The 217,273-nt window shown below is 36.7% G+C and overlaps 10 protein-coding genes across 15 annotated transcripts; 3 read left to right on the forward strand and 7 right to left on the reverse strand.

Moving 5' to 3' along the window:
• The first annotated feature begins 12,303 nt into the window (after nucleotides 1-12,303).
• Nucleotides 12,304-37,367, forward strand: zgc:158689 (uncharacterized protein LOC791177 homolog). The gene is made up of 15 exons (XM_051130636.1): nucleotides 12,304-12,700; nucleotides 16,038-16,149; nucleotides 16,847-16,922; nucleotides 17,120-17,206; nucleotides 19,346-19,407; nucleotides 22,716-22,787; nucleotides 22,948-23,085; nucleotides 28,320-28,472; nucleotides 29,036-29,215; nucleotides 30,911-31,349; nucleotides 32,673-32,907; nucleotides 34,124-34,186; nucleotides 34,301-34,508; nucleotides 35,276-35,316; nucleotides 35,397-37,367. The coding sequence occupies exons 2-15, from the start codon at nucleotides 16,102-16,104 to the stop codon at nucleotides 35,467-35,469; spliced, it is 1,875 nt and encodes a 624-aa protein (XP_050986593.1). The 5' UTR covers nucleotides 12,304-12,700; nucleotides 16,038-16,101; the 3' UTR covers nucleotides 35,470-37,367.
• A 604-nt stretch (nucleotides 37,368-37,971) lies between these two features.
• On the reverse strand, nucleotides 37,972-39,097 carry ndufa3 (NADH:ubiquinone oxidoreductase subunit A3). Its single transcript, XM_051130650.1, has 4 exons — nucleotides 38,998-39,097; nucleotides 38,501-38,572; nucleotides 38,336-38,413; nucleotides 37,972-38,111 (listed from the first exon to the last, which is right to left on the reverse strand). The coding sequence occupies exons 1-4, from the start codon at nucleotides 39,005-39,007 to the stop codon at nucleotides 38,020-38,022; spliced, it is 252 nt and encodes an 83-aa protein (XP_050986607.1). The 5' UTR covers nucleotides 39,008-39,097; the 3' UTR covers nucleotides 37,972-38,019.
• A 15-nt stretch (nucleotides 39,098-39,112) lies between these two features.
• On the forward strand, nucleotides 39,113-42,679 carry tfpt (TCF3 (E2A) fusion partner). The gene is made up of 6 exons (XM_051130647.1): nucleotides 39,113-39,326; nucleotides 39,599-39,823; nucleotides 40,101-40,171; nucleotides 41,443-41,512; nucleotides 41,663-41,800; nucleotides 42,546-42,679. Exons 2-6 carry the CDS (start codon nucleotides 39,599-39,601, stop codon nucleotides 42,618-42,620), a joined length of 579 nt encoding a protein of 192 aa, XP_050986604.1. The 5' UTR covers nucleotides 39,113-39,326; the 3' UTR covers nucleotides 42,621-42,679.
• A 140-nt stretch (nucleotides 42,680-42,819) lies between these two features.
• Nucleotides 42,820-44,553, reverse strand: mrpl51 (mitochondrial ribosomal protein L51). Its single transcript, XM_051130649.1, has 4 exons — nucleotides 44,406-44,553; nucleotides 44,167-44,252; nucleotides 43,972-44,079; nucleotides 42,820-43,118 (listed from the first exon to the last, which is right to left on the reverse strand). Exons 2-4 carry the CDS (start codon nucleotides 44,249-44,251, stop codon nucleotides 42,922-42,924), a joined length of 390 nt encoding a protein of 129 aa, XP_050986606.1. The 5' UTR covers nucleotide 44,252; nucleotides 44,406-44,553; the 3' UTR covers nucleotides 42,820-42,921.
• Nucleotides 44,554-46,374: 1,821 nt separating this feature from the next.
• LOC127177881 (cortexin domain-containing 1) lies at nucleotides 46,375-47,157 on the reverse strand. Its single transcript, XM_051130402.1, has 2 exons — nucleotides 46,955-47,157; nucleotides 46,375-46,767 (listed from the first exon to the last, which is right to left on the reverse strand). The coding sequence occupies exon 2, from the start codon at nucleotides 46,555-46,557 to the stop codon at nucleotides 46,375-46,377; it is 183 nt and encodes a 60-aa protein (XP_050986359.1). The 5' UTR covers nucleotides 46,558-46,767; nucleotides 46,955-47,157.
• A 7,085-nt stretch (nucleotides 47,158-54,242) lies between these two features.
• Nucleotides 54,243-74,968, reverse strand: arnt (aryl hydrocarbon receptor nuclear translocator). 3 transcript variants are annotated; one of them, XM_051130632.1, is made up of 21 exons: nucleotides 74,645-74,968; nucleotides 72,924-73,023; nucleotides 71,862-71,900; nucleotides 71,710-71,757; nucleotides 69,179-69,392; nucleotides 66,836-67,049; nucleotides 66,651-66,753; nucleotides 66,374-66,439; nucleotides 66,210-66,295; nucleotides 66,006-66,082; nucleotides 63,500-63,634; nucleotides 62,089-62,163; nucleotides 61,682-61,833; nucleotides 59,413-59,535; nucleotides 59,073-59,157; nucleotides 57,589-57,628; nucleotides 56,702-56,789; nucleotides 56,426-56,606; nucleotides 56,169-56,349; nucleotides 55,938-56,086; nucleotides 54,243-54,490 (listed from the first exon to the last, which is right to left on the reverse strand). In XM_051130632.1, the coding sequence occupies exons 1-21, from the start codon at nucleotides 74,661-74,663 to the stop codon at nucleotides 54,404-54,406; spliced, it is 2,262 nt and encodes a 753-aa protein (XP_050986589.1). In that variant the 5' UTR covers nucleotides 74,664-74,968; the 3' UTR covers nucleotides 54,243-54,403. The 3 variants fall into 3 exon arrangements, with proteins under 3 accessions (XP_050986589.1, XP_050986587.1, XP_050986590.1); XM_051130630.1 differs by having other exon boundaries at nucleotides 56,169-56,352; XM_051130633.1 differs by lacking the exon at nucleotides 59,413-59,535 and having other exon boundaries at nucleotides 56,169-56,352.
• A 2,816-nt stretch (nucleotides 74,969-77,784) lies between these two features.
• cers2b (ceramide synthase 2b) lies at nucleotides 77,785-103,333 on the reverse strand. Its single transcript, XM_051130645.1, has 11 exons — nucleotides 102,959-103,333; nucleotides 90,673-90,846; nucleotides 89,669-89,786; nucleotides 89,470-89,588; nucleotides 88,035-88,092; nucleotides 87,895-87,945; nucleotides 86,493-86,585; nucleotides 83,939-84,067; nucleotides 81,295-81,401; nucleotides 80,908-81,061; nucleotides 77,785-79,811 (listed from the first exon to the last, which is right to left on the reverse strand). The coding sequence occupies exons 2-11, from the start codon at nucleotides 90,843-90,845 to the stop codon at nucleotides 79,665-79,667; spliced, it is 1,149 nt and encodes a 382-aa protein (XP_050986602.1). The 5' UTR covers nucleotide 90,846; nucleotides 102,959-103,333; the 3' UTR covers nucleotides 77,785-79,664.
• Nucleotides 103,334-105,209: 1,876 nt separating this feature from the next.
• celf3b (cugbp, Elav-like family member 3b) lies at nucleotides 105,210-143,460 on the reverse strand. 3 transcript variants are annotated; one of them, XM_051130641.1, is made up of 17 exons: nucleotides 143,114-143,460; nucleotides 139,770-139,839; nucleotides 139,014-139,072; nucleotides 138,372-138,785; nucleotides 137,247-137,495; nucleotides 131,777-131,859; nucleotides 120,288-120,336; nucleotides 115,282-115,410; nucleotides 114,593-114,672; nucleotides 114,373-114,516; nucleotides 112,653-112,806; nucleotides 111,668-111,814; nucleotides 111,470-111,538; nucleotides 111,280-111,390; nucleotides 110,397-110,540; nucleotides 109,983-110,117; nucleotides 105,210-106,042 (listed from the first exon to the last, which is right to left on the reverse strand). In XM_051130641.1, the coding sequence occupies exons 5-16, from the start codon at nucleotides 137,389-137,391 to the stop codon at nucleotides 109,990-109,992; spliced, it is 1,383 nt and encodes a 460-aa protein (XP_050986598.1). In that variant the 5' UTR covers nucleotides 137,392-137,495; nucleotides 138,372-138,785; nucleotides 139,014-139,072; nucleotides 139,770-139,839; nucleotides 143,114-143,460; the 3' UTR covers nucleotides 105,210-106,042; nucleotides 109,983-109,989. The 3 variants fall into 3 exon arrangements, with proteins under 3 accessions (XP_050986598.1, XP_050986596.1, XP_050986599.1); XM_051130639.1 differs by having other exon boundaries at nucleotides 105,212-106,042; nucleotides 109,979-110,117; XM_051130642.1 differs by lacking the exon at nucleotides 143,114-143,460 and having other exon boundaries at nucleotides 105,213-106,042; nucleotides 109,979-110,117; nucleotides 111,280-111,372.
• LOC127178025 (uncharacterized) lies at nucleotides 115,422-120,020 on the forward strand. Its single transcript, XM_051130646.1, has 5 exons — nucleotides 115,422-116,366; nucleotides 116,571-116,631; nucleotides 117,223-117,510; nucleotides 118,102-118,404; nucleotides 118,567-120,020. The coding sequence occupies exons 1-5, from the start codon at nucleotides 116,361-116,363 to the stop codon at nucleotides 118,851-118,853; spliced, it is 945 nt and encodes a 314-aa protein (XP_050986603.1). The 5' UTR covers nucleotides 115,422-116,360; the 3' UTR covers nucleotides 118,854-120,020.
• Nucleotides 143,461-145,239: 1,779 nt separating the features above from the next.
• Nucleotides 145,240-199,148, reverse strand: adamtsl4 (ADAMTS-like 4). Of its 2 annotated transcripts, none has more exons than XM_051130629.1 (17): nucleotides 198,857-199,148; nucleotides 194,825-194,894; nucleotides 192,922-193,391; nucleotides 190,104-190,722; nucleotides 176,256-176,358; nucleotides 160,172-160,311; nucleotides 159,807-160,011; nucleotides 155,823-156,010; nucleotides 154,460-154,586; nucleotides 153,466-153,726; nucleotides 152,057-152,186; nucleotides 151,434-151,638; nucleotides 148,943-149,116; nucleotides 148,656-148,835; nucleotides 146,561-146,740; nucleotides 146,329-146,473; nucleotides 145,240-146,247 (listed from the first exon to the last, which is right to left on the reverse strand). In XM_051130629.1, the coding sequence occupies exons 1-17, from the start codon at nucleotides 198,877-198,879 to the stop codon at nucleotides 146,117-146,119; spliced, it is 3,351 nt and encodes a 1,116-aa protein (XP_050986586.1). In that variant the 5' UTR covers nucleotides 198,880-199,148; the 3' UTR covers nucleotides 145,240-146,116. The 2 variants fall into 2 exon arrangements, with proteins under 2 accessions (XP_050986586.1, XP_050986585.1); XM_051130628.1 differs by having other exon boundaries at nucleotides 192,883-193,391.
• Between the last annotated feature and the right edge of the window lie 18,125 nt (nucleotides 199,149-217,273).

Below are 217,273 nucleotides of genomic sequence, written 5' to 3' on the forward strand. Positions count from 1 at the left end.
ACACAAAGCACAGAAAGACTGAGAGAAAGGTTGATCGGGACAGACTTTGGCTCACATTAGTGACTCCTTAATTACCATCCTAGGCACAATGTCACAGACAGTTTGGAAGACAGATGGACGCAATGATTGAGGTCAAACAAGGAGGAATATGCACATACACAAAGCACAGAAAGACTGAGAGAAAGGTTGAAGTGTTCTCTTAGGATGATATGAGAGACATGAAACACAAGCAGTGTCTTGACTTAAAATCACATTTTCCAGTGGAATTTGTAATGTTATCAGTCATTGTAAACTCTCAGAAACTGAGTAGCTACTCTACTAGACAAAAGATAAAAGTAAATTCAATAAAGATATTAATATCATTATCTCATTGTTCTCTAGTCAGGTTGGATAACTTGTGTAAATGTGTTTGTTGTGGCCTGATGTTGGTGTTTGTGTGTCAGCTCTGCTTCTGTTTCCGGGAAGACAGAAATCTGCTCGGCACACAGCCAGAGGTCAGAGGTCAGAGGTCAGCTCACCTGTGACTGTCCTGTACTGAAAAAGGTTAAATGAGTTCACATGGAGGTACGAGACAGAGTTACTTGTAGAAAACAACTCCGATTTATTAATTTATTTACACTCCATTATCTACACTGTAAAACAGGTTACCATTTTGCCAGTGTAGTTCATCCGAAACTCTCAGTCAATGCAGCTGTAATGTGTATATATATATATATATATATATATATATATATTGGGACCACAAATTGTTGACAGTTTGACCTGACTATGTTTTTTTCTTTAATTGCTAATGCAACCTTTTTACACCACAGACTGAACAAAATTAAGTATTGCTTGGTAACTGGTCAACAAAGTATTGATAGTTGTGTAAATATTATCATACTCAACAGTTTTCTGAATTTTTGATTGATTGTAATCATTATATACCTTTCTATCAAAGTTATTTGACATTATCAAGATGAATTTGTTCTGACACAGTGTAACACTAAGATCTTGTCATGCAGACAGCTGCCTTTTCTTTTCTTCTCACACAGCACTTCAGGTGCGTGTCCTAGAAGGTTTGACGAAGGAAGAACACAACTTTATTCCCTTTAGATCTTAACCACCAGAGATGCTGCAAGCTCTCTCCACACAGCAATCATGATTCCATTGCATTCCAGTTTTGGTGCAATCCACCTTGCTTTAACAAAGTGCTTCCCACTACAGTGAATGTAAAGGAGGCTCCTGTTTTGAGGCAAAACCTTTTTGCTCTAGGAGAATAGAGATATAGAGAAAAGCCCAATCGCATTTCTACCCCTTACCCCTACCCCTCTGTTTCGCACGTTTACGTGAAGGGGTAGGGGTATCTCGATTCTCTTTTGGTTGGAGGGGTAGGGGTAGGGGTACAGGGACGGGCCAGATAGAACTTCAAATGAAGATTTTTCGGGATCATACTTTCAAACGAAGGGGTATGAGAATTATCTTAGCATACACCAGCTACAGTGGCAACATGCTGCTTGAGTGAACAAGAAGACCCATGAATGTAAGCATTTTTGGCATTAAGATTTTAAGGGAAAAAAAAATTGTTTTTTATGTTGCTGTACATTCAATCTTGTGTTCATATTTACGGTCATGTTACATTTAAAGAAATGTTTACAGTATAGTATAGTGTTGTCCCATTTCTTAGGGGAATATTTTCACCCCTATCCCTTGACACTCTGTTTCAAGGGACAAGGGGAAGAGGTAGGTGTAGGGGTCGGGGTAGGTGAAAGGGTATAAAATAGAATTGGGATTGAGTCACAGTCTCTCCTTCAGACCTCTAAACTCTCATCTAAACTCTGCTCTGACAAATTGCAAGTTCAAGATGTTGTCTCAGAAGCAGATACTGGTGCAGTTTAATCTGAGCATTGCTTTGACAATGTAAATCTGAAGGACACTTATTTCCACATTCAGATCCAGGGTCACAAGAAGTTTCTCAGGTTCGCTTATGGGGGCAAAGCATTCCAATTTTGACTGCTTCCTCGGCACCTCACACACCTCACACGCATGCATGCTGCTCTGGCGTCTATGAGACTCTTTGTCAACCATGTGCTTAATTACCTTGATGACTGGCCAATTTTAGCCTGATCGGAGGAGCTGTCTTTCCAACACTGAGACACGGTCCTTGATCATTTGCAAGAGCCTCAGGCTGAATTTCCAGAAGAGCATTCTCCTGCAACAGACCCTTTTTCTAGGGGTGCACTTGATAGGTTAAAGAGTGGTGTGTGGAGGTTTGGAGGGACAGATATTTTCATGGCATATTTGCTGTGTATCTGGAGCTGAGACTATTCCTCCTAGGGTGACCACCTGGCAATAGAGCTGTTGGACATAGATGTGATTTTGTGGGACAATGCGGGACACGTGTGAGACTGATACATTTTCTACTGTTACGCTATGTAAATACTGATACATCGTTGTCATACGCGGTGATCTGTGTTGCTAAGCGCGCACATGCAAGTGAGAGAAAGCATGGCTTTTTTTATGAAAGTGAAGAAAATCCACCTGCGAGACAAGAGATTTGCGTTTGCACATTTTGATGCACCCCGCATTACAATAATGTGCTCTAGAGATTTGTCATTAAAATAACGGCATAGAAACCACCTCAAATGAACTATTAAAATAAGAAGAAAGTCGCGTCTGAAAGCTGCATCGATTTTTTAAAATTGGTTCAAATGAATGGAGAATACCGTGTTTTTCTGTGTGCGTTCGACCATTTCCGTCAGTGGTCCTAGATCACTCGATAAAGTCCGCAAATCCTTTGCGCAAAAACTATGCCGCAAAAAGAATAAATAAAAGCTTTCTTTAAAAAACAAAAGAATGCATGGACGTTTTCTTAGTATGATTATTAAAAACCAACAAACTGATGAAAATGCAGGACATTTTTTCAATATGCGACGTACAGGACAAGGGGTGAAAATGCTGTGTGGTACAATGCAAAGCGGGACAGGTGGTCACCCTAATTCCTCACTACACTCCAGGGTTACCATGTCTTGGTCAAAACAGATAACATAATGATTGTCTTGTATATAAACCACCAGGAGGGATGTGTTTGTGCCACATGTGGCCGCTAGCATGGCACATGCTTCTTTTGGGTATAAAAGTTTATGTTATGGAGCGCATTTCATGGAATATCTCTGTTTTGCTCAAGGTAAGCAGCAATAGCTGCTACATATACTCTTACAGGCCCCTTTTCCACCAAGACAGTTTGAGTGCTGGTTCAGAGCCTTGACCAACAGGACAAACAAAAACATTTGACTGCAATTTTTGAAATAGCAGCTAAACACAATCACGCTGGATTAGCTGTGTTTGGATGCCGATGTAGGTTTGCACAGCCATGAACATTAATAGCAATGCAACGTCCGCCATTGTTGTTATTATTCTTGTCCGGGATGGGTCAGTGCTGCGTGGACCAGTTGGCGTTTGGCATTGAAGTACTGCAAGAGCAATTCAAAAGCTTAAAGAGTTGCCTGCTCTCCAGTCACTTTTGCTGTGCTTTGTTGTCATGCACCAGTCGATCTCTGTGGCGCCAATGCATCTCGAGCAAGTCTGGTGTATTTGTGGTTGGCGCTCCTGCACTAGCATTGCTAAGAAAAGATGAGACATATTCAGAGCTGGCTCTGTGGTGGTTCTTTAGTCCATGGAAAGGCAAACCAGTTCTTAGAAGGCTCACCAGTCTAATCAACTTAGAACTGGCAATAGCACTGGCTCTGAACTAGTACCTGGTTCATGCTGGTGGAAAAGGTGTAGCAGATTTACAGGGGTTGGACAGTGAAACTGAAACACTGGCCAATATAGTGTTGGAAGTTTCATGGTTATATTTGTGCAGAGTGGTGGCCAGTCTTTACTGACTGTACATTCCACCAGTAAGAGCAGAGTGTGAAGGTTGACTGTGTGCACCCAATGGTTCAAACATTGTACCCTCAAGGTGGTGCCATGTATCAGGATGATAATGCACTAGTGCACATGATATGGCAATAAGCTAATTTTCCCGTAGTTCTCTGTCACACCTGGAACCTCAAGGAATAGACGCTGTAGCACAGGAGTGGCCGAAGTCCCACCTGTATGTGCTGACGCCAGTCAGAATGATCTAAGAAGTCTTGTCTCCTAAGTAGGGTTTTCAAACATGATCTCTCTTCTGGAGGTGGTTAACTAGAACAGAGGTCTTCAACCCTGCTCCTGAGGGCCCAATCTCCTGGAAAGTTTATTTCCAACCTGCTTCAGCACCTGCCTGCAATTTTTAAGCAGTCTTTAGGACCTTGATTGGCCACTTCAGATGTGTTTGATTAGGGCTGTAACTAAACTTTTTTAGGATAGTGGGTCCCAGGAACAGGGTTGAAGACCTCTGCCATAGAAGATACCAACTGGAGCTGAAGTGTAGGGCAGAGTTTGGCACCCTTATCCATGGATGTAGAAACTTTGGGTTTGGCCTCTGAATGGGATTCTCTAATGAATTCAGGTTTCTCAGGTTCAAGAGACTATAAGAAATGTTAGGACTCTTTCCACTAGGACTGGGTTATTAACTGGTGGAGGTGGAGGTGTGTCCATATGGATCATTAAGACTTTTGACATAATGAAAAAAAAATACCAAAAGCTCATTTCTAATGAATAAATAAATTTAATAAATTTGGGTGCAGTTGTGCGTGTAGTGATGAGAGCAGAAAGCGGTGCGCTGCACGCTGATAGATGAAGCTTTCAGTGAGTGAAAAACAATGGCATTACGTTGGGGATACGCCACATTATTGTAAACGTTTTTTTAAATATATTTTTGTAAATATTTCTGTTTTAAACCATGAAGGCAAGCCAATGGATATCACATATGCAATGTGAAAACTTTGTGCAAAATGCAATATGCCGGTGAAAGTCTCAATGCACCACAAAGTAAAAGTAAAAAGTGATTTCAGCATCTGACGCTGCATTAATGGCACAGTCTACTTCATATGCTGATATTAATTTACTCCCCTAATATTTCTCTTAAGCTCTTAATTTTCGCTGATGACTGCAGTGTTAATAAGGGTTTAATAAGGGTTAAGAAATTCTTAATTATGATTTCAGGTGGTCTTAAATGTGGGGACTGAAAGACAAGAATTGCAATGAAACTTCAAAAGGCTATCCATTGAATAAACATGAGCGCTGCATGTTTCAAAATCAGCTGCTGTGCTGCTTTATATACTGCCATTCCAAAAGCGCCACCTGCTGGAAGAGAATGATCTTCCATTTTCAGTCAGCCTGTACGTCTGCTGTTGCCAAAGGCCAATGTGAAAATCACTTCATGTTTTAAGACAAGAAATATGTTATAACATTTTAAACAATTAAGGCAGTAAAATATATTTATATTTTATTTAATTAATATAATACTTGATTGATAATAATTGTGTAAATTAATATAAGAAATGTAAAGTTTGAAAATGTGAAGTATATCATTTAATAAATCTTTTTGTTTCGTTTAGTTGAAGACCCCTGCCCTAGTCCACTAGGTCACTCTCGATTATTCCTATCCTATAGGGTGAGTACTCTGGGTTTGGGACAAATTCCAAGCTTGGAGTTCTCCTTCCAAACAGCATGCTAAATAGGCATTCGCTAAATATGCATTCTCTTTACTCTATTTGATTTGTGGAAATGGCTTTAGAACAGATTCTGACTTTGAAGATGGTTCTGGTACTGGCCTTAACATCCCTCATAAGCAGGGCTGCCCAAACTCGGTCCTGGAGGGCCGATGTCCTGCAGAGTTTAGCTCCAACCTGCCTCAACACACCTGCCTGGAAGCTTCTAGTATGCCTAGTAAGAGCATGATTAGCTACTTCAGGTGCGTCTAATTGGGGTTGGAGCTAAACTATGCAGGAGGGCCGTGTTTGGGCACCCCTACTCAAGGGTATTGGTGACCTTTAGTCTTTATCAATGAGCTCATCTTGTCAGGAGACAGTGGCCAAAGACTCTCAAGGATCACAGCTGGAGAATTGCAGAGATTAGTTGAGTCTTGGGGCCAGAAAGCCTAAAAAAATCAAATAGCCCCTACATCACCACATGTTGTTTAGGAGGATTTCAAGAGAAATCCTGCTCGCTCATCCAAAAACAAACTCCAACATATTTAGTTGTCATATACAACTGGCTTGAACGGGACTGGCTTCTATGGTCAGATGAAACTAAAAAAAAACACTCAAGATGGGTTTGGTGCAGACAGGGGTAAAAAAGTAGCCCATGCCCACATTTAAATAAACTGCTGGATCTTTAATGTTCTGGGCCTATTTTTCCGCCAGAGATCCTGGACATCTTGTTTAGATACATGGCATCATGGTATCATGGCATCATGATATCATGGATATCAAATACTAAAAGATAAAAAAAAACTAAAACCTGACAGCCACTGTTAGAAATCTTATAATGGGCCGTGTTTAGATATTCCATCAGGACAATGATCCAAAACAAACACAAAAATGTGTCACTGAGGACAAAATGAAGCTTCTGCAATGGCCATCCCAGTTTCCTGACCTAAACCCTTTAGAAAATGAGTGGGGTGAACTGAAGAGGAGAAGCACCAGTGTGGAGCTGGGAATCTGAAGGATCTTGAGAGATTCTGTATGAGGGAATGATCTCTGATCTCTTGTCAGGTGTTCTCCAATCTCACCAGGGATTATAGAAGAAAATTCAGAGCTGTTATCTTGGGAAAAGGACTTTGCAATAATTGGATGCCAATAATCGTGGCCAACGCGAACAACGTGAACAATGTGCCAACGTGGCCCCCCACTTTTTATCTTTTTACTTCAGTGAAAGATTAGAATTTGGTGAATTTTTTTGAATGAAAGATCAAAAGGATAAACAATGCAGATTTATTTCCATAGCTGCCTTTGCTCATATTTACCAAGGGTGCCAATATTTGTGGAGGGCACTGTAATATTGGTCTTTTTGCAGCCTAGACTGGGTTATGTATCTAAGGTTGCCTCTGTGTCCTTTTGCTCTTAGCTTGTTGTTTTACAGTCATTATCTCCTCTGATGACAGACTGCATAATCTTTTCCTTGTTAGAGCTTAGAAGATTTATGCTGAGTGTACAAGCCAGTGGCGTAAATGTGATCAGCTTTTTCTTCATTTTGGTGGCTCCCACAGAGGGCTGGCTGCCACAAAGTAAAGAATGACGCATGATTCAGTAAGGTATGCGATTTCTTTGACCTATGAGGTGCATGGGTTGGCTTTGCCTCTAGGTGTTAGGACTCACTCTACAAGGAGTGTAACATCATCTCAAGCTTATTTTAAGGGAGTTTCTTTGAAGGACATTTGTGTGGCGGTAGGCTGGTCCTCTCCATACACCTTCTTTGAATTTTACAGTTTGGACATAGAGTTTACACCTGGTTCCCAGGTCTGTTTGAACATTGTTATTTCTAGGTCCAACAGCATATATAGCGCATGCAACATTCCTTAAAGGAGCCAAATCAGCGGTATTAGCCAATTAACTGACTCAGAGACTCGTTACTTACTTAAGGAACAAGCGTCACTAATTTATTAAAGTTTTTGCATGTCTTTGTGTGTCATATGACTGAAGCCTTTTTCATCATCAGTGCACAGTAGCGTCATATATGGTAGGTCGGGTCTGTGCTGACGAAGAGCGAAAGAGAATTAACCTAATGTCTGCGCACACGACCCCTGTGGCATTATGATAAACCACTGAATCAATCATAGCATTACCTTAATTCACCTCTTGTGTGACTGTATCATGTACTGTAAGAAGTAGCGCTGTAAACATGCATGTATCTTAACTACCAAACACAGTGACATCAATATATCCATGGAGATAATCATGTTTTTAATTAATACATCCCCCTATCATTAAAATCATTAAAAATGTTAATTATATTACCAAAATAAGAGGGATCAAACAAAATGCATGCTACTGTTTATTTAGTACTGAGTAGATATTTTGCACAAAAGATGTTCACATATAGTCCACAAGAGAAAATAATAGTTGAATTTTATAAAAATGACCCTGTTCAAAAGTTTAAATCCTTGATTCTTAGTACTGTGTTGTTACCTGAATGATCCACAGCTGTTTTTTGTTTAGTGATAGTTGTTCATGAGTTTCTTGTTTGTCCTGAACAGTTAAACTGCCTGCTGTTCTTCAGAAAAATCCTTCAGGTCCCACAAAGTCTTTGTTTTTTTATTTTTTAGCATTTTTGTGTATTTGAACCCTTTCCAACAATGACTGTAAGATTTTGAGATCCATCTTTTCACACTGATGACAGCTGAGAGACTCATATGCAACTATTACAGAAGGTTCAAACACTCACTGATTTTTCATTTAGTACTGCCCTTCAGAGGCTACAGAAGATAGTTGCATGTTTCCCAGAAGACAAAATGAGTTAAATTTACCCTTCTATCTTCAAATTCAAAAAGTTCCCACCCCCCTGGCTCTTGATGCATTGTGTTTTCTTTTGGAGCATCAGTGAGTGTTTGAACCTTCTGTAATAGTTGCATATGAGTCCCTCAGTTGTCCTCAGTGTGACAAAAAAGGAATCTCAAAATCATACAGTTACTGTTGGAAAGGGTACAAATACACAAAAATGCTGGAAAACCAAAGATCTTATTCAGGTCAGTACTAAATAAACAATAACATGTCTGATTTTGGTAAAGTAATTAACATTTTTATTTTGATTCTGAAAGGGGGATATAAACTTTTGACCTCAAGTGTATATTTATTTAAATATGTCTTTACAGGCAATTTTGATGAATTAAAGTTTTCATTTCTTTTTTTCTTTTCTTCTTTTTTTAAATATATCTTACTTTCCCCAAATTTTTTGAATGATAGGGCAGCAGCACAACCGTTTTCAAGGTTTAGCAGCACGTCAGCATATTAGAATGATTTAAGTAATGACTTTCAGGACCTAATTACAATTTAAAATATATTATAACAAAAAACTGTTATTCTAAATTGTAATACTACTACTGTTTTTGCTGTATTTTTTTATTGAACTTCTATGAAAAACATTTAAAATCTTAATTATTATTATCATTATTATTATTTAAAAAAAAAAAACAGTGCAAACAAGTAGTTTGTAGTTGGACTTGTAACTCAAATTTTTCTAGCGACTCAAATACATGGCAACTTTTCCCACGTGACAACTAGCCCCGTCCTTCCAATAATTAACTGTACATTTAAAGCAGTCTTTTCAGGTGGGATGTTGAGGTGAAGCTAAATGAGTCTAATGGATGTTTTGGAAGAACCGTTTAATCTCAGGCAGGACGCCAACTAGAGCAACACCAGCGCAGACATTCAGGAGCTCAGTTTGCTGTCTGCTGGTTCTGAGAAAGATGCTGTCCTCACTTCCATCTGATACTACAGGAGACAGAGCGAGGGAGACGGGTGAGTCATCCGGTTACTAGGCCAGACCTGGCGAGGTGGAGCTCCTGTATCGCTTTATCTCTGTGCGTCAGTGTCTAACACTGAGGTGTGCGGAAGCAGAGGGACCAAAATAGATTTCCGCTGAAAAACAAGCACAGCAAGCTTACATTAAAATACACAAATACTGACTGACAGACCAGTGGAAAAAAAACTCATGAGATTTGCATGAGATTTTAATATCACACATGTTGAATCTACATTATTTTTTCATAAAATGAACAAATTATTGAATAAATAAATACATTTAAAAGATGTGTTTGCAAAGCTGTACCACTGAATGGAATAATATTTGTGTTGTTTGGACAAGACTGAAGTAAATATTGTTAAATAGTGGATGTTATTTAAGTTTTGGAAAAGTTGAGTTACCATGTTAATGAAATGTGGTCACGTGACTTTGCGTGCTGCATTTTCCATTGATTCTGTTGATTTCATTGGTGCGCTCAAACAGTGGCATGTAGATGAAAAGAGTCAAGCATGGAAAAGAACCAATACAAAAGAACATTATCAGAAACACAGGCATTTCTGATGTATTCAAATTAAAAAAACACAGTAATAAAAATTCAGGCTCCTGAACTTACCATGTTACTGTTGTCACCATGTAGTTGTAGAGTCATAACATGTAACAGAAACAACAAGTGTTAGACTGATTTTTTATTATTATTGATTTTTTGTTTTTGTTTTTTTTTTGGGGGGGCGGCGGGGGATTATGCTTTTATGAGATTTGTACACAAGTTAATCATTTTTTATTGTATTGTGCATTTTTAGAGATATTTTCCAGCATAGATAGGCAGATACTTTGTATGTCCTAGTGGCAATCAAAACACGAATACTACAAATAAATGAACATAACATAAATGCATAAATGTAACTGCAGCTCATTGGACACATTGTTAAATGCATTGTTAATTATATGCATTTCAACACTCCAATTAAGAGTTTACAGGTGGTGTTAAAGTAAATAACAGCAATACATTTTACCTCAGTTGCTGTCACATGACTTTCCATTCTCATTTTCCATTGTGTTAGAGCAGCTCAAGCAGTGCCATGTACGATAGGAAGAGTCGTGCACAACCAGGAACGGAGAAGATCAATATCATTTTCAGAAATTTGTTTTCATATTATTAATTTCAACACAAGTTAATCATTAACTTATATATTTCTATAGAGATTTCGCTTCATGGGAAGACAGAAACCTACAGCCGATACTGTGACATTGTAATAGCAGTAGAATGTGTATATGAGAATCACGTGATCAGAATGTAACACTCTGCTGTTGTGCGAACCAGACAAACCAATCAAAGAGCTCTGAAATAGCAGAAGGCCTACACGTGTAGTCGGGAACAAGCTTAAATGATTAAACTAACATTAGTTTCCTTTGCAAACTAGTACTATTAAACCCATTACCGATATACTGGATTTCTTATTCTGTACTTTGTCGCCCTCTAGTGGACAAGTATTACAGCCTTTTTCACTCAAATTAATATAAATGGCTGATAATTTCAAAAATTCATTGACATTTTGCAGATTTTTTAATCTTTATATATATTTGAAAAGTAGGTTTCTTAAAACGTTGTGTTACAGCCTCACGCATCCAGTACATATAGAAAATAAATGTACAATGCAAGTTATAGCTGCTGAATAACTTGAGACGTTTTTTTTTTTGTTGTTGTTGTTTTTTTTCCATGTATTTTCCCTTATGAATTCCATGACTTACTGTCTATGTGTATTTTTAAGAAAGTACAATTAACATTATGTCTAGGTCAAATAGTCAAAGAGGGCGAAGCCCTGCCATTTAATTGGTTTATAACTGATAAACCAAATTTCTTATGAAAACATTTAGTCGTGAGAGTCTTAGGATGATTCATTCTAGGTTTCATGAGAATCGGACGAACAGGAGAAAAGTTTTTTTTTTTTAGAAAATCCAAAATGCTGGAAAAGTGGTAACTGAATGTTCAGGTTTTTGTAGGGTTTAAAACAAGGATTTAGAGGAACATTTTGATTCTAGTTCTTAAAAGGAAAACAGTGTTTGAGGCTTGGCCCCCTAATTATAATTTCTGCAATGCATTGCTAAGCATGGGTTTTTGTTTGTTTTTGCCACAGGAAATACAGAACATTTTGGATGAAACTTATTAAAAGCTAAACCCAGGAAAAAGATATTTAATCAAAATGTAATCAAAATTACCAAGTTACCAACAATGGCTATCCTTCGTTGTGTTTGTGTTAAGATGTACATTCAGTTCAACGTGTTTTATGTACTTACATTTTTGAATCAAAGAAAAACAGAAAAAAAGAAGACATTCTTTTGTGTTGCTCAAGACACACATTTTACGCTCTCTTGTAAGTTATATTTTGTGCAGTATGTTTATAGTTTAAAACATAAATTATTTTATTTAAAAAGACCATTAATTAAGGTTTCACATATTAGCATCAATGATTTTATCAAAGAAGATTAAGCAAGGTTTTAGTATATGAAACGTTCTAATTAAATGATTTGAGCGGAATTTCTAGTAAGAACAATTTTAAAAAGACAAAAAAGTCCTTAGATACAGTTGCATAGAGAATTCAGTTTCAATTCAATTCAGAGTATTGGTCAGATGTTACTGTAATGTTTTGCATAGCAGTATGGCAGCTCTATTGACCAATCAACCATAAGGTCCTTTTTTAACAGGCCTAAATATATTAGTAAGTTAAATTCAAACCATTTTGGTTATAATTAATTAAAAACCAAACAAAAACATTGTCCAATTAAAAGGAACGTGAGAAAAGGGTCTAGCATCATTTGTTTGCACATGCCACTTCTGATATTGTATTCGTGGAATTAAAAGTGAAGTGTATGAATGTATGAATGAGAGAGCCCAGTGTGTGTGGGGCTCCTGTAATGAGCAGAGGCGCTATTCACAGCGCTGTCCCGTTACCTCATTGACATTCAGTCCCAGTGAGAGACACAGACAGAGAGTAAGAAGACATTGTCCGGGACAGAGACAGCGACCGAGCCGCTCGAGCTCTGCATAGCGACCGCAAATGGACATTTTGAGCGGAATAAAGATTCAAGTTTGATGTGCGCATGAAGGAGTGTGATCGGAGGAACAATGAGCACTGAGTGTGTTGTGACCTGGATTCAGTGAGGAGTTTGGGAGAGACAGGGCGAGGGGTGAGGGGTGGACGAGGGATTTACTGGGTCAAACAAACTGACTACCCCCACCACTGAAGAAGTTAAAGTCAGAGAAGGAAAAGTGCGGCGACTAAGAAGAAAAAACGCAAGACAAAGCGCAGAGGAAACGATGAACAGTGAAAAGGTAAGAAAATTCCTCCATATTACACAAAACGCTGGAGTTCGTTCACTTAATAATACAGTTAAACTAACAATCTGCTAAAGGCAACAAGTGGCATTTAAAAGAAACATGAAAATGCGATTATTAACCCACTAATGGACGTGATTTGCATTGTAAATTCTCAGGCTGATAACGTTGCATTGTTTTGTTTGTTTTTCTAAACTTTCAATACATTTCCAGCCCAATAAATAGGTTGGCTGATTATGAATTATTGCATTGAGAAGCAGCAAAGATCATGAAAACATCTATCTATTGAAATGCCATGTCCATAGCATTTCATCACGTGTTTTCCAGCGCTTACAGCCTTTCACTGTTACCTCATTTTTCATCTTTATATCATTGCAATAACATCACTGTAATCACCACAGTAAGAGAACAAAATTTTGCTACATCACAATTAACCAAATAAAGAGCAAAAATATGCACACAATTATATATTCACTGAAGATTAAAATTAAAATGTGTTTCTTTGTGGTGTTAGTCCTAGAAAATATTTAATCATATTTAATAATTTATCATGTGTTTTTGCTTTGATTTACTGAGAAAATGTAACTTTTTGCAGATGTACTCACCTAAATTTACAGTCTTTTTCTTCCAGGAAAATAGACATAAATTCAGATGACTCATGTTGCACTCCGAGCTGCTGACACATTTTTGTCCAATCAAATGCACTGTAGAACAGGAATGTCCCGCCCCCAATATTATTTGTTTTAATCAGAAATAGCAAAAAGCAAATCATGGTTGATGGCTGTGATGCAAACTAAAGGCTGACTGTTTGCAAAAAGGGATGAGCCCTTGTCACTGGGGCAGAAGCCTGGAAGGGACAAATTTGTGCATTATTTACCCCTAACCGATGCATAGCGTTCCATGTTATTACTCTGTGGTGCTAATATGCAGATTTTAGGGCTACATAAGGTTCAGTGTTGTCACTTAGGGGTAATTCTAGCTGACAGGCAATGGTCTCAAAACTTTGGTTAACATTCTGGCAAGATTCTCCCCAAGATATGAACAAACGTTCTTGCAGTAACATTAATGGAGCATTTGTTCAACATTATTTGGTCTTTAATCATGTCCTCAAAACATTATCACAGAACATTATTTGTAGTCTTTATGTAGCTCCGCCCCTTTTCATCACTGCACTCATTGTCTTCTGTCTTCCATCTCCACAGTGTAAGCTCGTACAAATTTGTGAATGAACCAACATTTTAAATCTTCCCAGTCTACTGACGCTTGTGCATCCAACAATTTTTTTAATGTTACTACTTGTTTCAGAATGTTCAGAGAAGATTTAAGAGTAGCATTCCTGTTTGCAAAATGGAACGTTCCCTTAATGTTTGTGTAATAAGGAAATCGTTTAAAAACTGAATGTTTTGAACATTTAGAGAATATTTAGAAATAATGTTTTTATGACTTAACGGAAACATTATTAAAACATTCTTTAAAAAAAAATATTGTTTCAACTAGAAATTAACGCAAGAAAGAGAACTGCATTTGTCAAGCAGTCTTTAATGACACTCAGCAAAAATAAATGACATGAATTTTGGGTGAATAACGTTTGAATAATTTTGTTAGTAACGGTTGAACCATGAGTCAAACCTCTGCTGTCAGTGTGAATCACAGCAAAACAAGGGAAGAGAAGACGCTAGATGAAGTGTCATATGATGAGAATGTTGTTTTTTGGGGGGTCTCACTCCATCTCTTCATTTAGGTCAAATTCTTCCTCCTAATCTTCCTCTAACACACATGAGAGCGCTGACCTGCTGAAAACACTGGCCTTCAGAGCTGAAGCTTTATGTGATGGGTAATCCTGACTGGAATCTTTTATTCGCGATCTTTCCAGAAAGGAAACCGTGTGAGCGCAGTGTTTGTTCAGCGGCTTGACTCTTGCGCTTGGGCTTGGGAAGAACCGCTCTCCTCCAGGGCACTGCGACATGTCAGACTCAATTTCATGAACTTAAAACATGCAATAACAGTGTATTAGAATGGCTTTGGCCAGACTCAGACTATGAAATCTCTTGAAAGTCACTAACAGGGGTGGTCCATATTTAAAAAAAATAAAATAAAAAATTATGAAGTGTGTATGTTAAAAAGGTAAAAGCTCCATGAAACGTTTTGTCACAACAATTTTATCAAATTGTTTTTATTTTTTAAGTTTTGTTATATCAGATATTAGATTTAAAAGCAAAATCAGTTTGGTTAATAAAATGATTCTTTATTGAAAATGTGTGCTATGTAATGTCTAGTAACGGTTTAATCAAAAATCCTATCTGTATACAGTATACTCATGTAAAACTATATATACTAAATAGCAAATCTTAAGAGCTTGATTGTTTATATTGTCACAATAAAAGATTATTATCCTGCCCTAATCTACTAAATGTGACTTTAAGATATTATAGAATTAACATTATAATTTTCTGTTTATTTAAAACATTATGAATTGTGTGCTATTTTTTTTTTCACTTGATAAAAGCAATACTGCAAGCCTGATTTTTTGCTTAAAAATTATATAGGATTCTACCTGTCCAAAAAAAACAAGTCAAATTTCTGCAGAAAAATAAATAAATGAAAGGTAATTTTCTGTTGATGGTTTGGTTTCAGTCTCTGGGGCTTGTGCAGGTTTTCCATGGTTTGGACTGAAGGAAAATCCTGACACTATAGCATGCAGTGATATTGCAGACATTTCTTCCAACATTGGTTTCCTGTTTTTGAACGATAATATCTCTGTGCTCATCCATAAATAATGGTTTGTCAAGACAAACCATTGGAGGATCTTGATGAGTCCAGACTTTTGAGATAAACTGGGCTGACGGCTGCGAGTCTGGCCTAATCATACAATCACACAATGCCTGACCTCTCTAATGCTCTTGTGCTTGAACAGAAACAAATCCCTTCAGCAATGCTATAACATTTAGAGGAAAGCGTTCCTCAAAACAGTGGGGCTGTTATCACCACTTTAGTTCATTTCAATGTTTTAGAAAAATAGCAGGAGAACACTTAATGTTCTAAACATCTAAACATTATGGTTGCAATTTCATAAAGGGATCGTTCACCCAAAAATGGAAATTCTGTCATCATTTAGTCCTCTTAGTTGTTCCAAACCTGTAGGAGTTTCTTTCTTTTGCTGAGCACAAAAGAAGATATATTGAAGAATGTGGGTAACCAAAGTGACAGTAGCCACTAACTTTCATAGTATGGAAAAATTCTTCTTTAAAGCAGATCTCTAGGTAATGCAAACACACTGGATGAGCCGGATTCATCCTTTATGTCTCACGTTCTTGGTCTCTTTCTCTCCCTGTAGCCGTGTGTGCTGTGACTTCCTGAAATCTAGAAGTGAGGTGAACTGATCTGGAGAGAGAAGCATAATGTCACGATCAGATGAGGTCAACAAAATGACAGAAAATGTCTACAAGGTATGTGTTCATGAAAGTAAAAAACAATCAAAGATGATAAAAAGAGGTTTTTAAAAATCTAGTTTTTTAAACATGTGCATCAAGGTCTTAAAAATAGAATGTTTTCTTTGTGTTTGTTTGTTTGTATATAGCAACAAAAAATTGACATAATAATGGAAAAAATATAATAACCTCTTTATTATATAATTTATGTGCCACTTTTTAACTTTTTTACAGCATTATAGTTATAACACACAAAAAATTACTTGGCAAGCAATGAAAAAAACATGTTTGTCTATATGTACTAGAGAAAGAAAGAGTAATTTTATATAACTGATAAAATATTAAAAAAAAACTACTTCTTTTTATTTATTTTAGGAAAGATAATAAAAAATGCCAAAGCACTTAGTTCTTTTTTTAAGTGGTTTAAACACCACCTAGACATATTTAATTTTAATGCCACAAAAAATAGAAATGAATTCTAAATGTATATTTCAGACATTGTGAACTGTATTTTTAATGATATTATGAATGAAAAATCACTTCAGTGAAGCATCACTGACACTTACACGATCATTTGTCCTATTATGACAGCCAAAAATCGCTATTAGTGGGTGTTTGCCTGTTGTCTGATTCTTTCGTGCATTTGTATTCTAATTACTGATTAAAATGCTTGCTGCTGTGTCCTGATTGAATATTTTGCTGGTTTTGTAATCAGGGCATTCTGGACCAGTTCAACCCCAGTCTGAAGAACTTTGTCACCATGGGCAAACACTATGAAAAGGCTCTGACGGGTCAGACATCATTACTTAATAGTTCATTTTTCTTTGTAATGAGCAAACTCTGATGAATGTTCATCAGCACTTCGCCTGCCAAACAACAATCATGCATTCTGTAGTACACAGACTGATGTAATGTGCCCTCTCTCTCTCTCTCTCTCTCTCTCTCTCTCTCTGTGTGTGTGTGTGTTTCTCTCTGTCTGTCTCTCCAGGTGTCACAGTAGCAGCGAAGGGTTATTTTGATGCTCTGGTCAAACTAGGAGAGCTGGCCAGTGACAGCCAGGGCTCAAAAGAGCTGGGTAAGACACTTCAAACCCAAACACAGTCAACATACCAGAAAGATTTGAGTAAATAAATGTCCTCAAAGTTAAATAATCTCTCAAACTAACTGTATAGTCAGGTTCACAACCTAATTATTGCACCAGGGTTAAGTCATTGCAAATGCAGTATACAGTACACTTGCAATTGAAGTACTTATGTTGTCATGTAATTCCACTTAATAATTTCAAATGAACCGGCATAGTTCAGAATCATTGTTCAGATGATTTTCAGATCGCAGTTTTCCATGTGACTGGATGGGAAGAGTTTATTTTAGAACTAAACTCTTTTTTATGTGTTTTTGAGAAAGATAAGTAACAGGGCAAGCTGTTATTGCACTTAAAGAGACATTACGAGGGATTTATGTGAAGGTTGTGATGATCAGGACAAAAACAAGCTGCTACAGACTGTTGTTTCAATAAAAGCACAAATGTTGCCATATGTTAATTTTTATAATATTGTGATGTTAAATGACCCAAATCTAATTTTAGAATTACAAAGTCTGTTTTTCTGCAAATGACACTACATCATCAATAATAGCCTTAATGTTGACTTAAAAAAAAAAAAATATAGAGAGAGAGTGATTTGTTTTAAATTACAGCTATAGGTTCCCATGATATCTCTCTCTCTCTCTCTCTCTCTCTCTCTCTCTCTCTCTATATATATATATATATATTGTTTGTTTGTTTGTTTGTTTTCCATTTTCATTTTCATTTTAGTCAAGTCACCTTTTTTTTAGTTTTAGTAATATCGTTGTGTGTTTTTGTCATTTTTAGTTTTTATTTAGCTTTATACAGTTTTATATAGTTTTTATTAAGTCTTATTTTCATTTTAGTTTTAGTTATTTAAGTAGGCAACATCAGATTAAACTAAAAGAAAATGAAAAATGTAATTTGCCAACTAGCTAAAAATATATTTATATTTATAGAAATATATCATATAAATATATTTATATTTTTTATATTTATAGAAATATATTTATATTTATTTCAGCTAGTTGCCAAAGTGACAATTAGTTCAGTTTTTCCCTTTTTTATGGTTTTAACTTTAGTGTTAGTTAACTATGGCTATTCAAAGTGACACTTCCAGCCAAGTAAAGTTAGTGGGAACTGTTTGTGAAAATGTAAGTAACTATAACTACAATGTTATATTGTTGTGTTTTTGTCATTTTTAGTTTTTATTTAGTTTTTTACAGTTTTATATTTATATATTTTATAGTTATATAAATATATTTATTTCAGCTAGCTGTCAAAGTGACATTTCTTATTTTAATTACTTAGCTTATACATATTTTTCAAATTCAGTTTTTTTATTTTTCTGTTTTTATGGTTTTAATTTTAGTTTTAGTTAACTATGGCTATTCAAATCTGTGTCTAAAGCAACACTTCCGGCAGAGTAAAATTAGTGGTGAGAACTGACTGTAAAAATGTAAGTAAATATAACTACATTGTGCAAGTTCATAGTACATCAGCATTTACAGGAAACGAAAGCCTAAAAACGAGTGAGTACAGCAAAAGAGAATGAAGAGGCAAAGCTTGTACGATAAAATGGAGATGAAGAAAGTAAGAGAAAGCAAGAGAGGGGCAAAAGAGAGAGCGGCCTTTGTTGAAAGATTAACAACACCACATGATCTCATTGTGCTGCTGAAAACAGCGGGGGTGGACGAGAAGGAGGGAGGGAGGCAGGACGGAGAGATGCCAAGCCGCACACACACTGTTGCTCAGTAGGGGATAAAGAAGGCCAACATCCACGGCTCGGCCCACTGGAACCAACAACAAAACACGCCACAAATTCACCCTCAATGAAACGCAAGAATGGACAGACAATGCCACACATAGCACATCCTCTACAGGAAGACATTGCTCTTTTCAAATATGTTCAGACAAATAGTTGCACATACATCACAGTCCTCAGTTTATGCAAGTTCATGAACATGCAACTTTAAAATGATTGTGACCTTGTGAAGTCAGGTCCAGTGAGTGAGATGTCATTTTCAGGTCGTGTATGATAGTACGTTTGTTAAAACGTCTGTAAATTGTGATAAAAGCTGTAAAACAGCTCTCATGCTTGAGCTTTTCTAATTGTGTGCATTGTCTTTGACATCTCATAACTCTTATTAGGTGACACATTGTTCCAGATGGCAGAGGTTCATCGGCAGATCCAGGTCCAACTAGAGGATGTGGTGAGTAAATCTCAGTAGCAAAGAAAAGCTGTGTAGTTTAAGGATAGTATGCATAGTATGTGGTGGTCTGTTGTAAAAACAAGTTCAGTTTTTCTTGCACATTCTTAGCATGTTCTTTCTTACCAAAGTGAGTCAATTACAATCACACAGTTCTTCTTACCAACTTAGAGCACGGAATAGTAGTACATTTTACATTTAAAATGCACGAAAACTACCAAAACACTTCATATAATTCACAAATCAGCTCATTTCTCCATAACAGCAAAGGTTGTCAACCAACAAACTTGACCTAAAAACACTACCAAGAGGTACACTCTAACAAATTAGATGATTTTTTTTCTTCCACCTTTTTGCTGGCACAGTAGTAATAACAATTTGTTGTGTGTCTCAATCTACATTATATTCACTCTACTGTTTTAGGAACCTAATTAAATTAAAGAATAAGAATAAACAACAACTAGTGATGTTACATATGACACTGAAGCTTCGATGTGCGTATCGCGTATGCGACACAATTTCTAGTAAAGCCCTGTATCGGGGCGTGTATTGGTTTCCCAGAGTCACGTGATCGACAACCTCACTTTCTGTCCAATCATGTGCGCGTTTCACTTTGCATGTCAGGTTCGATTCCCCAGATCTACTTTACAAGTTAAATTTAAGAAGGATATTGATGTTACTCTTTTTGCTCTTTGCACTTGGAAACTGTACCCCACATCTTCTGGCATTGTAGTTATGTTAAAAAGTTATGATGCCTCTGTTTATTTAAAAAAAAAAAAAAAAAAAAAAAAAAGGTACTCTTCAATTTTAATCCGCATTTTGAAAATGTAGTTTTTGGGTAGTTAAATTATGATAATGTGAATAACAAAGCTTTTATCATTAGTCTGTTTCACAGTGTTTTAAAAAGAATTGGAAAATATTTTGTTTGTGTTCAAAAATTTTTGAGTAATGTAAAAGTCATGCATGTCTATGATTGTAATTTTTCTTTTCTTTTCTTTTCTTTTCTTTTCTTTTCTTTTCTTTTCTTTTCTTTTCTTTTCTTTTCTTTTCTTTTCTCTTTTTCCCCTCATTGTTCCCCTGGCTGTATAATGTCTGTTGTATTGTTCTGTATCTGTTGTTTAAAGAAAATGATGATAATGAAAAATAAAACTTTGCTAGTAAATTTTCATTCAGACTTATTCAATTATAAATACTCAGTTATACAAGTAATATGAAGAATATAAATTATTTAAGGAAAATTACATATTTGCCATATGCAATTCATATGTGTACATTATTCTTCTACTAATATTGAGATTCGTACTGGCATTAACCCTCTACGGTACGCAATATGATATCAATGAGGAAAAAAATATTTGTGATGTTTTTCCTGCTTAAAATTGGACACTATAACAATATCAATAAACATTTTTATTATTTTTTTATTTATTTATTTTTTAAAAGTTTGTTGCCTCAAGGCAACATTGTACCACAATGGACAAAATGAAACATTTGATATTTTCATGCAGAAAAAAAAATAATAAATTTATTTAAAACATCAATTTCTTTAATCAAACATTTGAACAAACAGATTTATCACACTTTTGATGTTTTGCACATCTCATATTTAACAAATAGTAAGATTTTATACCCACATGTTGCTTTCAGGCAACACTGTACCATCATGGATCACAAGTATAACCAAACTATCATATCTGTTATTATATCAAAACATTATAATTAGAGTTTTTTCAAAGTAAAAAAAATTAAATTATCATAACCTTATGCTAATATATAACTTATCCTTACAAGCATGCACATACACACACACAAGCACATGCATGTAAAATCTCCTTCCTCACTAATGACTCCTCACTGCTTGTGAAAGCTGAGGAAGCACTTCCCCTCAACAGAATATGTGCAGATATTGTATATGAATTACAATTCTTATAAATGCATTGCAATATCATGCAAAAATCCAAATACATTTAGATAATTCAAATTTTTTTCTTACAAATATCATATACACGTATGCTATGTTATATGCCTGGTATGGCCATATGTGATTCCATTACGGTACAATGTTGCCTTGAGGCAACATGCAGTTTATTGTAATTTCTTATGATATATTTGATGATATATTACAAAAAGTTTTTGAAAATACTTCTTTACTAACCAGTGAAAGTGATTCAGATTTTTTGTTGGCAATTATATCAATGAAAATTGATGAAAAATGCATCTTTCTCTGGACAAAATATGGAGTCATGTGACATGTGCACATGTCCTGAAAGAGGAAACAAAATAGACCCCTGTGGGTCATGTGACCACTTCTTTGCAATTTTATTTGTTAGTATTTGACTTCTTCTTTACTAAGATAGCATTGATTCATTAAATGGGTGGCTCATTTTATTTAAAAACCCAAAAATAGAGGGTTAAATGACATAGTTTGGGTAAATTAACTTATCAGAGACAGAAATTCAACATACAAACACACACAAAGTTAGGCTTTTATTTGTGCACGTAACATGTGTCGATCTATGGAAAGTGTGGTGGCTGCTTCGTCCGACGGAGCTTCTTTTACAGAATTATGACTGCTTTGTTTTTTTACTAACCACCAGATAGCACTGTTTTTGACACTCTTGAAGCTTCAAATCTTTTCCCGAAACAGTCAGAAGAAAGCCTCAGTGCTTCACGAGGCTTCATCTGCCCATCACTAACAACAACAACACATTTTAATACAAGTAGTAAATACAGTTAACAAAATAAATTATAATTTTTCCAACTCGACTCGACAACAGCTGGGTTACAACATCAATACATGATAACAGACAATGGCTACAACAGGGCTACTTATACCAAACAATGAAGGTCACATGACACAAACCAACCAATGAGCAAACAGACACATAACTAGAACAACCAATGAGAACATGACACATAGAACTAAGGAACCAATAGCAGGAATACATGAGGGCAAGGGAAGCAAGACACAAACAGCATGAATTTCATTTTTTAGATTTAGAATTTTAGTGTGGTATTATTAATGACCGAAACGTTGAGAAATGGGTCGTAGAAATTGTAAAACAAAAACTGTAATGTGTAGTGTTTTTTGTAATAATTTCTTTAGCAGGTGATGTAGAGAAATCACGTTCTGAGACAAAATATCAGAGTGCAAAAAGAAATGCTAGTCATATACATCAAATGAAGAAACGCAGTACTCAATGTGCTGTGCATGACTGTTTTAAATTAGTAAAATGTTTTGGGGCTCCAGTGATTAATTGTTTCCATGCTAACTGTATTTGATTGAATGTGTGTTTTCTGTCTGTCTGCAGCTGAAGCTCTTTCATTCAGAGCTGCTGTCTCAACTGGAGCAGAAACTGGAGTTAGACATCAAATATCTGACTGTGAGTAGAAATAAACAACCTACTGAATTTACTCAGTTGGGAAGCTTAAACAAGTAAACACAGAGTTGGTCTTGTAAACTCTTTGAGTAAATTAATCAGAAAAGATAAATATTGAAATGAAGCCAGAAACGTGAAATTCTGTTGGAAAACCTTTGTCCAGGCAACACTGAAGAAGTACCAGAGTGAGAGGAAGTCAAAGGTGGAATCCATTGAGCGCTGCCAATCACAGCTGAAAAAGCTGCGGAGGAAGAGTCAAGCTAGTCGCCATCCTAACAAGTATGGAGACAGAGAGATGCAGGTATGAATTTATAAGGCCTCTAAATGATCAGCATGATCAAAACTTTGCTAAACAAAATATACTACAGGCTTTCTGTCATCTGATTGATAGTTTTTATCAAGTAAAACGTGTTTTAGTGTAATTGTACAAACATCCACCTTCAGCTGGCGCTTCACGTGTCTTTTCGCTGTCAAATCTTTACAGTTTTTTATCAAGTAAACGTGAGAATAACTAAGATATTGTTAGTAATATTTCCAGATAAACACTTACCGGACTGGATACATCCTTTTTTAGGAAAATCTTGTTTAAATGTGAGTCTCAAATTTGATCATCAGCACTGTTAAAAAAAAAACAACAAAAAAAAACAAGTTGTTTCAACTTAAAAAAAGTGTTCGTGCTGCCTTTAAGTTTACTCAACTCAAATATCCATATTTTCATGTAGTACAACATAACATTTCATGTTGACTAAACTTAAAATTTAAAGGCAGCACGAACACTTGTCAAAAGTAGTACAAATTTACACCTGATATGGGTTTCAGAAGTGGGTGTGGCAAAATGGCTCCATAGCACCACCTATAACATTTTAATGAAGTGTCCCTCAAGCTGTGTTTCACATACATGTACAAAATTCAGTAGACACGTGTAACACACCAATACTTACAGAAAACTTCTCCTGTACGAAGTCCGAAACCCAACAGGAAGTCTGTTATTTTGAATTTTCTAATCAAGTTTTGTGCCATTTTTGCCATTTTCAGGCGTGGTATTTAAACAAACTCCACCTAGAAATTTAAACAGATCAACGTCAAATTTGGTCAGTGTAATCTAAAGCCCTCTGTGACATTAAAGGAAAAGTTCACTTCCAGAACAAAAATTTACAGATGTTCATCCAAGATGTTCATGTCTTTCTCTCTGCAGTCGTAAAGAAATTATGTTTTCTGAGGAAAACATTTCTGCGTTTTTCTCCATATAATGGACTGATATGGTGCCCCGATTTTGAACTTCCAAAATGCAGTTTAAATGCGGCTTCAAACGATCACAAATGCGGTTGTAAACGATCCCAGCAGAGAAAGAAGGGTCTTACCTAGTGAAACGATCAGTTATTTTCATTAAAAAAAAATACAGTTTAAACACTTTTTAACCTCAAATGCTCATCTTGTCTTGCTCTCCCTGAACTCTGTGTATTCTGATGTTGAAAAAGTCCAATCGTATTTTCTCTCTCAACTTCAAAAATAATTTCAAAATCATCCTACATCACTGCAGAAGTACCGACACAGTGTTTGCAAAGTGAACATGCAAAGAAGATCAAACACCCTTAACAAAAAAGGTAAAACAGTGATATAGGACCATTTTGAAGTTGAGGGAGAACATGAGATGGGAGTTTTTCGACATACACTAATTGTCATGAACCGGAAAAAAAATAGTCCAGGCAGAGTAAGACAAGACGAGCATCTGACATTAAAAAGTATGTAAACTGTATTTTTTTAATGAAAATAACCGACCATTTCACTAGATAAGACCCTTCTTCCTCAGCTGGGATCGTTTACAACCACATTTGGGATCATTTGAAGCCGCATTTAAACTGCATTTTGGAAGTTCAAAATCGGGGCACCATATCAGTCCATTATATGGAGAAAAACGCAGAAATGTTTTCCTCAGAAAACATAATTTCTTTACGACTGCAGAAAGAAAGACATGAACATCTTGAATGACAAGGGTGTGAGTACATTATCTCAATTTTGTTCTCTTTGTTCTGGAAGTGAACTTCTCCTTTAAATTGCAAAGATCTTGAGTTTTCATTGAAGGGCATGTCCGGCGGCCTGACATACTTTGAAGTTTCGCATGAAAAAGGAAGTTGTTATAATCCAGGCATGCAATGTCCAATCTGGCCTGAAGACATGTAAAGGTCAATATTCAGTTATAATCAAAGCGCCACCTGTTGGTGACAGTATATGTCATGCTTTGCACTAATTCACTCAACATACCATGTTCAGTCTGCAGCAAACTTCATAAGTCTGATAAAAGTGCTGACCTGAAGACATCTTCATGCCAATGTTCAGTCGTAGTGCCACCACCTGGTAGCAGGAAGTTTGGCTCATACGACGTTATATGGATCATATAAAATCCTTCTATACTTACCACTTTAAATGCATATTGCTCACCGTTCGTTGTTTTCCTAAAGCCACCGTGTGGTGGTGAGGCCGGGTGCAAGGGCCCTTTCAATGCTAATTGCAGCTTTCATTTTTTGTAAAAAAGATCAATAAATTACTTCATTTTTGAACAAAAACTCTATTATTTCATATGTCAGACTTTAGAGGGTTAAAACTCATATTTAAAAGATGAAAATTCATGTTTTTACCATTTTTTCATACCATTTTCAACAAAAGTTTTAATTGGATGACTTGATTTAATGAAAAGTAATATCTTTTCTTTACACCTTGAATACGAGCATACACAATTAAAATGTTTTGTTTTGTTTTAAATTAATTTTGAATTTTTGAATAATGAATATGATGATGTTTTTATACAATTCAACGGTCAACAATCTGACTTAACTTTCCATGTGATTAAAAGGTGGAAATATCCAGTATTTGCTAGAGTCGTGAGGGTGGACAGCAGTCCTGTTTATAATATCAGTTCCTGTTTATGGTTTTCTTGTCACATGACAGAAAAATGGCTTTCCTGACATTTGATTTGGCCCCAAACATTTAAATAATAATAAAATTTTGTAATGTGACTCAGTAACTTTAAAGTTCTTTTTAGAGTTAATTTGATCCCACTTCGGCCCGGTCACAATTGCCTTCAAAGCGAAATCACGTTCACTTCAGACCAATTGGCGCGGCAGTAAATAAACAGTAAGTCGCTCTGGATTAAAGCGTCTGCTAAAGAACTGAGTAATTGTGCTGCTTGCCAGTTCTTTGACTGCTGTGTTCATTACTGAAGACTTAGTGTAGAATGTCATGTACTGCCAGTCATTTGTAGTTTGTATACAATGACTCATAAAGGCCGATTGAGCGGAGCAAAGGCCGTCTGTGCGGCCCTGTGTCCTACATATTAAAGCTGATTTGTGAGTGGAAGTCTTTTCCTCCATGTGTGAACAAGTGTTTGTTTATGTGAGCATGTGTGTCTCCAGCACGTGTTTGTTCAGGAGCGAGTCTATCTCTGTTTGTATAGGCCTGGGCTGTGCTATCACGAGCATTACTTTAAACGTGTTTTCGGGTCAGAAAGACAAAGAACAAGTCATTTACTTTGGGATTAAGCAGATATCCGGAACAGCTTGGATTTGGGACCAGAAAACAGTAACACTGAGGTATAGAAAAAACATTGGAGTGAGAGAGGGGAAAAGATGAAGTAAAACAGGACCCCAGGCTGAAAGACGTTAAGAAAGAAAAATACAGGAGAAAATGACAGAGGTGTTCAATGAAAAGGGAAAAGTTAAAGGAACATTTGGAACAACATTATGCTTATGTTTGGGTGAGTTTGCCCTTTAAGACACGGTTTCCCAGATGGGAGTTCATTAGTTAAAGGAGAAGTCCACTTCCAAAACAAAGATTCACATATAATGTAGTCACCCCATTGTCATCCAAGATGTTCATGTCTTTCTTTCTTCAGTCGTAAAGAAATTATGTTTTTTGAGGGAAACATTTCAGCATTTTTCTCCATATAATGGACTGATATGGTGCCCCGAGTTTGAACTTCCAAAATGAAGTTTAAATGCAGCTTCAAATGATCCCAAATGCGGTTGTAAACGATCCCAACCACGGAAGAAGGGTCTTACCCATCGAAACGAACGGTTATTTTCATAAAAATAATACAATATATATACTTTTTAATGTCAAATACTCGTCTTGTCTTACTCTGCCTAAACTGTTTTTGTTCCAGTTCATGTCAGTTAGTGTATGTCGAAAAACTCCCATCTCATGTTCTCCCTCAACTTCAAAATGGTCCTATATCACTGTTTTACCTTTTTTGTTAAGGGTGTTTGATCTTCTTTGCATGTTCACTTTGCAAAGACTGGGTCGATACTTCTGCAGCGATGAGGGAGAAAATACGGTCAGAGTTTTTCGACATACCCTAACTGTCTTGATCCAGAATACACAGAGTTCAATGTTTATAGAAAATAACCAATCGTTACACTAGATAAGACCCTTCTTCCTCGGCTGAGATTGTTTAAAACCGCATTTGGGATCGTTTGAAGCTGCATTTAAACTGCATTTTGGAAGTTCAAAATCGGGGCACTATATCAGTCCTTTATATGGAGAAAAAATCCTGAAATCTTTTCCTCAAAAAACATAAATTCTTTACAACTGAAGAAAGACAGACAGGAACATCTTGGATGACAAGGGGGTGAGTATCTTTGTTTTTGAAGTGGACAATTATTTTATGATATTTTCCTCATTAAATAAATAATGGTATAATGTATTGTTCTTTACTTAAAAAAAAAAAAAGGTCATTCTAAAAATAAAAAGCACACCAAATAAGGCAGGTTTTCCCAAACGGGAGTTCAGTTAATAAATGCATATACTATGAGTTTAATGCATTTGGGAATGCAGTGTGCACTAGATTTGCCTTATTTACATGTTTGCATAATTTCCAGCATTTTTGTAAAGAGAAATGTTTACAGCATTTCAGTAGTGTTTTGTCGAAAAAAAAGTGATTTAAATTGTGAAAGGTATGTGCATCTGAACATTTAGAAGTGACAATTTTAGACATCAATATGAATATTCTAACTTGTAATGTAAATATTAATCATGATTAATATTAATATCATTATTATCTTTTTTTTAGTTAGATATTTAATTTTTATTAAATTATTATATAATTATAATATTATGTTTTTATAATTAGTTAAAACATAAATAATAATAATTATTATTTGTATTAAAAATAATTGTTTTATTAATTGTATTAAAATGTATTGTTGTTTATTATTGTTATTATTTTATTTGATTAGGTTCTTAAAACACTAGTGTGAATATAATGTAGACTGAGACAGGAAAAAAAGGGGTGTGAGTCCACTTTAAAGTCCAGCTGCAAAGTCAAAATAAAATACTTTCTAAATAAAATAAAGATATTGTACTTTATCTGTTTAGTTGCATGTCATGTGACTGACTTTAGAGAACCATGATCATGCAAATGTAAAAAAATATTTTACGCCTAAAGGGTTTGGCTGACAAAAATGACACATGGCTTTCTTACTGTACATGTTCAATATTCTATTTAAAGCTGAATTAATTTAAATTCTCTCCCTGTAACAGTATGTGGAGCTGATGAGTCGTCGGCAGGGGGAGTTGGACTCTCTGGTTGCAGTCGGTTACCGCTCCGCTCTGACAGAAGAAAGGCGGCGCTATTGCTTTCTGGTGGACCGTCAGTGTTCAGTCACCAAGATCCTCATCAACTACCACTGCAAGGTGACACTACAGAGCTTCAACAAGCTAACTCATGCTATAAAGGACTAGCAGACACAACAGGGTCACTGGACGAATGTACTTCTACTTACATGGATGTTCAATTCACTGCAGTTGCAGCTGAGATGAACACTAGAGGCAGTAAAACACCAACAAGTTTTATTCCTTATTATTCACATTTTTATTATGGGGCAGTTTAATAAAGACTTATTATCATGCAGTTCCTTGCACTATACTATGGTATGAGCTCAAAACACTGCCACCAGACTGTATGACTTATAAATTAAGGCATTTTTATGTTTACAACACATAACCAGCTCTAAATGTGTGGCTATTCTAATGTAGTAAACTTGCTTGGTAGCGCACCTGGTACAGCATTGCACTTACAATATATCACTATCCAAGAGTTCAAAGACTCTATTGGATGGTTCTGGTGTGGTTCTGGCAGCAAATGTGTTTTAGACAGAAGTATTTCATTTCAAGTATGAATGTTTGATAAGATAAAGATGGTCTGAAACCTGTGTATATATCATTCAACAGTCTAAAGAAGTGATTTTGTTTGGTAGGTGAGAGAGCTGTTGTCTCAGAAGCTGTCATCGTGGCAACAGTCATGTGCCCAGCCAACCAAACTCCCAGAGCGAGCGCTGAACCTGTTGCGCCACACCGCTCCCCAGAGCTCTGGAGGAGCAGGACTAGCAGAGGTCCTGCGCAACGCTAAACTGGGAATCACTCAACCTGGAGAACAAGTGAGCAGCTCTGGTTTATCACATACATAATTACATTATTAGATTATCACAATGCAAAAAAAAAAAAAAAAATAGGATTCATGTTCTTTATGTAAAATATAATTTCCCTCTTTTCATATTGATTTTTAAGTGAAATAATAAGGGCATTTAATGAATGGCTATGCTCAAAGTTGAATACAAAAGTGTTTTGTGTGTATTTGTTGATGGATTTGTGACTGTGGAGTAAAAAAATACTGTTTTTATTTTGAAGTGAAAAGCTAAAAATAGACACAGAAGGACTAGTGGCATGTTGTTACTAGTGTTATTATTTTAAAATTTAGTACTTACTGTAAATCATTGGGCAATTTTTCAGTAATTTCATGAGTTAGATGTACATTTCATAAATCTTCGCTATTCATTAAAACCTATAGTGAAATTATTTCATTTCAGTTTATTTAATCTGTGTTACTATTAAGGCATATCTTTGATTAAAATATTGGCAGTTAAATATGCAAATATTGATATGCTTGTATATAAGTAACCTAATGAATTTACCTGTCAGATGAATCTCTTTTACAGGGATTCTGCTTTGTCTGTCATTGCTTATTAAATTATTTATCTAAATTAACAAAACATAATTTTAAATAGAATTGTTGACTTAGTATTTTTTTATTAATGACATTAATAATATAATATAATATAATATAATATAATATAATATAATATAATATAATATAATATAATATAATATAATATAAATATAATAAAATTCTTGCTGGCAACCTTATTTTAAAACCAATTTTAGGTTTTAATATAATGAAAATTCATATAAAAAAGTAAATATTATCATTTTATTTTTAAGTTTACTAATAATTGTATTTTTATTTAATGCTCTCTTTTTATGTTAAAATATAATTGTATTACCACACTTCATTTTGTTTATTTTATTTTCACACTGTGCAATGTGAGGACCAAACCAAACCTCTTATGAAAACCAGGCTAAAAAACATATGTGCACCCCTGAATAATTTAATAATATTATAATAATATAATATAATATAGTATAATATATATTATATTATATTATATTATATTATATTATATTATATTATATTATATTATATTATATTATATTATATTATATTATATTATATTATACAGGTTATATACATTTCAGTTATTTTATGAGATTTCTTACATGCTTTCAGTGAAGTTTTGTTTTGTTTGTTCCAAAATGATTTTTTTAATCTTATTTATAAAATATGAAAAACTTTTTATATGATAATTTCCTAATAAAATAAATAATGGTATAATGTATTGTTCTTTAATTTTCAAAACATCATTCTAAAAATACAAAAGCACACCAAATACATACATTTGCATTATAAACTCAATATAGGTTTCTAAATCCTTCCAAAATAATCTTGAGTAAGTATATATAATAAAATTTGATAAAACAAATAGGAACTTGTTTCTTTTTCCAGTCCATACATAATTCACTTTAAATGCTTAACTGGATAAGTCCTGTATAGTATTTTGTTGGAAAGAAACTTCTTTAATTTTGTTATAATACATTTTCCATTCTTACCAAATAATGAAGGCCAAAAAATCTTTCTGCAGAAGAGGGATATCTTATAATATCAGTCTTGGTTTCCACTGAATTCCCATGTAATTAATCAAGATATAGAACTAATGATGCTTGATTTCCTCTCTCAGAGACTGTCTGTACAGGAAGTCCCGCCTCTGTTGAATGGTGACAGCAGCAGTCGTTCTCAGCAGCAGCAGCAGCAGCGCTCATCTCAGTCTGAAAGCCTCTCACAGTCTGTCCCAGGTCTTCAGTCTCACCAGAACCCCTCCAGTAATGGACACGCACACTCCCAGCCAACATTGGGTGTGTCTGGGTTACAGTCTCCTCCCTCCATTAGCCACACCTCCACCTCCTCCCACAGCTCCCTGCAGGGCCTGACTCCGCCCCTAACGGCCCCCCACAGCCCTCCGCTGCCCCACAGCGCCCCTCTGTTCCGTGCACTCACACCCATCCCGCTGTCCAGCTCTCCCGCTGCTGTCAATGTGCTGAAGGGTCCAGATCTCTACTCCACCTCCACACTGCCGCTGCCGAGGAGACAGTCCAGCGACACTCGTGAGGGATTCATGGGTGTGTGCTTGTTTTCACCATTTTTGATTAAATTTAAAAAAAAAAATATATATATATATATACAGTGGGTACGGAAAGTATTCAGACCCCCTTAAATTTTTCACTCTTTGTTATATTGCAGCCATTTGCTAAAATCATTTAATTTCATTTTTTTCCTCATTAATGCACACACAGCACCCCATATTGACAGAAAAACACAGAATTGTTGACATTTTTGCAGATTTATTAAAAAAGAAAAACTGAAATATCACATGGTCCTAAGTATTCAGACCCTTTGCTCAGTATTTAGTAGAAGCACCTTTTGATCTAATACAGCCATGAGTCTTTTTGGGAAAGATGCAACAAGTTTTTCACACCTGGATTTGGGGATCCTCTGCCATTCCTCCTTGCAGATCCTCTCCAGTTCTGTCAGGTTGGATGGTAAACGTTGGTGGACAGCCCTTTTTAGGTCTCTCCAGAGATGCTCAATTGGGTGCAAGTCAGGGCTCTGGCTGGGCCATTCAAGAACAGTCACGGAGTTGTTGTGAAGCCACTCCTTCGTTATTTTAGCTGTGTGCTTAGGGTCATTGTCTTGTTGGAAGGTAAACCTTCGGCCCAGTCTGAGGTCCTGAGCACTCTGGAGAAGGTTTTCGTCCAGGATATCCCTGTACTTGGCCGCATTCATCTTTCCTTCGATTGCAACCAGTCGTTCTGTCCCTGCAGCTGAAAAACACCCCCACAGCATGATGCTGCCACCACCATGCTTCACTGTTGGGACTGTATTGGACAGGTGATGAGCAGTGCCTGGTTTTCTCCACACATACCGCTTAGAATTAAGGCCAAAAAGTTCTATCTTGGTCTCATCAGACCAGAGAATCTTATTTCTCACCATCTTGGAGTCCTTCAGGTGTTTTTTAGCAAACCCCATGCGGGCTTTCATGTGTCTTGCTCTGAGTTAAATATATGAGTGTCACAGCAAAGGGTCTGAATACTTAGGACCATGTGATATTTCAGTTTTTCTTTTTTAATAAATCTGCAAAAATCTCAATCTCAACTTCTGGGTTTTTCTGTCAATATGGGGTGCTGTGTGTACATTAATGAGGAAAAAAAATGAACTTAAATGATTTTATCAAATGGCTGCAATATAACAAAGAGTGAAAAATTTAAGGGGGTCTGAATACTTTCCGTACCCACTGTATATATATATATATATATATATATATATATACACACACTATGAACTGACAACACCAAAAGAAGATTGTTCTGTTTTTATTTTTGTGTCTTTTCTGAGCTCTTTTTCTTTCTGTCTATTAATTATATGCTATCGGTGTGATGGTTCAGGTGCGACTCTGCCCCGTGTGTTTCCTCTCTCTGCTCCGTCCCGTGTGGAGGCTCTGTTTCCTCACTCCCCAGACTCCTGTGAGGGAGAGAAGGCAGGAGACCGTGGAGGAGGAGGAGGAGGTGGTGGAGGAGGAGGCTCTTGTCTGTTGTCCTTCCTGCCCGGTGACACTCTTTCCCTGCTGATCAGTGAACCCAGAGACGGCTGGCATTACGGCCAGAATGAGCGGACGGGACGGTAACTGACCATCAGTCATTCAGTTAGGGTCAATTAAACATTAGCTATGCATCATTTTTGTACTGATTTGTGGTGCATAGTTAAATCCACAATTTGGGGGGCCTGTTCTTAGAACAAGGCTTATATGGTTGTTTTACAGTGGTTTGGCATAAACCAAGATTTTCCCTTTTGGTCAAAGCAACTTTAAAGCCTGTTCACACCAAGAGTAAGAACCTTCAAAACAATGAATTCATATGGATCTACTCACTCCAGGGCCAAAACTTTGTCTGAGGATCAGTGTTTATTTAGTATTATGAATATACTAATATACTGTTTAGTATTATTTTTAAATTGTTTTTTATATTTTCAGTTTTCTTTTAATTTGTCTCATTTTTGTCCCATTTTTGTTGTTTTTGTCTTCTTATTCGTTTTTTTTAATGTATGTTTTTATTCATTTGTATTTTAGTTTTTGTAATTTAATAATTAAACTTACTTAGTTGCCAAAGCAACATTTCTAATTTTCTTCTAATTTCAGTTTTTTTAAAGAATAATTGCATTTTATTTTATTTTATAAATGTATAAATTTATAGAAATTTGTTTTTTTTTGTGATTTTGTTGTGTTACTGTTGTTTTTATTAGTTTTTTTTTTTTATTACATTTTGATACATTTTTATTTTAGCCTTAATTTCAGTCATTTTTGTATGTTAAATGAAAATTAGAAATGTTTCTTTGGCACAATGGTTAAATGACTGAAATTTAAATTAAAAAAACATAATAGAAATATATATATATATATATACACACGTTTTCTACCAAAGCAACATTTCTAATCTTCATGTTTTTGTTTTTATAATATATATATATATATAAATATATATATATATATATATATATATATACACAGTAGGTTTGACAGGAAAAAAAAACACCAACCAATGAAGTGTGAGCTTTGGGATCATGTGTCTAAAATACAGTGCAATCTGTATTATCATGCATTAATTATTATGCATTAATACATATTTTTGACTTCAGTGCATTTCATTTCACTTGGTGTGAACAGACTTTTCTTTGTCAGCAGTTCTTTTTTTCTCTCCAGTTTTTCCATTTCAGTCTTGCATGAGCACTGAGCAAGCCTTTTACAACAAACTTATGAGAGCTGCTGTTTAGGATTATGGTGTCTCAGAAATTCAGATTCTCATCTTATTGCTATGCTGATGTTCTGAACTGTCCTTCACAGAAAAGGCTGGTTTCCCTTCTCCTACACACAGCCATTCCCCAGCACTCCTGGACAAGATCTCAGGTCTGTAGGAAAAACAAAGCCTTATTCTAATGACATAATATCTTGCTGCTGCTTCTAAAGGGCTTGCATTCCCATAATTGCCTTCTTTTTCTCTGTCTCTCATCATGGCTCCAGTCCTCCTGCTTTGTCTAAGGTGAACAGCACCAGTATGGGTCAGTTGGACAGGCTTCCCCCGTCGGGTCAGATGCCGCAGGTCAGTCCTGACTCCGAGGACGAGAGGAGCGTCATATCCCAGCGCATCAGCACCTTCAGACCACGACCCTACAGTATGATGAACCCCGAGACCAGCAGGATGAGCCCGAGACTGCGTCTGAAAGACAGGGTAAGAGAAACCACCACCTGTGACTTTATTACTATTTGAATAAAATGAAAAATTGCTGAAAATGTCCTGTGGGAACAGATTTGGAGAAATGTGTCATTCCATCACTGTCTCACCAATGGATCCTTTGCAGTGAATGGGTGCCGTCAGAATGAGAGTCCAAACAGCTGATAAAAACATCACAATAATCCACAAGTAATCCACACCACCCCAGTCCATCAGTTAACATCTTGAGAAGACAAAAGAAACAAATCCATCATGATGTTTTAAACTAAAATCCTCCAGTGAAAAAGTCCATCTCCTGTTGTCTCTCACATCAAAATCCAGCCTCATATTTTTTCAGAGCTGTTTTGATCTGTGCAGATTTCTCTCCTGATTCAGACCAGACCACTTTTTCAGTGGAGGAAGTGTTATTATGGATTATAAACTTCTATTTTAGCAACACTTTGAAGTTAAAACGTCTTAATGACGGGTTTGTTTCAGCTTTTGTCTTCTCAAGATGCGAACTGATGGACTGGAGTGGTGTGGATTATTTGTGGATTATTGTGATGTTTTTATCAGCTGTTTGGACTCTCATTCTGACAGCACCCATTCACTGCACAGGATCCACTGATGAGACAGTGATATATATATATATATATATATATATTTTTTTTTTTTTTTTTTTTTTGTATGCGTTCACTTATTTCTCTTTTTGTCTAAATCATGCTAGTATTTAGAATATATTGGCTTACATTCTGCTGACACTGGCGTGTTTTCATGTTCTTCAGATGTCGACTGATTTCACCCCCCCGCCTCCATCACCCACCAGGTAAGGCTAGTATTCAGAATAGCATGTTAGCATTCTCCATGTCTTATGGGATAGTTCATTTAAACTTCTCCTTTTCACAGGATCAACCCGTTCGCCCATATTCGACTCAGGAAGACGGTGACCAATGATCGCTCCGCCCCACTAATACAGTAGAGCCTTTGATTGACAGCCAGAGATGCTGATGTAACAGGGCCACTAATGTTTACTGCCACTGTCTTACTGAATAACTGAACCTTTGAGAGGCGGATTTTACACTTTTGCCGACAGTAACCAATATGAGAGAATTAAGTGCAGTTAAATGCATTTAGATCATTTAGGCTTTAGCAGATCAAATGTGTATTCTCTATATATTACATTATCAGAAAAATGAAATATTTCAAGAGGTGTTTATGTATTTCGGATGAGTGCACATGGAAAAGAATATGGAAGAATCATCCAAATATAAATTCTATGGTTATTTACTGACTCTCATATCATTCCACATATGCTATAATTTTTTCTGCTGCCATAATTTTTGGGTGAATTGTTCCTTTGAGTACTTCCCACCCAAAATAAGATTTTTCGTTTTCTGAAAACTTTTATTTTTTAATGCTGAATAAAGACAAGGTATTCTAGAGCATTCTGGGAGAAGCAGGTGAACTGTTTGTTGGAGTCAAAAGCAGGAAAATGGAGTGTGATTATATATATATATAGAAAGATTTGGAAAGGATCTTGGAAAAGAGTTTGTGAAAGTGTGATGTGAAGAGGCTCTCAGCTCTCTGGTCTCTTGTCCCCCCTTCCATCTGTCTTATGTATTTTGCTGAACCCCAAACCTCTAGAACTAAAGCTTGTAGTCATGAGTTGCAGCAGATTCTGGGTGAGGGATTTGAAGGCTAAGAGTGAGACTGCGAAGAGGAGATCTGAAGATGTGACAGAAGGCTCTGGAAAGTGATGATGTGCTGGAGGATGTGACTGGTGAAGTGCTGTAGCTATAGATGAGAAATAAGATGAAAAACTGTCTTCCTTACCCTATTTTGCCATTATTTTGGGGCAGAAGACTTAGTTAAAGGAGATGTTTATGTCCACTGGTTTGAAATTAACCTAAAGAATATGATACATTTACTTTTGAGTTTGTGTTTGAAGTAAATTGTTTCTGAATTGTCTTAAAAATTGCTTAGCATTGTAAGATTTTACACTGAATCCAATATAACTAATTATTAATGGTGAGACCTTTGTTCTTGTTTGAATTATTTCTCCACTCCAGGGTCAGTTCGTTCTGATGCCTTCATTAACTTTTTCTATTATAAATATCTTAAATTGAATAATGCAAAAAGGTTCATTTACAACCTTATATATGTAAATATACTGTAATACAGTGAGGTCCAAAAGTCTGAGAACATCCAATGCATTTTTTTTCATATTGTTTCATCATAAGTATAGTAATAAAATGAACATGAATTTGATATTTGATGTGTCTCTGCATTAAAACCTGATGATCATATTCATCATCTGAGCATCTTGAGGATCAATGGATGCAAGAACCTCTGAGTCACATGATCAAACACACTTGTTTACTCATGATTAATGATCTGGAAATGCATGTTCATTTATTTGTATTATATTAATTGAAACCCTAGACTGTGTATCCAAATTGAAATGAAAGGATCTCAGATTGACATGGTCTCAGACTTTCGGATGCCACTGCACGTTAGTCTGTATTAGTCTGTGAGTTTAATTTCCGAACTGATGTAATCTCGCTCGAGTGGTTTTGATCCCTGCTCACATTGTACTTCTATTAAATATACCAGAACACTGAACATTTAAAGCAGGACTTTACTGTACATGTCAGTCTGGCTGCTTTGCTGCACTGTTTTAATTATTAAACACTTATATGCAGCATGAAGCCACTTGACAGACACAGGACTACTTTCCCTAAATACAAAAGCATTGTGTTCTGATACGCTGTGGATCAGTCATACATTTTGGACTCCTGAATGTTTTAACGTCATGATAACTGTATAGCCTTTCTTCCTTTCTTTTTTTTATGAACTTCAATAAACAAAGTTAATCTCTGTGGTTTTGGCTTGTGTCAGTCTTTATACACAAACAATGATGCCAAAAAGGCATATTATTATGTATTACTAAACTGTAGCACAATACCAGATATGACTGGTGTTTATTAGTAATGGCAAATCTAATATGTGACCCTGGATCACAAAACCAGTCATAAGGGTCATTTTTTCAAAATTGAGATTTATACATCATTTGAAAGCTGAATAAATAAGCTTTCCGTTGATGTATGGTTTGTTAGGATAGGACAATATTTGGCCGAGAACTATTTAAAAATCAGTAATCTGAGGGTGCAAAAAAATCTAAATGTTGAGAAAATTGTCTTTAAAGTTCTTCAAATAATGTTCTTAACAATGTATATTACTAATCAAAAATTAGGTTTTCATACATTTACAGTAGGAATTTTGCAAAATATCTTTATGTAACATGATCTTTACTTAATTTCCTAATGATTTTTGCCATAAAAGAAAAATCGATAATTTTGACCCATACAATGTATTTTTGGCTACTGCTACAAATAAACCCCAGCGACTTAAGACTGGTTTTGTGGTCACATATGTAAAGACTAAAATAACCTAAAATATCAAGCAAAAAAAGAGAGAATAATTAAATAAAGAGCTTTTATTGAGACTGTACAGGATTCTGAAGGACTTTTCACAGATTTTTCAGCCATTCCAGGTTTTTTCCCTGTGGATCAGAAGGATGCGCTGGAACATCTGGCATGTTTCCATCATCTCGAACTGGGACTGAAGAGAGAAGAGATAAACGTATTTAAATCACTTTAACAAGCTACTTATAGATTCACATTGAGATTAAATGCACTAAGCTTTTCAACACAAATAAATACACAAACTACTAAAAAGGACAAAAATTACTAGAACTTTAAGACTTTTCAGAATATTAATAAAAACCGTAATATTATCTCAAAGAAAATCTTGATGTCAAGGATTCACACATAGCAAAAATATACCTGGATAATTGTATGGAATAGCTCGGTTCATCATTCCTGTGTACTTTGTTAAAGGGCTCAAAGCCGGCAAAATGCAAGCTGGAAACACAATGTTATATGTATGTTAGATTCATAAAGTAGGAAGATAAAGATCCAGAATGTGATGGTGTACAGTAATAATCTCACCCAGCAGTCCGATTCCACAGGAAACTGTGATCACAGGCTCTTTATTCCAAGCGTTCTTCAAAAACCTGCCAACTACAGAAACAAAAAGTTCGATTACAGACTGCATAACTTGCCTATCATGCCACAATAATGGTATGATACCGTGGTACTTGACAGTAAACAGTAATACATATACAGTAGCGCCATCACGTCTTATAATACCATGGTACACGTGGAAAATAAAACATGGTATTAGCATGGTACATTTTGGCATATTTTGTCAAGCGTTCTGTGTCACATTAATATAAATCATGCATTTATGTTTAAAGCAAAGCAAACGACAGCTAGTGTGAGACCAAGGTCATTTTCGTATTCGCACATTACACACTCATTACTTTTAGTACACACATATATTATAATAGCGCTCATGAATTCCCTGTTGATTCTGTTTTTGTACATACGATCGAGTCGAACTAAAATAAAAAACAACATCTTTCAAGCAGCAAAAATATACTTACAGGCCGCCATGTTTGCTTCTGTAGTCCTGTCTCAGGCGTCATGGGAATTGTAGTTCGAATGTTAGTGACGCATTCGCTGTGGATTGGCTGAACGGTCAATGACGTATTTAAAACGCGTCGCGTTGTTTCGAGCGCTGTAGTGTAGATGAAAATGTAGATGTTTAGTTTTGTTTTATTATATGAAATAGGTTAATACTTGCTTTTGTTATATGCGTCGATTCAATTATGTATAGACGGAACTGATGAGGAGTACAAAACATAAGTGCAGGATTTGTAATAAACTCAGGATTTGAATTATGAATGGCTCTTTACAATATTACTAACAAAAGGTGAGTATTAGTTCAAATCATTAGTTTCTAAGCATGGAAATCATATTACAATATTCTCAAGCATATTGTTACTGTAGAACAGAAACGCTTCTTGTGAGTTGATAGAAAGCATGCTTAGGTTGTGCTTAATCATTAAGATTTTTCACATATGCTGTTATTATTAACGTTACAAACTAATATTGTTTGCGCTACTGAATGCACTTTCCATCTGATGAACAGCACGTCTGGTTGATGTGAGTCAGAGCATCATTCTGTCTGTTGATGTTCTTCAGATGATGGAGGATTTCTCAGGTCTTGCTTTGCCTCCGCTGTTCGGGGGTCACATTCTGGAAGCGGAGCTGGAGACCGGTGGGGTGGAGCTGGGCCCCAGCGGCAGTGAGCTCCTGGATAACGACGGGGCCCCGTCCGGCCCCGCACAGGACGGGGAAGATGAGAGGAGAGAGCTGGACAAGAGGAAGTATCAAGCTCTCAGCAAGAGGTGCAAAGAGATTGAACAGGTGAACAGATTTACACTAAACTAGTGTAGTGGAATGGTTTGCCCACTTATGTTCTAAAACTGTATAACGTTTTTTCTTCCATGAAACACGACAGTTCAGTTTTTGAATTTAAAATGGAAAAAGAGTGGTCAGGATATTCTACACAGATTCACCTTTTGTGTACCATTTAAAAAATAAGGTCTCACAGTTTTAGCACGACATGAAGATGAGCAAATGATGCTAGACTTTTGTGAAGGTGGAAGTTTCATGATCAAATGTAATATGAATCCGTTCTCAGGTAAATGAGAAGATTTTGGGACGCCTTCACCAGGTGCAACGACTGACACGCAGACTGAGGAAGGAAAGAAGGTGTGTGCATATTACTAAAAGCATAAACTGAATAAGAGTCATAACTATGACCGCTGCTGATGATTAATTTTTTTATCGATTTAAGGAATAGCTCACCTAAAAAATTAAAATGTACTAAAATGTCCTCACCCTCTGATTAAAACATCACAATAATCCACACCACTCCAGTCCATCAGTTCACATCTTGTGAAGCCAAAAGATGCGTGTTTGTAAGGAAACAAATTCATCATTAAGATGTTTTTTAATGTCAAACCGTTGTTTCTGGCCAAAACACAAGCCTAGCAAAATTTGGTTTGTGTTTAAAACTCTTTTGGCTTGTAAACAGTGTTTGATCTGTGCATGTTTCTTTCCTGATTCAGATCAGATGTCTTTTTTTCACTGGAGGAAGTGTTAATATCAATTATAAACTAAACTACTATTTTAGTCAGAAGTTTGAAGTTAAAATGTCTTGATGGATTTGTTTCTTACAAACATGCAGCTTTTGTCTAGTGTGGATTATTGTGATGTTTTTATCAGCTGTTTGGACTCTTCATTCTGACGGCACCCATTCACTGCAGAGGATCTGTTGGTGAGACAGTGATTGAATACTACATTTCCCCAAATCTGATAAAGAAACAAACTAATGAGGAAATTGTTGGCACATTTTTATTTTTGAGTGAAATTTTCATTTCTTTTTTTGATAAAAGTAACAAACACTTATTTTAATGCCACCCATTAAATCTTAAGACCTATTCACATGGGATTAGTATTATCTGGGGACCTTGTGTGATTTAGAAATTACCCCTCCACATCTGAATTTCGTGTGGCGCATTCGCACGGGATAATCCAAGCCTGTGATTTTACTCAAATGTATAGAGTTATCTCCCAAAAGTGCAAATTGTGTAGTAGTATGGTGTATAGCAATATGACTCGGCACCCAAAATACTTTCAAAACACTTCAGTTGATTAATCCTTTGGTTAACTTACCAATAAATCACAGTTATTTACACCATTACATTTGAGAAGTTTTATTCAAACATTTACTTTACAACTAAAAAATTCCCAAAATAAAAAATGAAGTGCCAAGAATTAGAATGCATTCAGTAATAAAAATGTCCTTGAGTCCAATATAAATTCAGCCCAATGTTTTATTTATTTAATATTTAAAGTACATGTCAATTTAACAAAAAAATCTATCCCAACTAATTCTAGAAAGTATACAGTGAACCTCTCATTTGGTCCATCTGATACAGCGAGCTAAACGTGTGTGTGTGCGTGTGTGTGTGTGTCAGGTTTCTGATGAAGACTCTGGACTCGTATGGAGATGATTACAGGACGGCACAGCTCACCATCACACTGGAGGTGAAAAACATCCTGATGATTCACAGAAACTCATGCTTCATTAAAACTCTGTTTAACATAAGGCTGTTCACACCCTATTCTGATGAAACTCTAACATTGAGTCTGTATCAGTGGCCGATGGCACATTAAACACTTCATGTGTTCAAACAGGATGAGGGGAAGGCTGGTTTAGATGCAGCTGTTGGTGCTGATGAAGACAGCTCTTCTCCAACGTTTCCACATCAGTCAGCAGGTGGACCAAAGAAAAAGAGACACCGGGTCCCAAAGGACAGAGAGAGAGACACACAGGTATAAGAGACCCAGAGATAGCGGTTTAAAGAATAGAAACCAGCGACAGGTGCAGTAGGTACTGATCATACACCACTGCTCGAACATTAGGGGTCGGTAAGATTTGATCAAAAGCAGTAAAAATAGTGAAAAATTATTGATAATAATTTGTTAAAATGTAATTTACTGTGATCAAAGCTGAATTTCCAGCATCATTACTCCAGTCTTCAGTGTCACATGATCCTTCAGAAATCATTCTAATATACTGATTTACTGCTCAAAAAACATTTCTGATTATTAGCAATGTTGAAATAGAAATCTGTAACATTATAAATGTCTTAACTGTCATTTTTGATTTAAAAAAAAAGTTGCTCTGCTGACTAAAAGAAATTTACTAAAAAAAATCTTACTGATGACAAGTAGTGTATCTGTGACCAATATGACCTATTAATGTATGTAATATTATATTCCACTGAGATTAAACTATTTTAGAAAGGGACTTGCATAGAGAACATTATAGTTTGAACTGACCTTGTTTATTTTTTTTAATGCACATTCATGTCAGCTGAAACATGCACTGCTGAATCACGTACATATCTAGTAACTCTTACTATTTAAAACATCACACCTCTCCTTTAAGGAATCATTGGTGCTCAAATGCTGTAAAATCCAGAACTGAATTATAATCAGTAGTAATAGTGATGCTTGTCTTTGTGAACACCATTACAATGGCTGTTTTAGAGTGTGTTTTGTGTGTTCCCGTCAGATGGAGTCGGAGCTTCCGGTCATGACGGAGGGTCAGTTCACTGGATTCCCTAGTCCTAGTTCATTGTCTCACTGATGCCAGACCAGAAGATCACGCCGAGTCTCAAAGACTCTCATTAACTCCTCTGAACCGCAAGCATGCAACTCTACGCATGCATGAAATCGCTGAACTAACTTTGTGGGTGTGAATAAGTTTTTTTTGTTCAGAAATTACGACTTTTTTAAATAAACCTTTTTAATGTAACTCCAGCATTTGAGGCCAGTCTTTGTAATGATGATGTTTTTACAGTTTAATGAACAAATGCAGCTTTTGACACACGATTAATTCCACATCAGTGCAAGAAAAAAGGACACGTATGTGACGGCTGGCATTGAGTCTATCTGTGTTTGCCGTATCTGTTGAAGCGGCGGTACAGGAAGCTGATCCTCTTATCCAGGTTGTGCTTATCCTCTGTCATCATTCGGTCTCCCACCATCCGCTTCTTCCTGATGAGCCGCTGAAGCTCGTTTCCTTTGAAGCCTCTGAGCCACACGGGTCCTCTGATTAAGTCTTTGGGATGAGCTTTGAAATCACCTGCAGTCAAACACAATCAAACCCTGTAAGATGCTGTAAACACTGAGGATGTGACACCAATAATGCTAAACGGTGTACAATACAGCCTAGTGCTGGATGATATATAGAAAATGTAGCATTGTTGTAATTTTAATGAAATATTTGTCCATCCATTATGTTTCCTAAAGACCATCCAGGTATTTTTTGTGACCAGGTTATTTTTGTGCTACTGATTTAAACCTCAGTAGCATGACACTCATTAGAACGGGAAAGAGCGATTCATTTTAATGAGTCAGAATGAATCAGTTCAAAATATGATGGTTTGTTTGTTTGCATCACATTCATAGAACTTTGAGTTGCATTTTACATGCAAGTTATTTATTGAGTAAATATCAAATAATTTTTAAAATACATTTCTGTTGTCTATTGTTATTTTAGTGTATGCATATAAATAAAAATATTCATTTAGTAAAAGATTTCATTGTCTTCAAAATGTTACTGTATGTTCACATTTTGTATGTACTTGATTTAAGAGCAAAAATATTCAAATATGCAATGAATATGCATGTTAAGCTGATATGCAACTTGCTAAAAATCACTGAAAAAACAGGAAAAAAAACTTTATTGTAGTTTGTCAAACACTAAAATATGAAATACATAAGAACGTAGGAAATTTAAGACAAGAAAATTTAATTTTGTTATCAAGTTCGGTCATTTTATATAAATCTTTTGCTTGAATGAACTCACAAAGAGTTATTTAATGAAAAGTGGAAACTAAGAAAAAAAGACATTTCTGTTGGAATGCAAAGATGAAATTGATTTAACAAATAGCAGGAATTTTAATATAGGAATATGCTTTAAACAAGTCGCTCACCCAAGATCCCAATGTTGTCATAGACTCCAAACATACTTCTCTTCTCCGTCCATCGATCCACCTCTTTCAGTTTGGGAATAGCGTGCATTCGTATTCTAGCACAAGTGCCTGCGACACACAGGATACACATCAAACATGTTATTCATATTACACACATTAACGCACACAGCGAGGGGTCAACAGAGAATCACACACCTGTGCTGAAGGATCTGCTACACAGCAGAGCCGAAGATTGACAGAAGGTCACCGCGCTCCTCAACAGTCCTCCAAACACAGACATGCTGCAGAACGATTGTATTACAGATTTACACTCCAGCAGTCAGGTATTACATCTACATCAATGATACATGTGTTCATGATTCACTCTAATCATCGTGACCTTCAGTTGCGAGCCCACTGATTAGATCAATTCACTCTTTAAAAACATGCTTTACCTTCAGCGAACCCGCGTTGAAAAGAAAGTACTTTTAAATCACAGTTGGATGTTATATACTTTAAAATTTCTGAAATTCCCTAGATAAAGCTAGTGTGTGTTATCCATGTGTACATACTGCTGCAGCAGCCATTACACGTTTTTCAGAATAAAAGTCCACTTTATACTCAAGAATGCACTTAATTTCAAATTAAAAGTCTTGTTCTTTCGCGTAGACACTGCAGAAGTAATGATTTTGGATGTGTATACATTCGAAATTCTATAATATTTTTTTAACTTACACGTTAAAGACATATATGTTAACATTGGACAGAATCTTGCCAAGGCCATTTTACTCATGAATAATAATTATATATTTATTTTTCGAACAACTTTTCTCAGAAAAAAAAAAAAAGCTTGTGCACTCAATGATTTGATTTGCTTGAAATTGCCTTGATGTCCCTTAAATCAGTCAAAAGTCTAAAGTTCAAATTATTGAATTAAAATGTTAACAACATTATATATAATAAATGTAGGCCTATTTCTAAAATCTAAATGCGTTAAAAAGGTTTTTTTTTTAATTGAGTTAAAATGTAATTGTCTTCAAATATTTATGTCTGCAAATGTGTCAACTAGCGTATGTTAATACATATGGGTTATGTTAATAATAATAAAAAAAGGTTTATCACAACACCATGCGTCCAGTTTCATGCTATTTTCTTTAGAGTTATTTTTCTTTTTTTGTAAAACATTTTATCTACAATAACACAATTGCCTATGTTGGGTACATTGGGGTCTGCACAATTTTTATGATATGTCTGTGTTTGTTTGTGCTTCAGGTATACCCTATGTTATGAGAAGGCAATACTTTTGTCCTTTTTTCTTTTTCTTTTTTTTTTTTTTTTTTTTTTTTTTTTAGTCCTCATGAGGAAAACAGCATATAAATCATACAGAATATTTTGAAAATCTAAAGATGGCTGTAGTTTTGTGTACATACCATCTCTTAAAAGTAGCAAAATTATCCTCAAGGAAGAAAAAAAGTTCTTGTCCTTAATGAAAATACACTGTATATTAGATCTTGTTTCTTCAGTGATTTTGCTGGTAAATGTCAAAGGGGTTAGGAAAAGTCTTGTTTTTCTTGGCATTATTATGTCTTGTTCATTTACATTTTCAAAATGCTAGATAGATTAGATATATCATTAAATATGATGTTTTTTTAAAATCATATTTTAGTGTGTCATGCTATGGTATGGTTTTTATTAAAGGGAAAAAATGTAATATCTCTTCATCAGAACACTGAAATTACACCAGCATACTGCTTTTTACATTAATGTATTATTTAACTTCTATTCAGCATGCATAAATGAATGCATGCACATTAACTAATTAAAATCTCATTTGTAAGTTGCTTTGAAGCATTTGCCAAATGCATAAATGAAGATGTTAAATAGATGTTAATAAAATAACCATTACTTAAACACATATTTAAACAGTTTTTAAAGCGTTTCAGATGTTGAGAATTGAACTATATTGTGCCGTTACGTAAAGCTTACATTTTAAACATTGCCATGTGATCAGCTGTAAAAGTGTAACACGATCCATCCATGTGGTTTTTAGTTTCACGGCACTACAGTTAATACAGTTAAGACTCACTGAACCAAAAATAGAAGCCAGAATATTCAGTGAGACACGACATTTATTCTGTTACTCACCTCTGAAGAACACTCTCACCCAGCCGCATCAGATTTCTGACATTCGTACACAGTTTTGTTGACTTATTTGCGCTTTATGATTTCTAGTGGTAATGAGATCTCATAATGACACTCAGATCCCTTTTCCCAGATGAGTTCCAATGAAATCCAAGAGTCTCCACACAATGAGGGTTAGAGAAAGTGTAGATGCTTCCACTTGTGTTCACTGACTATTTCCAGAAGCATCTGTTTTAAAGTTCTTCTTCAATCCAACTGTTCTCCATCCGCCTAATTTAACCTTCATCCCTCCACTTGCTCCTCCTGATAGGTGGACACAGAGATCGCGCTGTACGGATCCAGAACCATCTGAGCGCAGCGAACCACCGTAACCAGCAGAAACAAACACAGCAGGACTAAGAAGACGAGAGCAAAGCCCAAATCCACATCAACGTCCAGTCGAGACACTGGAAGAGGCAGGTCCATGATTATTAAGGGACGGAGCAGAGAATCAACTCTATTAGTGAGTCGAAGCTTCAGTGAGTGACAAAAACATGATATAAAGCGTTAAACATCCAAGATATGATGCGGATTTGGTCACGCCATTGGTAGACTGCGTCCAAATGTGACTTCTTCCCATGAATTCCCAGTTGTTCTCGTCCAAAGCAACCCTAGTCGCCGGTGTTGTGCTTCTGTCTGTGTAAAACAGCTCTGTATCAGATTAGTCTCACATTCCAGCACACAAATGAAGCTCTGTTTTTCACCTGTTTGAGACCTAATGCTTTTTTAAAACAAAACTGAACTGCTGAATTGCATGCAATTGATTCTGATGTCAAAATTTCATTCTCATCCAGTGCAAAATGAAGACGTTCGAAAGAAATACCTTGATCCTGTCACTGGCTCACCCTGCAGTCGTCGGTCAGGGATACGTGTTCTCTTATCTCGGGTATTAGCATGTCTTCCTTTGGCCTGAGAGACATACACACCAACACTTGGCACCTGTGTCCCGATGAATAGTTAAACAGGAGTTTGGTAACAATCAGGCCTTATATGGCTTAAAACGCCCCTTTAGATTGCATCAGAAACACTAGAGGCCACTTCATGTGTTACTGGCGACGGGAGAGCTGAGAATGATGAATCACTGACAGATCTCAGGACGACGGATCAGGACACAGATTGATGGAGTTCAGATGGTGATGGAGCCGGAAACCAAAAGCTTGTTGGTTTAAACCTACAGGGACTGATCCACTAACTACACTGTTAAAAGTTTCCAAAAGGTTTGAAGAACCATTTTTGGTTCCCCAAAGAACCTTTCAGTAAACAATTCCTAGCCGAACCATTTTTAATAGTGGCCTAATGTTTAGAGAGTCGGATTTGTAATGGCAGGGATTGTAGGTGGGGGGAGTGAATGACCAGTGCTCTCTTTCAATCTCAATACCACGACTGAGGTGAGACCCTTCAGCAAGGCACTGAACCCCCAACTGCTCTCCAGGCACTGCAGCAAAAATGGCTGCCCACTGGTCCAGGTGTGTGTTTGTTCACTACTCACTGCTGTGTGTGCACTTGGATGGGTTAAATGCAGAGCACAAATTCTGAGTATGAGACACCGTACTTCAAAAAAAGATTGGAAAAAGATGGCAAAAGATTCTTTAGATCGGGGTGGCCAAACTCAGTCCTGGAGGGCCAGTGTCACTGCAGAGTTTAGCTCCAACTTGCCTCAACACACCGGCCGGGAAGTTTCTAGTATGCCTAGTAAGAGCTTGATTAGCTGGTTTAGGTGTGTCAAATTGGGGTTAAAGCTAACCTCTGCAGGACAGCGGACCTCCAGGACAGAGTTTGGGCACCCCTGATCTAAAGAAACTTTTTCCACTTTGAAGAATGGAATGGAAAGCTCCACTTCTAGGGCAGTAGCTCCCAACCACATTTCTGGAGGACCCCCAACACTGCACATTTTCATTTCTCCTTTGTCTGACACACCCATTTCAGGTCTCAACTAATGAGCTGACGATCTGGATTAGGTGTGTTTGATTAAAGAGACATGGAAAACATTCAGTGTTAGGGGGCCTCCTGGAACATGGTTGGGAACCACTGTTTTAGGGAACAGCCCAGCATCCTCTAGCGCAGGGATAGGCAACGTCGGTCCTGGAGTGCCGCTGTCTTGCAGAGTTTAGCTCAAACCCTAATCAAACACACCTGAACTAAATAATCAAAGTCTTCAGAATTACTAGGGCTACAGGCAGGTTTTGTTTAAGGTTGGAGCTAAACTTCATCGGCACTCCAGGATCAACGTTGCCTGTCCCTGCTCTAGCTGACACTATAGAGACTGCTACCAGCAGGACCGGTGTCTGAAGCATGTGTGAAACAGCTCCAATCCCATAGGCCCATGTAGCCCATGACATCACAAGTGGGTAGTATAAGAGGGCACCTGCCAACCACGTCACCAACTTTTGTTGCCTTCAGGAGCCGTTTGTTTGACATTGTATGTGAAAGCATTATGGAGAAACCAAGGCAAGTGAGCATTTTAGAACATTTGTCCAACGTGTGTCCATCTCCATGTCCAAGATTTCTGACACCTGAGGACACGCAATCTATTGATTATGTGTTTGGTGAGGTTTCTTCTTGGTGGGCTGCATCTTTCAGCATGGGGATTATGACCATGTTGAGGGTGTGGCTAAGCGTGGATACGCCCCCTGAGGAGGAGACGCTCGTGAGCTTTCTCTGCCAGGGTGGGTCATCTTCTTTAAAGACTCCTGCTCTGCTATCCAGACCACTTCAGACTACCTTGTGTTTGAATGGCAGGTCATATGTGGTGGCAGGTCAACATCCGGTGGAGCCTTACACACAATGCGTTTGTTACAAGCTTACCAAGCTGACTTGCTTAAAGACCTAGATGAGGGCAAGTTGAGGAGCGCCACAGCCACACCACACCACAGACTTGGCTCTTCATGCCACTAAGCAGACTGCTGCTGCCACTGGATGATGTGCGATGGCAGGAATGGTGGCCACGGAGAGGCATTTCCAGGTTTTTCGGCACCTCCGCTGAGGCAGTGGTCGAGACGTTCAGGGAGCCGAAGGCCCAGAACCACTGCCTTCGGGAAGCTCATTCCCTGCCATCCCAAATCTTCCTCTAAAACCTCTGAGCGGGTGGGTCCATCTTGATCTGAGGATCACACGCAGGATCAGAAGAGTAGCGTGGTCACTCATGCCCCTCCTCCCTTTAGGAGTCAGCACAGAGGCGGACAAACACTAAGAGAAAGACCAGTTCAGAAAATGTATATACAGTAAAATGTATAGTAAGATGTAATTGATTGCTGTGTCTTCAGTGTCACTTGATCCTTCAGAAATCATTCTAATATGCTGATTTGCTGCTCACCAAAAACATTTCTGATTATTAACAATGTTGAAAACAGTTGTGCACTACACTACACTATATCTTTGTGGAAACCGTGATGTATTTTTTTTTCTTAATATTTACTGATGAACAGAAAGTTCAAAAGAACAGAATTTATTTAAAACAGAAATCTTTTGTGTGGTGATCCAACGTCTGTTGCCCAACTCCCTCGTATTTAGGAAATGGATGATTCCAAAGTGGTTTAATCACGCACACGTTCTCCATCTTTGTGTCCCATCCTTTGTTGTGGCCACTGGAGCCATAAGTCATAACAAAATGGGGGCTCGCCGGGATTTGAACCTCAGGAAGTAGTGGTTCGAGCTAAATTTCAAAAGGCATTTTTGGGAGTCGTGCATGACCATTCTGGTCATTCAGGAGTATGTCTATCTTTTGTCTCAATTTATGTCTTTCTTTGGTGTTCCCAAAACTATCCAGAGTGATCAATCTTACCTCCCATCTGTTTCAGCAGGTTTTAAAACAACAGCATGTTCAACAACATCTTGCTACTGCATACTGTGCCCAAAGTCAAGGTACACTAGAGAGGTTCCTCCAGATTATAAAAGTCACTTAAATGGGCTTATTGTGTACAGTTGGATCGAGATTGGGAGGAGGGATTACCCTGGCTGACGCTGGTAAAGCGAGAGGTAATACAGGAGAGCATTGTCTTTAGTCCCAGTGACCTTGTTTTCGGTCATAATGTTTATGGACTTTTGGCTGTGCTCCAGAACTCTGAATATTAAAATGTCAGATTTTCCAAAAAATGCTGAGTCTTATATTTATGGTTTTAAACAACAGTTGGTTCAAGCACAAGAGTTGGCTAGAGCTTCACTTGAGAAACAATAAAAAGTGATAAGTGTTTATATGATCGTACCATTGAATGTCATGCTTTCGAACCCAGAGATCAAATTTTGGTTTTGCATCCTGTAAGTGGCAAAAATTATGTGATTGCTACCCCAGGTCGGAAAAAAATCCACTAAGCTGTGTCACATTAATTTGTTAAAATTGTTCAGTGAGAGTCATACTGTTAAGATGAATGGAGTGGACTGAAATTCTTTTCAGTCCACTCTGAAAAAGAGGATATTGAGCCTGATGATTGTGTTCTGCGCAGTCTGTTAAATAACTCATTAAAGAGACTAATCTTGCCATTCTTGCTCATTTACCTCCATTGCAACATTACAATTTTTATCATGTCTCCACACACTGTAAAAAACAATTTGTTGAGTCAACTTAAAATAATTTGTAACCTGGCTGCCTTAAAATTTTAAGTTTAGTCAACTCAAAAAAGTTTATTCAACTTAAAATTACAAAAGTTAAATTATACTAAGTGACAACTTAGATATTTGAGTTAAATAAACTTAAAATTTTAAGGCAGCTGGGTTACTTACCCATCTGTTAAGTTTAGCAGACACAAATATCTAAGTTGTTACTTAGTATAACTTAACATTTCAAGTTGACTAAACATATTTTAGTTGACTCGACTTAAAATTTTAAGGCAGCAGGGTAACAAATTATTTTTAGCTGACTCAACAAATTGTGATTTTTATTTTTTACAGTGCAGATAAACATGAGATCATGGAGGCAGAAATTAAGTACATGCAGGAAAATGATCTTGCTGTATCATCCTGTTCAAACTGGGCATCCCTCTGTCATCTCTTTGGGAAAGCTGGGTCAGTGTGGTTTTGCAGTGATATCTGTAAAGTTAACAGTGTAACCAAACTGTTGATCAGGTAGGTTCAGCCCAATGTGTAAGCAAGTTTGACTGGCATAAAGGATACTGGAAGGTGCCTTAAAGTAAGTGGACGCAGGATATTTCTTCATTTGTCTATGGGATTATACTCTCACAAAGTTATGAGTTTTGGGTTAAGGAATGCCCCAGTCACATTTCGGGATCTTATAAACAGGATAATTTCAGTACTTGACAGTTGTGCAATCTGCTTGGATGATCTTATGTTTAACGATAGCTAGGACACTCGTATTAAACATGCCCATGCTGTGTTGAGGTGTCTGTCCAAAGCTAAGTTTACTATAAACTTGGCAAAATGTAAGTTTCCTAGGGCTACTGTGACTTACCTTGAGAAAGTGGTAGGAAATGGTGAGGTTCGCCATTTAAAAGTTCCCTGTCACCAGTGGGCTACTATTGCTCTACTGTGTAAAGTTTGTCTGCTCTTCCAGCTGTGCGGTAGCATTTGAAAATGTAAAAGCCTTACGTTCCTCACCTGTGCTGGGTACACTTTACTTTGGCAGGCCATTTTTTTTGCAGGTGGATGTGGGAGCTGTTCTTCAGCAGTTGCAGTAGGGGTTATTCATCCAGTTTTTTCTTGTGGAAATTTACTTCTTACCAACTTAACTACTCTGTTGTGAAAAAAGAAGCCTTGGCACTTGTTTGGGCTTTGCAGCATTTGCTGTTTAAGTTAGTTTAATTAGACATTTCTGAACTGTCGTCAGTGTCCACACCAAAGACTTACTCGTTGGTCGGTGTTTTTGCAGTCATACAGTCTTGGCATTTGACACATTCGAGGGGCAAAAAAAAAAAAAAAAAAAAAAAAAATTGTGGATGCATTTTCCTGTGTCCTTGTCTGTCATTAATTTGCTGGTTTTGTAGCTACCTTTGCCTCCGAAACTTAAGAAGGGTTAAAAGAATCGACATGTTTGTACATGCGTTAATTATTTGTTCTTTGTTTACAAGCATTTCTGATGGAACCCCTGTTTGGAAGGGAGGGGTGTAATGATATGGTGTGTGTGTTGCCCAACTTCCCCGTTTTTGGATGATGGATGCTTCCATTCTTTATCTTTTTGTCCCATCCTTTGTTGAGGCCTTTTGGAGCCATGGGTTGTAACGAGGATTTGAACCCCAGGAACTTTCAAGTAGTCGTTTAAGAGTAGTTCTATCTTTGGTTAAAATCATCACACATACCTGGATTCTGTATTTTTGGCCTTTCGGAGCCACAGATTGTAACATTTGTAACTATAAATGTCCTTAGCGTCACTTTTGACCAATTTAATACATCCTCGCAGAATAAAAATATTCTTTAAAAAACAAAGCTGAATCCAAACCCTAGATGAAATGTAAAAATTCAGTTGTAAGCTTGTCATCATGCATTACAGAAAAGGTAAATGAAAGGTGCACTGGATTTACTGTATTAACAGACTTTTCAAAAAGGGTGGACATTTTAAATAAAGGTCCCAACAAAGATTTTTTTTGACAACAGCAATTTAATACAAAAAACTCAAACAGTTCTCTTTAATATTTCATATACATACATATATATTTATTTATTTTTCTATATGTTGTACACAAACTGCAGTTCAAAACTTTGTGAAAATATAGCAGAACAAAAACACCAGAGCACTGACCCTGTCATATCCGAGAAAAAGTGACACGAGTACTCGATTTAATGCACATGAGTACTGAAAAAAAAGACTCAGACACACCCACATTCAAAAGCAATCATAAAACATTTAATTAAAAAGCTTTTGATCTAAGGAAAATGAACAATAAATCAAACCCACCAATAGAAGCTCTGGAATATTCTCTGTACAAGACTAATTCAGAATAATGATTTCCAAATGAACACATGAAGAGATGAAGCCCAACAGCAAACACGGACAGCCCAGATGAAGCATTATAGGTTTCTTCTTCTTTTCTATAGTATAAGAAGCCATTACGATAACAGTAATTAGGATAGCAACAAAAATGGCTTTGAAGAACACAGTTCCTGCTCATTATTGCTTGATTTCAATCTTTTTCACTGCGTTCACAAAAACATGCCTGAGAGTGAAACCTCATCACATCACTGGCACGGAAAGAGGAGGAGATGCATCTGTCCAGCTAAACTTTACAGGTAAAGCAGCAGAATCGATACGAGGAAAAACATCTGTGAGGAGTTTTACTGCAATCAGCATCTGTGTTACTGCACCAACATGAACCGAAGCGAGATAATTCAATGTCTGAATTCGAATTGAGGTAGCAAACAGGACGCAGAATAGATTAAGGAATAAAGGTTACACTTTATTTTAACCTGTCCTTCTTACAGTGTAATTACATTTAAGTACTGATCAATATCAATAACTACATGTACTTGATATATACGGTTAATATATAGGGTTAGCTGCATGTAATTATGTGTAATTTACTGATATTACTACAGTGCCGTGTAACAAGGACATTAAAATAAAGTGTTAGCAACATTTAAAATGGAATGAAATTTAAAGTAGTTTTTAAAAACAGAGAATCTTCATTTAAAATGCAAAATTCCAATTCAGTAGATTTGGAATTCATCTTCCTGTCCTCCAAATTCAACATCCTGTTTTGCCAATTCAATTCAAATTCCAAGTTATGAATGGAAACGGACTTAAAACAAGAAAAAAGAAAACATGCTGCAACTTCTGCTTTACACACAATAAACCCGATCGACACATTCACCTGACGCGTGACTTTCAGAGGCCAAACTCTAGATCACAACTGCTGAATTCAGTTCTCACACATGTTATCATTGGGATCAAACTGTCGCATGGCATTAGAGAAGACGCAGTGCAATCGGTACACAATCACAGTCAGGGACAGACAGACCAGACTGCCTTTGTGCACGTGTGTGTGTGAGTGTGTGTGTGTGTGTGTGTGTGTGTGTCTACAAACCAATCGCCTTCTCATAAATCACAGCATGTGCGTGTACGACAGACAGTGTGAGACCGCTTGTGCTCGAAGTGTGCAATTGTGCGTGATTTTAAAGTGAACACATTTCAACAACACCTGTCTGTCTGTCTGTGTGCTACTCTGTATCCTCACATTATGGCTTATAACTTCCCTTCCCACAAAGCATCAGTCTCACTCTTTTTTTAGATCCCTCTGTGCCTCAGTTCTGCCATTGATTTGGTTAAGAGAGTAAGAAACGGTGCATGAGAGAGCAACAGGGAGTGAAGGAAGTGACAGAGGAAGCAGGGTCACTCAGGGAAAGGAGGAAACATGGGCATCTCGGCGAAATCGTCGTTGCTGAAGCTGCCAGTTTGATCCAGCATGGAGATCATATCCTGAGAGGAGAGAGATGCACGTTAAAAGAATAAACCATGCTAAATGACAATTATTCAGTTAGCGTTTGTTCCACTAAAAGAAAGAAAGTGACAGATCTTATACTCCTTTAAAGAAATTAGTTCACCCAAAGATAAAAATTTGACGCACACACTGCCGCTCAGAAGTTTGGGATCAGTGAGACTTGTAATATGTCTTAAAGACGTCTTTTATGCTCATTAAGACTGCATTTATTTGATCAAAAAAAAAAATAGTAATATTGGAAAATGTTATTACAATATACATTTTTTTTTATTATACTTTAAAATATAATTTATTCCTGTGATGCAAAGCTGAATTTTCATCAGCTGTTACTCCAGTCTTAAGTGTCACATGATCCTTCAGAAATCATTCTAATATACTGATTTATTATCAATGCTGGAAACAGTTGTGTTGCTTATTTTTTGAAACCTTTCAGGATTTTTTGAAGAATAAAAAGTAAAAAAGAACAGTATTTATTTAAAATAGACATCTTTTCTAACAATATACAGTACTGTTCAAAAGTTTGGGGGTCAGTAAATTTTTATTCTTTCTTTTTTTTTTTTAAGAAATTAAAGTTTTATTCACCAAGGATGTTTTTTTTTATTAATAAGAATGACAGCACAGATTTACATTGTTAGAAAATACTTATATTTTGAATAAATGCTGTTCTTTTTAACTTGTTATTCATCAAAAAATCCTGAAAAAAAAATAATCACAGGTTACAAAAAATATTAAGTAGCACAACTGTTTGGATTATGAGACATTTAAGACTGGAGTAACAGCTGATGAAAATTCAGCTTTGCATCACAGGAATAAAATATATTTTACAGTATATTAAAATAAAAAAACATTATTTTATATTGTATATATAACATTTTGCAGTATTATTGTTTTTTTTTCTGTATTTTTGATCAAATAAACGCAGCCTTGATGAGCAGGAGAGACTTCTTTAAAAAACATTACAAGTTTTACTGATCCCAAACTTTTGAGCAGTAGTGTACATATACACACACACACACACACACACACACATACATATATATATATATATATACACACATACATATATATATATATATATATATAAAAAGGGGTCTTAAAGGGGTCCTATTATGCTCTTTTACAAAGTCTTCATTTTGTTTTGGGGGTGTACTAAAACATGCTTTCATGCTTGATGGTTAAAAAAAACACATTATTTTTCACATAATTTACATTATTACCTTATATTACATTATACCTTTCTCCCCAGCCTGGCACAAATGACTTGGTTATGACTAGACTAAAGTGATTCTTATGTTTTAAACATGGCTAATTTTCTTACAAAAACACATCAATTCGCTACAGCTACAGGGTGAGAACTTATTTTAGTTTCTGGGTGAACTATTCCTTTAAGAGTCAAACATGATTGGTTGTGTTGGCTCCACTTACTGGAAACATCTCTGGCTGGTTGTTTTGAGGCTGCTGGTGTGTGTCTGCAGTGCCTTGCGCGTGTGGCTGATTTTGCCACTGCTGCCACCCTGACACTCCGTCTGCAGGCCTGGAGCTGAACTGCTGAACTCCTATCTGATTCATGTCGCCTGAACGAAAGAGCAAAAGCAAAACTGAGAACTGAAACAGGAAAAACTGTTTATTAATTTAAACGTTCTGCAAGATATTTACCGAATCCGTTAGTTGAAGGGTTGTTGTGACTGTTTATTTGCTGGTAATTTGATGCGTTTGCCATTGAAGCAGAAGCCCCACCCATCTGGCCAAAGGAAGAGGAAGTGGAGGATGCAGGGGCAGAGCTGAAACCTCCCATGTTAAACTGAGGTGACTGACTCTTCCCAACTTGACCTGCCATCTGCTGGACAAAGAGAGTATTTACAACAAAAATCACTATACTAACAACACTCTCCCTGCACACTTCAAATGCCTACCTGTGTGTTGAAGGGCGTTTGTGCACCAGACCAGACTCCAGAAGGCGCTGTGGGTCCCGTCTGGGGCTGAATGGGGCTGTTGTTGCCGCCGTTGACTCCAGACGGTGTGCTCTGACGGGACATTTGTGCCAGCATCTGACCCGCTGAATGAGGAACCATCTGCTGGGCCATTCCAGCTGACCTGAGAGCAGACAACAGTGAGTGAGATGCTGGGAATGCAAATCAACACATATATAACAGACCACAGGATACACGTGAGGTGTGTGAGTGTGGCACCTGAAGGGCTCAGCGGGACGTGTAGTGCTGGAGAAAGACGCTGTTGGTGGGTAAACCTGCTGTCCGCTGGAGGACACGGCCTTAGAGTCTGAAAGAGACAGACAACTGTCAATCACTGTCACTATGAATTAGGCCTGGCTGATAAATCGCCATTGGAGGAAAAAAAAAAAAAATCAAAGATATTAATAACAAACTTTTGAGTAATTTTTGACATTTGTGGAAACACAAAATGTTTAAATAAGCTTTCTGTTGATGTATGGTTTGTTATGATAGGACAATATTTGGCCGAGATACAACTATTTGAACATCTGAAATCTTAGGGTGTAAAAAAAAAACAACAACAAAAAAAAATCAAAATACTGAGAAAATCGCCTTTGATTTTTTCCAAGTGAAGTCCTTAGCAGTGCATATGACTAATCAAAAATTAAGTTTTGATATATTTATGGTAGGGAATTTACAAAAAAAATCTTAATGGAACATGATCTTTACTTAAATCAATAATTTTGATCCATACAATGTATTTTTGGTATTTGCTACAAATATGTACAGCAAAATTCTCAATAACGTGTATTATTTGACAAAAAATGCTGTAAATTATTATATTTATGATTTTAATTTGATCACATATTAAAAGATTGATTACATTTGTAAAGTTGTATTTCATTAGACAACATTTTTATAAATTTTGTATTAAATAATTTGTATTAAACAGAATTTTGTTATTTGTATTACCAGAATTCACAAAATAAAAATAATAAAATAAAATAAAATAAAATAAAATATAATAAAATATGGAAAATAATATATATGAAAAATACTGTGATCATATTTTTGGCCATATCTTCAGCTGTGTGTGTGTGAGTGTGTGTGTTTACAGGAAGTCTTACTGTGATCAGCACTGACTACACCCACAGTCTGTACTGGAACCTGAGACAAACACAGATGGAAACAATCAGACATTATGTTACTGTTACTCACTTTACTATGTCAACAGGTTAGCAAATCTCAATAGAGCTTGTTTACTTTCAGACAACAAGTGAGTTCTGTTATTAAAGTGAGACAAACATTTAAATTATAAATTATATTGTTAACAGTTAACCCCTCCTAGGCTGTTCGCTGACCGATTTTATTTGTTAAGCCATGTTATTTTTTTGTATTCATTTATTTTTTAACCTACACCAGATGGCAACTATCTGGCTCAAACACATAAATTCTCTTACATTTTCTTTCTCTCTTTTTTTTCAGATTTTTACTGTCGAGAAATTTCAAAAGTTTGAATATTTGCTTGTACAAGTGATGGTGAAATTTATATATACACTAGACCTAAATCTAAATGACCAAAACATCCCAAATAAGTGCATAATGCTATCTACTTTAGGGTGGCTATAACGTTTCATAAACAAAAACAAACAAACAAAAGTTACTCTAAAATCACTCACAACAGCCAATTGTTTAGCAGTGTAAGAGGGGTAAATAAGATCTAAACAAGCAAAATCCCCAAGAGTACATAATTTTATTGTTACCACTTTAGAGAAGCTCTTATCCACCTTACTTTTGAGTGGGTGCAGCCATTTGTACATTTTTTGTGCCTGGCTTCCGGCCTCATCCACTTCCAGCTATTTTTAGCTGCACAAAAAGCTTGTTTTGCTGCTTGACATTGCAGATTGGTGTGTCTTACCATATTATTTTATTGTATTATCTTAATTATGAACACACTGGTTTGTAGTGCAAACTGTTTTACTGTTTACTGCACTTCGATATTCTCGTTATTTCCCTATGGTGGATTATGAACCGGACGTCTTTTACCAGACACATTACCAGAAAACAGCTTACTTCCGCATTGAAAAATAAGGTGGATAATAACATTTTATTAAATGACAACATAATTTAGGTTTGATAATTTTACAAAAAGCTTAAACAGATAGTTCACCCAATTCTGTCATAATTTGCTCACCCTCATGACATCACAAACTTGTATACATTTTTTTTTTTTTTTTTTTTTTGAATGATTTGGGCAACCAAACAGGTAACCACTGACCTCCATGGTACTTTTTCCTTACTATTCAAATCAATGGCTGTCGTCAAATGTTTGGTTACCCACATTCTTCAGAATATCTTCTTTTGTGCTCAACAGAAGAAAGAAACCCATACAGGTTTTGAACAATATGAGGGTAAGTAAATGTATTTTCACGTGAACTACCCCTTTACGATAACTAATTCATTGTTAAAAGTTTATTCAATTCACCAGTTGTAACTGTTCTTTTATTTAGATATATTTTTTAATGTGCTAAACAATGCTGTGAATTGAAACAACAGACATTTTGACATCATGAAGCCATGTCTGGTGTAAAGAGGAAGTGTGTGAGTTTACCTGAGGAAGATTGACCTGATTGGTTTCATACGATGTGTCTCGTCCCATGCCTCCGTCTAACTCGGCCTGCTGCTGCTGCAACTGCCTGAAGAAGAGAAAAACATAACAGTGATGTGAGCACAGTCCTAGCATCATGACCATCAGGCCCACCACCGACACACCCGTCACCAGCCAACCTACAGCATTCTCAGCTTACCACGGACAGCACAGCTACCTACAGGAAGAGAGCATGCTGGTTAATCCACCACCGACAGCAGCAGACAGGACGGAAAGAGGTTCACCCGAGAGATAGCGAGAAGAGGTGGAAGAACGACCCAGTGTGTCATTGTTCTGCTCTCACCTGGCTGTGACCTGCCCTGGACTGGGGGTGGAGGGGCAGTTAGGACTGCTCTGCCCCAGTGAAGGGGGCAGTGAAACCCCCGGGGAAGAGAGGGGGGACAGGGAATCCTGATTCGGCCCTCTACTGTCACGCAAACCGGAGGGATTGGTGGAGAGAAAGCGGTCAGATTAAACTGAGAGCGGAGCTGAATTAACACGCTCACTCTCAGACACACACGGCTCTAATTCAAACATATCTGGCTCTTAAATGACCCCCAAAATAAAAAAGGAAACACACATGAAAATATGTTTTGTATAACAAATTTTTCAGACCCTTTGCACTGTGACAATTTTGCATGTTCAGGACAATTAAGCACATCTTACTTAAAGTCTCATCATCTTGTTTAAGCTTGTTTATAAATCTCGGTGGTGATTCACATTACTTTTTAATTACATTAGCATAAATCAATAATAAACCTTATAAAACACTACCAAAAGTCTATGATCACTAACTTTTTTGTTTTTGAAAAAAATTAATACTTTTATTAATCAAGGATGCTTTAAATTGATCAAATGTTACAGTAAAGACATTTGTTACAAAAATTCTATTTCAAATAAATGTAAATAGATGCTGTTCTTTTGAACTTTCTATTCATCTGTGAATCCTGAATAATAAAATGTATCACTGTTTCTACAAAAATATGGGGCAGCACAACTGTTTTCAACATTGACAATCAGAAATGTTTCTTGAGCATCAAATCAGTATATTAGAATGATTTCTGAAGGATCATGTGACACTGAAGACTGGAGTAATGATGCTGAAAATTCAACTTTGATTCAAGAAATCAATTACATTTTAACATATATTCACACAGAAAATAGCTGTTTTAAATTGCAATAATATTTCACAATACTGCTGTTTTACTAGGGATGCTCATTTTGACCGGAAAACTGCTAACTGACAGAAAGAATTTTGACCGTCATTAAAAAAAAATTTCGGTAATTTATCAAAATATTTTAAAATGTTTGCTGGATGGTTAAAATAAAATAAATTAGCATTTTTGAGAGAAAAAAAAGATAAATCGTGTAGACCTATAACGCTAAGTCGCATTCAGAATTACATTCAGAAATAGACCTGATGCCGACGCGAAATGTTTACAAACACTATACACGTAGGCTAGGCAATTTTATTTCAAAATGTATTTTATTTTTTTTTTTAAATGTTATTTACAAAAAATCCTTTCAATTTAACAGTATTCAGGAAAGAACAAGAATGAAAAATATAAGGAGCTAGGCTACATAAACAAGAATTTATTTAGGCTAAAGTGAAACGTCTCTCATACGACACATTTCTTTATTCAAGATGTATATTTGAATGCCACAATATTATTTATGATGTAAACCTGGTTTTTACTTCACTCGCATTCCAATATCCACATAAAACAAATTGTTTGGCATAATATCTTTGCGCTTTTGTTAAAATAAAGAAAAATAGAGTGCCGTCAAAAATGAACCAAAACTCTGCATACTATACTTGTTGCACAGTTTTTTTCCTTTTGTTTTGTTAATTAAGTAAAAATGTTTATCGTATAGGCCTATTCGTTCATTATATATTAGCCTAGCTTTATGTTTTCCTCCGTTCGCATACAGAAGCGCTGCAGGTGCGTGATGTGATGTGACCATGTAAATCCTCATGTTCTGTTTTTTACTGCTTTTTGCGCATGTAAAATGAATCCCTGAAAAACAAATTTTGATATTTTTAATGGGTCACAGACACTTATCCTTTCTAAAATAATTAAATTCTAATTTAAAATAATCTTGTCGGTTAACGGATAAGCGTTAAGCGTCGGCTGTCGGTTAGGAAAAATAACCGAAATGAACATCCCTATGTTTTACTGTATTTTTGATCAAATAAATGCAGCCTTGGTGCGCAGACATGTCACATCTCACTGTCACAATATATAAAACAATTATCAGTTTCTTTATTTAGATATTCTCTGTCTTTTCTATGTAGTTATTTTGGGGTGAAATCAGACCCAGATATTTTCGTGACATACACACACGCCTTCAAACAAACCGAATTACGTTTAATTACCTCCACAGGAATTAACCTTTGATCATAAAAACATATGATACACTGCATGAACTCATACTAGATTAGACGACACTGAATAACATGAATAACATGAGCAGCATTAACTACCATTAGAAAACAAAAAATCATAGCAAACATGTTTTGCTGTTTAGTCGGTATGTGATCTTGTGTTTAGATGATGCATTTCAATACTAACTTGACATTGGCGTTGGTGCAGATGATGTACTCGATCTCCTCAGAGAAGGGGTTCTGGAAGGTGAATGAGCTAGTTCTCATCCAGAGCCACTCGTGGGACTTAGAGCGGAACCGGAACATCACTGAAAGCACCTGACCTCGCAGTTTCACCACCTGCATCAGGGGTCAAAGGTCATTAATACACAGTGGTTTTGAGAACCAGTGTAAAACCACAGTATGTTTTAAAGAACAAGTTCAGATCTACATTCTGATCAAATAAACAATACATGCAGCCGTGATCATATAGACTATTATATAACTTTGGTAACGGTCTTGAATATTTGAGCTTGATGTGTTATGTAAATCCACATGCACACACACACACACACACACACACACACACACACACACACACACACACACACACACCTGCTGAAGGCTGTCACGCAGTAAGCCCTTGTCTTCTGGATGTGCAAAATCCAGAACGTTCTTCCCCAGTAACTCCTGTGTCAAACAAGAATGGAAAAGATGGAAAACAATGCAAGACTAGTCATGCACCCAAATGAATATTTTGCCAAAAGACAAAACCATAAATAGTTTTCATTTAGCTGAAGAAAATGAAACAATATTTTTTTTAAATGATCAATTCATTAAACAATTTTTTAAAAATGTTTTGTTAAAACATTTAAATTGCATGTTTAATGAAACTCCAAATCAAGAAATACAAACATTTAAACAGTTACAGATTTATTCAAACATGCATTAACTAATGAAGACAACTGGTTAAGTAACCAGAAAAATGAATATTTACCGTGCATATATTCATCAAACTGCTCTCTAGTTATTTTTTTTTTTTCTTCCTAAAGTAAATTCAGCTGTTCAGCTGTTTAAATTATGTTTTTTTGATCGCTTGATCAATTACATAAGACTTGATTCATTTCAGTAAATTGTTCTGTTACTTTCAATGCGTTCTGATGTACATTCATGCTTGTTTAGCGCTATAACTAGTAGTAAATAGGAAGAGATGACTGGTTCATGTGCCGCTTGAACTGAGGCTGCAGCGATCTCACAGTAAATAGCAGCAAAACTAAATGTATTTGTTTTTTGTGATCAAATTAACAGACTTTGAACGATCAGATTTTGTTTTATATCAAAAGCAACAAAGCTTATTGTGATTACTGCATGGTAGGTGTGCTACAAATAAAGATTTGATTCACACAACAACCGAAAATAACTCTACCATATAAAGGCCAATTAAAATCGAACAATCAATTCAGCACTAGCATCCACGTTGACGTGTTTACTTGTACTTTATCCACACTGTGCCACGAAATAGACACTGACATGGTCACAATGTGCCATAAAACAAATACTAGTTAAATGTCACAATTTAGGTCAATTATCCACCTTTTTCTTCAACGTGGAAGTAAGCCTATGGGTGAGACTTCCAGTTCATTATCCGCTACAGGGAAATAACGAGAAGAATAACAGTGTGCAGTAAATGGTAAAACTGTTTGCTCTACAAACCAGTGTGCTCATACTTAAGATAATAAACTAAATAATATGATAAGACACACTCATCTGCAATATCAAGCAGCAGAATGAGCTGAATGAGACCAGAAGCCACACCCATAAAATGTACAAACGGCCACACCCACTCTTACGGGAAGAAAAAATGCATACTGGCTCTCCAGAACTATTTTGGCCAAAACCTAAATGCTGGTGCATCACTATTCAAGACAGTGGGACTCATCAGTTTTACTCAACAAATGCAGAGCCATCATAACATTTTGCCCTTCAGAAATGACCCTCATTTGGCCCTCTGGCATTTGAGGCCTACCTGAGGTTGGTAGCCGATCGTCGCCACACAGCGGTGATCCACAAAGGTGTAGAGACCCTGACAGTTATGGCGGGAAATAAATTCCACTGGAACACTGATGTTATTTATGTTTGTGTCGCTCGGGCAACATGTGACCTGGAAGACAAACGGAGGTTAGAGAGGATCTTAAAGAGACAGTTCACCCAAAAATTACAATTCTGTTCTCAGTTACTCACTCCAAACATGCCGTTCCATACCTGTATGAATTTTCTTCATGTTTGAAACTCAAATTATGATATTTCACGAAACATGAGAGATTTCTGTTCCTCCTATAAGTCTACAAAACCAAAGCTTTTATGATTCAAAAAGTTCTTAAAAACAAAGAATAGTAAACCATATGGCTTTCACGGACACACAATCACTTTATATGATGAGTTGATTTAATTTATACACACAAGAACAAACATCACATGAAAAACAAGCTCATCTGAGCTTCCGTTTACCATATTTGTTAAAGGAGAAGTTCACTTCCAGAACAACAATTTACAAATAATGTACTCACCCCCTTGTCATCCAAGATGTTCATGTCTTTATGTCCTCAGTTGTAAAGAAATTATGGTTTTTGAGAAAAAAAGGATTTTTCGTCATATAATGGACTTCAATTGTGCCCCCCGATTTTGAACTTCCAAAATGTAGTTTAAATGCAGCTTCAAAAGGCTCTAAATGATCCCAGCCGAGGAAGAAGGGTCTTATCTAGAGAAACGATCTGTCTTTTTTTTTTTTTTTTAAAAATAAAAATTTGTATACTTTTTAACGACAACGCGCTCTGAGATGCGCGTTCACGAAACTATGTACTATTGACATATTGTCACGCTGAACTACAGACCCAGTGTTTACAAAGCGAACGTGCAAAGACTAACGAAGTGCAAGGAAGGCACGTTCAGCAAAATGAACGACTCTTTTTTTCCGAGTCATTTCGTTCATTTTAGCAAAACATAATTAAAATGTTATGTGTTACTTCCCTAACACATGTACTGCTTACACAAACGTTGATCACACTACAAACAAGACAAAACTATAATGCAATAAGAAACAGAAAAGATTAATTCATTGTTTACTTGGGACTTTAGTCTATGATTAGCTCACCTCACCTCTTATCTGACAAGTTTTCGGGTTCGAGACATTCGTTCATCACGTGACGCCCCATAAGATGAACGAACGACTCAAAAAACCCGAAGACTCGAAACAGGTGAACTAATTCCAGTACAGAACCTAATAGGATGTTGCGCATGCGCAACTGAACGAATCACTCCCCGAGACGACTCGTTCTTCCCGAGTCACATTAAAGATCTGTTCAAAATGAATGAATCAGTCAAGAACGCGCATTCCAGCGTTTGTGGTACACAAGCTTTTGTGTTTAAAAAGTATACAAATTTGTATTTCTCTAAAAAAATGACATATCATTTTGCTAGATAAGACCCTTCTTCCTCGGCTGGGATCGTTTAGAGCCTTTTGAAGCTGCATTTAAACTACAAAGTTCAAAATCGGGGGCACAATTGAAGTCCATTATATGAAGAAAAATCCTGAAATGTTTTCCACAAAAAACATAATTTCTTTACGACTGAAGACAGAAAGACTAGAACATCTTGGATGACAAGGGGGTGGACTTCTCCTTTAAGCTTTACGAATGTGCATTGATCACGGTTTATAGTTGAATAAAAGTAATTTCTATGTAAATGTCAATTATATGTAAATTCAATCTGTTCAATCTGTTTTGAACTGTCAAAATTCTGGCGGAATGGACTTTCAATGGAGAGACAGGAAACTCTCAGGTTTCATTAAACATATCTTCATTTGTGTTTCAAAGATGAACAAAAGTCAAACAGGTTTGGAATGACAAACTTTAACACTGAATGTGTTAGTCAGTGAAATCAGTTTATTGAACCTTTAGAAAAGAATCTTATGCATTATGTGTCTTTTGCTGAGTATCATATTTGATCTGTAAGGCTTTGATGGCTTGTATAGTGATACAGCCAAAATATGGATAAAAAACAGCTTAACAGGCCCAAACTAACTGCCATTAATATGTCTTAGTAAGATGATATTTTAATGCTAATATGATGATCAAACATGCAATGCAACACAACGATGAACAAATAATCAAGATGATCATATGCAACAAGTTCATTACACCTTTAAGGTGTCGGTCATAATCGAGATATTTCACGAATCCAAAAGTTAATCTAAAAGTAAACATTACATCATTTTTTCACCCTAATATCATTCCAAACCTTTACATCTTCTCTCGTGTACATAGAACAGAAAGGAAGATGTTTAGTAGAATGTCCATGTTGCTCTTTTACAAACGATTAAAGTGAATAAATATAAAGAGCAACATGAACTTTCCCTTTTTAGAAAGATACGAGATCACATATGAGTAAATGACAGAATTGCGCACACTATTCCTTAGAATATGACACAAAACTATTTCATTGGAAATTAAAATAAAATGGAAAGAGAAAAGTACCTGTAGCCTTCCAATGGCGACTAGACAGAAACGATTTCCCTGATTATTATCGGCCTCCTCTTCAGAAAGAGTCACTCCTGAGAGAGACAGGATAGAGGGACAATTCGAGTCTCAGTTCTGTTCTGATTGGACAGTGGGGATTTCAGCTCAGCTCTCTGCGAACAATAGGTTACTTCCTGTGTATTGTGTTGTGTATGGTATTACCTGCAGGAGGCCAGGATTTGATGAAGCCTGTGCAGTGCACGACCACATACTGCGGTTCGCCCTCCTTAGAAGGACCCAGTCCATTCCTGCAGAAGAAGAGATGGTCTTCATCTGCGTCTGTTTGCAGACTGAGGTCTATATATACAGACAGAGAGCCGCCTTACCTGTTTCTGCTTCTCAGGAAGTTGAGTCTGTTCATGGACACCGGCTCTACGGGACACACTCCACATCTGAACACAGAGAGACACAGACATTACAATCCACGTATATGAGACATTTCACAAGAGTAAAGACTGTTTACATTGCACATATAATTAAAGACTTTCAATACTTTTTCTGAAAAGATTTGACAACTAAGACACATGAAGCACCAGCTAAAGGTGGACTTGGTTCAATCATACGAAAAGGTCTGTAAGCTTTTTTGTTCTTCCTGTTCCTCACCTCATCCTGCAGATAAAGGAGCGGCGTCCACCCATACTCATCCTCACAGATGCCTGCCCACCCTCTTTCTTCACCGTGCCTGTTTTCATGTCCAACATCCGACCTACATTTGGAAAAGAGGAGTACGAGTTAAACAGTAAAAGACTGACAGGACACAGGATGGCAGCTGTAGAGTCGTTTCTCACCACTGTTGCTGTTCTCACTGGTGGAGAGCTGCTCTCTGAGTTTCTCTGCGTCGTCTGGATGAAGCTGGTCGTACAGTGATGATCCGAGCCAATCCGACTGAGACTGGTTCAGAACCGGTGTGACAGAATCCGACACATAAACCACACGGCCGGTCTCGCACGACACTACAAAGAGAAAACCATCAGCCGCCTCCAAAATCAGGTGCTTCAGCTCCTACAGAGAGAAAGAGAAAGAGAGAGAGAGACGGAGATATTTTGAAAATGGTACTGGGGTCAAAAATGCACACATATATTCTTAAGAAAGAAATTTCTTAAATTAAATTCCAAGATATTCAATTCTTCAAGAAGATCTGAAATTTTTTCTTAAGAAGAAAACACTTCAAAGTGGCCAAAGGCAATATAATCATAATAATTGCACACTATTTCAGTTTACCAGGGTTATCGTTAACTAAAATTCAAACTAAAACTATTAAAGAAAAAAACTGTTAATTAAAATAAATGTTACTGAATAAAGCAAAATATATTTATTTCATTATTTTATTTCAGCTTGTTTCCAAGACAACATTTCCCATTTTCTTTAATCAAAGCACTAAAATAACGAAATAATAAACTAAAACAAATTAAAATGAATAAATTCTATATATACACCATGAAAAAACTAATACCACTGAAACCTAATAATAATTACTTTCAAATGAAAGTAAAAATATAAAAATAAAATCTTAATATTTGCTTAATATTTCAAACAACCCAGGACATTTATTAAACAACTTACCTTTGATAACGTAAGACTTTAAGTTTCATTATTTGCAAAGATTTTTAAGATTCTTTTCAAGAATTTGAATTAAGATAACCTTTTATTGTCCTGAAGGAAATTTGTTTTGGACACATAAAATTTGCTATCTGCTGTTTCATACAAGTACTATACTACATACATACGATAAGACCCATCACTGCCCCGCTCACATTATACAGTGAACAACTAAATTGCAACTATTGTGCAACACACCTTTAATCATCATAATCATATATAAATTACACACACCAGATGGGGAGAGCAGAAAAAAAAATAATTTTTTGCCTCTGGCCGACTTTTCATTTAATGCTTTAACGGACAGTGGGACAAAAGAGTTCTTAAAACGGTTAAGCCTACACTGAGGAACTCTGAGACATCTTCCCGAGGGAAGAAGTTTGTACTCTGAGTGAAGGCAGAAGACTCATACAAGTTTGGAAAAACTTAAGGGTTGGTAAATAATGATAATTTTACTTTTTAGGTGAACTATATAGAAAAAAAAGAACATAAAGCTGGGCAATATAGGCAAAAAAAAAAAAATCATAACATTTTTCATATCAGTCGATATCGATAAAGATCACGATAAATTTCAAATCTTTATTTATTTAAAGCTGGAGAAACCAGACCATTAATGTAGTTTTAAACTACTTTTTATGGTCAGAACATGACAAACACTTCGCATTTTTTAATTCTTTACACTATTCCAGTCATTTTTATTTAACAAAATAAATGTCTTTATTTTATCAAATTAATTTCGTAGTTTCTGCATGTTCTAATGAGTGATCGTTTCAAATCATGAAACAGGTTTGTGTTGCCTGACTTTGACATTTATCTTCAGCACAGTTTGCAGTGCAGGCTACAATATTACGATTGCATTTTTTGTTTCTTAGAAACGCACATTTGACCATAGCTTGAGTTAGGATGTAGATGTATATTGATGTTCATTATCAAACACAGTAACATCTGTTACAAAAAAAAAAAAAAAAAAAAGTAACAACCTCATTTTTATGTGGTAAATGTAATTATTCTGACCGTTTGAGTTTTATTAAAATTAACCACTCGTCTTCTATAATAGCATACATTTAGGTCATGATAACCACAGTCAAAACCCACACTTACTGAACCTCAATCACATGGTAAAATTAAGATTAAAGTATACAGATTGTAATATTTTTATGAAAATAACCATTTGTTTCGCTAGATAAGACCCTTCTTCCTCGGCTGGGATCGTTTACAACCGCATTTGTGATCGTTTGAAGCCGCATTTAAACTGCATTTTGGAAGTTCAAACTCGGGGCACCATATCAGTCCATTATATGGAGAAAAATCCTGAAATGTTTTCCTCAAAAAACAATTTCTTTACGACTGAAGAAAGAAAGACATGAACATCTTGGATGACAAGGGGGTGACTACATTATCTGTAAATTTTTGTTCTGGAAGTGGACTTCTACTTTTATTTTACTCCTGACAACATTTTATGAATCTAGGCCGTGGTTTATGTGCAACGAGGAATCAAAACATTTCTATAATCAGTGCGGTTCATATCTGACCTGGTCTGTGAGAAAGGAGGGTTTATATGTTCCATCAGTGCTGCTGCTGCCGTTCCCTCTGAGCGACTTCATGTGCGACACAGCCATGCGTAGGATGGTGAGCTTGTCTGGTTTGCGCGCCAGAGCGCTGCAGGTGGGCACCATGTCTGACAGCTCTGTGATGTAAGCGGTCATCTTATTCCTCCGCCTGCGCTCGATCTCGCTGTGATTCTCCCTGCGGTCAGGAGGTCATGAGAGATGGGTGGCACATGGAATCATGGGGAGAGCAGGAACAGAGAAAAGGTCGAGAGAAAGCAACAACGAGAAAAACGAGGGAGGAGGAGAGAGAGAGAGAGAGAGAGAGAGATGGATGAATAAGCAAATAAAGACTGCATCAATGTGCTTGTCAAATGAGACGACACTCTCATCTCTCCATGACAAAACAAATGCGTATGAACGATCTCATGAGAGCTGAAAGAAAAAGCCTCTTCAAACGGCCTGAGAAAAGAAGAGAGGGATAGAAGAAACGCTCAAAGGAAAAACATGAAATTAAGTGCAATACTACATTACAGTATTACTGCATACTATACAGTATGCGAGTACTGTTTTCAAGAAATAATACGTCCAATCCTGTCTGTTCAGAGTTCAGTCATCATGGATCAATGGCAGTTTAAAGGTGGTGTAAAGTTTGTGCTGCTTGAATTTTTTCAACTCAGAAATGAACTCAATTCATTCATCAATGAACCTGTTTGTTCTTTGATTTCAATTGAAATATATCATGGACTTAAAACCAGGTTCAAAATCATTTTTATAACTTCATAAATAAGAAAAACTGTCAACAGCCATAAAAATATATTTTCACCATATTTTTAGCAACAAAATATTATATAAATCAGTTAATTGATATATCAACAAAGCCTTCAGAATATGCATTTGAGGTCAAAAGTTTACATGATTATTTTACCATACAAAATGCATGTTACTTTTTATTTAGTACTGACCTGAATAAGATATTTCACATAAAATTGTTGAATTTACCCAGTTCAAAAGTTTCCATACACTTGATTCTTAATACTGTGTTGTTACCTGAATGAATTTTTTATTTAGTGATAGTTGTTCATGAGTCCCTTGCTTGTCCTGAACAGTTAAACTCAGCACTGTTCTTCAGAAAAATCCTCCAGCTCCTGCAGATTCATCTTTTGCCTGTTTGAACCCTTTCCAGCTCTATGATTTTGAGATCCATCTTTTGACACAATGCATTAAGAGCCTGGGGGTGAAAACTTTTTAGTTTGAAGATCAGGGAAAATTTCACTTATTTTAGTCTTCTGGAAAGCATGCAAGTATCTTCTGTAGCTTCTGAACGACAGTATTACATGAAAAATGTACACATCCTCATTCTGTTCAAAAGTTTACACCTGGCTCTTAATGCATGTTTTTTCCTCCTGGAGCATCAGTGAGTGTCTGAACCTTCTGTAATAGTTGCATATGAGTCCCTCAGTTGTCCTCAGTGTGAAAAGATGGATCTCAAAATCATACAGTCATTGTTGGAAAGGGTTCAAATACACAAAAATGCTGAAAAACCAAAGAATTTGTGGGACCTGAAGGAAGTTTCTGAAGAACAGCAGGCAGTTTAACTGTTTAGGACGAACAAGGGACTCATGAACAACTATCACTAAACAAAAAAACACAGCTGTGGATCATTCAGGTAACAACACAATATTAAGAATCAAGTGTATGTTAACTTTTGAACGGGATCATTTTTATAAATTCAACTATTATTTTCTCTTGTGGACTTTGTTAATGTCTTTTACGTGAAATATCTTATTCAGGTTAGCACTAAATAAAAAAAAATCTTATTTTAGTAAAATGATGAACATTTTGTAGATTCTGCAAGGTGTACGTAAAGTTTTGATCTCGACTGTAGAGATGAATAAAACTGTAAAACTGTAAAAAAGTGCTGCTGAAGTGGAGAAAAATCACAGCCGTGATATGTATTGTAACTGAAATCAAATGTAGAAAGAAAACTTAAATGTTTATTTTTGGATGTTTCCTCTAATCTGAATGAAGACATGTTATAAAACCAAAAAATCTCTCAAAATTGATCAGCGCATGAAAAATGGGGTTTGCCTGTGGAGTCTTGCCTGAAATATGTAAGAACAGTAATCATTTTTTTTTTTATTCCACATGAACTTATTATATTTCATGTTTCATTCAGGGAGTGACATCCACCATCTTGGTAATAAAATGGTACTGTGCATTTTTAAATGTGCATTTAAATTGTTTGTGCATTGAATTTTGTGTACAGTTTTCTTCACATTTAGCAGTCCAATTAAATAATAAGTTTTGTTTAAAATAAGTTCAAATCAAAGGCATGAGTTTGGGTCAGGACTGTCTGCCTGCCAAACAACGGCAGATGGGAAGTGTGTTTTTAGAAACTTCACTGTGAACACCATAATGGCGCCAACACATGTAGGTGATCTGATTCCTGAGAACTTACAGTAGATCAGATAGTCATATTTGTACTTTTCATGCACTGTACTATCAATCAGTACCTGGCAAATCTCTCCTTGTCATTCGATCCACCTCCATCATCATCACACCTGAGAAGCCAAAACGAAAAGAAAGACACTTTGTTGAATGCATTTAAGAGACTCGTCACAGTTCAGACCCCAGCTGAACCCATGAATCACACAACATGACTAACCTGAACAATTTGCTTCCCTCATCGTCATCAAAGTCAGAGCTGAAAACCAGGGAAATTCACATTAGTCAGTGAAATTGCACAACTGCAAAGACAACATTCAAACATTCCCGCATTTCTCCACCCACTCGAACAAACAGAGCGAATCAAATCAGCCACAAACACTCAATAAACAAGTACACTATTGTTGGCCCAAACCAAAGAGTCATTCCTATGAATTTGCCTCTTGAAGGCCACAGTTAGCAAAACCGCGTTCGGCTTTCTGGTCACGCATGCTGTTAAGGGACAGATCTCCCGAGAAATGAGTAGCCTGTCATCATCCAGAACCCTTTTACTTTTGTTCTTCTGTGTAACCCAAAGGAGACATCAGGAGAAATGTTCACGCTGCTTGCCATCGACACGCATGAACAGATAGTGTGAAGCTCCAAAAAGCCACAAAGCACATTAAAGTGGCATCAAATCCATATTATTCTTAAGTCATGCAGTCAGGAACATAGCGTACAAGTGTTTTTTGTCCTTTCTGGAGCTTGCAAAACATCAGTCAAGTCATTTATTTATAGCATTTACACAATACAGATGGTTTCAAAGCAGCCTCTTAATAAAAAAAAAAAAAAAAAAAAAAAAAAACACAGGAAAATAACAGTGTTAATGTTGCAAAATGCATCACATACGAAACAAATTCAATTTCAGCTGTAAAGCAGCTTTACGAAAGACAATAGTGTATTTATTAAGCTCAATTCCGTTCAGAGCTGATTCAATTTAATTCAATATGTTTTGATTTCGCACAAGTTATTCATTATTCAGCTCCAGTTTTGTTCTCAACCAACAATGTCAAAGCGGTCCGATTGATACGACGTAATATGAACTGTCTTTAAAACCAGCAACCATGTAATTCCACTTCCAAATTTTCCAAAAGATTTCCTTCTAAACTCCACAGAAGAAATGAATGTGCAGATGATGACAGAAGCATGTTTTGACAATTGAGATCAACTCAACACTGCCAGAAGCACTTAATAATGATCGGCATTGTTACATCTGTTATGTAGACGGCTCAGTCAGACTTACGTCGCTTGTCGTTTGTTGTTGGCCTTCGGCACTACGGCGGCACTGTTAGCGTGAGATCCAGCTTGTGTGGCCATGGCCAGTGAAGGCACATCAGGCATATCTGAAACACACGCCATCAAACAATCAGGACTAATAACTGCACAGAATATTTTTTGGGGAAAAAAAAGCTAAAGAAATGCCCTGAACCACAATGCTTTAGATAATCTCAAATCACTAATACAACTGTTCACATGCCTTAATCTCATTAACTGACAGAGTTATATACGTGACAGCTTCTAAATCTACTGCAATAAGGTGGAATTAGATATCCCACGACTTCAAAGAGACATAAAATCCCATGTTTTTTGTAATACGTATCTCTGTTAAATAAATTTTATAAACTTTTCTTTTGAACTGTCATTTGTAATTACTGAGTCATAATAACACTTATCAAAAGTACAATCCAAACAATCTTGTCTCACATAAAATAAGAATAATTAAATAAAAACATTCCTTCAATTTGTAATATCCAGTAAATTTTACACACACTGTAATGTTGACTGCATTCACCAAGCTCAAATGTCTTTACTATAAAATGGTCAATAATTATAAACTGGCATTTGGTCCCAAGCTAATTATGTTTAGTTTATTGAATTACACGTCGAAAACATAAACATACAGAGGCAATAACGCATTATAAACACTGACAGTATGTCAGTATGAATTCCTGTAATAAAACTGACTTGACAGTTCACTTTTGGATTTACATGCAAAACCCTATTACTAATTGTGGTCATTTTAATTTCAACTAAAAAATAAACTTTCAATAAACTTTGATTTTATATTTAGACATCTTGCACCTTTTGGTTGCAAAAAATGGGTCAATAACACATCTCATATAATATTTAATCTTGACATTCTACATTGTCCAAAGGTGAAGGACGTGCTTTCGCTGAACAACTACTTAATTTTTTTTAAGAGTTTACAGCTCTAATTGTGGAAAAAGCACCAATATTTTCAGTGGAAAACGGACACTTGTAAATCATTTTTCAATTATTTGTGTAAAAATCACCATTTTATCTGCTATCGGCCATTCTGTGCTTTATTTACTGTCATTAGATATTAAAAATATGGTCAATCCCTGCTATGCAATCATAGTATAACCCATCATGACAGCTAGCTTTGAACATATATGTTTACTATAAGCAATAGCTTGAGTGTACAAACCTGCTTAAACTCTGTGTCAAAATCAATGACCTTATCCTGCCCACCACAGAACAGCTTTGCATTTGAGAGGAGTGAGAGACACAGGGAATACAGCAATCTGATGCTGTACTGTATCAACATGCATAACATATCAGTGCATCTCTTCATTAGCAGAGCTTTAGAGCTGAACGGAGACCAGCACAGATGTCCGTGTACTTCAGTCCAGTGTGAGGGTGATGATGACATGTGAATGTTGTTTTGGGCCTGTGTGCAAATGACAGCTGAAGCACACACTGCCACAAGTGTCAGATCGGGCTGTCACCAGTGCCCATGCTCTTTGCTAATCAAAACAAAGCCTTATTCTCACGGCAAAGGACAAATGTGTGTCCAGTTTTGACTCCGTGAGCTCGTATAACAGGCTATTTCACAACAGTTGAGCTAACAGCTGCTCCAGCTAACCAGCACAACTGCTTATAACGAGCAAAATCAACACAAATCAGACATTTAAGAGGAAAACGTTGTGTTTTATAGCATACCTGGATTGGCTGATGTCATATCCGACGGGTAAAGGGGTTCTCGTGCGAGCTAACATATACAAAACAACTTTCCCAGCCGACGAGAAAATTCTCCTGCTCCACTGTTTGTTGCTGCTTTACTTCGTCCGAGTCTCTAAAAAGTGCTTTAAAACAGATGTCATGACTTCAAACCGAGTGTCATTTTCGCCGCCGGTCCGAACGGACGGGTTTGCCGAAGTTTTATGGTTGTTTTTTTCTTTCGTGCTCTTTGACTTTTTCCAGTTTAAAAACCTCCCCTGATCCAAGATGGCGACCGTAATCTTTCAGTAAGCAGCAGAAGCGCGTCAGAGGAGGAAACTAGAGACTCTACACGGATCAGCCGTGCCACTCTCCGACCACAGGCGGCGTTACCGAAAGAAACGAGCCTAGAGGGCACGGGAATTTCATCTGCGAAGTTTCGTGTATTTTCTTTTTTTTTTTTTTATTCATTTTTTTAAATTATGTTATTATTTTCTTATGTGTGTGTGTGTGTTTAAATATATTTTATTATTGTTTTTATGATTTTTATTATTACTTTGTCAATATTATTTTTAAACAATATTTTTAAACACTAAAAATATCCAAAATATGGGAAATACAACTTACACAACAATATGAATTTTACAAAAAACATGACCTATAGTATATTAAAAAGAATTATTCTGATTATATCTAAATTATAGTCAATATATATGTTTTTTTTTTTTTTTATGAACACCATTTCCTGCTGTATTTTCAGTACTGAATACTTATTGTATGCTTATGTGATTGTGTAATAAGGGGGGTACATGTATATTGTAAACGCTTACATTTATTATTTTCTCGGAAAGGTATATCTGTCATCTGTTGTAGGGAGGGACCGGATGTGGTCTCTGTATCGCTCTGTTCGGCGTTAAAATATAATAGAAGATTAATGACGTCTGCTGGAGCGAATTATTATACTTTGATAACAGATGCGCCGATAAGCCATCCAAAATAAGACAAGAACTTGCATTAAGAAAGTAAAAATGACCACTCATATTTCATAAGTAAGTGTAACTGTACGTATACTTATCCGAATATCAAAAGCTCAACCAATTGGATTAGCCTTTGGAGATCACGTGACTCGACGCGGAAGAGTCTCTCGAGTGGCTCTGCTTCCATTCACTGAAAATGTCTTTGCGGTAAATTCATGACCTACATTCCGATTCACACGCTCCCTACGCAGTGTTCACTGCTCAGTGCTCCCTATACACTGCGCAGGCGACATCTGTAGAAGTGCACTACACTTGGACAGTTTTAATTCTGGAAATATTCTTTCATTGCCTCCATAAGCGTTATTTGTTTTTCACAAATCTGTCGTTCTATCTAGTTGTGTTTACGTTGTAGGAGGTCAAAAATTACGTAAAAGTTGGTGGTATTGCAATACTCTCTTCCTCTTGTAATAATACAAATATTAGACAAATTTTGCAATCAAAACATAAAATCTCACCTAGAAGAAAATTGCAAAAATTTCTGATATTAATTGGACAACGACCAGGTCAAATCCTTATAAATTTTGTATTTTGAATAAAGTTAAAGAGGTGCATTTCAAAATACTTCACAAAATTTACCCATGTAAATTCATGGACATTGACAAGACTTGTAGTTTCTGTAATGCACGTGAGGAAGATTTGTGTCATTTGTTTTATAATTGTGATTTGTGTCTTACATTTTGGTCTGATGTTAGTGCCTTTCTAGTTCTGCAAAGAAATGTCAACTATATGCTTTCTTTAAAAGATGTTATTTGTACTTATTTACACAAAAGTAAAATGATTGAGTATGTTAACTTTTACATTTTACAAGGTAAATATTATATTCATAAACAGAAATTTGCGAAATGCATACCAAAGTGTAATTTATTTTTATCAGAAATGGAGATTTTGAAAAAGTCTCGAATGCAAATTAATAACAAAAAGAATGTCATATTGGTAGATTTCATGGAGAAATTCTTTTCTGATATAGCTCCCCCGCTGCAACCTTTGAATATGTCCTAAAGAAAAAGGAAGAAAATGTGAACTATTGTTTAGTTGTTTCTATTTTTTAATTTTTTTTTATGTTTATTTATTTATTTGTTTATTTTTATTTGTTTATTATTATTATTATTTTATCTATTTGTTTTTCTCCCTTTAGAGCTCCGTTTTACTGTATAAGATTGCTTTGGTATTTTGTGTATCTGGATTTACTTGTTAATATGTTTGTACAATCTTTTTTGTTGAATAAATAAAAATAAATAAATAAATTACTCTTTACCACACTTAGAAGACTTCTTATTATGGAAAAAATATACCTACTTAAGTCCAAACTGAATGCAAAGGTGACACTTAATTGCATGTTATTTACAATTTAATTAAAATGAATAACAGTTCATTTAGTGTTTTTCTGACCCAGTTTAGTAGAACTTAAGTACACCTTTATATGTAATTGAATGCCCTTACACAATTATAGTTAAACCATGGTGTTACTACTCCAACCATAGTAGTTTAACCATGGCATTTGTAGTAAAACTGTGGTTACACAAATGGTAATAAATACGCCAAAAAAACAAAAACAAAAAAAAAAATCCTGTGTACACTTTTTACTATAATAAAAAGTTAACTTTTATAAGGGTATTACTTCTATTGACTTTGAAATATGTATAAGTGTTACTGCTGAATGTACTGACACTCATTTATAATAAACAAAATATACACATTTGCAATTTAGTAAATTTAAAATTGATCAACTTATCTACAGTTAGAATTATAAGCACAAAGTACCTTACATGTGCTTTAGTATGTTTGTCAATAACATCAAAATATTAATACAAAAAAACTGAATGTACTTTATAATTACGTTTTAGTTAATATATCATTTGCAAATTTATGATCTGAATTACATTTCTAATGTTTAATATGTAAATAAATGTGTTAGGTTAACTTAAATCTATGTATGTTAAGTGGAAATGTGTACTGTTATGTGACATATGCAGATAATTATATCACAGCCCTGGAGTCCTGGAGATTCCTGTGGACATTTATACTATTTTGGATTTTGGAAGGGCTGTGATGACACTACTTTGACAAAATAAAAGCAATATTAATGACAGAAATCCAACAAACACATCAAGCGTGACTCGCACTGAGCATTTTATTGTCGACATCCTCCATAATAATATCATCATATAACAAAACACATGAAAATACAAAATAAAGATAACACTGTAATCGACTCGACTGCATCTGAAACAATGTACTGAAGAGAATGATGGGCAGCTGACAAAGGACAACGGGAGGAATGATGAAATCAGAGCAGGCCAAAGAAATGCGAAGTGAATGAGATGATTAAGATGAAGCAGGTTAGTCAGAGCTGTGGGATTGAATCTGTAGAGAAATTACTGGCCGCTGCAACGGAGAGAAATGACAAGATCCTAAGTCATCTCAGCTGCTCGGGATGTAAGAAAGCAAGACGTTTTCAGTGGCGACAAACCACAACACACTCACACACATTCGTTCTATCTTTGGCTGGCAGCTTGTGAATATTTAGAATCTGTGTGAAAATGAACACGCTACAACTGGCCAATACGTGTTTGTTCAGTGTTAAATACGGGTTTAATACCACATTCATAAAGTGAATGGTAGTGGTTTTCTCGTCAAAAGAACTAGCAGTGAACTGCATGGTTTTCCTTTGGTTTACACATTCCGTTAGAAAGTTAGTAACATTTGGCCATATTTTAAGATACACTCAGTAATTTTTGGTTTGTGATGTCCTGGCAGACCGTCTTTAGAGTCGTAAATGCAGCATCATACAAAACAAAACCTTTTTAGTAACCATTTCCATTGCATAAATGCATTATTTACAGTCAGTCACCACGATGCGGGTGAAAGATTTCCTCACAAAGATTACGCAACGGGTTCAGTTTTGTCGATGCAGTGAATGTGCTTGACCATCTTGTGTAATCAGTAATCTGTTTGTTTGAAAGTGGCTTCTGTGTGAGATGTTCTTCAGACATCGCTACAGTATTGACAATGGACGATTGTGGCCGCACTTTAAGACTTGGTATCTAAATGTGTTTAGCATTCAGTTGAAAAATAATGTATTATAGATGGATGTTTATACTCTGATGCAGTAACTTGCAGTTTTTTGAATTAGAAACTAAAAACAAGGCATGAAAAAGAGCAAACAATGGCAAAAGAAGGCACTGTTCAAAGACACAGCTCACCTAAAATAATTCTGACATCATTTACTCATAAGATCTTTTTTTTACCATAATGTCTGAGCTGCTTTCTATGGAAGCCACAGAATATAAAGTAATTGCAACTTTTTATCTCAGAATTCTGACTTTTTTCTCTCGCAATTAAGTGTGAGATGTAAACTCAGAATTGTGAGGGAAAAGTCAGAATTCTGAGTTTATATCTTAAATTCTGTGTTTATCTGACTTTTTTCTCAGAATTGTGAAAAACAAAGTCTGTGAGCTAAAAAGTTACAATTACCTGTTCTTTTTTTTTTTCCGCGGGCTTCCGTAGCTGTCCTCCATGCAATGAAATTAGAGAATTTCAAGCTGTAGCAAGCATAAGAACGCAGCGTAAAAGCAGTCCATATGAGATATTTAAAGGATTTGTGTGATGGACAGACTGAAAATCTTGCTTGACTGCTGTGGTCATTGATTTTCATTGTATGGGCATATGTTTGGACATTCTGCTATAAACAGCCGCAAGGAAGTCAAAGAGATGTGGAACGGCATCGGTAAATGATGTCGATTTTTTAGGCGATCTGCTCCGGTAAGCTTAAGTCAGTAGAGGCAGCATTGCTCCCTGTTTGTCCCTCCAGATAGAGGAGTTTGGCACGGCGTGCCCGTGTTCGTGTGATGACGACATGTTTGTGTGTGTTTGTCTGTAGTGTAGACAGCAATCGATACTCTGTTCTTCACCCGCCTCTGTTCTGCCTCAGGAATGGAAGAATCTCTGGGTTTCTGAACGTTTCTGCATCCTGTCCTCTCAAGACATCACTCTGTTTTTTTGTGGTTGTTGTTATATGTAGCGTGGCCGTTCCGAGCTGGTCCGTTCTTCTTTATCTCACCATTTTTCATCGGTTCTTCCTCTTCTGACTCGTCCGTCTCTTCTCGGTCGGACCTCTCGTCTTCTACCGATGACTGTTGAGGAAGAACAACCGTGTTAGGAGACAGACAAATCTTCAAATATATTCACAAAGACATCAGAGGATAGTTTACCCAAAAATGAAACATTTATTTATTTTCCAGAAAACAAAAAATGTGATAAGCGAAAAAAGTGATTTACATAAAAGTGATTATGACTCATGAAAAAGTGACTTGTGAGCTATATGCCCTTGTTAAAATGAAGTGTGCTTAAAGGAATAGATCACACAAAAATGAAAATATTCTCAAAATGTGCTTTCCTTCAGGTCATCCAAGATGTAGATGAGTGTTTCTTCATCAGATTTTGAGAAATGCAGAATTTCATCACTGTCTCACCAATGGATCCTCTGCAGTGAATGGGTGCCGTCAGAATAAGTGTCCAAACATCTGATAAAAACATCACAATAATCCACACCACTCCAGTCCATCAGTTAACATCTTGAGAAGACAAAAGCTGCTTGTTTGTAAGAAACAAATCTACCATTTAGATGTTTTTAACTTCACTTTCAGCTAAAATCCAAGTCTGTAATCCATAACATCTCCTGTTGTCTCTCACATCAAAATCCAGTCACATATTTGTTTAGAGCCGTTTTGGACTGTTTTGGGTTGTAAACGGTGCTTGATTTGTGCAGATTTCTCTCCTGATTCAGACCAGATGACTTTTTGTCACTGGAGGAAGTCTTATTATGGACTCGTATTTTAGCCAGAAGCAACAGTTTGAAGTTAAAAACATCCTAATGATAGATTTGTTTCTTACAAACACAGCTTTTCCTCTTCTCAAGATGTTAACTGATGGACTGGAGTGGTGTGGATTATTTGTGGATTCTTGTGATGTTTTTATCAGCTGTTTGGACTCTCATTCTGACGGCACCCACTCACTGCAGAGGTTCCATTGGTGAACAAGTGATGTGATGCTACATTTCTCCAAATCTGATGATGAAACAAACTCATCTACATCTTGGGTGGCCTGAGGGTGAGTACATTTTCAGCAGGTTCTCATTTTTGGTGAACTGCTCCTTCAGCTAATGGGATCTTCTAAAGTGTTACAGATAAAATTATGTGTAAATGTAAACATAAAATCACACAGACGTACATTACTGCTTAAGAAGCGGAAGGCCAAGCGTATGATCAGCGCGGCCCAGAAGATGTGCAGACACAGCAGAATCAGCAGCAGCCCGTTAAAGAAGTAATATCCGAAGAACGGAGGGTACAGGGTCACGGGATACACCCATGTACAATACATGATCCTGAGAGAGAGACAGAAACACGTGAAAACACTACACAGGCAGCTGCCTTCTAAGACATCACACTAATTTGCAATGTAATACAGTATTACACACATCTTTGTTCTCAATCAAACAATTTATCACCCGGTTTTACACCCGGTATAATCACACACCACAACTGTATCATAATCATGACATGTTTGATGACAGAATGTGTGTAGAGAGAAACAGAGAGAGACGGATGAGATGTGTACCGGAAAGGGAAGATGATGAGGCGTGTGACGATGAAGATCACAGCAAACAGGATGAAGATGTAGTTGCATGCGTTCTTCCATCTCGCGTAGTTAAACATCTTAGCTGACTGAGAGAGGGAGAGATGATATGAGGGGGAGAAACTGATGAATACAGAAACGGGAGACAGACGGAAATGGTTTTTCTACTGATACACAGCATGAGTTCTCAGGTTGCATTCACATCATCTGTAGTGTACAGCATGTAAGAGTACGACTGGATGGTTTTAGCTTTCCGGGCTGATCCTGCTCACATTCCCTAATGTTATGATGATAGAGGAGTTTGTGACCTTAAAAACATGCTGCAGCTGTTTTTAAAGCTATGAACCTAAAAGTGTTAAAACACTGGTGAAAGCAGTAATATCGTGAAATATTATTACTATTTAGAATAGCTGTTTTTCATGTAAATACATGTTAAGATGTAATTGATTACTCCAGTCTTCAGTGTCACATGATCCTTCAGAAATCATTCTAATACGCTGATTTGCTGCTCAACTGTCATGATCTGGTCGGTGAGCTGCGGACCGCTCACCACCAGACGTCGCTCTTGCGTTTTGTCACGCACGGACTGCCACACCACACCCCGGACTACACTCCCCATCAGCCATTGCACTTCCCCCCCCATCCAATCAGAGACTGTATAAATACCCCGGTCTTCCTGTCACTCCTGGCCGTGTATTGTATTGTATTTTCCATTGCAGTCGTACTAAGCGTATCTCCTAGTTTCCCCCCGTGTCTAGTTTTTCCGTTGTCTCGTTTTGAACCCTCGCTCGTCTGACCACTCTTCTGCCTAGCCCCTGTCGGATAACGTTCGCCGCTGGACTGACCCCCGCCTGTTTTAGTCTTACTCTTCTTCTTGCTGTCTGTGTTCCTGTCTGCTGTTGCCCGACCCTGCCTGCCTTTGACCATGTCTATGTCTCGTCCTTATAATAAAGGTTTGCGTATGGATACGCACGTCTCTCGTTTCCCTCCCTACGTTACATCAACAAACATTTCTGATTATTAGCAATGTTGAAAACAGTTGTGCTGCCCGTTATTTGTGTGGAAACAGTTTTTTTGCAGGATTCTTTGAATAGAACGTTCAAAAGAACAGCATTTAATTTAAGTAGTAACCTTTTGAAACATTCTAAATGTATTTACTATCACTTTTGATTAATTTAATGTTTCCTTACTAAATAAAAGTATTAATTGTTTTTTTTTTTTTTTTTTTTTAAATTTGGACAACTTTAAAGGTAGGGCCCTATGAAATCCGTTTTATTTATTCCCAAATTCCGTTTTTTTTTTTTTTCCAAATTCCGTTTTTTCAGTTTTAAATTTTTTCTGGATTCCGTTTTTCCCATTTTAATTTTTGTCAACTCCTTTTATTAATCAAAGAGCATGTCTAATTAATTAAAATCATGAAACTTATATAGTTTCACATCAATTTAATAAAGGTTTAACAAAAATGACATGTTTAGGGCCCTATGAAATGTTTTATTTTTTCTCACCATATGTTTTATTGTTATCAAATTTTGTGTTTTAGCATGTCTAATTATTTGAATGCATACTTAATTTATTAAAATTTATTCTTAAAATAGCCTTATGAAAAGTTTTTTTTTTATCCTCAGAAATTCTATATTGTGTATTAAAAATGTTCTGGTTATCAAATGAAGGCATAAAACATTAATTTCATTTATCTTTTAATTATTACAAAAATTAAGCAAACTTTTTTTTTGTCAAACAAAGGGGAATTTACTATTAAAATTAAAATATGGAAGAAATGTTGTGTGATTACACCCCCCAAAAAATAATGTTTGCTTCATTTTAGTAGTAATATATCTTGCACAATGTCTTCAAGTTAAACTGGACTTTTATTTTGACGGGTCGCCGTGTCTACATTTACATTTCTGTGTACGATATAACGCTAGTTTTCTTAAAATGGAATGGTCAAATGCTCCTGAAGTTACTCTCAGCAAATGTTGTTCATGTGTGTATGTCCTCATTTACTGAGACGGCAGACGCTGAAATCACCGTGAGCGTCACACGAGCTTCAGTGTGTGTAGTAAACAAAACCGCTCGTCTGCTCCATTCATTAAAACAGAGACGCAGAACATGCAGGATTCACATTTAAATGGTATTTTTGCAGTGTAATATTTACAGATACTAGTCCATATTGCGGTTTGATTTAAGTGTCATGACCTACTTTTGGTTAATTCATTCATTAATTTATTAATTTATAGTCTATAGCCTTTAAAGGTGATTTTCTCAATATTTCAATTTTTTGGCACTCTCAGATTTTAGATTTTCAAATAGTTGTATCTCAGCTAAATATTGTCCTATAATGTCCTATATTTATTCAGCTTTCAGGTGATGTATAAATCTCAATTTCAAAAAATTTACCCTTGGAATACTATACCTCATAATTTATTGCACAATTTTACACTGTTCTTTCCAGTGAAGTACATACTTCAAGTGCATGCATCTGCATATAACATCTCAACTAGTCTGTTGTGATGAGGCACAGATGTCCCATTATATCTCTGTCTCCACCTTTTATTTGTTAGAAAGTCAAACAAGCTGTGTAAATGTGTGTGATGATGTCAGATGTTTTTGTGGTTGTTCTTCTAACCTCTAGCAGATAGTCGGCTGAATCATGCATGAACATGATGAGTGTTCCCGCTCTGATGTAATTAACACACCAGGAGAAGCTGATCAGCATGATGGTGGCCATGTGATGAATGATCTGCTCTTTGAAGTCCTGCAAGAGACAGTGAGAGAACGCTAATATCATTACACAGCTATGAGATCTTCATACTATGCCTGTCAGTTTAATGAGATTCATTATAAAGAAAACAGAAATCAATTAGTTCATATTTCACACAGCTTTTCATTTGTTTATCCCTTTCCCACAAGATCCAGTTATAATGCTACTCATGATGACTTAAAAGATAATTTAGTATTTATAACATGCTTGCTCTATCTATGAGCTTTTTTTTTAAGGGCTAGCAATGCAGTGTTGCCAGGTATTGCTATGGTAACATACCAAAACAAGCCTCCAGAAGATAAAATAAATGGAATAAGTTCAACTTTTTTGTTTTGGAAATAAGATAAAGTTATCTCTAACCCTAAAATGCAACTTCCCACTTTATTAACATTCTACAGTATCACATTAAGTGGAGAAAACAAGTCAAAAGTGCTTATAATAACTGGATCTGGCAACACGGCCTCACTCACAACTCTCTCTCAAGCAGTGATGCCAGTAACGCGTTACTTAGTAGCGCGTTACTCTAATATGACCACTTTTTCCAGTAACGACTAATCTAATGCGTTACTATTTCCATACCAGTAATCAAATTAAAGTTACTTGTCCAAGCCACTGTGCGTTACTATTTCTTAAATTTTTTTTTAAGCAAAACCTATTTGGTTTCTTCTTGCGTCTCGGGGAATGACGTCACGTATGCGACAGGTCATATTTTCAGGACAACTCACCTACCAAGCGCCGCGGCTAGCGACACACGAACAACAATGGAGGGAGGAGAGAGATATGCGTTTTCTAGCTGGAAATATAGTCACTATTTTGAGTTTGTATCAGCCAAAGATGATAATATTAAGGTTCGTTGTACACTCTGTGCTGGCGACAAAGTGTTATCTAGCTTTAAAAACACTACGTTAAACTTGAAGAAACATTTGGAGTCGCAGCACGCCACAGTGAAACTTTCAGAGAGAGTCCCACCTGGTGGTGCGAAGCAGAGAGCTGTGACCGCTGCAGAAGGTCTTCCACCACCCAAACAACAAATACTGGACTTCAGTACAAAACCAGTAAGTGGTGGAGAGTTAAAGAAGTTGGTCGGGCAGTATGTTGTTGTCAAGAAAGAAAAAAAAAAAGACTTGTTTCTCTAAAAAGTATTTATGTTATATGAAGTCAAGAAAGACTTATTTTTCTAAAAAGTATTTATGTTAAATTAAGTCAAGAAAGACTGTCTTTATTTATTTTTATACAAACGTGTATTTCTGTCTGGAAATAGCTTTTAAGTTCAACTTAAAATGTCAGGAGATACATTGCTGACGTTACTGTTAAAATGCACCAACAATAAAGTAAGCACTGGCAAAACCGGTTGTCGTTTTTATGTTTGGGGGGGTGGGGGGTGGGGGGTGTTATTGGCAGCTGCTGAAAGTAACTAATAAAGTAACTTGTAATCTAACTTAGTTACTTTTAAAATAAAGTAATCAGTAAAGTAACTAAGTTACTTTTGAAAGGAGTAATCAGTAGTCAGTAATTCGATTACTATTTCAAAGTAACTGTGGCAACACTGCTCTCAAGCCACATTCGAGCGTTCACATGAATCGCTCACCATCATTTTCAGTCTAGGCAAACCATTTAAATTAAATTATACATGCAGACACTCAAATCAGGAGTTTTAAATGGCTAATCTGTCATTCAGAGAACTTCAAATTTTATTTTTGAATATGAAAATTTTACGGTGAGCTCACAGCTGGCTACGGCCAAGTACTTTTTAAAAATAATTGCAAATTAATAATAAAGCAAAGCAATTTATTGTTCAAATTTTAGCATTATTGAGGTAATATAACAGTTTTCATTAATATTTTGATTCAGTTTTTATTTTTATATTTCCCCCCTTATAATATATATTATTTCAAGCAATTTTTTAAAATAGTAAACTATAATAATCCTGTAAATCCTAAATAGTTTCAGAACATACAAACTGAATATTTCAGCTTCATTATTACAAATTCAACACCTGATATTCACCTTCTGAAGCTAATTTCCAAAATATTCAGTTTGTTTAAAGCTACCACCTGCTGTATATTATTTTGCTTCTGTATTGTTACTGCCACAGATTCAGTGGTTCAGATTCATGTGTTTGAATCTATTTCTCTGTCTGCCATTAGAGAGTTACAGAAGAATAAGCGATTTTTTTCAGCTACTTTAAATGACTTATTACTGAGAGTAGCACATGGAAACCTAATCTAAACATCTGTCACCAAGTCCACCGCAAAAACAAAACAGTCTGCAGTGATTCCCAACATTAGCTGCTGCTTTGAATACTGCACTGCTCAAAAACTGAAGTCCGCATGGATTAAGGGTTTGAATAAAATGATTCATTGAGATGCAAACATGAGGTTTGCAGTGTGATAATGATGATGACCGATGGCAGACTTACTTTACGTTTGACATCAGATGCCACACTGAAGAGAAGGGAGGTGTAGAAACCCAGCTCCAGCATGTAGTACCAGTACTGAGACGGCAGGAGTGTCTGAATGAGAGAGAGAGAGAGACGGTACACTGACTCACAGTTATCAGCCTCATAAAATAATGTACAGTATAAACTAACCAAATCTGATAAGTTATGAACAGACTTTATTGCTATTACTTGATGACCAAAATCTTGGCGAAATGACCAAAATCTTTATCAAGGCATGAATAATTTAGAAATTCAGCTCACAAATGTATATTACTTAACCATGTGAAAATGATTTTTTAAATAATCAGTACTTACATGTGAATTATTATAAGATTTAAATTTTTAAAAAGAAAGGTACTTCACCATCTGATTTCATTATTCACCTCGTGAAAAGAGTGCTTAATTGTATTGAAAGTGCACTGTAGTATACTTCACAAGAGTATATTTTAAAAGCTTTTAAAAATACATGTTTACTCACATATTAAACATCAGAAATGCACAACATTATGGGTTTTTCAGAATGACAAAGTATTTAAATGTGCTGAATTGTAATGAATGTGCACTTGTAGTGCACTTCAGATCTGAAAAGCATATTATTCGTAATCTGTGCTTGCAGATAATATAATATTAATGAAATAAAAGGCCATATAAATGACTTTTAGAGAGACACTTTGATAACTGTTTCTTAACTTTATTTAAAGTTTCACTTTAAATTACATTTCAAATCATTATTTTTCAATAATTCTGCATTGAAGAAGTACACTTATTCTCATGTGCTGGCCAACGTACTAATGCATATGTAAAGTACTTAATTATAATTTGAACTGTAGTGTGTTATTTGGTATTAGTATTTCAGCTACTATATTTTAAATGCACTAAACATAATCATTACATATGTGTAATTAAAATATTTAAATACATGACATACAAGTTTCAACAGAAATGACATTAAAATATGTTTTAGTTTATCATAAATGCTTGTCAGTACATTCAGCAGTAACACTTTAACCATATTTCAAGGACAACAGAAGTAATCATCAAATTACATTTGAAGATGTACTTACGTGGGTCAAAAACAATCTTACATTTGACTAATCGCATTTAATATAAATGTAAACTATAATACATTAAATTGCCAATATCGTGTAATTGTTTGAAAACAAAAAGACCACATCACTCCGAACAAATGAATGACAACATCAGCTCTATTTAAAATTAGTTGACTGTGCAAATGCTTAGTTCTTAGGCACTAAATTTGCCGTATGTGCTCCAAGTGTGTTTCAAATCTTTGTACATTTACTACAGTATACTGTATTTCCTGGAAATGACAAGGAACACTTTAAAAAACAGCAGCTCGACAAGATGCATTTTTTAAACTCACCAGAGTGGGGAAGCCTTTCCACATCTCCTCCAGGTCATATAACCAGGGTTTCTAAAGAAAGACACGACAGACTGTGTTATGCAATAAATCAACACAGGAAACGACAAGGTTAAAACAGGCCGAAACTGCAAATGACTTACATCTATTAGGGCAACCAGACCACCGATGAAGGCGAGAAGATAAATGGCGAATCTCCAGCTACACAAGAGCAAAAGGGTCAAGATATGGTTAATTAACTGAGACCAGTTAAACCCAGCTGTTAGTTGCAATAACCAGACCGTTCTGGGTGGAAACATTTTTTTTCATTGATGGTCTTTCGTAAGTAGTGTATGCATTTTTTTTCAATATATTTGTGATGCACCAAATGTTTCTCTAATGGCACATTTTGACTGTCAGTGTCTATTTCATGCACACAACATGCATGTCAAGAAAATGTCTGTTGTGTGGACGCTACTGCTGGATTAACTCAATTTTAATTGGTCTTCATTTGGATGAACCGAGATCTTCAGTTGATCTTGTCCTTTTTACTGCTAGTTACAGCATGAAATAAACATGAATAAACACCAGAAGTTGTTGACAGCAACAGAACAAACAAATATATCATGTCTCATAATTGCTCAATCAGTGTTTCAAATGTGGAAAGACATCAGTAAAACAGCTTGTTAACAATAACGTATCATCACGTTTACCTCAGAAAAGCCCTTCAATGACTTTGAATGACAGTGAACTCTAGAGATAAATATTTGCACTCTATTTAACTGTTGTCTTCATTATTGAATGTATGTTTGAATAAATCTGTCATGAAAACAAGTTTTTATTACAGCCACCATTTCATTGTTTGTATTTCATGAAATAGAGTCAATAAAATTAAGAAGCTGATATAAAAACTTCCTTAAATGCAATTTAAATGTTCATATATATATTTTGTGTGTGTGTGATGATTATTAAATAAACAAAAAAATAAATTATTTTCAGCTAATTGGAATTTTTCATATTTAGTCTCTATGTTCCGGGCTCTGTGATTCATTTAAAAAATATTTTCCAATGTAAATAATCACTAAGTACATTAGCTTGTTCACCAATGCTTAATTATTTTTAAGGCTCTCAAAAGTGTGATATGGTCTTGTAGATTTAGTCACTAGCAAAAGGTTTGAGAGCAGCCAATCAGTGATGTTATTCTGGGTTGTGCACTATTAAGATGAATGATGCACTGAGATCCTCATGGTCACTATGCTTGACCTGAATGTGCTGTTTTTTTCCACAGTGCTCAGTGCATTTGGCTTTAAGACCTAAGCTGGAAAAATGAACAGTGTTCTTATCCTCCAGAACCAGGTTTAAGAACATCTGCATGTGAACGAGCCTTTAAAACTTTTACTAAACATATGAATAATTTAATAACTAAGTGCACATTTTTATGCTGAACTTACTTCTACGTTAGCGCTTCACTTACAGAAACTGCTTTCATAAAGCACCTTTTAATCTTATACATCAGCAGCTCATCTCACAGGAAACGGTCGATGGTAACAGGACTATAAAGAGTGCTTGTGAGGAAAGCTGTTGGAGTGTTTTTTTCACCTGGCCTCACGAAACTTCTTGAGAAGATTGGGTCTGTCTTGATTCCTGCGCCGCCTGAACCAGCGCTGAACTTGTCGCTCCGTCCATCCCGTCTGCTTGCACAGTTTCGCTACTGAACTCTGGAGGGGAAAAACACATATCAAGCTGATGTGCTGGTGTGATCCAGTCTCTTACTCATGTATAAGAGCAGTTTACGCACCTGCGTGGGGTTTTTCGTTGTGTTGCAATAGTAGGACTCCAGTGTGAGGTTGTATGTAACTCGCCGTCTGACTGTTTCCTTTACGCCCAGCAGAGAGGCTAATGGTGTAGCAACATATCTGAACATACAGGCATGTTTTTAAAAGAAATTAATACTTTTATTCAGCAAGAATGCATCAGATTGATCAAAAGTGGCAGACATTTATAAAGACATTTATAATGCTGAACTTTCTATTAATCAAGGTTTCCTGAAAAATAAAATGTATCAGTTTCAAGAAAAATATTGGGCAGCACAACTGTTTTCAACACTGATAATAATCAGAAATTTTTCTTGAGCAACAAATCAGCATATCAGAATGATTTCTGAAGAATCATGTGACACTAAAGACTGGAGTAATTTGATCACAGCAATCAACTACAATTTGACATATATTCACACAGAAAACAGTTTGTAATAAAATTTCACTTTTAACTATTTTTGTCTGTATTTTTGATTAAATAAATGCAGCTTGGGTGAGCAGAAGAGATTTCACACTTTTAATTTTTTTAAATTACATTTTTTGATTTGTTGAAATGTTTAGTTTGAATAATCATTAGTGAATCTGGCTCCGTTTCTAATGCTATTGAGACGCCTCACAGTCTAGTCAGGCAGCTTATTATAGTTCGAACCAGAATATGTAATTAGGTGTATTTTAGTGCACTGATCCTAATTCTGCCTTTTGTTCCTTAATTTTGAGACTCACAGTATTTAAAAATTCACAGGTTGATGGAGGAAGCAAGAGATGATGTGAAGAGACAGCTCAGGAAAAGAGAGGGAGAGAATAAAGCGAGTGACGCAGGGAGAGAAGTCATTAAAGTTTGAAAAGTGAGAGACAAAAAGCACGTTGACGCATATAAATAGAACTAAAGATCTATTTATAAACTGGTCAGACAGAGGCAGAGGGGGAGAAACGCTCTGCGTGGAGTTAAACACAGAGGAAGAGAAAAGAAAGGGCTTTGACCCACCTCTCAAAGACCTGTCGAATTACAAGAAACAGGACGGCAATTGGCAGCGCCACCCACAAATCCCGTGCCTTCGCGTAGACCCGCCCATCACGGTCCTCCAGATCAGCCCATCCCAGACCCTCCGGGAACCACAGACGCTCCTGCCAGAAGACTTCACTCAGCCACTCCAGCATACTGCAGAGCAGAGACACACAGATGAGTTACAGTCATGTCTCTGAAAGTCGCTGTTTATTCAAAATGACTTACATTGCATTCAAGGTATACATTTCTATCAGTTCCTGCTATATCCAGGAACCGAACCCATGACCTTGGCGTTGCTAGTGTCATGCATACTGTAGCTATCCACCTATCATTACATCCATAAGTCCATACATCTATATATCCATCATCCATTTATCTATCTCCCACTTCCCTCCACCCATCCATCTATTAATTCATCAACAAATTGAAACCTATGCTGCATGCTACATCTGCATAAGACTGTCGACAATTATGATTTTATAATGAATAACATATTAAACGGTAACACTAACCATTGGGAAGGTTCTCATGGTCTATTGTTAAAGTGTTACCATTTCTCATTTACTTCATTTATCCAACAATCCATCCATCCATCCATCATCTATCCATCAATCCATCATCCATCCATCCATCCAATCATCCAACAATCCATCCATTCATTCATCCATCTATCATCTATTCATCCATCCATCCAACAATCCATCCATCTATCCATCATCTACACAGCATTCCATTCATCCATCCATCTACCATCTGTTCATTCATCCATCCATCCATCATCTACCCATCCATTCATTCATCCATCCATCATCTGTCCATCCATCCATCCATCCATCATCTACCCATCCATTCATTCATCCAACAATCATCCATCATCTATCCATCAATCCATCATCTATCCATCCATCATCTACCCATCCATTCATTCATCCATCATCCATCTACCCATCTATCCATCCATCCATCCATCCATCATCTATTCATCCATCCATCCATCCATCCATCCAACAATCCATCCATCCATCTATCATCCATCCATCCATCATCTACACATCCTTCCATTCATCCATCCATCTATCATCCATCCATCATCTATCAATCCATCCATCCATTATCTGTTAATCCATCCATTATCTACCATCAATTCATTCATCTATCAATCCATCCATCCATCATCCATCCATCCATCCATTCATTCATCTATCAATCCATCCATCATCTATTGATCCATCCATCCATCCATCATCTATTCGTCCAACCCATCCATCCATCCATCCAACAATCCATCCATCCATTTATCATCTATCCATCATCCATCCATCCATCCATCATCTATTCATCCATCCATCCATCATCTACACATCCTTCCATTCATCCATCCATCTATCATCCATCTATCATCCATCCATCCATCCATCCATCATCTACACATCCTTCCATTCATCCGTCCATCCATCTATCATCCATCCATCCATCCATCCATCATCTATCAATCATCCATCCATCATCTGTTAATCCATCCATTCATTCATCCAACAATCCATCTACCCATCTATCATCCATCCATCCATCATCTATCAATCCATCCATCCATCATCTGTTAATCCATCCATCCATTCATCCATCCATCCAACAATCCATCCATCCATCTATCATCCATCCATCCATCATCTACACATCCTTCCATTCATCCATCCATCCATCCATCATCTATCAATCCATCCATCCATCATCTGTTAATCCATCCATTATCTATCCATCCATTCATTCATCTATCAATCCATCCATCATCTATTGATCCATCCATCCATCCTTCATCTACCCATCTATCCATCCAGCCCATCCATCCATCCATCCATTTATCATCTATCCATCCATCCATCCATCATCTATTAATCCATCCATCATCTATCAATCCATCCATCCTCTATCCATCCAGTTTTGATGGAAAAAGTCAGAATTGTGAGATCATATACCAAGCTTCTATAAGACTGCTTACTTTCCTAATTGTAAAGAGTCCGGCATCCTGATATCTCTTTAACTTTTAACCTGTTTTATTCTTTAGCAGGTGAAAACGGTGCATCCTATCACTTACTACAGCAACAGCACACACTCCTCAACAACACACAGGATTTGAGCACAAACGCTGCAGGACGACGCGAACACTCCATGCTGTTTGTTCTAAAACTTCCAAACTGCTAAACCCTCAGTATGAGTGAAACTAACAGTGCTGCCTTAGCAAACACAACTGTGTTACAAAATCTGATATGGGTACACGCACTGGGCCATGTTAAACAGTGAACATATGACATCACTCACACTGCCGCGTCGTGCTCACAGATGCTTCTGGCTCTTAGACAACATCTTTACATTCGACTTCAGAGACCATGTGCAGGCCTCAGATGGGTGGAGTGACTGGTTATGTTACAACCTCAAGACAGACCACAGCTGATCTAGATAGGCTGAATGTCAAGTTCAAATGGTTGTTTTTTTTTTTTGAAGTGAAAGAGCATGCATGCTGTTTAACATTAAAGGGTAGGATGCAGATGTGATGTGTGCCTGTGATCTGCACAGTATAGCTGAGGTTTGTGTGATGTGGTTACTCTATAGTGGCCTCGTAATTATTACTGCCACTTGCCAAGCCTTGCATTATTGTTGCTTAGAATTATTATTATTACATGCACTTATTTTCTGAGGGGGCAGCCCTGAAATAAAGAAGTTACCTAAGAAAGAAAACACAGTGTGCGCGTCATCTTGCAGTATTTGTGCTCCAGGCATGAATGATTCTTCAAATCATACGGCTAGTCTCACCTTCAACGTCAGACCCCAGTAACTGTCTAATTTAGGACTGAAACTACATGGTGACCTTACATTTAACATTTTAGGCCTGAATCTGCACTCAAGAACTCACTCTTATAGATTTTGACGAACGGAGAACTGAGGTTTGGAAAAAAGCACAGAGTGGAAGGATGTGGTCACTGATGCAACTGACTGAAGAACTGGAGAGTTGTAAAAAATGGGAGGATTCGTCGCTTCTGAAAACACGAAACAAAAAAGCTTTGCATGTTTGGAGAGTCATAGCAACAGACTGCGTAGACAGGAAAAAGCTGCCGGATCTCTGCATAAAACAACCCAGTTGTTTTTCTGTTACTTGATGCAATAGTTTCTGCAAATGACTTCACAGTTGATAGCAAAGAAATTAGCTGGAAATGTGCACATATGTGTAGTGATAATGGGGAAATATATCAGTGACAAAGTCATCTCACAGCAATCACATAAAGTAGGTATTCCTCAGGTAAGCTAGTTCTGTCCTGTCTTTCTGCTAAACTGATGAAAATCTCTCAGTCCTGTCTTGTGCTTGAGCTCAGTCTTAGAAGACATACACTCTGATGCATCTGATTGCACAAAAAACTGGCAAGCATCAGAACAGATTTAATCTGACTGAGTGTCCTTCAGTGATTCGGGGTTCACAGTTTTAAACCAGAACACCTGGAAACAAAATTGTGTTTGCAAAGCAACAGGCTGTTACAATGAGCCCTGCTGGATTTGCCAATGTTTGCATTAAATCTTTGCATTTTGGCTGCAGCATGCAGCAGCAAGCAGAACTATACAGCGTATTCCACTTTGTGGACAGAAATACTGATAATAGAGTCGGCACACATTTTTAAAGGAATAAAATGAAAATCCAACATATCCTTTTTATAAATGCACATAGGTTTTAGGTGCCACTTTATATTAGGTGTCTCTATATAGTAAATGTGATAATAAAATAATGAACTGTTACATACAATTATTAGGTTTATGTTGAATTGCTTAAGACTTTCGCTGCTGTTGAGGTGGAATATGGGTAAGTTTTGGTGGTATGGACAGATTTAAGGTGTAGAGGTAAATGCTTGTCTCCATATACAGCAGTAACACTTTATCCTTATTTCAGAGACAGCAGAAACTATATATAAAAACACAAAAATACATACAAAAGATACTTGAAATTATGTGCACTTTTTAAACTTCAGTCTTACTTAAGTGGGTCAAACTTTAATAGCATTTAATATAAATTTAAGTAATAATGCATTTCATTTCATTTAATTGCAATAAACATGCAATTAAGCGTCTAAAAAAACATTAAAGCCCGTCCCTTTCTTACAACTGATTGCAAACTCTCATTCATCTGAACATCCAATCAACAACTGATGCACAGAACCAAGACCCTAATAATATGTAAGAAAACTTCCGTTTCATCATGACACAAAACTCTGCTGTCAGTTGTCTATTACTGTGGGATCACTCAAGGAGGTTTAGCACTATCCATTTTATTGCACCGTTCCCCAAAACTGTAAACAAGATGTGACTGATCACTCTATATTAGAGCTCCATGCATGTATTAAAGTGCACACTGACACTGATCTATGTTTTATTGAGAGCGTTTCCTCTCGTTGACCCCTCTGAGAGCACAAAGCTCCAGCAGATGTGGCCTGAACATTAGCTTCATTGTTATTCTCCGCTCACACAATTCATCACAGAACAATAACACCACACCGCTCAGGAGATGAGCAATGAATTCATGAGTTCAGACAAACATCAGCAGGTTCAACATTTTAGAGAATTAGTCTTGGATTGTTAAAGAGTTTACAAATGTTTGGTTAAACTGAAGGTGTGTGCTGCATACACAGATACAGCAAAGTGTTCCTTCAGTTTAGATGAGTTAAGGCAACTTTGCATGTCAATAGATATAAGCTGTGTGTTTTTGAGATCCGCTGCAGGGATGGAAAAATATTCAGTCAGTAATAACTTCCATTTCCATCTGTGATTTGCATGCAACTACTTTGACTGTAAATACTTCTATTATGCTTTTTAGAAATTGTAGGCCCATAAGACAGTATGAACAGTCAGAATTTGTCATTTTTGTGTTCCACAGCAGGAAATGACAACGTACGAACGGATTTTCATTTAGGTGAACTGTTTCTTTAAATCCCATGAGTATCATTTAAGAGATGACAGTTTTATAAAACAGAAGTTGAATCAGTGACAGTGTGACACACTTCTGTTTTAATGTTTGGGTGTAGTGTTTGTGTTCTTCCTGTTGTAAGAGCAGTTCATAATCAAAATCAAGCTGCTTGTCACTTCAGATTGTATTTGTATAACAGAGGGTGACCTTGTGAAAAAAGAACTGCTGCGCTCGATTGTGTTGAATGTGCATTTTTAATCTTAAAAGAATGTTTTAAAAACACTGTACTTGCAGATAATGTACTATTAAGAAAATAAAAGGCCACTTAAGTGCACAAAGTGACACATGACTGCTTCTTGACAGACTTTTCAAAAGTGCACAAATCAAATTTTTTTTTTTACTTTAAAGTACATTTTTAATCATTATGTTGTAATAAGAAATAAACAAAGAAGTACACTTATGTTGATGCGCTGACTAACATACTACATGTAAAGTCCTTGAATATAATTTTAACTGTAGTGTGTTATTCAATATCACACTTAAAGTTAATATCTTTGTAATGTACTAAATTGCAACTTAAATGTGTAATTACAATATATTTAAATACATGACATGCAAGTTTCAATAGAAATGAATTTGTGGTATATTTTAGTTTATCATATATGCTTGTCAGTACATTCAGCAGAAACTTCAACCACATTTAAAAGATGATAGAAGTAATTATGAAACTGCATATGAAGATGAAATGAAGTACTTCTTAACTGGGTCAAAAAAATCTAAAGTTTGCATTTAATTTAAAATCAAACTATATTACATTTTCACTGAATTGCCTTTAAGATGCAATTAAGTGTTTGAAAATATTACTGATTGTGCTTAAGTATATTATTTCTGTAATTATATATATATATATATATATATATATATATATATATATAGTTTCAAGTACTTAATTTTTTTTTAGATGTGCTAAAGTATACTTCTTTTTTACAGGCTGTGTTAAGCAGTCAAATGCATTAGTGCTGCCAACATGCTACAACTATGAGGTCAGATAAAGTTCAGTTTAACACTCTCCCTGTGTTGTTTCAGAAGTTGTGTTAATGCAAGCATTCCTCTTCACCACAGTCAGACACGCCTGTGAGGGTCAGACGCCCCATCCCGCTCACGACAGCGCTACCTGAGCTCTCATTGGCCGCTCTGGTCATGTGACTTCACTCTGGCCATTCTCTGCTGAACCTATCAGTGTGCCGTGTGTGTCTGGCAGGACCGTGAGGAAGCGCGTGCAGTGTTTTGCGAGGAACATGGTTTTGTTGAGTGCAGGAAACTCAAGCAGACGTCAGAAGAGTGAGTGTGTGAGCAATAAGTAGTGTGTTGATTCATAGATGTTTTTAATACATTCAGAATGCTTTCCATTGGCATTCCCATTCATTTTAGTGCACTTGCTTTGCTTGCACTGCTGTTACAATATAAACAAATATCTGCAAAATAAATGTTGCAGTTTATGTTCAGTTAGTTATGATCAACTAGAAGGTGCTAAAGCACTCTAGGCTAACCAGACAAACCTTCAGCCCTTGGCATTTGTATGTTTGTCTTTTGGAAAACACTGTACTGTATGTCTGACTGCACCACCCACTCACCGCTATAATCTATCTATAGAGCACTAATGATGCCTAATGGCAGCCATCCCAATCCCAGATGTGTGTCAGACATTAATAAATGATTCATTCAGCAAGGTCAAATGCTGTCACTCTGTCTATCCTGTGAATATACACCATCACATTCTAGAGTTATGACTCTCTAATCAAGGCGAGCACTGAGTAGACTATCAGATGATGAGAATGATGAAGAATTAAAACTTCACTAGGGTTCCTCTTACTATACAATCACAAGACATGAATCAATCACAATGAACTGAAAAATCAACTGAATTTTCAATTCCAAGACTATTCATTAAAGCTCACAACTTTACTGAACACACATTTCCAAGCAACTATACATATGATAACAAGAGTAAAATAAAATCCCCCAGACATCCACTGAAGGTGGGAGATGTGTCATATATCACAAGGCTGTTTCACTTTAGGCAGAAGAAACCTCTTAGCAACCACATAGCAATATGTCAACAACCACTCGGAACATCTAGCAGCCACTTACAACACCTCATCTCACACACACACACACACACATATATATATATATATATATTATTTTTTTTAAAGAGATCATCGAATGCCCATTTTCCCAGTTGATATGATTCTTTAGGGTCTTAATGAAAAGTCTATAATATACTATGGTTAAAAAAGTAGTGTAGTGTAGTGTAAAATAACACCCTTTTTACCTTGTCAAAATCAGCTTTGCAAAAATCATCCCATTCTGGTCGAGGCTGCTTTAAATGCAAATGAGCCACTGCATCTTCAGCGGCTCAGATGTCGGGAGTAAATGACGACCACTATGTTCATTACTACATCCAGCAACACAACACCTCAATCACTCAATTCCTGTCTAACTTACATCACTGCTTCGGCATCGAAACATGGAGGTTGGACTGTTACAACTAAGGTAAGACGCTCATGTCAATCAACTATGGTGGGAGCGGCATCTCTGGGTGTGACGCCACAACAAGAGGCATCTGAGAACGGCTCGATTTGAAAAGGGGATATTATTTTTACAGATTAATTAAAAACCACTGCATGGATTTTTATCATTATAGGGTAGATTTGTACATACACTGCCAACACACATTAATGTTCAAACAACATGTAAAAGTGAACTTAGCATCCGATGACTCCTTTAAGTTTATTGCAAAATATGTATATGTCCCACAACCAAAAAACACATTTATATAGCATTTAAGTATTCCAATTTTAGATGTTTACTAATATTACGATAGTATTAATATTACGAATATTATTATCTATTGAAGCCCACAATATAATAATAATAATTAAAATATCAGTTAGCTTAATATATATAAAATCTTCATTTATTTTGTACTTTTAATTGGGTGGCAAAAAAATATATTTACAAGGAAAAAGCAAAATGGGTAATGTAGTTTTTCACCATGAATTTGGCTGTTAAACATGATTCCTTTGAAAATAAGTTGAAATAATGTGAACAGGTGGCATATAGCATTGATTAACCTGGTTGCACTCTATTGTGGCCAGGAATTTTGCACAATCAAACACCACAACATTTACTTTAGAAACAGAAAGACACCTTGTTTATACAAGAGCAATTGCTATTGCAAAGAGAATTTACCTAATTACATTTCTGGCACATCAGCATCACTTCAGACACCCAGTGGAATCACAGCTGGCTCAACAGACTCAAGCGACAGACGAGTCCAGGTGGAGCTGTCTGATTTCCAGCACTGAGGTTTTGCTTAGTAATGGTGGGGTGGTTTGTGCAGGTGAAATCATTCATGCCAGTCAATGTCGAGCCAAGAACTCTGTAAACTAATCAACAGCAGCACGTCCAGCCTGCTCAGTATTTGTAAAGCCAGCGACAAATATTTGGGAGTCAAATGTCCATCACTGGCCTTGTGTGAACGGGTTTGTTGTGTGTAGTAATTACACTGCCCAGTGAGGGTGTGTTACGGGATGATTTCTGCTGATGATACGTCTGTTTAGGCAGCTGAACCAACACTAGTTTGTCTGTATGCTAGCAAGTCCACTTATTTCCACTGTAGAGTCAGTCAATTAAATCTGTTTCTAATTCTAGTCCGTAAGGATCCTGTGTCGTAGAGTTCTAGCTTCTGTTCTGAAGAGACAAAACAAATTTCACCACTACACAAATGCATTAGAGTGGTCGACTTCCATTTTCTGTGGTAATCAACAGCATGTTAGAGATTCAGTGCTGGGTGTAACCAATTAATGTGACATTAGTTCAGATGTTTTCATGATAATATAGCTTTTCCGGTAATGAAGCACAAATGGCAGTGCAATAGAATGCTGGTTTTGGTCACACTGGTCCTGCCGTGGTGATTTAATAATTTAATAATTTAATAAACACGCTCTCCTATAATGAGAACAGAATAGAAGTCTAAAGTAGTTTTAGTAAATCAGTTAATTCACACATTCACAGATCATGTCAACGAACAGTCTAAAAAACAATTCATTGAGGGCATGCGTGGCATTTTATTTTTTTTTTTTTTTTTTTGTAAAGAAATAGTTATACTGCATATAATATACTTAGATAATATAAATAATATGCTTAGATTAAATAAAGTTTAATTATGTCATCTTAACTGACATTCCACCTGATTTTAAAAAGGTCAATTGTAAATTTGATTGTAAAAAAGGTGACATATGTAAACTGTGACATGATAATATAATATATAACATAATAATAACAAAAATTCTCTGTGGGTAATTGATTTTTAGTTTTCTGAAGAGTAAAGGGACAGTCACAATACACTTTTCTGTTGTACTGACTTCCATTCACACGCATGTGAATGCAGTAGATAGGAAATGCAAGCTCATGCAAATTGAATTGCTTTTCAAAGTTAAAATTTGCTGAACTCCGGCCTGCAAATTCATATCGCCAAGACTGATACGCCACATCATAACCTCTGAATTAAAATAATGCAAATTGAACTCTGCAGTGAAGTAGGGTAAAATTTATATTTTTACATTTTTATTTTTTTAAAAACTAAATGACGTCATACTACGACCATTGTAGTTAGTGTCCATAAAAATTTTGCTTAAAGTGCGACTGCAGCCGATCAACAACACTGCACAGACTGAACAGATCTCTTATTGAGCTCTCCTGTAATTAAATCAGACATTGTCAATCCTTCATATCAGGTGATGGTTGAAGTGATCATGTTGATAACACACACAAATCATTTACTTTAAACAACTCGTGAAACCAGAGGTGATGAACGGAAAGTTTGGACTACATTAACTCCCTGTGAACTGATGAAAGACATGCTTTACGGATCACTGGATGTGGGAAAACGTGTTAAACACATCTGAAGATCTAACAGCAGATGTCCTAACTCACCCCATCATGCAGATGGAACATTAGGGGACTGATTTTGCATTGCTGTCGGGTTCATTTGGGTATTAAAATCAGACTCGGTGCAGAGCGACTGCAAATTCATTTTCACAAATGTTTTATAGATCACATTATGCTTTTAGATGGAAAACATCTGAGCCAAATGGCAGGCGTTGGATTCAGAGCTGAAGTTTAACAGCTCTGGCATTGAGATTCCCACTGCATGGTTTATTAGTAATAAGCTAGACACAAGTTTTTATCATATGGAGAGCTTGTGAATAGGGAAGATTTTTGCCGTTACATGATTTTCATGATTGTTTTACACTATAAAACTATCATTTCCAGTTTAAAGGCAAGTTCTCACTCTCCTCTGCTTGTATCTGTCACTTCCGGAGCCTGACGGATTGTAATTAGGTCAAAGGTAAGACAGCGCTGGACGTTTAGCTGATGGTTTAGTCACATCTTCCATACATGGTTTAAGCGGACGCACACTCACCAGCGCTGATGTCTCGTGTTAGTGTGTCATCTTTAAGGCTTTCTATTTTGGGAATGTGCCAATTTGAGATTAAATCTCAGCGCAAACATGTGTGCAGCCCAATGAAGTGAAAATGGTGGGTAAATGTTTCATAGCAGATGGACAGAAAGGGCTGACGAAAGAAAAACACATGAACCCTTGAACTGTGCTCCATCATACGATCCAGCTGAATGGACACACACACACACATGCATACGTCTATCCGGATGTCGAAATGGGGATTCCCACCAAATTCTATTGATCTTAATAAACTCTACTCTTAAAAACCAGTTCATTATTTTAATTATAAATACTTTATTTTTTCAGATTTTTATTGTTAGGTACAACTAGAGGCCAGCTGTAGTAAAATGCTATTTTATTTTATTTCCCCATACCAAAATACCAATAAAACTAAATAGCAAACACGATCGCAGAACTTTTATATACACCTGTTGATTTTGTGAAGACTTAAAAGCCTTCTTGATATAGGGAGAATTAAAAGCCACATGTTGGCTAAAAATGTCATCAAAAAGACTGCTAGTCTGGCAGCAGACGAGGATGCTGAATGCCTGTAGTGCAGTGCAATGTTTTCCATAAGTGATGGAGATGGATTAGCTGTGAAGGATGTGAAAGTGAGCTCACACTGACTAATTAAATCACACTGGAGATTCATTTAGGAAATACGCCTGTAGAAACAGTGCAGTTGCAAGATATATACCACTAAAATATATTCTTAGAAAATCTAACAAAATGCCAAAAGAGAGATCTGAGACACTATTTTGCTGGTAGCTTGTGATACGTATGAATAAGTGTTTGCATATGGTGACCATATTTCTCATGTTATTTCCCAAACATCAATTATCACCAGTTCCCCAGGGCCTTTTGCCCTCTGACCTTTGATCCCACACGTGGGTTAATAAAAGGCCTGTGTATCTTCAATTACACAGTAGTAATCTGTTTTTTTATCAAACCATCTTCTTTAAATACTCATTTTTACACATACTATGTTACTCCATCAATTTTGAATACACAGCTTTGATAGTTATACACTTTGGGGCCAATACAAAATCTCATTTCCCTTAAAGGGATAGCTCACCCAAAAATACAGATTCTGATATCCTTTAAGTTGTTCCAAACCTGTTTGAATATCTTTCCACTGTTGAGCACAAAGGAAGATATTTTGAAGAATCTTGGTAACCAAACAGTTTACGGTAGCCATTGGCTTCCATAGTATTTTTTTCCATACAATGGAAGCCAACGGCTACTGGCAACTACTTACCAACATTCTTCAAAATATCTTCTTTTGTGCTCAACAAAAGAAAGAAACAAATACAGGTGAGCAATGAGGGTGAGCAAATAATGACAAAATTTCATTTTTGGTCAAACTATACCTTTGAAAAGAGAAATTTAGCCACACTAACCCCCATAGTCTCCTTACAGCATGTGCTTAAAATGACAGCTTTTTTTATTCTTTAGCTAACTTTAGGAGTCACTTAAGAAATCTTGACCCTAAGTATGTTTGGTTTACACTCATACACGTTTAGCTATCCAAACAGGGTCTTCATGCTTAGCTATATTGTTATAAGACAGTTATAAACACTATAACCTAAGGCTAACAGAAACCTTTCTGCATATTTTACAATTTCAAAAAACGTTATGTATCACTATTCTGTTTTTACAAATGAGGAGCTCCCCAAAGGAGGTTTTGTCAGGTTTAGCTCACAAATTTGTCACCAAAATAAGGCTAAGTAGCTACACAAACAGACAGTAAGGCTGTAAATAATGTTCCTCAGGGGAGAGACTTCACTTACTTCAGTCGCCTCTGCGGTGTCGCTCAACAGAAACAGCGGACCGTGATGATGGATGTCGCTCGTCAAGCGCTTCTCCGGTTCTCTCCGGTGGTTTTTAATGCTCCGTTAGTGGATTCACGGTTCGGCCAGACTGTTTACCACCCGCATCTCTCCTCCCCCAACCAAAAAAGTTTTCTAGTCGGTAAAAATTGGTCTAACGGAGAAGGAAGCTCCACAAAGCAACAGCTGTGATAAGTTTGAATGGTATTTCCTGATCGTGGGATATCACGGCCGATTCAGAGAGCGTTTCTTCCGCTTGGCTCCGGTGATGAGCGCACGGGAGTGGGACAGGCGTCGGTAAGTCACGCAGGATCGTACAGAGAGAAAGAGAGAGAGGGGAATAACGGAACGGGCGGGACTTAAACATCGTGACGCTCGAGCTCATCAGACAGAGAGAGAGAGAGAGAGAGAGAGAGAGAGACTCACTCTTCCGGGCTCTTTCATAATAGAAAGCTGCGTAGATATTACATGCTTTGGAAAGTTTAAAAACATTTTTTGACTGTCACGTATCTGTACTTAAAATGCATTATAAATGTTCCCCGCATTTTTGACCATTGATTTATGAAGTACAAAACATTTAATGAAACGGTATTCACACAAATATCATTTCATTGTTTTGGTGGTTAATCTAACTATTAATCTTGCCCTTAAAACACAACTGATGGCACAGACCGTTAGCCCCGCCCCCTGCTCACGCTATTGGTTGAGATTTCTCATTGGCCCGCCTTTCGAATGTTGGCCAATGAACAAAACGTATTCCCTTGCGATCTCAGCAGAGCTCCTCCCCTAGACGGAGACTCTGGGGTAGGAAAAAAAGTGGCGATTTACATGGCAAGGAGACTAGAAGACTGTTTTGAATGGATGACAATGGAGGAAAGGCTTTAGTAAACTGAATAAAGTGTATTTGTGAGGAAACCGCCTATTCTGCCGGTTCTTTTTTCTGTAGGTGGCGACAAGCGTCTTTTTGTTTGTGGGCTTTGAGTGAGTCATTGAATCATTCACCCAACTGATTTTATAGTCTTATAAACAGGACATACATTTTCCTGCTTTTATATGATGGTTACATTGTGCAGTATATATATATAGTATATAAAACTGTAACTGAAAAATGCAATTGTGTAACTTTGCATTATACACTTTTCAAGGTATAAAATCGGTGCATGTAAAAAACAAAAAAACTACATTAAAAAGCTAGTGTCTAGAGTTTGTCAGGATAGACTGTGGATGTTTGAAAACATTTTCTTTTTCTTGTAAATCTTTTACTGAAAGTTAGTTCATTGAAATATGATTTTTTGAGTATGAAAAATTAAATTAAGTTTTGAGAAAGTTGCTTCATCTTGACCAGCTAAGATTCATTTTATCTGCCACCATCAGCAGTGTTGTGATCATCAGTGAAAATGAGTGAGGGAGTTTCAGTGGCACTCACATAGTGATGGAAACACAAATGCATTTTTCTATTCAGCTGTATGGCAAAAGGGTTCATTACTGCAATCTTTCAACATGGTGAATGTTGTTGCCATTTGGTGATCAAAATGATAAAGTCGGCACTAGCACACTGTCCCCTGCTGGTGAAACTGAAGTACTGCAATCGAGTAGTGTATTTGAAAAAGTTTTGTCTTGTGCTCAATATGTCATACGTTTCAATAATAACATTAAATTACATTAAACATTAAAGTTGTATTAATATTTCTTAGCATACAGTGAGCACAAAAAGTAATTGGTATGTGATTGTGACTGTAGGAACTATGGATACTATGGATTATGGACTCATATTTTAACCTAAAGAAACAGTTTAAAGTTAAAAATGTCTTAAAACATGCAGATTTTGACTTCTCAAGACATTCACTGATGGACTGCAGTGGTGTGGATTACTTGTGGATTATTGTGATGTTTTTTTATCAGCTGTTTGGACTCATTCTGACGGCACCCATTCACTGCAGAGGATCCACTGGTGAGCAAGTGATGGAATGACACATTCCTACAAATCTGATGAACAGACTCATCTTTTACTGAACTCATTCTGCATGTGTCAGTCCTGAACACTGAAACAAGTATATGTATAATGCATTTTATGCCGTGTTGTTAATGTATATGTCAAACTGTCAGAGGACGGACAGTTGATCTTCATTGTCTTGAAACACAAGAACCTCAATATCTACACCTGTCAGAATCTTCAGTACGACACATGCTTTCTCTCCGATGCACACAGACCTCGATCCAGGAAACATATGACAGACCTTTCTTTTAATACGTTTATTTTATTTAAATTAGAAACAAAAGTTTGGTCAAAAAAGTTAAGACATAAATATCATCATTGTAATTCATATTTCAATAAGTTACAAAGTTTTACAGTTGCTTTAATGTATTCTCTAAAAAACATGAAAACCAAGAGACCACATCCCAAACCATGTTTTTCAAATATGAATAAATAGATAAATAAAAAGATAAAATATTAAAACTTGCCCAGAAGTTCCTGAGTCCCCTTACATCACATTTATAATGAAAAAGTAGAAATCTTAAGATTTTTTTTTTCTTACAATAATAATAATAATAATAACAATAATACTGTAACTATCGTCTTTTGCTTTAATGCAACTATTCTTATTTTCTTTTTTCTTTTTTAAATAGTTTATTTTACGCTTAATTATTTAAACCTGATTATGGTCATTTACTGTGGCTGGTCTTCTCTCTTTTAATTGTCATTTTTATTTATTTATTTATTTATTTATTTATTTTTTTACATTTTGTATGAAAAATGATACTATTTTATACATTTGTAGAGTTGAGAAGGTCCATAGGAAGTAGCATGTGTGTGTGTGTGTGTGTGTGTGTGTGTATGTTAATACCATTGACATCTTTCTGTAACTGTGTGTGCTTGTGTGTTTAAATGCATGTTGATTTATGTACATGATCTTTTATTTGTCCTTTGCATATACACACACACGTGAGTGTGCGAGATAAAAAACATCTCACGTTAGCAATTCAGCCTGTGCAGCTCAGTGTCTGGAGTCCGTCTGCTGCGTGAATGCTGCAATAATCTCCAACCTACGACAGACAGAAAGAGACAGATTGATTGCATTACACTTATGTTTACACTGTTAAACTCTCTGCTTTGGATCACAGGCAAAAAGCAGCCGGTCAAAGACAGTGATTCAGCTTTCAGGTTAACATCTGTTTCTTCAGGTTCCTCGGTGTGAATGAAAACATCATCATTTTATCATCACCCACTCATCTCGCTCATGTTAGATGACCTACCGGTATACTGACACTCTTCCCAGTCGAGTGATTCCTGTGATGGCTCTTATAATGAATCAAAAAGATTCAAATCATTTTGGTTTGAATCACTGTAATGAATCATTCAATGAATTAACTCACTGAATTACCGAAAGTTGTTTGTTATTATGAAATCTCTGTGTGAGCAAAAATGTTAAATATCAGACATGCTGTTTTTGGAAAGCATTACAGAAATACTTCTGTAACTGAATGCAAAAATTGCAGTTTTACAGTGTAAGTTTTTAAGTGTGTAATTTTGTCACCAAATCTAGTTAAATCATTGTAGTGACAGGATGGTCATGATGCTCAAACCAATAAATCAAGGTTTTACAGAGACATAGGATTTAACTTGGATAAGAGAAGGAGTTTTAACATTGATAAAATTACACACTTCACTTCTGAGGAGAGCCAAACCTGACCTCAAACCTTAGGAAATTTACTCACAACCTGTCAAACACCTCAGTTGCTGCATATATGCCATATCGGATGTGCCTTTATGCACGCAAACACATTCACACTGTCCATGCAGGTCACAGTGAAGCTCAAGACTGCTGTGTGTGTGTGCTCTGGAGATCATAGTGCTTGCATATTGCAATGTTGTAGTGATGATTACATGTGCATGTGTTTATACTGTATGTGTGCGTTTAGAGCGATTCTCATTGCAGCCAACATGCATCACTCTCTGGTGTAAGTTGCAACAGGAATTCTGGGTATTTGCTGAGGAACTGAACAGCTACTCTTTTTTGGAGTACAAATACAATTACTATTCAGATTAGGTTTACTAATCCAACACTTAAAATAATCTTCCTCAGAATTCCTGTATTGTTGGCATTTTCTCCATTAAGGACCAGGCACTGTACTTACTGTAACATCACCATCAGATGCTCCACAATAAAGAAGGTACTTTAGAAATTAAAACGTCATTTATTCACTCTCATATTCTGTTTTATTAATCTTGCCGAGTTTGAATATGAGGCTTAAATTTGCACAGTGGCTTCAGAAGACTTAAATATGGCACACAAGTTTTACTTGTACATTTAGTTCCATTTTTGTTAATAGGAAAGAGCTGCATGAACATTCCTCTAAATATCTTCTTTTGCATATGGGTCTGGAACAATATGAGGGTGAGTAAATGATGCCAGAATCTTAATTTTAAATTGAACTAATATTTTAGTCACAGCTGCATTCACCTGTTTACCTGCTCTCATATGATAAACATTCTGAATCATTCACCTTCACACAGTTAAAAGATGCATTCGTAAATATAAGCACACCATTTACAGCACAAAATAGAACACTTTAGAAACTGCGGTCTAGTTCAGGATCAGAGAGAGAGTGAGAGGGTTACTAATGTGTAATTCATTTCTAATCAAACTGAAAAACGAACAGTCAAATCTCACAGTAACTGATCAGTGAAATCAAAGTCACAAATGCACCAAACAATTCATCGTAGCCACGGCAACACTGCATGCAGCCCACCTCACAGCCAGTCGCTGGGGCGACGGGCAGAAAAACAAAGAGCAACCCAAACACAGGCAGTTGCCACGGTAACCCAAACACAGGCAGTTGCCAATGGCAACCAAACAGGCCAATCAACTTACTACAACTTCAGAGGTAGTAGATTATCTGTTGCTAGGTAACCATGGCCACAGGGTCTCCGTCATTTATGATTGGCCGTTTGGAGCTTGTCGTGTGGTTTGTGATTTTCACAGAGAGAATACAAAGAGCAGCATCAATAACCAAGAACTGCATCATAGTATTTATTACTAGGCTTATTTATTTTTGTCTTTTTTCCTTAATGTGACATATCCACAAGTTTCCGGGTGGTGCTACTGTAAAAAAGAACGTGGGAACATTAAATTAAAATTAAAATACCACCAGTGGTATTTGTGTGCTAATTAGCCAAGAGCCTAAGACCATTGTTTACTTTGTAAACATCTTTATGAGAGATGTCATTACCTTCTTATATGCACAACAATGACTGTCAACTAGTGAAATGACATTTGAACCGAGACATCAGAGCTTGTGTTAAAGGGCATACCAGATGAAGCCTCGATTTGAGGCTTGTTAACGTAGAAATCCCTGTCGTAAAAGCCTCACTTTCTGTCCAGTCATGTGCGCGATTCACTTTGCGTGTCCTAATGTTCGACCCCCAGATCTTACTTTGCGAGTACATTTTCATTGGGACCTATTTAATAATTACATTATTAAATACCCGGTCATACAAGTAATATGAATAATACAAATTATTTCAGGAAAATTAAATATATGCCATATATATGCAATTAATATACTGTATGTGTACATTATTCTTCTATTACATCATATTGATATTCGTACTTACATTTAATGGCACTATTCAATGGGTAAATTAATTTATAAATTAATTTATAAATTAATTTAGTCAGAAATTCAACAAACAAACACACACACAGTTAGGCTTGTATTTGTGCATATAACATGGACCGATCTATGGAAATTGTGGCGAATGCATCTTCCGACAGAGCTTTAGTCTTTTGGCTGCTTTATTTTTCACTAACCACCAGATCGCGCTGTTTTCGTCACTCTCGAAGCTTTGAATCTTTTCCCGAAACAGTCAGAGGAAAGTCTCAGTGCTTCACAAGGCTTCATTTGCCCGTCACTCCTGTCAACTGGTGAATGAATGAGTGTCACGTCCCGCTTGTTTACATTGAACCGGAAGACGCTCCCACTTTTGACGCAAGGCCTCATGGGGCGTAGGAAACTTGTGGATATATCCAAGTAAAACGTCTTCTGGAATGTTGGGCAGGATTGCACTCTTTGCCGGGAGTTTGACTGACAGGCGATCTGACCAATCACAATGGCATATCAGCCATTTTGTTGGACATACAACCCAAACAAGAGAGTTAGATTACATCAGTGGACTATCGTGTTTTGTCGTCTTTCTGCGGTTGAGATAACATAACTCTAAAGTTCATTCATGTTTATTTCATGCAATAATTAGTAGTAAAGAGAGCCGTGCCGAGCTGATTGCGTTCTCATGCCTCACTGACCACGCGCCAAGACAGACAGCAGGATACTTTTGGTATTAAACAAAATCTCGGCTTTAAAATTTTGTCCGTTTTTAAAGAAATTCAAACAATAAATATAATTTTTGAGGCTCTTTGATGTGACAGATCACTGTAGCGCCTCAGTTTTAGCGGTTCAAACATGAATTAATCTCTTCCTGCTAGTCATAGCTTGAAATACACATTAACGAACATCAGATGGTGTGTTGTCTCAACCACGGAAATACGTCAATACGCCATTTTCAAGTTTGACTACTGATGTTAATCTATTAACTTTCCTGTTTGGTTTGTTTGTTGAACAAAATGGAGGATTCTGTGTTACGAATGGTCAGATCATCTGTCAATCAAACACCTGCGAAGAGTGCTAAAATCCTGGTCATTGGATAGTCAACGTAGTCCAACCCCTTTTTCAGGTCTCACGTCATAAAGAGATGTCGTTGAGAGGGGAAGGGGAAGTTATTGCTTTTGAAAAATTATGAGTTTTACTTCAGAAAAATTGGTGATTTATACACTTTTTAATGTCATATTTCATACTACTTGCACTGTTTTTGTACTTATTGTGAAAAATGATTTCTTTTCCTCCTATTCTGCATTATAAGTGTGTTTAACATCCTAATTCAGAAAAATCCCTGCAGAATTTTCACGTTTTGTCATCTCTCACCTGCCTGTGTCTCAGTAGGGTCTGTTGGCATCTTTCGGCCTTTTCAGCTGCACTTTGAGTCTCTTCATGCCGATCTGAAATCCGTTCATGGCCTGGATGGCCGTCTGAGCGCTCGCTGGGTTATCGAAGCTCACAAAGCCTGAGAAAGAGAAAAGACAAAGAGACGAATGTTCAGTTTCCAAGCAAAACTCACCATTGTGTTGGAGGTGTTTACCAAACCGTTGCTATGCAGTTGCTGAGGTGGGAATGGTTGCGCATTCCTGTGTGATTGTAATTGTGATTTCTATGTAGTTGCTACCTGTAGCTCATCTGGTAAAGCATGACACTGGCAATAGCAGAACCGTAGATTCACAAGCTCAGTTGTGCACAGAGTTTGAAGGTTAGTATTTTCAGGGACATGTACGGTGCTCATTCTTACCGAAGCACTTGCTTTGATTGGTGGCCCGATCGACAAAGACTTTTGCAGAAATGACGTTACCAAATGGCAAAAACATCTGGAGCATTTCTGAGTCAGTGAACTCCTGAGGCAAATGGTAAATGAAGATGTTACACCCCTCAGGACCTGCGGGACAAACACACACACATTAGAGTCATTGTTAGCTTAATAGACACACATAATCATAATGAGAAACTCATACGCAATGATTTATAAACATGCATATTTGTGACTTAACAAATGATTAGTGTGAAAAAGAAGTGCATGTAACTGTATCGCAAGTGTGTTTCTCAAAATCTCAAAGAAATTGTGAAAATACCATATATATTAATGAAGTACATTTTAAATGATGTTTCAATAATCTTTTATCATGATTTTTAGTACACATATTTTGATTTTAACTCTAGTGTTATTTAATATTACATTTAAAGTTAATCTATTTTAAATGTACTTAACTGTAACTTCATTGTTAATGTGCAATTACAAATATATTTAAATACATGACATATAAGTTTTAATAGAAATTACATTGCGTATATTTTAATTTATCGTAAATGCTTGTCAGTAACTTCAGCAGTAACTTTATCCACATTTCAAAGAAGTTATTATGAAATTATATATATAAAGATGTACTTAAGTCCTACATAAGTAAGTCAAAATACTGTAAAGTTCAGCTAAGTGCATTTAGATTAAAATTAAACTATAAAACATTTTCATGTGGTAAGTGTCTAAAACATCACACTGCGTTCACACTTTAATTCCCTAATAAGTACTCCTTTTAAAGGTATGCATTTTCACAAGGGTACAGACTAACGTCTGAGGAAGTACGCGGATTGTCTTTATTTTAAACAGGAAATGACATCACCTTCTCTCTGCTGCTGTGGTTGTTGTTGGGCAACCAGGGTGGGCTGCTGTATAAACGGCTGGCTGACCAATCCGTATGCAGTCGGGTAGGCGGCTGTGAAACAGAGAGAGTCTGACACATGTTGATACAGCACGACAACGATTGATTTGACACAAAATATTGTCAGTGAGAGACGCAGCAGCTCAGTCACCTGTATAGTGCTGCATGCCTGCGTACGCCTGCTGGAGCGGATCTAACGCCGCTGCCACTGGACTCTGAGCTGGAGAGACCGTGAAGAGAAAGCTTTTTGCAGTTTCTGAATAAATGTGAGTGGTTTATGTGCATGCTAATCTCACTGCCATGATTCTAGAGGATTGTGTGTTCTAGGCTGTTGTTCATTTAAACTCACCTTGATATGGATGAACACCATTGGTGTAGATTTCTGATGCTGGCTGTCCGTTGGTGGTTGCCGGTATGGGACTATAGCCGTTCACTCCTATTGGTGGAGGCAGAGCCGAGACGGGAGTGGCTGCAATAGTGGGCGGAGTGTTTGCGCCTGTAGCCAATCACAGAGCAGCACAGAGTTTAGATTGACGAGTAAAAGACTGGTAAACACTGACTGTTGCATAAAACCCCAAAATCTTAAAAGTATATTTTTAAAAATTTAATTGCAGATAATATAATGAAATAAAAGGCCACTTGAGTTAAATAGAGGCACTTTCATAACACACTTAAGTACACTTTTAAAACTGCACTTTGGAATAATGTAAAGTTAAAAGTTTGATTTAAATTATATTTTTTAATAATTGTTTTAATAATCTTTTGTCATGCTTAAAGAAGTAAACGTAATTGCATTGTAAATGTAATTGCAACTTCATCAAATGTGTAATTGCAAATTAAATACATGGCATATAAGTTTCAAGAGAAATTATATTAAAATATATATTTGTTTATAAATGCATGTCACCATATTCAGCAGTAATACTTTATCCATATTTCAAAGTCAATTGTTTTTTGAAACCTAAAAGCTAAATAAATAAGCTTCCCGTTGATGTATGGTTTGTTATAAGACAATATTTGGCTGAGATTTTGAATTTTGAATTTTGATATATTTACGGTAGGAAATTTACATACATTTATCTTAATGGAACATGATCTTTACTTAATGTCCTACTGATTTTTAGTATATAAGAAAAATCTATCATTCTGACCCAGAAAATGTATTTTTGGCTACTGCTACAAATATACCTGTGCTAGTTAAGACTAGTTAAGGTTTTGTATTCCAGGGTCACATATAAAAACATAAAAAATACATATAAAAGATTCTTGAAATTATGTGTTATAAGTTAGTAGTTCTGCTGTAATGCTGCTGGTGTGGTGATGGTGGTAATCACCTGAAGAGGGCGTGATGGGTGTGATGGGAGTGATGGGTGCAGCTATGATGCCGTTAGCATTGAGTGCTGCCATCTGCTGCATCTGCACTGCCGCTACTGTCGCTACAGGTGACAGATATGCCGACTGCGCAGCCAGCGCCTGCTGCTGAAGCAGCTGAGACAGAGAGAGAGGAAGGAGTTAAAGGATTAGTTCACTTCCAGAACGAAACTTTACAGATATTTTACTCACCCCCTTGTCATTCAAGATGTTCATGTCTTTTTTTCTGCAGTCGTAAAAAAAATATGTTTTTGAGGAAAACATTTCAGGAATTATATATATAATATAGTGGACTTCTATGGTGCCCACGAGTTTGAACTTCCAAAATGCAGCTTTAAAGGGCTCTCAGACCCAGTGTTTACAAAGTGAATGTGCAAACAAGGTCAAATGCCCTTTAAACATAAAGGTAAAACAGCAATGTAGGATGGTTTTGAAGTTGTAGGAGAAAATGAGAGTTTTTCAACATACCCTAACTGTCATGACCCGGAGTGCACAAAGATCACATGCGCATCGCAGGCTAGACAAGATGAGCCTTTGTGGTTAAAAAGTGTATAAATTGTAATTTATTTTAGAAAATAAATGGTCGTTTCACTAGATAAGACTCTTCTTCCTTGGCTGGGATCATTTAGAGTCCTTTGAAGCTGCATTTAAACTGCATTTTGGAAGTTCAAACTTTTATGGCCACCATAAAAGTCCACTATATGGAGAAAAATCCTGAAATATTTTCTTCAACAAACATAATTTCTTTACGACTCAAGAAAGAATGACATGAACATTTTATTCTGGAAGTGGACCTCTCCTTTAACGGTACACAGTAAATTTTTATTGCAACAATTTTTATTATTTTCTTTCTTTTTTTTTTTATTGCCTTTTGTGTTTCTATTTTATTTACCCTTATATTAGACCTAGATTCAGATTTTCAACCTTAAACTAAAATAAACTGTACTTACTAATATTTGTATGGATTTGATATTCCAAATATTAAAATAAACTTTACAAGTTTTGGTTCTTTATGGGCACTTTTGGCTCAGTAGACGAAAGGAAATTAAGTAAATACAAAACTGTTTTCTCATTAGTTTATTTACTTTGCTCACTAATAAGGTCCAACACTGTAAATATGTACAGGGGACACAGCTGTCATATAGCATGACTCAAAAATGAAAACGTGTTTATTTATAAAATAATACATTATAATGTATTATTATAATTATTAAGGAAAATATTTTGACTTTTGAAAGAAGTGTCTTCTGCTCACCAAGCCTTTTATTTGTTCATAAATATAGTAAGAACAGTAATATTGTGAAACATTATTACAATTTAAAGTAGCTGTTTTCTATGTGAATATATATTTAAATGTAATTTACTGCTGGGATCAAAAGTGATCAAATTTCCAGCATCATTACTCCAGTCTTCAGTGTCACAGGATCCTTTAGAAATCATTCTAATATGCTGATTTGCTGCTCAACAAACATTTCTGATTATTATCAGTGTTGAAAACAGCTCCCTAGTATTTTTGTGAAAACTGTGACACATTTTATTTTTCAGGATTCACAGATGAACAGAAAGTTCAAAAGAACAGCATTTATTTGAAACAAATCTTTTGTAGCATTAGAAATGTCTTTACTGTCACGTTAATGAATCCAGATGTGTGTGTTTGTGTGTGTGTCTGTATGTTATACTCACTGCTTGTGTGTAGGCATTATATGCATTAAAGTTGAGTGTCACTGGACTGAAGATCCCGAGCTGCGAGGCCACCTGCTGCATGCGCCGCAGCCCGCGCTCCTTCTCTGTGTCCGCAAACTTCACCACCAGACTGGAGGAGGCGCCCTGACCACAGACAGACAGAGATTACAGGAGAAGAGGAGAGACCGAGAGGAGAGTGGAGAGAGGAGGACTCACTCACAGGTAGAGTTCGGCTCCCATGCAGACTGTTAATGGCAGACTGGGCCTCTGAATGACTCTGGAACTTCACAAACGCACAACCTGTCAAAACAACATAAACATCAGATTAAGAAACACACAGTAAGTTGAATGAGAGTCCAAACAGCTGATAAAAACATCACAGTAATCCACACCACTCCAGCGATCAGTTAACATCTTGAGAAGACAAAAGCTAAAACAAATCCATCATTAAGATGTTTTTAACTTCAAACAGTCACTTCTGGCCAAAATATGAGTCCATAATCCAAAATACCGCTTCCTCCAGTGAAAAAGTCCATCTCCTGTTGTCTCAAAATCTAGCCACATGTTTATTTAGAGCTATTTTGGCTTGTAAATGGTGCTTGATCTGTGCACATTTCTCTCCTGATTCAGATCAGACAACCTTTTCACTGGAGGAAGTGTTATTATGAAAAGAGAACTTGTATGTTAGCCAAAAGCAACAGTTTGAAGAGCCGTGTGGATTACTTGTAGATTATTGTGACGTATTTATCAGATGTTCGGAGTCTCATTCTGACGGCACCCATTCACTGCAAAGGATCCACTGGTGAGCAAGTGATGGAATGACACATTTCTCAAAATCTGATGGAGAAACAAACTCATCTACATCATCATTTTTTTGAGCACATTTTCATTTTTGTTCATTTAACAGACCTTTGCTGGTGCCGTCAGGTCCTCTCAGTACCGTACACTCATCGATGCTGCCAAACGGCTCAAACATCTTTCTCACATCCTCATCAGACTGCTGCTTTCCCAGCATGCCCACAAACAGCTTTCTGTCCTCTAAAAAGAGTGAAAAAGGGAGAAATGGTTATGATCTGTTATTCAACATCATTTATCTGACTTTATTTCAATTCCAGGTTTTTCAATCAGTCTCCAGCAGAGGGCAGGATGAGCTGACTGTAATATGAACTCTGTGTGTGTGCGTGTATTGTTATATTTATGAGGTCCAAATATCCTCACTAATACAACTCGCTCAGTGTGAATGTGTTGCAACATGCCTCTGATGTCATCACATCACTCTTCCTGATATTTATAGTAGTGCAACGCACTGCATGGCAGGCCGTTTTAACATCTGTTGCTTAAATTGTATTGGTTTAAAACACTGACACAGAAATCTCATCTTTGTCTTTTGCTGCATTATTATTTACCATTGTTTGCATACTATGGAGAAAAGCTATAATGATTATGAGTTATTATTATGAGTGCCCAATAAATCTGGATAAGATAACTGTTTAAAATGAAAAGTACTAGTATTTATATTTTCTAGTAAAAGAAATACATGTTGAAAACCCAAAGGTCACCGTTACATTAAATTCTATTATTTAAAAAAGTACAAGTAACATACAAATGCTAAAATGAACAATTTAAGCTAAAATGAACTAGACATTTTAGTCTAGTAAATTATCATTTAAATGTTCAAATGTTTTGCCATAAAGCTCTATGGGAGGAGCTCAATTTTAGTTGTGTGCCAAACTGCGCATGTCATAGAATGCGGAAGAGGAAGAAGCTACACTCTGTTATCAACACTAGCATCACAATAGAACGTAAACTTTTACGGCTGATTAGGAAACGTTGACAGCTCTAGCAAGAGCTCTAGCTATATTTAGAGCACTTATATTGTTGAATATTATATTGAGTGATTTTGCTGTGAGATGAAATGAACATCTGATGTTGCTTCAGTCACGCTGTCGATCCACCGACGTGTGAGGATCAGACCACTGTGTTCAACAATGCAGGTAAATAAATCTGTGATTAATTATGCATTACAAAAATTCACAGTTATGAGTTGTGGGTTTTGGGGTTTAATAAATCTGCAGCTAATCAGCTAGGCCACAAGCGTGACTGTCACGCCTTGTGTAAATCTTTGCATTCTGACCGTACTGGAAGCAGAGCATGAGACTGACATATCATATAATGGTATTTGCTAATGTGTGTTTCAGTGCATCACAATGAAGTCTATTCTGAATTTGATGTTTGCTTTTATGGTTGTCTTTTTCAAAGGTAGGCCATCTCTTTTTTTGTCTTCACCTTTATTATTTAGTTTGTTGTTGTTTATTTATACAGTATAAACAGCTATAATCATAGCTGTACTGATGTTCAGTACTACTGTATATTTCATATGCATTTGGCTGAGTAATTATTTTCTTGCAATTCAAATGCATGCATATGTATAGCTGTATATCTGTTTAGTACACAGTACTAAAGTACATTGCAAAATTGCAATCAACTAACCCAAACTAAGTCCTACATTAAACCTATATTAACTACATGCTTAGAATGAAAGGATCCAAAAAGATGTTTATCTCAGCAATGCCACAAAAGAACCATTTCTGGTTTCTCAAAGAACATTTCAGTGAACAGATCTTGAAAGAACCGTTTAGTTTTTAGTGTGAAGATCATCTAAAGAACCTTTTTCCACTATAAAGAACCTTTTGTACAATGGAAATTTTCTGTGGATGATAACACTTCCACAGATGCCAGTAAAGAACCTTTAGTTTTACGAGTGTATTAGTCAGTGCTTACTTTGTGTAATTACACTTTGATAATGGCATTATCATTAGAGTGTCTACATCTTCTGTAATTTTGTTTCAGGAATGTTCTGCCAGAGTATTCAGTCTGATTTTAAGTTAATAAACCAACTGTACACATTCCCTGGTAATGCCAGTGTCTGTCTTCACGCTGAATGGAGAAAGAAACACCCCACAGATGCTACAATCGCCACATACAAAAACCGTATGTGCGCGGCTGAAAAAGGATTTGAGGAAGAATTCGGATGTGAAGACAACCACCTGCTTCTCAAATCAGCAAACTACAATGACCAGGGGCGCTATGAGTTCATCTGTGATGGGGTTCAAACTCAAATTAATCTGGATGTTTTATGTAAGTCTTTACTGTATCTGATTCTTACACTAGTCAAAAGTTTGGAATAGTTAAGATTTTTCTTTTTTTTAATGTTTTTGTTTGTGGAAAGCATGAATCATTTCTATCAGGATTCTCTGTTGAATAGGAAGATTAAAAACAGCATTCATTTAAAATACAAATCATTTATAAATGAATTTACCAAAGCTTTGATCAATTTAATGCATCCTTGCTGAAAAAAACTATTACTTTACAATATTACCTCTAATAATAATCTAATAATTATCAGAAGTGTTTGTTGAGCAGCAAATCAGAATACTAGAATGATTTCTGAAGGATCATGTGACACTGAAGACTGGAGTAATGATGCTGAAAATTCAGCTTTGATCACGTTTCAATAGATATTCGCATAGAAAACAGCTATTTAAAACTGTAATCATTTTTCACAATTTTTACTGTTTTTTTGATCAAATAAATGTAGCCTCTGTGAGCATAGAAGACATTATCATAACTTATTTCAAACTTTTGTCTGGTCATGTATAAGAGAGCTACTTGAGTAGATCATCAGTGCATAATCATTGACTGATTTGATTTAAATCATGTTCCCTATAGATGCTGAGAACAAGAGTGTGGTAGAGACAGACAACATCACCCTCAAATGTTATGCAGTCAATGCCAAGGATGTGACATGGATGCACGACAACGAAAGAGTTCTGCACTTCAAGACGGATGGATCCATAAACCCTGGCAAAGGCTACGAGGGAAGAGCGTCGCTGGCTAAGGACTGCTTCAAAACCGGCGATCTCTCTTTGACCATCGCTGGTGTTCGCATAGAAGATGCCGGAATATATCGCTGTTTTGTGGATGATGAAACAGTTAAAGGAAACCCACACGCCTGTGTGCTGCTTGTGAATGGTAAGACTGGGAAATCTGATTGCACTGTAGAGTTAAATATTGCATGTCATGTTACCGGTCAACTTAGGCATAATAACAATCTGGTGCATTTTCCACCATATTTTTACTCTGAAAAAAGCAGTCACAGTCTCTAAGTCCAGTTCTGTTGTTTGATTCACACAGAGAAACGCTCCAGTCCAGGAGACCAGACAGACTGCAGCTGCAATGAAGCAATTCTGATCACACTCACTGTAGTTTTTGGGCTCATCTCAGTGATCAGCGTGACATGTTTGATCACCATAATACTACTGTGCACAACCACTGGACATAACACCACTGGAAATGACCATATGCCGATGACTGCTATCAGCACAACACAACCTCCCAATGAAAGTCAGCCACTGGTTCCTTATTCTGTTCAGGAGAGCGACTTGGGCAATAAGACTTCCAACACCATGCCTATTTTTTAATCCGGTGTAATGAGGCCTGTGCAAATACAAACATTTAGGCCTGTTTTACACCGCAAGCAATAGAGCTTTCACAGTGTTTCAAAAATCGATTCAAACTGTAATGAATGTAAACAGTCAAGTTGAGGCATTATTCACTCCAGCATTAAATGTTACCATGAAAAACTATGTTAAGTAATTATGGAATAACTGACGACATTTCCGTGTGTTTGTGTGAGCATGCGTTCGTACAGTATGTGTGTGCAGGAGAAAGAATGTGCACGTGTTATTTAGCAGGAAAATCACAGAAATTTTTTGTCATATTTCTTTGCAGTCAGTGTCATCGGCTTTGATTAATCTGCTATTGCGGGGACTTAAGTTAAAAAGTAACTTAAATAATTTGGTTAAGTGATATAAAGCTATAATTACAGACCTGGAACTACTTCACAGCTGTGTGTTTACTGGAAAATAATAATTGCACATCTTAGAAAGTTTGTCAGCCATTTAGAATCAAGCATTTAACAACCCTGTGATGAAATAGGTTTACACAGTATTTTCATACCCTAATATGGGCAAAGAAGTTAATTTATAGAAAAATAAATTAAATCTGTGGTGAGAAAAAAGGGAAACTTTTCTATGTAAATATCTATGTATTTTCCCTTCACCTTCGGACACTCAGCATTAGCCCTATTGATGTTAATTTATTGAATGTTTTGTAGGATCACAATCTTTGTAACCTTCACACAGTGCATTAACTCTGACGTTCCTGTAAAGTCAGACTGTCTTATCAAAACCTCATGTATGAAGACATTTGTGTAGCTTCAGTTTAGCACTTTTCTGAGTCAGAACAAATTACTGTGGTCTTTGCTATTACATGTATTTTCTGTTCTTTTTACTATATGCATTTCTTATTTTTATTGTCTATTTAATGGATACAGCTTTATATTTGTTGAGAGTGTTACTTGTAGTAGCTGAAATGTGCCACTAAAACTTTTACCAGTAGTGGTTTCTAATTCTGACTGAACAATAAGGTTATATTCGCAAATCAGTGACATTATTCAGAGTAATAAAATGCACAGGTGCTAGTCAATAAATACATTTTATCTAGAACAAATGATGTTGTTTTGAATTTACACACATATGCACAAACTGTTTTCAGCATTGATGATAATAAGAAATGAAAACATTTCTCATTATTAGAATTGATTAGAATGATTTCTGATAGATCATGCAGTAGTAGTGATGCTGAAAATTCAGCTTTGAACACAGAAATCAATTACATTTTAACATATACAGTCATATAGAAAATGGTTACTTTAAACATTTCACAATATTACTCTATAAATATTACTATATTTATGATCAACTGAATGCAGCCTTGATGAGCAGAAGATCTCACCAAGTCATTACAAATCTTTATAAGAAGCCAAATAAAGATGTGAATAACAAATCATTTACCTCCTCTCCCCTCACTGTCTGCAGGCTTCACTTGAATGGGCCGATTCATCTAAAAAATAAACAAAAATAAAAAATAATTCAGTTTACTCAATATGCAGACTATTTATGCAATATACATGATAGTTGTACCAATGGATTAAGACATCCTATACACAGTACATAACCATAGCCTTGTTTTTAACATAACCTTGATGACTGCTACACCTATTTTTCCCATGCCAGTTTATTATCTTGGTATATAAAACCACACACAGCAATCTGCAGTTGCTCTGCAATAATGCCTAATGCTGACTTCCATATGCTCCTCAGCTTTTATAACCTGTGACCTTTTGAACCTGCTGCCCTGCACTTCCACTAATGTGCACAGGATTGTCGAGATCAGCTTTAGAATGATGGCCATCTGATGTGGATTACAGAGACACGCTGGATTACACTCAACAGCATGTGTGTGTGAAAGAGAGAACGTGTGAATCCGCCAGTGAGATGCTGGGAATCACGGTGACTGGAAGCGCAGTGCTTTATAATGTGTTGCCATGGTGCTGACAAAAAGACCAGACTAAAATGTAGCTTTAAAAAACAAAAACTCCAAAACACTACAGAATTTCTCTATATTTTCTTCAACAAAAAATGAGACAACATTTAGACCTCCTCAAGTTCTTGTGTATAGGGTTGCCAGAGGTCAAGAGTTTAAATCCCCCAATCAGAGTTTCTCTCTTCATTTTCTGCCCTGTGTTTTACTTGATTTTTTCAACCTGGCAACCCAAACCCAAAACCTGGCACAAAATTAAGTATTATATGACATTGTAAAATACTGATGATCAGATTACAGTTCATGTAAATTATTCATAATATATTGATTTGCTCTAATTCTTTTTCTTTCTTAAATTTCCCTTTTAAAAGATCATTCCACTTACTTGCCAGGTGACTATAATTACACAGAAAATGGAAAGGCCACACAAATTGTTCATGAATCATTAATAACCGATTTACACATAAACCTACTAAAATCTGCATAAAGCACACTGATAACCACCAATATTAATACAGGTGTAACAATACAACATGTAACATAAAAGACATGCATAATCGACAACAAAAATAAGAAAAATATCAAAAAAAAAAAAAAAACACACTCATTAAATATGATGGGAATCTCTTTTTTCCCATTAAAATATGACTTGACCTTAAAAACATTTAACATTTTATTTTTACTCTACATATTGTCTTATGAATATATAATAGATAACGTCAGCATAAATTATAATTCATGCTTTTTACTTCCAAAATACATCATTTTTGAATGTATTTGAATTTGAATTTGGTATATAATCATTTGGTATATATTGCAATAAAGCCTAGTATACTGTATATGGCAAGGTAACTTACAGTTAACAGGTTTCAGTAGTAGTAGCATTCCACACACTTTTCTGCTGAAATTACAAACCTTTTTAACAGTGTAGGAGTGAAAGCAAGAGCAAGGGAGAAAAGACACGCTCTAGTTTACTGGAGAGTCACGAAGCTCATTTGTAAAATGTCACGAGCGCAGCGATGTGCTTAGTCATGGAGAGAGATACCGAGAATACAGGAGGACTGAGAAACTGTGAAGGACAAATTCCTGATAGACAACACAGTGAAGACATGAATGAGAAATGAGGGAGAGAGAGAAAAGCACACCATGAGGAATGAGAAAGAGAAACATGAGGAGAGCTGAGGGCATACGGACCATGATTGAGAAATACCGATCCACAATAACAAGACATTTTAAAAAACAAGACTTTTCTTTTGTTGCCGGTCCGAGGCCGCTTGCACCTTTACTAGGAACATTTCTAGAGCATTTACTATTCATCATATCTGAAACACAATGACACTCCACATCGCCATGGCAACACAGCCAACAGCCTCCTCTGTTGCCATGGCGGCATGCTGACCACATTATCACGCTGACCGCAGGTAAACAAGGATGCTTGTTGCCAGGGACAACAGTTCAATTCAGACGTTAAATAAAGGATAAGGATGAGAGAGGGACAGAAGACAGAAGAACAAAAAGAAAATCAATGAAAGCAGGAAAGAAAAGAGCAGAAACATTAAATATTTTGAAACACTGAATATGTGTCCATGCCTTTCTTTTAGGTTGTTGACAACTCAGTATTTGGTCTGTGCGTGTGTGTGTTTTTTCTGATTCAGAAAAATCTGATTCAGAGTTATGATTTATGATTAAAACTAAAAGAAAAAACATATTTTCACTACTTGATATAAAAGAAAGAAAAGTTGCATAAAATAAAATAATAAAAAAATAAAGTAATAAAGTAACAAACTAAAATTAAAAACCAAAACTAAATTCAATCATACAGACGTATATAAAAAAAATCTAAATCTCATGGTAAAAACACATAAAACAACTAAAATAAAAAAAGAAAATATAAAAATAAAATATAATTTATTAACAAAAACTATAATAGTATATCAAAAATACTAATATAACAGTGATCTGATTACTTAACGAAGTGAAGCTGCTTTTATTTTCACCTTAAATACTTCAGTGCCAGAGCTTTGCTCATAAACACTAATATAAGCACTAGTAATAGTGATGCTTAATTTTTCTCTTGCCTAAAATGTGTTGGTGGAGGGCTAATTCTTCACTTTATGTCCTTGCGCAATTAAATAAATAAATACATAAAAAGGTCTAATGAAAGAAGCTACCAAAACACATGCTCTTTTCTAGGTGAAATATCAAATGATTATTTAATAAAGCATATCTACACGTACATGCAGCAGCTTCCTCAGGCACCTCATCATAATCCTGCTAGATGAGGGTTTCATTTAAACACATCTGTAGGGTTTAAATTAAGTCTCTCTCACACATAAATAGATTTTCATGCACTCGCTCTCTCTGTCTCGCTCACACACTCCTCCTGTACAGTTTACAAAACACACCCAGCAAAATGCACGCGCTCTGTAAATCTCGACCCTGCAGTCATTCTGAAAGGATTTTTCATGGATTATGGAGTATTAAATCTGAGGATTATTCAACAAATTGCATTTTTTCACCCTCCATCCCCAGTCAACATGGAGTCATCGGAGCGAACCTCCTCACTGTGTGTGTGTGTAACGCTAGTTTGATATTTCGTTTTCATGCTGGATTACAACATAAAACACAAGCACAAACAATCATGGGGTGTTTACAACATAAACATGCACAGAATGATTTTTTCTTTCTTTCCCAGACATTTCCATTCCACATTCACTTGTTGCATCATCCATGTTCCCTAGCAACCTTCCATCTCCTATCTTAGCAATGATCTCCTCCTCCCAATGATTATACCGTGTGTGTGTGTGTGTGTTACTAACACTAATATGAAAATGTGTAGCACTGTGTCATAGTGATATTCTGGGCTAAAACATCTAAAAACAGCCCAGCTCTCCTTAACTAACCTCATGATGTGATACTGCATGAGCCTCAACAAGCAGCATTAATAATCTCCCTCTGATAGCATCACTGTATCATGGTTCAGCGAAGATGTTTATGTATTAGAATGATTGCACATTCAGACACACACTATTAGAAGAGCTGCTGTTGTTCAGATCCTCACTAACAAATACAGTAGATTTCCTAGAAACTGATAAATTGAGATAAAGAAGAGGAAATGCACATAAACTCTGTGGGTCACATCAGTTCAACCCTGTCAGATGCCTCGGTGTAGACTGACAGCTGTATGTCTCTCATTATAGCAAAGGTTTATTTCCCATCCTCCCACAGCCCTGTTCATCACTTCATTCTCTTTCTGACCTCCCTGCCCTCTCTCCTCACCGCCCCAATCCCTTCATCCTTCAGATGATCCCCAGAGAAGAGTGAAAAAGAGAGTATTAATTAAGAATAAAAAACTGAGATCTTAAGCATAAATGTGATCGCAATTAACTTTGCATTTTCATGGAGGTTACAAAATGTGTAATTTTAGTAGAAGTGAGTGTATGTACACTGCCGTTCATCAGTTTGTGGTCAGTAAGATTTTTTAACATTCAGAAGTCTCTTCTGCTCACCAAGGCATGTATTTGATAAAAAAATACTGTAAAAACTTTTCTATGTGAATATCTGTTAAAATGTAATTGATTGCATTTCTGTAATTGATGAAAATTTCTGATTATTATCAATGTTGAAAACATCAAGCTGCCTGCCAAATATTTCTGTGGAAACTGTGATACATTATATTTTTCAGGATTCAAAGATGAATAGAAAGATCAAAACCAATTTAAGGAGTATATATATATATATATATATATATATATATGTATGTATATATGTATATATGTATATATATACTGTATATATACCACAAAACCAGTCATAAGGGTCAATTTGTCCAAATTGAGATTTATAAATCATCTGAAAGCTGAATAAATAAACTTTCCATTGATGTGTGGTTTGCTATAATAGACCAATATTTGGCCGAGATACAACTATTTGAATATCTGGAATTTGAGGGTGCAAAAAAATGAAAATATTGAGAAAATCACATTTAAAGTTGTCAAATGAAGTTCTTAGCAATGCATATTACTAATCAAAAATTAAGTCTTGATATATTTACAGTAGGAATTTTACCAAATATCTTCATGGAATATGATCTTTACTTAATATCCTAATGATTTTTGGCATAAAAGAAAAATCAATAATTTTGACCCATACAATGTATTTTTGGCTACTGCTACAAATATACCCCAGCGACTTAAGACAGGTTTTGTGATCCAGGGTCACATATATATGTATGTTTGTGTGTGTGTGTGTGTGTGTGTACAGTCTGTATGCATCTATCTATTCACTGAACATTTAATTACTGAACACTAGTCCACAACTTTTTGTTTTTTAAAACCTACTATGTCCCTTTTTAGAGTATGTAATATAAGTCTCAGGTGTCCCCAAAATGCGTCTGTGAGGTTTCAGCTCAAAATACTCCACAGATCATTCATTATATCATTTTAAAAATGCTTATTTTAAATGGAAGCAGAAACATGCTGTTTTTTGTGCATTTCTTCCATGACAACTTTCAGAAGATTTTATCATGGTAATGGATATCACAATGTTAATGTATTTGATCTTGGCGGAATAGATCTGCTACGCTGCTGCTGCTGAATTTCTGCTGCTGTTGGTTATTGCTGTAGTTGTAGACTATTGCTGCTGCTGCAAGCAGGTACAGGAACTTTCTACTGCCAAAGCATATGGCGATACGGTCCTGTGAGTATTTAAGACATACTGCTGCTGCACAAATAGCATATAAAATAACCTGTAGCAGATCTATACAGATGGAGCTGGGGAAGGTGAAGGGATCCAGAGGAACTCTGAAAGCACGCTGTGAAAGGTTCAAGTGAATGCCAACCAGTTATTTAAAGGTAAAGGAGCAAACTCCATTGGCTGCGTACACAACATGAACTAATCAGCTTGTGCCAAGTTGTATAAGGCTGTGAATATGATCAGTTATGTTAACACCCGTCAGCCTGCCCCATCTAGCGTTTCATTAAAGAACTAGGCATACCTCCTTAAATGCAAATGAGCTGCTGCTCCCCGCCTCCCTTTTCCAGAAAAGGACTGTACCCAAAGCCACTAGAAGGTAACGGCTAAAGCTAATGCTTCAGGTCTGGCAGTACGTGGGAAAGGAGGGTTGTGGCTAGAAGGGATACAGCTCCGACCAGAAACTAACAATGAAATTAATTGTTCTACCTATTAGATTGTTTTTTTTTAACATCTACACCTACCCCAACCCTAAACTTAGCACTTACTATAATACAAAAACAGTAATATTGTTGTACAGTGTGACAGAAATAACGTTAGACTGATGTGCGCATGCCCAGTAGCCAGAGCTGTATCCCTTCTAGCCGGAAAGGAGACCAGAGGCCATTTTTTTTAATGGATGTCAATGGGGTAGAGCACTGGTTTCATAATCCTGGTCCTGGGGGTCCACTGCTCTGCACATTTTGTATGTCTCTCTTATTTAACTCACCTGAATGAGATCATCAACTCATTAGAAGAGAGTTCCTTGAACTGAACTAATGAGTTGATGATCTCAGTCAGGACTGAGTGTTGATTATTAAGGGATACGTGATCCAAGTTAGCCATTACTCTTTCTCCAATAGTAAGTATGACAGACCCTCTCATCTCCCTATAGTAAGACAATCTCTGGCTGTAGCTTTACAGCTGGTAACTCAGATATTCTGCTAAAAAGCATCTGTTTGGTTTTGATTATCATGTCTACCGTGCTAAAATCATGCGTTTTAAAGCCATATTAGTTCAAAATTCTAAAATATAGGGTTTTCTGAGTGCACACATGTGAAGCACACGCACAGTGGCTGTCACGTGGCATGTGAGTACTAAACTTCTCTTTCATGCCTTATTGCAATTAAACTGTCAAATACACACAAGTTTATGTTAAAAACATGAGTTACAAAAACAGTTTAGTCTGTGAAGTTAAAAAACACGTTTTTATTAGATCTGTGTGGCATCAGTGTAATATACAGTAAATAAATCAATAAATCCACTGCTCTCTTGTCTCCTCTGAGGCTGCGACTCTAAATAGTGTTCTGCAGTCAAAGACAGAACATTTAGCGTGCTTTGCTCCAACTTTTGCCATGGCGTTAGAACTGGTAGGGGAGAGCGGGGCACAGCCTAACACTTTTTGAATTTCTCAGTCTGTGTAAATACACATGTGGTTCAGAGTATAATTTTTTATCCATGTTAATTTCACACTTGTCTAGTACATATATGTCGCTTTGTTTCATAATTACAGTGTATAGGTTTTTCGTTATTTACCTCAAAAGAAAGGAAGTGAAAAGTGACAACATGCCCTGTAGGTGGGGTACATTGTAACATGCGAGTGGCACATTGTAACATGACCACATGACAGCTTAAAATGTTATCGGATTGAATGAAAAAAATATATACGACGAACTAAAATATTTTGTCAATAATATAAAATTATTAACTTTTTCAAATAAAATAATGCCATTTTTTAAGAATTAAAATATATCTAATTGTTGAGGTTCACAATGAACACATCGCAACCATGCGTGGGACGGCCCTGATCGCAAAACACAGCTATACATTATAGTTCAAACAATGTGCGCAAATAGATAGAAAAACACTTCCCTTCCTTCAAACACAGCTCTCATAGAACACCAGACACATAAACGAGCCAAAATGCTTTACATTTCTTGAAATAATAATCCTTCAACATTAAACATTGATTGTCAATCTTTATTCACCTGTTTCTTGTGTTTCTTTTTTAAATTCCATAAAAGTAAATAGTAAAAATTACACGGCTAATGCCATAGAATAGCCTAGTTTAATATAGCGGGGCAGATTGTAACGCAGTGTTACAACTTTCCTCATCAGCGCAACTGGAATATTAAAGTGGTTCGTGTCTTCTGCTGACTTACCAAGCATTAATAAACTATCTAAACTGATAAGTAACAGATTAAAATAATGGCAGATTTGTCTCATTTTAAATGAATACTAAAAACTTCAGCCAGAAATTTACTTTTACTATAGTAAAATATATATTCAGCGATATCATCAAAAGGCTTTTGAATTTTGGCGCACTTTTTTGTCTGTATAGTGTTGCTATGGCAACTAGTAAATACTGTAAATTAGGTTATGCTAGCGTGTGTGGAAATAATTAAACCACATGTGTTACAATTAACCCAACGTTAGTTTGTGCCCCGCGCACCCCTGCACCATTGTCGACTGCGAAAACACAATGCCGGCGCCGTGGGTGGAAACGTACAGATTAGGGGCACTAATATTATATTAAGATCCGCTTACTACATCACAGGTGGAGCGAAATCTGACGGGCCTTTTTTCACAAGCTTGCAGAGAAAGGCTTAAGAAAAAAAATGACTGGGTTGTTCTTTTTCACATTTTCTGGGTTGGTAGATGCACCAGGGACTCGATTATAGCACTTAAATATGCACTAAGTGGACGCCTTTGTCTATTGTATCACATCTTTCAGTTTTTCAGCATCTTGTGGCATGAAAGCACCATGTCAAACTTTTAGATTGCATCTTGTGCGCTCAATTTTTCTAACTTCACTCAGTGAATAGGCTAGGTTGACGGCTATTTATCTGTCTTTTTATTTCAAGCTTTAGTGTGTACTACTTTACTGTATATATCTCAGTGCTACTCACTGCTCAATCAGAATTCACTTCACACCCATCCCAAACTCTGCTGCGTGACTCTTGTTTGACCTCTAGAAATCCTCTTGGCTTTGCTCTGGACTCCAGCAGCTGCTGCCATTGGATTCATGTCACTGTTTCTGTGTACTGTTACAGCACAGCCTCTGCTCCACCCCTCACTAGCCACAATCCATTACAGTCCATTATCAGACAGTATATGTCCCAGAACGGCCACTGCCAGCGCCGATATGAGCCTCCTCATCTCCCTACTCCAAGAGACACCGCCTGAGATACTTTAGGAGGGAAGTAGTATACGGCATGAAAATAACTATATCATTTAAATGTAAATTAATTTTAGGCCTGGGTAGTGCATGCAAGTTGTTTTCTAAAAGCAGTGCGTATGTGTGGGTGGGTGTGTGTGTTCAATTTCAGATGAAAAGCACAGTGTGCTTAATGGCCACTAATTACATTTAGACTAATGTGTTTGTGATTTATGTCCTTACTACCTCCCCCCGCCCCACCCAAGAGTAATTAGCAAGTGATATATGCCTTCATAAAAACATAAACATGCTCCACCACACACACACATTTACTTATCTATCCCAATGGGGTTCTTCCATATAATTCTATTGTTCTTATAGGCAGCTGGTTATCCTTTCTATAGACTTAACCCCACACTAACCTCAGTTCTAACAAAAACACCAACATTACACCTAAACTATAGTATAGTTAAATAGGTACCATAATTGATATAGAAACATTCTACTATTTCTAAATTACCAGAAATAGATGCTGATTCGCTCGCACAAAATTTGTGACTGTTGAGGCCTGTTTGCACCAATGTTAAATATAAATACAAATTTGTAATAATATCATTGGAATCACATTCAAAGCTATTTTTTTCGAGTTGATGAATGACAGAAACATTGATAGCCAATCAGAATTCACAAAAATTTAAAGAGCTCAAGCATTCATGACAGAACTGCAGCACGCTTATAATAAACAGTGTTATAATTAATTGATAATATAGCTATTGTAATAGTAAATGTCTGTTGGTGTGGATGCTAATATAGTTACTGTCATACATTTGAGATCAAAAGTTTACATACATTTGCAAAATCTGCAAAATGTTAATTATTTTACCAAAATAAAGAGGGATCATACAAAATGCATGTTATTTTTTAATACTGACCTGAATAAAATATTTCACATAAAAGACATTTACATATAGTCTACAAGAGAAAATAATAGTTGAATTTATAAAAATGACCCCGTTCAAAATACTTCTTAATTCTTAATACTGTGTTGTTCCTGAGTCATCCATAGCTGTTTTTTTGTTTAGTGATAGTTGTTCATGAGTCCCTTGTTTGTCCTGAACAATTAAACTGCCTGCTGTTCTTCAGAAAAATCCTTCAGCTCCCACAGATTCTTTTTTTTTTAAGCATTTTTGTGTATTTTAACCCTTTCCAACAATGACTGTATGATTTTGAGATCCATCTTTTCACACTGAGGACAACTGAGGGACTCATATGCAACTATTACAGAAGCTCCAACGCTAACTGATGCTCCAGAAGAAAACACAATGCATTAAGAGTTGGGTAAAAAAATTTGCATTTAAAGATCAGGGTAAATTTTAATTATTTCGTCTTCTGAGAAACATGTAAGTATCTTCTGTAGCTTCTGTAGGGAAGTACTAAATGAAAAAAAAAAACAATATTTAGGCAAAATAAGAAAAATGTATACATCTTTCTGTACAAAAGTTTTCACCCCCGGCTCTTAATGCATCGTTTTTTCCTCTGAAGCATTAGTGTGCGTTTGAACCTTCTGTAATAGTTGCATATGAGTCCCTCAGTTGTCCTCAGTGTGAAAAGATGGATTAAAAAATCATACAGTCATTGTTGCATTGTCTTGGTGTGAACAGGCCTTTACTCCTAAAATGTACACAAAGAGCATGTAATGTAGCAGTGATGAACATAAAAGCATAACTGCACCTACAGACAGATAGAGAGAGAGCTGAGCTGCTGCTATCATCAGTACTGCTGACCAGAGTCAACTACTAAACATCCCACAAATGTCCTGTTGAGGAGAAAACACACACACACACACACACATTTGTTTTTGTGAATTGTGGGGACTTTCCATAGACTTCTATAGATTTTATACTGACCAAACGATACTGTCTATCCCCTAACCCAATCCTAACCCTAAACCTAGCCCTCACAGAAAACATGTTTGCATCGTTACACTTTACGTTACACGTTACACATCGTTAATCATTTTTTAACATTGTGGGGACCGTCAAAAATTTCAGGTTTTACTATCCTTGTGGGGACATTTGGTCCCCACTATGTAGCAAAAACAAGTACACACACACACACCACAGAAGCATTACAGAGTGAACTGCTCATAATAGCACTTCCCAGAGGAAAGCGAGGCCACAACACACACACAAACACAAACACACTCATCACTAATATGATGCTTCAACATTTCCTCAGAAGAACGAGGGGAAAGAAGGGACACAAAAGAGAGAGATAATGGATGAAAGGAAAAGCTGCGAGCAGTATAATGCCTGTCTTTGGCTGCCCTCAGTTATTGCCCATTGTCTTGTTGTCTTTCTCTCCTGAAATTAAACCAGTGTTTGTGCTTCAGTGATGCACAGAAAGGGCCATCTGTCACCCACAACCACCATTACGGCAGGGATCGTCTGTATTCTCATATAACATCTGATAAATGTCATATATGAGCATGAAATGAAGACAAAAATGTGTAAATACAAAAAGTAAAGAGCTAAAAAGACATCAAATGGGGGACAGAGACAGAGCTTGCGACAGATCAGCAGTGAAGGAAATTAAGAAAGGGTTTAACCGTCCATCCAAAGAGTGTTTTCAGAAGCAGAAGGAGGCAGAGTGACAGGATAGAGAGAAGATTGTCAGAGTGATCTTCAGCGAAAAGGTCAGCCTGGTGCCACGCTGGTAATAGGATTAATTACTGCATTTGCACCCCACCGACCCTCCATCCCACTGTCATCACTCTCCAGTCCCGCTCTGTGACAAACAGCCGCTCTCGGGCTCAGCTCTGGACCGCGTTTACATTTTAATGCCACATTTCAGAGAGCCTGCAGCTTGAAAAGGTGTGGGGAATAATCCAAATAATCTCCGCGGATGCAGCTCGCCGCACCAGTGGAATAATCCAGATGGACACACACTCTCTGAGCTGAGACTGGACACACACACATATACACACAGAGAGATGGCAGGACATGAAAGGGGATAAAACGATGTGAGACCCCTGTCATGCCCTCCACACACACACACATAAAAGGGACTCACCCCGGGTAGGGTTTTCTGTTCATGCAGAGCACTTTGTGCTTTAACAGCTGACTCCCGTGCACAATACGTCAGAAAGGCACATCCTGAGACAAAAACACACACTGTTAGTATTTATTGACAGTTTTTATATATATTTAAATTTATATAAATACACAATTTTCATTAATGCAAAATTAATATCATTGATCATATTCAAATATTATTATTAATTATATGAATTTATTGTTAGTAGTGACCTACATTTTAAATTGAAATTCAATTAAAAAAAATAAAATAAAATAACAAATTCTGTACTTATAGAATATATGGAGCATGATTACACATGATGAATGATAGAAATGTAATTTCACACTCATTACATTTTCCCAGTGAGGCTTCTGGGATAGCTCACCCTGAACTCTCTCTCTCTCTCTCTCACACACACACACACACACACACACACACACATAAAGCTACAAAGAAATCAGGCGGCAGCAGCTTATCCCTTCATTTCTGTGATTAGAAACTCTACATGCAAATACAGAGCAACGCAACAAATGCCTCTATAACTCCCTGAAGTCTGTGTATTCTGGCTCAAGACAGTTAGGGTATGTCGAAAAACGTTCAAAATCATCCTACATCGCTGCAGAAGTACCGACACAGTGTTTGCAAAGTGAACATGCAAAGAAGATCAAACACCCTTAACAAAAAGGTGAAACAGCGATATAGGACGATTTTGAAGTTGAGGGAGAACATGGGAGTTTTTCGACATACACTAACTGACATGAACTGCAACAAAAACAGTCCAGGGAGAGCGAGACAAGACGAGCGTTTGACATTAAAAAGTGTATAAATTATATTATTTTAATGAAAATAACCAATCGTTTCACTAGATAAGACCCTTCTTTTCCTCAAAAAACATAATTTCTTTGCTACTGAAGAAAGAAAGACATGAACATCTTGGATGACAAGGGGGTGAAGTACATTAATCTTTGTAGATTACATAATTGAAAGAAAGTTAGTAAGGACATCAATAAAATACTCCATGTGACATCAGTGGTTCAACCATAATGTAGGCCCCTATGATTTCCGCATTGTCACCTCAAAATATGAGTACATGAACATAAACTCTGGAACTGCTATGAGAGTGACTTCATGAGCATTTTACTGTTTCTTTGGAGTAAACCTATCATCATTTCATATACAAACAGAAACCTAAAGTCTTTAAACTTTAAGAAACCATGACAGAAGTATATGACTTAATGTAATGATAGTGCTATACTACCAATAATACATTATCTTTAAAGGGATATTTACCAGAAGAATAATTTACAGGAATTTATTTAGCATAAAAATGTAAATACACAACAGATTATTTCTTAGTGATGCTTTTGATTAATAATATTTAATGAAAAGAAAACATTAAAATGGAATCAAGAATAATTAATGAAGAACTGAATTTGGTAAAAATAAAACTGAATTTGAGAAAAAATAAAATGGATTTCATAGGGCCTTATAAATGTATTTTTCGCTAAACTTTTAATAAATTGCTATTTCATATTGTAAGCCTCATGTTTTCAATTAATTAGACATGCTTTTGATGAATGAAATTTAATTTAACCATTTAATTTAATCAAAAAAGAGGAAAAACATAATCCAGAAAAATGAAAATGGAAAAAATGAAATTTGGAAAAAAAAAATGAAATTTGGGAAAAACTAAAACATAATTCATGTTATTCTTAAAAATTGTTGAATAAAGTTATTTTTGTTTTCTTCGTGCACAAAAAGTAATATCATAGCTTTTGTAGCTTCATAAAATTACGGTTGAACCACTGTTGTCAAATGGAGTATTTTAATGATGTCCTTACTACCTTTCTGGGCCTTGAACATGATAGTACTGCTGCAGTCTATTAAGGGTCAGAAAGCTCTCGGATTGCAACAATTTCAAACATATCAAAAATATCTAAAATTGTGTTCAGAAGCTGAACGAAGATCTTAATGGTTTTGGAACGACATGAGGGTGAGTTATTAATGACAGAATTTTCATTTCTGCATGAACTTTCCCTTTAATACACTTTATGTCATTGATAACAAAGAATGGAATATATTTTAGGTCAAAAGTAATTGAAAAGTAATCAAAAAGGAGTCAGAATACATTACATGATAGTGATAGTAATCCAACCGATTATATTACAAACTATAATTTCTGTCATGTCTTTTGTAATCAGTGACCAATCTTTCAGTACCTCACGATTCAATTCATATCGATTCTTGGAGTCATGATTTGATGAAAAAACGATTCACGATTTTTCAATTTTAAATCACGATTCATGATTTTTCATCAACTTTTTTGTGCAAACAGAACATCAAATGCACCAGTATTTTGATACAAAAGCACACCAGTCTACAGTATGGGTGGTCCTGACTCAAGAAATCAGTGTTTCCTATTAACTTTTAACGTCCTAATAAATCAAAAATATTTTACACTTCCCATTAGGGATTTGTCCAAATCCTAATCCTGTGTTTGGAAAGGAAATGACATGTACTACGAAATAAATACAAGATGAGAAGAATAAATATACACTCTTAAAAATAAAAGCGCTTCATGATGCCATAGAAGAACCTTTTTGTCTAAATGGTTCCATAAAGAACCTTTAACATCTGAAGAAACTTTCTGTCTCACAAAAGATTCTTTGTGGCAAATAAGGTTCTTCAGATTATAAAAAGGTAAACAAGAAATGGTTCTTTAAAGAAGCATTGACTGAATGGTTCTTTGTGGAGCCAAAAATAGTTCTTCTATGGCATTGCTTGAAGAACCTTTTGAAGCACCTTTATTTTTAAGAGTGTATTTCAATGCTTACTCTTGCAATTCGTTGGGTAATTATACTGTATATAAATTGCGGTCATCAGGGAGCCATTATTAATATCCTTTGAAATCGCTTTTTTGCTTTCACTTTAAAGATTCGCAATCACAGGTGTACTCGGTTTATACTGCGGCAGTACTTACCACACATTTTACAAGATTAGATGTTTGTCAGTGGTGCTCAGGATCTGCAAATCATTCGCCATCGTCCTATCAGTCATCTCTCCTTACTCTGTTTATGTGGTAAGTGAAATTTGATGTACTGTAATGTAACAGGCAACCACTAGCAAGCGACTAACCATGTAACCATGTTTCTGTGCCTTTCCAAGTACAGATTCACTATTTGGAAACATCCATACCTCCCATAATAGCAAAAGATCAATAAATAAATATATTATTTTTCCAAACACTTGCCCTCGCTGAAAATGGGGCAGGATGTATTAGTTTTTCCTTCTCCATTGATGTTTTGTTCTGATAACATATTTTCATCATATTTTAGGGGTTCCAGTGTATAGCGCTGAAACCCTATTGTCATTGTTAGAACAGCCAAGGATCAGCAGTCTCTATGTAAAACTGATCATGCAGACCAAACCATAAGTGGTAGAGACTTGGAGGGACTGTAGTACTCACACCGCCAAAAATGTGACCAAGGCTCGACCCTTTTGGCCTGATGGGGGCGCTACAGCGATCAAAGGTACAAAATCACTCATAACTCCTAAACCGTCAGTCGCAGGCTTACGTGTCTTATGTCACTGGAATAAGATTCCACTGTGAGCCTGGTGAAATTTTCTGGCATTTTGGATTTTTTGCAAAACCTACTTTTGCGAACTAGTCCTATAGGTTTTCACCCAATTGGACTAAATGCAGAAAGATTTTCTGGAGAGTGAATATCAATAATTGTCGAAAACTCTCTTACCCTCGCAAAGGGACGCCAAAACGTTTGAAAGGGGAGAGCCCACTTTTAGTAAAATGGCTATAACTCCTGAACAGAATGAGATATCGTTGCCAAACTCAGAACACTTATGTAAGAGCTCAATCTGAGGTCACAGGACAAAAATCCTGGAGCTTGGCTATTTGGTGGTGCTTATAAGAGGAAAAAAACTTAAAAAACAGCTATTCCTACACAACCATTTATCCTATCAATATTAAAATTGCTGTGCACGGTCTTGGTCCAACAGGGACATTTGTGTATCTCAAAAAAACATGGCTGCCATGAAGTTTGAGCACTTATTAGACAAGGTTAACGGAGGCTGATTGAAATGAAAATTGGTGGGCATGTTTGGCTCATGGCCCCAATGATCTGTGGGAAATTTGAAAGAAAACGGCCACTGGGGGTGATATCGCGTTTTTCAAGGGTGTAAACGATTGTATGTTGTGCGTTTTTTCACACATACGCACGATATAAAGATATAAACAACCTACTTTTGCGAGCTAGTCCTAGGTTTGGAAAAAAAAATGCAGTTCAATTCTCTAGACTCTCTAGGTCAATAATTATCAAAAAAATTTTTTGGATTTTTCCTTTGGGAAGCTTATTCTAATTTACCCAAAATCCTACAAAATCTAAAGGAAAAGTCAAAACTTCACGAAACCTTTTGAGTACATGTGACAATTGATTCTAAACAAGCATGCAACATTTTAAGGCAATCGGACCACAGCTAGTGCTATAACAGTTATAAATGCTAAAAAACATAATATTTTATGGTAGATAACCTGGATTCGAGAAAAAAAGCTTTTTAAAATCATTGATTTAGGTGGGTACAGGCTTGCTCAATAATGTCTTTTTTTGTAAATACCCAGCACTGTTAACATCAAACCCATCTAATGCCAGCTCATATGATTTGAAAGCCACAGTGAAGATTTTCAGTGAGTAACCACTTACTCATCATATGACATCAGAGAACTATAGTGCATGAGTCATGATGATGACCAATTCTTGGATCTTGACTGGCCTTAATCGGTATAAGATCTGCACGCTTTCTAAATACACAATTTTCTTAAAAATTCATCTTCAAAATTCATATTTTTTATGCATGAGTGAACTATTCCCTTAAGGTCTTTTTTCTTTTATCACCTCAGTGGCCTTAAACCACTGACAAATCCACATGATTAAATCCCGGTCGAGCCCCCGAAAAGGGTTCATTCAGCCGACACGAGTGTAAGCAAACACCCAGAACAGAGTTACACCGCAGAGTGGAAACCTAATACTTAACCACAGGGCACAGAAAGCAAACGAAGTTCATGAAGACAACAACAGAGAGATGGTGAGAGAGCTTTCCTGGTATATACAGTTTAACGTCCTTTTTATAGTAACACAGAACTCATGCTGTGCACCGTCACGCTTGAAGCCCCTGCAGGCGTGTGCTGCTGCTGCTGTCCTCCACATCACAGCCGCCCAGCCCATGACAGAAACATCACACATATACTATAATAAAATGCACTGCATGACCCTGTTTGTGGGTGAGTTAATTACAAACACTCCAGAAGCTAGAATGAGTCACATTCAGTGTGTAGCATGAGCATGCATATGAACACCACTGTGAAGAAAGGGTTAAATCACACTGTTTATTTAAATACGCTCTACACGTGCGAGTCGTGACTGGGAAACGCTCAGCCCCTTCCCCTCCTTACCTTTGTGCACGCCCGTGTACTTGTCCTTGATCACAGTCAGCTCGTAGATCTTGCCGAACTGCTCGAAGATGGGCTTGAGGTCCTTCTCCTCCAGATTGCGCGGGATCTGCCCGATGAAGAGTTTGATGGCGTCGGGCTCCTTCATTGGGTCGATGATGTGGAGAAAGTCAGAGGCTCTGGCTGGGTCAGGACGCGAGATGAGCGTGCGGAGAGTGAGCGGCAGAGAGAGGATGGAGGTGTGGATGGTGCCTGCGGAGGCGGGGTGTGATCAAAACAATGAATGAACGGATGACTGGATCTTCAAATTAAGCATCGTTTTTGAGATTTCTATGTCATATAAAACCTTACTGTGAACTGTTATTCTATGTCAATATTAATGCATTATCTATCATGAAATGATAATATAGACATCTCAGTTAATGCTCTTTTATAAACACAATATGTGTTTTTAACATGTACAAATGAACACTAACCAAGATTAATAAATGCTGCTTGGTATTGTTCATTGTTAGTTTATGCTTATTATTGTATCCAAAAGTTACCAATACTGGTACTGTAGAAAGTAAGTAAATGTACTGTGTGTTTAGTTTTTAACCCTAAAATCCCTTTAAAATGACTTCATTGGTGTGACTTATGATTCATATTCATCCGACTTAAATGAAACCAATTAGATTACAAAAGATTGCATCTTTCATTATGATTCTTTCCATATTAAAACATAAGCACACTGGACAATTTCACCAACTGACAATTTCACAGATAAATAAATGAACAAAAAAGCACAAATTATGCATTATAGCTCTGAGTTCTGAACAATAACGAGAAACAAGAAAACAAAAGCTCTTGCGTTTGTCAGTAATTACAGCAATTATACAAATCACAAATAGTCACTAAATGGCACTAAACGCGTTCAACAGAACAAAGGCCTCTATGATTTGCAGAATGATGGCAGATCTTTCATAACGCAGATGAATATAAATAAATACAAGAGCATGTAGAGTACGAGGGCATCCTTTGTTTAGGCGGCGGAGGCTGTGGAGCTCTTTGTCCGCCTCCGTTAACGGATAACGGTCCACGTTCACACGAGAGGAACACACACACCGATAAAGAGTGAAAACAGCTCACCTGGAGGTGTTTATTACCCCAGTCTTCGGATGACTCCTCTGTAGATCCGTTCTGCGTCTTGAGAGATGCACGCGTGACTGTTTCCCTCCTCCGGCTGGCGCTCGCTGTCACTCACAGTCTCTCACACTCCGTTTCGTTCAACCTCTCTCGTAAAATCACAGTTTCGCCCAGTTTCTCTGCTATAATGTCTTGATATTAATGTAATTGTGTCGTAAGCTATAAAATAATGCACTTGAAATATTCTGTCACAACACATGTGTTACTGCGCTTATCTCATTCATCGCGGTTTACTACGTGTTTGTTCTTGTTTCCAATTAATGCTGCTTAGGTGTGACGTCACGCCGGTGTCTCCCTCTCACGAGCGCTTGACAAGCTCGTGATGTAACGGGCAGGGAACGTCTGCAACTTACAGCTCTGTTGAAACAACACAGACTAACATTTCAGCTAATATTATTACAAAAGATAAATTATAGCATAAATTATGCATATTTGATCATCCTGCAGTGCAGTACAGCGATAAACCAGGTGTTGTTATACTCTTCCACCCACAAATACAATAGCACACTCTGAATGACTTAAAGCTATTGTGGTTACTGAAAACGTGGTGACATACAGTATGCAGTACATAAAAAGAATACTTACCTTTCAGACCCTTTTATTACATTTTGAGGAATTTTAAGTCTCTTAAAGAGACAGTTCACCTAAAAATAAAAATTTGCTGTTAAAGGTGTCATGACAGATTTTTTTTATTATTATTTTAATGTTTCTTGAGGTTTTCTTATAATTAGGGCTGTCACACGATTAATCACGATTAATTAAAAATAATTCGCATACAAAATAAAAGTTTGAGTTTGCCTAATATATGTGTGTGTACTGTAATTATTATGCATATATAAATCCAAACACATTTGTGTATATATTTAAGAAAAAATTACAAGAATATATATTTATTATAATTTTTATATAATTTATATTACATATAAATAAAAATATGTTGTACATAAATAACATTTCTTTTAAATATATACATTAATTTGTGTGAATTTATATACATCATAATTACACACAGTACACACATATAGGTAACTTTTATTTTGTATGCGATTAATCACAATTAATCATTTTACAGCCCTACTTATAATGTTATTAGAGTTTTTTGCACAAAATAATTAAATAAATAAATATGTGAAAAAATTATTGTTTTCCACCATAATTCTGACCCTCTGTTTTAAGGGACAGGTCCTTTAAGGCTTGTCAGTAATTGGCTACTGTTATGATTGGCTAACGTCATTGCATAGGAAATGGTATCAACACCCCCTCGCTACTGCATGTGAGTTTTTTGACAACATGATAAAAACGTTAATTTCCAGACAAAGCATAATGAAAAAATTTACTTACAGTTTGTGATGCAGCTGCAGTCAGATTTAGTACCGCTTCATCTTTCAACAAATGTTTCTTCGTGAACTTTCTATGACACAAAACAAAATGCTCCGATCAATGATCCAGGATGCCATTAAAAATAAACTATCCACTTGTTCCTTACATTTGGATCCTTATAATATTTGTACAAAGACACGAACAAGCTGTTTAAACTAAACGCGTCAAAGCAAACGTTCTTTAACTCTATTTGTCCTACTGACGACAGACTTGAGCATGTGGACTATGTCAGAAAGTGAATGTGCATTTGTATACTGTATCCAGTGTAGACAAGATAGCGGCAGTGATTGTAATCTCTATTTACTTTTGGTGCAACACTTGCTTTAAGCGTATTCAAGCGATCAACCTTTAGCGACTGAACGCAAGTGGGCGGCCTATGTGAGAAGATGGCTATTTGTCGATGCCTTGCTCTGGAGGCAGTGTTTATGCAAAGCCGTTTTTGGAGCTCTATTAAATAAATGACAAAACAAAACAGCGCATCTTCATTATGGTTTTTCCTGTATTAAAACATAAGTATACAAAAGGGATGTCGACTGAATATTTTATAAATAAATAAATGAACAAAAAAGGACAAATTATGCAAGCTCTTGATGACAGTACCTTGCTCTGAAGGCAGAGTTTATGCAAATGTTTGTGCCTGGGTGACCGGGTGAATTGTATATACAGTTGTGCTACAGATGATAGATAAAGAGTAGAACAGAATAGAATAGAATAGAGTAGAATAGAATAGAATAGAATGAGATGCCGGGATGTACTGAGATGTACGTGGTAACAAATAAATATAAGGTTATTGCACATATTTTTATTGCAAAATTGGGGGGGGGAGGCGGGGTATATAATGTATATTGCCCGAGGGAAGAAACTGTTCTTATGTCTGGCTGTCCTGGTATTTGTGGCTCTGTCGCGCCAACCAGATGGCAAAAGTTCGAAAATAGGATGACATGGATGTGAGGGATCCAGAGTGATTATGGTGTTGAAGGCTGAACTGAAGTCCACAAACAGGATCCTCACATAAGTCCCTGGTCTGTCCAGATGTTGCAGCATGAAGTGCAGTCCCATGTTCACTGCAACGTTAGCGCCACAGGTCTGTAGTCATTAAGTCCTGTTATCTTGGGATTCTTTGGTACGGGGAAAAGATGGGGGCCAGCTGATCAGCACAGGTTTTCAGACAGGCTGGTGTCACATCGTTTGGGCCTGGTTCTTTTCTTCTTTTGTTCTTTCTGAAGACCTGGCGCACATCTTCTTCACTAATCTGAAGTGCTGGAGGGGGGAAGAAGGGGTTTGTTGGAGGTGTTAATGGTTGTGTAAGGAGATGGTCAGAATAAATGTGGGGGGTTTCAAATCTACAATAAAACTCATTCAGGTCTTCAGCAAGCTGTTGATTCACCTCAGTGCTGGGGGATGGCGTCTTGTAGTTTGTGATGGCTTTCAGACCTTTCCACACTCTGGCTGGGTCGTTTAAAGCGAACTGATCTTCTAACCTTTTTGCATAGGTCCTTTTAGCCGCTCTAATCTCCTTGTTCAGTGTGTTCCTGGCCTGATTGTACAAGACTCTATCCCCTTCCCTGTAGGCATCCTCTTTGGCCTGACGAAGATTTCTGAGTTTTGCTGTAAACCATTGCTTATCATTTTTGAATGTTAAATAAGTCCTGGTAGGAATGCATAGATCTTCACAAAAACTGATATAGGATGTTACAGTCTCTGTGAGCTCATCCAGATCGGTGGCAGCAGCTTCAAAAACACTCCAATCAGTCCATTCGAAACTCGCTCTGTTTCATTGGTCCATCTTTTTACAGTCTTCACTACAGGTTTAGCAGATTTAAGTTTTTGCCTGTAGGTCGGTATAAGATGAACCAGGCAGTGATCAGAGAGTCCCAAAGCTGCCCATGGGACAGAGTGATATGCATCCTTAATTACTGTGTAACAATGGTCCAGTATATTACTGTCTCTGGTGGGACATGTAACATGTTGACTGTATTTTGGCAGTTCACATGAGAGATTAGCTTTATTAAAGTCCCCGAGAATGATTAAAACAGAGTCTGGGTGTTTTTGCTCCATGTCTGCGATCTGATCGGCGAGTTTCTGTAAAGCCAGGCTTACGTTCGCTTGTGGTGGAATGTATACACTTACGAGAATGAACGAGCAAAACTCTCACGGGGAATAGAACGGCTTACAGTCAATGAAAAGCGCTTCCAAATCGAACAGACCGATGAGCTGCCGATATCAGCATGTGTGAAGAGAACACTTGAATGAAGGGGCCAAATAAAAGTTTTTATGGTTTTTCATCGTTTATGTAAAAAGGTGAGCTGAAGAAAACTAGTTTATTCAGCTTATATGCTTTAGACACAAAACATTCACATCTCACATCATTGTTGCTTAAATAATATAACTGCTTATGCTTTTTGCCATTGTGTGATTACATGAACAAACTGATGTAATCCAGTTCTTTGAAATGAAGGTCTGATAGAACCAGTTAACAAAAAAGAATCAGACTTCCTGTTTGTCTGAGGCTCTGGATTACAAGTATTATTATTGTAAATAATGTTCAGTTCCTTGCACAGACCTACCGTGGCGTTTCTTGAGACTCAATATATCGTCAGGAGCCACAGGTATTAATATTGCCTTGCCTGTAAATGCTTTTTTTAACTCTCAAAATGCCAGTAGCCATTGACTTGCATTTTTTAAATCACCAAGGTTTCAGCTGAAAATCTTCTGTACTGTTCTACTTAAGAAAAAAGTCTACTTGGATGATGTGAGGGTCAGTAAATTAACAGCAAATTGTCATGGGTGAACTATCCCTTTATCCCTTTAATCTCGCACACCGGTAATGCCATAAAGTGTTAGTTTGTGTTTTAGATGAGATTGTGTTATTGGTTGACACTCCCTGAAGCTCCTATTGTTCTCGCCTTGAGCTCTGACCGTGGTGCTGAACGCTTCCCACGAGCGCGCGCTTTACAACTGCTGTCAGTCCCAGATTATCACGCGTCATTAACTTGTGTATACAGGCAGCTCATCGTGTTGCAATTTAATGTTAGAAGATGAATGGATGAAAAAGCCTTTGCAAAACAGATAAACACGCAACTTTAAAATATTAATTTAATTCTGTATTAGAACGTTATGTTGTTTGACAGCCTACAAGAAAGCTAATGAACCATATATGTCAGAATTTTTTTATTCCGCTTATTGTTAATAACATACTGCTGTTTCCGCCGAAAAGGTGGGACATTTTAACCCTTGCGTTCGCACTCGGAGCCCCGTGACCCAAATGCGCCTGGTGGGATGTGACAGATTTCAGACTGATTTACTGTGAAAAGGTCACCATCTGCCTCCAGTGGTCCCAGATCCACATCCCCGACCCCTCCTCTTCTCTTCTGAAGCCACACATTATGTACAGGCACATAGCCTGCATCATCTCAGGCAGGCCTATGAAATAGATGGTCTTGGGCAAAGATCTTCTTTGATAACAGATGATTAGAACAAAGTTGTTGTTTCTCACGTGAACGAGCAAAGCGCGTACTATCACTCTGTCCTCTGCTGGTGAGATTGAAGCATTGCAATCGAATAGTATATATATGTGATGTGATTGTCAATGCATTTTAAATGCCATTTGCAAATAAATGACGCTAGAATTTTTGTTCACTTATTGTGCAATTATCGTTAACCTTAATAACGTTATGTAATAAACATTTTTATATTAACATTTAGTTAATGCTATGAAATCATCAGTTTAAGCTCTAAAAATTCTACACAGATGACAAAACAGTAGGTTTTAGGTTTGTTTATTATGAATAATAATTTTCGTAAAATCTGCACACACTGTTTATTCCATAACAAAGCAACATAAATGTATTGCAACAAGTTGATCTTGAATTTCCAAAGACAGTAACTAATCCACTGAAGAAAAAAAAATAAATTATATGTATTTTATCATAGATAAATAGCTGTTTCCTGTTTTATATATAAAAGCATCTTTTTATTCTTCTAAAGAGTATCTGCTGTCTAAACGTACGTGATAATATACATACAAAATATGTACATAAACTCTCAGACATGAAACACATGTGCACAAACAACACTCCCACACACACAAAACTGACTGCATTTATATACTAAAATGTAAAATTTTTTGCAATCAGATTTTTATCTCAGTCACGTTACTGAGATAAAAATTTGCCCCATCTCTGCTGTTACTCATTTATATATTTGATTGCTCATTGAGACACAGCTCATTGCATAAGGGATTGTAGTCACCTAGTGGTTATAGCTATGGGCTGGTAACAGAAAACTCACATGATCTAATGCTAGAGAGCATTTTAACCCTATTTTGTTCCAGGGTTTGGGTTTTGCATTGCAGCTGACTTTGGCTGAAATCACTATACTGTTTGCATATGTAATACACAGTGAATAAACTACACAAATAATGCTGCGCTAAATGCATTTTGCCTGCGCATATATCCATAGCAACCATTAAGGCCTTATATTACACAATACGAAATGCACAAAAAACTGCTTGGTGTTTTATAATAGTGACTTAAAACCGGTAATGCTATTGTGTAATGACCATATTTTAAAGGAATAGTTCACCCAAAAATGAAAAAATAGCAGAAAATGTTTTTACCCTCACACCATCCAAGATATATATATATATATATATATATATATATATATATATATATATTTTTTTTTTTTGTTCATGGAACAGATTTGTAGAAATGTGTCATTCCATAACTGTCTCACCAATGGATCCTTTGCAGTGAATGGGTGCCGTCAGAATGAGAGTCTAAACATCTGATAAAAACATTGCAATAATCCACAAGTAATCCACACCACTCCAAGACACTCCAGTCCATCAGTTAACATCCTGAGAAGACAAACACTGCATGTTTGTGGGAAACAAATCCATCAAGATGTTTTTAACTTCAAACCATTGATTCTGCCTTAAATACCTCTTAATGTCCATAATCCATAATGACGCTTCCTCCATCTGAACCAGGAGAGAAATATGCTTAAAACTTAAATAACGGACAAGATGTTAACTGATGGACTGGAGTGGTGTGGATTACCTGTGGATTACTGTGATGTTTTTATCAGATGTTTGGACTCTTAATTCTGACGGCACCCATTCACTGCAGAGGATCCATTGTCCTGATGGCCTGAAGGTGAGAACGTTGTAAGCAAATGTAAATTTTTGGGTGAACTATTTCTGTAATTTATAATGTGGGCAACCAATAAAAACAGCCAGAAATAACAATAAAGCCAAAAAAAACATCACAAAAACGTCACAAAAAATGACAAAAACATGAAGCATCAAAATGACTGATATACATTCAGACAAAACCAACCAAGAGAATAAAAACTTAAACCAACACAGAGAGCTGACCATGATGCTCTTCCTCTCTTTATAGCTTAACAACCATGTACGTGGACTAGATTCATAGTAGATTTCCAGATTTCTGTTCACACTGCTCTCACATACCATCTGCAGGACTGACTGCCAGCACTAAATGTGCTATTTTTAGACAGTCATAAGCACTTATGCTGTAGTATTTATGTCCTTAAGGACCATTTAGAGGACTGAGACAAGACCAAAGGGACTGTGTTTGAGGGGACAATCAATGTTTACATCAGCATGTATCGCTGCTCAAGTTTGTATGCAATAATTATGTAATTACAATGCATGTTCATGATTTAAATCGGAAAAAAATTTCTCTTTTTTACTTACTAACAAAAACAGTACGTTTTTAGTGCTAATGCAACATAATTACATGTGACGGACGCATCCTTTATCTGCGTGTCTTATCATTCTTTGGTCGCACAACTCATAAACCGAATAAATGAGACGGAATACTAGTTCAAATTCTGTTTCCACTGACTTAAAGCGAACAGAAACCATTATGAAACTCTTCATGTGTGATGAAAAAAAGCACAATGCAACTTCTAGAATTGTTCCCCGATATCTTCATATACGTGTCCAGATTGTGGACCTGCGACATCAGTGCATTTGTTTAAAGATCATTTAAGGAATGGTTGAGTATTTGACAGGATAGTGTACTAAACAGTCCTAGCACTGACTTTTCATCAATGGGGAAAGAGCTATCATTTGTGAGCCTGTGTAACATTTGAAAACTTTCTCTTCAAAGGGATCCTGATCTCAGCTCAGTTCAAGTTGGAGTTCTCTCCTGAAATTCCTTTTGAACCTGAACGGCCTCTGATTGGCTGTGATAGAACTATGACACGATCACTGATTGGCTGAGTTTTGGCTCTAATGGTGAATCTCTGAAGCTGACATCTCTGTGACTTGTGCAGGGTTAATGTCTTTTGGCCCGCTGAGCACTCTGGGTGCAGGACGCGCAGCAGGCGGTCTTATAGTAGGAGTAGACGCAAAGTCGAGCCTGGACCACCGTGACGCAGTTATGCCGTCTGTCCTTACAGTTCTCGTCTACAAAGAAACAGATGGAAATAGAGAGAGTGGTTATGATCTGTCTCATCATACAGAATGCAAAAATACTCTCACACACACCTTCAAAGGGACTGCAGGGTATGGTGTTACAGGAGCGCTCATGCGCAGGCTCTGAGTCCAGATCGCAGGCTGTGCTGTGCTGTTTGTCAGCCGTGAGGCACCGCACCTCCCGCGTCTGCTTGCCTTCACCGCAGGACCGAGAGCACTGGACAGACACAGAGGAAAAGTCAGTGACAGCAGAGAAAGGGAAAATCTGCAGGACAGATTCGTGGACAGATGAAGTCGTCCTCACCGTGCTCCATTCGGTGGTGAACCACTGTGGTTTGCAGGGCTGCAGTTCACACGGCTGCACGGGAGACGGTTTCTCCAGGTGGGAGCACTCACTGGCAGCACTCACGGAAAAGTCACTTCCCGTCTTCTTCACGCAGATGATGTCCCTGCGCTGGGTGCCGTTTCCACACGCTGCATTACACTGTTCAACAGACCAGAATCCAGAGACCATTACCACAGCTATTACATTCTATCCTATTACATTCTATACCATTCTATTCTATTCATCTTTATACTGTGCAACTTTACTCTGTTCTATTCAGTGTTATTCTTTTTTACACTGTTGTGCTCTATTTGTTTTCTTTATAGTTTAACTTCAGTTTGACACTGTTCTACATTCACACTTATTGAATTGAATTGAACTGAATTCAATTCTATTCTATTCATCGTTATTCTATGCAGCTTCTTTTTGTTTTATTCTACATTGTTCTATTTCATTTTGCACTTGCAGTTTATTTAATTTAATTTAATTTAATTCCTTTTCATTTTAATTTTATTTTCATTCAATTTCTATTCTTCTTTATTTAGTTCTATTTTTAGAATGTTCTAACTGGACTATTTTAACTTTATTCTAATTGGTTTGATCTGTACTATTCTTTTATTTTATTGTAGACTGTTCTACACATAACTATGTTGTATTCTGTTCATCTTTATTCTACTCTATTCATCTTTCATCATTCTATGCCACTTTATTCTGTTCTGTTTAACAATTTCCTATTCTACATTGCTCTATTTTATTTCATTTTGTTCTACTTAATCGTATTCAGTTTTATTAGACTTGTTCTGTACTTGTCTATGCTATTCTATTCAACATTGTTCTACATTTAACTTTGTTCTATTCTATTTATCTGTATTCTATGCAATTTAAACCTATTCAGAGATATTCTATTTTACATTGTTGTGCTGTATTTTAGAAGATTCTAACTGAATTATTCTTTATAATTAAACTAGGCTCTTTTACCTTGATTCTATTCTATTCTATTCTATTCTATTCTATTCTATTCTATTCTATTCTATTCTATTCTATTCTATTCTATTCTATTCTATTCTATTCTATTCTTCTATTCTATTTGTTATTCTAAGCAGCTTCGCTTATTTTACATTCATTCTACATTTGTTTTATATGTTCTATTTCATTTTTAATTTGCATTTAATTAAATTTAATTTAATTCCACTTTATTAGATTTTAATTTGGTTGTATTTGATTGTATTCTACATTATTCTGTTCTATTTTTAGAAGGTTCTTGAATTATTTTAACTTAATTTTACATTGTTCTATTGCATTTCCTTTTTTTTCAGTTTCATAAGACTTGATTAAACTTGTTCTGTACTATTTGGTATTCTATTTTACATCGATCTACATCGATCTACAACTTCTTGTTCTTCTTCTCTTTATCTGTATTCTATAAAATTTTATTTTGTTCTATTCAATGTTATTACATTCAGCTTTTTTCTATTATATTTTATTTAGGTACATTTAAATTTATTAGGTTTCCATTCTACATTATTTTTAGAACAGTAACTAACTTAATTCTAATTGTCTGGTTTTGTTCTATATAATTCAAGTATTCTATTCTAAATTGTTCTACATTTAATTCGTTCTATTATATATTTATTCTGTGCAACTTTATTCACTATTCAGTTATTCTATTCAATGTTGTTCTATTATATTTTGTTCTATGGATTTAGTTGGTTTTCTTTGTTGTTATTCTATTTTTAATAAACTTTATTCTAATTTACCTGTTCTGCACAATTGTTTGTTATTTTGTAAAAAAATGTATATTTAACATTTTTTAATAAATTTGAATTGAATTGGATATTTAACTTTGTTCTGTTGTAATCATATTAATTTTATTAATATTAATTAATTTATATTCTTTATTATACTATTTTGGAATGTTCTAATTGAGTTATTCTGAACTTTATTCTAAATGACTTGCTCTGCTCTGTACTATTCTGTTATGTTTGATGTATATAATATATATATATATATATATATATGACTTTAACATTGGGATATAATTCATTGGTATTTGCTGTAGGCAGACGGCCCTCACCTGTCCCCAGGGTCCAGTGTACCAAAGATGGGTGGGTGTACAGGGACCCCCATTACAGGCCTTCATATCAGCCGGTTTCTCCGCCACACACTCCACTCCTCCGTCTCCTTCTCTCCTGCCTCCACCGGTCAAACACACCACCTCTCTGCGCTGGACTCCAGGCCCGCACGTCGCAGAACACTGACAGAGAGGGACAGTGAAACATTTCCCACATTTCCTACCTCTAAATATAGAGTTTAATGAAATGACCTGAATCTAAAGCATAAATCTCACTGCTCAGTACTCACAGTGTTAGTCCAGTCTGTGAAGTACCAGTTAGTGACACAAGGACCCATGTGACAGTCCTCAGAGCGCTGTGGGCGGAGCCTGTCATTGCACTCCCTGTCATTCACAGTGTTTCCATGGTCACTGACGCAGCGCACGCTCCGGGTTCTCTTTCCCACTCCACAATCCACTGAGCACTGTCGGAAACAGACACATTTACATACACACGCAGACAGCTCAAACACGGCTATGTGACCAGACTTACACACACTTACTTATAGACTACAGCAAAACCACATATTTTCTAAATCAGCCGGTCCATGGGTTGCCTGAACAACTAGCCTGAATGAACTATTCTGACCATATCGACACATTTCATAGTAGGAATTAACACAAGAAAAGAATTTGCATTTAAAAACAGCTACAACAATGCAGAGGTCTCGATTCACACGACACACTTTTAAAACTTGGACTATTTTAACTTGACGCAGCATCTTAAAAATGCAATGCTTGAGGCGGAACAAAAACTAAAAGATGCAATTCCCAAAAACATCCATCTGCATGTGTACAGCTGCAAAGGAGCACTGACCCTTACGCATCCATAGGGACATTTCTGTCTTTTCCTTTGTTTTTGGAATTTCAAATTTTCACCCTCATTTACTTTCATAAATCTCTTGTACACTATGTACAAAAATGGTTACACTCAGGACCTTAAGGACAAAAATGTCTCACAATAACATGAAACCTAATGAAATGGCAATATCTATTTCCAGTGCCATTTAAGCATAAAATCGTGCATTCTTTGTTAATAGGCTTTCATTCTGTGGGCAAGTGTTTAGAATTTGTATGGTTTTTATTGGCCATTTTCTCAGGTTTGGCCTACGAAGCAAATACTTTCGTATCTTTGGTACATCAGAGTGTGGTTTGTATGTGTATACTGAGAAATGTGTGCACTGACACTGCACAAAAAAATAATAAGACAACTATTCACACAATTAATGTTGTGTCCAATTTCTGACTTGTTCAAAACTGCTTAGCATTTTGTATTCGGAATGGATTTTTTTTCATGCTAGTAAAAAAAAAAAAAAACCTCTTAGTGAAAGTTTAAAAAAAGTCCTCTAAGGTCCTTTTGTGAGGTCCTTCTTGTCCTCTTAACTTTTTAACCTGACACCCAAGGGAAAGGAATTTAATGACAATTTTAATGAGAGGGTTTTACAATGCAAATGCACGGGGCAGTCATGGCCTAATGTTAGAGAGTCGGGCTTGTAACCCAAAGGTCACTGGTTCAATTCCCGCACCAGCAGGAATTGAAGGTGGGGATTGTGAATAAACAGCGCTCTTTCCACCTTCAATACCATGACTGAAGTGCCCTTGAGCAAGGCACTGAACCCCCAATTGCTCCCCGGGCGCTGGAGCAATGGCTGCCCACTGCTCCGGGTGTGTGTTCACAGTGGGTGTGTGTGTGTGTGTTCACTTCTCACTGCTGTGTGTGTGCACTCGTGATGGGTTAAATGCAGAGGACCAATTTCGACTATGGGTCACCATAGTTGACAGTATGTTGTCACTTCCTTTTTTTCACTTTCAAACAACAACAACAAAAACAGGTGCTCATACACACACACAAACACACACACACACAAAAACACTTTGCTAAATATTTTTAAATAAAAACACTTTGCTAAAATTTTCGGCAGGTCGTCCAGCCAGGTCTATTAAACCTTTACAATTAATCCAGAATGTGGCTGCAAGATTAATTTTTAATAAGCTGAAAAGAACGCACGTCACACCTCTCTTTATCAATTTGCACTGGCTACCAATAGCTGCTTGCATAAAGTTCAAGTTATTAATGTTTGCCTATAAAATTACCACTGACTCTACACCTCTTTACCTTAATTCATTACTTCAGACTTATGTGCCCTCTAGAAGCTTGTGTTCTGCATTATTGTTCATCCCAAAGAGGCATAAAATCACTTTTACGGACTTTTACATTAAATGTACCCTCCTGGTGGAATGAGCTGCCCAACTCAATCCGAACAGTCTTTAGCCATCTTCAAGAATCGGCTAAAAACACATATTTTTCATCTTTATTTAACCCTCTAACTCTACCACTTTCTATTCTAATTCTATTCTTAAAAAAAACTTGCCCTTTTAGACTTCGACTCCATTCATTTACTATTCAAAAAAAAAAAAAAAAAAATTAACACTAGTTTCTCTGTTCTTTTTGTAAGGCCTCTAACATTAGTTTGCTTTTTCTTTTTCTATTCTGTCTGTTTTCTTTTATTTATATAATTAAAATAAACAAAAAACCTTGCTACGTGTACTGCATTAGGCTAACTGAGACTTGTCATAGCACTTGCATGTTATTGTTCTTTTGCTGATTTTGATTGCTTCAATTGACCTCTTTTGTAAGTTGATTTGGACAAAAGCATCAAAATGTAAATATAATATGCTCTAAATATGCTAAAGAATACTAAATAAATAACATACAGTCATCCTCACACACGTGTGTCTTACCGAGCTCCAGTTGGTGCTGATCTCCCAGTGCGAGCACATGCGTGGGTGGCAGGGCTGCGTGGCGTTGGGTCGGGTGAGACCGGTGCAGCGCTGAGGGTGAACCATGGTTGATCGATTCCCAAAACTCTGTCTGCACTGTATGTGACGCTGCTGCACACCCCTGCCGCAGGAAACACTGCACTCGGACCACGCGCCTGCATCCCAGCTACACACACACACAGGTTCATTGAGATACATACACGATACAGCAACCCTAATATATTCATAAAGAAAGTCTGTAGTGCAGGAAGTGGAACAGCAGAAATCTGATGTTTTATTGGAGCCCTTGTAGGCACGATTACAGTAAATTGTTTCATATTTAATCTGTAAAGTTACTGCTTTTCTAGATGGATGAACAGTATTTTTTCAGGATTCAGAGATGAATAGAAAGTTCAAAAGAACAGTATTTACTTGAAATAGAATATTTTATAAAATTATAAATGTCTTTACTGTTACTTTTGATCAATTTAATGCATCCATGCTGGATAAAAGTGTTAATTTCCCTCAAACAAACAAACAAACAAAAAAATCTTACTGAACCCATATTTTTGAGCGGTAGTCTATGCACATGCAGAGTTACTCACAATGGTGGACAGGGATGAATGTTGCACAGTTCCTCCTCTGGCACCGGTTTGGTTGCGGAGTCACACCTCCTCTCATGGACCTCCTGGTCTGTGTGTCGATTCACACACACAATCTCTCTGTACTGAGAGCCTGAATACACACAAACATATGAACACATCAAAAAATGAGCATACACACATATAATAAAGCATTTTTAGTGGTAAATGGTGTAAAATAGCAAGGTGTTCATCACATCAAGTCTATGTGATCTTCTCGTCTCTGGATATTGCTTGGATTCTATGAGTTTTTCCTCTTTTAAAGAAATAGTTCACCCAAGAATTAAAATCGTCTTAAAATTTTCTCACCTCAGGCCATCCAAGATGTAGATGAGTTTGTTTCTTCAGCAGATTTGAAGGAATGCAGCATTGCATCAGTTGCTCACCAGTGGATCCTCTGCAGTAAATGGGTGCCGTCAGAAGAATTTGTTTCTTACAAACACGCAGCTTTTGTTAAAGATGTTAATTGATGGACTGGAGTGGTGTGGATTACTTGTGGATTATTGTGATGTTTTCATCAGCCATTCTGACGGCACCCATTCACATCTATTGGTCAACTGGTGGAATGAAACATTTCTACAAGTCTGATAAAGAAACAAACTCATCTACATCTTGGATGGCCTGAGGGTGAGCACGTTTTATAAATATTTTGGGGTGAACTATTAGTTTAGGGCTTCGTTTAAATCACTAACTCTAGTACTAGTGATGCGTTCCTGAGAAAATACCACTAACATAAGAGCACAGTGTCAGTCTGCAGCTCTTCAGACACACCAGAAGGAGGTGGCAGAGAGCAAATTCACACTGGCAAATCAGATTAATAAAAACCAGTGGTGAGTGGCTGAGAAACTCCTCAAAAACACACACAGCCCTACAAAGAAACTCCCTAACAGTTTGGCACATGTACGCCCTGTTCCACAGCGCTTGGCTTTCTTCACATATCAGTAGGCAACGGGTTCATGTTCTCTGAATGTTTCCAGCTCTCCTATTACAAATAAACACAGCAATAATCCACCATGTCCACTCCGGATCACAGGTTTAAAGAAGAGCTTCTCAAAGCAGTATTGTCTAAAATGTAGAGCCATAGATTTATAATGGTTTTATAGTACTAAAAAGAACCGTCATTCACAAAATATACGCCGATTTTTTTCTCTTATGCTCACCAAGGCTGCATTTATTTGATCAAAAATACAGTAAAAGCAGCAATATAAAAAATTATTTCAATTTAAAATAACTGTTTTCTATGTGAATATGTATGTAAAATGCAATTCATTGATCTAAACTGAATTTTCAGCATCATTACTCCAGTCTTCAGTGTCACGTGACCTATCATCACTCTAATATGCTGATTCTAACATTTATTTCTGTATTCTGACCTTTTCCACAGGTAGCTGTGCATTCTGTCAGCGCGCCTCTTCGCCACACAAACACAGGCAGATTGTCCAACGGGAGGTCAGTTCTTGGAGGAATCCGAGCGTTGCGATTGGGTCCTAAGCTCTGTGGACGGGGCCTCTCTGGTGGCCATCGATCAGGTACAGAGGAAGACGATGAGGAAGATGAGGAGGAAGGGAAGGAAAATGGTGGCAAGGAGGCAGAAGAAGATACAGCAGGGTTCTCGACTGCCCCTGAGACACCACCTGAAACACAGAGAGAGGAGCTCAATCACTAGTGTCTGCATACACTTAAGCATGCTTTTAAAAAGTGCTTATAATATGCAAATAAAACATACTTAAAAAGAACTAAATGTAAAGGTAAATTGAAATTAAAAATATATGACAGATTACATTTACATTTAATGCGAATAGCTGAACTTTTGAGTGCTATTGTTTTTAAAATATGGTTAAAATGTTACTGCTGAATATACTGATAAGCAGTAGGTTTTAATTCCTTGCTGAAAAGACCAGCTTAAACCAGCCTGCGGTGTGCTTGCATTAGCTGGTTTAAGCTGATTTAGTTGGTCTCCTAGCCTAGTTCCCAAGTTCCACCAAAAATTGTTTTGAGCAGGGTTGGCACAGAACTAAAGCCTGATTCATACTTTTTGCCACATGTCACACACTTTCACTGTGACCCCATTCTCATAAAAACTCTGTTAAACATCATCCTCAGTAGTTGTAGTTACCCACTACACACACACACAATCGCAGGCCCGTTCTCCTGTAATGACCTTAAAAGGTTTCAGCGGTGGCCAATAAGTGATGAGAGAAATAAGAGGAGACTGCTCAGTGAAATACATCTGCACGGCACACACATATAAACACTATAAATTTAGAGTGAGGGAGAAGATCATCAGGAGGGAAAAATAGAAACTGAGAGAGTTCAGGAGAAAGAGAGAAAGACTCTGTGTGACAAGAAGATTGCAGGAAAACTCACTGATTTCTCTGAGCGCCGCCCGTCCTCGCTCTCTCTCCCACTGTACTTCTCTTTCTCCGTCTCTCCGTTTCTCCACTGGGATGTAATATTCGTAGTCTATGCCTGGATTCTGCTTGTGGAAAATAATCTACAGTGAGAGAGAGAGAGAGAGAGAGAGAGAGTCAAAACAGGTTAATAAACTCCAGCATATGGTAACGTCTCACTCTGTGACCGCATTCCAGTTTGTATCAGCCGTGTATCACTGATGCACAGACACTCAAAACACACTCCTACACACTCACACACACCGCAGTATGTGGACATTCTTTCTCTCTTAATCTGAATGAACGTAAAGCTGCAATATATGAATATGAACTCATCATTATTCATCAGATTCTTCCATGTGATCAGAGCTGTGCTATTCATGATACACTGTTACTGGGTCAACAACTGACTTCTACTGACACCTAACCTAGACCAAAACTGAAGTGGAAACTAGTATCATTAAACTAGTGTTAACTTAAATTAGAATGACTACCCAAATCACTGACACCTAAACTAGACCAGTGCTAATACTTAAACTAGTATCAATGAGAACATCATAAACTAGACCAATACTGACACTTAAACTAGTATCAATAAAAAGTGATACTTAAATTATACCAATACTGATACTTTAACTAGTATGACTATCCAAACAACTGACACCTAAACTAGACCAATTCTAACACTTAAACTAGTATCACAACTTAGATAATGATAATTAAACTCAACAAACACTGATAACTAAACTTGCATGACTACCAAAACTACTGACACCTAAACTAGACAAATACTGATAATTAAACTAGTATCACTACTTAAATATTGATAAGTAAACTTAATACTGATAACTACAGTATGACTACCAAACCTACTAACACGTAAACTCCACAAACAACTTAAACTACTATCATTGAACTAGTAATATCCAAACTGGACAAATACTGTCACTTTAACCTGTATGACAACCCAAACAACTGATACCTAACCAATACTGATATTTAACTAGTATCACAACTTAAATACTGACAATGTGTGTATTTTTATTAATTTAAAATACTTTCTCATATTGTCTCATACTGTTTTATTATGTGAATCGTTACAGGAAAACAATAGAGCTCCTACCATGAGTTAGCAGAAGCGTTATATTCATATTATATCATCATCAATAAACACAATAGTCATGTATAAACATAAAATTATGGCTCATTCCTTCCATCCATTCCTTGCAGTACAACCTCCCAGTTCAGAGTCTGTGCTCAATCACACACGAGCCAGACTTGTCGACCTCTTTCCACATTACTCTAATATACTACATGAACGTGTGTGTGTGTGTGCTTACGTATAGCTGCAGCTGGGCTGTTGTGGGTCCAGGAGCGGTGAGGGTTTCTCCTCTCTCTTCTCCCTGCTCTTGAGGCCCAGCTTTGGGTCGGCCGTACAGGAAGGTCGTTCCTCCTGCCTGATATTCTCCCGGCGGATCAACCGCCCAGCGTCCGTTAACCACAGACTGACCCGTTCCACTGCGCAGGGCTACAGACACAAACACATGCAATAATGACAAGAGGTACTCATGATCACAACATACAGAGCTGGACATGTTCCAGAAAAATACTTTGAGATTCATATGACAGTCATTATTTGTTTGTGGAACATGTGGAAAGCTGTTTTTAGTTGTCTGTAATTACAGATCTCAGTTCTGCTTGTGATGATCTTTTTATGAGTTTCCTACCATAATCACACATCACATGCAACTGGGAATTCTCCTCCAAGAGGAGTTCATAACAAAAATGTCAAAGAAAGAGGAAAGAAAAGGAAAGGATGTAGCACAGAAATCAGGGAACTGAGATTAAGCAGAAGGTATTGATACCTAAATTAGACCAAACTTGTATCATTCAACTAGTACGCTAGTATGCCTCATAATAAATATCACTACTTAAAATAATTGAATGATAGACTAAACAAATACTGATATCTAATATATCTGATATCATTAAACAAGTGACACTAACCTAGTATCATTAAACTAGTGATACCTAAACTAGGCTAATACTTAAACTTAAATTAGAATGACTACCCAAATCACTGACACCTAAACTAGACCAGTGCTAATACTTAAACTAGTATCAATGAGAACATCATAAACTAGACCAATACTGACACTTAAACTAGTATCAATAAAAAGTGATACTTAAATTATACCAATACTGATACTTTAACTAGTATGACTATCCAAACTAGACCAATACTGATACTTAAACTAGTATCATTACTTAAATACTGATAATTAAAAAACTATACAAAGACATAACAAAAGTAGTACACCTTAATAAAACTACTGACACCTGAACTAGTCAAAATAATGTCAAATACTCATACTTAAAATTAAACTAGTGATAACCAAATTATACAACGACTGACCACTTAAACTAGTATGACTACCCAAACTACTGAGTCAGAAACAAGAGAAATACTGATACTTAAACTAGACAAACACTAGAGTAAGTGTGACTAGCCAAACTACTGACACCTAAACTAGACAAATACTAATAGTTATACTAATATGACTACTCAAACTAGTGGCACCTGAACTGATACTTAAATTAGAATTACTAACCAAACTACTGACCCATAAACTAGTCAAATACTTCTCAATAAACAAGCTACACTAAACCAATACTTATGTATGACTACCCAAATCACTGACATGTAAACTAGACCAATAATGATACTTAAAATAGTATGACTACCCATTCCACTGACACTTAAACTAGACCAATATTGATATATATTTTAAATAATATGACAAAATTACTAACACATAAACTAGTCAATAATACTTAAACTAGTATCAATAAACAAGTGATACTTTTACTAGTAAGACTACCCAAACTACTGACGTCTAAACTACTTTGCTGGAGAAAAAAAAGAAATGGCAAATGCTGCTTAGGAATGCATGAAGAATGGTACCTGGTTTAAGCTGGTCCTGAGCTGGTTATAAGATAGTTATTAGCTGGTTTAAGATGGTCGTGTGCTGGTCCTGAGCAAATACACTGCAAAAATGTTTTTCTTACTTAGATTTTTTTGTCATTTCCAGCCAAAATATCACAAAAACTCACTTTATTTTGACTTATTTTTTCTGAAAACAATAACAATAAATCTAGAAAATCCTTCTTGATTTAAGAATTTTTAGATATTTTGGCTGAAAACAAGACAACAAAATCTAAGTAAGAAAAACATTTTTTTGCAGTGTAGCTTCTGCTTAGGACCAGTTTATAACTAGCTCAGGACCATCTTAAACCAGATTATGACCAACTAAGGACCAGTTTAAACCGGCTAAAACCAGCTGCCATGCTTCAAAACATACCTAACCAGCATATGCTGTTTTTTTCAACAGGGTAGTCAGATAATGATACTTAAACTAGACCAATTCTGATATTTAAACTAGTATGACTAACCAAACTACTGATATCTACAATAGTCAAATAATGATACTTAAACTAGTATCAATGAACTAGACCAATACTAGTATAACTACCCAAACTACTGTCACCTACACTAGACAAATACTGTTAGTTAAAACTAGTATCACTGAACTAGTGATACCTAAACTACACAAATATTGATACTTATTTGATACTATTTATTTTTTATTCATTTATTTACATTTTTCTAAGTTTTGCTTGTGCAAATGATCTTATAAATGCCCTTTGCAAAAATGTCTGCGATGATGGTGGTGAATTGTGGGTGGTTTCCACAGCACTGCTGAGGGCAGGTGCTGTTTGCACAAACACTGCAGGATGACAGAGACACATACTGAACCATAATACTCAGTGCTAGAGGAAATATAAACAATAATAGCAGTGATAGTTAACACCTCTGAGCAATAAAACTGGGTCAGACAGAATCACAGAGAGAAACAGGAGAGAGCAAAGCCAAAGCCAAAGCCAAAAAAAAAGGATGTCAGAGAGAGAAAAAGAGCTGATTTGTCATGTAACCCGCTAAGTGTTTTGTCTACTACAGCAGTCTGCCTCCGGGGCACAATCACATCGTACGAGGAACACACAGAGAAACGGACCTGGGCGTACGGAGAAACAAACACAGACATGTCCGTGAGTCTGACTCAGGGTCATATTCACTTATGAAAACATGCCTGCATTAGCTAATCCAGCCCAGTGAGATCCTCCAAACCCCACGCATCATCAGCCGTGAGTATGCGCATTCCTGAGTCGTGTTTGGGCTAATATCAAGATGAATGTAATATCAGCATCCCTCTCAGGACAGTGACTCATCGCTGCCCCGTACGCTCAAACAATGGGACATTATCATCTGAAGTTAGACGCGCACGCTCTAGATCATCTGAAGTGATCAACAGCAGCTGTAAAGAATTTAAAAAAGACCTCTCTGCCAGCGATCGCTCTTGTTTGTGAGCTGAACGACTGGCTGGAGGTCTGAACTCTGAGATGAGTTTAAGCTGAAGAACAATGACCACACTAAAGTCACATTAGCAGGTAAAAACACGCATGCATTCACAGTCACATGCACACGCTCATGAATATAATGATTTGAGTCGGGACGAAATTCTGTCATTGTTTACTCAACGCTTTTGTCAAACAAAAAATGAAGAGATTAGCAGAATGTTCATGCTGCTCATTTACTTAAGAAGGTGAATGAAGACTAGGGCTTTTAAGCCAATTACAATTTAACCATACTAATAAGCAAAAATTACTCAAGATAATCTAACATTCGTTTTCCTTTTTTTATTGCTGAAGAGTTGACATTTTTTTCTTCTGCGGTGTACTGTACAGACGTGAATGTACTTTTCTCAAAGCCTGAGGCTTTTGGTGCGAAAAGGCTTTTACATTTGCCAAAAATATAACTTTTTATATTAAAAACAAACAAGCAAGCCCTGCCCAGACTTTAAAAGTAACGCAAAAGTAAAGTAACGCATTACTTTCCATAAAAAATAACTAAGTAACGTAATTAATTACTTTTTTAGGGAGTAACTCAATATTGTAATGCATTACTTTTAAAAGTAACTTTCCTCAACACTGCATTTGGTCACTATAAGAAAGGGCAAACACAACAAAAATGACCACACATGCACCATGTCTGTGTTTCTATCATAGTGGAAATTTTCCATTCCATACAGAGCCAATGACACTTTCTGAGCCTCACACAAAGCTTTAGGCAGTTTTACATTTTCATTATTATTTAGTATTTAATTTAGTTTAATTTCTCCTCAAGGACAAACCTGCAGAAAATATAGAGTTAATTTAGAGGTATTAGAGGAGATATTTGGTCCAAACTGGACACAGATAGTTCATACCCAGATAGTTAGGACTGGCCCGTCTCTCCGTGATGTTGATGGCTGTGGCTCCGGGCGGGATATCCAGGATTTTGTGGTAACCCAGCGGAACACTCGTGTTCATGAAACTTCCCGTGACCCTCTCGCAGGTGCCGTCGCCACCGCCGCACACGCCACAGCGATCCCGAACCAACCCTGAGCCCAACACGCCATCACAGCCCTCGCTCTGACACACACATGGAGGAAAAAAATCACTTTATCACCATTACAGTGAAACATGAAGCTGCCAGATTCTGTAATGCTGTCCTCAGTTTCAGCACTATAACTGAGAAGATTTAGTCTTTCCGGTGATGATGTTTTGATCATATTCGTGCACGTTTTCTCACCAGACAGCGTCCTCCCACACACACATCATTGGGTGTGTTATTTGCGCACGGCGTTCCATCTCGTACCCTCTCCGCCTGCCGCACATAGAAACGGTACCCGACCGGCCGACAGGTCAGCTCACACTGCTGCTCCAGACCCACTGCCAGAGAAAAAAAACATACCAGAACATCATTCAACGCCATTTCACATTACATTCATCATACTGCTGCAGTTTTCCTGTGTACTTCATATAATCTACTGCACTTTCTTTATGAGGTGCATTTGTGTAAGAAGATGGCATTTATAACTAGCCCACCCGAACCATTTACTGAAAATAAGCTCAAAAAAGAATCATTCAGAAACTGGCACAATATTGAAGTCACAGCCGCAAGCTCATTAAAATGAGATTGCTCATGTTAGCATATCATGTATCGCATGCGGTATCATACCGTTTCAGTACTTAACAGTTTGGCTGGGGTTTTTCTGTAAAAGACCATTTTCGAAGAAAAATGTATTTATGTAGTGTGTGAAGTCTGATACTGAGAAAATATAAAGGGCGCCTAACTTCATCAATTTTTCCATTGTTTTTAAACATTTTACTGAACTGTACCATAAATTTGTCCCATGGTGTGACATAGCAAAAATTAAGAAAAAAAAACTCTTAATAATATACAAATAGCATTTTTTTTTGTTAGACACTTTTTTTATCATTATCATTATAATAATCATTTTTTCCCCATGACTTGTTGGACAATTTCAAGACAAACTTTGCTGCTATCTGTGCAAAACTGCTGAAAATTATGCTATTTTAAGATGATTTTATTTTTTAACAGTTCTGAGAGAAAAATTTACCAAGTGCACGTCATTGGCTTCACAGGTGGCTTCTGTAACATGATCAAGAATGGGGTCCTTTTTCTTGGAATTTAAAATCAGTCAAGTTTCTATGCTTTCAGAAATATATGGATGAAAAAAATTATTGCAATTTACTAAAAAAAGGTGTAATAAACTATTTAATTTAAAGGTTTCATATATGTTCTATATGACACTATATGTAATATATGGACATTTTATATATATGCATTATATTTGCATATAGGCTGACAACTGACTAAAATAAAAAAAATAAAAAGCTAAACTGAAATATATATATAATATATAAACAAATAACTAAAACTAAAATTTAAAATGAAAACATCTAAATAAATTAAAAGAGCATATAAATGATACTAAAATAACACTGATGGACGGATATAAACAGGAGGAAATACACAGTTCCATAAAAGAGTGCAATATGGCCACTTTCATAAACACATGATCAGAACAGATCCTCCTGCCCTCATGAATGAAGCTCTTTCTGAAAACGGCTTGTTTTTTTCCGTCGTATCTGTCCTTTTTGTGAACCTCATAAAATCCCTCGGGTACGGATGCGAGCTGCTCTGGTCTCTCTCTCACAAACACAACACAGTCCTGAGCTATTAACTACAGCCAATCAATGTCATGATCAAAATCTCTGTCACACACACAGGAAACACTCATTATTGATGGTGTTTACTAACACGGATACAACACACACTTGATACTAGCCATTTAGGACTTTATCTGTTTGCCTGGAAATCACAATTCTCAAAGTCCTTGATATCTCCTGGCTCTTTGTGACTGTGGAAACAATGTGACTTTGGATCTTTTATCTCGGGCCAGTAAGTAACCAGCTAACCATTACCCAGAATGCACCAGCACATTCTGGATGCAAAAACAACTCATAGTTTCTCTCGGAAATGTGTAAATCTAGTTACATATTTAGAACATCTGCTTATCTGTCCATCTGAGCTTTTGCCCTCCAGTCTCTTTTTCTATTTTCAGTCTCAGCTGGCCTGCAGTCCGCTCATCTGAAGCACACAGAGAGCACTTTCATGATTTGGCAAGCTCTAATCTGATTGGCTGACATCTGGCAGTAAGAGAGCACAAGGTTTAAATCAGTCTGCCTGGGCTGATTTAATGAAGAACTCTCGTTGGACAAAGTTTAGTTAGTTACATCAAATCTGTAAATGAGCTGTATATTTCGCATAGTTTTCTGAGGCATTTTCTGGCTTCCTTTGAGAGAAAGTACTTCTTATTTTTTAAAGGCCAGAAATTTTGATAATTGAAAAAATTACATATACGGTATAAGCTGCAGTAAAACTAAAATAAAACATACAGCTAATCAGAAATAATAATAATAATAATAATAAAAGTAATAAAGGCTTTTAACCCAAATTACTAAAACTTAAAACTAAACTAAAAGAAAAACTAAAAAATGAAAAAAAAACATGCATACGTATACAACATATAAATATTTATTACTATACCACATAAATAATACAAAAATAAAATATAAGTAATACAAAAAGTAGAACTAGAAAATTAAATATGCACGCAAAGCCAAGCAAAAGCATGTAACCAAGTTACCAAAAAAAAAAATGAATACTAAAAATATAGAAATAAATGATTACAAAATACAAATAAATACTGTAATACTGCTAATAAAATATTAATAATTCAAAAAAGAATAAAACTGTAACTGACAAATTAAATGAAGAAAAAAAATTTAAATGAAGAATAAAATATATAAAAATGCTAATACAAAATAATAATATTATAATAGCACATGAATAATGCTAAAATAAAAGGATAATAAACAGTTCAATAAGCACTCATAAAGTCTGCTCTGACATTATTTAAAACATTTTTATGCTGGTCTTTAATGCGCCATGAACCAATTTAAATAACCCCACCTCGACACACACAAAACAAACTGTGGTTGGTCACTTCACATGCTAGTCAGACCAATTCTCTTCCTGTCTAAGAGGGCAGTTCTTCCAGAAAGTGCTGTAATGTGTAGCAGACAGTCAAAGGTCAGGTTATGTGAAATTGTCTCTCTCACTGTCTGTCCGTCTATCAAAATCAGCTGACACTGACAAAAGAGTGAGAGATTCCAAGCCTGTCTTTTCCCATTCCGTTACAGTTATCTTTGAGAGATTATGATGGAGACAATGGCAGACAGAGAGAAAGAGAGAGAGAGACGGTCACAGAGCCAGAGAGAGGAATGCATGAGAAAAGATAAGTCAATAAAAGTTATAAAAATAATATAAAAATGTCTATTTTAAAGAAGGGCAAAAGCAAGAATATGTAAGAATTCTCTTCATATCTCCTATCTTTTTCTTGCTCTTTCTCTCGCTCTCTCTCCGGTGCGCAGACAGTGAGTCTATTCAGACTAAATATACTTCCCCACTATCTCTGTCTCTAAACAAACTCAGAGAGACAAGCTGTGCACGACACAGGAAGACCGAGGGATGACGAGAGAAAGAACGAAAGAACAGCACAGGATAAGAGAGGAATCCGTTCAGGGAAAGAGGGATATACAGAAAGACCAAAAGAAAGAGCTGGAATGTCAGAAGAAGAGCGTGTGCGAGACCCGGCGACCCTGAAAACTATTCGCACACTTCAGACTCACGTCAAAAAACATTTCACAAAACAACTCTGTTCAGAAATAAATGTAATTTTAAAAATGTGCACTATAAAAAAAAAAAAATCCATAAAATTTACGGTAAAAAATGGCAGCTGTGCCAGCGGTAGCCAGAATTTGACAGTAAAAAACACAGTAGCAGCGTTTTAAGTTTCATGGTTTTAACTTAAATTTACATGTAAATACTGTAATTTCATTAACTGATATGTTAATGTATAAAGTACTGAAATCTGTTTTGTACCTTTGTAATATACTGATAACTACCAAAAGCAGGTGGTGATTAACTAAAGCCCATCACAAGCAGCTTTTAAACATTAACTTATATAGCACAGTGTCATTCACACAAACACTAAACACCATCATGATAACAAACATGAAACTGAAATAATGCAAAACAAAAAAAAAAACAAAACAAACACGAAATTTTAAAAAATGTAATGCAGGGAATTCTGGGAATGTCAATTCACCGTTAAACACTATCGATTTTATGTTCTTTTTTACTTCCAAAAACAGTATACTACCGTAAAATTACATGCGATGTCCAATACAGTTTTTCACCATATATAGCAGGGGAATTTACCATTAGCAATTTAACACTGTACACTGTAAAAAATATTCTGTAGTTTTTACAAAATAAGTTTGGCAACTGTGGTTGGAAGAATAATTTTGTAAAAAATACAGAAAAACGACCAGATTTACAGATTTACGACCAAAAACTGTAATTTACAAACAAGAAAATTTGAACCGTTAACCTATTAACAGTTTTTTTCTGTAGCGTTTTTACAAAATTTTAGAGTTACAATTACACTTATTTTCTACGGTGTAGCATTTTTACAGTTTTTTACAGTTAAATTCACAGTCATTTTTACAGTGTGGTTGTCAAACACAAATTATATGTGCAGTGCTCAGCAAAGTTATTAAAGTTGACTACAACCATAAAATAAAATTAAACTGAAATAAAATTAAATATAAAAATTGCTATTGTTCATTTAGTTTAACCTTAATGTTATTATGACAAATTATGACAAAATTACTAAACAAAAAACAAAATTACAACAAAAAACTAATATTATTAACTAAAATATTAATAAAAACTTAATCAGTAACACTTTATTTTCATAGTCCACTTTAGACATTCTACTAACAGTAAGTAACTCTGCAGCTGCATGTCATCTAGTCATTAGAGTATTAGTAGACTGTCTGCTTAATATCTTCTAACGCTCTTCTAAACTTTGCACGTATATGTCAACTTATTCTACTAACCCTGAACCTAACCTATCAGTCTGCTCTGAGAGTTAGTAGACATGTAGTTGCAAATTAATGAGAATTAGTTGACATGTAGTTGCAAAGTTACTTATAGTTAGTAGAATGTCTAAAGTGGACTATCAAAATAAAGTGTAACCCAATAATCTAACAGGTGTGCAAGGATGAGGCAAGGGCAAATCCAAAGGCTAATTGAACAGATAATAATAAAATAGTAAAAGAGAAAACAGAAAATCCACAAGGATAACAGCAACAATCCAAAAGCACAAAGAGAAAACAAGAACGTACAAGCAGTCCCGACTAAATATGTAAACACCATCAATGACTAACCAAACACTACTGAAATATAAGAGCTTAAATACTTAAAGGAATTAAAGGTAATTAATTGCATGTGAGTCTAATGATGGGAACCATAGTAACTAATATGACAACAAGGAGAAACATAAACAAAACAACTATGAGAAGAGGGGATACGCTGCAACATAAAAGTCCATACCAAACAAGACGCAGAACTGGGGTCATGAGAAATAGTAAAAGAATTATACTAAAATGACTCCGATGCTCCAAACATTCACTCATTATTAGTTTTGCTTGATTGTAGTGCTGCGTTCAACACTGTAGATCATGACATACTCATAGATCCATTACAAAACTGTGATCAGGGACAGGCTTTAAGATGGTTTAGATCCTGTTCGACTGTTATCGTTTTGTTTATTTAAAAGGGAATCATATCAATTAACGCCAGTAAAGTGCAGAGTGCCGCAAGGATCTGTCTTAGGCTCTCTGCTATTTTCAATACAACACAGAATCTCTTAGATTACAATTTGCATCTAGAAGGATGTACCGTTACTTCCTCTACAGTCAAAAACTTGGGTGTTGTATTAGACAGCGACTCATTTTTTTAAAATCATATTTCACAAAAACACCATTCTTCCATCTTAGAAACATTGCCAAGCTATGGGATGTTACCTGTTTCTGATGCAGAAAAGCTAGTTCACGCATTCATGACCTCTAGACTGGACTATTGTAATGCACTACTAGGTGTTTGTCCTGCATCTTCAATAAACAAGCTACAGATAGTTCAAAATGCAGCTGCTAGAGTCCTTACCAGATCAAGAAGATATGATCATATTACCCCAGTTTTACAGTCTGTACACTGGCTGCCTATTAAGTTCTGTGTAAGCTATAAAACTGAATTTACTTATGAAGCCCTACATAGTTTAAATCTAGATTAAAGGCACATCACTTTAGCCAAGCATCCACATAATGCATCTCATAGCCTTGTACTCCAGTTATATCTGATCAAATGCACATTATCATTCTTGGCTTCAAATGTCTTGAACAGCAGATACGCTAATTATTCTCTATCTGCTTTTCTCTTTCTGCCACGGGATGAGCATCACAAGGTAACTAGAGATTACACAAGCTTCACTCTGGATACAACCTTATGAAGATTTGAGATGACCCAAAACCTGAGAGATGACGCCAAGTCGCCAACTCTGAACCAACATGCAGCACTACCAAATTTTCCCAGTTTTCTGTGAAGCTGCTCTGCAATGATGTGTATCGTGAAAAGCGCTATACAAATGAACGTGAACTGAACTAAACTCTACTACTGGTCAAATATGTAAAAACAAGTCAAAGAAGTCTCTTCTGCTCACCAAGGCTGCGTTTATTTGATCAAAAACAGTAAATGTGAAATATTATAACAATTGAAAATAGCTGTTTTCTATGTGAATATATTGTAAAATGTAATTGATTGCTGTAATCAAAGATGAATGACACATGATCCTTCAGAAATCATTCTAATATGCTGATTTGCTGCTCAAGAAACATTTCTGATTGAAAACAGTTGTGCTGCCCAATATTTTTGTGGAAACCACGATACATTTTATTTTCCTTCTATTTTTTAAAAATCTTTATTATTCCAAATTTTTGACTAGTAGCGTATGTCTAAAACGTTGCTTTATCAAGGGTGTTTCTTAATTATTCCCTGCTTAAGTAAAGTAAATGTGTTGCAATTGACTGAGCAAGAGTTGGCGGTGTGTTACACAGTGAATCCTGGCCTACCTCACTGCAAAACCAAAACAGACACATTTTCAGACATTCTGGATGTAAAAGCCGACAGAGTGGGCAGAGGTTATGCAAAGACGAGCCCAGATTTACTGATCAAAAGAAGATTTCATTAGAAACACACGCGCATGTACACACACACATCTCACCCTACACAGACTTCTTGTAGCGTATTAATGCTTGTTTGCTCTTTACAGAAGAAGACTCGTAGAGTCAGTATTATGATCTTAGACAGATGACACACTCCAGCACTGAAATACTAGCTTACTACTTACTGAAAACTGACAAAACACTCATTCAAGCAGGAGACATCTTGCAAACATTTCCAACAGTAGTGATGCCAAGCAGCATGAAAAATGTGCACTTCGGCACATTTTTTAAAAAGAGTACTTTAGATTGCTTTGACCCACTTTAGTAGGACTTTATATGTAATTTCATAATTACTTCTATTGGCTTTGAAATATGAATAAAGTGTTACTGCTGAATGTACTGACAAACATTTATGATCAACTAAAATATACTTTAAATAAAATATACTTAAGATCACTTAAAAATAACAGCAATTGACTCACACTTTCAGTTAAATCTTTGTGTAAAATAAATGTTTTGGCTTTCAGCAGTTGATTTCAGTAAATCAAGCACACTGCATCGTGGGTTGCAAGTATGCTTACACTATGCACAAATATGGTATAAAACAAAGTTTTAAACTTATAAAATGTTTTCTTTTTCAGCATTTGGTTAGTACAAAGGTGCTTAATGCTCAAAAAATGAAGCCAAATGTTATTTTACAGATACTGTTGGGATAAAACAGGATTAAAAAAAGTCACCGATGACTGACTGTGAATTCAGACTTTTTCTCTCACAATTCTGAGTTTATATCTCACAGTTTGGATTTTTTTTTCTTACAATTTTCTCAGAAGTGCAAGACATAAATGCAGAATTGCAAGATATAACTAACATATAAGATATAAAACTTAAAATGACAAGAAAGAAAATCAGAATTAGAGTTCATATCAGTTGTTTCTTTCTCCAAACTATGAGTTTATGAAATTCACAAAAGTCAGAATTGCAAGAAAAAGTCACTTAGAAGAGATATACACTTAGAATTGCGAGAATTTTTTTATATATAAACAGGCTTCCATAATTTCCCGAACATTAGAGACATTTATTTTTCTTATAGTAAATTGTGCAACAGTACTGAGCTTGAACAATGTATGCAAAATAAGCACATTTAATATGCTGAAAACAAACATTTCTCATGCTAAGTTCATTCGGTCTGTGGTATCTGTGCAAAAAAAAAAAAAAGAAGAAAAAATGTAACGGGACACCAAAGTGTGCAGTATTCCTGGAAAGCATCTACTACACATGCTTTATGGGGAAATATGCATACAGTACATCTGCATAATGTGCACAGTGTATAAACTAAAAAGCAGTAAGTGTAGCTTTTCCACGTGTGAGTGTTGTCACGGAGAACTGAACGTTAGAGTGTTATTCTGATCATAGCCCACATGTCTCTCTCTCACAAACACAGCTGTGTCTCCATCCCTCCTTCAAACTCTCTCACTCGCTCTGGCCAGTCAAACGGCCATCCTTCCTAACTCTCCTAAAGCTCTGTTTACAGTTTTGTGTCCTTGTCCCACCCCTTGTCCCCAGCCGTCCCGCTGCTCTCGCTCCTCAGTCATCCACGTTTATCCAACACATCCAGCTCTAATAATCTCTGAGCTGGGTGGAGAGATTTTGGCAGCGGACGGATACAATAGCAAGGGATTTGGACCAACGCAAGGAAAACGAGAGGAGGGAATGTTTAGTGAGAACTAAACGAGCAAGAGAGAAGTTCAGTTTCTCTGTTCATGCATGCTTTCTTTCTCCTCGTTCATTTGGATCTCCGTCCATCTCTCCATCATGCGCCCATAGGGACAGTTCACTCAAAATTTTCACCTTTATTTTGCTCCAAACCCACAAGACTTCCTTTCTTTTATGGAAGAAAAAGGAAATTATGAAGAAATGTACTGATCGTACTTTTCCATTAACCCCATAAAGCTACTGTATCATACTTAATGCATAAACTTCTAAGGCCTCTAAAGGATCAACATGATCAAAACTTTGCTGTTGCACACAATCAACTACATGGCTTCTGGCATCTTTCATAGGGACGCTCAGGACTTGTCCCTACCAATATCCAATATGTCCCTATGAATCATTTCGATTAAACACTTAAATATATCCGAGGTAGCTGAAGTATTTAAAACATACATGCACAGTTCAGCTTCATGATGTTCTGCTATTTTGTGTCCATCTGCGTCTCCCATTTGCTATTTTCACGTTGACTATCACTCTGTATAGACTAATATAATCAGATACAACAATCATTTCTCAAAAATGTATTACAATATATACTGATAAATGTAAGATTGACTTCAATGGTATGAGATGACTGAATGCTTTCAAATGATTTCCTATTAAACTATTTGAACTATTTAAAATATAGTTAATTCATCTACAAACTCCATCATAATGCACAATGTTTCCATCTAACATGTATTTGGAGCTGCAGCTCGTCATTTTAATGGAGTGTTTCATTAGTTAGCAGTAAACCGGTTACCACACCTCAATATGTTCGTAGATTTGTGCTGAATGTTATCTTTGAAATGGAAATATGGTTTATAAATTTGTGAACATCATACTTTTTTTTGGAACAGACAAACTGATTCAAATGAGTAAAAAGCATGCATGGTTGAAACTGAGCTTTTCGATACTCAGAATCAGTTAAACCACTGTGTCACAAAATGATTCACTGTCGGATCACGTATCGCAAATTGTTTGATTCAGATCGGGCCTTCAAAGCATGTATCGGAACCCGTTTGATGCAGTTTCGCGAATCATTTTGCAAATTTAATGATCCAAGTCCTCATCTAAAAATGATGGTTCGCAAATCATTATTCAGATCAGGGCTTCGGAGCACAGATCGCGAATCATTTGATTTAGATCAGAACTTCGGAGTGGATTTACGAACTGTGCTCTGAGGTCCCAATCTGAAATTATAGCTCGCAAATCATTTTTCAGATCGGAACTTGGAAGCACGTATTATGAATCATTTGATTTAGATTGGAACTTTGGTGTGGATTTGTGATCTACGCTCTGAAATCTCAATCTGAAATGATCATTCACAAAACTTTTGATTCATATCAGAAATTTGGAGTGAATCATTAGATTCAGAAGGGGACTTCGGAGCACGGATTGCGATCATTTGATTCAGATGGATCAGAACTTCGGAACAGATCGCAAATCATTTGATTCAGATCAGGACTTCAGTGCGTGTTTGTGAATCTTTTGTTTCAGATCGGTAATTCGGCAATTTTGTTTCTGATTTATTTTTTTATTAAAAAGTAAAAAAACATCAAACTATTAAGGCAGTGCAGTTATAAAAAAACACAACAAAAGAAAGAAAGAAAAGAAAAGAAAAGAAAAGAAAAGAAAAGAAAAGAAAAGAAAAGAAAAGAAAAGAAAAGAAAGAAGGTCCACCTTCAGGTAATGCTTCTCATGTCTTTTTGCTGTGAAATCTTTACTGATTTTTATAAAGAAAACATCAGAATAACTGGGATATTGTTAGTAATACTTCAAGATTAACCCTTACTCACTTATGGTGAGTTTAAATGCATTTATTTCTTTATTTCTCTCTTGCATTATATGTTTTGATTATCAAATTAAGCATTTAAATCTCATCTTACTAAGAGATATGATTGAAGATATACCGTGACGACTGATATTTATATCATTTTATTAAAGTATTCTGTTATACTGTTATAAAGATCTCATTGATTTACATTCTAAGCAGAATTGTATCTATATGAACAATAAAAAAGCCATAAAAGACCCATAAAGATTGGTTCAGACAACTGATTCATTGAAACTATCCAACTATAAAGGTTTATTTGTTCCTGTATAGTTTATTACTCTCAAGAACTCTTTTGAATGTGCCAAGGAGAACGAAGATTTCAATAAATGGCTTTTTGGTCTGTTCACCATTTTCTGTGAATAACAAAATCTCGGTCCGTTCCTCAAACATTATACGAGTTTGAAACGACATGAGGGTGAGCAAATGAGACTGAATTTCATTTTTCATTGAACTTTTTCTTAAAAATGTCCTTTAAAACCCTCTAGCACACTGAGAACAAGCCAAATCATACACAGAACTGCACAGCAGCGCCATCCAGTAACAATTACTGCACACACACACAATCACATAATGATCTTTAGCGTTGAGCCGGCCAAAAAATGATCTCCTAGGGACAACAAAACAAAAGCATGCTCACCATACAGCCAAACCCCCAGTGCCCCGTCCAACAATAGCTCACATAACTGCTGGAACCTACAACGCTTTTACTTCTAATAAATCGGAGCACATTCTAATACCTCCTACACCAGCAAAACACACACAGTCCCAGTGTCGCCTTGTCACACCGAGCCTCTTTCACAACAGCTCATGGCCTGAATACCCCTGAGGGCTTTTGTTTTCATTTCATTTCTACATAAAAGCAGAGTTAGAAGCGAGTATAAACAGAGGGGTGAATAAGCGCCACGTCTCTGTCATTTCAGTGTAACTGAATTCTGACGCTGAACTCTTCCTGATACTGAACCCTGTAGGATATCAGCACTGCCTCTTACTCAACTTTGGCCAATATTGACCCCAGCTGCTTAGCTCTGTCCGATACTGAACTGGGTCTGATTCTGAACCCTGTTCAATACGAACTCTGTCTGATAAAAAAAAAAATGTTATGGCTTTAAGATTTTTGGCATTTGACTCATACCTATTGACATGCTTACCCTCAAACCATAAAACACCGTTTCACCGTGTCACACCTACATTTTTGTTCTAGCTTGTACTTTTCCAAGTCATTTGGAAAGTGTGTATTGGCCCTCTTCATGTTACACGATCTCCTCAGAATGAATCACTTGCGCTCAGACATTCCTCAATTATAAGTCACTTTGTATAAAGGCATTTGCTAAATGAATAAATCACTTTGGTGAATAAACAAATTTTCTGAATGAATAAATCAGTCTGTTTAATTACACTTAAACAAACACTACACTGAACTGATCTGCAGTTCAAAGCAAACATTCTACAGTCATATACGCAAAAACTAAATGTGGCAGACCTTATATCCGCACTTTACTGTATAACATTTCACTTTGTTGTTGAAACTTTCTGGCGCCCTGTGCATTATATGGTTTGGAGTAATAACATGCAATCAATACACAATCCTTTCTCCTTCTGTTTAACTATTCCTTTAATATCACAGAAGCTTTTCCTCATCTAGAAATGATTTACTGAATATGCCTGGAAACAGGAAGGAGATCATAAATACTCTCAGAACCATTATGAGAAAAAGCATAGTGATAAAAGATTCACTTCTATAGATGCAAACAAAATGTCAGCTGCAACAACTCATTACAACTCAACTTCAGACAAGATTCAAAGATCTAACCTCAGGGTTAAGACTCAGGGCTCTAACTGAAGAATGTAAACCCAAGGTTAAAGGTCTTTCATGCACTATAACCTCAACATTTTAGGTTTTAAACTTCTTAAGACTGTAAATCCTACATCCAAGTATTCAAACGCAGGATTCGTAATTCTAAATTTAAGATTCTAAGCCCTATACTCAAGGTTCTAAACTAAAAAAAGTGTGTAAAGTTACAATTATAAATTGAAATTCAAGACTCTTATCTCATGATTCTAGACTCCATACTTAGAGTTTAGGATTCCAGATTCATTCTCTACACTCAAGTTTAAAGATTATAAACTCTCAAGGTTATAAAATCAGTCTCAAGGTTATAAACTCAGGACTCAAGATTTTAATTAAAGATTCTAAATTTGAGATTATGGGTCCTCAGTTTAAGATTAACTCAAGATTGTACATTCAGGTTTCAACTATTCAAACTCAGTATTCATAATTTTAAAATTTGAGTTTGTAGAATTTAAGAATGTAAGATTTAAATTAAATTTAAGATTCAATGTTCTAAACTCAAAAATTTAAATTTTGAAATCAAGATTCTATACTCAATTCAAGATTCTACACTTAGCATTCAAAATTGAAGATTCTTAACTCAAAATGAAGGCTTTAAACTTATGATTGTAAATGTAAGATTCAATTGTCTAAAGTATTGTCGATTCTAAATTCACTCAGAGTTTAGCTCCAACCAACTCCAACTCACGCCTGCTTAATATATTCTAGTAAAACTGAAGACCTTGATTAGCTGGATCAGGTGTTTGATTAGGGTTGGAGCAAAACTGTGCAGAGCTGTGGCCCTCCAGGAATTTGAGGATGTTGAGACCAATGACTCAGAGGTTCTACACTCAAGAGTCAAGACTCTGAACTCAAGATCATAAATTCAACACTCAAGTGTCTCAAGTCAGTATTCATGATTCTAATTTCAAATTCAAAGTTGTAAATTCTAGGCTCTAACCTCTGTAGAATACATTCTGTGATCAGTATTTAGGATTTCAGATTTAAGGCTCTATACACGTTTCGAGATTTAATGACCCTTGAACCTTGAGATTAGATTCTTCAGTTAGAATCGGTTCTAAAAAAAAGGTTCTAAACTCAAAAAGATTTAAGTGTGTAAACTTAGTATTCACAATTATACATAAAAATGTATAATTGTCATGCTTCTAGATTATATACTCAGTATTTAGGATAGATTCAAGTCTCTACACTTAAGTTTAAAGATTGTAAACTCAAGTCTCAAGATTCTAGCTGAAGATTCCAAACTCAAGATTAAGGGTCCTCAGTTTAAGATTTACAATTAGAAACTCAAGATTACAAATACAGGTTGCAAGGTATTCAAACTCATTATTCATAATTTTAAATTTAGGATTCTAAATTCAAGATTTAAGGTTCTAAACGCAAATCAAGATTTTGAAGTCACGATTCAAGATTCAAGATTCAACATTCAGCCTTCAAAACTGAAGATTCTAAACTCAAGATGAAGGTTTAAAACTTATGATTCAAGTGTCTAAACTCACTATTCAAGACTCTAAATTTAAATTCAAAGTTCTAAATTTAAGGCTCTAAACTCATTCTATTCTTATTATCTATTTTAGTACTTAGTATCTAGATTTAAGCCTTTACACGTTTCAAGATTCAATGTTTTAAACTCAAGATCATGAATTCAAGATTTCAGTGTGTAAAACCAGGTTTCATAATTCTAAATTTAAGGTTTTACACTCAAGATTCAAAGTTCTAAACTCAAAAATCAAGATTCTAAACTCAAGATCATCATTCTAAACTAAATATTCATGGTTCTAAATGTAAGAATCAAGATTTTAAACTCAAGATCCAACATTCTACACTAAGGATTCAGAGTTCTAACTCAAGAATCAAGATTCTAAACTTAAGATTTAAGATTGCAAACTCAAGACACAAGATTCTAACTGAAGATTCCATACTCAAGATTAAGGGTCCTTAAGATTGAAGATTCTACACTCAAGATTGGAAATTCATGCGTTTAACCTCGATATTTGCAATTCTAAATCCAAATTCAAGGTACTAAATTCTAAATTCAATGTTTTACACTCAAGATTCAAAAATCTAAACTAAGGAATTAGGGTTTCAAACTCAAGAACAAGGATCTAAAGTGAAGATTAAGGTCCTGTCCTAATGATTTGTGGTGGTCTGCATGGCCATCTGTCAGAGAGGGGTTCCTGCACACTTGAGTCTCTCTGCTGTGGGTCAGACGGCTCTCTCTCTCTCTCCCCAACAGTAGATTGGGTGTCACTTCAGTTACGTCTGTCCTCACTTCCCCCTTTTTCAAGCCTCTCACTTACTATTCAGGCCTTTCTTCCTCCATTCAGGTCTTTCTCCTCTCATTCACAGACCCTTTCATCCCATCCATCCATCCATCCCGAACAGCAGCATTTTTCATTCGGTTGCTATGACTCCCTAACCTCTGTCCTCTCTGACTCCGCCTCCCTCATCCGATTTCCCCACTATAAGTCGCTCTTTTTCTTTCTCTCCTCTCTCTGTATTGTTGATTTATAGTGGCGGTCTGGTACGTGTGTATGGTCTCTGTGACTTTTATAACGGCCCGTCACACATTCCTCTGTTTTTAACTCGGTGTTTCTCTTTAACTTCTCCTTCTCTATACTTTCCTCTCACAAAGAGTCTTTGCTTGTACAGTAATACCCATGACCCCTGCGGTCACCCTCCTCCTCTCTTCATTCATTCTACATCCACTTTCTCTTCTTATGGCTCAGGTCATTTACAGCCTCTCAAAAACGCCTTTATTCTTGCTTATCTGCTAGTTCTGAGCTTTCTTAGAATCACTAACTGTTTAAGGCCATGCCAGTCTAAAAGGAATCCGTGCACATTTTTCACATTTTCCGCGCTGATTATGAAGGAAAATCTGCTGAATGAATTTGAAGGTGGCAAAACTTGTTAAACAGTTGAAATACCCATCCAACAAATTTAAAATTGTTATTTATTTATTTTTTTTGTAATATGAAATGAACATTTAAATAGTTGATATTTATCGTCAACATTTTTCTCAACTTCTAAGCCATCTTGGATTATTTATTTTTCTTTGTATCCACACCACAAGACCACAGTACCATTAAAATGTAACAAGATCAAGATCAGATTTGATTGATCAAAAGTGACATTAAAGACATCTAAAATGTCCTAATACATTTTAGATGAAAAAAAAAAAATCCACAAAAATATTCAACATTGCTAATAATCGGAAATGTTTCTTGAGCAGCAAATCAGCATATTAGAATGATTTCTGAAGGATCATGTGATAATGAAGGCTGGAGTAATGATGCTGAAAATTCAGCTTTGATCAAAGAAATAAATTACATTTAAACATATATTCACTTAGAAAGCAGCTATTTTAAATAGTAAAAATATTTCACAATTTTACTATATTTTTGATTAAATAAAAGCAGCCATGCTGAGCAGAAGGGACTTTTAAAATAATCTGTAGTGCATGATGCCTTAAAACGTTCTAAACAGGCAGCAAACTACCTTTTAGAACAGCTCAAATGCACTGAAATGTAAAACAACACAGTCTGAGCATGAAATACTAGGTGAAAAGACGTAAATGGAAAATATTGTGTGAGCAGATTTCCAGTACACTCAATTATTAGATAATAAAATCCAAATTCTGCTCCACAATGGCAGAAAGGTAAGTACCACGGTAATATTCCATCACACCTCTGTTATTGCTTCTTTTTTTCCCTTTACACCCCTTCAATTTTCGTTTCTAACCTTCTGTGAAAGGCTCCCAGTCATACACGCGTCCCATAAACTCTTGATTGTTGAACGCTGCACACTGCTCAGCCCTGGAGTTTACTGGAGCACCTGGACAAGCCTGTAGGGAAAGAGAGAGACTTAGGTTATAGTATCTCACTTTGACAAGCATGATAACATGTGTGTGTGTGTGTATGTGTGTGTGTGCTTTGGGTCAACCTGTGACTGAGAGAGATACGTTAGTTACCACATGGAAATAATGGTGAACCTGGAAACACTCACGTAAATCTCCAGAGGGAGAGACAGACAGAGGCCAATGTTTACGGAGTCAGACCAAGACAAGAGTCCAGAAGAAGGCGACACACATTTTAAGATTTGAATGAAAAATTGGCAAACCATATTATTTAATATGACAGGCTTTAAGGAGTTAAGAAACCAGTATTGTTTAGTGGAAATGTTACCAGAATCGATAAATTCCTTACAATCCCCAAACCACAGACCAGACAGAACGGGACATCAGGATAAAAACATATGGCGCCATAAATCAGACCTATATCAGCTTTGAGAGCGCTAGAGCAGAGCTCTAGTTTAGACCAGATGCTCGTCTCAAGATCTTCCACGTGTTCGTTCACGATGCCAATGACATCAGGAAACACTGCTCATTTTCTCCTGCTTTTTTCCTCTTCCTGTCTAGAACACGATAGGAACCACCCTCAGAGGGATGTGCAGGACACTAAAGACAGGCAGAGACAGCTGCGGACGTTAATGGGAGTGAAATGAAAGAGTCTCGGGGTCATCGAGGTGTCATTTCACCTCACAGACCACTGCACACGGGGCCATTAATGACCAAACACCAGCACCCATTAATGCACAGCAAACACGCTGCGGCTCTCCACAAACCAGCCCTAAATATTTACAACAGGTCTGAGTGCGTTTGCACAGGAAAACTCCTGCTCCGTTTATTCTAGGGGTTTAGTGCTCATACTTGTGTTCGTTGATTTACTTGAATTAATCGTGGTTTGGGTGCTTACAGCATAAGTCACGATGTTAGGATATGTACATATATACATACATTTAGTTAGGCTACATCAATGCTGATGGATATTTATAAACACTGGCTGAGTTTTGAAGTGTTTGAAGTCTCCTGAACGGTTTAAAAACAACCGAATTAATGATTGTGAAAAACAAAGATTTAAAGAGTAGACAATATTGTGAAACTAAAACTAAAACCATAAAAAACATCTGTTACTTCAATCAGAATAAATGTTAACCAAAATAATATAAAACAGTTTTAAAAATGTGTTTTGTTTCAGCAAGTTTCCAAAGCAACATTTCTTATTTGTAAACTATTCAGTCATGGCCTAATGGTTAGAGAGTCAGGCTTATAACCCAAAGGTTGCTGGTTCAATTCCTGCACCAGCAGGAATTGGAGGTGGGGATTGTGAATAAGCAGCACTCTTTCCATCTTCAATACCATGACTGAAGTGCCCTTGAGCAAGGCACTGAACCCCCAATTGCAGTGGGGCGTGTGTGTGTTTACTTCTCACTGCTGTGTGTGTGCACTCTTGATGGGTTAAATCCAGAGGACTAATTTCGAGTATGGGTCACCATACTTGACAATACGTTGTCACTTTCACTATTTCAAAAATACATATTTTAAAATGATAATAAATATGGACAACTAAATTAACTAAAATAGGGCAAATCCAGCATTATGGATGTGACATATAAATGCTTAGAGCATGTATGTGTTACCGATATACCAAACCATCTGTTTATATTTTAAAAAATCCTTGTTGATAGAGTCTAAACAGAAAAATATCAGTCTATGCATGAGTTTCTATGTTAAAAAAGATAATTAATCATGCATTGTGGATGTGACAAAAAATGACACTGTTTTTTAGAGGCTATATACTTTATAGGATTTCTGCGAATTAAAATGCACAAACCAGACACAATAATACCCAACAAATAGAGAAGCGATGACTTTTCACAGAACATATAATTGTTACGTTATTTTAATTTTGATGTGTCTATTTATGAGGAATATGTACTGTTAAAAAATGCTTTAAAAATTTTAGAGACCTCACTTGGGCATTTGAACCACCAAATGTTGACATCTGTGCTATCAGTATAGTAAAAACCTTTGTTAAAAACTTTATTTTTTCATGTTGGGTATTATTGACATTTGCATGGAATTATCAAATACTAAAATATAATTAAAATGAAAATGAAAACAAAACATATATAAAACATAATAGTGCCTCAACTATACTAAAATAACAGTGGTGGAGATATTCAGCAAAATGTTCATGCTGCTCAAGAAAGCCCTTACAAAAATTAAGCACATAAGTGTTTAATTAAGTAAATTTAAGTAAAATGTAAATAATTTTTAAGTATACTTTGTGTAGTATGCATACTAATACAAGTGTATAGTATACTATAATTCTAAGTGCATTACTATTTCAGAACTTGGGACTAAATTGGTCCCGTTTTTAATTGACAAAAATATACTTTTAAGTGTAGCAGCTGCTTTAAGAACACAGCTAGTTTTTCTTTAGCAGCTACACTACAAGTGAATTTAAAGGATTGCTTCCAGCTAAAGTACGAGGCCATAATCCATAATAACACTTCCTCCCGTGAAAAAGTCCATCTCCTGTTGTCTCTCACATCAAAAAAACAGCCACATATTTGTTTAGAGCTGTTTCGGACTGTTTTGGCTTGTAAACAGTGCTTGATTTGTGCAGATTTCTCTCCTGATTTAGACCAGATCCATTTGTCACTAAAGGAAGAGTTATTATGGCTTACAGACTCATATTTTAGCTGGAAGCAATGGCTTGAAGTTAAGATTTGAGTGAACTATTCTTTTAAAGAATTACATATAAAAACACAAAGCTAAGCATACAAAAATGACAACAGCCAAAAGCATTTGTGAGATCTGAGCCAAAGTAGGACTGTACTTGCACAAGACCAGAAGAACAACACAGAGGTGATATATAGTTGAAATGTACCAGTCAAAGAGTTCAGAAGAGTTCCTGTAATGAAGCAGAGCATCTACCAGAACTCAAGCTGAGAGACAGAGAGCTAATGCTCTACTGCCTTTCCTTAGGCCACATTCACTTCCTCGTTAATAGGGCCACTGTCAAACAGGGGCACACACGGGTCACACCGCATCTGCACACACACACACACACACACACACACACACACACACACACACAAATGAACAGCTCGATCGGATCTTGTTACAGGAGAAGCTGAGTGCTTACAAGCTCAGTGGGAAATCAGGGTGTAGCACACACACACACACGTGAATGAATGTATGGCTGGCTCAGATTCATCCATGGTGGATGAATGTGGTGAGAGCTCAGGATTTTCTCACACATGTTGTGAACAGTAACAACACAACAGCTGTCACTCACTCACTACACACACACACATTTTTCCACACACATCTTTTCTCTTTCTCTCTGAATACCTCATTCTTTTGTTTTTCTCTGTGTCCAGCTAACAAAAGCAGTTGGTCAGTGTAAACACAATTAACAAAGCAGCATGCTGAAACATGCACACACACTCTTCAGCAGAGGTACTTGAGAAAACAAGAAACTAAAAACACCTGAATAGACACAGATGAAATGTGCACACAAAGACGTTCCTGTGTGCGACTCCATGTGCATTTGTAAAAGGAAAAGTGATGCATAACAGATCCAGGAGCTTTTTCTAATTTCAAGATTTAGATTAAAATGCTGTTTAAAAGAGCTTTGGATGTATGGCATGTCACACTGCAGGATATTCACAAAACTCACAGCCAGTGTTCAGGTGTCTTGGCTGCCAGGTCTTTGCTTTGTGGTTGCTCCGGTGTTCAGGCTAATTACTCAAAGGTTACCCTCAAAAAACCCAAAATCTGATGGTGCAGGACAAGTTACACAACAAAGTTGAATTCTTAGCTTAAGAATTTGGCGAAAAAGAACTTGAGTGGTACCTGAAATAAGAGCAATATTAATAGTAATAGTGGTGCTTGACTAGATGCCACTTTCTAGATTATACACTAGCTCTGTGTGTATGAGAAAGAGGGGTTGAGCATGTGGGGTTCATTTGTGCAGCACAGAAAGAATGTGGGCTATACACTTCTGTCTTTGTGTCCAAGTATGTGCGTGATGATGATGTAACATACATGTGTTTTTAATATGTGGTTTATGATATGGGTCTCTGAGTTTGCGTCTGTGTGTTTAAAGCTGATGCACAGTAAATTCTGCACGGATGTGTGTGTGTTAAACAAGGTTAGTCCAAGCTAGGAAAAAAGGACACAAACAGAGAGAAGAATTGGATAAAGAAAAGAGAAGAGGAGGGAAGGGCAGAGCAGCTGTAAAACAGTGGGCCTTTACAAACTCCACCTGAAGAGAATAAATGCTGAGAATTATAGACGAATAAACGTGAACATTATAGGCCTCCCTCGAGGACAACTGGAGAAAATGGCTGAAGGAAAAAAAGGAGAGAAAGAATGAGACAGGGAAAATGTCCCTTACAAACAAACATAATTACTTTGAAACTCAAGTTTATCTAATGTGTTATTAAAGTAAACAATCTGGGTAAGCATTTTCGTGAAATGCACTGTAAACACAGTTGAGTCATTTGCGGCGCTTGGTTTGCACAGGTGATGGACAGCTGTCCGTTTTCAGTCCCAGCTGAGATTTGAGCTCATTTCCTGGCAATTTCTGATATATTGTCCCATATCAGCATTTTGGCCTAAATTCTTTAAATCCCCACAAAGGGAACTCTATCCAACACTTCAAAACTGAGGAATTTAGCAGCATCTGTAATGTATTTCAGTCTGAAAACATGCCCTACAGCATGAGGACACTGATTGGACAGGGAAACTTCACATGAATTGGACTCTTTGGTCAGATTTCAACTCTTGTTAAAGTTGTTAATGACTAATGCACCCAAAAATGCAAATTCTGGCATTTACTCACTGTCACTCAAAACCAGAGTTTTTTAACAAAATGTTGATGCTGCTCTTTTCCAGTTAATCTAAATAGCAACTTGAAGGAATAGTTCACCCATAAATGACCCTCAGGCCACCCAAGATGTAGATGAGTTTGTTTCTTCATCAGATTTGTAGAAATGTGTCATTCCATCACTTGCTCACCAATGGATCCTCTGCAGTGAATGGGTGCCGTCAGAATGAGAGTCCAAACAGCTGATAAAAACATCACAATCATCCACAAGTAATCCACACCACTCCAGTCCATCAGTTAACATCTTGAGAAGACAAAAGATGTTTGTTTGTAAGAAACAAATCTATATTAAAATGTTTTTAAAACATTGCTTCTGTCTAAAATGTAAATCCATAATCCACAGTTTTGCTTCCTCCAGTGAAAAAATCCACCTCCTGTTGTCTCTCAAATTAAAACCCAGCCAAATATTTGTTTAGAGCTGTTTTGGACAGTTTTTTGTTTTTTCTTGTAAACGGTGCTTGTCTGTGCATATTTCTCTACTGATTTAGACCAAACAATTTTTTCACTGGAGGAAGCGTTATTATGGATTATGGATTCATATATTAGCCAGAGGCAATGGTTTGAAGTTAAAAATTGTCTCAAGATGTTAACTGATGGACTGAGTGGTGTGGATTACTTGTGGATTATTGTGATGCTTTTATCAGCTGTTTGAACTCTCATTCTGACGGCACCCATTCACTGCAGAGAAGCCACTGAAGCTACATTTATCCAAATTTGATGAACAAACACAGGTTGTATGTACTACTGTTGTGATGCTTTGTAAATCATGATTTTTTTACAGTGTTACAGCCCCAGTATACATTGACTTTCATCAGGCCTCATTCATGACACAGTTTTTTAGGGTGTTTTTTCAATTACGTAAACTGTCGCATGATGCAAGATGTTATATTACCACAAGACATTCTTCATCATGTGACAGTTTACACAGAAATTTGCTCTGCTTGTGTTATGTGGAAGATTTCTGATGAAAAACACCTTGAGTTGTGAAATTCTGCGAAACACATTTTACACAGAAGAAAGACAAACACATTTGTTTTGACATGAATAAATGGTGAGTAAACGATGACACAGTCAGTATTTTTGTGCAAACTACAGATTTAATTTAAACTTTAAATAAGAAAATGTAGTTTCGATGCTATGCCTGTTTTTTGTTCTTGCATATTCAGATCACGTGATCAGATCACTCCATTTTCTCAGTCAGCATTTGAATCATATGGTATATTTGAGATGAGTTCTCTATTTTGTTTCCGAAAGGCCATTGTGAAGAGATTTGGCCTTTGACATGGCAATGTAAATGTTTATTTAGCGAGAGCAGAGCCCACCCTTTTCTCAATGACTTCACACAGAAAGACCTTTCAATGCCCTTCTCTTTCTTTCTTCTTCTTCCTCATTTCTCTCTTCTCTCTTTTTCTTTCCATTCCTTCTCCCAGCAAAACTCTTCCTTCCTCCCTCATCTCTGCTTTATTACTTCACTCCAGGCCTCTCATTCCCTCTATCTGTTTTTCTGCCCTCTCTATTTCTGGAGGGTGTGTGTGTGTGTGTGTTTTAAACAGTGGCGTCTTTCACTGCACTACAGCATAACTGTGTCACACCCCCAGAAAGCCCCTTCGCTCCACTCCTCTATTTCACGTCCTCTCCTCCCCTACTCTCATTTCCCCGCTGCTCACACACACACACACACAGACACACACACAATAAAGTACACATAACTATAGTTTATCATTCCTCCAAATAGAATGTTGTACACCCAATAACATTCCTGAGATATCTAACCCATAATAAAACACACACACTCTCTAGTTTACACATACAGAACAAGATATTACACAATGTAAAACACTGATCATGGAGAACAAAACTGCTTTGCGGAACAAAGAAATATTTTAGGCAATCTGTTCATCTGTTCAGAGGTTTTTACCTACTTTGGGTTAGATTCCATTTGCTCCAAATATGCACTTACAGCACTAGAAATAGGGGCCACGCACACAGAATGTGATTTTGCTATAAAAGTGCACAACATGGGCAGTAGAAAAAACAAGAATCTGACTTTCTCAAGTCAAGTCAAGTTAAATGATTATAAAATATTTGTATAATGCTTTTCACAAAACACACTATTTCAAAACAAAGCTTCACAGAAATGTTAATGTTTATAATATTTTTATATCATGCCTTATAGTCACATTTAGAAGATTAGAGTTGAGTAATAATACACTTTACATTTTGCAAAGCGTTTTTATTTATTTATTTATTTTTTATTTTATTAGATTTATTTTTGCCTTTTTATGTATAGTACAGTAGAGAGACAGGAAATGAAGTGGGAGAGAGGGGGACGGGATCGGGAAAGGTCCGCGATCCGGGATTCGAACACGGGACGCCCGAAGCGCAACAGCGCTGCATGTCGACCCACTGCTCACGAGGCTATCGGCGCAGACTGCAAAGCGGTTTTGAATGACTATTATGTACTATATTTGACTTACTAGATTTTCTACATATTCTACAGGTGTAATATGGACATGTTTTTTCATAAATCTGACTGTGCTGACAAAAAGTAGAAACACAAATGTGAAACCTTATAAAAAAAAAAGGTATTTTTAAATAAGCTTTCTTCTGTCAGGACATTCCTTAAAGGATTAGTCCACTTCCAGAATAAAAATTTCCCGATACATTTACTCACCCCCATGCCATCCAAGATATTCATGTCTTTCTTTCTTTAGATGCAAATAAATTAATTTTTCTGAGGAAAACCTTCCAGGATTTTTCTCCATTTAGTGGACTTCAATGATGCTCAATGGATTGGAGGTTAAAAATGCAGTTTCAATCCCAGCTGAGGAATAAGGGTCTTATCTAGTGAAACGATCTGTCATTTCTGAAAAATACATACGTTTTTATACACTTTTTAACCACAAATGCTCATCTTGTCTAGCTCTGCAATGCACATGTGTACTTTAGGGTGTATCGAAAAACTCCTATCTCATTTTCTCGTCCTACATCACAATTTTAACTATTTTTGTAAAGTACATTTGATCTTCTTTGTAAACACTGGGTTGGCACGTCTGCAGTGATGCACTACGATTTTGAAGTTGGAGGAGAAAATGAGAAGGGAGTTTTTCAACATACCCTAACTGTATTGACTCGGAGCACGCATGCGCATCACAGAGCTAGACAAGACAAGGATTTGAGGTTAAAAAGTATACAAATTGTAAATTTAATAACCAATCGTTTTGCTAGATAAGACCTCGGCTGAAGTCCAGACGTTTTCCTTAAAAAGCTTAATTTCTTTGCGACTGAAGAAAGAAAGACATAAACATTTTAGATGACATGGGGGTGAGTACATTATCTGTACATTTTTATTCTGGAAGTGGAGTAATCCTTTAAGTATTTATTTTAAATATTTATACTTTTTTTTACTGAGTCTAACCATAGTTTAATCTATAATATTAAGGGAAATAAAACAACAGAAAGTGTGTACGAGTAAGAGAGAGAGAGCACAGGATGGTCATCAAGTTCTCTCAAGTGTTCAGAAGCTCCACTTCCAGTCAAAACACATGAGTTTGTCTTTCTGTGCCCAGTAATCTCACCGTCCCCTCAACACACACTCCAAACTATAAAGATAAACACACACACACACTGCTATGTATAGCCAAGCAGCCCTCAGAGGGGCCAACGAGAACTTTTTCTGGGTTCCACCTCCATCTGTGGCATTTCAAACCCGGTTACAAACCCTAAGTACTCAGTTATGTGTTGCCTGAAAAACTCTTAGCAACCAAGTCTCCATAAAAATGATGAATTTAACCTATAGGTCCTTTGAGGAATTAGTGGAAATCCAAGGCAATGGCTGACTGTGTCATGAGTCTGATCACTTGTGATTTATAAAGTGTTTGCAAAGAGCTTTTACACAGCAATTATAATCTAGCTTCATTATGTTGCATTGCACATCTCACTTGCACTGAACACAAGAAGTGAGAGATGTTGTAACTACAGCAGGAACATCTCCAATGCTGTGTTATGACAGAAACTATTGTGAAATGTTTAGCATAAGTGCTTAGGTAAGGATGAGAGATAAAATGTTGTAATGCATCTGAACGAATCCCTTGCCTCAGGGATTTTTGGCCCACAGACGCAACTGCATAAATTCATGTTCCCTTGTGAAAAACTAGTGCATTTTAGCATACTTTTAAATAAAGTACTTATAAAAAATATACACACAAAATTGTGAGCTACAAATTTTAAGTACACATGCAATAAAATTAAGCACACTTATGACATTTTCTGTTCTCCATTATGTCTTCTCAATAAAACCCAAAAGCAGATGTTGAACAATATGTTAGAGATGCACTTTTCTAAATAGGGAAAGTGGATGGGAACCAAAAAGCACCAAAGCAATTCATATTTCGTGCGCATATGAAACTAATAGTGGCTTGAGGGTGGGTAAATGTTGTCGAAGATGTCACATTGGGTGAATTATTCAAACACAGAAAATAATCACAGCTGAGGCAAACCTGCTACCAAAGCCCTCGTTCAGATTTCAGCACTTGCTCGCGACCCACAAGCCCGACGTGTCCCGGTAACACAAACACTGCAGCGTGTTTGGATCTATCTGAAGTAATCCTTCTAACAGTGTGTCACTCGTGTCTGCTGTGTGTATCACGCCACCAACAGCAGGAAACTGCTTCACCACATCAACTTGACCAAAGTTCAAAAATGACTAACGTTGGTTTTGAGAGCTCACATGCTGCCCTGGGCCGCTGGAACGCTTCGGTGATGTATAATATAACTACCGCCCAGGCTGATCCTGGAAAGTTGGATTAAAGAGAACTGGGTGATTTATGATTTGCAAAGAATCTGGCTCTAGTCAGCGTTCGACAGGGGAGTGAGAACGAGGCTCAGCACAAATGAACCAAGTCGATCTGGAAGGAAAGCTGAAGAAAAAGACTGCTCTGGAGTTTCTGAGAGACAAAGAGGTAGATGGAGAACCGGCTCCTGGAATAGGGGGAAATCCATCCCTTTGACGTGAAGGATGCACCTTGGGATGAAAGTGTTTGATGACATCTTTCAGAAAATCAACGGTAATTACTAGCGGCTCAGATGAAGCACTTTCACCAAACTGTGGTTAAATCTGGGAGGTTAATGTTGAGCAAAAGAGCTTATTGACTGATGTAACATGGGACTTTCCAATGGGAACATTTAGCCATAATTGGTGCAAATTAAACGGAGTCACTCTAGACCAAACAGTATATTTAAAGGGACAGTTCACCCAAAAAAGAAAACGTGCTGTTAAAGGAGTTTACTTCCAGAACAAAAATTTACAGATAATTTACTCACCCCCTTGTCATCCAAGATGTCTGTGTCTTTCTTTCTTCAGTCAATAAGAAATTATGATTTTGAGTAAAAAAATTTGGGAATTATCTTCATATAATGAACTTCAATGGTGCCCCCAGGTTTGAACTTCCAAAATGCAGCTTCAAATGGCTCTAAACGATCCCAGCTGATGAAGAAGGGTCTTATCTAGCGAAACAATTGGTCATTTTCAAAACAAACTGACAATTCATATACTTTTTAATCTCAAACGCTCGTCTTGTCTAAGTCTGCATGAACTCTGATTTTTTTTCCGGTTCAACGTGGTCAATACAGTTGGGGTATGTTGAAAAACTCCCATCTCGTTTTCTTCCCGAACTTCAAAATCCTCCTACATAGCAGCAGAAGTACCGACCCAGTGTTTACAAAGTGAACATGCAAAAAAGATCAGACACCCTTTATAAAAAAAGGTAAAACAGCGATGTTGAAGAAGAAACCCTAACTGTTTTGACCTGGATGCGCATCGCAGAGGCGAGACAAGATGAGCATTTCAGGTTAAAAAGTATATACATTGTCAACTTGTTTCGAAAATGATCGATTGTTTCGCTAGATAAGACCCTTCTTCCACGGCTGGGATCGTTTAGAGCTCTTTGAAGCTGCATTTAAACTGCATTTTGGAAGTTCAAACTTATATGGAGAACATTCCTGAAATATCTTCCTCAAGAAACAATTTCTTATCAACTGAAGAAAGAAAGACATAAATATCTTAGATGACAAGGGGGTGAGTAAATTATCTGTAAATTTTTGTTCTGGAAATTAACTTTAATTTACTCACTCTCAGGTCATCCAAGATGTAGGTGTTTTTTTTTTTTTAGTAGAACAGTAAAGAAGATTTTTAGCTGAAACAGTGGGTGATTCATAAAATGCAAGTCAACAGATACTGTCACTTTAAGTGTCAAAAAAGCATATCAAATAACACAAAATTAATAACCGTGCCTCCTGATGATATATTGAGGTCTTATGAAGCGAAACATTCAGTTTGTGCAAGAAACTGAACATTATTTACAAGATTATTACCTGTAATCCAGAGCCTCAGGCAAACAGTCTAGAGTGATGTCCGGTTCTTGAACGAATCATTCTTTTGAACCAGGTCTTTTTAGTGAATCAGCTGAATCAGTTTATCAAATTGGACTTAAGTATCTGAAACAGTTTGCGGCTCATGCAGCACAGATCTTTGTGTTACTCAATCAAAACTCACTTTCAGATGCCTGACAGTCACTCTGACTGTAAACGAGCCAAAATGGTAGCGTATCTGATTCTGTGATGAATTAATTGATTCAGCGCTCCAGTTCCTGAACAGTCACTGAACTGAGGCAACAGGACTCGGACCCATGAGCCGCTGATGAGAAGCATGCTCTATATGCTTTAGACCAGACCTATTCAACTGGCAGCCCGCAGGCCCACTCCGGCCCGCCAATCATCTTCATCCGGCCCGACTGAGAAGCACACGCAGGTCACACATATGGCTTGAATTGTTTCTGTACTAATTAGTTTGTCCATAAGGTGGCAACACTGTCCCGAAAAGAAAAGAAAGAGATGCAACAATCTACCGGAGACCGCAACATCAACAGACGGCAGCGTTGACAAGCGCTTGTATGAGGGAGTTATGAGATATCCACAACTCTACTTTAACCGGGTATAAAGACAGTGTTATCGGCCAGAATAGCGCAAACACTGGACCAAAGTATTATTAAATGAAGTTGAAAGGCTGCGTGTTCGGCTGTACACGTACACTGAGCCGGTTCAGATGGAGTAGTGCTTCAATGGACAACACCACACACAATTATGGCAAAATGCACGGTTTTGGTGAGTTACCTCATAAACGTATTCTTAAATGAGTTATGAAGTCTTAAATGACCGTAAAGAGTTGGGAGAAAAATGAATATGTGTCAAGATCCACGTCATGTGCATCAGGCTTTAAAGAGACAGGACTGAAGTGAAACCTGCTGAAGTCTGTCACTGACGGAAATCAAAGAACAAACGAAAAAGAGAAATCATCACTCTCTAGTCACTGATTAACTTCAATAAAGAATAATCTATATACTTGGTAAAAAAAAATGACATTAAACACATATTTAAATCTATCTTTACATTGTTTCTATATTAATTTGAATGTTCAGTGTGAAATTATGACAATATAAGTATGTAAATATGAGATTAATCATGATTAATTACAGAAAAATGTGTGATTAGTTTTTTTTTTTATTATTGATTAAAAGACAGTACTTACATTAACCCCCCAGAAAGAGATCAGGACGGCCCCCACCCCCTTGGCCCCCTTAAAATTTTCAGTTTGATAATCCAGCCCTCAAATTAATGTAATTGAATAGCCCTGCTTTTGACATTCAGATTTCACATTATTATTGTATACTATAACAATATGTGACTATAACAATAAGTGACATGATTACGTACGAACTGGTGAGTCACTTATTTAAACCAGTTCTTAAAAGGAACTGTCTGAAGGAACCGGCCAGCTTGCCTGGGGCTCTGGATTACAGGTAATAATGTTGTAAATAATGTGCAATTTCTTTCCTCAATACATCTTCTGGAACTACGGGTATTAATTTTGTGCCGCCTGTATATGCTTTTGTGACTCTCAAAAAGACAGTCGCCGCTGACTTGCATTTTAATCACTAAAGAGCATGGTTTCAGCTAAAAATAGAAAAATAGTCTCCTACATCTTGGATGGCCTGAGTGTGAGTAAATTGACAGCAAATTTGAATGCATGTTTGAACTATCCAAGCTGAAGTCATCCCACCAAACAGAATAGCAAAATCACGAGATTTCCGAGTCCTCTCCTCATCCAACACTGTTCGGTTAGTCCCGCTCCAAACTCACACCATTGCTGGCTGAGTGGAGAGGCTGAGATCATTCACAACACATGCAAACTCCATTTTAGCAGTTGAGGTCATTACATGAATGGTAAATATTTGGTATTAGAAAGACTAAAGCAGGCTGAATGAGATTAAACTCTGATTACCCCACATACAAAGCCAGTTAAAGGAGCCACACATTTGTAGCATTTGCAATAGCACTTGGGTTTTCCACAACAGTCACAACTGAGTTTTTCATGGGAAGTTTCCACCCTCTTTCCACTCTCTGACCCGTTAAATTAATCATGCTGTTTTTGCTGCGTTTGACAAATGACCTCTGTTATGACTGGCTAACCTTCGTGAACCAGCTCTCGTTCATTAGAACGAGCCAACTTATAAATACTGGAAAACTGACTGATATGTAAATATGACTATCATATGTTAATCAGGGCATCACCATCATGATAATTTATGAATGAGATGTTTTTGTTTGAGTTTATGAGTTCTGAAGGTTATGATTAGAGTATTTTTACATCAAACTATTTGCCTTGTGTTGAGAAGTACACGAAATTGTACTGAATGTGTGCTTGTAGTGTATTTAAAATCGTAAAAGTATGTTTTAAAAACTGCACTTACAGATTAGATTATGTTATAAAATAAAAGGTCACTGGACTCACCTGTAGGCTGCACCTGCGGTACTCTCTGTCATGTCCAGAGCATCTGTAGTTGTGGGTCGCCGCTGGAGGCCTCCACTCCCTCTCGGCTTCGTTTCTGGAGGGCTGGGCTGCGTTCTGCAGGACCCAGGGCTCAGGATTTATGTTTGTGTGAGGCTGGAGGCCGTAGGGAGGAGGCTCTCTGGGAGTATGTGACCGGTGAATAGTGTGTGTGTAGGAGTGTGGGACTTGGCGAGAAGTGCGTCCGTCGCCGCGTTTGTCGCGGGCCACGTGTCTTTGGGTCAGGGGCTGCGAATGTACGGTTGGCTCGCGTTCCCGCACTCTCTCCATGCGTTTGTGTGGCTCTCCATCACTTGCAGCATCACTCTCCACGTCTGCTGCCTCAATTTTCTTTTCATGCTCTTTTCGTTCTCTAGCAACAGTGTCTGGAATAATTTGCTCAAGTTCTTCCTGTGTTTTATCCACATGTGAGCTGGAGTTCACATTGAGAGCATCGAGGCTGTCTGTGGTAGTGGTGTTGTGGCGACGTGTGTGTCGCGTGTGACGGTTTTGTCTGTGTAAGGGAAGAGAGAACGGCACCCTGCCGTACCCAAACTGTCCAGGACGAATAGAAGAGCTAGACCTGGTGTGACAGGGAAAGAAAAAACATATATGACTATGGTGGAAACAGGCTTGTAGGACAAATATAGTGTTTTTGAATAGAACTGTGCAAATATTAGCACATTAGACATCAAGATATCAAAGCTAAAAGAGCAATAAAGTCTTAAAATCACATTAAAACAACTTATGTTAACGGAGAAGTCCACTTCCAGAACAACAATTCACAGATAATGTAGTCACCCCCTTGTCATCCAAGATGATCATGTCTTTCTTTCTTCAGTCGTAAATAAATTTTGTTTTTTTGAGGAAAACATTTCAGGATTTTTCTCCATATAATGGACTGATATGGTGCCCGAGTTTGAACTTCCAAAATACAGTTTAAATGCAGCTTCAAACGATCCCAAATGCGGCTGTAAACGATCCCAGCCGAGGAAGAAGGGTCTTATCTAGTGAAACGATCGGTTATTTTCATTAGTTTTTCATGTCAAACACTCGTTTTGTCTTGCTCTGCCTGAACTCTGTGTATTCTGGCTCAAGACAGTTAGTGTATGTCGAAAAACTCCAAACGTATTTTCTCTCTCAACTTCAAAAATCATTTCAAAATCATACATCGCTGCAGAAGTACCGACCCAGTGTTTGCAAAGTGAACATGCAAAGAAGATCAAACACCCTCAACAAAAAAGGTAAAACAGTGATATAGGACGATTTTGAAGTTGAGGGAGAACATGAGATGGGAGTTTTTCGACATACACTAACTGACATGAAGAGGAAAAAAAAACAGAGGTTGGGAAGAGCAAGACAAGATGAGCGTTTGATATTAAACATTATATAAATTGTATTATTTTTATGAAAATAAGTGATCGTTTCGCTAGATAAGACCCTTCTTACTAGTGGCTGGGATCGTTTACAACTGCATTTGTGATCGTTTGAAGCTGCATTTAAACTACATTTCAGAAGTTCAAACTCGGGGCACTATATCAGTCCATTATATGGAGAAAAATCCTGAAATGTTTTCCTCAAAAACCATAATTTCTTTATGACTAAAGAAAGAAAGACATGAACATCTTGGATGACAAGGTGGGTGAGTACTTTATCTGTAAATTGTTGTTCTGAAAGTGGACTTCTCCTTTAAACAAGGTGTGTGAAAACCAATTCCTTGTATTTGCACTTTTAGTCCTGTTTTATACCACAGAAAGACTTCTAGAGAATTCACACGGGTTCTCTTTTTAAAAAAAAATCAAAATCAGACCTTACTCAGTGATTTAACAGTGAACCCAGTTCTCTTGGCATTCACATCGGTGGAAATGTGAAATTGGATTTTTTTTGTGATTGGGTTTCAACCTACTTATTTTTCAAGTTTTCTATCATTTCAAAATACACTGCCATTCAAAAGTTTGTGGTCAACATTTGTTTTTAAAAGAAACTGATACTTTTATTTAGCAAAGCTGCATTGAATAGATCAAAAGTGACAGCAAAGACATTTAAAATGATAAAAAAAGATATTTGTTTCAAATAAATGCTGAAAAAACTTAAATGCACCATGGTTTCCACAAAAAAATATTTGGCAGCACAACTGTTTTCAACATTAAGAGTAATCAGAAATGATTTCTGAAGGATCATGTGACAATGGAGACTGAAGTAATGATGCTAAAAAAATTCAGCTTTGATCACAGAAATAAATTACATTTTATAACATATTCACAGCGAGAACAGCTGTTTTAAATTGTAATAATATTAAAAAAAATTTGATCGAATGAATGCAGCCTCGGTAAGCAGAAGAGACTTCAAAATCATTAACAAATATTACAAACCCCAATCTTCTGAACGGTATACTGTAATGCTGAGATATTAATAATATATACTAAATGTTTGAATTGTTACAAAATATTGTAGCAGTTAGAAATGTTTGCAGTTGTGTGAATATAGAAAAAGTGAATATCTACATTCACAACGCACAACATAAGCCTATGCCGGCTACTAAAAGCCGCGTTTAATGACCATCATGTGCACTTGAGCATGTGTAGTAAAGGACAAAGCGTCGCCCTTTGACTCTTTCAGACTATATATTTATTTAAATCATAACCTTTTGTTGGACGCATTACCATATTTATCATGCAGCCCAAGCTATCAATGAGTTCTGCTTATGTAAACAGGAAGGTCTTCTCTGACCAGCCCTGCTCACCTCCTTATAGATGCTGTGCCCCTATTGGGGGAAACTGACCTCCTGCTCCCACTGCCTAGAGCTCTGCCGTGATTGGGCGACCGTGCGGGAACTCTTCCGTAGGGAAGTGCAGAGGATGAGGAAGGTGAACGGTAGACTGAAACCGGGTCCTGATTGGGTGGACCAAACTGCACTGGACCCGCTCCACCAGCTTCGTTTCGGTAAAGTGGTAATCCAGGATTCGGATTGGCTGGGAGAGGCGGGGAGAAATAAGGTGGCCTCTCAGCGCCCCCTGCTCCATATGGAGGAGGCTCGTTGACAGGATACAAGGAGTAGGGTCCGACACCTGGTTGAGGATAAGATGGTCTGTTATATATATGTGGCGGGGTTTGCGGAGGTGGCATACACTGTCTCCGCCTCTCAGACACGCCCACTCCACAGCTCTGAGAACACTCCACCCATTCGCTCCATGCACCCCACACTCCTTCGAGCACCTCCTCCTCTGCCTGACGAGACTGTCGTCCTGCCGCCTGTCAAAGGAAGGCGTCAGAATTATACACAGCAAATAAATATGCCACATGTACGATGCTAATGCTGTATTTACAATGGGGTCCAAAATGTCTGAAAATATGTATGCACAGCTGTAAAAACAAACATCACAGACAAATGCAAAACCAGTCCTGGTGCATAAGCTGAAACCTAATAACCAGCTGTAATTAGAAGTCTGATCAATATCAAATTACATAGTGCAATTAAATTGCAAGATTAGACAAGAAAAGCACGAACAATTGTTTTGAAAAACACCAAATAATTCCCCAAACTACACCCAACAACATGCAAGTTCAAACACATGTCCTGTTCAATCATGCACGGTGATGAATGACATTATGACTAAGAAAGAGGCATAATTAAACTAATGGCATGTGCTGCATTCAGGAAGAGGCTGGACTCTGGAGTTCAGCCCAGTGCAATGACATTCTTTACAGTGCTGGACGCAGATTTGATCTAATTCCAGTTACTTATATAACCTCATTTCATCAATCAGGAGAGAAGAATTTGAGCGTCTGCAGGGCAGGCAGAGGTAGAAGGGAAGAAAGCAACAAACAAAAGAATCCATTCAGTTCACAAAAAAAGGGGGGAGAGAGAAAAACAAGAGTACAAGGCCTGTAATGCACCTCTGATCCTGTCTAAACTGCCATCAAGGTCACACAACGCCAGCCTGTGTCAGTGCGTGTAATGTAGGTGAGATGCATGGACGGACGGACAGACGACGGATGGACAGACGGACAGATAGATAAATAAATAGACAGACAGATTGTTTTTGGAGCTGCATTAGCTGCAGTAGCCAGTATAATCTGTATGTGCGTGTGATTTCCTGCCTGTTATAACATCTAGCATGCGCGCTGTTTGAAATGCAAGGAAAAACAACAAACTCATTTCTAGTTTTCCATGGCATTTGTCTCCGAGTATTTCTACAATAAACTGTTGTTGAAATAGAGCATAACAGTGTGCTGTACAAACTACACATGCACATTAAACTCTCAGCGAGAGTTTGCCACTGCAGCTCCTCTTGAAGCTTTGGTGGTCTTCACCCTCTGTGTGTGTGTGTGTGTGTGTTTGCTTACTCTGAACACGTGCATAACTGCTCACTTGCTTACATGCGAGTGTGATTTTTTCACACCAACGCCCAATCACAGCCACATCTCACGGGCTCCCAAAGGACAATCCCACATCAGAGGCCAGATGACCAAACAATGGAAAGATCAGCTCATGCGGCCTGATTTAATGGTCAGATCCAGCACTGGCCGCAGGGGCCGATAGAGTTTATCTGTGCTTCTCTCAGAGCCACAGAAGACTCATTCAGCTTCAGCTGGTCCACAAACATATGGCAACACACGAGGAAGCACTTCTCTCTAATAGTAGAGTATGCAAATGTAAAATCATCATCTTTATTATCACTCACCGGCTTCTCTGCTTCCTCAGCTGTTGTTAAGGGCAGGACAGCAAACACACAACACCAAAACACACACAATCTGTGAGAAAAAGGAAAAACACATATGATGATGAGTAGTAGTAGAAGATGAAAATTTCAATTTAATCATGTTGTGAGATTAAATGATAATGTGATAATGAGACCCTATATCAACACACGATGAGCACTGTAAATTATAGGCTCTGCAAGGGGCTGATTAGATTAATCTCTGAACAATTAGGAAAATGTGTTAACAAGCTGATGGATTCCAATACGTCTGAGTGGCTCTCCCAGAATTCCTCCTGACAGGCCGTTCCCCACCCTGCCCGGCTCCTATTGGCAATTCCTCTGGATATGACTTATCCTCAAAACATTCCCATATCAACCACATTCACAATGCAATGCCTTTAACCCACATCTTAAGGTTCTGGTTGGTGGCTTTTCATTGTAAAAATACTTCACATTGTGTCACGCTCATATTTGTTGTCCTAGTCTTATGAAAACTACGATTCAAAACAACATGTTTCAAATGCAAAATTACACCTGAAATGGTTAAATCACATATTAAAGATTCAGTATGAGTAATCTTGGATTATCTTGTTTTTTACTTTCGGTTAGCCATTAATCCAGAATGGTCAGGTCAAATTTCACATTGTATATTCTAACATTACTTAAGGCCTGTTTATACCAAGGGCAACAACTATAACGTTTAAATAATCATATTAATTCTCACAATAGGATATCAATGGAATCAGTTTTAGATTTTTTTTTCCATTTACTAAAAAAAAAAATTCAGCCAATCAAAACAGCAGCATGTGTTTATAATAAACCTAATGTTTGTTGGTGTAGAAGTTATTATAGTTTCAGTTATCATTCTTGGTGTGAATAGGCTTTTAACTTGGGGTACACGCTTAAAAATAAAGGTTCCAAAATGGGTGTTTTTGCAGTGATGCCACAGAAGAACTTTTCAGTGAAAAAAAATCCTAAAATAACCATTTTGAAGAACATTTTAAAAAACTCTAAAGAATCTTTTTCGACTATAAAGAACCTTTTCTGCATTTGAAAGATTCCATGTATGTTTTAAGGTTCTTCATGTAACCATTGATGCCAATAAAGAACCTTTATTTTTAAGAGTGCAAGGACTCTTCTGGCCCACATTTGTTAACCCTGGAACAGTGCTAACCCTAAATTGTGGTGCCAAGGACATACAGTGTGAAACAATGCAGTGCCCGAATGCTGTTTGGCAACAGACAACTCATCCTAAAGTGTCTCATGATGTGTCTCAGTGGTTAACCCATTAAATGCCAATTAGTGGTTAGGTTCAGTATCTGAGGGGTAACAGTGATGCAGCAAATGCACTAATCGTGGACTTAAAGAGACAGTGTTATTTACTGGCAGATTAATGCAATGATATTAAGGACATGACATGTGGCCAAGTATGGTGTCCCATACTAGGAATTTGTGCTCTGCATTTCACCCTTCCAAGTGCACACACTGTTTTATTCAGATTTCAAGAAACCAGAATACTGGTTCAATCTGATTATGGAGACTATGTTATTTTCATATTTAGAATATTTACTCAATATTCACTTTATATTAATTAATATCAGAACATGCTTGTAATGCTTCCACACAAACCATTTCAAAATGATTAATCGCTAACTCGCAGTAACTGTGTGAAACATGGTACAAGATTATGTTTACTCAGTGTTAAGAATAAATCTGGATTAGAAATGCCAAGCATATTGTATTTTTCATGTTATTATTGGGGCCAAATAAACACAAAACAGAAACAATGTTGCTCTCCTGGATAACAACAATCAGGCGCAGGACCACTTAGTCCAACATCTGTATGTGTTGTAGTAATTAGGTCAGAGGAACTGTGTTTACTTTCTGAAGTGAACATAAAGGGTTAATTATAATAAACTGAATGTTATTGTGTGCTGGTGTGAACAGGCCTTAATTAAGGGCAAGGTCTTGCTGAGCCTCTTTTCACACTTTCTAACCCTGAATTGTGGTGCCAAGGATATACAGTGTGAAACAATGCAGTGCTCAAATTTAACAGCGAGCTGTCTGGCAACAGACAACTCATGATGTGTCTCAGTGGTTAACCCATTAAATGCCAATTAGTGGTTAGGTTCAGTATCTGAGGGGTAACACTGAAAGCAAATGCTTTGATCATGGATTTGAAGAGATGGTGTTATTTATTTGCAGATTAATGTGATGATATTGGACGAGGAGTTAATGACGCTGTTTATGGGCACATCGCTTCCCAATTATTCTGTGCAAGTCTTTAAAATGTTTGCAAATAAAAGTAAAGAAAAACAATCAAAAACATGATTCTTTGTTTGGACAAAGTTATAACTACGTATTTCAGCTGTTTTATTCAGATTTCAAGAAATCATGGACCTCATTTATCAACAGTGCGTACACACAGATGTGTGCATAATAAGAACAGTTTCATTCAAAGTGTGGGATCTACCAACTTGTATTAATAGGAATGTGTGTAAATATAAAGAAGGACAAAAACCTTTTCTACACACTGTTGATAAATGAGGCCCCAGAATACTGGTTCAATCTGATTATGCAAACAATGTCATTTACATATTCAGAATATTTACTCAATAGACTGCACCTTAAGTTATAAATAAACTTTAGAATGATTAGTATCAAAATATGCTTGCCATGGTTCCACACAAAATGTTTCAAAAAGATTAATTACTAACTCAAAGTAACAGTGTGAAACATGGAACACGATTATGTTTATGTTAAGAATAAACCTGGATTATTGGGGCCAAACAGACCCAAAACAGAAACAATGTTAGATACTCTCCTGGATAACAACAATCAAGTTTCTGAAAGTGCATGATCACTTAGAGCCACATCTGTATGCGTTGTAGTAATTAGGTCAGAGGAACATTGTTTACATTTATGAAGTGAACATAACGGGTTAATTTCAAATGCCTGTTTCTACTGGACCCCAAACACTTAAGCAATCTGTCTCAAGTGAACATGAGGCTTGTTTGTAACAATAATGTTTATCTGTCTGATGAGTTTTCACATCATCTGTGGTTTACTATTGGTATTTCAGAACATTGTAAAATGATGCATGACATTTTGAGTGCTGCCGCAGACCCGTAATCATACATGTGGGTTAAAGCGGCGCACCACGGAAACCTCAGCACAGCATCAGGCCAGAACTACAGAGTCCCAGAGCGCGGATCGGGGTCGCTCAAGCCGCAGTAACGACCCCCCGCCTCCGGCCACGTTTTTCACCCGTCCGCTGCAGGCTACTGGAAGAACCCGCCACAAAGCCTGCGTCCCGATACAAGAGCCCTGCTACTGGCGATTTAAACGCGGCCAATAATCCGAAAGGAATGTCACTGATCAGAATTCGAACCACTTCGTCACGATGCCACTGAAAACGTTCTAAAACAACGCAATCACAACCTGCTGCGACTTTTTCCTTCCACTTTTCATTTGGAAACTCAGAGAAATGAGACAAGTGGAGGTATAAACAGTTCTTCAAAGTAATATCTATGAGATGAATATAAACGAATAGGCCTCTTAAAATTCTCTAATCCAGACTTTCAACTTCTTCAGCTTTCATAAACATGCCCTAGAGTCACATAAAGAAATGTTTTGTAATCCTTTGCTTCTTTGAGCACATTAGGATCTATTCCAAAGTATGATTTAGCATTAGCGTTCCTTTAGGATTTTTGACGTAAATATGAAATCTAAACAATATGTATTTATATATCAGCAGCCGCCCAGTCCAGTGGTCTGATCTGACCAGGAACAGTCTGTTGTAATCTCATGGTTGTGATCAAGCCCGACTCGAACCCGTGTCCGAATTCCTCCCCCCCTGCGTCCGCAGCCAGTGGCACGAACAGGATACGAGACTCAATAGGCACCTAATGTCTCCCCATCCGATACAATGATGCGCAAAAGTCACAAACGTGCCCAAACCCGCGCGTCTGGGCTGTCATTGTGCGCGCTGTCGAGTGCATGTGTGCGCGTTACCTGCTCACAGATCCAGTCGTCATTCTGTCCTCCTGTGCGTGAACTGCGTCTCCCGCACGGATCCGTTCTGCGTCAAGTTTGTGAAAGAGCGAAAGAAACAAACACAAGATCCGCGGAGTTGAAGGAGTTGCTTGGCGAACTTTTCCTCGTTTCTTCAGACTCGTTCTCTATTCTGTCACACACACACTCTCTCTCTCTCTCTATCTCTCGCACTCTCACACGCACTCCCCTCGAGTAAGAGAGGGAGGGGTGTAGGGTTTTTTTCCTGTCGTTCTCCCGAAAACTTTTTTGTCCTTGTGTAAAGCTGGTGTGACGCTGGACAGCTCGGGGCCCTGCGGGGGCCACACGGACTGACTCTCTCTTTCTCTCTCTCTCCATCTGTTTTCTTCCCTTTCCCTCCTTCTCATAGCACTCCATTCCTTCTTCACGTCTTTGTTCGCTCTGACACACACCTGTACATCATGTTCATCACTGTTCAGCAGAAACTGTAGATATTTGTTCAGCAGTGAACGCCACATGAGTTTAGTATCACACAGATAACAGCACTATTAATAGTTCAGAATAATTACTTTCAGTATCACAACATAGTGGAGATTAGGGTTAGTTTTTTAAACTTTTTTTAAACTCCCAAGTTTTTTCCAGGGTGGGTTTATTAATTGAAATCCATTTTTGTAGAAAAACCTCAAGGCTGCATTGAACATTACTGCACAGGAAAACACATACTTGAACACACACTGACCTTTTGAACAGTAATGGGGCATGTTGTCACAACATATGGTGAAATAATGGAACCTGTAGCAAAATGTAAACAGTAAAGTAATTATGAAAAAATACATTTTTTTTTTAAATATTTGTATTAATGTTTAATCTTGTGTAAAATATGAGATAATTTACTAACATTATAAAATAAATATGGAAAAACAAACAAAAATAATATATATATATATATATAGGTTTTCAAACAGTATCCACTACTGTTCAAAAGTTTGGGGTCAGTAAACTTGTTATCAAACAAGTCATCAAAACAAGTTAAAATGAACATTTTTTTTCAGTTTCTATTCTAATATTGCAGAACAATGTCGTTTTTAATGGCAGAATATATTGTGAAAACAGGACAAGCTAACTCACAAATAAAGTTTATATTTACGTTATATTTTACACTTTACTTTTTCTGACTATATAGATAGATTTTGTGTAAGTATATACATAAAAAGATATATAGAGATATATTATCTAAGTATATAGAAAGATTAAATAAAGTGGTCTTTTACTCAAAACCTCACAGTTATTTGATTTCTTTGATTTATTGCAAGTTTCTTTGCCACCAACAGTGAAAGAGACAGTGGTGTGGAAACAATCCACAATACTTGATTTAATATTTGCTAAATGTTTGATTCCAGATTTTCAGTGTGGTTTCATGTTTTTGACCCCACTTTATAGATATGAAAAGCCTGAGACCACACTGAATATTTTAGGACTTACAAAATCAAATCTATATTTAATGTCAATGAATGCTTGAAACAACACTCTCAATAAAGCTCAAGAGAGATCAGCATAATGACTCCTAATGATTGGGGATATTTTTAATTAGACCTTAAAATAAACAGATATATATCAACTTTAATGAAAATAAATGATTGAGGGTAAAAAGAGTTTGGGAGTCTGGTTGGGTCGCAGTTGCTCAGAAGTCTTTAAAAAGATATAATAATCTTGAAATTGCACTAGAAAACATGGTGGCGTGAAACCGACGGCATTTGTTTACTGTTAAGGGAGGGGTGCATAAAGTACAAACCGCCGAGAACGAGGCCCGTCATGCATGTCAAGATACACAACCGATGAATCATGAGAGCCACATGAGATCAGAGGAAAAGTATATTTATATTTATTTATAAATCCCTGAATGAAGGGCCACCGTATGATTTCATCGGTGAGGAGGTGGCACATAAACAAAGTGCTGTGAGAGGTGAAAGGAAACTACGTTAAAGACGTTCAAAGCCTGTAATCATGCCAATATAGCAGAACAAAGATAATGTGTATCTAACAAACAAGATAGCGTATCGTAATCACACTGAGAGAAATGTTGGGTGACGGCTGTGCTTCAGTGCTTACGCACTGGATAAAGTTCATGCCTGTTTCTGTGGGTGTTTTCTGACCTATCGTGGATTAAATCATAACCTCTGGATATAATGACAAATCTGAGTAAAGCAGAGAGGAACGCTGCTAGAGGAACAACATGATTCATGAAGATGCAGAGAAGTTGAAAGCTGAACAAAATGCATGTTTTAACATTATGACAAAAATCAAAAGTCTCATATAAACAGTTTGGAGTCAGTAAGATTTTTTTTATGTTTTTAAAAAAGTCAATAAAATACAATATTTTTTGAACTGTTTTCTATGTGAATATGTGTTAAATTGTAATTTATTTCTGTGATCAAAGCTGAATTTTCAGCATCATTACTCCAGTCTTCAGTGTCATATTATCCTTCAGAAATCATTCTAATATGCTGATTTTGACTGTTGTCAATGTTGAAAACTTTCCTGACACGAAGTTTTGAACAGTACTTCTAAAGCAATAAGCAGAGTAAGAACATTTACTGGCATTGATGTGTTGACTTTAATACCATGGGCTGTGATGTTTCAACATGCATTATCAGTGTTCTTGCATGTACTTGTGTGTCAGTATCTGTAACTTAATCTGAAATGAGTTTGGTCTCACCTTAGCATAGCGAGACCTTTATGTGACCCTAAAACAGCCTCTGACTGACCCATCTCATCCTCCAGAGCTCAGCTGTGACATTAACCCTTGCTCATGTTACAGCAGCAAAACATCTGAAATATTTGCTTTTTAACCATGAAATCAGAATTGGAGCGCTGCATAGTTTTGAACTCATCCATTTACTAGTGCCCTTTCAAATGTTCACTAAATTAACCTACAGCACATACACACTGCAGTAGCAAGTAGCAAATCATGTTGAGAAAAATAAAAACAAGTACTGTTTAGGGTTTATTTATTATAGAAATCATATATTATAAATAGAGTGCAAACTGAATGTAATGTTTTTAGATATTTAAATGCATGTTAATTGAAATTAAATGAAAATGCACTATAGCTGAAATTTATATTAAATGTAATTAGTTGAACTGTAGACTGCTTTTTGTACCATTTAAGTAAGACGCATGTACATCTTTATATGTAAATCATAATTACCTCTGTTGTTTTTGAAATATGGTTTCTGCAGAATGTTCTGACAAGCATTTAGAATTGACTAAAATATACTGTAATGTCATTTCTGTTGAAAATGATAATTTATTTAAATATATGTGTAATTACACATTCGTAATGATGTTGCAATTTAATACATTTAAAATGCATTCACTTTAAATGTAATATGTAATAGCAGTTAAAATTATAATCAAATAGTATGTTAGTCAGCACATCAAAATAAGTGTGCTTCTTTAAGTCATGACAAACGATTATTAAAACATAATGATTTAAAATGCACTTTATAGTAAAACTTTTAATTTGACGGTATTGCAAAGTGCAATTTAATTCAGAAACATTATATGACCCACAAGTACAGCTGTTTAAAAATAAACTTCTAAGTTTTAAGTACACTACAAGTGCACATTCGGTACAATTAAGCACACCCTATTTTTAACAAGGAATTGACTATTTTAAAAAGATGGACAGCCGCTTTGAAATGTCATATGTGAGTTACGTGCCAAGGTTTAAATTCGTCACATCTAAGCGTGAACAATAATAGTAGGTCACCCTAGTAAACATCACTAATAAGCGAAGGGAATAAAATGTGCTAAGTTTAGTGCACTGGCAAAAAAGACTCAAGGGAGAAAAGAAGGTACAGGTAAAGAGAGAGAAGAAAAGAAACATGTCTGCTGAGAAAACACTTTTCAGAAGCTAAGAAAAAAACTCTACAGTAAAACATCTACATTCAGCAAACAGAAAAAGTGAGCGAGAGAGGGCGAGACTGAGACAGGAATGATTGGTTTTGGGTCAGATGGAGTCAATATTTGCCTCATTCCAGTGATATTATGGCCTTGGAGATCAAAGAGCAGACTGTGTGCTTTTGCGTCTGTGTAAAACGAGCTAAAAAAAAAATGAAGGAAACAGTCAGTCTACTCATTTTCATCCTTGAAGCGAGGAGACAAGATGCACAAGGGGCCTGTTAAGGGGACACCCACCGGGGCCAACGGCCTTCAGGGTCACCGAGGTCAGGAGGAACGGATGTTAATTGGCCGACAAAGATGTCCAGTGATGTTATTCCAATTATCAGCACAAAAAGAGGGTCAGCCTATGCACATGGGCAGATAATAAACAAACAGACTGTGTCTGTCGATCCGTCTGACCACATGGTCGACATGCAACCGAAAGCAGATCAAATCTACAGCAGAGACCTGATGCTGCAGTCGACCGGGGAGCAGACTCCCATAATTGCGTTTCCATCTGAGTGTCATTCTCATGTGTCTGAAAGCTTCTGGCATGGACTCGAGTCTGTCTGATGGCAGTATTTTGCTTGAAGGCGCCTGAGCACTAGCGAAAGCTCTAACTGAGGAAAGAAGTGATAATAATGCATAAAAATCATTTGGAAGACGTGGAAAGAGAGGCGAATTTGAAATCAACAGGAATATAGTAAGTTGTACATTTTTGCAGTTGTTGTACTGAATGTGCAGATGTAGTGTTTATATTAAAATAAACTATACTAGCATGTGCAGATAATATAACATTATTAATAATAAAATGTGATATGAGTGCACTTAAAAAGAGACATTTTCACGACTTTTTCTAAACAATTTTAAAACAACGCACTTTGTAATAATGTCAAATTAAATTTTATTTAAAGTACATTTGAAATCAATGTTTTAATCTTTCTTTACTCTTCTTTTATAGCTGACATCAACATACTAAAGCACAAAGTATTTGATTATAATTTGAACTATAGTGTTATTTGATATTACTGTTAAATTTAAGATTATGTACTAAATTGCAACTTATTTCAAATGTATAATTACAAATATTTAAATACATGACATGCAATTTATTATAAATGCTTGTCAGTACATTCAGCAGTAACACTTCAACCATATTTCGAAGACAATCGAATTATGAAATTACATATGTGACTCTGGACCACAAAACCAGTCATAAGTAGCATGTGCATATTTGTAGCAATAGCCAACAATACATGATCTTTTTTTTTATGCCAAAAAACATATTAAGTAAAGATCATGTTTCACAAAGATATTTTGTAAATTTCTACCGTAAATACATCAAAACTTAATTTTTGATTAGTAATATGCATTGCTAAGAACTTTATTTGAACAAATTTAAAGGCGATTTTCTCAATATTTTGATTTCTTTGCACCCTCAGATTCCACATATTCAAATAGTTGTATTTTGACCAAATACTGTCCTATCCTAACAAACCATACATTAATGGAAAGCTTATTTATTCAGCTTATTCAGATGATGTATAAATGTCAATTTCAAAAAACCCTTATGACTGGTTTTGTGGTCCAGGGTCACATATAAAAATCAAACAGTCAAAAAGGACTCTAAAATTCAGTTAACTGCATTTAATATAAATGTAAACTATAATCATTTTTCATTTAATTTCAATTAACATGCAATTTGCAATTTGCATGCAAATCCTTTGTGTTTTCCCTCTAGATTCTTATAATACAGATGCCTAATTTTAATTAACTTCTTCACAACAAACTATAGTGAGTAGGCACCTTAAAACACAGGTATGGACTTCCAGATCATTATTTCATGCCTCTACCAATCTTAATCTTAACATGTTCTTGGCAACACTGATACATTATTGTCATATTTAGAGACAGGGCAGCATGCTTTGGGAACAACAGTGAAGTGTGACAGTGCTCTACAGTGTCTCCACGTCTATTTAACTGAAGCGCAAACATGACACTCATCACGGCGGGTCACGTTAGTTAATGACAGATGGCTTTACGCCGCCGGTCCAAATGCCTCATGCTGGTGTAATGTGTTTAACAGGACGCTCAGATTCACTCATCCTGAACAGGAAATGCTTAGCACACATTCATACAGCGAAATATTGCTGGGAAAGTTTGAAAACGGAAACTAACAGCAATTGAAACAGCAATAAAGACCTCATAAGAGCTTCAGTTCATAATCATTACTCAGAAAGCGTTCCATCACTTACGACAGCTTAATGCTATTGAATTTTTTGTTATTTGTCATTTGGTAGATGCTTATAGGGACGGTCATGCTGGAGTTCAGCTACTGCTGGATTCCTGGTAATGTTGTTCATGATTCAACACATTGAGTCATGGAGCACATGTGGACGATGCAAGCTCAAATCTTGCTCAAAGACATTTCCCCATAATTTCACCCATCATTTCCTGCCTCATTCTACTAGACCATGAATTAAAGTGCCAAAAATTTAATTAAAAACACTACTTTCAGAATGGAATACCATAATGATGCTTACTGCACACTGTCTTCAATAAAATGAATAAATAAACAACAGTATTTGAAACATTACTCAGAATGCAACAATGTATCATAGCCTACACTGTTGTCACATGACCTCATGATATTTCCATATATAATAAGAGAGATCCAGTGAGAATGTGCTTTACTTTTGGCAGTTCGATCAAACAATAATTAAATACAGTTGAGGTCAAAAGTTTACAGAATCCGCAAAATGTTAATTATTTTACCAAAATAAGAGGAATCATACAAAATACAAAACATACAAAATTTTTTTTTTATTTAGTACTGACCTAAATAAGATATTTCACATAAAAGATATTTACATATAGTCCACAAAAAAAATACATAAAAAATAGTTTAATTGTGTTGTTACCTGAATGATCCACAACTGTGTGATTTTTAGTTTTTTTGTAATAGTTGTTCATGAGTCCCTTGTTTGTCCTAAACAGTTAAACTGCCCGCTGTCCATTAGAAAAATCCTTCAGGTCCCACAAATTCTTTTTTGTGCATTTTTTCCTTTTTTGTGCATTTGTGCATTTGTGCATTTTTTTTGTGCAAAAAAAGCATTTTTGTGTATTTGAACCTATTCCAGCAATGACTGTATGATTTGGGATCCATCTTTTTACACTATTACAGAAAGTTCAAGCACTCACTGATGCTCCAAAAGGAAAAAACATGCATTAAGAGCTGGGGGGTGAAAACTTTTTGCATTTGAAGATCAGGGTAAATGTAACTTATTTTGCTTTCTGGGAAACATGTAAGCATCTTCTGTAGCTTCTAAAGGGCAGTACTAAATATAAAAAAATATTATATATTTAGGCAAAAGAAGAAAAATGTATACATCTCCATTCTGTTAAAAAGTTTACACCCCTGGCTCTTAAAGGAGTCCTATTATGCTATTTTAAGCATTGATTTTGTTTTGGGGGTGTACAAGAACATGCTTTCATGCTTGGTGGTTCAAAAAACACATTATTTCACATAATTTACATTACTACAATACCTTTCTCCCAGCCTGGCACAAATGGCTCAATTAGTTCCCGGTCTGATGAAGGCCCGCCTTCCGAAAAACAAAGTGTGTTGTGATTGGTTATCTGTCCCAGTGTGTTGTGATTAGCGAATAGCTTAGATGGTGTTTCAGTACTGCCACGCCCCTTACCAAAGCAGCAAGTTCCATGTACAACTGTTAGCACAAGCTAGATTAAAGTGATTCTTACGTTTTAAATATGGATATTTTTCTTACAAAAATGCATCGATTCGCCACAGGAGGCTCCGACGCGACCACTCTAGTCAATGCTTGTGTTTATACCCACCGCGCTGCGACTCGTTGAAGCGTCTCAGAAGCGTCTCAGAAGTCTCTCTGCACTGCATCGCTAAATTTAGGCTAATCCCCCACCTCATCCCTACACTGTAAAAAACAATTTGTTGAGACAACTTAAAATAATTTGTAACCTGGCTGCCTTAAAATTTTAAGTTCAGTGAACTCAAAGAAAGTTTATTCAACTTGAAATGTTAAATTATACTAAGTGACAACTTAGATATTTGAGTTGAATCAACTTAAAATTTTAAGGCAGCTGGGTTACTTACCCATCTGTTAAGTTTAGCAAACACAAATATCCAAGTTGTTACTTAGTACAACTTAACATTTCAAGTTGATTAAACTTATATTAGTTGACTGAATTAAAAATTTTAAGGCAGCAGGGTAACAAATTATTTTAAGCTGACTCAACAAATTGTGTTTTTTATTTTTTACAGTGTACCCACCCCCCAACCATTCCAATTTTCGTAGGCAGGATTTATTTTAATGGTATTCTAATGGGCCGTGTTGTGATTTCATAACATCTGGAAAACAAACACTGTAGTCCAAAGGATTCATTTGTTGTAGTTCTTGCAACCTGATTTTTAATGAAATATCTCCCTTTGGAGTGGACTTGTAGATTTGTAACTTTGTAGATCTTTTTTATACCCAAACATACACACCACACACTGGCTAAAATTCAAAAAGTGAAAAAGCATAATAGGACCCCTTCAATGTGTGTTTTTTCCTTCTGGAGCATCAATGAGCATTTGAACCTTCTGTAATAGTTGCATATGAGTCCCTCAGTTGTCCTCAGTGTGAAAAGATGCATCTTTTCAGTCTGTTGTTAGAAAGGGTTGAAATGCACAAAAAATGCTGAAAAAAACAAAGAATTTGTGGGACCTAAAGAATTTTTCTTAAGAACAGCAGGCAGTTTAACTGTTCAGGACAAACAAGGGACTCATGAGCAACTATCACTAAACAAAAAACACAGCTGTGGATCATTCAGTGTATGTAAACATCTGAACGGGGTCATTTTTATAAATATTTTTTATACAATTTTTTTTTCTCTTGTGGACTATATGTAAACATCTTGCATTTGCATTCTGTATGATCCCTCTTATTTTGGGAAAATAATTAACATTTTGCTGATTCTGCAAGGTGTATGTAAACTTTTGACCTCAACTGTACATCATTTTCACTCAAAATGGCAAAAACAGGTAGTTATGTAATATCCCATTCAGCAAGCTCTGCTGAATACTATACACATGCTTGAGTAAGTGTGAGTAGTATGGTATTGGTGATTCCAAACGTATCCACATTGTTCTTCTGAGTAAAACACTTAAAGTGCACCAGAGGGACTGAACTGTCTTTGTAGTAAGTACACTGTACTTTGGACAAAAAGCATCTGCTGAATGACGAATATCTGTGTCATTTTACAGACACGGGCTGCATCACATATCAAACATTTTTGGCTTCAGAATGGGCCAACTGTTAATCCCGCCATCCTAATCCTACAGCTGTTCTTCATCACCTCACAACGCTCTCTACCGAATCCCGTACGACCCGAGGCGGTGCTCACATGAGGGGGAGGGAGGCGTCTGATCTGTGAAAGCCGCTCTAACAGCCTTTATATGACAATCGATGCGATAGCTGCGCCATCACCCTTTTAACCGAAGCCTTCAGCGTAACTGTATCTAATTGTGATCTTACAGACTATAATATGACTGGTCAAGAGCGGTCATTGCGGCATCTAAGTACTGCTTCTGTGAAGAAGTTTCTCACGGGTAAGAAACTGAATATGGTACTAGTGACATTAGTGCGTATGAGAGCTCTATTGTACACACGGCAGTCAAGCGTTCTGCTCTACTGATTATAATTGGAAGATGTTTCCATGAAAGCAAACATATTCCTCGAGCACCTCGGGATGAAGCAATCCAGCACTGTAGACATGTTTTTCTCCGGCAGTGCTGAGGAAACAGAGTGTGTCACCATTATAAACATGGGCCCTAAGGGAAGTCGATCCTCAAACCAACAGCAGGAGTTCTGAGAAAATATTTAAAAAGTAAGAAACAACTTCTGAGGTGAGCGCTCATGTCGCCTCCCTTAAAGAGCGTCTTAAAGAGTCTTTAACCCTTCTGCAAGCTTTTGGACATTTTTGTCCTTTTCAGTCTTGTTTTTGTGATCATTTCACCTGTGTTATTGCCAGCTGCATACATTTTGGCACAGGTGTGTATTTTTATTGGAATTTTGCTATTTCACCTCCATTTCCTTTAATAAATCTATTTAGCACTAAGTACAAAAAAAGTGTAACAGCAACATTTGGACAAAAATGTCCCCATTGAAACCCATTAAAACTGCTATTTTTAATCACAGTGCCACTGAACTGTAAATGATACAATTTTTGTTAACAGACTTTCATTCTGTTGGCAAGGCTTCAAAATTATTATTATTTTTTGCCATTTTTTACCAGATGGTGAAATTTTTTCAGGTTTGGCCAATAAAGCAAATACTCGCTTTATTCCTGTTTTCTGCTGCTGCATATTATAGAGCCAACTGGATAAATAATGCAGCTATAATGGTTTGTACATGAAAAAAAATGTGTGTGCGTGTGTGTTCTTGTAATGTTTGAGTTTTGCTGGCATCTTATGGGGGAAATTTGGTACTGCATCCAAACAAAATCTCACTGAAAGCTAATTTTTTAAAATATCAACCTCAAATTTGAAACACAGCTTGTTTAGATTTATGGCTTTATTTTCTAGCAGTTCAACATATTTCATAAAATACATGTTTTATAAAATATTGTTCATAAAGCATTTTCATAAACTTAAACCTCTCTCTATATATATGCTTTTTGTTTTGAATTTTTAAACTTTTTTTTTACTTCAACAATAATCTGCCATGGGTTGTTTTTAAAATGAGACCAAACTTAACTCTGTGCTCCCAAGCTTAAAATTTATATGCGCTAGGTACAAAAAAATTGTTACTCTCAGCACCTTTTGGACAAAAATGTCCCCAGTGAAACCCATTTAAAATGCTATTTTTAAAATAACTGTAAAATGATGCAACTTTTGTTAGGAGGTGTTGGCAAGGCATTAAAATTTAATTGTTTGCTATTTTTTCCTAGATGGTGCCATTTTTTCAGGTTTGGCCTATAAAGCAAATACTTGCTTTATTCCTGTTTTTTGCTCCTGCATATTATAGAGCCAGTTTGGATAAATAATGCAGCTATAATTGTGTGGGTGTGTTGATATGGATGTCAGTGTGGTTTGTATGTGTCCTAAAAAAAATTGTGTGTGTGTGTTCTTGTAATATTTAAGATAGAAAAACTCTACTGCAAATCACAAATCCAACAACTGTGTGCACCAGTGGAGTTTTGCTGGCATCTTATGGGGAAAATCTGACACTGCGCCCAAACAAAATCTCACTAAAAGCTCATTTTTTTTGAGATATCAACCTCAAATTTGGAACACAGCTTGTTTAGATTTATGGCTTTAATTTTCTAGCAGGTTCAACATGTTTCATAAAATATATATTTTATATAAAATATGCTTTATATAAAAGCATTTTCATAAACTTAAACCTCTGTAACTTTCTTTTTAATTTCACTTTTTAAACTTTTTCTACTTCATCAGTAATCTGCCATGGGTCTTCTTTAAAATTAGACCAAACTTAAGTCTGTGCTCCAACACTTCAAATTTTTATAACACTTTTTTTGACATGGACATTTTTGTCCACTGTGGACCTACGTCTAACTTTTTTTTATTGGTGCACAAGGGTTAAAGATGAGCCTGAAGCAGTGGGCACAAGAGACTGAACAGAATTTATTGCATAAACATTCTTTTTGATAATACACAGATACTTTTTTAGTTAGAATTATTTGTTTGTTTGTGCTTTTTCCTTTCTGCATCCGTACTTACCAGAAGTTAAACACTGAACATCTTTGTTATGAACTTAATATAAATAACCATCACTCTCATTGCCCACATTAGTTATATTGATACAACAAACCTGTAGTTCACGCTCATAAATGTGCTATCAACAGAGCACATACTTTTAATTTTTTAATTGCCTAAGGGCCGGATTTACTAGCAGTTTGCACCAGTGCAAACCCTCTTTTGGCATCAAAAACTACTGTCAGGTTTACTCAAGACTTGCGTTTCCGACGTGAAATGTATGGTAGGAGAGATTAAATGCATGCAAGGTGATTTACTAAGGCTTGTGCTAATCAGTTTACTGGTATTTGCACCACTATTTAAAACCCCAAAAAAACATATCTTAACCCACTTTGTGCTTGTCATGTCTGTTGCCAATTTTGTGTTGCTCTTGGTAGATAAGTCATTTTACAAATGAGCTGTGTCTGCTTGTCAGCAGATCAACTTTACTTTGCACTCCCATCAGTGCTTTTATGAAATAGCAAGCGCAATTTGCCCTGCTTATTTAATCTGGCCCTTACACTGTTGGATGTCAGAGTGTGGTTTGTACGTGTGTCATAAAAAAAAAAAAATTGTGTGTATGTTCTTGTAATATTTGAGAGAAAAACTCAAACAAATCCAACCACTGTGTGCACCAGCACAGTTTTGCTGGCATCTTATGGAGGAAATTTGGTATTGCGTCCAAACAAAATCTTCCTCATTTTTTGAGATATCAACCTCAAATTTGGAACACAACTTGTTTAGATTTATAGCTTTATTTTCTAGCAGGTTTAGAGTTCAACATATTTCATAAAATGTATATTTTATATAAAATGTTCATAAAGCATTTTCATAAACTTAAACCTCTTTTTTTTTTTTACTTTATATGCACTAGGTACAAAAATTGTTACTTTCAGCATCTTTTGGACAAAAATGTCCCCATTGAAACCCATTTAAACTGCTATTTTAAAAATAAGTGTAAAATGACGCAATTTTTGTTAGGAGGCTTTCATTCTGTTGGCAAGGCGTTAAAATGTAATTTTCTACTAATTTTTCCTAGATGGTGCCATTTTTTCAGGTCTTTACACTGTTAAAACTTCAGTGTGTGCTTGTTCTACAGGTGTGCTGTTACTAACTGATCAGATGCACCATGTTCACCAGACGAAAAAAACACCACAGGCACACACTGAAAAATGGACCCGAGCCATTGGATTAGAGTTAATAAAGCATTTATTTCCAAGCATCAGTGCACTGGAAGATTCAAATACTGAACTATAAAAGAAATTATAGTGTTTACTAGGACTGCTTTATAAAATGTTATGACTGAAGCCTCAAATAGCGTACTATATAGGGAACAGTAAGTGTTTTCTATCCTGCTGCTGTATATCCTAACGCCGTCTGTTGGGAGAGAACCAAATCATTAAACTGTCTCAGCATCTTTTGATTGTCAAGAAACGAAACCTCAGTGTTTTCCCAGTGTCTGATGGTCTGTATTTGTACCTGTTCATGCGAAGTTAATATTTGTCTGGATGTCTCTCTGTGATGAAACATAAACGATGCGGTGCCAGCCTCTGCTGTGTAGAAATGAAAAGGGTTTGGATTGAGGTCATCTTATGCGAGCGGGGTTGCTTGAATGGTTTACAGTGGACGGCCGCCAGGAGCTGAACTGAGCTGCTCTGTTAGGGACTGTTATGCATTACGGCCCACCGCGGGGTCAGCATCAGCGTCCGGGCAAGAGCTGTAATCGTCCTGCAAATATATCCGGAAAATGACAGGGGCTGCGTTCGGCGCTGAGGAGGATAAGACTCTGTGAATGGACTTTAGATAGATCACTGGAAAGTTCTGGGCAAGCGAGGATGTTGAGCAGATTGGCACGCACAAGCCAAGCGATTAAGTTGATTCCTGCCTGGTCTCTTTATCACCGTTTCTCTTTGCTCTACATCAACATGAATGAATTTTATTGAGCCCAAGACAGAGGAAACAGTGTACCGAGTTGTGGAGTTCAGGCATCTTACACAAATATGCCAAAGCATATTTCAGAGAAATACACCACATGTTTTCACCCCTCTCAAAAAACACTATAGTTAAGCCAGTCTAAAAAGGCTTCAAAGTGGTCTCGCATGGCATAAAGTCTGGTCCACAGCCTATTCCAATCTTGGCTCAATGTCCAGCAAAGTTTAGCCCCAGTGCACCTGCCTGGAAGTTTCCAGTGATTCCAAAGACCTTGATTAGCTGATTCAGGTGTGTCAGCTGACCTCTGAAAGTTACTTAGTTTTAAGACACTTTTTAATTAACACACTAGACCAGGGGTTTCTAATCTTGCTCTTGGAGAGTCTCTGGCCCTGTCCCAGGTGGTCCCCTAAACCCTTGTGGTCTTTCTCTGAGTCCGCACTTTTGTGACATAATGCCGCTTTGACTGTTGGGTAGAAGTCAGCTTGGAGCTTGCACCAGTCCGGGCTTAGCAGAAGTGCATACTGCGGGCACATAATGGCCGCAAAGGGGGCACTCGCGAGCACCCACCTGAATGCTAAAATGATGAATGGGACACCCTATATAATGGGACTTAACGGACACGTGCATGCGGTGGCCATTGTAAGTTTGTAAGTCCACATGAAGTGTTTCATTTGGGACAGAACCTTCAGTGTTCAGCTCTAACTTGCCCCAACACCTGCCTATATATTTCTAGAAGACTTTAATTAGCTGATTCAGGTGTTTTTAATTAGGATCGGAGCTAAACTAGCTGTCTTCCAGAAACAGGACTGGACATCCCTAGCCTATCCCAACAAAGAATGCCTCACTTAGATGGGATCTGGGCATCTGAAATGCCAAATCACCAATTTTCGACTATCTGATACATGCTGTAAACAAAACTAACAAGTGCAGTGCTGTCATCTGGTTTGCTGGCTTTATGCTAGGTCTGGGGGTCAGGGGGTACACTGGCCCACAATGCATTTACCAAGTTTTGTCCAAGTAGGGCATTGAACCTTTGAAATCTACTTAGTTTTAAGACACTTTTTAATTAACACACTAGACCAGGGGTGTCCAATCTTGCACCTGGAGTCTCTGCTGTTGTAGAAATAAATAAAAGCTTTATGCATTCAAATAAATACAGGCTAAAAATTTGGTAACAATAAAACATAAGGTGAGAAAAAATTTCATAGGGCTCTAAACATAACTTTTAATAAATTGATGCCCCTGGACCCCCTAGAAAGATCCCGATTCACCCACCCGCCTAACAAAATCTTACGCAAGTACGATGCAAACTCCCATCTACCACCACCACTAGCCCCCTGATGTTTTGGCACCAGCCCCGGATGTTTTCAAATCCTAGAAACATCCCTGCCTCTAAGTCCACACTTTTGTAACGCAATGCAGCTTTGACTGTTGGGTAGAAGTCTCCTCGGAGCTCGCACCAGTGTGGGCTCAGAAGAAGTGCGTATCGAGTATTCAGTGTTCAGCTCTAACTTGCCCCAACACCTGCCTATATATTTCTAGATGACTTTAATTAGCTGATTGAGGTGTTTTTAATTAAGATCAAAGCTAAACTCTGCAGGATAGTGGCCTTCCAGAAGCAGGACTGGACATCTCTGGCCTATCCCAACAAAGAATGCCCCACTTAGATGGGAAATGGCTGTCTGACAAATGCCAAGTCACCAATTATCGACTATCTGATGCATGCTGCAAACAAAACTGGCGAGTGCAGTGCTGTCATCTGGTTTGCTGGCTTTATGCTAGGTGGGTAGGGGGTACATTGGTCCACACTGCATTTACCAAGGTTTAGTCCAAGTAGGGGCATTGAACCTTTGAAAGCTATTTAGTCTTAAAACACTTTTTAATTAACACACTAGAACAGTGGTTCCCAACACTGCACATTTTGCATCTGTCTTTTGTCTGACACATCCACTTCAGGTCTTGGATTCTCTACTAATGAGCAGATGATCTGAATCAGGTGTGTTTGATTAAAGAGACATGGGAAACATGTAGTGTTGGGGGGCCTCCAGGAACGTGTTTGGGAACCACTGCACTAGACCAGGGGTGTCCAGTCTTGCTCCTGGTGGGTCAATGAACTGCAGTGTTCAGCTCTAACTTGCCCCTCAACACCTGCCTAGACATTTCTAGAAGACCTTAATTAGCAGTTTTTTAATTAGGATTGGAGCTAAACTCTGCAGGATAGTGGCGCTTCAGGAGCAAGATTGTATGCCCCTGAACTATTCCATCAAAGAATGCCCCATTTAGACTGGAACTGTTGTCTGGCCAACATAAACTGACCAATCACTGACAATCTGATGCATACTGAACACAAAACTATAAAAACAGTACTGTCATCTGGATAGCTGGGTTTTGGCCACTTCCTTAGCTGGCCAGGCTGGGAGACCAGCTAAAACCAGCTATTTCCAGCTTAAACCAGCTAAGATTGGTTTTAGCTGTTTTTTTTTTCAGCAGGGCAGGAGTCAGGACCAACTTAAACCAGCAGCCATGCTTCAAACATACCTAACCAGCATATGCTGATTTTTTTTCAACAGGGACATCTGTAAATTCTGCTGTATGTCTAAAGCTTAGTACTTTTGGCAAGACAAAATTCTGATTTCTACAATTCTTTTTGTCCTCTAAGTTGGCCTCTTCGTGTTGTATCAACTATAAGATAACCTGCCCCTAAACTGTACTCAGAAACTCAACTCTGGTTGGTTGCTCCACACGACAGTCAGACGGTCTTGTCACTGTCAGGAAACGTGCAAAAAGTGTACCTTTAGGGGTACAACAGCTTGCCACTGTAGCAGAACCCTTTAAGGGACAACTTTGCACTTTATCTATCTCTAAAAATGCATATTGGTACCTTAGAGCAGTAAAATGTACCCCTAAGGTACTATTACATACCTTTCAGGGTGCTGTTGTATCCCTAAAGGTACAATTTTTTGATGTTTTCTGACACTGAAGAAACCATTTTGAACAGATACAGAATGTCAGACACTGGAAAAACATCCAGGAAAATAACACAGTTTCCAGAACAAACAATAAACACATGTGCATCCAAAATAATCAGGGAACTGGCACTTTCAGTTAGCTCTAGCAGTTTGTCTGTACAAAATGCTTAACATACTAATGAAAACATCATCTGAGTCTGGGACCACCCAAGTGGAAAATGGCAGCAAGACATAGACCTAACCTTAAGACCCTAAGCAAGGGTCCTGCTCCTGGTGAACCAGTGTACCAAAGCGTTTAGCTCCAATCACAATTACACACACCTGAAGCAGCTAATTGGTCTTCACAATTGCTAGAGATTTCCAGGCAGGTGTGTTGGGGTAATTTGGGGTTGAACATTGTCCCTCCAGGATCAGATTTGGACACCCCTGCTTAAGCCTAAAATTTTACTAGTTGACTGTAATGTTGGTTAAGTACCAGCGAGGATGTTGATCCAGGAACACGTTGTACATATCCCAGGGTGGTGTAGTCTAAAGGTTAATGCTCTGGGCCGCTAAACAAAAGGATGTAGGTTCAAAGCAAGGTGTGATCCATGAATTATGATCAGTGTGGCCTTGAACAAGGCACTTATCATAAGGTTATTTCAGGAGGATGGAAACACTGAACTAGTGAACTAGTGTACTAGTGTACTGTAGGTCTCATTGAATCATGAATGGCAAATTAGGAAATTACCTCCTGTTTTTGTTTCAGTGGCCGTGAACCGTACGGGTTTATTTTTATCAGGGAGAGGGAGTGCAGCAGGAGCTCACGGTGGGTTATTTTAAGCGTGTCCCTTAATCATTCCTGCTTGACATGTTCTCACTGATAGCCAAACCTTCTCAAAAGAACGCAGGAAGGCCTCCCATTTCCCTCCGTTCATGTCAGTGTCACCACTCTTTCACGGGAGGGTTTTACACATCTATATGCAGCCCTGACATCATTAGCAAACCCGTGCCCGTACTTGTATACTATCAAATACGCCGCCTCATGCATGCGGAGCTGTAAACACTCCTAAAGCGCTGCAAGTCTAAAATAACACCAGATGAACTTCTGCGGCACTGCCCTCTGAATGAAAAATGACCTTTGTGTAGGGTGACAGAGGAAGATATGCCATCTTCTCTAGCATGATGTAGTTTTGTAAAATTACTTAAAGTTTCTTTTTTGGCTTCAGGAGGAGGTAAATTATTTTAAAGAAAGAAGAAATGAGACATTTGTATGCAAGTGCAAGTTACGCTCTCCTATTGCACATACTGTAGGGTTAGTGATGTGACTAAACCCTTGAGTATTAAACTTGAGTGTGTAACTGATCCCAAACTATTTGGTAACATATGTCTCAGGTCCAGTGGAGGTTTAAATGCTGCAGTAAGAGCACCCATGAACACTTGAGAATGAGTTTTCAAGCAGAACCAGGCCATGAACCCATCTCAACCTCTTCACATTGCTACGTTTTTTTCTCTCTGGCTTGATTTCAGCCAGCAAGAGTCCCAAACTCCCATAACCCCCTGCACATATTCCAGCATGTCACCCTCTTTCATATTTGCATCAGATAAAGTCTTTTTTTTGGTGCCCTTTGTGGATCCGGTATACATTTGTTGGGGTGTGAACGTGTTTCGGCGACGACCTCCGCCCACGTGAGTCACGTCCTCTCCATTCTGACGCCTTTCTTCTAATAAGGCAAAAACACCAGCGGGTCTCAGCCGTCCGTGACCTGTGCTGCTTTATCCTGTTCCATCAACAAGACACACCCCCTTCTATGA

The sequence above is a fragment of the Labeo rohita genome, chromosome 16 (genome assembly GCF_022985175.1).
Source record: "Labeo rohita strain BAU-BD-2019 chromosome 16, IGBB_LRoh.1.0, whole genome shotgun sequence".
In the NCBI taxonomy this organism is placed as follows: domain Eukaryota; kingdom Metazoa; phylum Chordata; class Actinopteri; order Cypriniformes; family Cyprinidae; genus Labeo; species Labeo rohita.

Bases quoted from the DNA above. Each gene is read 5' to 3' on its own strand.
- mrpl51 (XM_051130649.1), bottom strand. From the start codon at position 44,251: ATGTCTGTGTTTGGAGGACTGTTGAGGAGCGCGGTGACCTTCTGTCAA. The intron at 44,080-44,166 runs GTGTGTGATTCT...TGTGTGTCGCAG, and splicing joins TAGCAGATCCTTCAGCACAG to GCACTTGTGCTAGAATACGA. The intron at 43,119-43,971 runs GTGAGCGACTTG...GTTTGACTGCAG, and splicing joins TGACAACATTGGGATCTTGG to GTGATTTCAAAGCTCATCCC.
- LOC127178025 (XM_051130646.1), top strand. The intron at 116,632-117,222 runs GTAGGCCATCTC...ATTTTGTTTCAG, and splicing joins TATGGTTGTCTTTTTCAAAG to GAATGTTCTGCCAGAGTATT. The intron at 118,405-118,566 runs GTAAGACTGGGA...TGATTCACACAG, and splicing joins CTGTGTGCTGCTTGTGAATG to AGAAACGCTCCAGTCCAGGA.
- adamtsl4 (XM_051130628.1), bottom strand. From the start codon at position 198,879: ATGACGACTGGATCTGTGAGCAG. The intron at 153,727-154,459 runs GTGAGTTTTCCT...TCTGTGTTTCAG, and splicing joins GGCGGCGCTCAGAGAAATCA to GTGGTGTCTCAGGGGCAGTC. The intron at 146,741-148,655 runs GTGAGGGCCGTC...TCTGTTGAACAG, and splicing joins ACACTGGACCCTGGGGACAG to TGTAATGCAGCGTGTGGAAA.
- zgc:158689 (XM_051130636.1), top strand. From the start codon at position 16,102: ATGTCACGATCAGATGAGGTCAACAAAATGACAGAAAATGTCTACAAG. The intron at 29,216-30,910 runs GTGAGCAGCTCT...TTCCTCTCTCAG, and splicing joins TCACTCAACCTGGAGAACAA to AGACTGTCTGTACAGGAAGT. The intron at 32,908-34,123 runs GTAACTGACCAT...TGTCCTTCACAG, and splicing joins CAGAATGAGCGGACGGGACG to AAAAGGCTGGTTTCCCTTCT.
- arnt (XM_051130630.1), bottom strand. The intron at 66,296-66,373 runs GTAAGGCGGCTC...CTTCTTCTGCAG, and splicing joins TTCCTGAGAAGCAGAAACAG to GAATGGACTGGGTCCTTCTA. The intron at 59,158-59,412 runs GTGAGAGCAGAA...TCTCTTCTTCAG, and splicing joins CCAGGGCAGGTCACAGCCAG to GCAGTTGCAGCAGCAGCAGG.
- ndufa3 (XM_051130650.1), bottom strand. The intron at 38,414-38,500 runs GTGAGATTATTA...TTGTGTTTCCAG, and splicing joins CTGTGGAATCGGACTGCTGG to CTTGCATTTTGCCGGCTTTG. The intron at 38,112-38,335 runs GTATATTTTTGC...TTCTCTCTTCAG, and splicing joins TATTCCATACAATTATCCAG to TCCCAGTTCGAGATGATGGA.
- tfpt (XM_051130647.1), top strand. From the start codon at position 39,599: ATGATGGAGGATTTCTCAGGTCTTGCTTTGCCTCCGCTGTTCGGGGGT. The intron at 40,172-41,442 runs GTGTGTGCATAT...TGTGTGTGTCAG, and splicing joins AGACTGAGGAAGGAAAGAAG to GTTTCTGATGAAGACTCTGG. The intron at 41,801-42,545 runs GTATAAGAGACC...TGTTCCCGTCAG, and splicing joins ACAGAGAGAGAGACACACAG to ATGGAGTCGGAGCTTCCGGT.
- LOC127177881 (XM_051130402.1), bottom strand. From the start codon at position 46,557: ATGGACCTGCCTCTTCCAGTGTCTCGACTGGACGTTGATGTGGATTTG.
- cers2b (XM_051130645.1), bottom strand. From the start codon at position 90,845: ATGCTGGAGTGGCTGAGTGAAGTCTTCTGGCAGGAGCGTCTGTGGTTC. The intron at 88,093-89,469 runs GTGAAAAAAACA...GCTCTTGTGTAG, and splicing joins AAGAAGTTTCGTGAGGCCAG to CTGGAGATTCGCCATTTATC. The intron at 87,946-88,034 runs GTAAGTCATTTG...GTCTTTCTTTAG, and splicing joins GTCTGGTTGCCCTAATAGAT to AAACCCTGGTTATATGACCT.
- celf3b (XM_051130641.1), bottom strand. From the start codon at position 137,391: ATGAAGGAGCCCGACGCCATCAAACTCTTCATCGGGCAGATCCCGCGC. The intron at 120,337-131,776 runs GTGAGTCCCTTT...TTTATTTTTTAG, and splicing joins AACAGAAAACCCTACCCGGG to ATGAATCGGCCCATTCAAGT. The intron at 111,539-111,667 runs GTGAGTTTAAAT...CGGTCTCTCCAG, and splicing joins TGGTGTTCATCCATATCAAG to CTCAGAGTCCAGTGGCAGCG.